Below are 237,592 nucleotides of genomic sequence, written 5' to 3' on the forward strand. Positions count from 1 at the left end.
ACGGCATAAAGGGGCGGTCCTCTCTGTGTGTGCAGCCAAGGGATGCGCGTAAATGTGGTGACGTAGGGACGAGGGCGGGGACTGCTAACTCCATCGGCTGACAGGAAGTTAGCCAAAACCACCGGATCACTTAGGCTACTGCTGCTTTAAGTTACTTTCAATACAGTTTTACTCTACTGAAATTACCCCTACTTCTTTACTTGTCTTAATATAACGTAATTGTTACAGGAAACAAATAACATATAGTATTGTGTTTAATCATAAATTAAACAATTCATAACTGAGGATCTAAACACTTTTTATGTCAGCCAGTGAACAGCTTCTGCCAGTGTCACTGCCCGCCACTGCTTTTTTTTTTCCAACATTTGAGCATTTGCACATGCACAATGCAGATCAGTTACCAGCCTCTTGGCGCGGTACATTGACCTGGTGGACGTGCCCCAGCAAGCCTCGGTGGAGCTGTTGTTATTTGTGTTTTTGGATGTATTGGTGAGAAAATGTGTGGTTCAACGCCAGGCATTCATTTTATGTTCTTAGAAGCTAGCGGGTCATTCCATGAAATCGGTAACTTTTCAACTTTGAAAAGTTAAAATTTAAACTATATTTAATTGCTATTTTTTAAGTAGCCAGGAATCAAAGAAAGTTTAAAATGACAAGAAATTATGTTGTGCCATCTCAGGCTGTGGAATTTAATATTTTATTACAGTTTTAATGTTTTCCTAATCTTGTCAACCCTGTTACCGACATAAACTTTACAATATACAGTATTTCTAATTAGAGATTATTGAGAATATTTTCTATATATAGTCTATATAGTTTTAATTATAATGGTAACAGTTGAAATTCAATTTTTTAAAAACATTTTAATCAAATTAAAGCAGATATCAGCTTCACGGCCGTTTCGGCTAATGCTGCGTTCAAGGCAGGCTTTTGAAACCGTAAGTTACAGCTTCAAGTCACAGCTACGACTTGGTAGCGTTCCAGGTAACCCGTAGCTCGTGTTTTTACCATCCTGTTGTCTGTGAAAGTTCCCTATAACGGCCACTCGTAACTTCCGACCCGTGAACTCGTACCAGATCGAACTGGTATGACTTCACAGGAAGGAAAAACACAAAGTACGAGTTTCTTTGAACGCACCATGAGTTAGCAGCCCCCGCCCTTGTCAGGCATCAATTGGTCCTCGTGCTACGTCACCACATTCACGCGCATCCCTTGGCTGCACACACAGCCCTTCATGCCGTTCTCTCTCCTCATTGGATAACACTTGTATCCCACAAGGAAAATTTTCTCCTCGGGTTACAGCAGAGCAGAGTGACGGAGAGACTCGTGTTTAGGCTGAAATACTTCATGTAAGTGATTGCTGACGGAAAATAGGACTATTTAGGACTTATATTAACAAAAACATTCCACTGATATCTGCTTTAATGACAACAACAGGGTTGAAGTTATGGTAACAGGGTTGACAAGAGTAATAGATGACAGGACACACATTCTATTGTCTGCACTGCAAAGGTAACAGGGTTGACTATTTCAAGCTAATTTGCCCATTGCTAGCTGAAATAAATGCTAGCTAAAGGGCAAAATGTGTACTTTGAAAGGTAATTACCTGTAGATATTGATTATATTATGAGAAATAGAAAATTGTTTAGATTTATATGTTAAAAAGTGGTAACAGGGTTGACGTTGTATGCTTGTCCCCCCCGGTCCAACCTTGAAAAACCATAAAAAATAGCACATAAGAGATGAGAGAAAGCTACTTATTACTGAGCTGTTAGCATCCTGGGTAAGAGATGATGCAAACTCCTGTCAATCATGTCAAATCTGGGATGTACCATTGTTTTTCGAGGGTTTTTTGGTTAGGGTAACAGGGTTGACATAAAATCAGGGGACACAGATTAATTGGTATATATTTATAATAATTAATATATATTATTACCAAAAACACTGTTTTACAATAAGATCATACTTAAAACAATATGTAAATATGAACATTTAAAAATTTTGCCAACATTTTACATATTAAAAGTCCTGTTGACGTACAACAACAACAGTGAGGGACAGGCCAAAAACCTCACCCTCATCAGCATAAAAGTCATTTTAATTATTTAAAATTATATTTACTTTAATTTATTTAATTTGATGTTATAGTAAGGAGAGAAGACATGGTAATGATATATTTTTAAATTACATATTAATTTGTTGTTATCATAATTTTATGACTGATTACTTCTTGGGGACGCAAAAGTTACCGATTTCATGGAATGACCCTAGAGATGGTTACCCTACACCCCGCCGTCCTGAAAATAGACTTCCATACTTCGTAATGGCGGGGTTTCCCATTTTTTCTAAAGACCCCGCTATTCCGAAAAGGCTATTGGGGAAAACTCTCCATTCCGAACCCCCCCCACTCCAAAAGGACAGACGGACGCGATCAGAAAGTAAAGGGGAAACATTGAGGACTCTCGGGAACTCCGGGCAGAGGGGGACGGGGCTCAGGAGGGCAGTCAGGGAGCAGACCAGAGGGGCACAGAGATTCAGGAGGGCGGCCTGGGGGCCGAGCAGAGGGGTGTAGGGATTCTGGGGAAAGGCCGGTAGGACTGCTGACTGGACGGTGGTGCCCGGTGGCAAGCAGACCACTAGCTGGGTGCTGGAGGTGGGGGCCGGACTGACCACCGGCTGGACACTGGAAACAGGAGCAGGACACTCGGCCGGCTGGACACTGGAATCAGGGGCCGGACAGTCCTCTGGCTGGACACCGGAGACGGGAGTCGAGCATTCCAACTGCTCGACACTGGAGACGGAAGCCGGACAGACTTCCTGCTGGACACTGGAAACAGAAGCCGGACACACCGCCGGCTGGACACTGGAGACAGAAACAGGAGTGGATGAGCCCCTTGGCTGGAGGCTGGGAACCTGGGACTGCTCGCCACCAGGTTGGAGACAGGAGACAGGTGCTGAGGATTGGCTCCTCCTCCTCGGTGCCCTGACCTCCACAGGAGAGCTGGGTGCTGCATCGTGTGACGCAGGAACAGGGGTGGCGCCATTGGGACCCCCGACGTCGGAACAGGAGTGGCGTCTGCCAGCACGTAAATGGTAAATAAATGGTAAATGGCCTGTATTTATAGCGCTTTACTATACCTGTAACGATACCCAAAGCGCTTTACAGTACATCACATTCACCCATTCACACACACATTCACACACTGACGGCGGAAGCTGCCATGCAAGGCGCGAACCACGACCCATCAGGAGCAAGGTGGGTAAGGTGTCTTGCCCAAGGACACTACGCCAGCAACCGGGACAGAGCGGGATTCGAACCGCCAACCCTCTGATCATTGGACGACCCGCTCTACCACCTGAGCCACTGCCGCCCTGTAGGAACTGTAGGGGCGTCCAAGGGTGACTGCAGCTCAGGAGGTGGCGCCAGAGAAGACTGCAGCTCTGAAGGGGGCGCCGGGGGAAGCTGGAGCTTTCAAGAGGGCACTGGGGACTGAGGACTGTGCCGAGGGATGCTGCAGCGCTGCAGTTGGCTGAATTGCCAACGAGGCATGGAGCAGGCGTCAGCCAGACCGCCGACGAGGCACGGGGAGTAGGAGTCGGCCGGACCGCCGACTGCCTCACCGCAGGTAGGGGACATGAAGGCTGCTGCCCAGCCAGAGGGGGACATGAAGGCTGCGGCCCAGCCAGAGGGGGACATGAAGGCTGCTGCCCAGCCGGAACAGGAGATGGAGATAAAGACAATTCCTTTAATAGCGTTTTTCCCCCAAAAGATTTTGCACTGGTTGGGCTTAGGCAATGATGAAATGAGTTGGTTAAGTCATTTAACCAGCACAATTACTCCAACGCTGTGTCATGATCTGCATCCCTGTTGTGTTCCTTGTCTTGTGTGGTCAATTCCCTGTGTCTTGTCTTAGTGTTATGTCCTCAGTGTAGTTAATTCCTGTGTTATTTTGAAGTTCTGTGTATTGTTTTCCTGTGTGTCATTGGTCTGTCTTTCATTCCCTGTTGTGTTCCTGTTTCTTGTTTTACTTTTGAAGTTTCCCGCCCGTGGGTCCCCTCAAGGCTGCGTCCTTTCTCCTCTGCTGTTCTCCCTGTTCACCAACAGCTGCACATCTGGACACCAGTCTGTCAAGCTCCTGAAATTTGCGGACGACACCACCCTCATTGGCCTCATATCTGATGGGGATGAGTCGGCCTACAGGAGCGAGACGGACCGTGTGGTGTCATGGTGCAGCATGAACAACCTGGAGCTGAACGCTCTGAAGACAGTGGAGATGATAGTGGACTTCAGAAAGGACCCACCTGCCCTCCCCCCGTCATCCTCTGTGACTCTACAGGGACCCTGGTTGAGTCCTTCCACTTCCTGGGCACCAACATCTCCAAGGAGCTCAAATGGGAGCAGAACATCAGCTCCCTCACCAAGAAGGCTCAGCAGAGGCTGTACTTCCTGCGTTTGATTATTTTATGTGGCTTTTAATGGAACCCAGGAAGAGTAATGGGGATCTTAATAAAATCAAAATCAAAGCTGAAGAAGTTTCATCTCCCTGTGAAGATGCTGGTAAACCATCTAATCCATCCTCACATCCTCCATGACAGTCTGGTGTGCTGCAGCTACGGCCAGAGACAAGGCCAAACTGCAGCGTGTCATTCACTCTGCCCAGAGGGTGATCGGCTGTAGCCTCCCATCTCTTCAGGAGCTGTACATCTCCAGGACCCGGAGACGTGCAGCCAGATGTTTTGTACTTTTATGTTTGCACTTGACACCAAGACAAGTTCCTCGTGCTGTAAACTGACCTTTACTGCTCTTGACAATAAAACAGTTCCGATTACCTCAAGTGTCTCACCTGTGTCTGATTGCACCACCTGTCACACCTTGTATACAGTTGTGTTCAAAATAATAGCAGTCCGACATCACTTGCAAGATAAATCACTGATTTTGTTAGAATTTCAACTTTTTTTTTTTCAACTTTTTCTAGAAGGTTTAGTAAAGGTATAGAAAACCAACAGACCCAACAGGCATGATGTGCATGCTGCTGATTCTGTGAAACTGAATAATTTACTGAAAGGGGCGTGTTAAAAAAAAATAGCAGTGCCAGGTTCAATTATTGAGGTCATTGATTATGTGAAAAAAAATAGGTGTTAAACAGGTGGCCCTTATTCAAGGATCAAGGCAACTGATGCTGCATATGCTGGCTGTGCATTTGTCCTTGAAAAAGAGAGTAAAATGGGTTGTTCAAGACACTGTTAAGAAGAAGAGCATTCTTTGATTAAGAAATTAATAAAAGAGGGGAAAACCTATAAAGAAGTGCAGAAAATGATAGGCTGTTCAGCTAAAATGATATCAAACGCTTTAAAATGGCAGCCAAAACCAGAAAGGCGAGGAAGAAAAAGAAAACGACTATTCGAAGGGATCGGAGAATAACCAAAATGGCAAAGGCTCAGCCAATGATCAGCTCCAGGAGGATCAAAGAAGATCTAAGATTGCCTGTGAGTACTGTAACAATCAGACAACGTCTATGTGAAGCCAAGCTACCAGCAAGAAGCCCCCGCAAAGTCCCATTGTTAAAAAAAATACATGTAATGAAGCGGTTACAATTTGCCAAATAACACATTGACTGGCCTAAAAAGAAATGGCGTAATATTTTGTGGACTGATGAGAGTAAGATTGTTCTTTTTGGGTCTAAAGCCGTTTTCCCACTAAAATTAGCGGGTCGACGCGGGTTTTTTAAAAGCGGGTCGACCCGCTAACAATCGGCATTTGGCCCCTTTCCCATTGACCAAAATGAGCCGAGTCTGACCCCCCGCTGAGGGATCAGACAGAGCATAAACCAGTCGCCCCGCTCTCATCCGCGGTGCAAGAGACACACACAGTCATGCCACAGCCGCCCGCCGCGGAGTGTCCGTCCGCCGAGGCAGACTCTCTGGCTGGCTGACCTGGAGCACCAGGACCGCGGAGGACAGAGAGTCTGCTGCGGCCGGATGACGGACGTCCGCAACACAACACGTCAGTTAAACAGACTGTCGCTTCTTTTCTTTTCTTTTTTTCTATCGTTTTTGGTCAGTGTTCTCTGATGTTTTGATCCCAGTCTCGGATGAGAGCAGAGCGGAGCAGAGCTTTGTTTTGGTACGTGATATGAGACGCGACCGGCGCGATGACGTAGCGTCACGTAATGTTCAGTGTCATCACGTAAATTAGCGGGTTGACGCGGGTCTGGCGTTCCCACTGCAAGCCGAGCCGAGCCGAGCCGATTAAAGGTGATTTTAACCCGCGTCGCTTGCCGAGTCGTTTGACCCGCGTCGACGCGGGTCAACGCGGCTCGGTGCGCCTTTCCCACTGCCACCAAAAGCCAATTATTAGCGGGTTTAAACGGGTTTTTTGGCCAGTGGGAAAGGGGTATAAGGGTCACAGACAGTTTGTCAGACGTCCTGCAAACACTGAATTCGAGCCACAGTACACAGTGAAGACGGTGAAGCACGGTGGTGCAAGCATCATGATATGGGGATGTTTCTCGTACTATGGTGTTGGTCCTATTTATCGCATACCAGGGATCATGGATCAGTTTGAGTACACCAGAATACTGGAAGTAGTCATGTTGCCGTATACTGAAGAGGAAATGACCCCAAACAAGACAATGACCCCAAACAATCAGCTGTGTTACAGTAGTGACTGTGGAGCTTCCTACAGTACATGCCCCCTGCTTTCAGTTTTCAGTTCAGTCCTGAATCTTTACCATAAAAAAAAAAAAAAAAAGCTCTGAGAACGCATCATTTGGTCGATGTAGGGATGAAGGTGGGCCGCAAACATTTTTTAGATTTTCAAGTGGGCCCTGAGTTGGAAAAGGTTGGGAACCCCTGCTCTAAAGGATGCAGCTTCAGAACTGAGGCCCTAAATTATCTGTATTTATCTGTACATGGAGTGGGCGGGGCTTAAACCGGGAATGGTTAACTTAATTTTTTTTAATGTCTAGTTTTTTTATGATCAAACCGTGCAGGCTACCAGATACCAAGGATCCGGCTCCACCCTAATAACAAATCACACTCATCACACAAGCCAGCCACATCCTTTAGTTTGGTGATCATCTGGGAAGCAGACAGTCTGAGGACAGAAAGCTTTGAGGTTGAAGTTTATATTAAAGCCCTACAAGGAACTTTTAACTGGATATGGAAAAGACTTTTGTTTCTGATGATGTCTCTGTGTGACCTACAACATCAGTGTGCAGATTAGCTATTTCTATTAGCTATTAGCTAGTGAAAATGGGAGGCAGTGGCCGGGTCGGCCCACGGACGAAACAAATTACGGCACTCAGACCTGGAGACGGCACGTGCAGCAGGGCTCAAGACTGTCCCATTCTCATATAGGACGTAAAAATATGTATTTAGGATGATAATGAATAACCCCCGGGGCAGAATCGGGACGGATTTTTTTTTTTTTTTCGTTTTCAGAAAAATGCCCGTGTCACTGCCCCCTCCATATACGACAATCTAACAGCAAGTCCTCATTCAAATACCATCTAAGAATGCACTATTTAACAGCTGAGCAATGATTCAGTCTGGCAAGTATAATATCTTATCCCTGTTTTGTTCCTGTCTGTTTTGTTCCTGTTAAATGAATGACTGAAGACTAATACCAACTTGTTTAAATGCAATCAAATGTATGATTTCACAGCACCAATGTGCTCTTGGTAGTATTACTGCAAACACGACGTAGTAAGATGTCTATTTGACTGATGTGATGTGTGTGAAAATATGATCTGTTTCTCTCTTTTTGATGTAAGGTTCTTCTGACCTCAGGAAGAGCTTGTGCCATTGGCATCAGCTAATGGGGATCCTTTTAAATTAATAAGAACTGTCACTACACAAACGGCCGCAACCTCTTGCAGCACGAGATTCTTGAAGACTACTATGTCAGCCTGCTCCGGTGCTCCGCTGTCCTGCCAGAGGCTGTTTTTAAGTATTTTAAAGGGACAATGAGGAGTTTCTCCATCGGCAGAATGAAAAATTCTGCGACAATAAAAAAAGTCTCATATTAATGTGGATGAATCTACGTTACCCACACTTGTTAATGGGCCCATTTACAATAAATGCTGTGTATTGTTTTGTCTCTATCGTTATTTTGTTATTATTAGTGGTGGCGGAAATGCTGGGCGAGCCTCATAAATGCAGTGTGAAAACGCTTCGCTTTTCCAAAACTCCTCGTTGTCCCTTTAAATACTTTTCCAAAGTAATTTGCCTGAAAAAGTTAGTCTGGAGCCCTGACACGTGAGCCAGATAAGCGTCTTTATGACAATACATGCTAGAGCTCATGGGAAATGCAATCTTCATTCCGGCAAAACACTACCGCTTTGGTCCACAGGGGCCGCCAAAACACAAAATTAAAGTTCCTTGTAGGGGCTTTAAAGGTGTTCAGAAATGGCCGTTTGTCCTGTTTGTCACGCCGAGTGTCCACGAGCTGCCGCACGAGTTTACCCGAGTAAGGAAAACGAATTTGATTGGTCGTTATCGAGCGGGCGAAACCGAGCTCGGTGTGTGTGTGTGTGTCTCAGACGTTTGATTGACAGATGACGGATCCAATATCAGTGGCTGATGAATCGTGAGCAGGCTGACGCATAATCCTTGCGCCTGCATTATCCAATGCGAAAAAAAATACCACACTTTCATCCCGGATTTACTCAAAAATGGAATTTTGCACAAAGTTTGGCCTACATCGTCTGATAGATGAGTTATTACACTAATGTTAGGACCCACGGTGGGCTCAAATTCAATTTTCTTTTCTGTACAGCTTTAATGACATGCACCAATGAGACTGTGATAGGTCTCCACTGTAGCCTATGTCTTGACTACATGTTAGCTGTTCAGCTGTAGTAGAGGAAAACTCTTTTCTGCTCCCCTGCGACGTTCGCCAGGCGTTAAAAAAAAGAAAAGCTCCGGTATATCGACCAGGCTAAAATTCATGATAGCTGCCATGCCGTACCACTGGTCCTGCTGCATATCTGCTATGCAGCACACCCAACACTGTGCAGCACACCCATGAAATTGAGTTTGTTGATTCAGAGTTAAAGGAAACTGGGTTTTTGGTTTTACAGAGCCAGTTCATCTCCACTCAGAGTCAATTACCATGGCAACATACTCCTTGAACCTGCAATCACATGAAATGAGGCAGACAGTAAACTGGATGTCATTTTAGTGGACGAGAGAAGGTCGGTAAAACTATAGGGTGGGGTCGGCAGAGACGGTCCAGTAAACAGCAATGCCGTCCACCGCCATGGAACCGTGAATCCTCCTTCTTCTGCTCTTGATCCTATCCATCCTCATGTCCAGCCAAACTCACACACATAACCACCACAGCTTCCAAAATAATTGGTCTTCCCCACACCAGACCTAGCAGATCTAAACAACACGACCATTACATGCATTACAACCTGAATAGAACAGGACAACACACACCCACCTCACCCCACTCCCCTCAGGACACAGATACAGAGCACTGAGGTGCAGAAGTCATACCGACCCTGGACAAAAGTCCTCACCGAACGAGCCAGGGCGTAGACCCGTTTTCTAATGTGTTTTTCTGTTCTGTTCTCTAAAGCCGCTTTCCCACTAAAATTAGCGGGTTTTTTAAATGCGGGTCGACCTGCTAACAATCAGCATTTGGCTCCTTTCCCATTGACCAAAACGAGCCGGGTCTGACCCCCGCTGGCGAGCTGCGTGGCCTCCGCTTCCACCACTGTGTGTCTGGTGACGTCATCACGCTGGGATCGCGTTGATGATATCATAAGTGCGACAGAATTCAGGGAAGTAAACAATGGAGAGCAACATGGAAGCGAGTCAGGCAGTGGTCAGTGTTCTTTCTTTTTTTGCACTTTTGTCCGTCCTCAAAACGGTCGAAAGGCAGCGGACGATGAACAATTTTCGAACGTTGAAATCAATCACTCAAATCCCAGTCTCGAATGTGAGCATAGCTTTGTTTTGGCACGTGATATGAGATGCGACTGTTATGACGTGGCGTCACGGAACGCTCAACGTCATCACGTAAATTAGCAGGTTGATTCGGGTCTGGCGTTCCCACTGAGCCGATCAGAGCCGAGCCGATTGAAGGTGATTTTAACCCGCGTCGCTTGCCGAGCCGAGTAAGAGGGGGCGAGGACATAAAGTGATTTGTAGACGGTCAAAAGAATTTTAAAGTGTTTTCTGAAGTGAACAGGGAGCCAGTGTAATGATGCCAGAATGGGTTTAATGGGCTAAGTTTAGAGGGACAACGAGGAGTTTTGGAAAAGCAAAGCCTTTTCACACTACATTTATGAGCCTCCACGCGCACCGTAGAATTCTTCAACCGGCGCAAGACAGACTCATGTTTTCATTCATCAAGAATTAAAGTCAGAGGTTCAAAGAGGTTCAGTTACCGTCGTAGTCCCGACCATAAACGGCAATACGGCGGCGTTATTCTCATGAGCGTCCGCGAAACCGAAAGTAAGGAAACGCTGGTTGGCTCGCCCAGCATTTCCACCATTAATTAAAATAACAAAATAACGATAGAGACAAAACGATATATTTATCGAAAATGGGCCCATTAACAAGTGTGGGTAGCGTAGATTCATCCACATTAAAGCTATGGTCTACGATTTGGAGCATTGGTAATTATTATTAACATCGTTTATACAGCAATTATGGTCTTGTGGTCCGATATACACAATATAAATAGCAAAAAGAACCAAAAAAATCCATTCAGTCTATCAGCCATGGGCCTGCATAGAAATTGACCAATGGGCGCCGCGCGCCCCGTCCGGCTCCCACTGGCTCGTTCCCTCCATCCAATCCCCTCGTCTCGCCTGCTCCTCCTCGACCCCCCTCGTCCCCACGGGACCAAATAGAAACTCCTCGTTGTCCACTTTAAGTTTTTTTTTGTGTGTCGTAAGATTACTTGCTAAAGGTTACAGAATGGCTGTTAGATGTTTTGTTGATCCATTCTTCCACCATAACCTTCACCAATTTTATAACAGGAAAAAACAAGTGAGTTTTCTTATCTCTCCCTGGGCAGTTTAACCTGTATTACTTCCTCACTGATTCAACTCTTTGCTATTTGTATCATGTGGTTTGTTGAAATGAAACCCCACCTCATTACCAATGAAACCAGTCCATTTAGTACATAATTTCAGTCATTGCCTAAACAAACTACACTGTATACTGGCTTTGAAAGGGATACGAAGCATTGGCTGACATCAATCTACCAACATGCATAGGTAATTATAGCATCAAATGGTGGTTGGATTGTAGCCTTTATTTTAATGTACTTGTATTAATAGGAACCAATGTTATTATAAGGACTTTTTCATTTTATTTTGTTCCTCAAACTACATGCTTGTTTAAGTTTTACAATTGCTCTAGCAACATGCACAGGTAATTAGACTCATTGTGTTATGTGTTTCTGAAGCTTTTTGATTTGTCTAAAAATCATTCTTTTATATAAAATAGGTAGCCCTCTACATGTAATACACGTGTTAAGAAATTCTCCTCTGAGATTAATTCTGATTCAGGAAATTAAGTTAATCAGAGAATATGGGGATCCACTTTTAGTCTGCTTAATTGATGAACATCCTTTTGTCATTTTTTCTTCTGTTGTTCAGACTATATTGTTCAAGTTTTACTAGTGCTACATAGCCAATGTTAGCAAATTAAAAGCCATTTACTACCAATGTAGAATAAATGTTGTAATTTCAGTATCAAACTTCACTCCTTTACGAACAAAAATCTGTACTATTGCTGTTTGTTTGTTTTTTTTCTTCTATTTTTAATACTTACAAAGAGGTGTAACATGTTAACCAGTTAAACATGTCATTTTCCTACGAAAAGTCAGAATCCAGTTTGGCAGGTGAAGCTGCTGAGGGTATAACAATAGCAACTCATGCCAATGCGTGCCAGTGCCAACCAGAAGCAGAGTGTATGTAGGAGTGTATGTGCGGGGGGGTGGGGGAGTTGTAGGTGAGTCTTCAGGGGGCCAGTCCCCAGGCCAGTCCCCAGGAAGGATAGGGCGTGTGGGAGTGAATGCAAAACAATTCCGTTCAGTTCAGTTCATAGGAGTGTGCATGTAGGTGTGTGAGGGGGAAGAGAATCCAGTTCCGGGCAGGTAGGAGATGAGGGGTGTGTGTGTTTCAGGTAGGGGAGAGGGAGAGTGAGAGCAGTAGTAGTTCTCAGGTCAGACAGGGAGAAGCCTGGAGAGTTTGGGGTAAAGGGGAACTTATCTGCTGATACAGGGGTACAGGGATGAGAGCCACACCTGAGTCCGAGCAGGAACACATCCGCCTGCTCCAGGGATTCAGTTCCTTTTCCCGAGTCCTGGGTCCACGTCCTGATTTCTCAGCTTTCCTCAGTTAAAGTCTTTTTTTTTTCACTTTTACTTAAAACTCTTTTCCTCCTTTCCTTTTCAGTCTCTCCTTTGTTTGATTTTCCCTCCTCACAGACTCTCTCAGGTCTGATTTCTAACCTCCCTTCCCCCTCCTTACCAGTGCTGTCACCTCCTGCTTCCTTTCACACTTCTCCTTGCTACAATGTTATCAATCAGTCAATCAATTTGCAAAAATTGCCGTCAAAAGAGCTCGCGGAGATTCTGGACTCAAGGCCAGGCCACGCCGTCTTGCCCTTTAAATTGAGAGCTGCGCAGTGCCCACACACAGGTAGCAGCAATACCGTTGTCCTTTACTCTGCGATATAAAACCACCAAGCCAAGCTGTTACATAATCATATATGATGAATGATAAGCCCAATAGTTGTGTTCAGATGGTTAAATAGCTTTGTTGATCATGCGATCAAAAGTCTTTTAAGCGCCGTTACGCACGCCGCACGTCTCTCCTCCTGTGCGCTCCTCTCCTCTCCTCCCTCTCCAGTAGCTACGGCTGCTCAGCTCTGGCACCGGGACTGAGACGTCACCGCTGCCTTCACTCTGTCTTTGATCCCTCTGGTCAGGGCGTTTAGATCCGAGTGTGACCTGAGTGTCCCACCTGAGCTCTGTGCCATAGCGCGCACATCCAGCCCAATGAATGACAGCAGGTCTCTCAGTTACCTGCTCAGTGAACTGCTGTTCAACACTGATCAGAGCAGCTCTCCCTTGTTTGCCGAGGTTTTATGATTAACCAAAATCTTCTTTTGTTTTTTGCCCTATAGGCCCATCTACTTTACTTTCTCATAGATAATCTCCCACGTTTCTTCTGCTGCAGCTCGACAATGTTTATTTGCCTCTCTATTAATCCATCTGATCAAATGTTCGTTCTGTGTTTGTGGCCATCCAGCTCTCTGTCCACACTATCCATGGCGGAAACGATTACCACATGCAAAACACTCATTTAAATACTGCGATTTGCGAGTGTTGTCATTTAGCGGGTTTTACTAGGAGCACGCAATTTAGCGCCCCTTGTCTGGGATCTTAGTAGATCCTGCCCAAAGTGTGTTTTTTTTATGACTTTGTTATTGATTTATTTGAGGACGTTATATGTGTGAATGTTTAGACCTGCTGCAGACTACTGTTGACTATAAGAGCAGTTAGTAACAGTTTTTTTTAAAACTCAGAGTTGCATATAGATTAGAAGATAAGTATGATCAAGCTTGCCAAAATGATGGGACTGTTAAACCCAAGTTATTATGTGTAGTCTGTGTCTGATGCTAGTTAAAGGCCTATGGCTCGTTGAGAGCGCATAACACATGGTTTGATATTACTGATGAGAACACACACAATGTACTGTTAATAATGTTGGAATGGAGAGAGATACATTCTTTTTAATGTGTGTGGAAGTGTAAAGCTCAGTTTGTTGAAAATAAATTTGGCACACCCAGTCTTTGCTGGTGCACACCCCATGTATTTTTTCTGGCTACACCACTGATATACCAAAACACACAAATAGATATTAACGGTTTACAGTACACCTATAGATGTTTATGTAGAAAAGGAGCTAGAACACTTCTAACACTTCCTAATACTTACACAGAGGTGTGACAATGTTAACCAGTTAATCATTTTCTAAACTACGTCATGGCAGAATCCAGTTTTGCAAGTGGAGCTGCTGAGGGTATAATTATAACAGTGTAGTGCATATTTGGCTATATAAACTAACCCTATAGATGTTTATGTAGAAAAAAGGCTACACCCAGGCAGGACCGTTGTATAGGGGAGAAAGGTGATGATAATTCTAGGGGCCCAGTGCCCAGTAGGGCCCACAAAAAACCACAGTAGTCTAATCTTTGTATGACTGATTTATTCTGCATAAGACCCTGACTAATACTCATAGTAATGCTGCATTAGCATCAAAACAAAGTAGGCTAAATAAAAAATGATAATACATACGTAGTCTAAGAAAAGAAAAAAAGAAAAAGTCAGGGGGTAGGGGCCCACTTTAGTATTCTTTAAGGGGCCCCAGGATTCCTAGCAACGGCCCTGCACCTAGGCTATATTCAGATAATTCAAATGCTTATTTTCAGCATGTCATGACACACCAGCCCTCAACATTCAACCTGATACTCACCCTGAATACTAAAATGCATTTTACAGTAGAAGGGGGTTGGAATACCCAGCAGCCTTGAAACTGGGTGTTACAGTGACTCACTATCACAATGTATGAAACAAGAGGCAAAAAGAGGTCTGTCAGGAGGTTCTTAGACCATTAGTGTGACTTTGCGATCATCATTTTTTACACACTGCTAAATGTCTGATTGGGATGTGTTGATAATTCTAAGTTGTTTTTTTAAAAACTGCAGGCAAACAATAATCAACACAGTGGTGATCGTGCTGTTGGGGGCTCTTGCTTTGGCTGCTTATTTGTATCAAGATTCTTTTCAAGACGACTTTGTCCTCCTGGAAGAAGATGTGAAACAGGCCGTCAGCGCACCAAAGCCAAGTGTACCAAAGCCAAGTGTCAAAGAGTCTTTTAAATGCGAGCCAAATCTGACTGCTGCCAGCCTCCCAGGCGTCAACGAGTATCCCAACTTTATGAAGGACATGCTCCTATATCGTCACTGTCGTAACTACCCCTTGATACTGGACGTCCCTGACAAATGTGGAGGGACTGAAAAACCCATGGACATCTTCCTTCTGCTGGTCATCAAATCCTCCTCCACCAGCTTTGAGCGCAGAGAGGTGCTGCGCAAAACTTGGGCTCAGGAGAGGATATACAATGGTATGTGGATTCGAACAGTTTTCATGCTCGGAACGAATGGTGAAGGATTTGAGAAAGAGAGATGGAACAAAGTAATCGCAGCAGAGCAAAAGAGGTATAATGACATTCTCCAATGGGACTTCATGGATACTTATTTCAACCTCACCTTGAAACAGTCCCTGATTTTTGATTGGCTGGATAAAAATTGTCGTCAATTTCGCTTCCTGTTTGACGGTGATGATGACGTATTTGTCAGCACAGAAAACCTTGTTGACTATCTCCAAAGCCTCGACAATGATGGAAGCAAGCACCTCTATGCGGGCCATTTGATGTGGGGGAACCCCATCAGAGACCCACACACTAAGTATTTTGTTCCAAAAACTTTGTACGAGCCAGACGAATACGCTCCCTACTGCAGTGGTGCGGGTTACTTCATGTCTAGGTACACAGCTATGGCCCTCCACAAGGCGTCCAAAAGAGTTCCTTTAATTACCATGGAAGATGCTTACATGGGGCTGTGTTTGCAAGAAGCTAAACTCAAGCCCAGGCATCATATTGGTGTTATGCCGTTCGGATGGAAGCTCCCTACCAAAAAAATAGATCAGCTTGACCCTTGCTTTTTCAGAAATGTGCTAGTGTTACACAGACTCGTATCATCTGATATGTTCGTTGTGTGGGACAGAATGCATGACCCCAATCTGAAATGTGGTGTCTCAAAGTAATGACTCTCGGGATAAACAAACTAAATTTTGCTGTTACTAAAAGGTATTATAGGTATTACTTGTATTATTAGGTATTGGGTATCATTATTGTAGGTATTACAGGTATTATACTTTATCAGACATATTAACATACAGTAATAGATTATCAAGAAAACTATGCAAAAATCCCTGCAGGTGGTGTGCTCTTCTGGTGATTGGTCTATTTTTTGGCAGCCATTTTAAAATCACATTCTGTATAGCTCTTGATTTGATGTACATGCTCAACATTAGAGCTCACCATTAGTTTTCTGTGTATTGTGTATTACTAAGGCTGCTGCTGACAGGATTTTCAAAATAAAGCAACACCTGACATTAAAGAACAACTTGGTTGGAAAAGCTGCGTATTTGTTCATTGTTCTGTACTAATTAAAAAAATATTTTCTAATTCTAAGTCTAGTAGTGGGGCAGCTTCGCTCAATATATCACAACAATCGTTCATCTTGTGATAAAAGCGCAAAATTTGGTGAATATGTTTCAAACAAATCGGGGTATTGGGCCATCACAAAATTGCTCCCTAGTGGCTGTAGCAGCCATTTGATTTGTTAAAATGAATAAAAATTGCCCTTTAATGAACCTGAGTGATGTTTTATTGTATATCGTTGGAAAGCCTCATTAGTCACCTTTACAATGAGGTACAACTTGTAAGGATCATGCATCCATGGAATGAGGAACAAGTGTTCAATTGGGTGGAACTATTCTCTTGTTTTTTTACTGTGTTGCTATATGTTATCAATTGAAACCCCAATAAAAAGAGGACTGTGAAGGGGAGTGTGAGAGCCAAAAAAACGTTGTTAAGTGTTTCTGTTCTTTTTGGTTTGTAATAAAGCTTTTCCCACTTTAAAGTAACATTGCGGAGTTTATCGCCCTTAAAATAGGCTAATGTTTCCAGACTCATTGCAATGGTAGAAAAATGGTTAATAGGATGAATGGTGCTGCTGCTGCAGCCTTAGCCGGGTCGCATCGGCTGAAACTGCACTATGTAAAGCCAGGAACACACCGGCCCGACAGTCGGGCGTCGGGGAGATTCAGACGGCGTCGGGTCCGCATTTGTTTGGTGTGTTCATCTGCATCGCGGAGGCGCGGAAGCTGTCGGGTCTCGTCAGGCCCGACTCGACAAGCTCAATCTGGGAGAGTCGGGAGAGTAGACTCGTCGGGTACTCTGATTGGCTGTGTGCTAGCTATGGCGATTCTGATTGCCGGTGCGGAAGTGACCACAGTAAACAAACGGTGCCCTAGTCTGCCCTACAGTGAAAATGGCACATAAAATAAAAAGAGGAGTAAAGCAATATATTAAGCTGCAATATATATTTAGGCATCAATGATGTTCAATCAAACCCACATAGTTTGAAACAACGTTCAAAACACACACAGGAATGTCACAACTAAGCATAACCTATAAAGTCCGCTAGCTTAATGCTAACGTATAATGTAAAACACCATAGACGGGCTAACAGAAATTAGCATTGCTATCGACATTTTGAGGCAACCGACAGCCATAGCAGTAAAGCTGCTTAAAACAGTTTCAATTCTGGCTTTAGCGCTGTTAACACGTCACAGTTTAATCCAGAGTCTGTGGTCAGTTTATAACGCTTGCTAGGAAATTTGCTCCAATGTTTGTTTTGGGAGAAGTGCAGAGTCTGTGGAAGCCGCGACCGGGGACCGTGGCAGCGGCTGTCACAAGGGCAGTAGCCGCTCTACTGAGCTGATCGGCCGGGGCCAACCTCCGTGACTCTTTCCTCATCCCGGGGGAGAAAACGAGCCAAGTAACTTATCCGCACGCTTTTAGAGGTTTACCGCTGGCTGGTTAAATTCTTTTTAGGAGATTAATGTTGGTCTCATTGATGAAATTCAACAACTGTGGCAGTCGCATTAGTTTGTTTGAATGAAAAGTGAGCAGGGCTGCCTCTGGGCTACGTACTGAAATCACCACATTTATGTAAATAAATAAATGTTTTATTTACGTAATAAATGCAGATGTACTGCTATTGTACTACTATTGTGTTTTGAAATAATTGATAAAGGGTAGGTACTAATTTTCCAGCTTCTTCATGCCCAGACTCTACTACTAATGCTATTTTTGCCTGATAACTGGATAATGTGTTTTGCAACCTCAAATCTTCATAACACGACATAGTGTGCAAGTGCTGTTGCCTGTTGACACTGTGGTCTTAAGGGAAACGAAAATCTGGGAAGTAAATCCTTACCAAGAAATGTCTTCATCATTGTGTTCAGGAAGGTGTTTAATGTCACCTATTAAAATGTTCAACTCCCGTGTGGGAAACCTCCTGTACAACTGCTCAGAGTTAGGTATAATACGTGATATTACACACCTTCCTAAACACAACGGTGAAGAAATGTCTTGGTAAGGATTTACTTCCCAGATTGGTTGAATATCTGATAAATGCCTTTACTACAGTATATATTCTCTCTCTCTGCCTGAAACTGAGGGGGATTTGCAACACAGAATGTGTAAAAGATAACAGATGCTGGTTAACAGTGGCAGGTGAAGGAAGTGTACTGTACATCAACACATGCTTCACACCTCTGTGGTATCAAAGCAATGCTGGCTTTGTAAAATCACTTCAATTGAAAATGCAAAAACAATTTACTCGTTTCTCATATTTCTCTTTTATTCAGCGATCATTCTCCAGGTATCTCCTGATCCGGTCATCCTTTAATTTGTGCAACATTGTCTATAGATCCTGCCGGGTCCATTTTGTGCAGCAGAAGGTGTCCCTGTACCTGAGCAGCACTGATGTCCGAGTGAGTGGCTAACGCACACTTGGCAAACCGTTCTCCTTCAGAAACAGGCTCATCGGGGTAAAAGCGCCGGAACATCTGGGTCAGCTGCTCCTGAGTGCAGTGGCCAATGTACTGCTTCAGATCCACACGGCCAGGCCGGATCAGCGCTGCATCTAACCTGTGTGCACAGAACATGAACATATAAAACATGAACTATATATTAGGCAGACATGGGCCTCTATTTGAAGAGAAGAAACGTGCCCATGCAAATTTCAAATATGCCCTTCGATTTATTAAAAAACATGAGAAGTCTATGAGATCTGATTCACTGGCTAAGAAGTTGCAATAGTGTTCATGATTTTTGGAAGGAAGTCAAATGTATGAATAATTGCAAAATGAGGCAACACTTTATATGACGCCTATCTCTATAACGCATTATAACCATACTTATGAGTCATAATGCAGTTATAGCACTGTATAACTATAGTTATAAACACTCATAAATGATCATGATTCTTTATAACAATAATCATAACACTATAAAGCATTTTATCATGACTTATAAGGCCAGGTATTATAATATGTTATAAGTAAGGGATAATGTATAGTTCAGAGGTTGTTATGGAGAAATAAATGTGAGGAAAACATAGATTTAAGAGGAAAAAAATTATTTTGGATGGGGGAAAAAAGCATCAATATGATATGAATAGAACGGCGTTTTTCCCCAACCTAAACCATTTTTTTCCTCCTAAATCCATGTTTTCCTCACGTTTTTGTCTTTGTTGATATGGAAACAGTCCTGAGCTTGACTAGTAAGGTCTACCCAGGAAGCTAGAGTAAACAGAGGTACATGATAAAAACATGTTAACACTACTCTCTCATATTAACAGAGTTATACACACTCAGTGTTGTGTGGTAAGGAACTGGTGGATGTTCCAAAGCATTTGTAGTGATATTTTGAGCATTATTCACGAGTTTCCGAACGTCAAAACCGGAAGCCGGTTTTGTACTTCTGGTGGAATTGTATGTTTACATTTCCATGGTTTCAGTCGTTGTCATAGTTGCAGTAAACACATGGATCTATTAACGCTGGCTTTTAACATGGATGTCAATTTGTGTGGTATCCATTGTTAAAAGCTGGTATGATGATCCATGCGTTTTACAGATTTTCATTGAAAAAGAAAAAAAATCCATGCATTTATGGAAATGTAAACATACAATTCCACTGGAAGAGCAAAACCGGCTTACGTTTTTGACGTTCGGAAAAGGTGGATATAGAGGCCAAAGTCGCGGTACTTGTAAAAAAAAAACTTATTCAGAAAACATTAAAATTAAATAGGTTTTTTCACAGTGGTTCAATATTTACATTTTAATGCATTTTGGCAACACTGGGCAGGTCTTATCCCTACACAGATTTGTATGAAAAAATATTGGCTACACCACTTGAAATTGGCTTGCATCACATCATTAACGCATTTATATTTGCTCCACTATGGCCACTTGGGGCAGCATAACAGCTGCTCTTTCTGAGTAGAAGTGATCACAGCATTTGAGGCTGGAAAAACAGAACAATGTCCCACAGGAGGCAAAAGATTTTTTTTGGATGAGGTGCAAAAAAAAATACAGTAGTGTACCTGTCAATGAAGTTGGTGGTCATAAAAACTATTCTGGCCTCAGATGAAGCCACTCCATCCAGAGAGTTGAGCAGACCACTGAAGGTCAGTCTTCCCATCCCCTGGTAGGCCATAGGGTCTGTGAGGTAAAGACAAAAGACAGTGTCTGTCTGAGCAGCCACAGCTTCACACCGTATCAGTGGGAAATGTAACTCGTAGGTGCGTGAATGAAAATATCTGACGAAGCCGAAGAAGAAATGCATCTCTCATCACATTAATTACAATTACAACTAAATGTTGTGAGTTGCTTCTAACAACAAACATCTAACATCTATAACCACTTGTCCGTCTCTACTTACTCTCTGTGGGAGACAGATCTCGGCTGACGAAAGCTGCATCTACATCCTCCAGCAGGATGATGCTCTGCTGTGGAGCCACACTCAGCAGGTGGTTCAGACGGTCATCTGAAAGCGTTCTGTCGCTCAGACTCATCAGACATATGCTGTAGCCCAGCTCGCCTGCCAGCGCCGTGCTGAAACACGAGGTGTCATACACCGCAGATGAAAATTTGTAAACTACCGTATATGCAAAGTCTTGTGTGTGAAATAAAGGAACTTAGTCCTTTCAGTTTTCAAGTGACAGCACACTCACATAAAGCTACTTTTTCCACATCCCGGGGGTCCATAGAGTAGATATCCTCTTCTGTAGGGGATGCCTGCAAAGACGAAGAATCATCACTGTCATCCAGGTGAACTTCACCAAATCACTGACAGCTGAAAATACTCCCACTCTGTGCTTAAAAATGATAATTAAATTTTAAAAAATAAGGTGGATATGAGACTATTTTTTGAACATTTAAGCTGAGTAGCTACAACTTATTCATGGTATAATATATCATTGCCACAATTTTCCAAGCTAACTTTATGTACAACATTTCTGGCAGCTTCTGGTCCCAGTTACCACTATACAATATCAGAATCATCTTGTAGACATGGACTTTAACTTTCTGAGGTTATTTTATTATGTCTTTTTATTCCAAAGGAATGTTATGAAGTCCTAATGCTATTACTCATTTGTCTAGGTTGGTGCATTCAAGTGCATAAGGGAGAAACTAAAACTGAGACACCAATTTACAGCAACCATTCTAAATTCTCAAGTTTCACATGTCAAGTTTTCATCGTATGCACAAACAACAACATATTATCTGACAATGGTTACACTACAACAAAATAATAATGACTTTCATAATACAGAAGCATTCAAAGATCATTTTGATGAATGAATGTATGTTTTACCTCTGTCTGTGTACCACTTGGGGTTTCCGATGAAGTCCTTCACATCGTCCACAATCCTCTCACCCACACCAGACTGCAGGACCACAGAGCTGAGGGGTCTGCGTCGCCGTGGAAATCCAAAGGGCCTCCACTCACCACCCATGGCTGTGTACATTACCGTCCGCCCCTCCTCCTGCTTCAGGGCCATTTCTCTTGCTACGAAACATGATGGACAGCTGCGTTAAATAACAGCAACATGGTTCATATCAGAGGCACCACAGGTTACTCACACTGCACATGACAGGATACTGGTCAGGTATCTACCATAGAGCTGTACCTTCTTGTAGGATATTGAAGAAGATCTGTTTGTCTCTGCCTAAAGCAGTGAAAGTGACAGACTCCCATGGAGTTCCTGTGTGTAGGTCCACCATCTGCTTCTCTCTGGTCCTCTCCACCCGGATCCACTTCCTCCCATACCTGCAGAGCACAATGGATGACAGTGTCACAAGTTGTACTGTTGACAGAGTACAGAGGTCTCTAAAGCATATTGATTTGAACTAGGCGTTAAAGGGATAGTTCAACATTTTGGCAAATTAGCCTATTGCCATAATCCCTATAGTCATAGCAGTAGGTTTGTTACCTTTATTTGTAGGTGCAAGCTATTTTTAGAACGGCGGAGACGTGAGCTGCTCAGTGAACACAATGGAGGTGAACGGTACAGGTCCTCTGTCCCTCATCAAACTCATCAAATACACAATCCAACAACTCCAAAATGCTCCCGTGGAGAAGTTGTGACCTGCACATTCGCCACAATATGAAATAATAATGTAACATTATGAGGCAGAGTTGTTGAGACAAATGCGTAGCCGGAACTACATTCCAGACACGGCTGCTGGGCGGAGTGATTTCAAAAGTGCAAGTAGTTCTGAGTATTTGCTTCATGTGGAGTAATGTTACATAACTAAACATGATTTTTTCATAGCCTGGTGACTGTGCAGGTCACAACTTGTCCATGAGAGTGTTTTGGAGTTGTTGGATTGTGTATTTGATGAGTTTGATGTACCTGTACCATTTACCTACATTGTGTCCACTGAGCAGCTCACATCTCTGCCCCACTGATCTCAAAACAACATGCAACAATAATTAAAGGTAATGAACCTACTCCTATGACTATAGGGATTACTGTATGGCGATAGGCAAATTTGCCAAAATGTTGAACTATCCCTATGTTGAAATATATCTGTTGAATTGTGCTGACCAGATGATGTGGTTCCCAGGGCTCGGGTGGAAGTCGAACTGCGTGTGCACCCGTCCACTCTCGTGTGCCAGGTAGGAGGTCTCCACGCTCAGGTGCTGAGTGTGTCTGGCGTGCTTGGTGATCCAGCTCAGCAGCCAGTGGTAGCTCTTGTCCCTGCTGGGAACCTCCAGGGTGATCATGTAATTCCTGCGGAAGAAGATCATCCCCACCTGCGCACCTTTCCTGGCCACTGCCAACGCAGTGCCAACCCCAACCAGTCCAAAGCCTGCCCCAAAGTATGGGTTGTCCTTCAGGCCGTCCAGGAAGTCTGACAGGGGCATGCTGCTAATTTATGAACTCCTCCAGTAGAAACCTGAATCTATACAGTTACAGCTATAACAGCACAGGACCACAAACAAATTCCACACTCATCAGCAGGTCAGATAGTCCAGGCAGTGTGGAGATAACTGGTATGCGTCAGTGGCTGTGGAGCTGCAGCCAAGACGGACAGCTGCTGTTCATCTCTGTAGTCCACTTCCTGAATGTCACTGACCTGTCCTCCTTATCTTCACCTCACAACACGAGCTTGTGGTCATGGCCGTTCCTACTTCCACCGGTTCGTTATAAACAGCACTCTTCATCCCATAACAATCCCCATGTGTGTAATGTGTGGGTCTCAGCTCATGCAGACGGAGGGGAGCGACCTCTGCTACTCTTCCTGTGTTCCACCAATATCGTTCCGACTGTTCGCCTGAGTAGAACTATTGGTTCCGCTTCCCTTTAGATGTTTTATTAACATAATGTTGCTTGCAAGCTAAGCTAACAACTACGAACGATAACTAGGCTATGTTGCTGGTTAATTTAGTTTGTGTATTTTACTGTAGGAACCACAATAGTTGGAATGAACGCTAACCGGAAGTGCTACTCGAACAGTTTGATGCCAAAGTGATGAGAAGCTAACATTAGCCGAAGCACCGTTAACGGCGATGTTGTTGGCGCATTTATATTGTGATGAATAGTAAGTGTAACTTCAGATACTGACTGCAACGTTATAGTAGTAGTAACCAGAAGTAACGGTGATTTATACGAGCTTCATCTGCCAGCCGTACCGCCAAACTGATACTGGTTGATGGACTGGTTGTCAGTTCCAAAGCACTGCGGAAACCTGGGCAGTAGGTCGAAATTCAGCTTGTTGTTTCTAACGTGCAACTGCAGGGAAGTGCGTTTTTCCTGTTGTGATAGATGTGTGTTCGTGCATATGCTATTACATGTAATTATTGTACAGATATCTAGTACTACTATGGAGCTAAATGCATTTTAAAATATGTTAAAATTGGCAACAGCATCAACAAAAAAACTGCAAAACAGCTGAAATATATGTAAATGTTACAAAGTGTAAACAAATGTGTGAATATGCTACAAATTTCGTATTTGAAGTTTTATTTAAATGTTGTTGTTTGTTTCAGACACAATGGAGACAGAGGAACCACATACATGTGTGAAGTGTGGACAGAGCTTTGCAGAGCGGGACATGTTTGTCTCTCACCCCTGTACCAACAAACTGACCAGTCCATCCAGTGAAGAACAACTGGACAACTACAAATGTTCCCAATGTGATGAGGTCTTCATAAAGCCAGTAGCTCTGAAACACCACCTCAAAACCATTCACAGTGTAGAGCTGTACATCTGCTCTGAACATGGCTGCCACTTCAGCACCACAAACCATGAGGAGTATCAAGCTCACATGACATCCACACATGGTATTCCCATGGCCTTAAGTGATTTGTGGCTTCTTCTTCTTTTTTCTTTCTTTTTTTTTTAACAATAAGTATATTTAATATTAAAATTTTGGTTAATTTGTCCATAGGGAATGAGACTTCAACCACAACTGGAAGCAACACTGGAAATCATCAACCTCAGGAGTCCTGCAGGCCAAAAAGAAAAATGAACCCCATCCCAGCTCATTCACCGGCTTCACCAGAGGATGGGCCCAATGAACAGCCAGAGAGGGAAGGGAACAGTAGTAAAAGAGTGAGAAAGGAGGTCGATAGAGACACTGCACCACTGAAATCCAAAGGTAGGTGCACCAGTCTGCAGCACTCAGAGGAGACATCTGTGATTAACATGTCAGTCATAAAAAATGATATTCAAGTCAACAGTAAATATCACTCATTAACAATTTGACTCTCAGGGACATGGAGACATGTTGGTTAGGATATAATAAGCCTGATTTCTCATAGACTGACTTAAAAGTAGGCAAATATAGAGGAATGACACACAACTATGAATTATATATTACCACAGATATTGTGGCATAAATAAGTAATGTTGATAATTAATGCAGGGCATGTATGAGTGAAACATGTTGTTATACAAAATAAACTGGCACAATAAAAACTTTTACCTGAGCAGAGAATGAGGAGGAATGACGTCATGCCACGTGACCAACCAGCACATATCAGTCTACACATGTGCTTCTCACTCAACTCACGCAGAACCATTTACTTCCATACCCTATATCTGATCCAGAAAGACCGTTTAAGTATTCATCATTCATCCTTCTCCAAGTCCTGCCATACCATCAGGTTATTGAAATGTAAAGAAGACTGAACATCCAATGGTGGATGGTTAACAATCCACGTAATCAAATAAAACTGTCCTTTTGTATGATATTTCATGGCATGTGCTTGAATATTTCCATTTTATGCTAGTGCTATACAGATATAAGGGAAATACTGTATGTTTTCTCATCTAGGCCTACATACAGTCAAAGATACAGATTCATCGATAAAGATTTCATTCCTCCTAGAAATTTTACTGAAAATCATTTTGGTGCATGGTATTATAGGTTATGTACATAAAAAAGTTTTAATATGTATTTTTGTGAAAAAAAAGTGGATTATTCTCACTAAACCATTATCTGTAAGAAGTAAGGAATTTTATGGAATTGTTAGTAATGGGGTTAGTAATGATATATAAACAATGTTTATTGGGATTTTTTGGGGGGTTTCTGGCTCTTTTGGATATTTAAACATGTGTCGGGTCAGATTGACCCAAGAACATCACTGCAGGAGGGTTAAGACTGGTTAACAGACCTTTTACACATTAGACATTGAGACTTGTCGTAGTAGGAAAAACAGATGTGCCAATACAAACATAAGCAATGGGTGTGTTATTTATTCATCCCAGTCAGCCTCTGCCAACAGTGTCAGTCTGTCAGCAGCAGCAGCAGCAGAGGGCTAAACACTAACAGAGACAAAAATCTGCTTTATTCTCGTTGTGTGTAAGAAATATTATGACGAAGTTCTAGTGTAAAATTGATGTTATATGTTCTTGTCCATCAGAGTACCTTGCTGAGGGTGCGGAGAACATATATCGCACCCACGCCTGCCCCACGTGTCGCCGCTGCTTCAAGATGCGGTCCCACCTGCAGGAGCACCTGCATTTACATTTCCCTGACCCCAGCCTCCAGTGTCCCACCTGCAAACGTTACTTCACCAGCAAGAGCAAGCTGCGCATACACCGGCTCCGCGAGGCCGGCCAGAAGCTGCACCGCTGCCACCTGTGCGAATACTCCGCCGTGGAGAGAAACGCGGTCCGCCGACACCTGGCCAGCATGCACGCCGATGAGGCCGACCACGACGTTAACGCTCACAGCTATCCTTGCCCCACCTGCGGGGACAGCTTTCGCCAAAGCAGGTCACTCAAAGCTCACATGAAGGTGCACAACGTCCCGGTGGACAGCACACCGGTGGCCTGCTTCCAAGAGGCCTGTCCTTTCAAGAGTTCTCTACGCAAAGAGCTTCTCAGACACACGGTTGAAGTCCACAGGGTCAAGGCGGTGGAATGTCGCCATCATTCCTGTGGAGCTATTTTTCAAACGGAGGCCGACATGGAGGCTCACTATCGGACACACCTGGCCTACCACTGCTCGCAGTGCGATTTCTCCTGCTCCAATAAAACCGTGTTCCTCCAACACCAGCGGAACGGTCACCCGGGCGACGACGAGCTCCGCTGTGACTTCTGCTCCTTCGTCACCTTTAACCCTGTGGAGTTCGAGCAGCACATCGGGCTCCTGCACGCCAACGAGAAGATCCATCGCTGTTCTCAGTGCAGCTACGTGACCTCACATAAACGTGGCTTAAAGAGACACATGCTGATGCACAGTGGTGAGGATGCGGTACTCTTAAAGGGATAGTTCAACATTTTGGCAAATTGGCCCATTGCCATAATCCCTATAGTTTTAGCAGTAGGTTCGTTACCTTTAATTGTCGGTGCAAGCTATTTTTAGAACGGCGGAGCAGAGTCGCGAGCTGCTCAGAGCTACGCTACGGAGGCTCATGGGATTTCTTGGTTTCCCTCATCAAACTCATCAAAGACACAATCCAACAACTCCAAAACGCTCCGGTGGACAAGTTGTGACCTGCACATTCACCACGCTATGAGATAATAACGGAATGTTACAAGACAGAGTTGTTTTAGAGGTAAATGCAGAGACTGCTTGCCAAAAAACCACCCCCGACAGGAAGGCGCATCAGCGGTTTTGCATGAATTTACCTCGAAAACAACTCTGTCTCGTAACATTACGTTATTATCTCATAGCGTGGTGAATGTGCAGGTCACAACTTGTCCACCAGAGCATTTTGAAGTTGTTGGATTGTGTATTTGATGAGTTTGATGAGGAAAACCAATAAATCCCATTAGCCCCTGTAGCTTAGCTCTGGGCAGCTTGCGGCTCTGCTCCGCCGTTCTAAAAAATAGCTTGCACCTACAAATAAAGGTAACGAACCTACTGCTAAGACTATAGGGATTATGGCATTGGGCCAATTTGACAAAATGTTGAACTATCCCTTTAATGCCCCAAAGATTTGTCATTATATTTTATTGTTTACAGAACTTAGCTTCAATTCTTTCTCTTCTCTTTAAAAGGCGAGAAGCCCCACAAGTGCAGCCTGTGTGATTTCCGGTGCAGAGATGAGTCCTACCTGTCTAAACATATGCTCACTCACTCCGACGACAAGAACTTCATGTGCGCTGAATGTGGCTACGTCACTAAATGGAAGCACTACCTCAACGTCCATATGAGAAAACATGCTGGGGACCTCAGGTAGGTGTTGTGGTGTATTGTTAGGACTCTGCCTCAGGTCTTTTCAATCACATCCGACGTAATTGAGTTTTAACCAGCCCTTGCTGCACCCACATAGCTGTTTTCACTTAATAAGCCTGATTAGATTTGTTTTTAGGACTGTGGGAAAGTCTCGTGTCAGATTGACATCTCTCTGACTTTCCCGTTACTTAGGATGATGTGAACACACATGGATACCCTGTATGTTGAGTTCAACTGGAGCTTTTTCAGTCCACGTCTTTGAAAAAGTAACACAAAGTAACATGTAACAAGTATCTGCATGATGCAACAGTTAAGCCCACAAACATCAGGGGGAAAGAGTGTGCTTTCTGTCACAATTATCTGCATTTTTTGTGTAACCTCCGAGAATGAAACCCTGCCAGGTTTTGTTCATGCTTCATGAAATTGGATAGTCCAGTGGAAAAAATTCCAGTTTCATCCTGGGATTATTATTGTTTTGGGGGTGTTTATGTCTTTATTTGAGAGGACAGTGAAGAGAGACAGGAAAGATAGAGATTGGCAGGATGAAACAGGATCGTCTCAGTCTGGAGTCAAACATCAACATGGGATGTGCTCTAACCACTCAACCACTGAACAACCTTAATTAATCAGTGGTTATACATTTGTATACTTTTTGAATTCTCTTTTTGAAGTGGGTTTGGTTTTTTTCGTTTGTTTGTTTGTTTTACTGAAAACAAAATAGTGTTGTGCTGTGTCAGAAATCAGTCCACTATGTGCAGAATTTGCCGTTTTGTGATGCTGTCTGTATGTGTAATTATACCCTTTGGAGTAGATATTGTGCATCAAGAAAAGTAATGTGCAATCAATTGTCACTAATCAAGTGATATGCTATGTATACGGATATATACCATCATGCATTATGCTTATGCTGAGAGAAAGAAAAATATGGTTGAATATGGAGAATGAGCAGAGTACCACCATCTATTGGTCAGAGATGGGAATTACAACAACAGAACAATAATTCCAGCAGTCGGTTGCAAGACCGTTGCTAAGTATAACACGGGACGCTGCTCTGATCAGAGTAGCAGAGAAGAACTATGCAGGATATTTACCTCATATTAAATTTTTACCTTCATTAAACAGTTTAGGACTAATTATGATAAATTATATAGATAAATGACTTGTAACTTGTTACAGGGAGAGTGGAGGCTCGCTTCCACATTGTGGCTGAAAACCAAACCTGTATGATCAGAGCCTCTGACCCGGTGTCACAGCTCTCATCTTGGTGAAAAGAAAAGAAAGAGAGCTCTTGTCGTTGAAAACAAATGCACACGACGAGGAGGAGTGTTAGCAAAACAGCGGAGAAGTGAGCCCCAATGGTGGCTACCAATTGGTACGAGGTAAACAGGAAGTCATTGTCAAACCCGACAAAATTTCTTAAATTGATTAATTTAGACTAAATATATTTCTTATGGAAAAGCAATACTTGTATTCTGCACCCCTCTAAACGCCCCGTGGATGTATTATTTTTGAAAAAATATAGATTTTAATAAGAATTCTCCATATTCAACCTTTAAGATCCAGGATGTAGTGAGCAGGAAGGAGTGAGTGACTTCAGACAACCATATTGCATTGACTGGGTAGAGAGAGACTGAGAAGCAAACCTTCAGTATTATTGGGTTTAGAGAGGGAAGAAGGAATCTTTCCATTTCACCAATGAGCGGCGGAGGCGTACACTATTGTTGTTCTTCCTAACTCCTTGCTTCCTGTCTCCTCTCCCAGGTATCAGTGTGATCAGTGCTCTTACCGTTGTCACCGCATGGACCAGCTAAATAGCCACAAACTACGACATCAGGCCAAATCCCTCATGTGCGAGATCTGCGCTTATGCCTGCAAACGGAAATACGAGCTTCGCAATCACATGTTGGCCAAACACTCTGGAGAGGAGAGACAGCCGTCCGTCTTTAAGTGTAAATACTGCGCCTACACCACCAGCTACAGACAAGCTCTCCAGAACCACGAGAACTGCAAACACACCAAGCTGAAGGAGTTCCGCTGCGCTCTGTGTTTCTACTCGTCCTTCAGCAGCATCAGCCTCTTCCTGCACAAGAGGAAAGCTCACGGGTACGTGCCTGGGGACAAAGCCTGGCTGGAGAACTACGCTGCCAAGGAGAAGGAGAGGAACTCAGCAGAGTTCTTGCAGGATTTTTACAATAAGCCCTCAACAGCTACTGATCCATCCACCGAAGGACATCCAGCATCTCACAAAGAGCCGTCTGGTCCTCCCGATGCAGCAGGATCACAAACAGTGGATGCAGTGCATGTCTTTGAAGTTGTTTCTCAAGAAACTGTTAATGAAGGTGTTTCAGACAGCCCTCCTTCTGAGAACAGTCCAGAGGAGTACTGTACTCTGATTTTGACCACGCTATCTACGGCTGATTATCAAACCCCATCGATGCAGCAGGTGGAGGAAAACTGTCCAGATCAAACTCCAAGGACATCCACCTGTGATCCATCTAAAGAAAAGGCTGACTCCTCTGTAAGTTCAGAGGAAGATAATGAAGCTATGGCCCATGAGGAGTGTGAACTAAGCGACCAGGAAGACAGCTTTAAGCCTCTGAATAAGCCAGCCAGTCCACCAGCTGAGTCTGGGATGTGTCAAACACTCGCAGCGGTCGGTTTAGTTTTGCCACCTGAGCAAAATCAACCAACGGACTCAGAGGTTCGTCTGAAAGCCATGAAGAAGCACGACAAGGACCAGGCAGCCGCCATGCTCCTGGAGGGCCGGGTCCAGATGCTCGTGGTGCCGACTAAAGACGCAGTTTATCGCTGCGACAAGTGCTCGTACGTAGCCTACGAGGAGGCGGCTCTCAAGCACCACTGCCAGGCTCTGTGCCAAGGAAAGATAAAGGAGCTCAAGTGCCAGGCCTGCGGCGCGCAGTTCAAACAGAAGCGAGGCCTCGATAGCCACCGCGCGAAGAAGTGCCCGGCGCGACCGCGAAAAACAAGGACATTTGTAGGGATTTCAAACATACGTTCGGCCGCAGAGGAGAGAGACAAACCGTCCGAGTCGAAAAATAACGTTTCCACGGGCTCAGATAATCAGGAATTTCATCCGCAAGAAGAGGAAGCACGTGCATCTCGTTTAACGATCAGTGAAGGCTCTGATGATAACGCCCCTACACCCACTGAATCAGGACGTCAGATAAAAAGCCCATTGAAAGTCAAGCTCGTGAGGAAACAGTTAGCGTCTCGCAGCAAAGACAGAGGCGTATCGTTGCAGAAAAAGTCTCTTTACACTCAAAAAGATGGCAAATATAAATGCAAGCTGTGTACATTTTCATCCGTCAAGGTCGCAACGGTGGAACGGCACCTCTCAAGCTGCCAGAAACAAATGTTGAAAAGAGAAAATCGGACCCTTTCGAAAGAGAATACCTCTGATGAAGAGGCATTTACGGAAAAAGACAGCTCTGGGGAGGAGGACAATGGTAAAACTAAGAAGAAACGTCCGATCTTCTCCTGTCCAGACTGTGCATTCATGTGCAGTCAGAAAAGAGCCCTGGACAGCCATAAAAAGAGAGGCTGCATGAAGCTAGGTGAAGCCCAATCATCCGTCGACAAGTCTGACATTTCTCTGACCCGTCGCGTGCCATCGGTTCATAAAAAAAGGAAGGGTAAAGCTGCTGACCCTAAACGTCTGCATTGCCAGCACTGCGCATTCACCTGCAAGCAACAGCGATGCATGAAGCAACACGTGGCGCTCAAACACAACGGCGTGAGGCCTCACCGCTGCAGGTACTGCCCCTTCGCCACCACCAGGCGCTATCGGCTGGAGGAGCACGAGTCCCTTCACACGGGAGTCGGTCGCCACGAGTGCGACGCGTGCGACAAGACCTTCGGGGCCGTGACCAAACTGCGCCAGCACAAGGTACGCATCCACGACAAGCACCCCACGCACTTCTGCTCGCTGTGCGACTTCCGTGGCTACACGCTGGATGACGTCCGCCGCCACAACCTCAGATGTCACACGGGGGAGCTGGAGCACACCTGCACTCACTGTGATGCTCGCTTCAGTTCAGAAATCGCATTGAGGAACCACTGTAAGCGCGTGCACCAGCTCCAGGTGCGTTTCCCCTGCAAGCAGTGCGACTACACGTGCAGCAGCGAGGTCACGCTGAAGGCCCACCAGCAGAGCAAGCACCATCAGGTGAAGTGCACCACCTGCCAGGAGTGTTTTGAGACAAAGGAAAGCCTGGAGCTCCATCAGAGAACACATCTGTCACATCAGTGCCAGGTGTGCCCCTTTGCTGCCAAATCGAGACAGCTGTTGGCTCAACACCTGCTGAACGCGCACGAGGAGGGGCCTCCGGAGGACAAGCCTCTCAGGTGCAGCATTTGTCAGTTCGCCTGTCGGCACCAGCTGGTGCTGGAGCAGCATCTTCGCTCGCACGGGGGCAAGCGTCTGTACAAATGCACCGACTGTGAATATTCGACCCGCAACAAACAGAAGATCACATGGCACATTCGCATTCACACGGGGGAGAAGCCTTACAGCTGTGAGCAGTGCAGCTACACCTGCACCGATCCATCTAGGCTGAAGGTAAGCTCAAAGCTATACAGTGCATTGCAAAAGTATTCATATTGCTGAAACTTTTCCACATTTTGTCACGTTACAACCACAAATTTAAATGTATTTAATTGGGATATTATGTGATTTTTTTTAGAAATCAAAGACCAAAACTGAACTTTTTGCCCTACATGCAAAACGCTATGAGTGGGGGAAACCTAACGCTGCAGTCCTTAAAGGGATAGTTCAACATTTTGGCAAATTGGCCCATTGCCATAATCCCTATAGTTTTAGGAGTAGGTTTGTTACCTGTAATCATCGGAGCAAGCTATTTTTAGAACGGCAGAGCAGAGCCTGCTCAGAGCTACACTACGGAGGCTAATGGGATTTCTTGGTTTCCCTCATCAAACTTATCAAATACACAATCCAACAACTCCAAAACGCTCTGGTGGACAAGTTGTGACCTGCACATTCACCACACTATGAGATAATAACGGAACGTTACGAGACAGAGTTGTTTTTGAGTAAATTCATGCAAAACCACTGATGCAGGTTCCCATCTGTGGCAGTTTTTCGACAAGCAGTCTCTGTGTCTCGTAACGTTCCGTTATTATCTCATAGCGTGGTGAAGGTTATATGCCAATGGCCTTTTTGATTTTGATTAAAATATTCTTCATATAATTGCATCAGTTGAAAGCATTATGATTACAACCTGCCTGCCTGTCTGCCTTGCTGTTCACCCTACCATCAACACTTCTTACTCAACTTCCCTGTTTTCTGTAGTTTCTCTGTTGTGGGGAAGTAAAACACGACTTTGACTTCCAAAAACCAAAGCAGGATGACTGATAAATGTTCTTTTGTTTCTGTGTCTTTTATAATCAGCTTCACATGAGGGTTCACCAAGAAGAGAAGAAGTACCTTTGTCCAGACTGCGGCTACAAATGCAAGTGGGCGACTCAGCTGAAGTACCACATGACCAAGCACACAGGTATGAACCATGTGAACAGTGATAATTTGAAGTAGAGTGACTGCTTCACTCTACTTTTCTGCAAAATCTGCAACCAACATAAGATCCCTGAAAGAAACAGGAGAATGTATTTATTATTATTTATTTTACAAATGTTATACTATCCTAAATATGTTTTCATCATAAACCATAATATCAAAAACTAAATACATTAATAAATCAGATAATCACAATTATCAAATTATATTTTCCAGTTTTTACATAAAATAATATTATGCAGTAACCATAAAATGTCTTATTCAGTCAATTTACTTAGTCAACATAGGGTTTACACATGTTAAGACAAAACAGTACTGTACCATTAACTGTAAAATGTGTTACCTTAATCTCTCCAATAGTCAAATAAAATGAATCTAGCATGTTGCCATTGGGTGTATACAAATGAGTGTAAATAACCATTTTTAAAGTGGTTAAATTAATCAAAAATACAGACACATCACATTATAATATCAAGTAAATATGTACAAAAATGAGTGCTCCCAGGAAACATTTCTTTAAACCTAAAATGAAATGAGCTAGAGCCAGAAAACCAGATAATGTAACAGAAATGTAACCATTCCTTAGCGTCATCTTGAGTAATACTCAACACTGAAAAAGAGATCTTCTTATTAAAGGGATAGTTCAACATTTTGGCAAATTGGCCCATTGCCAATAGTTTTAGGAGTAGGTTCGTTACCTTTAATTGTTGGTGCAAGCTATTTTTAGATTTCATATTATTTTAAAATTCCATTAGCCTCCGTAGCGTAGCTCTGAGCAGCTCACGTCTCTGCTCCACTGTTCTAAAAATAGCTTGCACCAACAATTAAAGGTAACGAACCTACTCCTAACACAATATGGCAATGGGCCAACTTGCCAAAATGTTGAACTATCCCTTTAACAAAACAAAATATCATACAAAGCCTTTCCCAATTTGTCCCAACATCTGTAAACGTGGAGTAACAAGTGAATGTATACATTCATTTTTAAAACGTTACCGACCTGAAAGAAACTGGAGAAAGATTCATAAGCGGCCTTTATTGATGTCAGAAAATACATAAAACGTGACCATATATTTCATGTAGTAGTAGTAATTTACAGATGAGATGTATTTGTCCTCTGCAGGAGAGAAACCATATGCCTGTGATGAGTGTGACTACCGCACCAACAGAGCGGATGCCCTGCGCGCCCACCGGGACACGCAGCACTGCGACGCGCGCCCTTACGTCTGCGAAAAATGCGGCAAAGCCTTCAAGACCAGTTTCATACTGAAGACCCATCAGCGGCAGCACAGCGATGACCGGCCGTACGTGTGCGGACTGTGCAAAAAGGCCTTCCGCTGGCCGGCGGGTCTCAGACATCACTACCTCTCTCACACCAAGCAGCAGCCGTTCAGCTGTCGCCACTGCTCCTACAGAGCCAAGCAGAAGTTCCAGGTGGTCAAGCATTTGCAGAGACACCACCCGGAGATGTCGGCAGAGGAGGGGGTGCTGAGGGACTCCGAGGCTGGAGGCCTCACCCTGAAAGAGGCTTTGCAGGGGACCCTGGATGAGACAGCAGCACAGGTGGAGGAAGAGGGAGGAGCCATGAAAGTAGCAGGAGGAGTCGTGGAGGAGGAGGAACGTGAGAGAAAACACTGAGGAGAGAGTTCAGGTTATAGAAGTGTATCAGTCGGTTTAAAGGGACACCAGATGAAGGCAGAGGACATGCAAACTTGACTCAGAAAGGACCCAGGTCCAGAGTTCAAACCCAAAGCCTTCTAACCACTGCACCACCATGCCGCCCTCTAACATTATCCGTCAATATTTATACTGCACCACTTAATTTCATTGTACTCAAGATGAATACAATGAATAACACATTAGTACATTGTTAAGTGAAGGAAAGCGGAACGTATGATTAGTGTGTGTGTGTGTGTGTGTGTGTGTGTGTGTGTGTGTGTGTGTGTGTGTGTGTGTGTGTGTGTGTGTGTGTGTGTGTGTGTGATTGAACGACATGGTGAAGGTCTGAACTTGAATTTAATTTGCTCATTGTATTTGGTGGCGTTGAACCATTCAGAAAATGTATTTACAGGCCTGTATACACACAGATTTACAACACAACATACCTTGTGGAATTTGTACAAGAGTGAATGAGAAGAACTTAAACTGTAGATGAAGTGACATCATGCAAAGATATGAGAACTTTATGATGATAGTTTTTTTTTAATACTGATATTTATATGAATTCTTTCACATTCTATGATTGCATTTTAAAACCGGACACTTTCAGTCATTTCCCAGGCACTTTAGTACATAGTACTGTACATTCCAAGGCATAGCGGTACATTTAGGCATTCAACACATGCAGCAATCCTTTATTTTGACATGAATGAATAACTAAAGTTAAAATGCCAACAGAAATAAATGCAGACACTCCCACTTTCTAATGTCTCTGTGAATTCTTAGTTTGGTCTTCATGGGGTGTCCTCTTCCAGATAAGTCCAACAGCAAAGTTTTGAGAAATACTGCACCGTACTTTGAAACTAGACCTAGTTATTATATTCAAATGTTAAAACTTGTTAAATGTGTAGCCACCTCTGGCCTCGTATCTACAGGTTTAACTTGATGTGAGCTCTGAGATGCTGATGTTGATGAAGATGGACGAGGGAGGAATGGCTGTTCCATCTTTAGATAGCAGATGTATGTGACGGTATCCTGGAGAGAGGGAGGAGATCTTAAACAACAGAGCTACTGACCAGGACTTTATCTAAATATTTATCAAAAGGGATAGTTCAACATTTTGGCAAATTGGCCCATTGCCATAATCCATAATCGAGGCAATTGCAGAGACTACTTACCGAAAAACTGCCCCTGAAGGCATCGCGCATCCGCAGTTTTGCATGAATTTACCTCGAAAACAACTCCATCTCGTAACGTTCCGTTATTATCTCATAGCGTGGTGAATGTGCAGGTCACAACTTGTCCACCAGAGCGTTTTGGAATTGTTGGATTGTGTATTTGATGAGTTTGATGAGGGAAAAAGAAATCCCATTAGCCTCCGTAGCGTAGCTCTGAGCAGCTCGTGGCTCAGCTCCGCCGTTCTAAAAAATAGCTTGCACCGACAATTAAAGGTAACAAACCTACTCCTAAAACTATAAGGATTATGGCAATGGGCCAATTTTCCAAAATGTTGAATTATCCCTTTAATATTTATATTGAAGTGAGCTGTAATCCTGGTGGTTTCAGTGTCAAGCTCTTGGCTTTCTGCTCACCTGCTTGGATGCAGGTGAAGGGAAGCGTGTACTGTCCAATGAAGTCATTCCTGGACGCCTTATCATAATCCTCCGTTACAAAGCGAACCAGGGCCAGCTCAGGGTTGTGGATGACGAAATTTAGAGTTTCATCCCACACTGGGTTAAAACCTGCAAATACAGTTAACAAGTGAACAAACTTTCTCTTAAAAGAATAGTTCACCCAAAATTCAAATTGCACTCTATCTACTCACCCTCATGTGGACTATGGGCTGGGAGAAGTTTCAGAGTCCTCCGTGGCTTCTCTGAGTTACAGGGGGTCTCGGTGTAGCACTGCATGTCCATATGACGGTTGCAAATGGATACCACTGGAAACATCCAAATACCTCCATGTATGTAATGTCCCTCTTGTATTGAAGCCCCGAAATGCGAAATTGTTCCGAAAAAATTTAAATAAGTCTATATTTCAAGCTTGTTTGTAGCGGAAGCTTCTCTTCCTGGTCCGTCCAAATCTCGCGAGATTAAATCAATACAAGATGGACATTACATACGAGCACTATGGAGGTATTTGGACATTTTTTGGTGTGTCTTTTTATTACGAAGAAAAGTGGTATCCATTTGCAACCGTCATATGGACATGCAGTGCTGCACGGAGCCCCGCTGTAACTCAGAGAAGGCACGGAGGACTCTGAAACTTCTCCCAGCCCTTAGTCGACATGAGGGTGAAATTTAAATTTTGAGTGACCTATCCCTTTAATAAACCCCCTCTTATTATCTGAATCATAAATGTAAAAGAAGTACACATATATTATGTACAAGAACTGTTTCTCACCATTGTTGTTAATGTGACTGGTCTCCTCCTTGGCCTGGTCCTGTGGTACTCCATAGATCTCCACTCTGACCAGAGGGTCTACAATAGAGCCCTCCTTCTGATTCACCTTTGGAAGCTGCTGCCCACTTATCACCTGATGGACACAAATGTATTTGTATATCAGGTGCCATTTGTCTTTCCACAAACCCATCTGGACATGTCATGTCTCTTTTTAAACCTGTATGGACAGGCGCAGTGGTCTGTAGCCTTGGCGCTCCTCTGGTTTCTCTGGACTGAACTGAGTGTTGCCATCTGTCATGAAGTCAGGCTTGAGGACGTAGCCACAGCAGCCGTTCTGCCTGAACAGCCCGTCGTTCAGATCCATCTCTAGACCGGCAGTCTGGAAGTTCAGAGCCACTTCAGAGAAGAGAGATTAAACAATACAATTAAGTTTTTCTTTCCTAAATGCAGCTGGCAGCATCACATGGTTTCCCAGAATAAGTCCTATCTATGCAGCTGTCAGAGTTTATGAGAGAAGTCTTTTATCCAGAGCAGACCGGAGGAGCCCGTCCAGTTGTGGGGCTGCTGTTCTGTATTTGAACCTGTTGGATCTTCTTAACGACACTGTCACCAGAGGGACAAGGGATTTATTTACTATACTAGAATGTATTTATAGGTAACACTTTATAATAAGTGCCCACTGCATTAAAGGGACAATGAGGAGTTTGTATTTGGTTATAAAAAAAAGTCTCATTAATGTGGATGAATCTACGTTACCCACACTTGTTAATGGCTCCATTTTCGATAAATATATCGTTTTGTTTTTATCGTTATTTTGTTATTATTAGTGGTAATAACGCCGCCGAATCCGAATACCGAATGTAGTGTGAAAACACTTTGCTTTCCAAAACTCCTCATAGTCCCGCTAATAAATACTGAATTCTTCATTTATAACACATGAATACTCATTAGTATGTAGTTTATAAATACAGTTAGTGCTTATCAATGACGAGTAAAACATTTTCAACTGTGTTTGTAAACTACATACTAATGAGTATTCATGTGTAATAAATGATGAATTCAGTATTTAAAGCTGAACTCATTCTTAATAATGTGTACTTATTTATATAAGGGTGACATATGGCATCAAAGGAGGACAATACCTCTACCCACATGACATGAGAGGTCACTGAACATTTTGTTTCAGAATGTGATAATAATGTGATAAACAAACATAATTCAAATGTGTGTATAAAATATATCTTCTTATTTATTATTTTGTCTTAAAGCAGAAGTAAGCGGAATATTTGTGTTAATATAAGTCTTAAATAGTTCTATCTTCCGACAGCAATCACTTATATCGAGTGTTTGGTCCAAAACACGGGTCTGTCAGTCACTCTGCTCTGCTGTAAGCCGAGGAGAAAACTTTCCTTGTATCCTACAACCTTTATCCAATGAGGAGAGAGAACGGCATAAAGGGGCGGTCCTCTCTGTGTGTGCAGCCAAGGGATGCGCGTGAATGTCGTGATGTAGGGACGAGGGCGGGGACTGCTAACTCCATCCGCTGACAGGAAGTTAGACAAAACCACCGGATCGCTTACTTCTGCTTTAATAATATTCTATTACAAATACTGCTTTCTTTCTACTGCTATTGCTATCTGCTATTTATTATCTGTCCTATGAATTTCTTCAACCCAGTAAATTTGTAAACCCACTACCAGTTGTGGGAATATGTTAAGAAAGAATGGAAATGCAGGTGGTGACCTAACACTTTGTAAAGACACTTGAATGCAGCACTGTGCATCAGCACAACATGTGGATTAACTCCAAAATAAACACAATTATCACATGTGTCTGACTCTGAAAGTGGCTGAAACATCATGTCAAACACAAATCAACCTGAGATTTCAGAGTGGAAACCGAGACTAGAGTAAAGTCTGCTCCATCCAGCAGAGGGCAGCCTCCCCCTCACCTATCTGGCAGCCCACACTCCACATGTCCTGTGGGTTGTAGTTTGAGGAGTCGGTCCTGAGGCCACTGGGGTAAATCCTGCTCAGCTGCCGTGTGTTGTACTGCACAAAGTCTGTCCCTGGATTCACAAGAATGAAGCATGAACACGGACACGTCAGCTGTTTCTTGTTCATAATTACAGCTATAAATCACATGACTGTGTAAAAAGAGACGACATCAAAGTCAGAAACATAAGTTATCTTATCAGAGGAACGTGATGTCATAGTTCCCCACCCTTATCCTACATGCACTGCCCCCCCCCCCCTTGCTGACGGTACCTGCTTCCTTAGCTAGCCTCTTGGCCTTGGATTCGGAGAACGAGGACATCTCGTAGCATTTGCTGTGTAGACGGGAATGCTCAAAGCCATGGAAGTGCACGCTCTTGCAGTAAAGCACCAGGTCTGACAGCTCTCTGGACAGCTTGGACTTGGATTTCTGCAGTGGAGGACAAGATGCATAATTAGCCAATCAAATAAATCCTATTCCATCCCTCACAAATTAGAGGCCAGTGATAAAATTACATCTACCCTGTAATTTGTTTACAACTGAAAATAAATCACAAACCTGTCTGAAAAAAGTCAGCAAATTAGAAGACTACATAATAACTAGCCAGTACAGCTGATAACCAAAATCATATAAATAATATACTGCTGAATATGGAATAATGAATTATGTAACAAGAAGTTGTGTCAGTATAAGAAGAATTGGAACAGGATGGCAGCTGCTGTTTGGTTGGAAATTTTCATATTCTGGACAAATTATTGTAATTATTACAATATTTTCCACATTATTTGTGATAGGATATATTAAGTCATTATTATCCTATTACTGACCTGTAATTTCACAGGATTAAACTGTCTGAAGAGAAAATATCCCCTACTGCTGCTGGTTTAATAATTCTGGATGAAGTTTTACAGAGGGATATTTGTGATTCCCTCTCTCAGCCCCATTAGCTCTAATGAAACGATTAAAGCCACAAGTGCTTCCAGTTAATCTCTGGCTGCTCAGCAGGGAAATAGGCTACTGTGGCTGCACTGGCCACTTCACTGACACACATGTAAAAATTAACACTCCTGCCAATAAAAGGTTCTTGGTTAACCTGCTCGGTTAAATATGAAATGCAGATTTGGATATTTTCACAGAGAGCTGGAGGTTTTTTTTCCCACAGGACGAGAAGAAGCACATTTTCTCACTTCACTATCGCTCTTCTTTGTCTCATATCTGTCTTTTAAAAGCCTGTTTCCTGTTTTTTTTCACTATCTTCCTCCACTCTAGCCTCCTTGTCTTTGTCCCAACCCAGTTTCCTGTCTCTCTTTACTATCAAGCTCCATTCACCCCCGTCTTGCTGCACTATCGCCTCTGATACCGTTCACTGTCTCTGCAGATGATCTTTCGTCACTTCCACTTCAAGGCAAACTGAAGAACCGTGGTTCAACAATTCTAGAAGAAATGAAATCTGTCTGACATTACACACCAAGTGTTGTGTCACGTCTACCTTGTTGTTCACGCACTCAGCAGGCGGGTCTTCTGCAGACGGGCTGTCAGGGTCACCGTTTGCCATGTCTTCGTCATCGCTGACTTCATCCGTCAGGGTTTCATCAGGACATATCTCTAGACCGCCAATTTTCTTGGCTTTCAGCAGAATCTTCCCCTTCAGTTCCTATGATGATGATGAAAACCAATAAACTCTGTTCTCTTAATCAGCCGGTGTAAATGAGACTTTAATTTCATCAGAAACATAAAGATGCTGAATGAGTCTGGAACGTGGGATGGACCAACAGGAGGATGGACTCGGATGTAGGTGGTCCATCTCCATGCACTCTGCTGTCTCCTAACTAAATGCAGCTATGTGCTGCTATTTAATTTCCTCTGTGAAATTCTGCATAGCAATTATCTACCATTACTTCAAGTTCATATTGATTGTTTTAAGTGCTCTAATGGGAAAGGGTTTGGAAGTTACAGTGTACAATTGCTTTTAGAATCAGGGTGCGATGGATCAAACAAGAGACCATAAATCTTTAAAAAGCATCTGTATTGTTAATGGTGCCTCAGCTTCCCTCATACGGGCTGGGACCTGGGTACTGTCTGAAAACATGTTATACTCTATACAACTGTTATAATAACTCAAAGCAGATTGTTTACTGAAACTTTGTATCAAAGGTGAAAAAACATCAGATGGAGAAACTGTTAGAGGTCACTCACAGTCACAGTCAGGTTAAATTTAAAAAACAATGTTAATGGTGGCAACGTTAACGTTAAAGGTACATTGTGTAGGAATTACTCCCATCTAGCGTTGCGGTTGTATATCGCAAGCAACTCAATCGTATTTTTCATGCTGCATTCACATGAAATTGGGCAGACGGCAGACGGACAACAGCCGCTGCACGTAACGGCATAAACAAGCCTCTATGTAAACAAGTGGTCCGTCAGCACGAGGCAAAACAATACACGTGACAATATGTTGTCATGGCGATGTGGTATTGTTTACCTGACCCATGTTTTACCGGCTTTCTCTGGACTTCTGTGACTAAAATGACATCTGGTTTGTTAGCGACGGCCGTCTGCCCGACTGCAGGTGAATGCAGCATCAGTGTAACGCTCCATTCCTCCTCACTGCGTTACCACGGTGACTTTCACAGACGCCACCTCCACCTGAGCCGACAGCTCCGGTGTCTCCGCTGAGTTTCCGTGGTTTCCTACCGTCACGCTGCCACTGAACGTAAAAACATGGAGACACCACATGGCAGCAGCACCGAGCTTACCCGCTCCATGGAGATATGAATGATATGAACGGCTCATTCAGAGCTGAAAGGAACACTTCACTTTGTTGATGGGGGGATTACTGATTAATGAAGAACATACTTTTGAACCAAATAATCGATTTTCATGAATAGATAACAGGAGAAGTTACACAATGTCCCTTTAAAAAAGAGTACTGTTGCTAAGGATTTGCAGGTGAACAAATGTACAGCTCATGACACCAGGTGGAAAGTTAGGCCGTCACCAGAGATCCCTCTCTGGGAACCATGAATGCCTGGGCAGTATCTTAAGCTCTGCTATTGAGACTAAAATAAGACAATTTCTATTGGATGCATTGCCGTGCCATATTGTATTAACATCCTCCTCCTGACTCTGGTGATCTCCTGGCATTTCCTCCAGCACCAGTAAGATGCGGATCATCACACACATCTAAAAATATTTCCACAGGTGCCAGATGAAAAGGTTAAAGAAGACACAAAGGGAGAAACAATCAGCTCTGTGGTGCTTGCTCCAGAATTTTAATATAATAGCTACGTTCTTGGTTTAGGCGCTGCATCACGGAGCAGAGCAGGTATTACACCGACTCCTGACTGGGGATCTTGGCTTCAGACTGAGCAGGTCGGGGGCGGGGCAGAGATAACAGTTTGAAGCTAGAGGCAAATTTCATAAAGTACAATTTTGCAAAAAGCAAGTCAAATATAATTCATAAATGAAATAATGATAAGTGTAAAAACCAACTAAATAGCAAAATACATAAGAAAACCTGTGTGTGGTGTCTATATATGGCCACAGTGGCAGACAGAGATCCTCCCAGATGTTGCCATTTTCCGGTCTGGGAGCTATTACCAGAGTGCGTTGGTCTTTTTTCCCTGTTTTTATCTCCACTGGCATCACTACAAAGTTTCATGAGAGGTTGAAAGGAAAAACAAATTCCAGTACATTTCATCCTCACAAGAGAACTTTGGAGGGAAAATAAATAAATAATGAAAATAATATATCAAACCTGTGGAGATGGAAGCTGCTGAGGAATCTGTCCATCCAGCAGGGTGGTCAACAATGTGTCTCCCAGGATTTGGCTGAGGTGCTGAGCCATGACGGTCTGCTGCTCCACACTACAGTGATTCTCAAGAGACAGGATGACTGGGAAGTCTGACGCCTGTCAGATGAGGATGTGAAAACACCACACACAAGTTGCTTGTTTTAATGCATGTTGAAATTCCGTCAACTCTGGCAAACACAGTGGGATAATGACATTACAGTATTATGTCTCATTTCCATTCAGCATCAGGAAGCTGAGAGAACACTGGTGCTCTCAGCTTCCTGGTTCCTGGTTCCCTGGTTCTCTCAGCTTTGTATTGTAAAGACTGGTTTAAAAAATATATGTCTGTGAATTCTATTTAGATTCCAATACAAGCACTGACCAATGTCAGCAACTCACTATGAAATCTTTTATGTTCTTTTAAGGTCTTACTCTGTATACTGTGTTTTTCTTAACTTATATTTCTTTTAGTTGTTCCCACTGCTTTTTGCAGGGGACAATAAAGATTTTCTGATTCTGAGGCTCGCTTGATACCAGTCATTTTAAAGTCATAACACACTGTATATTGTAAGTGAACAAACACTTTACAAGCATTCGATGGTCGTGCTTCTCACCTTGAAGGCATATTCTTTGAGTGTAGAGATGATGTCTCTGAAGAGAATCTTGGATGTTAAAGTGTGACCATGGTACACGACCGGCTCTCCATCGCTGCCGTCCCAGGAGTCCACCTCCACACAGCGACAGCCTCGTTTCAGAGCCCTGGGAACATAAGGAAGTCTAAGTTAGGCAAGGCATCTTTATTTATATAGCACAATTCATACCAAGGCAACTCAATGTGCTTAACATAAAGACAAAGAGAGTTAAAAGCAGGAGCAAAGAAGAATAAAAAAGTAGAATAAAACAAAATAGATAAAGTTTAAAGTTCTTGTTTTCTTGTTATTATATGTTTCATCATCTTAAATTTTTTGAAATAGAGTATAATATTGGTGTTGATAGTAAGCCAATGCAATTATAACAACAGAGAGGGGCATGGTACTATAAGTTTTTCTTCATCCTGCTCCTTTTCATTTATGGTGACTATGTGTATATTGTGTAAATATGTGCAACCATGTGAAGTATGTATACCATGAATGGAATAAATCAAAAATGGAAGAAAAAAAAAATGAAATGAAATGAAATTAATTAATGCTGTATCTATTAGTATTGAAGGCAAAAACAAGACTGAATCATATGACAAACTCTTCTTGTGCCTTTTTGCTGGGTGCTTAGTTTTTTCCCAGGTTCACCTGCTATCCTTAGCTCTAAATCTGTTTTTATACAAAGTCTCTGTCCTGTGTGTGTCTCATGTGTGATGTGTGATGTGTGTGTGTGTGTGTGTGTGTGTGTGTGTGTGTGTGTGTGTGTGTGTGTGTGTGTGTGTGTGTGTGTGTGTGTGTGTGTGTGTGTGTGTGTGTAGTGGTCCTCACTGGATGTATGCCTCCAGGCTGCTCTGTCCTCGGAGCTGGTCCTCCAGGAGGTAGGTGTTGTGTGAGGAGGAGATGAAGTAGTGGCTGAGCGGCTGGCTCATGTCCTGATGGAGACCTCGACTCTCAGGTTTGAAGATGGAGCCCTCCTGTGAGCACAGGTACATCTGGAAGCCATCTAGCGACATGACGCCCTGCTTCTTGGCTGCACAGAAGAATACAAGTGGAGTTGGCGCAGAATAATTCTGATTTATTCGGCCATACATTTTTTTTAAAAAATCATCACTCAAACTGTGAATTTCCAAAATTTTAAATTAAAAAATCTTCCATGGCATTAATAAAAAACCTTTCCTGGGGTGCCGGGTAAGGTTTCATACATAGTTTAATGGGGTTTGTGTCACATTTATTATTAATTCAAATATACTTTACAGTAGCTCATAAAAACTCAGTGTGTTGTAACACAGTGCAGCAACACACCTCCACTCTGACCGTGATGCATACCGTTTTGCTGTTCATTCAGTTGTAAGCAGTGTGTGTGATTTGGTGCGCTTGGAGTGTTTTGGGGGCCACTAACAAAATCCTGTTTAGGGCCACCAAAATCCTAGGGCCGGCCCTGCTAGGAGGATACATTTCAATGTAGAGTTTTCATCTTATCATAGTGTCATTATCAAGCCAGTACAAAATAACTAACAGGTTCCTATCATCTTCTGCTCTATTCTATTAGCATATTTGATTGCAAAGCCTTACATCTCTGCAATTGCCAGTGTACAGATTTTGTCCAGGCTTTTGTAATTTCCACAATCGTATTCACCACAAGCAGATATTTTCTATACTGTTATGTCCTGTCTGGCACTTTATTTGCGATGTATTACTCTGTTAATCAATTATCATCAAAGGCAAGAAAACAAAGTGCCTCTGCTCTCTACTGAGATGATGTTAAAGATGTACTAATCAGTATTAAAATGTTTTTCTCAGTCACAGTCTCCTTTACCCGTCTCTGATGGTTCATAGCGATCTATGAGCTCCTGGGCGTGCTGGGCGCTCTGCTCTCCCTCATGCTGCGCTGTCGTCAGGAAGTTCTCCAGCTCCTCCAACAGTAACTTCTCCCCATCTCCAGAGTAGTCCTGGAACACCTTCCACACCTCATCCCTCTGAGTCAGCATCTTATAGAAGTGGACAAACTGCTCAATTTCCAAAGAGCCACTCTCCGACTTATCAGCCATCTACGGGAATAAAGGAATAAAGGAGTTGTTTATGTGTTAGGTGAGGTCCTTTGACAAAGAATGTCTCTATTCTAAGGAAATATTTAGCACTGGTCTTTCCAGATTATACGCTTGACGGCTCAAACTTGAAGGAAACTCAATAAAAGCAAATTCCCAGACAACAAAGTCGACGTGATTCAGATTAATCACTAATTCTGCCCCGTCTTCTAACCCTCTCATCTTTAACCTTCAGGCCAGACACTCACCGTGAAGAGATGGAAAGCATGTTCCTCGTTCATGTCTACGTTCATCATTTTCAGCAGTTTCTTCACTTCTTTGAAATTCATCTTCCCGTCTTTGTTTTTGTCAGCTTTCTGAAACCAGTCCCAGACCCATCTGAGAAGGCGCTGAGGAAAACTGACATATTGTTTGATAAAAACTCTTGTTTAATAATTGTATTTTTCCATTTAGAACTTCAGATCAAGTCAAATCAAATCACTTTAAACTATCCGTGGACTTGTATTAGAAAATCATTTAATTGCTGAAATAACCTGATGGATTGCACAAACCTAAATGGAGGAGAAAAAAAAGAATAAACACAGTTGTTTTTGATTCCTCTTAAAAAGTGGAAGGATACTGGTCCAGCCTCTCCTTCTCATCCATTGTTTGAGCCTTGTGAATTAACTTGCGGACGCCCTGGATCCAGGCCCGGGCTTCCTCTGGGGACTCAGCTACAAGGTCCAGGTTGCCGTGGCGACCGTGAAACACCAAGGTGAAGCAGAGGTCAGCGGGGAACTCCTCAGCGATGCTCAGCAGGACCTCGGACTGGTGGCCCTCGCGCACCGTCTCCAACTCGCTGACTGAGACTGAGACAGGATCAGTCACGGTGAAGACATGGTCCAGCGGAGGATTACACCACTTCACTTCACTGATTCATTTCATATGCTTCTGTGTGCAGTTTGAAGCTCAACCAAAATGACCTCACTCCAAATAACTGGGGGGATACAATGGGAGGTTTGGAGTAACATGCAAAATCATAACAAACTTGAACATGATGGTTATTGGGTTACAGACTCATGCTTGTGTTCTGTGTTTCTACTATCTTCAGCTTTTCTGTTGCTGTGCACACACTTTACAGTAAAATGACAGTAAAATAAGTGAAACAGCTCGACACCCTCTGTGTGAACTGTACAGGCGCTCAGCCACCCTGATCACCGAGGGCCCCTCCCTCACACCCCCGGCACGGCACCACTCCTTCATGTTTGGCCCGTAAAAAACATTTATAAGCGATCTGTCATCCCCTCTGCAGTAACTGCTCTAGAAAGCACAGAACTGACTAAACTGTGTCTTTATTCGTTGTGGTGTGTGTATTTTTGAACGTGTTTTAAGAGTGATAAATGCCTCAGTGTGGACTTCAATTATAATGTCTCATGGAGCTGTTTATAAAGACAAATGTCTGCTCTTTTTGCTTAGAACTACGACGGAGTATTAGGGCCACATTGGGGAAAAAAAAACACAGACTTAGAGAATAAAGTCATAAATTTACGAGAATAAAGTCGTAAATTTAGAAGTTTGTTATTTTTTTATTTGTCAATGTGGCCCTAATACTGCGTCGTATAGAACAGACAAATAAATCTAAATCTATCTATCTATCTATCTATCTATCTATCTATCTATCTATCTATCTATCTATCTATCTATCTATCTATCTATCTATCTATCTATCTATCTATCTATCTATCTATCTATCTATCTATCTATCTATCTATCTATCTATCCATCCATCATCCATTGGACTCAAATGAACCTCATAAAGCAACATTCTGATTCTTACAGTAAATAACCTCTTACAGTAATTGCTTTCCTCTAGAGAATTAATTAGCTAGCTTAGCTTAGCTTAGCATAAAGACAGATGAAATAGTTTGCCCCCTCTATCCAAAGGTAACAAAGTCAGCCCGGTAACTTCCTGGAATCTCCACCGGTTGCGTGGGAACTGGTCCTGGACATGAAATAGAGCTTCACATAATATTTAGTTAGGACTGTGGGGATAGGAAAGAGGCCTCTACTCAGCCTGGGAGGAAATTCTGCATCAAATACTTTTTTTTTTCAGCTTATCCTCTCTTTCTGGGATTTGTGCCTCTATTGTGTAGATCATAAAGGGGCAGACAGGAAATGACATGGAATAAAGGTCCCTGGCAGTAACAGAATTAGGGGCGGGGTTACAGGTATATGGTATGAACCTAAACCATTAAAGGTCCAGTGTGTAAAATGAGGGGAAAACAGTGACATCTAGCATTCAGATTCTATTATTTATCTATTAAATAATTATATTGTTTATTTCTCTCTGGTTGGCTGGATTTTCCATTCTGTACAAACATGGCGGCGCAAGATGGCGATACTCTCTAAGCAAGACCCTTGCTATATAAAGAAGAATTTATAAGAATTATAAGGATATGAAAACCAAACAGATTTTATTTTATAGCGATTATACCCTTATACAAATATATTCATTGGTAGTATATTCAGATTTTGCCAATAAACCTTGACAAATATTACACACTGGACCTTTAAGCAAGAATCCAAAATGTCAAAGAACTTGAAATTCATAGAATATAGTTTATGTGCAGGGGAAATCAAAAGGAGTTAATATGTCAGCAAAATCATGCACGCAAACACAAGTCCACGTTTCCCTACTCACAGGTGGAGTGGCCTTTTCCCGCCCATCTGGATTTGTACCAGATTGTCAAACCGTCCTCCAGAAGGCGGAAATGTCGCTGCTTCTTCCAGGAGCGGGACTTGACTTTCCTCAGCGTCGCGCCCGCCATCATCACCTTGACATCTGGGTCATCTTGGATACCTGCACAGAGCCATGCTCAGGTTATAATGTGGATACTACACCATCAGAACTAAAAGGACACAGAGGAGGCTACAAGGCAAATAGTTACAGTGATAAATCACTTTACCTAATTAGAATATGGGTTTAACACTGAACATATATGAGACCATCAATCATCACAATATGCATCTCCAGTCTAAGTGAATAACATTTACTCACGAGAGCATTCAGGATCCATCGCTATCCCTGAATCATGCCAGTGGAAATTTGCTGTTAAAAAGAAGCAGATGTGAGTGAATCCTCCCAGATGTTTTCTCCCTGGAACCAAACTCAACCTCTGTGTTTATCTAACTTCTCCATAAACTATCTGAAAACAATTAATCACAGTATAAAATACATCTTCACTTTTCATCTCTGCTGCACACCCTGGTTCTTATTGTTAGTTACGCAATCGTCATTCCTCTCTTGTTGGACGGAGCCGGAGCAGGTCTGTTGTACAACAGGTTCAGTATATCACCCACAGGAACGTTGATAGGACATATGAGGAAGGATATTAGTACTTCACTTTGCTCATAGAGGATTTCCCCACTGATAAAGACATGTCCATCCATCGCCCATGATAAGCAGCCATCCTCTTATTATTATTACTTTTTTTTACTACAAGATCTGGGCTCAAACCTTCTGCGCTGGCCAGTAACTGCACAGCTGAAGTGTCCCTAAGCAATACAGCTGAATACTTACCTGCTACTGTTCAGCTGCTGACCCTGACATCTGCGATGTGGAACTGGGACAGACACAAAGTTCCCAGTGAAGTAGAAACGGAGAGGAAACTGACACAATGTGCTGGTATGTAGCTAGTAGACTGGACTTCTCTCTTCAAGATTTACAAGTCAGCATTGAAATCTGGATCCTGTCACACGATTGAATCTTTACTCATTAGCTGATTAGCAGCGAGCAGAAGCAGACAGAGAGGCCTTGTGTGGCAGCTCACAGAGAAACCATACACTCAGCAGTCTGTGCCTCCTGGAGCAGACTGACTGATTGATTGATTTTTATTCATCTACATAAAGTCAGGCAAGATTATAAATCAGTTTTTATATCACTGAAAAATCTGCAAAAAAATAAAACCTATATGCTATACTATTTCTATATTGCTCTCAACCTGACCAGTATGATCGAGTGGAATATGCAAATAATAGATGCTGCATTGTTTTTTGACAAAAGTAAAATTGGTCATAACAGACCACAAATGAAGAATTGTGGTGCTGTGTTGCACATCATTATGTCATAAAAAAAAAAATTCTTTGTGAAAATATAATCCAAAATGATCATTTAATCACTTGATGACTCACATTGCAATAACTGTCAAAACAATTGGATCATAATTACTTCCCATACATGTTATTCCGTCCAACCAACAACACCTACTGACTGTGACATTTGTCACACACACTATGTACTGTAGTAGCCTACCACCAGGCTGACACTTATGAAAGGTATGAACAGCTACTATCTAGTAAGTAGACACATTCATGTCCCCATCACAATTAATTTTAATGATGAACTTTTCATCCTCCACAATCCAGGATCAAAATTTAAATTAGTTCAATACTTTGACCAGATATGTACAAAACTAGTGGCATTCCCATCAGCCACTGATGCAGTCTAAACTCTGATAGTAAACTTACAGTACATGTAAAAACCGCCACTGTTAGTTTGCTGGAATGCTGCTAAAATTAACTCAAGGTCCTCACGGAGCTGTTAACATGTGAGGAAGCATAAAACTCACAACATGCAGCACATAGGAGAGAAAGTGTCTCATTAAAAGCAGAGAAAGTAACGTAAATCAACATAAACATACAAGTTCATTAACTCTTTATATCTCTTATCTCTGTTGTCTGATGACTGTGGATCAAACACTGGGAGGTTTTCTAATGTCTGTTTATCTGTATTCCTGTCCGAGAGCGATCATTTCCTTTCATTGTCTCCTGAAACAACACCATGTAATCGAGGGGCTGTCCCTCCCCCCACCCTCCTCCCCCCCTCAATGCCAGCCCTCCACTCACTGGCAGAGTAGTTCTTCTCACCACAGTATGACTGACAAGGAATGTATTCACAGTTGCTCAACAATTTAATATCACTTTTCCCGCTGAGGAAAGAGACTTGACCATGAATGTGAGGCTGATTTTCCACTGCTCTTTTGCTCCATAAATGTGCACTTCACTTCAATGTTTGGCGTTTTCTCGCCACATTTAATGCACTTTTTATTTTTTCCGTGCCCCCCCCCCTCCTCCTTCCTCTGCTTTTCACAGATTGTGCTGCAGAGAAGTTTTGACACACCCTGCTTCATTCTCCAAGTCCAGACTTTTAACATCCAATTAGCTCGTGTTACGTTGTTTTATTTTTGGAGTTGTGTTTTTGGACTGCCTGGGGTGATGAGTCACACACGAGGCCCCGGTTCTGGAGGGAGTTGACTGACCACACGCACATGGACACACATATACACACACACGGAGACATGACTCATCATGAGGAGATCTGACAGGATGGAAACTGGGAATAAACAACGCAGACATGAAGACTGACAACTTTACACTTACACTCTATGAAGCGTGCATTTAGCTTTTTCAGTTTATTACTAATAAGAGTATATGCCATCCCTCCCCAGTACAACAACGTGTGATATGAACATACCATTGCCTCCTGCACACAATTATGTGGAGAATCCAATCCAACCCATTTATAAACTTCAAACCACAGCAGAGAGGGAGGTTTGTGGGGAGTAAATTAAAACCAGAGGCAGAAATATGAGACACAAAAGCATCACTTTGCAACTGCAGCTACAGAAAGACAACATGAGGAAGAGTAATACTTACCAAATGTAGAGATTTTCCTCAAGGGTGATGAGTATGAGTCAGACCCTCAGAGGTGGGCTCTCTCCAGGAGACGGCCTCATAGACTGAGTGGTCAGACCCTGGACGGCCGACTACAGACGGAGCGTGTCAGTGTGTGTGTGTCTGTGCGTCACTCTGGCCCTGTCTGCTGAGATCCAGACTCAGTGAGAGCCCAGGGACCGTTAGCTGAGCTCAGCTGAGTGTCCAAAGGGGAAATCTGTCTCAGCCTCTCTCCTCCCCTCTCTCTCTCCACTCTGACTCTGACTCTGACTCTGAGAAACCTGATTCCCTAGTCGCTGCTGCCGCATGCTGGTATGCTCCACTCCCACCACTCCTCCTCCTCTCCTACATCCCCTCCCTGTAGCCTTCCTTCCTTTCATTCTTGCCACTCCCTCACTCCACCATCTACAGACCCCCCCCTTCTCCTCCTCCTCACCAACACATCTGGTGAAGGCCACTCCTTAACCTGCTTTGTTTCACTCCGTCCGTCTTCCTCTCTCATCCTCCGGCGTGGTGATTGTGAGTCTCCTGCAGTCTCCTGTGTCCCTGATAAAGGGTAACACAATTGTGGGAAAAGGTCTCCTGTGAGCCAAATCATAAAACAATGAGAGTTGCACATGAAACATGAAAACGTCCTTAGTAGAACTAGAATCAGGCCAAATCTGATATCAGGATATCTGATGATATCAAAGATTTCAAGAGCAGGGGCGTAACCAGACATTTTTGATAGGGGTGGCACTGATTTATGGTGGGGTGGCATGAAGCGTGAGCACATGCACACACAAACACACACCCACACAGGTTTTGGCCATACCCATATCTACTTAAATTACTAACACTGCAAGAAAAACTAGACTAGAAAATACAGAAAATAGAAAATTCAAGAGTGGCAACATACAATTGTGATAAAAGACCTCAATGAGGAAAGAATTTGACAAAAGCCAGTATAAACAATGTATAAAATGCCTCTGACTGGGCATACAGTATAGCCCAGTCCCTGTATATGTCACTGTTCAAGAGACCTAGGGAAGACTATACTGTCAAACTTGGCAGTGTGCCACACACTGCAGAGAGGAGCTGTGATTTGTAGACGACACTTTTTATTACGCTGATGCTCTAATACTGTCTAATGTAGTTGAACATACTTCTAAATCACAAATAGCAACACAAAGATCACAACAAAAACATCACTTTCCTCATTTTCAACCCACTCACAGTAATGCACTCCTGCTTCTGCAAGGCTCCCCGGACCAGGCCCGTAATGACTTTAGCTACTGCAGCTTGTCTCATAAAAGGTAAACGGACAAAAAAACAACAATACGTACTCAGGATGGTCTCCCAAAGGGATGAGATTTGCTCACAAATGGAAGGCCGGGATGTAGGTGTGTCCAAGATACGATCACATCCATCTCAGCCGCTGTTGAGCATTAATGGAACCGAAGGGGGGCAACTGTCTGTTAATGTACCGGTAAAAGGAAATGAAAGCTCATCAGTTTAAGTGTTTCTGGCTGTTAGATGGAGCACTCAGGTGAGCCACTTTTCTATCAGACAGAACAAGAGGTTATGGAATTATATTAAAGATAACTTTGACGGCAATTTTGTTGTTGTTTTTCAGCTGCTTCACTCGGCACAGAAGATCACCATTCACATGATCTTACTGACCCAACCCTGGATCAGAGAAACCAGGAATTAAACCATCAACCCGGGAATCCCACCACCTACCATAGTCCCCCTGACACTTTACTGAAATATACCCTCATTAAAAAATGTTTTTGCTTATAAATGATACCCTGCAAAATACTGGAAGTATTAAGGGTAAATGGGAACTGGCATTAAATGCTATAATTACAGATAATGTATGGGAAGAGCTGTGCACAAATTGTTATAAAGGAATTAATGGTCAGCTATGGAAAGAATTTGACTGGACATTAAAAAGTAAGGTATTTTAATACACCTCTCATAATTTCATCATATGTGAAAGAAGCTAATGTGGAACTGTGTTGGAGAAAATGTGGAAACATTGGACACCATTCACATGTCTCTTGGGACCATCCAGTAATCCAATTCTGCTACAGTTCAGATCAAAGATACTTTTCACGAATACCTTTACTGATTGCTAAGAAAATGATGACTGTGAACTGGAAAGATACAAAACCACCGACCATAACTCAGTGAGAAAAGAGACTGAAGAATGTCAGCACACAATGGAGTGAGTGACTGCAAGTCTCCAACTGAAAAATCGACACCTTCGAACAGAGCTGGAACTGTGTTACTCTGTATGTGGGTGACTGATGGTATAAATATCTGTTTTCTATTACTTTTATTGTATTTCATGTACTTGTAATATTCTAATTCATGGGGCTCCTATGTCAGTGAATGTTTTCTTTTACAAAAAAATGAATTTTAGGTTTACTTTTGCTTTTAAGCCCTATATCATTACAAACTGTAAATCTTTGGCTTTAGAACTTAATGTGTAATTATTCTGATTTTTCACAACCTATATACGTGTTGATAGCTTAGTCAAAAATAAATCAATAAGTCAATAAAATAGTAGATGTAGCTATACTCCGGATTCCCCTTGTATCTATCCTTATATTGATACTTTTAGGCATTTTAAATATGGATGCACATACTTGCATGCAAAAAACACCCTATGCAATTATTTAGGCAAATATTTAACAGAGACACAATGATTCAGCTGGAACGATACTGGTTTTACTTTTCATTTTCACTTAAAAATATAAAAAATGATGCTGTGATTTTGGTTGGGTCTTGTACCAGACACATCCCTTTAGGTCGAAATATATTATTTTCAAAATAAGTCTCGGCCCCTGCAATGTGGGTATTTGGCCATACTATAAGTTTAAATACATTTGATTTATTATGCAGCCCTAATTTTATGCATTCAGTGTATAAACTATTATTTTGATTTTATTCAGTTATGGGTACAAATTAAATTAAAGCAGAAGTAAGCGGAATGTTTGTGTTAATATAAGTCTTAAATAGTTCTATCTTCCCACGGCAATCACTTCTATAGAGTGTTTGGTCTGAAACACGGGTCTGTCAGTCACTCTGCTCTGCTGTAAGCCGAGGAGAAAACTTTCCTTGTATCCTACAACCTTTATCCAATGAGGAGAGAGAACGGCATAAAGGGGCGGTCCTCTCTGTGTGTGCAGCCAAGGGATGCGCGTGAATGTGGTGACGTAGGGATGAGGGCGGGGACTGCTAACTCCATCTGCTGACAGGAAGTTAGCCACAACCACCGGATCGCTTACTTCTGCTTTAATGTCTTATAGTCAGTTTTTTTTTAGTAGTCGTAAAAAATAATATGCATCCATCCTTTTTAAATCAACATTTTATTCAACCAATTCTGAGGGAGCTCTTCAAAACTTTGTACGTCAAAAACAAATAAGCAAATACCAATATTATTATCCTCAAATATAGGTATCAATATTAGCTTTGGAAATCTACCATTCATCAGACGCTCTCTCTTTCAATCTCTAAAAAAAAAAAAAAAAAAAAAAAAAAAAAAAAAAGAAACAGAAAAAAAAAAATCTGTTGTGACAGAAGCTTCATGTGGACGTGATGCACTGACAGACAGATCTGTGGATATGAATTCATCCAGAGCCAAACATCCTCCTGTATCATTAAGTCCCTTATGCTTTGCTGGCAGTCTTAGCACCACATTTTACAAAATACAAAATTGTAGACAGCGTTGAGGGAGTCCTTCTGTGTCCACTGTCAGTGCACGTGTTGTCCCCTGTCACTGCGGGGCCAGTGGGATGCCTCTAGCATCGGTGACCTGGCCCTCCTGCAGGTTCTTGACCAGCTGAGCGAGCCAGCGCTTGGTTGTGGTGTCGTCCTTTAGCACCTGGGCGAAGGTGCTGTCTTTCAGCTGGTCGGGCAAACACTGGCGCAGGGCTTCTCTGGCTCTGGAGGAAGAAGACAACCACAGTCAGTTCAGTCAACAGCATCGTGCTATAATGTAAACTAATGATGTGCAGATTGATACCCAAGTATCGATACTTCCAAACCAAACGTGTCCGTTTTAGGATCGATACTCCTAAGAAAGTATCAATACTATCATCAGTCTGACTCTGCACTAATCTGGGGTTAACAACTATTTTTATGGCAGTAGACCGTTATTTTCTTCCACCTCTTAGGCAAACTATGGTTGGGGAAAATAATTTGCACACACAGCCACACACACATCTCAACCCATAGACCTCATGAGAGCAGGAGTTTGGATGTTATTCTTGAAAAAAAGTGTTTCTAATGAAAGAATAAGAAAGATAAGCTGTGATTTATTTGCTGCTACCTCAGATACATTTTTTCAGACTATTCCTTTAAATGTGAATTCAAATGGTCAATGCAGTCAAATTTTCCTATATTAATGCCATAGAATTGTGTGAAATGCACTTTCCCACATACCATGGTTACACCCTTGCATTTAATGTCTATTTTTCAGTGTATAATTGCCACTGACAATTAAAACTAAACCAAAGAAAGGTAGTCTGTGTTTTAGTGTCATTGCAAAACTATCATTTGAAACTGTCTGTTCTTTTGTTTCCCCCCTCTTCATACATGAAGCTTTTGTAAAATGTATTGGTATCGGCAATACATAAATCAGTGATATTGCACAATCACTAAGGTAAACAGCCTCTTGTGTTGATGGCTTCATGCTGTAGAGAGGGTCAAACAGCCTGTACCTCTCTACATGTGTCAAGATTACATTCACACACATGGGGAAACTTAAAAGAGGAGAGGCTATTCTATAGCTGGTTACCAATCTGGTTACATCTGCAATGTGCTTTCCTGACATGCATTATTGATCACTTAAAGGGATACAAGCTATAATGGACCGTATTTTAACTATCAGGCCAATAAACTATATCAGTAAACGTCGATAATACAAGGCTTCCCACAGGAGCCATGTATAGCAGATCCATGTGGGAACGTGCAGTGCTGTGGCTCCTCAGCTTCATGTAGACTCTGTTGGGTAAAATTCAAATCCAGCTGCAGTTTATCAAACTCTATTCAGCCTGACGTCGCCTGTGCACTCTCCTTTTTGCTTTTGTGATCAGTTTATCTCTCCTCCCTGTCCTCTGAGAATATTTACTTAGTTTAAACAAAAGTGTGCAGTAACGTGAGATCCAGCCTTTGCTCACTGACATTAAACCAAACAAAAGCAGTGTAACGCCGCGCCCCCCTCTGTGTGATTTTATATAATATTCCAGCACTGCAGAAGCAGAGGTGTCTTGCACCAGGACAGGGCTGGTGTCTGTCCTGCAGTGTTGGGTGTCTCTTTTACAGACGTTGATCTGGATGGAACAACAATGTCCGCTCTGCCCCCCTTTCTGTGTTCTGTGTACCTTTCATGCAGAACGACAGGGTGCAATTCAGCAGCAACAGGACCACCTTGAACAGGCTGTGTAACCGTGGCTACTGACAGGTGCAGAATCACAGTGGGAGAGTGTGATTTCAGACAGAGCCAGTGTCACTGCTGTTAATGTCATGTTCATAAAAATGTGAATCATGGAAAGGTAATTATTTTTAATTTAAGCAGGATTGGTCTGTACTTCAGGTGAGGAGGTTTATCTCCACTATTGAAAAAAACATCAGATTATGTGAAAACACTTACAGCAATAAATTAATTATTAGATCATTTCTTTCAGTTTGTAGGCAAAAATTAAGTTCCCACCACAGACTGACAAAGCCATTTAACCAACACACTGTTTCAATGGCCCACAGCTCCTCCTAGTGGCATCTACTGACGATCAACATCATCTCTGTCTGGTTTTAAAGCCCCAGTATGTAACTTATTTGGCCTTTTATTAGCAAAAATCAAATATTGCTTTCATAAATACGTATTTCACTGAAGTCGAAACACACCCGCATTCAAACGAAAGCTTTCTGGTACCTTAGAATGAGTTGTTACAAGTCGTTACAAATGCATAAGTGGGCGACGCACCGAACCGAGGCGGCCATGTTGCATCACCATTTTTTACGTTGAGTGGCAGCGTGACCGTAGGTAACCACGGAAACTCAGCGGAGCTGTGGGCTCGGCCTGTTAAAACTGTCACCACTGTGTAGTGTGAGGAAGGACGGAGGCACTGGTGTTGCATTCAGGTGCAGTCAGGCAGACGGCCGTCGGCAAACCAACCGGATGTCATTTTACTCCACGAGAGAAAGACGGTAAAACGTGGGTCAGGTAAACAATACGACATCACCATGACAACATATTGTCACGCATGTATTGTTTTGCCTTGTCCTGGCAGACCACTTGTTTATCCTGTTACATGCAGCGTCTGTTGTCTGTCTGACGTCTGCCCGATTTCACGTGAATGATATGCAACCGCACCGCTAGATGGGGGCAATTTCTACACATTATACCTTTAATATGTTACAGCTCTGACTGTTGACCGTTTACACAAATCACCACATCTAAAAATAGGCAACAAGTTTCAGTATAATCCCTCTGCTGAATATGGCTCTACCTGAGGTTATCTGAGAGGCGAAGGTAGCAGCGAACAACATGCTTCAGCAGACGTGCTGATGGTTCCTTGGAGAGCTGCAACACCATTTTGCCCTGCACAGAAAAAAAGAAAAGAAAAAATATGCAGATATACTGACAGAATATCTTTTAAAACTCATGCCAAGTGTCACACTGTGCTGATGACTAGGAAGGTTGAAGTCAATCAATGTCTGATGTTTCTCAAGGGACACTTACAAGGATCATGGCCACATGAGAGAAACGTTCATAAGTCTGACATATGTAGGCCAGCCCTGTGTCATCCAGAAGAATCTTCTGCAGTATAAAGGTAGCAACCTGCAATACAAAAAAGGAGGGAAATAAGCTGTAAAATCCTTTCAGAAAATAAATATACTGTTTCTTATCTATAATTTAAGAATGAACAAATACAGTTTAACTGAAACTAATACAGTGCTCCTGAATTTCAATGGAAGATATTAAACAGGGTTAAACATTTGGACCAGTGGTTATGAAGGGAAGAATATTTTGTGGAGCTACACACGTTTTAAACAAACTCATCATATTTGGAATATGTCTGTTAGAGGAGTGTTTGAACAGCAGGTGTAATAGTAACGTACCGTCTTAGAGAGTTCGCTGCCCGATTCCATGATGCGGAGGCACAGGGGGATGATTTCAGTGGTGAGGAGAAAGTTAATCACTTCTTGTTCATCAGTTTTGACCAAGGCGCCTGCAGTAAATGAAGACAATAATGTAGACATGGTTTCGGTGTAAAATAAATAAAAACACCTAAAACAGAGGTAGAGTTTACCTATAACTCCGAGGCTGGTGAGGCGCAGGTACTCAAAAGGCCGTGTTTTGCTCACAGTGTGCAGGAAGGGGTAGAGGAAAAGAGGGATATGAGCAGCAAGAAAAGCCGACCTGGAGAAGGACAAAGAATTAATGTGACTTGACTTAAATATCACAATAAACATCAAAACATAAACTTCACTTTTATTTTTATAGCCTTGATCAATGAAGAAAGTTAAACATTTTATTTACCTTACACTCAGAAAGAACAGAGATTACAGCTCGACTTTCAAGGGAATAGTTCAACATTTTGGCAAATTGGCCCATTGCCATAATCCCTGTAGTTTTAAGAGTAAAATTGTTACCTTTAATTGTCTGTGCAAGGCAAGGCAATTTTATTTGTATAGCCCGTTTTTACAAACAGTTTGTCTCAAAGGGCTTTACATGGCATCGTAACAACATCCTCTGTCCTTAGACCCTCACATCGACTGAGGAAAAACTCCATGGAAAACCCTTTTAACAGGGAAAAATCGGAGAAACCTCAGGGTGAGCAACAGAGGAGGGATTCCTCACCCAGGACGGACAGACGTGCAATAGATGTTGTTACATACAAGACAGTTTACAGTTTATCAAGCAAGCTATTTTTAGAACGGCGGAGCAGAGCCGCGAGCTGCTCAGAGCTAGGACTACGGAGGCTAATGGGATTTCTTGGTTTCCCACATCAAACTCATCAAATACACAATCCAACAATTCCAAAGCGCTCTGGTGGACAAGTTGTGACCTGCACATTCACCACGCTATGAGATAGAGTTGTTTTCAAGGAAAAATTCATGCAAAACTGATGATGCACGCTCCATTAATTTCTCATAGCATTGTGAATGTGCAGGTCACAACTTGTCCACCAGAGCATTTGAGTAGTTTGAGTGTGTATTCGATGAGGGAAACCAAGAAATTCCATGAGCCTCCATAGCGTAGTTCCAACCAGCTCGCGGCTCTGCTCCACTGTTCTAAAAATAGCTTGCACAGACAAACCTACTCCTAGGCCTGGGACGATAATCAATAAATCAATTAATCGCACGATAAATGAAAATGACCTCGGTCATTTTTCCGGCCTCGATAAATCGCCATGTGCGCACGTAGGCTATTTGTTTTCCTGGTCTCTCCCTCCAACCAGGCTGGATGACAAGAGGCTTCACTCTGTGCATCGGTCTCAGCACCTGGGCGTTTGTTTTGCAGAATGAAAGGAGTGAACCCTCTTTTCAGTCATCCAGGATCTTTGTTTCCCAGAATGCATTTGGCAGCAACCGGCAGCGCTAGCTGTAAAGCTAAGCAGCTAAAAGCTATTTTACCATAATTCTTGCTGCAGCGCTGTTAACACGTCACTTTTTAAAGTTTTAATATTTTTTCATGCCAGAAAGTCACAGTTTAGATCCCCAGTCTGTGGTCAGTTTATCCACATCGCCTGTTGGGAGATTTTCTCCGACGTTTTTGGAGCTAATGTGGTAGCAGCGAGCAGGAGGAGCGGGGCTTCCCACAGTCTGCAGCCGTCTGTCTGCAGCAGCTCACGGGCCGGTCAACCTCCGTCATTGGGGGAGAAAACGACTAAGAAAACTTATCAGCAGGTTTTTAGAGGTTTACCACCAGCTGGTTTAATACTTTTTAGGAGATAAATGCTAGTCTCATTGATGAAATCTTACATCTGTGGAAGTCACATTAGTTTGTTTGAATGAAAAGTGGAGCTTCAGGTGTGTAACGTTATTGGACAGAAGAGCTGCACTGCACTGTTTATTATGTTTTGTTTATTTTATTTATTTAGGATAGTAGCTATATAAGTTCTTGTCATTCCAATTACAATGGTTAAAAAAAAATACTCATGAGAAATAAAAGTTTATCGCATTTAAAAGGGTCTACTTGCATTATTATGAAATACTATTATTATATTAGTGGTTAATTTGTTCTCAAAAAAATGTGTCAATAATATCGTTTATCGTCAATAATTTATGGGACAATATATCGTCCAGCAAAATTTATTATCGTCCCAGGCCTACCTACTCCTAAAACTATAGGAATTATGGCAATGGGCCAATTTGCCAAAATGTTGAACTATCCCTTTCAGATTTAAGTCTTATTCCCCCTGTCAATAAACCTTAAATGTTTCTAAAGTACAAGATTAAGAAAACAAATTTCCAGTTATAACTTAACTGGAGATGCAAAATAGCTTCATTGTCAGATCTTTGGCATTACCTTTAAAATTCACTGAATAATCAAGAAATTCCCATCCCTATAAATGTATGCCATTAACATTTTCACCTTTATTTGACTCAGAAACAAGTCATTTACAAAACACAGAGCAATTTTCTGTTACACTGAATTCACATTACCGTGTCTCCGGATGTGAGGCGACACACTGCAGAAGTGCCAGGGCGTTACACACTCTGTTAGACTGGTGAGCAGTAAGCGTGGGTGGATTTATAGATGGGTAGATGTTCACTATCTCCTAATGAAAAAAAACAAATGCAGAGAGAAATCAGTTAAATATATTAACAGGGGCACACAACAGTGGATGGAGACACAAGCAGTTACCAAAGAGATTAAAAGATTCTGAATGGGACGTGGGACATACCTGCAACAGAGCGGCAATAGTGCCACAAGAGTGCCAGAGCATCGGAGCAAGGTCTGGTACTGATTCACGTTTCTTGCTTAGTTCAAGCAAGGCATTTTCTCTGGTTTCTGGACTAGACAGTTCATTGATCCATTGGTAGATCTTCTCCCGGTCAACCTGGGCCAGAGCTGTGACATTAGTCACAGCCTATAAACGGAAGGGTAGATAATGCATCATTCCCATCAAGGTAAACATCAATAAAATGGGATGAGAAATTATATATTCTGTGTTTTTGCACTTTTTTGTTGTAAAATTACTATTAGAATCACAATCTAGCATCACACAATGTTAATTAAGGCATTTAAAATTACATCTGAGTTTATAGCTACGATAAGCTGTATCCTGTGACGTCACTGAATTAATTGGTTGGTTTGCTGAGCTCCAACTGTAATTATGATTAGGCGTACAATGGGTTATGTCACAATCAAAATGTAATTCTATACTTAGTCGGTGACCCAGTCATTTACAAACTGTGCATCCAAATATAAACTATTCATTTCAGGTTTTAGTAAGGTCTTTAAGTTTTTTAAGACACCACATGTCATGGCGAATTTGGAGGAAACGTGAATAAACTCATGAAGCCATAAGAGACTTTAATAAAGAGCTGGACATGTTACAAAATAACAACGATTTATATTTCTGTTATGCAGGATTGAATGGTATGCTTTTAATAGATACAAGCAGTTTAGAAGAGAAACAAAAGAATAAGTACGGGGGTTAGGGTTATTACGTATTCTCGGTAGCGCACCTACACCGCCGTATACTAAGCTACTGTGACTTTGGATACTTACTGCTCCCGTCGCCAGCATTATCTGGAGGTCTTGGTGGTCCCGAGGTGTAGTTAAAATACTGTATCACTTGAATTGTGTCGTAGTGGCAAACTAACGCGACTCCAATGATACAAAGTTGGTGTAACTAACACAGTGCGGACAGCTAACTTAGCGTAAGCTAGCTGCTAAATGTCTTGACGAGTGGAGTCCAGTACAACAGCATTGCAAGCAACATATCTTAATTGAGATAATATACTAACAAAGCGTGAATATTTACATTTAAAACTATTAATAAAACCCTCTGGAAGTCAACACGTATAACTCCTGGTCAAATAACAAAATGCAGCGGAGGTTTTTCTGTTTAGCAATGGAGGTAAACGGAATACAAATACATGAGTGAAGCATCGCGAGAGGAGGATCGGACGTACTCTCGGTATTCATTTCCGTTGTAAAATTTCACATTCCCGCCATCATCGCGCAGTGTTGCGAGGCGTAGTGTGCAGCTCCGGTGTCAACAACACTCATACTGGAGAGCAGGTGAATGCCGGCAAAACAAACTTTCTGCCCTCGGAGGACCCGCGAGGACGATACTGTGATTTAAACGTTTCAAGACGAGCGCATATCACCGACAGGTAAAGGAGTGCGAGCAAGTAACCAAACTGTGACACTGTTTCATCACCAAATTACAATCAGGCAAATTAGCCAGTTAGCTAGCGCTCGCTAGCCTGCTAGCCGTCTTGCTAATGTCGGCCTCCTCCATCCATTCAGCGTCTGTACAGGAGTGGACGACATTATGTGCATCCCAGACATACGGCTGCCCGGTCGGCTCTTAGTAACTTTACTGCTTTTTGACATTTTTCGTGGTTGTGGCCGTCTTGTCAGGATAACATTAACGTCGCTACAGATGATGGACGCTGGTCGCTGTGTGTTGGGCTCCTTGGCTCGTTTCTGCTACTGCGATACAAATTGGCCATCGGGCTAGTTTGATGGCTAATACAAACAGGCTACACTACACTGGCTGTTAATGGGACCGCTAGCGACTTAACACACGCCGCGAGTTTAGTTAAAACGTCCAACCTTGATAGTCAAAATTGTAACGTTACTGAGATCTTATTTTATGTACTGTTAGCTGTTGTGTGGCGATGCTTTTGATTGACTTGGAGTTTGTTGTGACTTTAAACTCACTACTAAAGCTGTGGTCAACGTGGGGTAGTTATTTACGTTTTTTTAATAAGATCAGTAATTAAAAAAAAAAAAAAGATGCGCAACAGCTCTGTAATCTGTTACTCCTAGCAAAGTACTGTGTGTTTTGGTAAGATGAATGATATTGGTGCTAATGTTTTCCCAATCAGTGAGCTTTAATATCAAGCTCACTGGTCTACTGTAATGTTAACAATTTAAAGTGCCATGACAGTACTGACAGTTTGCACCTGACCTAAAATGTTTAGCTGTTAAGGAAGTTATGGACAGTGTTATGTAAACACACTGATGTGGTCAAAGCATAGTAAGTTAGTTGTAATACTCTCTGTGGTGGCTGCACATTGGTTTGATTGTTGACGCAGATTATATCATTTCTCTTGTTCAGGATTTGCTGGATCACAAGTCCCAACCTCCATAGTGCACCAACTGGATAGTAAGCCATGGCAACCATAGTGCCCAAACTCTCCAGCGGTGGTGCTGTTAAGATCCGCTTCACCAGCCTGGACCTGGGTACCACCAGATGGAAAGAAGGAACTTTTGAAATCCTGGAAAAGGACAACAAAGTCAACCTCTGTCTACGGTTCAACTGTGGTGGAGCATCCAAAACTTTCCAGGTTTTGTGCAGTTTTTTTTTTATTCTTCTCATCTGCAGAAGTAGGATCACTCACTGTGTGGATATTAGATGATGGGATAGCTAATTGTTGATGCATGCCATTTTTATGAAAAGACAATACACACAATTAGCAAAATATACCAACTTATTTTAAGCCTGTCCTTGAACTCTTCCAGTATATACTTTGTCAGTTTCAAGATTTGCCATAATATTCATAGTAGGTGTACTGTCAAATAACAAATTCATAGCTAATTACGCTGTGGCAGAGGATGTGGGCGGTCCTTGCCTGTCCTACAATAAAGAATCATCAAAGGGATATTGAGAATGTGCTGGCTTTTTCTCCCCTCTCGGTCCTTCAGTGTGGTCAGGACGCATAGGTTGCAAGAGTTGCTGTGCCAGTGACCCATGATATTTGTTAGTTATGATGGAATGAGAATGATCATTATTGCTATGTCTCTGCTAATATCACAGTTATATTTGATTTGCTTTCTTTTTGTTTTGGTCACTGACTAGTTTATTGTAGTGCTTATGGCATAATTGTTTTCATATTTATTAGTCGTCTTACTTTCATCACTTAGTTTGTGAATGAAAGAGTAACCCCCACCTGTCCAAAAAGGCTGTGTATTTATTAATGTTCTGTCATCAATGTGAACATCTATATCACACTGAGCAAATGGAGACCAGTAGACAGGTGATTTTTGCTGCCTGAGGAATGTTCTGCCATGTTTCTATTAGCTTTCTGACAACCACCACCTTTCAAGACTACAGTTCATGAGGTTTAAGACAAACAGTCGTTTATATTTTGTGAGACCTCACTAATGCAATGTTCATTTTTAATTACCGAAGTCGTAAATTCTAGGTGCATCTGTATATTAAATATTTTGGTAGTTAATAAGCACATAAAATAATTAAATTATTTTTTTGAAAGACTGCTGCTCAAAGTATTTGGAAGAAAAAATTAAATGTGATACAATCATGAAATGTAGTGAAATTTGACTGAAATGTTTTTTGTTACCTCAGCTGAACCAGAATGTGAAGAACATTAACCAGAGCGTGAACCGAATCATGCTGACTTTAAAGGACAACAGTGTCATCACCTTGGATAAGATGCCCACATCTCTGGTTCAGAAGACAAAAGAATACCTGGAGAAGCTGAGGCAGGCAAAACCAAGTAAGTATTTATTTATTTATTCTACATTTACCTGTCACTGCAGCTCTGCCACTGTCACATACCGTAGATGACCAAATAGTCGCCCGCGTGCAAATACGCGCCTGTGCTCTAATAGCCGCCAGGGTCCGAGCTCATTTGGCATAATAAACGCCGGTTCAATTAAACGCCCGGGCGATTAAGTGTTTACCATAGCCTTGCACAGAAAACAAAAGTTTTTTTTAACAGCGTATCACCGGCTCTCACCTCTTCTGTCAGTCAGCCCCTCCTCTCGCTCTCTCTCTCACATGCAGGCGGACACACACACACACACACACACACACACACACACACACACAGACACAGACACACAAACACAGGTGCGCTAGCGGGACAGGTTGTGCTGGACTGCTAATAGACAAAGACAAATAGATAAATGCACTAATGTACAGTGTTGAAATGACCGCGATCGACCCCCCCCCCCCCTTTATCGTTCATAATTGGCTGCTCTGATCAGCTCCCTGTGTCGCAGTAACGCAGGCATGCTGTCTTTATATTTATTGTCTGATGTCAATAAAGATGTGTCGGGAAAAAAGTCGTTTTGTTCCAGTGGTCCTACGGTGACCTCCTTGTTCTTTGCATGATGGTCTGGTGCTGCTCATTGCAAAAATAAATTGTAGCCTGTTGCAAATACGCGCCTGGTTGGGGTCCAAGTCGATTTAGCATATTAAACGCCCGGGCTACTAAATGGTCATCTACGGTATTTGGATATTAAGCATTGTTTTCTATATTTTTGGTCCATGTGTAATGAAAATAGTCATAGAGCAGGGGTGTCAAATGTGCGACCTGTGGGCAAAAACTGGGCCGTCAGAGGGTCCGATCCAGCCCCTGCCATGTGTGAAGGGAAAAGTTTTGAGTTCTCATTATTTCTGGGTTATTATACTATTATTTTGAACTGAACTAAAATGAGTTTGACACTCCTGTCATAGAGCCTAGGGGAAACCATGGACAGAACAGAAGGAAACACAAGTAAATTTCACCCTATTGCATGCTGACAATCTGTCAAAACAACCATTTGTGTATTTAAATTCAGCAGTTAATGATAGACCCTCACCTGCTGTAATAACAAAGCATTAAATGACTGTGATTATTATTTTCTCAATTTCAATTCATATCCCAACAGTCACAGTAAATTGTAATAATGCTCTTACTCCCACATGATCTACTTCATGTGAACGACATAGAAACACAGTAGTCCTATACAACAATGTTTATTTTAGAAATTACAACATCATACACAATGTTGATCAACAATTCATTAAAAACATTGCTCAACATATTAAAATAATCGTAAGGTGTGACTTTATAATTCTACACTATTATATTATATTAGTGAGTTCTCACTCTTTCTCAATTTTGCAGTATTAAAATCATCGCATGGAAGTGCAAACTTCAGTGTCCTTGGCAACCGATCTGTGAAAAATGAGACCAGTCCGTCAGGGGAGAGACAGGTGAGCACTAACACAACACAACGCAATTGTTGGTCATTTAAAGTTATCCAGACAAACTTAACATTCAACCTAAATGTCCAGACTCCTAACATCTTCCAGACAACACCGAGGCGTCAGAGCGCAGAGGGCCGGGAGGACACGACACCACGGAAGCCTCTGGGCAGTCCAAGCAGAGCAGCCTCCACTCCCACCCGCACTGGGCTCTCTGAGAACAGGTATGATGTGAGGTACACATTTTAATACTGTTTGGAGGAGATATTTAGCTGTATTTAAAGGTAGATATTTTATTCATTAAATGTGTCTAATTTAAGGAAACAATTTTATTCTAAATATTAGATTTTGTGTGTAGGAATTCTTTACATACATCTAATCAAACGAGGCTCAGCATCCCAAATCTGAAAACCTGTATGTCAATGCTTTATTTATGTGATACAAAACATGGCTTTTGTTAGTTTCTATCCTCTTTTCTAAACTCTTTACCTCGTTTTCATGCTTCTTTTGTGTCTATTAATTGAAGTTAATTGAATGACCCGTGGGTGTGATACTGTGCTGCAGAAATAACATTGCTCTCTGTTTTCTCACTTTTGTTTTTTTTAAGGAGCGAGAAGAGAAAGAGACTTCTTAACTCTGAAAGTGACCTGACTGAGGATTACCCCAAGGAAAATGACTCCTCAAGGTCAGAGCAACACTCCTCACTACCCAGACTGAATGTTACTGGTGCTGGTGATGCAAGGGATGATTTGAATGGAGTCTTTTCTTTCTTTTTGTATTTTTTTCTGCTAATTTTTGAGGAAGAGGAGTACTAGAGAGTTAGTTTATAGAATAGTATGTAATTACTATTACATAACTTCTGCCTCTGGCAAAATGGAGAAGTGGAGAATGATTGATAAATGTTTTAGTCCAAACTCATAAAAAAAAAAATTAAGTTTCTACATTAAGATAACTTAAATATGTCCACATTTAGCAACAACAAGGCCACGTCGGACCCATCCAGGAAGTTTATGCTGAGCTGCAAAGAGAAGTTGAAGCAAACGGAGGAGAACAGGAGCTCAGGTAAACTTTGTCCACAGCTGGTTATGTCTTTGATTACTTGTGCTTCATAAACCTTAACATGCATTGTCTTTATCAGTCGGGTGTTGTTTTGTCTAGTTGTGTTAACACTTTTACTAGAATCAGGAGCATTTATCTTGTTGGTTCATTTCCAGGAAATATAGAGCTTTTTTTATTTATCATTTTGACCAAAAGTTTTCCAGTTTTGAGTGGGACAGAGTTTCTTATGTGTCCGGGCACTTCTTCCCTTTACCCCCAGCTCCCCTGGGTTCAACGCCCCTTCAGCCATCATCGTTCTATGGCAGCCGATCTGTGACTAAAGACTACAGCCAGAGCCATTTGTTTATGGACAGGTGAGTGTCTTAAGTGTTCAGCCACAATGTCCGGGGCTAAAATGTTAAAATGTAAATAAAAGGGTCTTAAGCGGTTAACCGGTCAATAATAATAATTTTTAAAAATTCCCTCAGGCCGTCCAGTACAGCACAGACCTCTTCGGTTAAGAGAAGCCTCATGCTGCCCAACCACTCCACTCCCTTCAAGAAGGTACGGCCCTCTCTGGACTACGGCGGCTGGAACAAGCAGAGGCCCTCCACTCTGGCACAGCCTCAGCCCCCTCTGCAAGGGTAAGAATAAACCAGATGGGCTTCATTAAATGTGAACAAAGAATGGGTTGCATATGCTGCGAGTGTCTTAAAATCCTAAAAGCTACTGTCAGTTTTCTTTTTGGCTTTACCTTTATTCAGTAAAGTAATGGCGTCAAACATTTTCGTGGCATTGTGAAAATCAAGCGTATGTTTGCAAAGCAAGTTTTTATTATGGACTCCCTTTTGGATTTTTCATGGATTATGTAATGTTATAAGATGCCATGTAATGTGAAAGTCTCTCAACATGTGTTTTGCAGATTTTCCAACCTGGGAAATACTTGTTACATGAATGCCATCCTGCAGTCTCTCTTCAGCCTCCCCTCCTTCTCCAATGACATGTTGAGGCAGAGCATCCCATGGAAGAAGGTGCCCATCAATGCATTGCTCAGGTACTGCATTTAAGCTCATTCAGCCTCTGTGGACAGCTGCACATTGTGGATAAAAAAAAAAATCATGTATGATGCTTTTTTTTTTTTATTTAAAATCTGCATCTCCACTTCCTGCAGACGGTTTGCTCACCTTATGGTCAAGAAAGACGTTGGCTGTCCAGAGACGAAAAAGGACCTGTTGAGGAAAGTGAAGAGTGCCATATCCTCCACAGCTGAGCGCTTCTCTGGAAACATGCAGAATGTAAGAGGTTCCTCTGGGAGCAGTTCACACTGTGTGCTGCTACTTGAACTAGTATCTGAATAGATCAAGACTTGTGTAGATGGAAAATGTTGCAAAACATAAATCTTAAGCAGATAATCCGTATTACAATTAGATGTGAATGGCCATATTTACAGGATGCTCATGAGTTCCTGAGCCAGTGTTTGGACCAGTTGAAGGACGACGTGGAAAAAATGAACAAGAGTTGGACGAATGAAGCTGCAGCCTCGTCGCTGTCGCCCGTGGCGTGTGACAACGGCCAGGAGGCTACGTCATCCACAGTCAGTCAGCCGGGCGAAGAGGCCGACACCTCTCGCATCTACACCTGCCCTGTAGCCGTTAACATGGAATTTGAAGTGCAGCATACTATCACCTGCAAAGGGTGAGGCCTGTGTCTCCTGCTGGATGATCAGAATTAATATAATGTATTTGCCAAAACTGTCCATTGCTCTGGAGAATATAACCGGTATGTTTCACCTTCTTGTTTTGCAGCTGTGGCGAAGTGGTGACCAAACGAGAGCAGTTCAATGACTTGTCCATCGACCTGCCACGCAGGAAGAAAACCCTCCCACTCCGCTCCATCCAGGACTCTCTGGATCTCTTCTTTAGGGTGAGGCTTTCACACGCACAGATCAAAGCTCTCATCGTTTTCCTCGGAAAACTTCTTATTCGCCAGGCTTGTTGTGTTATTTCTTTTCTTTTCTTTTTTTTTGAAAGTAACTACTCCAGCATGAAACAGCATCGATTACGTTTAAACATCTATCTGAAGTTACCTTCTCCTTTTGCAGATGGAGGAAATAGAGTACTCGTGTGAAAAGTGCAATGGGAAAGCAGCGACTGTTACACATAAATTCAGCAAACTGCCCAGGTATCCGCTCAAGTCAAAGACACATACACACATTGACACTTTTTTTTTTTTAGAGCTTAGCATAAACATAATTGTAGTATCTGCCGGGTGTGAGACAAGAAGCGCTTAGAACTAAAGCTTTTTTTGAACGTTCTCTCCCCACAGAGTGCTCATCCTCCACCTTAAACGCTACAGCTTCAACGCTCAGCTGTCTCTGAACAGCAAGCTGGGCCAGCAGGTGGTGATCCCCCGATACCTGACCCTGCTGTCCCACTGCACCGAATCCACACGGCCCCCTATTAGTCTCGGATGGAGCTCCCAAGCCTCCGTGTAAGACACCTTAAATCTAAAATCCTAAAACAAATGAAGAGAATATTTTGACAATCTGGGTAATTACATCCTGAGCTGTTTAGTGACTGAGCAGGGATTAGGTTGCCGAGCTTTGCGGTTGACCTGGATGCATTAAATTTAGCTCCACTGGCTGAGGGATGATGGAAAATTAACTTGGAGGAAATAATTAGGCTTCTCAAGGTTTTCTTTGTTTTCCTCAAAGGTCCAGAACACTCAGGACGTCACAGTTGGTCAACTCCTCCACTGCACCGCTCCGGTGAGTGTTAGTAATTCTGCAGGACAAATAATGATGTCAAACTGCTAAAAGGAAATATATATATCACATTGAGTAAAGCTCTGACAAGTGTAACATGTTCTGTACGCATAAGACTTGATTCCTACTTTTAGCTTTAAATGTAATCACTGAACTTGGCTGTGAACACTTGCTGTGTGTGTAGAAGGATCGGAGGGAAAGCCGCAAACTCCAACTGCACCTCCATCCTCGTGGACTCTGACTGTGAGGAGGAGCTCAACCGAAGGGTGAGCACAAATCGCAAGCGTCGCCTCAGCAGCTGTTTGCCTGATGACGACGACCGACAGGAAGAGGTGAGCCTTTAAATCTGTAAAATGTATGATTCGACCTCCTCTTTTTTTCTCTGTTGCTGTTTTTGACACTGTTGGACGGGCTTTCAGAGAGCAGCGATGGACACGGCAGACTTAATAAATGACGATGAAATGCTCGCAGCGGTGCTGGAGATGAGTCGTCAAGAAGCTGGCCTTTCTGCTCCGCCCCCCATGGAAGACGAACCAACCAGCAGCCCAGACACAGGGTTTGGGGACACGGACGCACACGACCTGGCTTATCACACAGATCTGTTGGAAACGGAGAGCAAACAGCCTGCAGGTAGACCATGGCCTTGAGATGAACATCCATAGATTGGGAGGGAGACAGCTTTTTCTTTTTCCTGCCAGGAAACTTTGTTCAAAACTTATGTGGCTTTTGTACACTCACAAAAACTGGGTTAGCTGAAATATGAAGATGTATTCTCAAATATATTTTCATTTAATTCAAATGTCTGTGTGAAGTGGAGATAACCTCACTGGTGTTCTAATGGATTGAAGTACATGCTGATCTTGTGTAGATGTGCTGGATTCCTTGGACTTGACCATGGATGAGAACAAAGAGAACCAGACTCCAGAGGGTGTGCAGCAGCAGGGCGAGCTGGACTGGGTTCAGCAGTACAGTCTGGACCAGGAGAGGGAGGAGCAGGAGCTGCAGCAGGCTCTGGCCCAGAGCCTCCAGGAGCATGTAAGATCACAACCAGATGACATCTGCAGAGTTTTCCTTAAACAACGGAGCAACGGCTCTGCACTCTCATGTCTTTTTGGACTTCAGTATTACCGTAAATTCCGGACTATTGAACGCACCTGAATATAAGCCGCACCAGCTAAATTTGAAAAGAAAATAGATTTTGTACATATATAGGCCGCACCTGAATATAAGCCGCAGGTTTTCATGTTGTAACATGAGATATTTACACAGAAAGACAGTAGGGAACTATGCAAGTCCGCTCGCTTTTCCGTTGTTTTGGTTACGCTCCTAGCCATGTGCATTTGTTGACAATGAAGCCAGCGAAAAATCAATACATGGAGCGGTGGATAACGTTACATAACAAACGATGTTACGGCATGTGTGTTTGTGTAGTCTTAACCGTCATGAACAAAACATTACGGGTTACGGAGCGCGTTTGTGTCGCGGTGTGCAGAGACGAGAGCTGGGACACTGGGGCTGCAGGTACTGTAGTGATGTTGCAAGGTTGGTTTTCAGCCAAACAATGTAGCAGAGCTACGGGGGAAATCCTGCTTAGTTTCTGACATGCTTTTTTTTCTAACTGTGCCTGAAAATCGGCAGTACGGCACCAACACGGCATCAACACAGCAACAACACGACAGTAACATGCCTGGTTAGAAAATAAAACACTGCACCAAAACTCAAAACTAGTGTCTTCTTCGGCGCATAATCTTTCCCCACATGTCTGTCTCACTTGCGCATCCTGCTAGAGCACCCCCCGGAGGCCGTTAGCCAGTAAAAATCTATAAATTAGCCGCATCGTTGTATAAGCCGCAGGGTTCAAAGCGTGAGAAAAAAGTAGCGGCTTATAGTCCGGAAATTACGGTATGTATTCATCAAAAATAGAGTACAATAGATCTGGCGTGAAGTAAGAAAGGGAATGGAAATGCATTGTTGAAATTTTCTCCAGCAAGTGATGTAATGCCTCGTCCCACCTCACTCCACAGGAGGCCCAGGAGATGAGAGAGGATGATGATCTGAAGAGGGCCACTGAGCTCAGCTTACAAGGTATCGACCACAGTTGTTTGTTGTTGTTTAACTCCCCTGACGGCCTGACACTCACTCAAGCAAACACTGGCTTGGCTGTCAATGTGCATCTTTGGCTCAGCATCATTGATTTAGCAGAGGAGGAGGTAGCCAGTGGGAAAATCTCAGATCGACTCTATGGAGAAGCAGCATCTCACCACTTGAGCTCAGTTTTCTTTGTGTGTTTCAAATGGACTCATTTCCAGAAACAAACTGCTGTGTGCTCAGAGCTTGAAGGCCAACGTTTAGTAATACTGACACTGATGATGCCATGCAACTGTTAGACATGTATCAATATGCACTTCTCTCCCAACAGAGTTCAACAACTCCCTGCCTGAGCTGCTGTGCTCCGACGATGATTCTGGCAACGAGGACGTCCTGGACATGGAGTACACCGAGGCAGAGGCTGAAAACCTGAAGAGGAACGCAGAGGTACTTCACATCCTGCCGCCACAACTCACAATACATTGAATAGTAACTGCTGTGCTCTGTAAACATAAAACCCCTTCCTCCATAAGAGAAGTCGTCCACCTCAACAACTCAGTAACCTGCTTTGCACCGTCTCATCTACAGACCGGAGACTTGGCCAACTCCTTCAGACTCATCAGTGTCGTCAGTCACATTGGTAGCAGCTCCTCCTCTGGTGAGTTTGTGTCTCTTGATGTAGATGAATCCTGTGTCAACATTTATCCACACCTTCCTTCTGGAGTTGTTTTCAGTTACTTGTTTGCATAAAGGAGGTGAAAGCCACTGAAGGTTTCAGACTTTAATGTTTAGTAGACGCCTCTCTGATTGTGACACATGGCAGGCTGAGAGGGTACAGCCTTTAATGACTGCTAAACGTCTTTACCATGACTGAACATGACAAAACGCAATGTTTGGTTTTTAATGTTGTCTCAGTGCTGGTTTCATGTAGTGAAATACAGAGACTTTTGCCATGTCATATTTTCTGACCTGATATTTACATCAGGGAACAAGCAGCCATAATGATCAACTGAGAGAGATTCAGTGTTTATGCCTGTTGCCTGCCCAATATTTGTGTATGCGATGGCACGTGACTGACTATCCACACATAACCTTTGTTTGTTTTGCACTCCAGGACACTACATTAGTGACGTGTACGACATGAAGAAGCAGTCATGGCTGACCTACAATGACTTGGATGTGTCACGCACACAGGAAGCGGCCGTTCAGCGGGACCGCGACCGCAGTGGATACATCTTCTTCTACATGCACAAGTGAGTTGGCACAGTAGCCAGATGGGTGCTACCAACAACTGGTATTTAATGTAATGAAGGTGGCCAGCCTTAGTTTGTTTTCCTTGCATGTATGGAAGAGATAGCTCAACATTTTGGCAAATTGGCCCATAGCCATAATCCCTATAGTTTTAGGAGTAGGTTTGTTACCTTTAATTGTCGGTGCAAGCTATTTTTAGAATGGTGGAGCAGAGCCGCGAGCTGCTCAGAGCTACGCTACGGAGGCTTATAGATTTCTTGGTTTCCCTCATCAAACCTGCACATTCACCACACTATGAGATAATAACTGAACGTTACAAGACGGAATTGTTTTCGAGGTAAATTCATATAAAACCGCTGATGTGCGTTCCCCTCAGGGGCAGTTTTTTGGCAAGCAGTCTCTGCATTTACCCCGAAAACAACTCCATGAGCCTCCGTAGCGTAGCTCTAGCGTGGTGAATGTGCAGGTCACAACTTGTCCACCAGAGCGTTTTAGAGTTGTTGGATTGTGTATTTGATGAGTTTGATGAGAGAAACCAAGAAATTCCATTGGCCTCCGAAGCGTAGCTCTGAGCAGCTCGCCGCTCGGCCTACTGCTAAAACTATAGGGATTATGGCAATGGGCCAATTTGCCAAAATGTTGAACTATCCCTTTATGGTTTTTTATTAAACTAATTGCAAAATATTTAGTTACTTGCCGAGTATATTATGTTATATTTTTATGGGGACTGAATGTTTGTGTGTTCATTGTCAAGGTGCTCTACATCAGTGTTTTTCAACCTTTTTTGAGCCATGGCACATTTTATTCATTTAAAAAATCCCGCGGCACACCACTAACCAAAAATGTTACAAAATGACACAGTGCAGCCTAATACAGTAAATATAATACACATACATCTCTTACAGTGTAGTTGGTTTGTTCTGACTCAGTAATGGTCATTGCTAAGGCCAGGTCATTGTGCAGGCTTCTGCTACCACACCCATTGACATAAAAGAGTCCTATTTTATTAGCCAACTCTGCCAGACAGTCACTATTGCAGACACAGATGCTCAACAAAGCCAAATTATTTTTAGGAGCTAAATAATATTTGTGTGGACACAAACTGTCAACTGATAACAAGAACTTTGGCCGATTCTTCTTTTCTTTTAATTTTTTTTTATCTACATGTCAATCAACTCATGGGGGCTTGTCAACACGTGCCTTCAGCCACATTTCACAGCAAAGCGTACATGAGAGGACTATGCTGGGCACTCCATGTGATAGAAAGTCAGAACTGAGTGCAACCTGCAAGGCGTGCCTCACCCTGTAAGGACGGTGCCCCTAAAATAAAAAGGAGGCGCTCTCCAGCCGGCTCCCCGTCACTCACCTGCAGCTGCACAGACGAGCAGAGGAGCGCTCAGCTGCTCTGGTGCAGCACAGCCGGAGCAGCGCACGTGTGTGGCGACTAACTTTGATGCTTTGGCGAGTAAAGGAAGCCGGCTGACTGGCCACTCTGGCGAGTGAAAAAAAAAAAACTACTTCGTTGTTGTTACTGTCCCTCCCGACCCGGCTGTGACGCTTGGGTTGTGAGCCGGTGTCGTGCAGATCCTAAAGCTCACAACATGACAACATGCCGTATAGCAATGATTTGTGACCGATTAGGCTACAACGCTCGCGGCGCACGTGTGTATTCCTCTCTCTTCAGTCTGGTGTTTGGCTGCACTTTCAATAAAAGAAGTTCCATATGAGCGCGATCAGCAGAGACAGATCACAATGGATGTGGCATTGATCAGATATCGCAGCGCACATGTTTATTTAACGGCAAAAAAAAAACATCGCTCCAATTTATTTATTTATTTTTTTGCCGTTAAATAAACATGTGCGCTGCGATATCTGATCAATGCCACATCCATTGTGCTCTGTCTCAGCTGATCGCGCTCATATGGAACTTCTCTTATTGAAAGTGCAGCCAAACACCAGACTGAAGAGAGAGGAGCAGCAGAGCTCCTCTGACAGCTCCTCTGTGGAGCTGCAGGGGAGCTGCCACCTCTTTTTTTTCCTCTTTTCTTTTTTTTTTATTGCAGCGCCGTTATTACAGGTGATGCACATCTATGTCCGTGTAGGCTACATTTATTGTCTGATCTTCCTTCATGGTGCACAGTGTCAGTCCTCCTGTGAAACTTTTAGCTACTAAATAATATGACTGAAGACAGTGGAAGTCTGCACATGTCGACACGCCCCCATGAGTTGACGACATAAGGAGCTAATAAATAAATATATATAAATAACTGATAGTATTATTCAGTCAAGTTCTTGTTATAGGTTAATGGTTAAACGGTTAACCATGTGCAGCCCTAAAATAAACCTTTTAGGGAAAAAAGGCAAACTTGACTCCTTTATTCCACACAAAAATATGCTAATAGCTATGATATGTGTTAAAAATGCTTATGAGTGTATTATAACAGTTCAACACAATGAACACTTTCTGGCCAGTAGATTTTTAAAGCTCACTAGCCAGTTGGCCAGTGAGCAAAAAAGTTAAGTTTGAACCCTGTATGTATATATATATATATATATATATATATATATATATATATATATATATATATATATATATATATATATATATATATATATATATATATTTTTTTTTTTTTTTTTTTTTTAAAGCAAACAAAAAGAGGCCGGTCGGTAGGCCTACAAGCCTAGTCACAGACACTCAATGGAGTGTTGAATCTCATCAACCCTATGGAGGTTATTGTCTATCGTTTTAAATGTCTGAGTGTAATCTTATTATGTGTCATGGGACTGCGGATGGAAATTAGCTTCCAGCTAAATCTGACATATTTACAGCAATTCATTGTTTTTTTTTGTATGTTCATGAATATGTGAGGTCCCATTCCAAATAAACCTTTAAATAAAAAATAAAATAACGGTTATAATCGCTTATGAGCGTCAGTTATCAGCCTGAAAAAAAATTCTAAATGTGCATCGCTAGTTTGGATCAATCAAGTTAAATTTGATAATTTTCCACGGCACACCTGGCGAACTCTCACGGCACACTAGTGTGCCGCGGCACAGTGGTTGAAAATCACTGCTCTATATAAATGAAGCCTTCTTCACACTCGACCTTGTTTTGTCCTCAGGGATGTGTTTGAACAGCTGTCGGAGATGGAGAGAGCTGGAGCCAGCAGCACTTCAGAGGCAGGAAGGAACGTCCTCCAGCCACTCTGATCGCTGCATCTTTGTCCACCCATCCACACACTCCGCTAGATGGAGCTCTCCCCTGAACAACTTTGAGTACTACTGATTGCCGTCCTGCTTTGGTCGTCTTCAGGCACTTCTTTTAAAAATCACTAAATGCCAGGCTACGTTAGCACCTGTAAATGCCAACACACGTGCTAATCTGTCGAGACTCTTAAGATACCAGAAATGCAGTTAAATCTTCAGTGTATCAAATTTTGCCTCCATGTTTTTGGGGCTGGAGTTTTTTCTTTGCTTTTATCAAACAACCGTTTTGTAAAAGTTATTTTCTTTGTTTCTTGATACACTTCTTTAAACTTTACTGCCGTTCATTCAGGCTTTGACTTAGAAGCACCTATCAAACACCAGATGCTCCTGGTGCTTCATGGATTGTATGTTTTGCAGACCCTTTATTTCCCATATGAACTAAATAAAGATATATTCTATGTTGGAGTATAAGCTATTATAGAGTTAAAGGGTTGTTGTATTTAGTGGGTACATTTGGTGCAATATTTATGTTCTGGCACAGACTGGCCAATTCAAATCAGCTTTCTGTCGTGTGTGGGTGTTTTCCTGGTTTCTTTTTGTGCTTGACCTATAAGCTAATGTGTGTGTGTGGCTGTGTGTGTGGCTGTGTGTGTGACTGTGTGTGTGGCTGTCTCCATACATAACAGCTCTAAATTGAAATCACTGAGCTCTGTAGTGACATGGCCTGTTTTTACTGAGCTTTTCTCAGTAAAACCCACCGGTTTTGACCTTGTGCCTCCCAAGAAATCTTTTATAAATATGTATACGAGCTTTACTTTGAAAGTTGCACAGCCTTGTTTTTGAGTATGTTTGTCAAACCTCAACAGTGTGTAAGTCAGATTTTTCTCTATAAAAGCCAACAGATTTTTCTATTTATTGCAATCTAGGGTTGATGGATCTTTAATTAACCCATTAAGATGATACCGTGGCAACTAGTCATACATACTAGATCACCAGGAAAGCTAGTTACAGTGATAAAGTCTTACTTTATCCTCTTTATGGCCAGTATTCACTACTTATAACCTTAGGACTCTGCTAACCCTGATGAACTAGTTCATATCAGATGTGCTTGAATATAGAGTGAAACTAATAGGAGTATTTTGTTATTCTTGGAATGGTTCCAATACCAGACACTGGTTGTACAGTTCTTTCTTTTTTGTTACCACTGTAAAAAAAACAAAAAAACAAAATCACATTTAAGGTTGTCATAGCTTATGTGCAGCAATGAAACATTGTGTCTGCTGGACAAAATTCAGACCACAGAATTATTTTCTCCTACAACGCAGAAGAAAATCTACAAGATATAACAGAAAACATGAGTAATAAGTCTGTATGGATTGAATATGATTTTCTTGATACCTAGTTGTATATAGTTAAGTTTTTAGGAAGTGTCCAGCTGCATCATTAGCCGACTTCCTGGAGCTAAACTCTTCTGTTGCACCTTGGATATACTGTATACCCGCTTATGAGAACAGACAATTTATTCCTTCTTTTCTTTTTCTTTTTTTTTTTAAATGAATTTTCATTTCTGAAACATGGCGCCTTCCTGGATATCCTGTCCCAAATGCAGCAGTGTAAAAGAGGGTAAAATGTATTTGTGAAGTAAGAATGAACAGCTTTTTTTCTACCCTTCATACACAACTGACTCTTCCTAAAGCAGATTTTAATAAAAAAAAATATCACAGTGAAAATGCGCAGACTTTTTAATTGGTGTTTAAAACTATTTAATAACACTTGGATCCAGTGTTTCGGGATGCCCACACAAAACAGCAGCTGCACGAAGTCCTTCATAAAACAGTTTGCAGCAAACATTGGTTGTGAGTAAAACAGAAATCTCCTTAAATTAGTTAGTGAGTCAAGGCAGACAAAGTGTAAATAAAACAAGTCCCAACTGATTTCAGGACAGTGTACAAACAATATCAAGCACCACAGTACACTTAGTGCAATGTTCAGCTGTACAGGCAGAGTGGCAGTCACTGTCACCTGTCTTGGTTGCATCTCTTCATCAGTGGCTCAAGATGTCGCCCAGTGAGTCTATTGTACTCACTCAAAATGTAGCTTTCCCTCTGCAGCATCTGCAAGCAAATTAAAATACAACAACTCCTCAGTTGGTGGTGATGAAGGCGCATTTCATCACCATTATCTGAACACGGTTCTCTGAACATGTGTAAGTTCTTTTAACAGAGCATTTCAGAGATGCATAGAAAAGTGGCCTTTGTGTACATCAAAGTGACCATTTGCCAAAATTATTTTAAACAACCCACAAATTTCAGAGAACAGTTAGTTCTGACTAACACTGGATCTACCTCTTTAAAGACATTTTGATACAGTGTTTACAACATTATTTTCAATGCTTACAGAAAAGCTAAGTACCATTCACCTCCACTGTATCAGAGAGGAGGGTGGAGGGAAGGTTGTCACAGAGGGCGAGACTCGACTTAAAGGGATAGTTCAACATTTTGGCAAATTGGCCCATTGCCATAATCCCATTAGCCTCCGTAGCTCTGAGCAGCTCGCAGCTCTGCTGTTCTAAAAATAGCTTGCACCTACAATTAAAGGTAACGAATCTACTCTTAAAACTATAGGGATTATGGCAATGGGCCAATTTGCCAAAATGTTGAACTATCCCTTTATCTGATGGGATATAAATTCACATGGATCATAAAGATTTGCATGGATACACAGGAGGGGAAGTTGTAGCGACTGACAACATACTTTACTCCATAGTTTGGCTGCATCGGCCCTTTCATTGTGTTTTGCACATCAAAATGTAACATACACACCTCGGTCCACTCTTCCTCTGTCTCGTGCCTGTAGCCCAGCAGGTGACAGATCCCGTGTGCAGTGACGACCTGAAACACGACGTAGACGGTGCAACAACTGATCAACACCAGCTGAAGTCATTGCTCTCATCACGAGGGACGTGATGTAACAGACATGTAGATGGATGACTGAAGTGTTAAAATGCTGTTTATTGCAAACATCTCATCAACAGATATCTCAAGGCTGACAAATATCTGTCAGTGATCAAATATTTTATCTTATGCTTGTTCACTGTTTTCTGTATGATGTTTTCTTCATTTTTTGATTGCTTTATTTTCTCAATGATTTTGTATTTTGTGTTTTGTGAAGCACCTTGTATACTTGGTTTTGAAAGGTGCTATAGAAATAAAGTTTATTATTATTATAAATGAAATACACAGTGGTATCATGCAAAGGTTTTTATGCACCCCAGGTCAAAATTGCTGTTAATGTGAACAGTCAAGCAAGTGGAAGATGAAATGATCTCAAAATTGGTAAAAGGTTAACATGAGACACTCTTTTGCAATATTTTAAACAATATCAGTGTATTATTTTTGTTTTCTGAAAGGGAAACAAAGCAGCAGCCTGCAAAAGAATGGGAAACCCAGGAGACTTGAGCTCTCTGGTAACTTTGACCAAGGAATCAGACAAGATATTTACTATTTACATGCTGTGATAGTTTCCAAAGGGGGGGGCTACTAGCTACTAACTATGCAGGGTGGACAAACCCTTTTCCCTTTCTGTCATTTTGAAAATGTATAATAATAATATGATGTACATTGTTTAAACTGTAAATGCCATTTGTAACTTTGTGCCTTTTGGAGATCATTTCATCTTCCACTTGCTTAATTGTTAACATCAACAGACATTTTGACCAGTGGTGCCCAAACTAGCATGCCACTGTATCTCCCAGCCTGCAGCTACTCACAGTGAGAGCTCCATGCAGATCCAGAGATTCCTCTTTGCACTGTTTCATCACAAACTCGACCCCCAGGAAAATGTCCCCGAGGTTCAGTTCATCCCTGTGAAGAGGACAGGGCATCTTCCCGGGTCTTATGTCCTGAAGGAGACAGTCGGTTACACTTAGCAGAAGCATTTGGAAGTAAATGAATAAATATATTTGTCACTCATATATTTTGGTTTTATTTACCTCGTAGAATGGAAACGAGAGGACATCCGTGGGCACATTTTTCTTTCTGTAGATTTGATTAATTTGCTGAATCCTGTAGTTATCCACGCAGATAATCCCCAAGTCAAATTTCTGGATGCCCAGGATGTGTCTCAGCGTGTCAACATCCCTCCGCAGCCTCGCGCGGCGAAGAGGCACCACCTTTTGGAGGTTCCGTAGTACTACTCCCATTTTAAAACTCCAAGTAAAAAGACAGAAGAGATGTTAAAAAATCTCGACTCATATGTAAACGGTAAAAAACAACCTACTTCCGACGTCGGTCAGCTCCAGGTAGCCGCGCGGCTACAGGTTAACGGTTAGCGGCGGTTAGCTTTGCGCTAGCCACACGATGTTGAACCAGTCCAGGCACAATTCAAGGTGACACGTCCCAGTGGTGTCAACACAAAGTCCCCCGAAACCGACTGTTGGAGCCTGAACTGGCTTTTATGATATGGCAGCGTGTTTGAGTAAAGTACACACGTATCTGTCATTGAAGAAAACCGGTTGCCTGCCGGTTCATAACCTCACCGAGTAATGAATCACTCACCGCTGGCTGCCGCGGAACCGAGTTTAGTATTGGACGGGGACCGAAAAAACTGTCGGACCGGAAGCGGATGTCATAAGTTGTGTTTGAGGTTTGAACTGAAGCAAAAAAAATCAACATAGCTGAGAGGTGAGTCTGTTTCTATGAAAGCGGCAAAACATAACTAACTGCAGAGTGTTTAGATAGTTGTTGTTTAGTCGATACAGAGTCAGTGAAGGCAGCGGACGGCTCAGAGGCCGCTGCATCGACACTGTTTACAATGTTAGCTTATGCTAACAGTCCAGCCATGCATGTTTACTCGTCCGTGTATATTCATAACAGTTTGTTGACTTTTACTTGATAGGGCGTTACAGTGAGGAAACAAGAAGACTGAAGCAGACAGACTCAGTCAGCTCGACTGTCTGGATGAGACACTTTTCCTTCAGCAGTTAACCGAGGACTAAACCTCGGCTCGGACAATATTTGCGCCATGAATCCGTCCAACCCGTTCGGCAGTCCGCAAGGTGGAGCCTTCCAGGCCCCGAACAACACAATGAAGACTGGCTTGTTCCAGTCGTTTGGACAGCAAAGTAACGTTACCACCAACCAACCTCAAACCATGGGGTTTTTTCAGCCATCAGCGTTTGGACAGCCACCCGTCTCAAGTCAGCCCACACCTCATGGAGCTACCATGTTTGGACAGGCCCCAGCCTTTGGACAGTCCTCTGGACAGCCCGTACTGAACCAGGCTCAGCCGTCGTTCGGACAGCCGTCACTGGGAATGAACAGCTCAGGCTTTGGGAGAGGTACGGCACCAGCTTTCGGACAGACGAGCGGATCGAACCAGAGCAGCTCAGTCTTCGGGCAGACGCCTGCGTTTGGACAGACCTCTGCTTTTGGACAGGCGCCGGGGTTCGGACAACAGGCCCCAGGGTTCGGCCAGCAGCCCTCGGGGTTCGGAAGCTCCCAGATGTCCTCTGGTTCCACCACCGTCGTAGGACAACCTCAACCACTGGGATTTGGACAGCCTGCGTTCGGGCAGCCGTCGTCTACCACGGCCACCACCGGTGTGTTCGGCACAGCTCAGAGCGTGACCCAGAGCCGAGGCTTCGGGACAAGCGAATTCAGTTTCAAGCCGGCCAATGAGGCACTTTTCAAACCCATCTTCAGTGCCAGCCCTGAGCCTGCTAACCCGCAGACCACTTCCATGTCCAGCTCACCTTTCGGCGGCAGCGGAAACCAGACGAGCTCCAGCGCCATGAGCAGCGGCACCACCACCTCCACGGTCTTCCCCCTGATGACGGGTGATAAATCCGGGCCACTTGGCTTCAGCTTCTCACAGCCGGCCGCAGCCCCCTCCATCTCTGCTCAAAACAACCCTCTAACAACCAGCAGTAGCGGCGCTCCCGCAAACACTCCGCAGTTCACCTTTTCCCAGCCGGCCCCTCTCTCCAGCTCCACCACTAAGGCTACCACCACCCAGCCCACCACTCCATCGTCTTTCAGCTTTACATCCAAAGCCCCCCCACTTCCACAGACAACATCTCTTTTTGGAGGAGCTAATTTTGGTCCGCCCCCACCTTATAGTGAAACAAAAGGCCAAGCGGAGACGAGTACAGAAGAGAAGAGGAGTAACCTTGAGGCCCTGGGGGAAACAAATGTATTTGCACGATTGGGCAAAGGCACCAAACGCAAGGACGATCCCACGGGCCCCAGCGGCGGCTTGGAGAGGCTTCCCGCCGAGGAGGAGATTCCAGTAGAGGGAGATTCACCAAGACACCCTCCGAAGAGGCCCCTGATGAGGTCCCGTGGACCACCGGGAGGGTTGTTCGGCAGGGCGCTGAGTGGTCTTCGTAGAGAGGGCACTAACCCAGTGAGGCGAGACGCCACAAAGGAGCAGGCAGTGAAGTGGGAGGAGGCGGGAGGGGAGGAGGTAGAGGACAAGGGTGACGAGCTGACTGCTACACCACCGGCTGCACCAACACTCAGCAGGGAGGCGCTGGACCAACCTGAGGAGTCAGGTGAGATGTACAAATCATACAAACTAGATTATCTGTCTTTAAAGGGATAGTTCAACATTTTGGCAAATTCGCCTATTTTCATAATCCCTATACTCATAGCAGTAGGTTCAGTACCTTTAATTATCGTATGTTGTTTTGAGATCGGCGGGGCAGAGACGCGAGCTGCTCAGCGAACACAATGGAGGTGAATGGTACAGGTCTGTCCCTCATCAAACTCATCAGATTACACAATCCAACAACTCCAAAACGCTCTCGTGGACATTCACCACACTATGAAATAATCACATATAATTATGTAACATTACGACACATGAAGCAAATATTCAGGACAGGGGACCTGTACCATTCACCTCTGTTGTGTTCACTGAGCAGCTCACGTCTCTGCCCCGCCGATCTCAAAACAACACGCACCGATAATTAGAGGTATTGAACCTACTGCTATCACTATAGGGATTATGGCGATTGGCACATTTGCCAAAATCTTGAACTATCCCTTTAACATGAAGGCGTGTCAATACATTTTATGAATGAGAAGTAAAGGTGGAATAGAGAATAGTATCTTCAAAGACTTCAAACATCGCCTCCATGAAAGTACATTTTTGATGACATACTCCAAACCTTTGATTAGAGGCCACGTCTAAGTTCTGAATTTAACTCTCCAGATTCAGTAGATGCCCCTGACCCCAGGCTGGAAACTGTCACCCCCGTGAAGCGCGGCGTACGCAGGGAGAGCTCAGAAAGCCTCAGCGGCATGTCTCCCACCGACTGCACCGCCCTCCAGTGCAGGCACATCCCACCAGCCCTCAACAAAAAGGACGTCATCGAGAAGCACTTTGCCCGGTTCGGCAGAGTCTCTAAAGTGTTGTGTCGGCCCGCAAAGAACGTGGCTATAGTCCACTTTGATGACCATGTGAGTAAAATCTGTCCACCTTACCCATAGTGGTAAAAGTTCATTATGTCCTGTGGCTGTGTTGTTTTGTTTTATAAGTGCATTTAGTAGAATGTGAGTTTTGTGTGTTAACTCACATTGTCAGATGTTTGTCAGAAGAGCAATAATACAGCCATAGTGGAGAACTGGTTTTGCTACTAGGTTAGACAGGGAGACAATAGTCTTCCTCTGTATTTTGAGCTTGAAAGAACTACTCCTTCATCAGTTGTGTGACCGGGAATCAGTTTAAACTTCAGGCTTTGTGACACTGAAACACCCAAAAGTTCACAAGGTAACCAACTAATCCTACTCATGATGATGTGAATTTTTGACTTTATATTATTTTTCTCCCAGGCATCAGCAGCAAAAGCCAAGAAGAGAGGCAAACTCCTGCACCGACAAGAACTCCTCCTCCTGTGGCAGAAAAAGAAGCAAAGTAAATACACTGTATTTCTGTGAAACCTCAAATAATATGGAAATTACACCTAACATTTACCGTTCTACTGTTAAAGGGATAGTTTGGCAAATTGGCCCATTGCCATAATCCCTATAGTTTTAGGAGTAGGTTCGTTAGTGTCAGTGCAAGCAATTTTAAGAACGGCGGAGCAGAGCCGTGAGCTGCTCAGAGCTACGCTACGGAGGCTCATGGGATTTCTTGGTTTCCCTCATCAAACTCATCAAATACACAATCCAACAACTCCAAAACGCTCTTGTGGACAAGTTGTGACCTGCGCAACGGAGTCAAGGTGAATTCATGCAAAACCGCTGATGCGTGTACCCGTCAGGGCCAGTTTATCGGCAATTAGTCTCTGCATTTGCCTCTAAAACAACTCTGTCTGGTAACATTCCGTTATTATCTCATAGCGTGGTGAATGTGCAGCTCACAACTTGTCCACCAGAGTGTTTTGGAGTTGTTGGATTGTATATTTGATGAAGGAAATCAAGAAATTCCATTAGCCTCCGTAGCGTAGCTCTGAGCAGCTCGCCGCTCTGCTCCACCGTTCTAAAAACAGCTTGCACCGACAATTAAAGCTAACAAACCTATTGCTAAAACTATAGGGATTATGGCAATGGGCCAATTTGCCAAAATGTTGAACTATCCCTTTAAGAAGTACAGTTCTGACCAAAGGTAACAGACAAACAAAAACTTTGTTCAATACATATGTGTATGCAAGAGTCCTGATCATTTTATTTAATATAATCTGTTGTTCACTGCATTCATTTTCTGTATTTTTCTCTCTTTTGCCTCAGGCCCAGGGGAGAAAGGGAGCAGAGCTGCAGCAGGAAAGGAGACAGAGCAAGAAAGCCAGGAGGAGACAGAGTCCCAGGCTGCCTCCTCCCCTCTCAGGAGACCTGCTCTCAGCAGCACCATGGCCTTCAGCCGCAGGTAACTCCTCACCAGTATGAAAATATAGGTAAAAAAAGAAAAAAAAAGTTGCTGACATGTGTACTTCTGTGTGCCAGCTCTCCAGTGAAGAAGCCACCAATGGTCAAGGCTCTGCAGTTAGAGCCTGAACCTCAGAGGGAGAGCAGCACCGAGTCCCAGAGCGCAGAGCGCCCAGTCCCCTCCTCCCTCCAGCACCTCATTGGTCAGTTGGCAGAGAGCGCAGAGGACAAGTACCGCTTCCTGGAGCAGATAGACAAGATCCTGCGTCAAGGTGAAACTACTTCTCACAGTAGAATAATGCAGCCTTTAACACGGTGTTAAAAAAAACAAAAACCCAAGAGTCATTTTGTTCTGTCCGGAGCAGGTCGACCGAAGCGGACGGACCTGGTCCTGTCCAAGGTGTTTGTCGGGACGTGTCCTGACATGTGTCCAGAGAAGGAGAGATACATGAGAGAGACACGGAACCAGCTCAGTGTGTTCGAGGTCATCCCTGACACAGAGATGGTAATGTCCTCTAACTTATATTACACTCAGACTGAAGAATATAGGCTGTTCTCAGATCAGACAGTACAGTAGGGTGGACTTCATGTCACTGATATTCTATATCCTATGCTCCACTTCAGCATGGGAGCACATAATAAAGAACAGCTGGATGTAAATCTAGCTGCTTTTATTTATTCAGCTTTTTGGTCAAATGCACATGAGAAAAGATCTCGTATAGATTGGTATTGTAGCTTGAAGGATAAAGTTGCTGCTTCCGGGAGCTTTTCAAAGTGCTTTACATTTTGATTGAAAAAGTATATATAAGAGGTGAAACAAGAAGAATAACATGGACACTAATGCACAATAAAATATAGCAATAGTAAAAAATAACAACCTTTAACAACAATAAAATAAAATAAAATGCAAGATAAAAATTTAGGGCAAAATATAAAAAACACTCAAAAGAAAAATAACAATAAGAGAGAAAAAGTAATAAAATAGAAAAATGAAATAATGTAAATGTAAAATAGAATAAAATCACTATGAGACTATAACATAAAAGTGAGATTAAAGAGATGGGTTTTTAGCCTACGTTTGAACGTGTCAATGTTTGTGACTTCTCTCAGATCCTCCGGCAGGCTGTTCACAGCTTTGGGGCATAAGGCGCGTTTCCACTGCAGGAACCTGGGGGTCATTTTACGGGGCCAGCCCCGTTGGTGTGTGTCTCCACTGCAGGAACTTCCCCCACAGGGCCGCTTACAGGAACTTTTACAGGGCCGAACGGAGTCCCTGCCTGGGGGTAGGTACTCGGATCGGCCCTGAAGAAGTCCCGGTGGGGCTTGAGATTTACTCTGTGCTGATTGGTCAGACTCAAAGCAGGATCATGTGACGCTAAGAGAAAGCCCCAAAATAATATGCATTTTTGTAACCCAACGTTACTAAAAACGGAAAAACGGCCGGAAAAAAAGAGAGAATAACTCAGTAAAAGACGAGAGTAGCAGTAGGCCTGCCAGAAGAAAAAAAAGAGTGGTAAATAGGCGATCGCGGGATTACGTGACGATCGAGACGGCATTTCTTCTTTTAAGAAAGCGTCTATACTGACAGAAAAAAACAACAAGAGCAGTAAAAAAAAAAAAAAAACACTGCACAACGACAACACAATGATGGAAACTGTTGCACGTCGCCATAAGGGTAGGTCCTGTCTGCAGTGGAGACACGGCCACCCAGAGGGCCGAGTGAGAGGACGGTTCCTGTAGAAGTTCCTACCCCCTCCTTTTACCAGGAACTCCTGCAGTGGAAACGCGGCTAGTGGCAGCATCACCAGATGTTTTTGTTCTGCTCTGAGGGACGGTTAAAAGAGAGGAGCCAGAGGATCTGAGCGGCCTTCCTGGTTCATACAATAAAAGCATCTCTGAGATATAATCTGGTGTAAATCCATGGAGTGCTTTAAAAACTAATAAGAGAACTTTAAAATCAATATGTGTAAACCTCTGTCCCCAAATCAGGTGGACCACGCAGCAGCTATCAAGGAGTACAGTCGCTCATCAGCCGACCAGGAGGAGCCCCTGCCCCATGAGTTGCGCCCCCTGCCCGTGCTCAGCAGGACCATGGACTACCTGGTGACTGAGATCATGGACCTGGGCCAGGACAACTACCGCGACTGGTACGACTTTGTCTGGAACAGAACCCGAGGCATCCGCAAGGTGAGGTCCAGCTAAAGATCAGCTTTGAATGAAAAGAAAAACAGTGTGTTTATTTGAATACATTTGGAGCTTCCTTTTTGAGGTGCAAAAAAGTATCTGAAGCATTGAATTTTTCCTGGCAATCTTAGCTATAGCACATACTGTGTAGGCTTCACCGAGTTGTGTGATATGCTGTCGTATATCATCACAGCATTTAGTCGACCTACAGACAAATATGGCTGAGTGGATGAAAAAAAACACAACCCTAATGCTCTGTATGTCCTGCATCAGTTTACAATAAGGCCTTTTCCAGCTACTTTTTTAAAATAACTTTATTTAAGGAATTTTCAGTTATATAAACATAAGCATTAATACATGTACAAACATGCCAACATTTGTTATCATCATCCTGTGTTAGTACCCTCACCATATACCCTCCCTTGGAACCAAAAGCACACTAAGAGGAAAAAAGGAGATCCAGTCTTGCACAAGTGAAACATCAATGGACTAGTCAGACTGGTTGACTCGAGCAATGGTTCTCAAAGTGGAGTACTGGGGGGACCCCCAGGGGTCCTTGAGAGGGATCAAGGGGGTCCCCAACTTTTTCTTGAAATTTTGAATTTTCTGAATAGTTTTTTTTTTTTTTTAAATTTGAGAAATTTTACCACTTTTTTCTAGAAAATGTTTAACTTTTTTTTTTTTTTTTTTTAGAAATCTTACAACTTTTTTTAAATTTATTCTTTATAAGTATGTTTTTTGGCTTTTTGCCTTTATATGATAGCACATAGTATAGAGATAGACAGGAAAGGGGGAGGCAGAGAAGGGGAATGACACGCAGGAAAGGTCTGCCTGACGCGGGATTCGCTCCTGTACTTCTACTGTTTGAATACTCATGTGCACACAAACCATCAACTACTCATAAGCAACTGTCTGAACTGTTCAGCCAAATCCTGGAGCATGTGTCCCAGACTGATCCACCACTCTGTCCCACCCACAGGACATCATCCAGCAGCACCTGTGCTGCCCACACACGGTGTCGCTGATCGAAAAGTGCACGCGCTTCCACGTGCACTGCGCCCACCATCTCTGCGAGGAGCACATGTCGTCTTTCGAACCCAAGATCAACAACGAGAACCTGACCAAGTGTCTGCAGAGCCTCAAAGAAATGTACCAGGACCTGGCTACGCGTCAGATCTACTGCCCCCGCGAGGCAGAGTTCCGCCAGTACAACGTGCTGCTGAAGCTCAACGACGGAGACATCCTGCGGTCAGTCATGCAAATCACACACACAGATAAGCAACAATAAAAAATCAGTTCTGAAGAAAGTTTTTTTTTTCTTTTTATCCCAACCACCACCACCCCTTGTGGGGACCTTTTTTTCTTTCTATTGTTAATTTTTTACTTTTATATGAATTTTTTATTTTTTCATTTTAACTCATTGAGTGCCAACCACGTAATTTCTCGTTTTTCGTTCCCATGCGTTGAGTGCCAAAAACGAGATTTTACGTTTTTTGCTTTTTTTTTAAATTATGAAAATAGACACTTTAATACACATTATATGTAAATTTGGGGACTCTACGACGAGCAGAACTGAAATAGATGACGATCAAAGTCTCATGACAGCTCATGATCTGGAAGTTTTTATCATAACTCAGCTTTTGCAAACGGAGTTCTGCATGTGGATGCAGCAGCTGCTCCGCTCTCACCCGCGAGGCTCCAGCAGCTCGGAGCAGAAACGGGAAGCTCTCAGCCGACTGTCCCGCCCGGTTTTCATCTCGAGCAACACCGTGTCCTCCTGTGGTAAAATGTGATGGTCTCTGGGCCAAAGCAGGCCACCGGCACCGACCCGTACCACAGAAGGACCGCGACCACCGGTGGGACCGGTGTTCCTGACCTGCTGTGGCCGAGAGACCATCACGTTCCGCGGCGAGAGGCTGTGACACGGCACGGTGCGTCTGTGTTATTGTTGTTTAGTGGCGCCCCCCCCCCCCCCCCCCCCGCCCCCGATGGTGGTTTTGTGAATAGAACAACAAGTTGTATATATTTATCTTATACGAGCCCTTTGATCCAGAAGAGCGACAGACACAAACAGCGCACCTTTCATAAAAAACGCTCTATCTCCTTTTCTAGAAAAAAAGGAGGGATTTTGGTGAAACCCAGCCATGTTTAGCTTGACTTTTCTCAGGAACAGAGGCACGTAGAAACAAACGGTTTGTGGCCATTTGAAGCATAAAGTTAAACCTTTCAAATGAGCACACAGTATGTGTTGGTGGCAATAATATAGAATACACTATGGCTCTACATGAAAAGTCAAAAATGGTCTAAATTGCCGGTACACTTGACTAAAACTTTGGAAAGGAGCGGGGCACTCAATGAGTTAAGAAAAAATGACACAAATAATCAGGTGGCAGTAACATACAAACCCTCAACATCACAAACATAAGTAAGGATAGAAAACAAAAACTAAAAACTAAAAAGCGAACAAGCTATAACAAGACAATAGAAAGCAACAGAAAAGTGTCCAACTGAAAGACACCAAAAACAAAAAACAAAGACTAACAAGTACAGACACTGCAAACATGATACTGAGCGTGTCTTTTGTTGCATCGTTCCAACTAAGAAAACCCTCCTCATCTCCACACAGTGAGGTGCAGCAGTTCCGCGACGACGTGCGTAACTCACCTGAGGTGAAGTTTGCGGTTCAAGCGTTCACTGCAGTCAACAGCAACAACTTTGTGCGCTTCTTCAAGCTGGTGAAAGCAGCCTCGTACCTGGCCAGCTGCCTCCTGCACAGATACTTCAACCAGGTCAGAGACTCCATTCTCCTTCAATCAACAACATGAACCTGTAAAAGATTTTCCCTCCATAAGAATCTGTTCCTGAACGTCACATTTGATCAGAACTCGTATAAATTCAACTTGTATTCAACTTTTTGTCTTTGTCCTTGAATGGATTTTCCATATTAAATCTGTACCACTCACTGTTCTGTCCTGTGAATTTTGTGCGTGTCCAGGTGAGAACTAAGGCCTTGAAGACCCTGAACATCGCCCACACTGTCGGTCCACGCTCCACCGCGTTTCCAGTCGAGGACATCGCTCGAATGTTCATGTTCCGCAGCATCACAGAAGCAACTGACTTCGTCCAGCAGTACGGCCTCAACGTCAACGAGGGGTGAGCGTCTATTTGCTATATGCTGTGATTTTAGAGTTAAAGGGATACTTCACCCAAAATCAATAATTCACCAATTTTCTACTCACCGTCATGCCAAGGAAGGGTTTGGAGAACTTTCGGAGTCATTGAAACGCTTTTGGAGATTTGCTGTGAGATGAATAAGAACATCTCTCAGCAAATCTTGCGCAGCCACTGGGAGCTACTGCTACAACAGCGCTAAAAACAGAGATCAGATGATTTTTTTCCAAACAACTTTTTCATGTCGTGCCTTCAGGACGCTTAGGTCAGTACAGACGAGCAGTATGGAGGTATCTGGATGTTTTGTAGTGTGTGTTTTTGGACGATTCGAAAGTGAGCTCTATCCATCGCCATTATATGAAAATCCGTTGCCAGCCAGACCCGCCCTGGAACTCCAACAGAGTTAAGATAACTCTGAAAGTTCTCCAAACCCTTCCTTGGCATGACAGTGAGTAGAAAATTGGTGAATTATCGATTTTGGGTGAAGTATCCCACATTTCTACGCCTCACAATAAGGCGGTTGTGATAAAATGCCACATAATGGTCTCATCTGCAACAAGCTGACAGACAGACAGACAAACAGGACCAAGCACCTTAGCAGATCATAAGTCAAGTTTAGAGAGGACTGTCATGGCTCGTAGTATTTTAGTGCAAATGTCCAACACTGTCTGTTCACAGTATGGTGGAGCTGAGTCGGACAGCCTATCAGGAGCCGGAGCCGCCGCTGTCCCAGAAGAAGTCAGAGGTCATCCTGGCAAAGAAAACAGTGTTGACTGGAGAGGTGGTACACGGAGGTCCCCTCCCTCCCCCTCCCCACCACAGGCCTGTCTGCAGCTTCGACTCCCAGAACAAATACCGAGGAGAGGGGCCTCTGGCTGAGCCCACGTCAAGCCACTTTCAAGGTACCGGTTCCATTTCACACATTACCACCCTGTCAAGACATGTTGTCCTTTTTTTGAGTTGGACTAGTAAGAGTTTAAGTTAAAGGGACAACGAGGAGTTTTGGAAAGCGAAGTGTGTTCATACTACATTTAGTCAGAGGTTCGAAGACAATCAGATACCGTCGTAGTTCCATCCATAAACGGCGATTCGGCGGCGTTATTCTCATGACCTGCTGGGCAGCGTCCGCGTAACCGAAAGTAAGGAAACGCTGGTCGGCTCGCCCAGCATTTCCACCATTAATTATAATTACAAAATAACGATGGAGACAAAACGATATATTTATCGAAAATGGAGCCATCAACAAGTGTGGATAGCGTAGATTCGTCCACATTAATGTGAGACTTTTTTATAACCAAATACAAACTCCTCGTTGTCCCTTTAATAGGTTTTTTGCTGCATTGATGATAATTAGGAATAAAACACCTTAGTTCTCTACTGCCGTACAAAGGCAAAGTGCAGTATCTGTAAAAATGCCAAACTGAGAAAAACAGCTTTTTGTGTTTAAGCATCAAATTATGAATAACTACCAAGTCTATAATTGATTAGATAAAGTTGGATTGAATTAAATGTATTTTGTAGTTTGTCTTTCTGACCAATTTTGACCGTTTTATGGCAGATACTGCACTTTTGCCTTGGTTTTGGTGCAGATACTGCACTTTGCCTTGGTTTCACAGTGCTTTTTTGGACGGACAGCAAAATAAAGAAGCCCAAAAACTCTGGAAATTTTAGCAGTTCCAATATCAAATTCTACCAGATTGAAGAGAATATGCCACACTTTTGATAAAAAAAGAAAAACATTTGGAAAAACATTTGGATACTGCACTTTGCCTTTGTAGGGCAGTATAGAGATCAGACCTGCATCATCTCAACAGAAATCCTCTTAAAATTCATTATGAGAGCCAGATCATCATTTTCATTCACTGATTTTCTTCACTGTCTCAGCCGTTGCTACCAGAGTGGAGGCCAGGCCGTCAACCAGCGCTGAAATTCAGCCGCCTATCCAGCCGCTTCTTGCCGCTCCCTCTGTGTTTGCGTCTCCTCCAGTTGTTGCAGAGGAGCCCAGCTTCAGCTCGGCCCCACCAGTGGTCGCCCAGCAGCTCTTCCAGCCCATATTGCAGCCTCAGCCTGTCAAACCACCGTCACCTCCAGCCAAACCTCAGCCGGTGTACAGCGACGAGGTGGGAAACAACGATTCATTCTCACTTCTACAGTAGTTCTTGGAAACAGTTTCCTCTGATTTTTGAATGACTGACTGTTGCTGTAAATATGATGGAGGAACATTTACTCAAATATTATTTCATCTACGAATGTAACTTTGGGGTACTTTCTGCTGCTACACTACAGGAAAATATAAAACTTTTACAGTATTTTTCAATGTTCTAATCTACATTTCCAAAACGGATTCTAGATTTCTAGAACAAATTCAGGTTACAATTGAAAATAATTAAAATAGGCTTCTCAGTGACAGAGCAGCCTTTTAAAGGCTGATTTATACCTCCGGATACGGATGAATTTCGATGAATTACCGTAGGGTATAAATGGGCCTTAAGAGTTGCAGGATAAATTATGTGATCAGTGATAACAGCACAATCACATACTTTTGCATTTTTAACTGAAGTGCCTGTTTGACAGAGGTCTGCAGCATTACCATCTCTGATTTAGTTAAAGGGATAGTTCAACATTTTTGGCAATTTGGCCCATTGCCATAATCCTATAGTTTTAGCAGTAGGTTCGTTACCTCTCTCTGGTGGACAAGTTGTGACCTGCACATTCACCACGCTATGAGACAATAACGGAATGTTGCGAGACAGAGTTGTTTTCAAGGCAAACGCAGAGACTGCTTGTCGAAAAACTTGTCAACATGAATGTTTTGGAGTTGTTGGATTGTGTATTTGATGAGTTTGATGAGGGAAACCAAGAAATCCCATCAGCCTTCGTAGCATAGCTCTGATCAGCTCGTGGCTCTGCTCCGCCGTTCTAAAAATAGCTTGCACCGAGAATTAAAGATAATAAGAATAAAGCTCTGCTAATGACTTCACAATTTTGACTCATAAAATTTGATATTTGTACAAAATGAGTTTTCAGGCAACAAATGCTAAGTTCAAAAAAAGAAATGCATAAAAGCTCATAAATTCACCTGTACTGACTGACTGACTGTGTTGCTCCTGCAGGACATCATGGCTGTACTGGACTGTGTGATAGAGGAGGTGGTTGAAACAGCAGTGAGAGAAGTAGCTGATGTTGGTGCCAGCTACGCCACGACCGCTCTCGCGTAAGTTGACATGATTTAATAATCCATCCGTTCTCACCTCAGTTTAAATAACAAATGATAACCTGCGGCCCCTTTACCTCTGTGTTTGTGCAGAGAGAGCAGTGTGCAGGTGGAGACGCTGGTGGCTGAGGTGTTGGGACAGATGCTGCAGGAGGTGTCCTCCACTGAGATCAGGTTGGAGCAGGAGCGGGTTGCTGAGGAGAAACGCAAGCTTGACGAAGCCAGGTTGGTGACCTAGTGTCAATTTAAAATTAACATTGTGATTATGGGATGCTAGGATTTTTTTTAAACCCTCGGCTTGGTAAAGAAACAGGAAAACATAACACAAAATAAGATTTGATACCTCTCTTTTTTCCTCTTATTCATATTCAAACAGACATGTAAACTGCCCCATCATCCAGAGTAGGTGTTCACCATGATTTAATTTTCCACAGGCAGTACTCACCCATGTTTTGTTTCCAATTAACCAGGAGGAAGCAGGAGCATGAGGCTTTCCTGGCTCATTTCAGCTTCTCTTTCTGCACTGAACTCATCTACGAAGTTTTAGATGAGACCATCAAAGAAACGGCCGCCTCTGAGATCCAGTAAGAGTTAAAAACTCATCAAAATGTGATGGTGTCTGTTGTCAATGTTTGATCATTTAATGTGATACCAGCAAGAAAAGTACAAATCAGAAAAGTTCTTTCACTACCACTGTGACAATTGAGTAAAACTAAATTGAACTTTATTTTCTCGTCTCTTCTTCAGGCAGGCGGTGGATGAGAAAGCAGAGCGTGTGGCTAAATGCACAGAGCAGGTCTGCAGCAGTCTGGTTGAGGAGACCCTGAAGGCAGACATTGTTCTGATGGTTGAAGAAATCCTTGATGCCGAGCTGCAGCGAATCCATAAGTACATCAAAAGGTAAGAGAACAGAAGACCAGTAACATGTAAACTAAACATGTGACACAAACCCCAGACCAACATATATCACTTTCATCTCCTCCTCCTCTGTACCACTAGGTGGCGCGACGTGGTAGCGGTTCGTCGGCAGCTGAAGAGACAGATGAGAGGTTTCCCCGCGGCTCCCTGCTGCGTGGACCCGAGATTCAAACTCAAGGCTCTGGCCCCCAGCGCCCCTGCGCGGCCCTCCATGGCAGATCTGGCTCGTGGGCTGGTGAACCTGGGCAACGCCGGTACCCTGGCCCTGTCCAGCACCAGGTACTTACATATCCAAGCTGTCTGGACTAATGAAAAACTGTCAGAGCAGGGCGTCATGTAGCTCACTCAGTAGAGCAGGCGGCCCATAAATGGAGGCTGTGGTACTTGCTGCTGCTAGTGGTGTGCATCTTCACTGGCCTCACAATTCAATTCAATTCAATTACGATTCACCAATCTATGATTCAGTTCGATTAGATCCTCAGTTTTCCATGTCAGTTTTCTACCTCACTCTCTCTCCCCCTCCCTGTCTCTCTCCATTTGTCCTTTCAAAATAAATGCATTAAAAGCACGGGGAAAAAAACGGACTTGTGAGCTGGTGGTGGTGAGAAAGCCACCGAATTCTACGCAGGAAAAATCCATTGTGCTTTGAAATAGAATAAATCACAGTCTCTGTATGTGAACAAAATCAAACTTGAATGAATAATTTCAATTTAAAAATCGTTTGTGACATAACTGCATTGATTCAGAATCGTCCCATAAGAATCCCGATGCATCTTTGAAACAATTATTTTCGGCACCTCAACTTGCTGCAGCGACCCGGGTTCGAATCCACCTGGCAGCCCTTTGCTGCATGTCATTCCCCCTCTCTCTCTCCCCATTCCCTGTCTCTCTCCAGCTGTCCTGTCAGAGTAAAGGCACATGAAAAGATACTTGAAAGAAATAAAACCTGTAGGAGAATTCTTCCATAGCCAACAGTGTTTGACGTGTGGTTGCTCCAGTAACTATGATTCATGTTCTGTATCTTGTTTAGATTATTGAAGATGAGGCAACAGGCGATCCACCAGATGAGAGTCCACTACTACTATCAGCAGCTGCTTGAGTAAGTCTGGACGTGATGAGTGTGTTTTTTCAGTTTGACGTCCACATCATTTGATTCTTTGACACATTTTGACTCTTCCTCGTGTTACGTTCAGGGAGACGGTTTGGGCGCCGCTGGACCTGCCGGCACTGGTGGTAGAAAACATCCCTGACCCCCCGGACCGCATCTTCTGGAAAGCTGCCCTCCTCCTACCCAGTGACCACGAGAGCGTGGCCAGCCTGGCAGACAGGTAGGCAGCCGCAGTAGAGCACGAGGCTGTGACAGGCAGATATTTAAAGGGATAGTTCAACATTTTGGCAAATTGGCCCATTGCCATAATCCCTATAGTTTTACTAGGTTCATTGTGTATCAGCGGTTTTGCATGAATTTACCTCGAAAACAACTCCGTCTCGTAACGTTTCGTTATTATCTCATAGCGTGGTGAATGTGCAGGTCACAACTTGTCCACCAGAGCGTTTTGGAGTTGTTGGATTGTGTATTTGATGAGTTTGATGAGGGAAACCAAGAAATCCCATTAGTCTCCATAGCGTAGCTCTTAGCAGCTCGCGGCTCTGCTCCACTGATCTAAAAATAGCTTGCATCGACAATTAAAGGTAACGAACCTACTCCTAAAACTATAGGGCAGTCATTCCCAAACTGTGGGCCGCGGCCCCCTGGTGGGCCGCGACGGTATTGCAAGTGGGCCGCCAAATCATTTTCAAAATAGAATGATTTTTGTGAAAATATTTTTTGAAATATATTATATGTAATATTAGGCCTGGGGGATAAAACAATCTCCAATCTGGACCGCGATTATTGACTATGGACATGTTTCCTTGATCACACGGCAGAAATAAATGCGACAGCTGCCTGTCAGTCTGCCGTCCGCGCTGTGAACGCGCTCCAGCGAGTAGAGCGAGGGGAGTATTTTACTCGCGGTCCGGCCCGGTCCGTTCACCTGTGTCGGGTCGTCATGTGTTTGAAGCGTCGCACCGGACACCCAGCAAAGTACCGTAGGCTAGGCCGACTTTGATTAGTGTCGGGGGCAGAGGGTTGAGTGTCCAGCAGCAGCAGGTCAGTGAGGAGACAGAGGAGGCTCCAGCAGCTTCATGTTGCTGCTGTGAGGAGCAGAGTGCAGTCAGAGCAACGTGATGATACTCCGGTAAGAAAGTGGAGGAAAAAACTCCGACCGTGGAAACACGGAGCTGCTCGTGTCGTTTATTCAGCGGTAACACGTCTCATATGTTGACTGGTCAACGGCGTGAAGAACAGGCTCTTGACACAGATGTTACAGTGTGTGTGTGTGTGTGTGTGTGTGTGTGTGTGTGTGTGTGTGTGTGTGTGTCAGCGCTGTAGCCTACACAGGTACGCACACACGGGAGCGTCGGAGCAGTGAAGTGAAACAATAACCTGCAGATCACCTGAGTTGACGTGAACTGTGAGTCAGAGGCAGAGCGATACAACTTTAAGAGTAAAAAAGCTAAATATTCATCAAGATCCATAGGAGATCCTATTTTACCAAAATAACAGATGTAGGCTAGTAGATGTACAGCTGCATCCTCTCACTGCAGGTAGCCTAGTCCTAACTAATGCAGTCTAACATCGAACAGTGAGGCATGAACATCTTTATAATGAAAATATTATAATACAAAAAATATGATTAAAATAAAAATAAAACATTAATATTCTTTAAAATGAAACTGACATAATGGTGTTTCTGGAGAGTTATAGGAAAACAACAACAATGTAAATCAAACCAAACTGTGGCCCGTCTCACTCAGTGAACATGAAAGTGAACTCATGTCATCCTCCCAAACTGAAGCCTCTCTGTTATTCAGGATTTAGTCAGGATGCTCCTCCAACTGGCAGCACCAGTTGTGTTACAGTAGTGACTGTGGAGCTTCCTACTGTACATGCCCCCTGCTTTTAGTTGAGTCCTGAATCTTTATCATTAAATTAAAAAAAAAGAAGAAAAAAAAAGCTATGAGTACGCATCATTTGGTCGATGTAGGGATGAAGGTGGGCCTCGAACATTTTTTAGATTCTCAAGTGGGCCCTGAGTTAGAAAAGTTTGGGAACCCCTGCTATAGGGATTATGGCAACGGTCCAATTTGCCAAAATGTTGATCTATCCCTTTAATGTCTCTTCATATTTAGATTATTTTGTGACTGCAGCATTTCGCAGCCTGCGCTCATCAGACCTGTCACTGAGTTTGTCCCCCTCTCTTTTGCATTTAGCATCCTGTCAGACTGGCTGGAGGTGAAACTCGGCGGCGACAGGATGTCCGAGGTCAGAGAGGAGCCACCAGACGGCGCACTGCAGACCCTCTGTGTCACCAACACACTGCAGGAGGGAGGACAGCGCACTTACAAAGTCCACATCAGCGTCAAGGTCAGATCAAACACTGAGGAAACAGATCCAACTCTGGATGTTTGTGGTACGACGTGCATTCGGCACAGTCAAGGGTTAGATGATAGATATAAGCAGTGATGGGAATGACGGCGTTATGAGAGTAAATGCGCCGTTACTTGACTCAAGAAGTCCTGTCACAAAATAATACACCCGTTTAAGTGTATGTTATATCAGAGACGTCCTATACGCTTTTTTTTCAGTCCATCAACTATCAACTCTTCACAATTATGCACTACTTTGTGTTGGTCTTGGTCTATCATATAAAATCCCAATAAGGTCAAGGTCAAGGGCACGTTTATTTATAGAGCACCTAATAAACAACCTAGGTTGACCAAGGTGCTTTACATTAAAAAAAAACAAATAAAATACAATGGTACATTTCAAAAGACAATTTCAGCAATGACACATGCATTCAGCACCCCAAACAACTTTGTCTCACACAGGTCCAAAAGCCTTCATCTCTTCATCTCAAAAATCTCCAGAGTCTCTGATGACCGGATATGCAGTGGTAAACTGTTCCACAGTTTAGGGGCAACCACTGCGAATGCTTGATCGCCTCTAGTTTTAGCCTGCACCGGACAGGAAGCCAGTGCAGAGAGACCAGAACTGGGGTTACTATATTTTGCTCTCGCTTCGCTTTGTGCCTGTTAGAAGATGAGCAGCAGCGTTCTGCACAAGCTGCAGGCATCATAAAGAGCGCTGCTCTAAACCGACATACAGCAAATTACAGTAATCCAACCTCGATGAAATAAAAGCATGAATTACCTCCTTCAGGTCACTAAGAGAGAAATATGGTTTTACCTTGGCCAGAAGTCGCAGCTGGAAAAAGGTGCTTTTGAATACAGAGCCAATTTGACTGTCAAATTTAAACTAGCTGTCAAACATGACACCAAGGCTCTTAATGACAGAGCAGTTTTCTGGACCCATGGACGGGGGCAGAACTTAAATTACATTTAAGTTTGAGGTTGTAACGTGACAAAATGTGGAAAAGTTCAACGGGTTTGAATACTTTTGCAATGCACTGTATATCATATCCCCATATGTATTAATAACCATGATCAGTATTATAGGATACATGTAAGTTTTGACTCCTGCTGAGGCAATGTTCTGACCGCTCTTCTTCTTCTTGTTGTGTCTCAGGCGTCCCGCGGCCCACTCACTGAAGACGGTCTGTCCAAAATGGAGGAGATCTGCGAGCTCCACGGGACAGGAGCTCTCATCATGTTGCTCCCCGCTCTGCCCATCACAGAGCCGGGGCGCGACGAGCAGGACGTCCCTCTGCTGTCGGCGCTGCTCCAGCTCAAACAGCTCCAGCAGGCCAGCACCTGGCACTGCCCGCTGCCGCTGGTCATCCTGGTGCCAGGACCCGACGGCGGCGCCGAGGATACACTGAAACTCGCCGAAGGTAATTAACAATAAGAATAGAGACACTAATGTGTTTCTGAACAATAGACTAAGATTTAAATCTCGGTCAATAGTATCAACACACCCTCGGATCATTTATGTATTAATTAAAATCAAGTTGGTGATTCATGTCAATCAGACGTGTCCAACGTGTGTTAATGTTTGTCCCTCCTTTGTCCCTCAGCTCTGATGCTGCAAACCCTGGTGAAGGACGGCCTGATATCAGAGTACACCTTCCTCTTCATACCAGAGACCACCAGTGACATCCAGGGATCCAAACAGGTACTACGGTACACACACACACACACACACACACACACATAGGGCTGAGGTAGAGAGGGTTGGATTGTCTCTCTTGCTTCCCATTTCTCTTTATTCTCTCCATCTTGTCCCTTGCCTTTCTTCAATGTTTTCTTTCCCCTCCTTCCTCTCGCCCCATTTCATCGTTGCAATCTCTTTTCTGGCTTTAAAGCCCCAGTGTTTAACTTATTTGGCTTTTTATTAGCAAAAATCAAATATGTCTTTCATAAATACGTATTTCACTGAAGTGGAATCACACCCGCATACAAATGAAAGCTTTCTGGTACCTTAGAATGAGTTGTTACAAGTTGTTACAAATACATAAGTGGGCGACGCACCGAACCGAGGCGGCCATGTTGCATCGCCATTTTTTACAGTGGCAGCGTGACCGTAGGTAACCACGGAAACTCAGCGGAGCTGTCGGCTCGGCCTGTTAAAACTGTCACCACTGTGTAGTGTGAGGAAGGACGGAGGCACTGATGTTGCATTCAGGTGCAGTCAGGCAGATGGCCGTCGGCAAACCAACCGGATGTCATTTTACTCGATGAGAGAAAGACGGTAAAACGTGGATCAGGAAAACAATACGACATCACCATGACAATATTGTCACCTGTATTGTTTGGCCTCGTGCTGGTGGACCACTTGTTTACATAGACACTTGTTTATCCTGTTACATGCAGCGTCTGTTGTCTGTCTGACGTCTGCCCCATTTCACGTGAATGCAAGAATACGCTCCGATATGCAACCGCAGCGCTAGATGGGGGAAATTCCTACATATTATACCTTTAAGGTGAGCTCCAGAAAATAGATCTGAGACAAGTTGTGTCAATCCCATTTTTGATCTAATCAGACTGATCAGCTGAGGTGGTGTTCCCACAGCTTGGTGTTCTGTTGCACCAGAACCATCATCTCCTTCTTCATCCTGCTCATCTTGTTGATCACTCCTTTCACTTCTCCTCCAGCGCGTTCCTCTGTTCTTGCAGTTCCAGTGTTTCCTCCCTGATCTCCTCCTCTTCTTCCTCACACTTATTCAAATGACATTTTCTGAGAAGTCCTCAGGGGATGGATCCTCATATGCAACATATAATGAACCCTCTCCCTTGAGGAATAATGAGCCATAAAGGTTCAGAATGACTGCCGTACATTGTTTGATAGTTTTAAAACATTTCTTTGAAGTCTGTATGTCCCTCTAACATTGTGTGTCTTCTCTCCTTGTTGTGTGTCTGTAGCTGAACCAGGCGGTGCGTTGGCTGCTGGCCCGTGCCCCCCCAGCCTTCCCCCTCTCCTGTCAGACCCTGGTGCAGCTGGTGGAGGCCAGTCTGAGCCGCGAGTTCGGTCCCAGAGTTTACACCCACCGCCAGGAGCGAGCCGCTGCGTCTCTTCCCTCCCAGGACCCCGCCCCCGTCATCCAGCTGTACAACGCCCTCCTGGATCACGTCGCAGACAAAGTCTCGTCCCAGGATCTCTGCAAACTGTCGTGGCCGCCGGGCGAGTTCTGCCTGCCTGATACCCGCGACTTTGTCCCTCATCTGGGCTGGAACTCGCCTCAGCACCTGGCCTGGCTTCACAGCGCCATCCTCAGCCTGCAGCTGCCTCAGTGGGACCAGCTGGCGAGTACCGGTCAGTGACCGAGACCACTTGAGTGCTCTTGATTGTGTTTTCCCACTCCTGTGTCGGCCTGTTCGAGTAATCATTTTAAATTGGTAATCGCGAAAAAACGTTAAATCAATTTTTTACAGCCCCCGTTCATGTAGACAGATAGACAGACAGACAGACAGACAGATAGATTTATTATTAGAGGTCCATTTAAAAAGCATGGATGCAAACAGCGCGCCGAAAAGCGAAACTCGCTTTTTTCATGACCAATTAGGTGACTTGTGTGAATCGTTCAGATCCGAAGAGTTTTTGTTTTTGGTAGGGGGGGGGGGTCTCAGCGTCTCAGCTGGGGTCAGTAAAATGTTTTTCTAACAGGCTGACAGTGACAATCACGTGAAACTGAGGCGAACTCATTCATGGTTGTCTCTGATTATACTGATAACAGCCGACCTCCAATGTTGACGCGCGACGTGCGCGCTTGTTACCCAAAGCGGCGCGTATCCGCGTGCAGTCGGTGCGACGGCGACGCCGTTTTTCCCCCCCGTGCATGTGGAGCTGTGCGCCGCGGACATGCACGGTTCCCTCCGTTGCTGTGTCAGGCAGGTGTTTCCACGGAGCTCTGCCTCGTTTCAGAGGTGAAGGAGAGACGTCGCCTCCGCGATGTAGAATGTGTTCAATTAAAGTGAAACTAACACATTATATAGGCCTATATGTCCATTACACACTGAATGAAACATCCCATGTCTTTATTTATTCAGTTTATTTTAATAGTAATAATTATGACTAACATTCAGTGAAGACCTAAAATTCAGTATCTCCAAAATTGAAATATTGCAAAGGATTTTTTTAAAGCATTTTTAATATAGAAATGTTGGCCTTCTGAAAACTATGTCCATCTATATGCACTCAATACTTGGTTGGGGTTGAACTACTGGAAATTTACTTTTCCATGATATTGTAATGTAATCATTTGTTAATGGTGAGCCCCCCCCCCCCCCCCCCCCCCCCCCCCCCCCCACGCCAGACAATTCCTCTCTTTTTTGGTCCTGACCCGTTTGCATCCCTGAAAAAGACACAAACAGCACACACATAAAATTGTTTGTCATTTCACAAAAAAATCGTAATCGGTTTTTGAAAGAAGAGCAGCCCTACTCCTGTGTAATAACCACCTGAGGACAAAAAACCAAACCAATAATTAATTAGTTTTTATTTCCTTTTCTGCCTCTCCACAGACTCGTGGTCTGAGCTCTGCTCCTCCATCTACCACTACGCCGCTCAGATCCCAGCCTCACGCCGCAGTCAGCCTCTCCTGATGTCCCGGCTGGAAAACCTCCTGGAGAGGGTCCGACTCAAGTGTCACCGTACACGAACCCCCAGGTCCAAGCTAACCATGGGAATGGTTGCCATGGAGAGCGCGAGTCCAGCCTACAGTCAGATCCCTTGGGACGACGTGCTGATGATCTGCATAGACCACAAGCTGAAAGACTGGCAGATCCCCGGCCTGCCGGTCTGTGACGGTGAGGACGTCCTGCCAGTCAACACACATCCACCACCGGCGCCAGCTCACACCGTGGGACCCGTGTGTAACTTCTTGTTTTGTTGCTTTTAAAGATGCTGTGACGGAGGACGGGGAGATCCTGGTTTACTTGCCCACAGACTCACTGAAGGGTTTCCAGCCCCCTGAGGAGTGGAGCCGGGCCATCAACCAGACACACCGGGAGAAGCATCAGGAGAGAGAAGGGTAAGGAAGAGCTGTTAGTCTTCTTGACATTGACCTTGAACTGTTAGAGGTAGGGATGGGCAATGATTTTCATATATCTGAGTAGTCGTTCAATAAAAAAAATCGAATGGTTTATGAGACTATCGTCTTGTCTGGAAAAAAATGTAAACGCTCCTTTTTTTACTGGCGCAGAAGAAGGAGAAACACAGAAAGACTCCTACAGCCATCAGAAAGTTCTGTGTGGATCTATGTCAATTAAAAAACAAATAAACTGACTGACTTAATTGTAACGGTATCGCTTCTCATAACAGTATAACAGCACTTTGGTCAACCTGGGTTGTATTTTTAAATGTGCTATATAAATAAATATGTATTGTATTGTATTGTATTCGAATAATTGTCAAACAGTTTCTGGTGATTATCAAATAGAGCTTTTGCTTTGAAATGCCCATCCAGTTTTGTGTGCATCCATCCATGTGCTGTCTAATAAAGCTACATGTTATACAGTTGCTGTGCTGACCAATACGTTTCATAACATTGTAGCTTATAGGGGGAAACATATTGAAGCAAAAATACATAGTATAAGATGTATACAATGTGTATTATTGATTGAGGTGGTGAGAATTTTGAGGAACATGTGAGCAAAGACGAGTGGTATCACAGTTACATGTTCCACACTCGTCCTCCTTTTCTTCACCTCTCTCACCGTCTCCCTCTCTCTGCCATCTTCAGGGCGAGTGCAGCAGCGTGTTCCACACCCAGCAGCCCGTTCCTCAGTCAGAGGTTGTTCCACGATTTGACGGAGCCTCTCGAGGCCTCGGCACCGACGCTGGACATCACACACACTCCCACACCAGAGGAGCTGCTGGCCCACAAAGTCCTCCAGAGCTTAGAGGAGGAGAAGGCTGAAAGCAAAAGGTAGAATAACAGCTCTGCTCTTAGATAGATGCAGCTAATGGGGGGTGATTATATTTAATACACCATTTTGGTATAAACAGTATTGGAAGGGCAGGGAAGTGTACATACGACTACTTGCATGATAGAATGAATTATTTCATTTCTCTCACACTTGTTATTTGGCAAAAATATTCCATGATATTTTTGTCATGTCTAATACTCACCGCTGTATCTCTGTGCAGGACCATGGATCAGCTGCAGCGCTGGCTGGATGGCGACCCCTTGGACCACTTGTCCACTCCGCTGTTCATTCCCTCCTCCACCCTGCTGTCCATGCCTACAACCATAATCCAAACACCCACAACCAAGACCAGAGACGCAGCAATTAAACAGGTGTGACATCTCTTCTGTCTCCTCCACGATTCAGGGTCTTTATTTTTTTTGAGAACCCTCTAGGAGGAGGACACGTTTAGCCCAACACTTGAAGTTTGTGCTGTATCTTTTTTTTCTTTTTTTTTACATTATGCAGTTTATAATGGCCACTCATTGTCTTGGTCTTGACTTTTCAGGAACCTGATGACCTGTCAGAGAAAGCAGACTGGCCTAAACCTGTGCCTGTGTCTATGGCGTGGAGACTGAAGGAGCTGGAGCGACAGATAGCGTCCAGCCAAGAGGAGGAGCTGGCCTGCAGGCTGAAGCTCAGCGGCCTGCTCAGCATTGTCGACGACTGAACTGCTTGAGAAGCAAGGACACACAAGCCATTCGTCCAGCGCAGACTACTGTTATGTATTTGCTGAGCTCATGCAGAGTCACTCAATGTCTCATCATTTCATCTGTTGAGGTCAGATTCAGTCATTGGAAACGTGTGTCTTATTTTTTTGTTTTTATTAGCGTCTTGGTGTGAACAATTAAGAACTAAACCAAGATTTTTACTCTTGGTCTAATTTTTCTATCAGTGTATTAGTGATTTAGCATTTATAACTTAAAATGTGTCACATACAAACAGAGTCTGAGGGTTTTTGAAGTGTGTTCAAACCTATAGAAAAGCTGCTTTATCTGCCTGTAACATGTTGAATCACGTGGAAGGTGAGTGGCTTCAGCTGTTGTTTGAGCTACTTTTGTACTGTTGAGTCATGAAATTGTTGTATAAAGATTGAATAAAAATGCTATTTTTCATGTGATTTCTCCATTTCGCCTTATTTAGAGGCTCTCATTGGGCCATTATTATCGCTGCTGTGAGCACATGTGTAGTATTTATCCTAGCCGCGCTCTGATTGGACGAACTGACGGCAGACCCGCCCATTTCTCCGCCTAGTCGGTCCGTGATTGGAGAGACGAGTCTCTGCTCATGTCTCTCCATGTAGAAAACTCCTCGGACGGCAGCGCTATGTCGCATGGGAAATGTGGTCTGTTTAGTACGGAACCGCGAAGTAAAAAGTCTTCAAAGAACTACAATTCCCGTGAATTGAGAAGAAGGGGCGGCGACTAGAGAGCAGGTGAGAAGAGCTTCATTCATAAGGTTTGTAGCGGAGGGTTCGACTGTATCTGTCAGCTACAGCCATGACTGAGGGGACGTGAGTAAACATTCATCTTTCTTTTGGACGAATAAACTAAATTTAAACTACTTTGTTGCTGTTTCTCATGATGTGGAAGAAGCTTGAACTGAGAGTTTGTTGTTCAGACCAACTACTGTACTTTACTACTGCTTTACTGTCACAACACATCGACCTATGTGAGGGAAAATAACATGCAGAGCTTTCAAACTGAATTACAGGCAGGAGAGTTATAATTTTGATACATTAGCATGTAGCATAAGTATAGGTGGAATATAACTAAGTAACTAGCTTTTATCATCAAAGTTATACACTGGAGCACTTCAAATTCTTAAACAGCTTGTTACTGTGCAGTCTACTCTGTATGATGAGTAGGCCTTCTGCTGTTGGTAATAAAAGTAGATTTTGTACTGTATGGAGAAGCCTTCAGACCTGCTTTTACATGAACTGACTTCCACCTCACACTGTCTGACCACTGAACATCTAAATGTGTCATCTGGACCATTGTTAAAGTTAAAGATGATACTGTTAATACTGCAACACAAGATGACAAAAATACTAAATGTAGGCCCTATTTAGGCTATAAAGCCAAGAAATAGATTTATAGATTTTATTACAAGCTTCACAAAGGTGTTAATTAACACTTTTAACCACAGTTGCAGTATTGTAAAAGTATCAGTCGGCTACAAGTTGTTGAGTCAGTTACCTGTAAATTGTTTAATTCTAAGTGTGAGGTTTGAGACTGGCTCTCTCATCAAGTTAATGCAGGGGAGTAACCTCTGTCTCCATGTATTATTCATTGCCTCATATTCTACACTCAGTTTTGGATTGTTTGTTACTCATGCAACAACATGATCCCCTAAAACCAGCAGCACTTTCACCTGCAGAGTTATTGGTTTCACATTTAACCTGGTGGTGAAATGCCTCCATTGTGCAAGATTTTATACAATTCAAAGCACAGAATTACATATGGATAAGGAAGAAGAGCTACGTCATTAAAATACTTAGCTGTCTCTTCCAGGCACCTGCGGAGGAGAGGGGGGCCGTACAAGACGGAGCCGGCCACGGACCTGAGCCGCTGGAGGCTGACTAATGTTGAGGGCAGGCAGACATGGCGCTACGTGGAAGATCAGGAAACCCCAGACAGAGAGCAGACCATGCTGGAGGCCCACTCACTGGGCCTGGACACAGTGGGTGTTTAACTTTTATAAGAAAGAAGTCAGTTCAGTTGGTAAATCAAGAGTTAATCTGATGCTAGCAGTTTCAAGCCTTTGCTTCTTTCTTCTTTTTTAACTGATTATTCTTAGTTTTTTGTGGCACATGCAGGACCGTTGTATAGGGGAGAAAGGTGATGATAATTCTAGGGGTCCAGCACCCAGTAGGGCCCACAAAATACCCCAGTAGTCTAATCTTTGTATGACTGATTTATTCTGCATAAGACCCTGACTAATAGTAATGCTGCATTAGCATCAAAACAAAGTTAATAAAACTTGATAATACATAACATAGTCTAAGAAAAAAAAGTGGAAAAGTAAGGGGGTAGGGGGCCACTTTAGTATTCTTTCAGGGGGCCCAGAATTCCTAGCAACGGCCCTGGGCGCATGTGTAGTTCTCTTTTCAGTTTATACAGAATATATCTTTGAGTTGTAGTTACTTCAGCACTGTTGAGGTCTATTGTTAATTTCTAACCCATCTTCTGTCCACAGAGTGAGTTTGTGTCTGGTTCCCCTGCTGCCCACACAGCTGTGGATGCAGCTCTGAAAGGGATGGACTTCTACAGGCACCTCCAGGCCGAGGACGGCCACTGGGCGGGGGACTACGGAGGGCCTCTGTTCCTCTTACCAGGTAAAACACATCATCATCTTCCCCGTTCACTTGAATTTCATACCTGAAATATGCACTGACTATATTATTTGATTAAATAAAATTCAAACCCTCACATACTGTGTAAAGTACAGCAGATTAGGTGAGAAGGTTCAGAGTGACTGCTCTTTTACATCTTTTTTTGCTGAAGTACGTGACAAATGACAAATTCTGGTGCGGTTGGAGCTGAGGACTGCATCTTACCAGTTTTTTCATGTGTGTGGCGCTGTCTGTGTCTGTGTCTGTGCTCATGTGTGTGTGCTTCTCAGGCCTCCTCATCACCTGCCACATTGCCAAGATCCCTCTGGCTGAGGCCTGGAAGAAGGAGATGGTGAGATACCTGCGCTCTGTTCAGCTATCAGATGGAGGCTGGGGTCTGTAAGTCAACAACACACATTTTTGTCTTTTGATTTTCACAACTGCTACAAGGAGACTAGTGTGGTAATTAGCAGAGATGTAATCCAAACTGTCCACTGATCCCCACAGCTACAAAATAATTAAAGGAGAAATCTCAAGACATTATAGAGTGTCAGGCGGTCTGGAATATACACAATATAGCTGCATTGTGTCTGCGTGTTTTGTTTTTCTGCAGACACGTTGAAGATAAGTCTACTGTTTTTGGCACCGCACTGAGTTACACCTCCCTGAGGATCCTGGGAGTTGACCCTGATGATCCAGATATGGTTCGAGCCAGGAACAACCTGCACAGCAAAGGTGAGGAGGGATAGGTAGAAATAAACAGCACAAAGCTCTACATACAGTACTGATCACCTTTCTTCATCAATCATCTTTATTTTTAGTCTGGCTCCATGCTGCTGTAAACCAAGGCTCTGTGTGTTTGTCTTGTTCAGGTGGTGCAGTGGGGATTCCCTCATGGGGTAAATTCTGGTTGGCCATTTTGAACGTCTACAGCTGGGAGGGGATGAACACACTCCTACCAGAGATGTGGTAAGTGGGTCTTACCTCCTTTTACATTCTCCTCTACCCATCAGCCATGATTTAAATACACAGATAAAGCTTCACGATCTCAGCTGAGGTCAGAGAAACATTACCAAGTCTGGGGAGCACAAGTCAAATATCATCATTATTTGATTCAGACAGTGATAGATAGTATGAGATCTGGTCCTGCTCCGAAGCAAACTGCAGTTGGTAATGTGAGTGTATCACTGACTTGTTAACAAGAAGATCAGGACCATGGCAAAGACATCAGGCCATCAGCATCAAATTTAAAGGTCCCATACAGTCTGAAGGTAGATGTCCATGTGTGGTATGATTAGAAAGCAGCTTTAGATTCTATATTAATACAGTACTGTGAAAATATCAAAGTCCACATAGAAATTCATCTAGCCTGTATTCAGAAACTGAGGCTTAAAACCAGCTTCAGGACCGCTGTAACTTTGTGATGTCACACCAAAACAGTCACTGTGCCCCAAACCCCGCCCACCTGTACCCACCATCTAACCTTACAGGATTTGGTTTCTCTGAATGTTTTACCTGTAATCTGTTCTATTTTAAGCAGATCACTCAGAAAAGTGTCAGTCAGGTCGTGAATGTTGAGCACGGCACTAAACAGCTGTTTTCTATTAGGGGTAAAAATGACCCCTCAGCGGTTCTAGGTATAAATTATCTTTTTTTTTTTTCTTTTTTATCCCACAGACTTCAAAATTCACTAGATAATTAATGAACCCATTTTAGGAAAAGTCATGAACTGAGAGAAGTAGGGGTTTTATTTTAACAGAGTTACACATATTTAAAAACACCAGGGGGGTAAAAATGACCCCTTGGCGGTTCTAGTGTTAAAGGGACAACGAGGAGTTTTGGAAAAGCAAAGCATTTTCACACTACATTTTGAGCCTCAGCGTGCACCGTGAAATTCTTTGACCGGCGCAAGATGGATTCACGTTTTCATTCATCAAGAATTAAAGTCAGAGGTTGGAAGACGATCACATACCGTCGTAGTTCCGACCATAAACGGCGATTCGGCGGCGTTATTCTCATGACTCGCCACGAAACCGAAAGTAAAGAAAGCTGGTCGGCTCGACCAGCATTTCCACCACCACTAATAATAACAAAATAACCATAGAGACAAAACTATATATTTATCTAAAATGGGCCCATTAACAAGTGTGGGTAGCGGAGATTCATCCACATTAACATGAGACTTCTTTATAACCAAATAGAAACTCCTCGTTGTCCCTTTAAATAAAACACAAAAAACAGTGTAAAATATAAAGAAAAGGTTTCTGAACAAAGACTGGGCTCTGTCACCAGCAGCATGTCACTGGCTGTCTTTGGAAGCTGCGTGAACATATTTTCTTTTGTATAAATATAAATTCATATGTGACGTTTTCCATTTTGTCTGCCTGCAGGTTGTTCCCAGCCTGGATGCCAGCCCACCCCTCCACTCTGTGGTGTCACTGTCGCCAGGTCTACCTCCCCATGAGCTACTGCTACGCCGTCAGACTGGCAGCTGAAGAAGACTCCCTGGTCCTCAGCCTCAGACAGGTGCTGGTAACAGGCTGCTCCACATGGGGGCGCCACAGTCCGTACATTACAGCCAGTGCTCTTGATTAACTCAGTAATACTAACAATCATCAATATTTTAGTGTGGCTGCTAATCAAACCAGTTTGCTATTTAAAGTAGCACTACCACAATTTCCAATTCTTTATTCGGCCACTTGATGGGGCCGGTGGTGCAGTGTATCAGATATAAACATCCTCGTCCTCTTTACATAGCGGTGGGGCCGCTTGTCTCATAACAAAAAGGAATTCTGCATTTACTCCACAGGCACTACACCGTTGGCTTTTATTGCTATTACTGCTGTATTTGCTATAGTGCCACTTTAAGTTCTGAATTTTTGTATAATACAGATGAATAGCTGTGTGGTTATTACACATGTACGGTCCAGTGAAGTGTGCTTTGAGCGGCTGTTTAACTTTCTCTCACCACCCGATGTGGATGAAAACACAAACACAGCAGCAGAGAAGATTATTTTTTCTTTAACAATCATTTTTCCAACACAAAGTCAACTCAGTATTTTTAGACAGCAGTTTGTCTTGATACAGTGTGTCAACACTGGTTAACTACATGTTTGTCAGGTACAACACAAAGGGTTTTTTTCAGCTTTGCCCTGTGTTGTGTGTGTTTAATTCCTTCACAGCATCTGATAGAAATAAAAGAACATGCCTCAAAGTTTCCTTCACCTCTCACCTGCACATCAGTGTGGGAGGATCCAGGGATGGAAACCTTTCAGATACAGAGGAGAGCTGCAGCTCACCTCAGTTTTTCTCTCTCTTTACTCTAACAAGATAAAGACCACTTTTTAATTTAGACATATTTTGTCCCCTATATTTATATTTTCAATTTTAGGTAACACTTTATCGTAAGTACACACTATTAAGCATTAGTTAAACATTAAATACTGAATTCATCATATAACACATTAATACTCATTAGTATGTAGTTTATAAACACAGTTAAAAATGTTTTACTCATCACTGAGAAGCATTAACTGTATTTATAAACTGCATACTAATGATTATACATGTGTTATAAATGAAGAATTCAGTATTTATTCATGCTTAACTAATGCTTAATAGTTCATACTTATTATAAAGTGTTACCCAATTTTATTTTCACAGTTTTCAGTTCAGGGAGACATCTGCAGATTCATTATTTTGTCAGATAAGCAGCACAAACCAAAGATGTTCAATTCACAGTCTCTACATGTAGACTGCAGCAAGTTTCATTTACATATATTTATTTATGTATGTGAGTTTATATGTGTCTCTTGTTCTTTGTTGTGCAGGAGCTTTATGTCCAAGACTATGCTACCATCAACTGGCCGGCTCAGAGGAACAATGTGGCAGCGTGTGACATGTACACACCTCACAGCTCACTGCTCACCTTTGCATACAGTGAGTGTGTGACCAACACAGCGTGCACTGTGATGATGAAACACCGCCTACAGACACGTGCCGCTGTAAAAACAGGCAACAACATTAAAACAACATTAGTTGTATCCATGGCTACAGGATGTATGCAATACTAAAGAGGAAAGTTTCTGTCTTTCCTAAACCCTGCCCTCTGTATCACTTCCCTAACCTTGTGACCCTGTGACTCTGTTCCTGTTGCTCTGCAGTGGTGCTGAATGTGTACGAAGCCCACCACAGCACCATGCTGAGAGGCAGAGCTGCCAAAGAGCTGTATGAGCACATCCAGGCTGACGACCGCTTCACCAAATGTATCAGCATTGGACCGGTAACATATACAGACAAATACTGAAACAATACACCTCAGCTTATTACCATGAGAGTCAGTGTAAACATGGAGTACTGGCCCTTTCCCCTCAGATCTCCAAGACCATCAACATGCTGGTTCGCTGGTATGTGGACGGTCCTTCATCTCCAGTCTTTCAGGAGCATGTGTCCAGGATCCCAGACTACCTCTGGTCAGTCTCTAACGACAGGAAGGAAATTTTATTTTAAAGTTTAAGTTTTATTATCTGATCAAGAGAGGCTACTGTGAAGCTGTAGATTGTAATATATGTTAAAAAAAAAAAAAAAAAAAAAAGTAAATTCAGTTGAAATAAATTCTTAACTTTGTCAAAAGTAAATTGCTGATAAACTAACAGTAAGTTTCCTGTGTTCTAGGCTGGGACTGGATGGTATGAAAATGCAGGTGAGAATCTGTTCTCTGCTGTGTCTGTGTTGAGTGACAGTGTTTAGTCTAGTCTAGTTTACTTTACTTTACTTTACTTTACTTTACTTTACTTTAGTCTAGTTTAGTTTAGTCTAGTTTACTTTACTTTACTTTACTTTAGTCTAGTTTAGTTTAGTCTAGTTTACTTTACTTTACTTTACTTTAGTCTAGTTTAGTTTAGTTTAGTTTAGTCTAGTTTACTTTACTTTACTTTAGTCTAGTTTAGTTTAGTCTAGTTTACTTTACTTTACTTTACTTTAGTCTAGTTTAGTTTAGTTTAGTTTAGTCTAGTTTACTTTACTTTACTTTAGTCTAGTTTAGTTTAGTCTAGTTTACTTTACTTTACTTTACTTTAGTCTAGTTTAGTTTAGTTTAGTCTAGTTTACTTTACTTTACTTTACTTTAGTCTAGTTTAGTTTAGTTTACTTTACTTTACTTTACTTTACTTTAGTCTAGTTTAGTTCAGTCTAGTTTACTTTACTTTACTTTACTTTTGTCTAGTTTAGTTTAGTTTAGTTTAGTCTAATTTACTTTACTTTACTTTAGTCTAGTTTATTTTAGTTAAGTTAAGTCTAGTTTACTTTACTTTACTTTAGTCTAGTTTATTTTAGTTAAGTTAAGTATTAGTTAAGTCTAGTTTAGTTTAGTCTAATTTAGTCTAGTCTAGTTTAGTTTAGTTTAGTTTAGTCTAGTCTACTTTACTTTACTTTACTTTACTTTACTTTAGTCTAGATTAGTTTAGTCAAATTTATTAATTTAGTTTATTTTAGTCTAATTTAGTTTAGTTTAGTCTAGTTTAGTTTAGTTTAGTTTAGTCTATTCTAGTTTAGTTTAGTTTAGTTTAGCTGCTTGGTTTCACACGTTGTATTTTGTCCTGCAGTAAGCGAGTGCAGAGTAAAAGTGCAGTCGGGTGAGTTTAAATTCAACTTCATCTCAGCATTTGACATTTTGTCGTTTCTGTTCTGCACAGGGGACCAATGGATCTCAACTGTGGGACACTTGTTTTGCTGTGCAGGCTTTCCTTGAGGTGACACACACCTGGCCACTCCAGCTCTGTTCCTAATTCAAGCAATTATATATAATAAAGATCAAAGAACAGGTCATCTATGATAGAAAAAGATATTGCTTGTTCATGTCAGACATAAAAATACACAGAACAGTGTCATCTACTTTGGGCCCTAAACTCCTCACATCAATTGTGTCAAATGCTGCCCTTAAATTTAATAATAATACTAAAACAGTCATATGGATATTGTCTCTAATAAGCTGTTAGAGCACTTAAAGTGAAATGTGTCATGTAGCTGGTTGTGATTCCTGTGTGTTGGGCTCCACCAGGCAGGAGCCCAGGATAACCCCAGACTGGCCGAGTGCCTTCGAGACGCCCATCAGTTTCTCACCATCACACAGGTACCAACAGTGTTTATCTCACTACTTTCAAACTGTAATCCTTCTTTTCTTCTCACATTATTTCCATTGTCAAGCAGGAAAGGGTGCTTATTGTTACACTACAGAATATGTTTGCTAAGGATTAAAACAGTGTAAGATGATCAATCACTGCTTTCATAGACCTGACAAGTTTTTCCACTCCACCAGATACCTGACAATCCTCCTGAATACCAGAAGTACTACAGACAGATGAACAAGGTAAACAAATATCACACGAGAGCCACCCTTCAACATGTTTCCTATTCTTCTTCAATGAAAAAGTGAAATTTCTGTGGAAACTGTATCCAGGAGGTTCAAGTAAAGGAAAGTGAAGTGTGAACATGTGTGTGCACTGTGCTGTATAACCCCATTTCTGTGATTTAGGGAGGTTTCCCCTTCAGTACCCGTGACTGTGGCTGGATCGTGGCTGACTGCACAGCTGAGGGCCTCAAGTCTGTGATGCTGCTGCAGGAGCTGTGTCCCTCCATCAGGCAGCCTGTCGCCTCGGAGCGTCTCTGTGATGCTGTTAATGTGGTGAGTCTGCAGGGAAAACAGGAATTTTACACATGTGCATGCAATGTCTCGTGGCTCTGCAAGCTCATGTCATCTTCACTCGTTATAAAAAGATTTTACCATTTGACAGCTACACTGGTTCAAAGGCACACTTCACCACTTTGGTTTTTTTTTTTACTAAGTTAGCTTAGCATAGCCAAAACACACTGAAACAGGGAGGAACAGCCTGGCTCATTGCAAATTAACACAAACGTAACAAAATCCGACCACCAGCATCTATAAAACGTATTAATTGATTTGTTATATCCCATTAGTTGAATCTGTAGCCCACACTGAGGCTACCAAACCCTCTTGTAACTCTTTAGCATTTTATTTATTTATTTATTTTTTCCTCTCTCATAGTTTAATTCATTTTTTCATTCAAAATTTCATTCATTTACCCATCCTTTCTTATTTTCAGAATTATTGCTGTTATTATCACTATTATTATTTCTGGTATAATTGTTGTCTAGCTATTGCTGTCACAACTGTCATTATTAATACTGTTTTATTATTATTATTATGACCAATATTACTATTATTGTTATTCATTAATGTCTTTCTTTATGACTGCTATCACTATTGCTGTTATGACCACCATTTATATTATGTATTATACCTGAATTACACACACACACACACTTTACATACATCGATGTATGTCCACTATGTTGTTTGTCTTGTATTTCACAATAAAAAGTTATTAAAAATGCTAATGCATTAATAAACGGCATACAGTGAAAAATAACATGTAACTTGTAACTTGTAACTGGTTGCTCCTGCAGTGTCACAGCTTTGTGTCTCCTCGTAGCTCCTGAGCATGAGGAACTCAGACGGTGGGTTTGCCACATATGAAACTAAGAGAGGAGGGAAACTCCTGGAGCTGCTCAACCCCTCCGAGGTGTTTGGTGAGTTTGTTTTCTGCACTTCTCTTGAACCCCACGTCATGCACCTCACTGGCTGATTTGTTCAGACTTGCAATCTGTGTCATTGCATCAAGAAGAAGGTGTGGAGGAAATGTCAGTGCAGTGATTTCTTTCATATATCGAGATCATCAAACAAGTTGATTCCCAGTAGATAGAGTGTGTTGCAAGGCAGCTCCGTGCACCGCTCAGTGTGAACGCTGCAGGAGTGTCAGTGTGACTCAGCTGCAAATATGCAGATGTGAAAAGGGGGAAACACGGAGCCAAATATAAACATGGCATTTCAGATTCCTCCTGTCAACATTAAGCGATGGGGAAAGCTTTTCCATTGTGTGTTGCAATATGATGACCTTTACTGTATCAATTGACAAAGAACCTACGGTAATGCTGGCATTCGCCCAGCTGAAGAGAGGATCTTGTAAGTGTAGTGAGATTATGAGTAACAGTTTGTCCGTTTCTCTCCCGCACACACACACATAAACAGGTGACATCATGATAGACTACACCTACGTGGAGTGTACCTCTGCAGTGATGCAGGCTCTGAGCCACTTCCAGAAGGCCCACCCTGAACACCGTGCTGAGGAGATCAGGTATTCACTACCACACAACATGCACACATGGTTGGAGGTCTACTAGTATCTGTTACTGAATGACATCATCATTTCAGATTCAGCTGCTGCCCAGAAACTGTTTGAGTACATATTCTGGGATCATGGAAAACATTTTTATCTGCAGTTGCTGATTCATGGGTCTAATCTAATCCACAAAGACATTCTTACTTTAATCATTTCTCTCTCATGTTGAGGTTTAGGATTAAAAGACTGAGGGGAAACAGTGATTTCCTGCTTTTTTCCTGGAGCAACATTTCATTCACAAAGACACAAAGTTTATGAATAACTATAAAAAATGACTTGACTTAGAGGCTGTAAAAGACTTGATTGGTTCCTCTACAGGTCCACTCTGAGTAAAGGGCTGGAGTACTGCAGGAGGGTGCAGAGGCCAGACGGATCCTGGGAGGGGTGAGCCCACACATGTGTTATTACAATCTGATATCAAACCTGATTGACAGGTCAATTCACAGAATTTTCCAAATGCTAACACACTAAAATGACATGCATAGCACAAATATTTAAACTGACACGCAGAGAGCAAAACCTCTTCTCAAGTATCCAAAACTTTAAACACATTTTCTGCTTGTCACACATTTTGCAATGGCACTTTTTAAATACACTGAACTCGGTTCTCTGCATAAAACACAACAATCTGACATAAAGTCACATGTTTGCCATTTTCAAAGCTCATTGGCCAATATGTTTTTACAACAACATTGGAAGACGGGAGACTATATTTTTTCTGCAATTTTCTTTTTCAGTTTACTGTTTTGTGAGCATATTTTTGTTCACTCCAATGTAAATATATATGTTGTGCATAATGTTGCACTGACTTGTTTGGTGGGGGAAAAATGTTTCAACAGTATGTGTGTGTGTGTGTGTGTGTGTGTGTGAACAACCTGAAGAATTCTCTACAATTTGAACTATTTTAGTTTTATGGCAAAGCATACTTTAGATCAGAGTGCTTTTTATTATGCCCAACAGTGTGTAGTTGGTTAGACAAAAAATTTGGTTAATATGAATGAAGTGTGTGCCATTTGGTGCAAAAGTTTGATTTTGATTATGTTATATGTAGTTTTGGTTGCAGTGCTTCATTTTGCAGGATATATGAGCAATTTTGCAGTTTCGTTATCTTTAATGGTATAATGTAACTATTTTCAGAACAAACACACCCTGAACAGATTGTTGTACGTCTCGTAATGTTCCGTTATTATCTCATGGCGTTTTGGAGTTGTTAGATTGTGTATTTGATAAGTTTGATGAGGGAAACCAAGAAATCCCATTAGCCTCCGTAGCGTAGCTCTGAGCAGCTCAAGGCTCTGCTCCGCCGTTCTAAAAATAGCTTGCACCGACAATTAAAGGTAACAAACCTACTGCTAAAACTATAGGGATTGCCAAAATGTTGAACTATCCCTTTAAGCAATTGGGAAAAAAACTGTAAATGGTTGCTTGTGCTCAGGTCCTGGGGGGTGTGCTTCACGTATGGAGTGTGGTTTGGCCTGGAAGCTTTCGCCTGCATGGATCACATCTACAAGGACGAGTAAGAGATCCAAACACTGATCATTGAGTATTTTACCTTGGTTGAACGAGCCACACAGGACACATGGCAACCAGCAGCCTACACACCACATTACATCCTTGTGTCGTGTGTGAACAGGGATGTGTGTGCTGAGGTGCAGAAAGCCTGTCAGTTCCTGCTGGACCGACAGATGTCGGACGGGGGCTGGGGGGAGGACTTTGAGTCGTGTGAGCAGAGGCGCTACGTCCAGAGCAGCGCTGCTCAGATCCACAACACCTGCTGGGCTTTGTTAGGCCTCATGGCTGTCAGGTAATCAACATGCAACTCACTGATTGGTGGTCATACTGGACCACCGTGGATCTGTGCCTTCGAACACATGCATGTTTGTTTGTTTTTTAAAGGAACATTGTGTAACTTCTCCTGTTATCTATTCACGAAAATCGATTATTTGGTTCAAAAGTCTGTTTTTCATTCATCAGTAATCAGCCCCATCAACAAACTGAAGTGTTCCTTTCAGCTCTGAATTAGCCGTTCATATCATTCATATCTACATGGAGGGTAAGCTCGGTCGTAGCGAAAATAATGAAAGTAATGGCAAACAAACACTGCATATTTTCAAAATCAGGCAGGTTTCCAGGATGCCAAGTAGCCTATTCATTGTAATTTAACAAGTGCCGATGAGAACCGGTGTCAAAAAGGAAAAAAGGAAGAAAAAAAAACAATTGATCACGGACTTCATGATCGATTTTCCATGGCAACGAACGAAGCTTTGAAGCTTCGATTTTTTGGGGTCAGCCCTAGAAACCACGGAAACTCAGCGGAGACACCGGAGCTGTCGGCTCAGGTCGAGGTGTTGTCTGTGAAAGGTCACCGTGGTAACGCAGTGAGGAGGAATGGAGCGTTACACTGATGCTGCATTCACCTGCAGTCGGGCAGACGGCCGTCGGTAACAAACCAGATGTCATTTTAGTCACAGAAGTCCAGAGAAAGCCGGTAAAACGTGGGTCAGGTAAACAATACCACATCGCCATGACAACATATTGTTACGTGTATTGTTTTGCCTTGTGCTGACGGACCACTTGTTTACATAGAGGCTTGTTTATGCCGTTACGTGCAGCGGCTGTCGTCTGTCTGCCCAATTTCACGTCAATGCAGCATGAAAAATACAATCGAGATGCTTGCGATATACAACCGCAACGCTAGATGGAGTAATTCCTACACAATGTACCTTTAAGGAGGCAGAGAGAGGAGGAATGACATGCAGCAAAGGGCCGCCCAAGTCGGGATTCGATAGCCTCTATATATGGGGCGCTGCTCTACCAACTGAGCTAAACAATGCCCCAACAACACATGCATGTTTTTACATAGGAAGAAAAGAAACTTCAAGCTTTTTGATGATAAAAATGCATCTAATTAGAATCAACCAAATCCAAACTAAGTAGTTCATGTGAATTCAGTAACATCACCTGTTTGCACAACCAGGCATCCTGACAGACGGGCCATTGAGAGAGGAGTACAGCTGCTGATTGACAGGCAACTGCCCAATGGAGACTGGCCACAGGTGAATCACTGCTTTGCATTTGTTTTGTACTTTATGTAAAAAAAAGAAAGTATAATTACATTAATTAGCTCACTCTGCCATGAATACAACTCTGCTTTGTCCCCCAGGAGAACATAGCAGGCGTGTTTAACAAGAGCTGCGCCATCAGCTACACGTCCTACAGAAACGTCTTTCCTGTGTGGACCCTCGGCCGCTTCTCAGCTCTGTTCCCCAGCAGTCCGCTGGCTGGGAAGGTCAAGCTGTGAAGAATTCATTCAGACTAGGATTAAGAAGACAGGATGTCGGGGCGCTGGATAGCTCAATGGGTTGAGCAGGCGCCCCATGTAGAGGCTACAGTCCTCGCTGCAGCCAGCCCCGGTTTGAATCCCAAATCTGGTGGTTTGCTGCATGTCATTCCCCCTCTCTCTTCCTCCCCATTCCCTATCTCTTTCAACAGCTCTTCAGCTGTACCACACGTTTCATTCTTTGAATTTCTTTCTGTCAACATTCCAGCGTGGCTCATCTACCAGAGCTACTCCTCACAAATCTGTTGTGGTAATCTGCTGCAAACCAAGACGCCCACTTCATGTTTGTTTCATGTATAAAAGCATTTATATCCATGTTGCCTTAGATTCCTGCTGCCTCACTATCATGAACATTTAGAATAAAGAATTTTTCTATAGAATTTTTTGTGAATTCTAAGTCACTTTGGGTTTGTTTCACATTGATTTATGATCAGCTATGAAGCACAAATGGATCAGTTCTTTCATTTGGACTTTTAGGTGCTGAATTTGTACATTTCTTCACCTCTGCACTTGCAATCAAATGTTAACATCACTTTTGAATGAAGTAGCATTCTTTGCGGTTTATTAGATTATTTATACTGCAGAGATACAAAAAAAAAGTGATTTGCCCTTTGACCACTTATTCTACCACAATTTTTCTGAGCTGGGCGGAGGGTGTGGTTGTGAATGTCCTTAGATGTTCTATTGATTAATAGGTATTATGTGGGAGTGTGTGAATGCTTCCAGTGAACGTGATATCATGGGAGTGTCTCAGGTCAATGAGTTGTGTGTTTATTTGTGCAGCTGACATTCAGGCTGCAGATTCATCATGTGGGTCTTTTTAGGTCGCTGCAGCAAATTCCGTGCTTGAAAACAGGCATAAGAGTCTGTAGGACTGGTTAAACTTGTCTATTGTTGAGAGTCTGAAGCATGCTGATGTCGATAAGAAAGCTGGTTTTGATTCGCCCTCCTCCACACTCGGATGACGCACTAAAAGCACACTGCCAATCAACTGGTTTCACAATGTTAACTGAATGGAAAGAGTGATTGATGCTCTGCAGTCATTCTGAGGTTGATACGTGCAGAGGAGAACGAGGACCGTGACTCCCTCAAGAATAAACAAAAACACAACATTCCTAAAAAAAAAAAAATCCTCTGGGAGGACACTCAGTGATCCATTTCACATAACATAAAAACAAACGAAAGCTGCTCCCACTAAGTGAATATAGGATATTCATAATGTTCATAATGAGACATATATTCAAAACAGTGTCCTCGGAAATGTAGTTTTAACCCTATGACATACTTTCTGCTTTTATGAGAGACAAAAACTGATCCCAGGCCAGCAAGTATGTATGATTCTTTATGGTTATGCAGTATCAGTAACACAAAAGACACATTCTCTGTTATAACTTAACCCACTCGTCAGGTCAGTAGCCAGGTCTAACTCTGAGGCTGAAATGAAGCCTGGGAGAACAAATGCTGGTTTAGACTTGCATGACCTGTCCTTAACAAGATAAGGGTGAATTGCTTCAGGCACAGGTATACTAAGGTATACTCTATTGTTCTGATTGTCTCTTTCCAAAGAGGCAGAACCAGAGCACAGGTCCACATTGCGTGAACACAAGTGCCTTCATGCCTTTTACGTTTTAACCCAACAAAGGCTTGTCTTGAAATCTAAAGTGAGGCCTTGGATATTTATTTATTTATTTATTAGGTCCATGCACTGACACAACTTGATCCTCCTGGTCTATTTGTATGTCTGTGTCTGTGTCCATGGTGACCATGTCCATGTCTGAAAAGAAAAGCCATTTAGAAGTCACAACCTCAAAAAAGCAAAGGTGAAAGAAAGAAAAAATGGAAAAGGAATGAAAAAAGTCTGGCATCGCTGCCAAAAGAGAAACAGAATCTTTCCTGATAACATCACACTGCTGCTTCTGAAAAAAACAGGTCACACAAACAAGCTTGTCTTTTTTCGAAAGACAAAAGAGCTGCAAATCAACACATTGCAAGTGCTAAGTGATGTATGTGTGCGTGTGTTTCAGTGTTCCCCAGCAGAAGGTTTTCAGGTAACAGTGTTGTATGTTAATATGAGTTTTGCTATTGCTATAATGCTATTTTAACACGTTTGAATGCATACATAGAATGAATACATAGATATATAGATACTGTTTATTGTCAATGCAGTGACAACAAAGACAAAATCTTCTTAGCAGCCTTTATTAAGACAATTAAAGAAAGAGATCATTGCAATTGATAGATTTATAATCTATCAATAAAAATGGCTACCTGTAGGCCTACATGTATTGTGTGGTGAAGATGAATCTGTCACATAACAAAGATTGATCAGATAGGAGTCAGGCTCTGCCCTCATGGTCTGCTGCTCATTGAGGTGTGGCTGCTGATAAAAGCAACAGCAGGTGACAGCTGCATCTGTGGATCTTCTCTCCTGCCATCAGTAAGTTCACCACTAAAGCTCCTCTTGTCTTCTGAATACACATAGTGTGGTGGGTGGGTGGTGGTCAGTGTTTGGTATAAGTTTGATGTTTTACATTTCATATCTTAAACCAGCCAACATTTGCATATTTTAAGTTAGCATTTTCTAAAGTTTTTTTGTTTTTGTTTGATGAGTGTAAATGTGTCTAATTTCTTTCTACTTTACTTCTTTCTATTTTTAGGGTTTGAAGTTCCAAAATGGACAGGTGCAACCAAGGTAAACAACACTTACATTTTTACATAATCTTCACCTCTTTCTTCCTGTATTGACTGTGTAACATATGTAATTTATTTCACTGTCCTGAAGGTGGCCATGGGCATGGCCATGGATGTGGTGGCCATGGGCATGGTCATGGAGGTGGAGGTCATGGCCATGGCCATGGATGTGGCGGCGGCCACGGACATGGTCATGGATGCGATGGTGGCGGCCATGGGCACGGACATGGGCATGGGCACGGGCATGGGCACGGGCATGGACATGGACATGGACACGGACACGGACACGGACACGGACATGGACATGGACATGGCTGTGGCAAGGGCAAGCGCAGACATAGGCGTGGCCACAAGCATCGCAAGTGTCACAAGAAGGGGAAGGACTGTCACGGGGTAAGAGGCAACTGTGTACTGCAGCTCATCCGCCACCGAAAGCTGGTTTGGGTCAGAAATCAAGAAACACAAGGCACAAAAAACTTTGTGACATCCTGTCTAATCAGAACTAACACAGGAACACTCTGTTAATGATGACTTACTTTCAAGAAAGTCAGTTATCCAGTTGCTCACTGTGTACAGATGCACTTGTGCGGGGACACTATGCTCCACTTTTACACCTTTAAATTCAAGTATGACCCAAAACTAATACACTTCAATTACAAAGAGGATTTAAATGATGAACTTGTGTGTGTCTCTTGTGTCCCCCTGCAGTCCTCCAGCAGCTCCTGCAGCAGCAGCAGCAGCAGCAGCAGCAGTGACTCTGATTAGACGACATCCGGATAAAACAAGGTGTCAGCTGGAAACCTCCATTCTCATGGCCCACACAATAATCTGTTAATCCCAATGCTCAAATGCATTAGTGTTTGTGCAGCCAAGGAGACAATCTTTCACTGAACATGTAAAGCTCATGTTGGCTCTGTATTAAATTCCAAAGTGAAAACAAAGATGTAGAAGCTTTCCTCTCTTCATTTACTTCTCTTTCTTAAGTTTGCAGGTCCACTTGTGGATTTGGTTGCATCCATGGGTTGTTTTTGGAACACTTATGTAATCTTGTTTTCTTTCATGTTATTCTCATAGAATATGTGTTTAGAGAAAGATGAAGCAATCCTGATTCAAATCTCAGCTGATCTGTGAGCGGAGCGGTGGTGGGGTCAGCTGTGACACGGTGACATGTCATTCTGAATAACACCACTAGATGGTGTTAGATGATGTGTCATTTTCAGTCTTTAGTGATCGAAGTCCTTCAGTGACTTGAATAGTATGATCATTGAGTCTTGTGATGTCATTTATTGTGTTTGACAGGAGGGATAATTAATTAAAAAAATTGTAAAATGCTTTTTGTAAAATTGAAAAAAACAACAACAACAAAAAAACACTTTAAACACATCAGTCTGCTCATATTCTTGTCTTTGTTCCTTATCCAGTGCTTTGTTGGGACAAAAAAAAATACAAACAATAAAATGTTTTAAAGAGGTATAAATTCCTAAGTGCATGTTGCACAAGACAGTACAAGGTAAAAAAAAAAAAAAAAAAGGAAAAAAACTGGTGGGAGTTGAAGCTCTGCCCTGAGCCCTGATGAGTAGTGGACCGTTTCTTGCTGAGGTGTGGCTTTCATATAAAAACACAACCAGCAGTCAGCAGCATCTGTGGAACTGCACTCCAGCTCACAGTAAGTTTACTGATACCTATCCAGGATTAATTAACATAAAGTATTTGTCATTTACCTTTAAGAGAGAGGAGATTTTATTCCACTGCTCAAAGTGCCATTTGAGGGTTAACATTTTTAGTGTTTTAGAGGTGGGGATACAGTTGGTCCAGGTTCAGATTAGACTCAGGCTTGAGTTTGGGATAAGGAGCTCAGGAACGTATTATGTGAACAAGAGTCCTTCTGTGTGTTTTGAGTGACTGATCATCTTGCCAACATGTATTTATTTATTTATTTTTTACCTCTGTGAACAGTATTGCATTACTCTTCCAATTATTTGTTTATCAGTAACACATATTCAATACAAATAGTGATGCGCATATGACCTAGACTGCCTGTTTGTTCAGTTGTATACCTGTATTTTTCCTCAGTAAACTGCAATACAGCATTTTGTGATTTACAACTGCAACTTACTGTTTATCCACATCCCTATGTGAAGAGGAATTTATTTTCTGTGCACTGAAATGTTTTCTTCTATTTCAGAGTTTGCATCTAAAATCTGGAAAATGTTCGGGCACAACACAGGTAAAAACAACATACTGTTTTTGACATTTGTTGATTCTCAGCCTTTTGTACTAAAACCCCCTCTCTGTCTTCTTTGCCAAACTTTCTTCACTGAATTTAAAAATTGACGTTGTGTCTATATAAAGTGAAAGAGATAATATTATAACCCCCTCTCCTAGGGAACCAGTATCAGTCTGGCTGTCATCCTCAGCCAGGTGGATACCCTCAGTGTCCAACAGGCCCTGCCCAACCACAACCCTGCCTTCCTCAGCCATGTGGTCCTGTAGCTCCACCTTGTGGAGAGCATGAAGGTCATGGTCATGGTCATGGTCATGGTCATGGGCCTGAATGCGGATACGGACCTGGCTACGGTCCTGGATATGGTCCTGGTCCTGGATGTGGACCTGGGCACGGGCATGGGCATGGGCATGGGCATGAACATGAACATGGTCACCACGGGCATGAACATGGTCACCACGGACATGGTCACCACGGACATGGACGTGGTCACCACGGACACGGGCATGGTCACCACGGACACGGGCACGGTCATCACGGACACGGGCACGGTCACCACGGACACGGACATGGTCACCATGGACATGGGCATGGACATGGCCACAGGCATAAGCATAAGCATGGGCACATGCATGGCCATTGTCACAAGAAAGGAAGGAAGTGTCACGGGGTAAGAATCAGTTTCCCACAAATCACATTTTTATAATTGTTGAAATTTTATTTCCTTTTGAATTTAGGCCTTACATTTCACTTAATTTCCATCCATACTTATTGCATCGTTGCTATGGGGATTATGTAGCTCATTGGTTTGTCTGTCTGTCTTATCCTGAGTGACAACTGTCCCCTGGATTGTCAGAACACCACAGAGGATGAACTTATATTATATTCATCATATTCTATTCAAGTGCTCATATGAGGTTCACCATTTCCTCCTTCCTTCGTTACCGGTTTTGTTCTTTATCAGACAACAAGAAATGTCTGTTAGATTATTGATTATACGTAATAGTTATGATTTTGATTCCAACAAGTCATCAGACCAAAACACCTTCCACCACAATCCATGAACTGTTCCAGAGACTCATATCAGCATTTCCAATCTGTGATTGGTTTGTAGGCACTTGATCAAACAAGAAATCCCAGCAAAGTAGTTGTAATCATATTATTTATAAGAGTAGTGGATCAAACAGATTGTCTTGGATTACTGATTTGGATTAAACATCACTGAGCTGTCACAAAACAAGCCTACACATGCCCATAGCACCAAACAACAGACCATGTAAGCAAACAGCTGCAGAACATAGGAGGACAGAATGAATATCTCACTTATATCCATGAGAAGATCACACACAAATGCAAATGATGTGAATATTTAATTAATAGTGTTCATCATTAAAATAGACTGATAAGTGTATTAAATAATAAAATCAAATGATACAACACACTGTCCATCAAATCTGAATTTCCATTATATCCATATCCATTATATTTATATGAAATCAATTGATTGATTAACAGAGCATGGATCAATGAAATGATGATGTGTTGTTTTGTTGTAGTCCTCCAGCAGCTCCTGCAGCAGTGACTCTGACTAGATGAAGATTCCTGTGTGGAGACGGAGCAGACTGACGTTCACCTGGACCCCTCCATCCTCCAACCTATACAAATAATCAGCTATTCAACTGCTTACATTTCAAATCGTGTGGGTTTTGCTTTTCAACTTGAATATTTGAGTCATGATTAGTTTTTGCTTCTTGCATGTGAAGTATTAAGCCAATACATTTTAAAGCAGAACGAGATACACATTTCCATCATGTGCAGCACCACTGCTCCAGTCTCTGACAGCAGTGCTGCTTTAAATGACCTGTACTGTGTGTTTATATACTGTCCACTGATAATTGTTCCTCTGTGATAAACAACATAAAACTGCTCAGAATAAAGTCAAGATACCTCAACAATGTCTTTTGCCTCTTTCTTCTCTATTCCATGTGACCTCAGAGTGTGTGCTCAGTATAAATGTACATTATCTTTATTTACCCAGGGAAGGTTGAATTAAGACCTTTGTTCAGCAATGTTTTCATACACACCCTGCACCTTCCCAGCACCTTCTCCTAATCCCTGTTATTTCTCTAAACCTGATTTATGAACTGTGAATCTCACATTTCCTTGACATGATTAATTCAAGAGCAGCCCGGTGTCTTTTGTGTAAACTGTGAATGAAATATTAAAACCTCACATGGGCCAGGTGGCTGCTCCTGCTCTGACTTGTATGGTCAGAAACATGCAAACACCAGCACCAGTTAGTGGTGCTGGGACTTTTATAGAATAGAATATAATATTATTATGTCGTTGCACAACAGTGACATTTTAAAAAGCACCTCAAAACTTATTTGTTTAGGCTGGCATTTTCTTTAGCCAGACACCTAATTTGCTGTATGTATTTTTGTATGCTTGTATGCAATCATGTTCATTTGTTTTCCCTTCTTAACCCTTTAAAGCAATTTGTGAGCTTTCTCTGCGAAAAGTGCTATACAAATAAATGTTATGAATGTTATAAATTGGAGCTACCATTGTAGAATAACATTCATCTGAAAAATTATAATTTAATTAAAGCAGAAGTAAGCAGAATGTTTGTGTTAATATAAGTCTTAAATAGTTCTATCTTCCGACAGCCATCACTTCTATAGAGTGTTTGGTCTGAAACACGGGTCTGTCAGTCACTCTGCTCTGCTGTAAGCCGAGGAGAAAACTTTCCTTGTATCCTACAACCTTTATCCAATGAGGAGAGAGAACGGCATAAAGGGGCGGTCCTCTCTGTGTGTGCAGCCAAGGGATGCGCGTGAATGTGGTGACAAAGGGACGAGGGCGGGGACTGCTAACTCCATCGGCTGACAAGAACGACCGGATCGCTTGCTTCTGCTTTAATAAAAATAATTTTAAAAAGTGAATAATAACAAACAGCTTATAAAACTGAGCAACACACATAATGTAATGTTAGCCATGATTTGCTTGAGAATATTACATGAATCAGATCATCAATTTATCAGGCAACAAAAGAAACCCTGAATTTGAATGAATTCACATTTGAAAATAATTCCAACATCTCTGAGGACAAAAGGCTCAGTGCAGCAAACGCTCAAAGGATTTTGTGTGGGTGTGTTGGGTTTTACAGTGAATTTTAACTTTTATCCTCAGGGGACTTCATGAATCACCATGAATAATAGAAATATCTACAAGGAATCCTTTGTCCCCCATTCTTTTAACTAACTTTTTAACTAATAAATTAATAAGGATCCAGTAGATCAGAGCGCATGGTGGTGCTCCTGGCTTAGTAGCAGTTTTTCACAGTTAATTAAGCTAATATGGTTTATTGTGGGTGGAGTTTTATTTTTTCTGAATGCAATATGCTTTATAAGCGAACACAGTAAACATATTTTTTGTGTTCATATTTTGGTCTGTGTGTACGGTTTGTTAAAGATACACACCCAGTAAGATCACAGAACAAAAATGTCCTGATAGGAGACCAGGCTTCAAATTGAGGTGCAGCTGCAGATAAAAAAGGAGCAAGAGGTGACAGCTGTCTGTGGATCAGCTCTGCAGCTCTCTGGAAGTTCTCCTCTGAATCTCTGCAGGTGATTTGCTTTGATGCTCTTTGACTTTCTCTGACTGTATAAATGCATATTTGAAGATCAGCTGTGTTGATGCATTCAAGAAGTTTGTTTCTTTCTTCTCAGGATCTGTAGTTCCATCTGAGGTTTCAGAATGTCCGGACACAACCAAGGTATAAAGCTGCTTTTAAATAACGTATATAAGATGTGCATTACGTTGTATTGAGCAATCATTTAGCTAAATATTGACTTGTGATCTGATCCCTAATGTTCAGGAAACCAGTGCCCCTCTCCAAACCATCCCCAGCAGATGTCAGCTGTCCCTTCAAACTGCCCTCCTCAGCCCCACGGTCCACATGGAGGACACCCCGGGTGTGGACCTGGCCAGGGGCACGGACACGGGCACGGACATGGACATGGATGCGGAACTGGTCATGGCCATAGGCACGGACATGGACATGGGCATGGGCATGGACACGGGCACGGACATGGCCATGGGCACGGACATGGACACGGACACAAGCACAAGCACAAGCATGGTCACAAGCATGCAAAGTGTCACAAGAAAGGAAAGGACTGTCACGGGGTAAGAGCCAGTCATTCGGTCAGATATTATGCCTTGGATGCTGATTTTATTTCCTTCAGAACAAACAAATCAGAAGAGACCATATAAATGTAGTGGTATTGGTTATACTGGCACATGCACCTGCATGAGTCAGTGTAATTCTTGTTATTCACAGACTTAACCCTGTAAAGCCTGAACCATTAAATAATTGTCAGAAAATTCTAAAATTTTGAAATTGGACCCTTTATTGGACCTTCTGACAAAAAATTTAAATATAATATAAGAATATAAGAAAATGACCTTACATCTGCTGTATCTATTTTGATACACACATTTTCAACACGGTTCTACTATAAAATAAGTTGCAAAGTCAATGCAGTAACTATTCCTATTGAAGTTTCAGTAGCAATTTTAAAGTTTTTCTTACCTTAAAGCAGAAGTAAGTGATATATTTGTGTTAATATAAGTCTTAAATAGTTATATCTTCCGACAGCAATCACTTACATAGAGTGGTTGGACTGAAACACGGGTCTGTCAGTCACTCTGCTCTGCTCTGAGTCGAGGAGAAAACATTTATCGTATCCTACAGTTTTTATCCAATGAGGAGAGAGAACGGCATGCAGGGCTGTGTGTGCAGCCAAGGGACGCCGTGAATGTGGCGACGTAGGGACGAGGACTGTTATGGTGCGTTCAAGGAAACTCGTATTTTTCCGACCGTGAAGTCGTACCAGTTCGATCTGGTACGAGTTCACCAGTCGGAAGTTACGAGTGGCCGTTATAGAGACTTTCACCGGTAAAACAGGTCGGAAAAACACGAGTGGGTTGCCTGGAACGCTACAAAGTCGTAAGTTGTGACTTGAAGCTGTAATTTACGATTTCAAAAGCCTGCCTGGAACGCAGCATTAGCGAAAACGACCGGACCACTTACTTCTGCTTTAACTTTTTCAAAACTGGCAAAAATATCCATGAGAAAACACATTTGGGTCACTGACTGACAGCGGCCATATTGGATGTCCCAAGTGAAGACCTGCTGGTGCATAAATAACTGCACCCTGGTGGATTGTCTGATAATTGTATCTGATTGTATACATTAGGTTTTTCAGGGGGGAAAAAAAACAGTGAGGATGTAGAGGTCTCAAAAACTCATGTATTTTTATGTATCAAATTTGATACAAATGGCATTGAAGATGAAACAATCTGACCTTACACCAATGTCAGAGGATTGTACTGATGTTTCTGTTGTGTTCGTCTCTGTTGCAGTCCTCCAGCAGCTCCTGTAGCAGCGACTCTGACTGATGACCTTCATCTTCCTACTATATATCATAATCAACACTTTACTGCTTACACATGTACTGTAGCTTAAGATCTATTTGTATAAAACACATTTCTACAAAATCTACCCAAAGAAATGATCAGAACTAATGGCATGAAAATAAATATTTAGCTTTCACATCAAAAAATCTTAAATTGTTCATATTATGTGTGTGATAAATGTAAATAAATTAATGATGTAGCGTCTTGGGTTTTTATTTTGTTTCATGTCCATGTTTCATCTGATATTGGTGAATGTAACCAGATCAGCTTGTTGTTTGCCCAGGGTTAAGGTGTGACTGGACCTAGGGTTTGTTCAGTCACACCTGGGTCATGCAACACACCCTGAAACAGCCAGTACAATCGCCCAATTGTTGTTTTAATAACCTGTGTAATCAAACACTCTAAGCTTATGTTGATATGAAGCCCTTTACATAACAAGTTCACTGTTCTTGTTCCTGCTCTAAAAATATTCATTGTAGATTAAAGATGCATCAAGTAAAAGTAACAAGAGTAAAAGAACAAAAGGTTCTTTGGTAAAAAAAAAAATTAAAAAAAAGTATAGATGTATTTGGAGCATTATGTATTTGCAGTGGCAAAAGTCATTGTACTCTGCACAATGGCCAATTATGTTACTGTTTTGTTATCAGTATTTCTGTGTACAACATTTTAATGAGGCAAATTTAATTAGACCTCTCACGTTATAACCACAAACTTAAATGTATTTTATTGGGATTTTATGTGATAGACACAAAGTAGAGCATAATTGTGAAGTGGAAGGAAAATGATAGGTATGGTGTGGTGTTCAAAATTTTTTACAAATCAAAGACCAAAATTGCCATGAAACATGGTGGTGGCAGCATCAGGCTGTGGGGAGGCTTTTCTTCAGCAGAGACAGGGAAGCTGCTTAGAGTTGATGAGGAGATGGATGGAGCTAAATCCAGGGCAATCCTGGAGGAAAAGCTGTTAGAGGCAGAAAAAGACTTGAGACTGGGACGGAAGTTCACCTTCCAGCAGGACAACCACCCTAAACACACAGGCAGAGCTACTGTACAATGGACTGGTTTGCATCAAAGCACGAAGCACAAAGCACAAAGAACGGCCCAGTCAAAGTCCAGACCTCAATCCTGTTAGAATCTGTGGCAGGACTTGAAAACTGCTGCTCACAGACTCTCTCCATCCATTCTGACTGAACTGGAGCTGGTTTGCAAAGAAGAATGGACACAAATGTCAGTGTGTAGATGTGCAAGACATAGGCCTACTACCCTAAAGGACTTGCAGCTGTAACTACTGAACTGCTGAACTGTAACTGCTGAATGCCACACTTTTCAGATATCTACTGTATAAAAATCTTGAACATTGTGTATCATTTTCCTTCCACTTCACAACTATGTGCTACTTTGTGTTGATCTATCACATAATCCCAATAAAATAAATTTAAAGCAGAAGTAAGCAGAATGTTTGTGTTAATTAATATAAGTCTTAAATAGTTATATCTTCCGACAGCAATCACTTATATAGAGTGTTTGGTCTGAAACACGGGTCTGTCAGTCACTCTGCTCTGCTGTAAGCCGAGGAGAAAACTTTCCTTGTATCCTACAACCTTTATCCAATGAGGAGAGAGAACGGCATAAAGGGGCGGTCCTCTCTGTGTGTGCAGCCAAGGAATGCGTGTGAATGTGGTGACGTAGGGACGAGGGCGGGGACTGCTAACTCCATCGGCTGACAGGAAGTTAGCCAAAACCACCGGATCGCTTACTTCTGCTTTAAGTTTGTGGTTATAACATGACAAAATGTGGAAAAGTTCAAGGGGTATGGATACTTTTGCAAGGAACTGTACGTGGTGTAAAAGTAGAATAAATCCTTTAGCTACAGCTTATCTGAGCACGACTGAGAGTGAGGGGTGGAGTGGGCTACCTGACTTTGACTAGGCTACTACACCCTGGACAGGCCAGCAGTCCATCACACAGCTTAAAAGTTCTATATTTCTCTATTAGAAGAGGAGTCGAGGAATAAAATAGTATAAAATTGTCCAAACATCTCCAAATTATACAGTAAAGTTTTCATCCACCTTTGTTCATCATTTCTAGCTGAGTGTTATTTACACTCAGGACTCTCCTCTGTTTCACTTTTTTGTTCCTCTAGCGCCACATGCTGGAAAAAACATAAACCAGCAGAAATAAATGTCCCATGTTCAGTACCTGCTCCACGCACTGGGTGGCAGTGTGGTGTAAACACGACCGGTTCGGCCTTCCTCGGTGGTGTGTACGCCCACCATGGCGTCATCAGCACCGACCAATCAGAGCTCGTCCGTCACATCTTCCAGGAAGTAAACGCAAAAAATACTTGAGAGGGGAGCGAGCAGGAGAGAGCAGCAGCGGCAGTGTCTCAAGGAGCAACACACACACGACACAGATATTATTATTGATAATAATAATAATAATGTCCCTAACGGCTTTGACGTCGGCATACAGGTGGGTGCTGAATGATGTCATTTGATAGAAGACTGTAGCCTGACATGTTGTCTGCATTATGTAGCCTAAGTGTGACTGTGAAGTTGGAAATGCTTCATGCCAGAGATCCGTGCAGGATGCTGCTGAACTTTCTGTGTGTGTGTTAGAAGTTGGAAAGAGTGTAAATACTGTGATGGTAGAGTGATGAAGGTTTGTCTCGTGCAGACTGAGGACCCTGTGCAGACTGCAGCGACTCCAGGGCCACATGGTGAGTTCCACCCTCCTCTCTGCTCACACTCACCTCTGAGCTCAGCTGACTGTCAACTCTCATGCTTCAAGTGGCTCCTCCTGACAGATCAAGTGGTTTTGCAGAAAGACACCTCCTCACCATGGCAACACTGACCTTCAACCTCAGCGAATAAAGTTTTATTTAGGGGATCTGAGTGAACACAGTTGTTTAATACCAGTGTCCAGTATCTGCAGCTGTTGGGCTCAGGTTGTCCATTAAAAACATAGTTCAACATTTTGTCAAAATTTGTCTATTGCCATAATCCCTATAGTCATAGCAGTAGGTTCGTTACCTTCAAATACACAATCCAACAACTCCAAAACACTCTCAAGGACAAGTTGTGACCTACACATTCACCACACTATGAAATAATCCTGTAACATTATGAGACAGAGTTGTTTTTGAGGCAAATGCAAAGCTGGAACTACATTCCAGACACCTTGCTTGGCAAGTAGTAGCCTACAAGTAGTTCCTTGTATTTGCTTCATGTGTCATAATGTTACATAATACATTATTATTTCATAGCGTGGTGAATGTGCAGGTCACAACTTTTCCACAAGAGCATTTGTGAGTTGTTGGATTGTGTATTTGATGAGTTTGATGAGGCACTATACCATTCAGCTCCATTGTGTTAGCTGAGCAGCTCACATCTCTGCCCTGCTGATCTCAAAACAACATGCACCGATAATTAAAGGTAATGAACCTACTCCTGTGACATAATAGGGATAATGGCAATAGGCGGATTTGTCAAAAATGTTGAACTATCCCTTTAAGGTTGCTGGTTTGATACCTATGTCCTCTGATCTGTATGTTGAAGATACTGAACCCCAAAACGAGTCTGTGTTGTGTGTGTGTTAAAAAAGCACTCAATGCTTAGAATAAAAGTGCTGTATGATATATGAGTGAGTGGATGAACAAGGATTGAGAGATTAATAAGACCTGAAAACTGTTGTATCAGTGCAGACCATGTGCCATTCATTACCCATGAATTACTGCAGTGCAATTGATTGACTGAGTGAACTGAGCCGATAAAAGGAAATACATTGATGTGAAGTTTTCATCAAAACATAATAGAGACTGTTTTATAATGTTTTTCATTTCTTTCTTTTTTCTTTTTCCTTTATTTAACCAGGTCAAAACTGATTGAGATTTAAAAACCTCTTTTACAAGAGCAACCTGGCTGAGAGAGCAGCACATAAACAACTCTACATAGATTTACACAATCAACATAAGAATTACAAATGACAGATAACAGGGCAAATTACAAATTACACGAGGCAGTCACAATCACAGGAATCGATGGATCTCCTTTCTCAATCCTTTAAAATTGATCTGAATTCCCCAGGCTAATAAATTCAGTCAGTTTTAAGTCTTTCTGCAGGTCATGTTAAAGATTGTGTGAAGCCAACCTCCATTTTCACAGCTTAATTTCTTGGTGCACGTTTTCAGTCTAGTCTGTGTATTTAGACAATCCTCAGTCACAGAGACAGAGACAGTCATTGCTCTGTAATCTGCTAAGCTGATGATTCTCTGTTCCGAGTGACTCTGCTCTTGTCTGTTGTGAAGATCTGTCTGTCGTCTCTGTTTCCCATCAGATGTCCAGTCATGTGGAGCCAGAGGTTGTCATGGAGGGAGTGGGCCGAGCCGGTGTCATCACCATGAACAGGCCCAAAGTCCTCAACGCCCTCAACCAGAACATGATCCGACTGATCTACCCTCAGCTCAAGGTGTGTGGCCGGCCTGGTTAACGCAAACTACGACTGGGGCAAATGTCAAGGACCCGAGTGTGTCGAGTGTCGTTTATTACAGCTGTGTGTGACTGATCGTAAATGATACTAGTATCTCACTTAGTTTCACATTCTCAAGGTCTTGATGTTATTAAGGGTTTGATAGATTTACTCAACCTTTTAAAGAGCTGTTGTACAAAAACATATTTATCCCAAACTGCAATGAACATAGTTTTCAGGATGCAATTACTTTATTGTTGGCTAGCAAAGGGCACGCACAAAAATCTTTTATTATGAATTATTTTATATTATTATTTATTATGCCCTCAGTTTGTGTTTGTTTTTGTGTCTCGATATGAATTAAATAGTTCTGAACAGTTGTCTTTTTTAGAAGTCATGGCTTAGTAAAATATAAATATTAACTTTACAGTTTGGATGAAAAGTTTAAAAGTTTGTCCAGACCTTTATAGATGTAGGTACAAGTTCAATTCCTCCCGGCCAGTGCGTATCGCGCTCTCACTACTGGTTGCCAGGTATGCCAGCGGCTATTAGCTAAAGCTAGGCTAATGCTAACCGTATTCAAGGAGCAGCAGCTCTGGTGTTGACAGCGGACTGAACACATCTGAATCATTTCACACTAACTCACCTGCAGACGAACCCAACAAACCCACAGCATCACACCTGCACTGGAAACGTTACAGTACTGGCTGACCGTTAGTTAGCATTAGCATTAGCACAATGCCATTTCTCCACAGAGCTATCCCGATCTGGCTCCCCCTGAGCTCTGCCTCACGTGACATCAACATAACCAGATGTAAATATTGATATATTTTGGACCCGTCAGAATTTATAAAACAATTATTTATATACTGTAAAAAAAATCTGTAAAATTAATACTTTTATTCTGCACCCCTCTAGACGTTCTGTGGATGTATTATTTTTGAAAAATTAATCGTTTTGATGAAAATTTGGCAGCTATAACCTTTAACTAGTGATGTGTTTTTGTGTCTGATGATGATTTCATGTTAATCAGTGTGTTTTGTGTGTGTTGTTGTAGAAATGGGAGAACGACAATGGTACTGACATTGTCATTATTAAAGGAGCAGGTGGAAAAGCTTTCTGTGCAGGGGGAGACATCAGAGGTAAGCAGCAGCAGCAGCAGCAGCTTTGTAAATGTGGAACATCCTGACTGCAGCAGAAACATGTGGCTACATTCATGTTTGTCTCCTCAGCGGTCACAGAGGCGGGGAAGGTGGGCGACCCTCTGGCACAGGACTTCTTCCGGGAGGAATACATTCTCAACAACGCCATAGGTACGCTCACCGTGGAGGTCAAACTGACACGAGGACAGATGAGGACACTGACATGATTAACATTCAGTTCATAAAAACACATTACAACATACACAATGCTGATTTTTATTGCGTGTATCAGTTTTTGTAAAACATAATTTTCATGAAACAATAAAACATTAATCATGACAGTGTGATACTATAATATAGTCCAGTACTCAGATATGTAAACCTGCTCTCTGTAAGTCAAAGCCAGGTCTATTGTTTTCTTTATAAGCCATTCCTATGTTGAAACATTATTATGGTCCTCAGACTATTATCCAAGGTTGGCAGATCTGCTTTTATATTCATTCAGATAGACAGTTCTTACATTTCCACACACATCTCTGTCTTTTCACTTGGTTTCAAACATTTTCTCTCATGTTTTAACACATTTTATGCCACTTTTCCAGGGACATACAAGAAACCATACATCGCCCTTATTGATGGAATAACAATGGGAGGGGTAAGTCATATATTTACTTTATCTGGGCTCAGTTAACTATAGAGAGTTAAGTTGTGGATGAGATATTTGTGCATTTTCAGGCAAACACCTTTCTCCGTCCTGACACCAACTGTTGTCCTCTGTCTTTGCTCTGTGAATAAGCTGTGATGTTACATGGTTGTCCAGTAGGTGTCAGTAGAGTACAGTCATCCTGCTGCCTGTGGCAAGGTGGCCTCTGGTTGGAGGAAATGTGTAGTGACAAAGCAAAGTTGACGTCTCTGGTTTTTCCCTCCAGGTGTCAGATATCATTGGAATATGAATTGGTACCTTTTGCTCCACAGTAACGGTGCTGATTTGCAGGTCAGACAGAGCTGCACCCGCACTCTGTCAGGACTTTGATAGAAAACCACCTTGTAATACCTTGGATTCTCAGACACGGTGTCTGATGTTCGGATGAGCCTGTTCTCATCTCCTCTGTCGTGACCTTGACTGTGATTTTTACCCCTGAAGTGTGGCCGAGGTCGCTCAGAGCTGCCGGCGTCTGCTGGGTCATTACTCATCGTGTCTCTGATGTGCGTCAGCGTCCCCGTGGCGCAGACATGTGTGAGGACCTAACAAGGCCTTTGTACAGCAGCTCCACTCACACTGTGAATCCTGTGGTACATGGTGCAGATCGGTGTGGAGCCGCTGTTTTTTCACCTGTTGAAAAATAGCAAGGTGCATCTCAGGAAATGAGGATACAACTGTCAGGTCAGCAGTCTTCTCCATGATAGAGGAGCTACTGAACCGAACCAGACTCAGGAAACCTTTGCAGTTGATCATCTGATTAGAGTGTGACACCATTAGGTTACAATACTGAACTTTATCACTCTATTCTAAATATTCTAAATTCTGAAATACTGAATTTTGGATTTTCATTGAATATAAGTCATAATCATTACAATTAAAAGAAATTAGAACATGAAATATTTCAGTCTGTGTGTAATGAACCTATATAATATATGAATTTCACTATTTGAATTGAACTGAATAAAAAAAATATTTCTGAATAGGTATATGGAAGATGAGGGATAAAAATAAATTGCTAAATATAGGGGATATTATAAGTTAATATGGATATTTATGTAGTATATATGTTTTATGGATGTAGTATGTTTAATGATATGGATATTATGTTAAAAAAAATATATGATTTGATGATGCTTATATCTTTATTTTTTGTCCATTTTAGAGACTTCAGACTTCAGACTTTCTTTGTCATTGCACGAAACACAACAGTGATTATTGGCAACAAAATGTTGCTAAGCTTTCGGAAAGACACAGAAATACACAATATTAAATAGATCTGTAAAAATGCAAAAATATAAATATGATCTATATAATTAGTACAAAAGAGCTGAAGACACATTCGTTTGAAATAAATTCATTCATTCATAACTACTGAAATAAATGAACTTTTCTATGATATCCTATGATTTCTGGGATGCACCTGTACAGTGACATCATAGGTCTTTGTGTTTCTGGTGTCTGATCTTTACACTTGATGCTTGTGTGGTTTTATTTTGGAGGGATGTCAGCTCTTTTTAATGTCAGAGAATTAGGAACAATAGTCGGAGACTGGCTGAAGAATATAAAGTGACAGTAGGATGGTGATGCATGGTTTTTGTGTTGTTGTGTTGAACCATACGGTGAGAGTGACTGTGTTTGTATCAGCCAGGTTTGCTGTTGGCCAGCTAATGCACAGTGAGCTGAGCTGAGCCTCTTTTTTATTTTTTACTGAGAACAGCTGTCTGCATCTGGACGTCAGACTGCAGGGGTGAAGCAGCAGAGGCCAGAAAATCAAAAACAATGAGATTAAAGAAGTTTGAACTCTCCCTTCACATCATACAAACATTGTTATTCCATAACACAGATGAGTCCAGCTCCTCTTCATCTTGAATTCACTTTCAAATATCAACAACCATAAATATTCCACTTGTTTTAATGTCGACAGATCAAACTTCCTTGTGGCTGAAAGGACTCCCACCTCGGCCTTTCTCATCTTTTTACATATTTTCCCAATGGGAGTTTCAGAGAAGGAAGAATCATCTTGTTTTGCTGTGTTTGGACAGCCATGATGATAATAACTCCCCACTTTTACACAACAGACAGAGGCTGTAATTTATTTGTCAGAACAAACCTGAAGAGACAGTTTAAGGGAGCGTGCTGCAGACAGCTGAGCGCTCGGCAGCCGTGCATGTTGTTGCACCGCGTGCCTCGGTGTGAAGTCACTTCTGTTCACTATCCCAGCTGAAAAAACCCCTCTGTGCCGTTTGTAGATTTACTCGCACCGCTCATCATCATCACACTCGCTTTTATTGTTTCCAGCCCTTTGACGGCTCTGAGAATAGATGCCATTTGAAGTCTTGCTTCAAACATCTGTCACGTTTGCACGCAGACGCCGATGTTGATGCGAACCATCCTTCTGGGTAGATCTCTGCTTAATGTGTGTAGTGGCGTAAAAAAAAACAAAAAAAAAAACAGGGCTAGTTCTATATAAGGAAAAGTCCTGGAGGCAGCCGAGTCTCTGCTGCTCCCAGATCAGCTCTGAACTCGGGGCAGAACTCCCACGTCGAACACGTATTCTGGACTTCATGATAACAAACCAACAGGGAATAAAGACATGTCATTAGCAGGTCACACACACACACACACACACACACACACACACACACACACACACACACACACACACACACACACACACACACACACACACACACACACACACACACACACACACACACAGAGTGACTCTCTCTTACATCACAGGATCTTATCTCACGAACATCAATCATTGCTCTCCAAGTTTCAAATCCCAGGGTTTAAGGTCTGTGAGTGCTGAAGTGTTATTAATCCCTGTCTGCTGCGCTCTGCCTCTGAACAGACACCGTGTCTCTGTCTGTCCACTCTCTCTCACTTTTGCTCTTCAGGTTTCAAACATTTACACAGGGGCCGCCGAGCAGCTGATGGATATTTGTCCAGAGTTGTGTGACTGTAATCTGTTCCTCGTGGATCTCGTCTCCAGATCCTCTCCGTGTTGTTGACGCCGAATACTTTTGTGCAAGAGTGATGTGGAAAGAGAAGCGAGGAGGCGTGTTGTTGGTTTTCAAACAGACGTCGCCTTCCCTTTAAGTGTTTAGACCTGTGTGTCTTCAGCAGTCTGCGTTACAGTGATCCTACTCCATCATTTTAATGGATTTCACCTCACCTGTTCGATCAATATGTGGTTTATACCAAGTGAGCCAAACATCCTAATGAAGGCTTTATGAAGCGCTCGGCCAGTCAGCGTAAACGCCGCCCGGCCGGGTTGTAAATTTTCTGGATCTATTCTTTCTGTGTAAACATGTTCCTCTTGCAGCTTTTCCTCATTTCCATTGTTTACAGCCGTATGAGGGGACATGGTCTTATATGGAGCTCGGTGGTACCACACCACCACCTACCAGTGTTCCACTACTTTTATGGTGAAACTCTGCTGATGCGAGGAATCGAACGGTCCCTCGCTCTTTCCCGGAGCATCCAACCAGTCGCCGGCAAAAAAAACATGTTTTTTTTTTTTTTCCTGTTTCTCGCCCTCGTGTTAAAAAGCTTCTATTCCTGCACCGTTGTTGCCGTTGCATCTGTGGTTAATCTATCTTATATTTCAAGTGCACTTGATTCAGTCTGACTCACACAGGATCTAATAATAAATAGACACAAGTTGAACACTGGATGTTTTTGCTATAACATGATTTATTCAAATTAAACTCTTGAAAGTCAGTGTTAATTACGACAGTGTTATAAAACATGCAGCATATAAATTAGCAGTTTATGAAATCATTCAATACTTGAGTTGATTATCATCCAGTTTTATGTTTGTTTTCATAGAAATGAGCTGTTTAGATATAATTTTAATTTCATAATTGACAGAAACTCACATAACAGAGGTCATTCTGAACAGGGCTTTTTCACAGCAGACGTTTCAGCTCTGCTCAGTGTCACAGTGAAGATCAACTCGTGACTGCACAGAACCAGGAACTGAAGCAGCTTAATGGAATTTTTATTATTTGTACCTATGGTTTTTGCTGTAATTTGAAAAGGGCAGAATACCAGCTACGAGCTGCTGTTAAAGGGATAGTTCAACATTTTGGCAAATTGGCCCATTGCCATAATCCCTAGTAGCAGTAGGTTCGTTACCTTTAATTGTTGGTGCAAGCTATTTTTAGAACGGCGGAGCAGAGCCGCAAGCTGCTCAGAGCTACGCTACGGAGGCTCATGGAATTTCTTGGTTTCCCTCATCAAACTCATCAAATACACAATCCAACAACTCCAAAACGCTTTCGTGGACAAGTTGTGACCTGCACATTCACCACACTATCAGATAATAATGAAATGTTACGAAACAGAGTTGTTTTAGAGGTAAATTCATGCAAAACTGTTGATGCGCGTTCCCGTCAGGGGCGGTTTTTCGGCAAGCAGTCTCTGCATTTGCCTCGAAAACAACTCCGTCTTGTAACGTTCCGGTCACACCTTGTCCATGAGAGCGTTTTGGAGTTGTTGGATTGTGTATTTGACAAGTTTGGGAAACCAAGAAATCCCATTAACCTCCGAGCAGCTCGCGGCTCTGCTCCACTGTTCTAAAAATAGCTTGCACTGACAATTAAAGGTAACAAACCTACTCCTAAAACTATAGGGAATATGGCAATGAGCCAATTTACCAAAATGTTGAGCTATCCCTTTAACATGACATCACTTTTCTGCTAAAGAAAAGATGAGAAGACAACTTGTCTTGATGGTGGGCTGGACAGGGAGTGAGTGTGAGGAGAAGAAGAGTTTGTTAATACGTGAGCTTGTATTTACACTGAAAACATCTGTAGGCTTCAACACTGAGTCTATTTGACAACAAACACCTGTAGGCTGAACTATGTCAAACAGGAGTCATGTGCTTTTTACCAAATATGCTTGTTGATGCAAATGATTCACAATGGCTCGAAAATGTCAATGTAATGAGCCAATATATGACATCACTCCTTATTATGATGTAATTATTATTATATGAATAATGGTAATAATAAAGTTTAATTATTAAAATAGCTCATTTTTCGAGTTATCACACAAATTAGTTCCTTCCTAGTTTGATGTGTAAATAAACTAATGGCTGACACGTCTTAAAAATAAAGAGGGTTCAGTCCTGCCTCTGTTCTCCACACCTCCGTCCCTCTGAGGGGAAGTGAAGTCAGTGAGTGTCTTTGCCCTGAGCGCTGACGTGTTGACAAAGTGCAGTCATGGTGTATTTCATGACCTGAGCCGACAGGAGCCACAGTCTGCGTCTCCTGTGTCCGTCTTTGTGTCCTGCGTGGGGATCCGGCTCTCACAGAAACACAGCTCCTCCTGGCACAGTCTGTTCACTCTCTAGTCCAGTGGTTTTAATCCTCACCGCTCTCTCTCTCTGGCTCTGTGGCTGCTCACTAAGAGCAAGGTGAAGACATCTTGTTTACTTTAATCACACACTTGCTAATGGTTGGGTCACAGTGATCCAGCTCTCAGCAGGCAGCATCCTTTACGTTTGTGTAGAGTTTTTTATTTCTTAGACTATTTTTATTGATGCGTATGAATGCAGCTTGAAGTCAATATTTCATTTGTAACAGTTCACACTTTAAAGGGATAGTTCAATTTTGGCAAATTGGCCCATTGTCATAATCCCTATAGTCATAGCAGTAGGTTCATTACCTTTAATTGTTGGTGCAAGCTATTTTTAGAATGGTGGAGCAGAGCCGTGAGCTGCTCAGAGCTACGCTACAGAAGCTAATGGGATTTCTTGATTTCCCTCATGAAACTCATCAAATACACAATCCAACAACTCCAAAACACTCTCGTAGACAAGTTGTGACCTGCACATTCACCACGCTATGAGATAATAACAGAATATTACAAGACAGAGTTGTTTTCGAGGTAAATTCATGCAAAACCGCTGATGCGCGTTCCCGTCAGGGGCAGTTTTTCAGGAAGCAGTCTCTGGATTTGCCTCGGAAACAACTCAGTCTCATAACATTCCGTTATTATCTAGTGTGGTGAATGTGCAAGTCACAACTTGTCCACAAGAGTGTTTTGGAGTTGTTGGATTGTGTATTTGATGAGTTTGATGAGGGAAACCAACAAATCCCATTAGCTTCCGTAGTGTAGCTCTGAGCAGCTCACGGCTCTACTCCTCCGTTCTAAAAATAGCTTGCACCTACAATTCAAGTGTAAACAGAATGTAATGTCACTTACAACATCAACTTTCTCAGTTGCCTGTAAATGTTTACTATGTAAAACAACAGGGTCTTTCTGAATGTGATGTATAGAGCTTTAAGTGAGACAGTATCTGTCCCTCACGTTGTTTTGAGGATTTGTTGTTTTTCTGTCTTTTCAGTGCAGTGCAGTACATTACAGCTGCCTCTAATTACAACTGAACTTGAACACAGTTATTTTCCTGTTGTTGCTGTTTTTTCATGTATTTTGTGGGCTTTTATGCCTTTAATTGATAGGATAGTCAGAGAGAGACAGGAAATGGGGAGACAGAAAGGGGGGATGACACACATGTTTTATGCTTTTTATGCTCCCAGATGATCCCATTGCTGCTGCTGTAATGGCTCATTTTTCCAACTGATCCTCTGATTTAAGATCAATAAAGTTTTATTTAGTTTTTTCTCCAGTCTTTAGAGTTTGTTAAAGGGATAGTTCACCCAAAATCGATAATTCACCAATCATATACTCACCGTCATGCCAAGGAAGAGTTTAGAGAACTTTCTGAGTCATCAAAACACTTTTGGAGTTCCAGGGGGGGTCCGGCTGGCAACGGATTTTCATATAATGGCGGCGGATAGAGTTCACTTTTGAATCGTCCAAAACACACACTATGAAACATCCAGATACCTCCATACTGCTCGTCCCTACTGACCCAAGTGTCCTGAAGCCGCCACATGAAAAAGTAGTTTGGGAAAAATGAATGTGATCTGTGTTTTTAGCCTTGTTGGAGCAGTAGCTCCCAGTGGCTGGGTGAGATTTGCTGCGAGATGTTGTTCCGTGTTTACATCCATTGGTTTACACCAACGAACAGAGCCACTGAGAGCTACTACTACAACAAGGCTAAAAACAGAGATCAGGGGCGGCGTTTAGCTCATCTGGTAGAGCTGCCGCCCCATGTTGAGGCTACAGTCCTCACTGCAGGCGGCCGCGGTTCGAATCCCGCATCGGGCAGCCCTTTCCTACATGTCACTCCCCCTCTCTGCCTTCCCATTTCCTCTCTCTCTCCACTGTGCTATCAATTAGGCCTAAAGGCAGTAAAAGCCCCCCCCCCCAAAAAAAAAAAAAAAAAAAAAAAAAAATATATATATATATATATATATATATATATATATAAACAAAGATCAAATATTTTTTTCCGAACAACTTCTTCATGTCGTGGCTTCAGGACACTTGGGTCAGTACAGACGAGCAGTATGGAGGTATCTGGATGTTTCATAGTGTGTGTTTATGATGATTCAAAAGTGAAATCTATCCACCACCATTATATGAAAATCCGTTCAATTCACCAAAAATAAAAGTGTTAACCAACATAAAACTTATAAAATAGACATTAACTTGTAATACAATAAAATCAAAATGTTAACTTAATGGCTCGGGGACTTTCTTGTAAATTATATTCCTTAAAGATCCCATATTATACTCTTTTTACTCAATTTCACTCAGCTGTCAGACGTCCAACTAATGTATTGCCCCAAACTGATCCGTGGTCCTGAATGACGGCTGTCTAAAAGTCGCTCAAATGAGCTCTATTGAGAACAAGTTGTTTCTGTGCCTGCACCTTTAAGTAACATGGTAACTTACTGTACACGGCAAAGATTATTACCACTTTATGACTGAAAATTGGTCGGTATTTCATCAATTTAGCTCAGGAGTTTCTTGCTGTGCACTGCAGCCATAGAAATAGACGTGGTAGGTGTTTATCGTGCTGAGAGGCCGGACTCACTCCCGTCGTGACATCACCACAGGAGCTGAGTCTGAGCAGCCTGTTTTAGCACCGTTTTACCAGTCGGTGAGCTGCAGAGTCCATGCAGGACCCGTTTGCTTTCCTCATTCTATGAGTAGGTAGGCTCAGGGAGGATCAGTTTATGTATGTAGAGACCAGAAAAAAACAGTTTTTCATAATACGGGACCTTTAAATGAAAGAGTTTCACTGCATTTTATTAGCTTGGTGCTTTTATTTTGATGTACTGTAAAGGCCTGTCTCTCTCGCCCTGGATCCGGTTGCTTACCAACACAGCGAGTCAACGGCCCCAGTCCAGACTAGATAGAAGAGTTCATTCAGCAGCATGGTCCCGTCCCGTGTGGACGATGTGGAGCCGTGGGGATTCACCTGCTGACCTCTCACAGCCGTTAATCCCCGGCGGCCAATGACAGGCTGACCTGACCAGAGAGTGACCCTGCTCCCAGGCACCGGCACACGTCCAATCACAACGTCCCCCCCCCCACCGTGGCTGAGTTATTACTTCATTCAGATAAAGCAGCAGAAAAGTGAAGGTCAGAGGACTCATGTGATGATACATCCCATCGTCTTCCTCATCTCCTATAACTCCATTTATCCTGCTTCTATTTTTTCATGTAGGACTTTTATAGACAGTCACATTGATTATCTTTATTGATCTCCTGCTGTTTGGACAATAAAGTTAATGAGTGATTAGTTGTTTGTGTTTTGCAGATCAGCTTGTTGTTTAATGGTGCATAGGCTTTATTAGTAGAGCAGCCCACCCCCCTCCAGTGTGTGTGTGTGTGTGTGTGTGTGTGTGTGTGTGTGTGTGTGTGTGTGTGTGTGTGTGTGTGTGTGTGTGTGTGTGTGTGTGTGTGTGTGTGTGTGTGTGTGTGTGTGTGTGTGTGTGTGTGTGTGTGTGTGTGTGTGTGTGTGTGTGTGTTTCTTCTAAGTTGATGTGGCCTCTGACTGAAGTTTGTGTCATCAGAGATAAGATAAGAAGGAAAGTGTCAGTCGTGTTTGATTGTTTTGATTGATTATTGATCGAGTAGAACCACACTCCTCATTCACCTGAAAAGCAGCACGAGGCACCTGTCTGTGATTCTGCATTTTCTGGTGCAGTAGGTCCAAGGTGTATGCAAAGGGATGTTGTTTCCATGGTAACTGTATAGTCTGAAACACAGAGCAAGAGAGAGAGATTTTACTGTTCCTCCTCTGTGTTCTTAATGTCCTCTGGCCAGTGCTGCTCATTAGCCTTCACCTCTCTCTCTGCTGGGAGACACAGACGTTAAACACACACACACACTTGGCCTGGTTCACTTTTCTTTTTTCCAGTCAGCATTTCTCATCCCAAACTTCTGCGGAGGTGACAGTGATGAATGTTTTTTCTCTCTGCCCTGTTTTTTCCTCCTTCTGTTCTGTGTAGTCTCAAGAACTATGTTGCCAAAGCATCAAGAATCTGTGAAACAAAACAAATACAACTACAGAATCAAATATATACAAATAAAATACATTTAAAAAAAAAGTTTATATACATTTATGCTGTATACCCTATGCATGTGTGTGTGCTGATGAAGTGTTGTCTCTCTTATACACAGATTGGGTGTCATTAGGCAGTTGCAAGTTATTATATGTAATGAAATATATATATATACAGTTCATATTAAATGATGATGATGATAATAATAATAATAATAATAATAATAATAATAATAATAATAATAATAATAATAATACATAAAATAAAGAAATTAAAAACAACATTATATCATATCAATAACAGCTTTCATGTGTTTCTCTAGTCTCATGGCAGAGTGTTACATATTGTGCAGCTACTGTAACTTTACATCTGCTGTAGGAAAACCTCTCTCTCAGTTTGGTACAGGGGGCAGGAGGGGGAAATGGGCCTCAGTTCCTCCTGAAGAACAGTGTTACAGACTCTTCATTCTCTAAACCTAACCCTCTCTCTCTCTCTCTCTCTCTCTCTCTCTCTCTCTCTCTCTCTCTCTCTCTCTCTCTCTCTCTCTCTCAATTCAATTCAGCTTTATTGGCATGACTGTCACAAAGACTATGTTGCCAAAGCATACAGACACAATGAAACAAAACAGTAAACATCAGAGTTATAAAGAACTACCAAGTACATATATAGAATGAAAAACAGAAAATAAATAAATAGAAAATGAGTGTGTGTGTGTGTGTGGGTGTGTGTGTGTGTGTGTCATCATGAGAATATTGATAGTATAACAGTAAACATCAGAAATAAATTAAATAGGGGCGGTGTGTGGCGCAGTGGGCGGCCGCCCCATGTAGAGGTTACAGTCCTCAACGCAGGCGTCCCCGGTTCGAATCCCGCGTCAGGCAGACCTTTCCTGCATGTCATTCCCCCTCTCTCTGCCTCCCCCTTTCCTGTCTATCTAATAAAGGCAAAAAAACAAAAAAAAAGCCAAAAGAAATGAGTGAAATAAACAGTCTTACATTGAAACATTTCTTGATGTGTGACATGCAGTGACATATTCTCCTGCCAGTTCTACAGTGGAGCTGTCGTCTCCCAGAAGGATTTGAATGATTTTGTCTTGTTGGAGGGTGAGGAAGTCTGGGATTGTGCCTTTAAATTTGGGAAATAATTTTTCTCTAATTTCTTTGTATTTGGGACAGTATGTGAGAAAGTGAGTTTCTGTCTCTACTTTACTCTCTCTCTCTCTCTCTCTCTCTCTCTCTCTCTCTCTCTCTCTCTCTCTCCTTCTCTTCTCTGCATCGTCATGACACTGATGTGTTTCCCTGACCCTTCCTCTCCTCCACCTGCAGGGAGTGGGGCTGTCGGTCCACGGACGCTTCAGAGTAGCCACGGAGAAGACCATGTTCGCCATGCCGGAGACCGCCATCGGTAAGACTGTCCTGTGTGTGTGTGTGTGTGTGTGTGTGTGTGTGTGTGTGTGTGTGTGTGTGTGTGTGTGTGTGTGTGTGTGTGTGTGTGTGTGTGTGTGTGTGTGTGTGTGTGTGTGTGTGTGTGTGTGTGTGTGTGTGTGTGTGTGTGTGTGTGTGTGTGAGGCAGCACTGGTTGGCCCACATCAGTGTTACTGTATCTCATTAAATATGCAGCAGCAGTGATTTCAGTGGCCGACCCAGCTGGATCCCGTTCATATGTATTCATAGACACGGGGTCTGATACGTAGCTGAGTTGTTTTCAGTTCAGTACATGACAGGAAGGATGAACTTATAGACATAGATACAAACGATGGGGCGTCGTGTGGCACAGTGGGTTGAGCAGGCGCCCCGCGCTGCATATGGGTCGCATCGGGAGGTCCTTTACTGCATGTCATTCACCCTCTCTCTGCTTCCCCATTTCCTGTCTCTCTCAACTAAACTGTCAAATAAACAGGCAAAAAAGCCCCAAAAATAAAAAAAACTGGATACAAAGGATGACCTGCTGAGTCTACAGCCACTCCTGCAGCTCTGACAACTTGTATGGGTTTACATTTACGTCCAAAGTGACTCTGTGGTCCTCAGTGATGGTAAAGTAAAGATCAACCTGCACCAGTAAAATTGACAGAACTGACAGTGGAAATAGTTTGGCCTCATCATAAAAAAAATGTCAGCTGTTCTGTTCTGATAAAAGTAAGAAGAAGCCTCAGAACAGTTCGAGGCCTGCTGACAGGTGATCTAGTATCTGATGCTGCTTGTTGCTCCTGAAGATTTAATTTCTCATTTCCCAAGATGCACGTTTCCTCAGTTCTTTCTTTAGTTTTAGTTTAGTTTATTTGTTTGCACCAAAAAAAAAAAGACAGATTAAAATACACTGGCAGAGAGACAGAAGTTACAACGGGTGCAAGCCAAACAAGAGACCCAAATGGCCTATACAGGGCCTCAGCTAAGGAAATTCAAAGTTAAAGAGGAACTAAGCAGGATTTCTCCCGTGGCTATACTACATTTTTACCTTAAAGGGATAGTTCAACATTTTGGCAAATTGGCCCATTGCCATAATCGCTATAGTCATAGCAGTAGGTTTGTTACCTTTATTTGTCGGTGTAAGCTATTTTTAGAACGGCGGAGCAGAGCAGCAGGCTGCTCAGAGCTACGCTACGGAGGCTAAAGGAATTTCTTGGTTTCCCTCATCAAACTCATCAAATACAAAATCCCAAAACTCCAAAACGCTCTGGTGGACAAGTTGTGACCTGCACAATCACCACACTATGAGATAATAATGGAATGTTACAAAACTGAGCCGTTTTCAAGGTAAATACAGAGTCTGCTTGCTGAAAAAATTGTCCCTGAACGCAACGCGCATCAGCGGTTTTGCATGAATTTACCTCTAAAACAACTCTCGTACTCTCGTAACGTTCCGTTATTATCTCATAGCGTGGTGAATGTGCAGGTCACAACTTGTCCACGACAGCGTTTTGGAGTTGTTGGATTGTGTATTTTTTTTTTTTTTTTTATTTTTTATATTTTTTTGGCTTTTTTTCATGCCTTTATTCGATAGGACAGTTGAGAGTGTGACAGGAAATGGGAGGCAGAGAGGGGGAATGACATGCAGGATAGGGCCGTCCGACGCGGGACTCGAACCGGGGCCGCCTGCAGCGAGGACTATAGCCTCAACACATGGGGCGGGTGCTCTACCAACTGAGCTAAACACCGCCCCGGATTGTGTATTTGATGAGGGAAACCAAGAAATTCCCTTAGCCTCCATAGCATAGCTCTGAGCAGCTCACAGCTCTGCTCCACTCCACCGTTCTAAAATTCTAAATTAAAGGTAACAAACTGCTATGACTATAGCGATTATGGCAATGGGCCAATTTGCCAAAATGTTGAACTATCCCTTTAATTAAAAAGCTCCAGAGTAATTGTGATCGTTAACTACATGACTAGTGACCTGTTACAGTGAGAACGGAGGCTCTCTGTCTTCACCTGGCGTCTCACGGCTGAAAACCAACTTTGCAACATCAGTGTAGTTACTCGGCCGCCGCCCCGGTGTCCCAGCTCTCATCTCTGCTGCACTGCGACACAAACGCACTCCGTAACCCGTAATCTTTTGCTCATGACGGTTAAGACTACACAAACGCACACCTTGTAACATCGTATATGTTATGTAACGCTATCCACCGTTCCAGTTATTGATTTTTCGCCAACTTCGTTGTAAGCAGATGCACATGGGCGAGAGGAGCGTAACCAAAACAGCTGAAAAGCAAGCGGACTTGCATAGTTCCTCTTTAAAAGTACATAACAAGGAAGGGGAAAAAAATGAAACAAAAGAAAAATTTAATAAATAATGACAGTAGAAATGATAAACATCTTGATAATAACGGTATAAACAATATAATAGAAAAATACTATCAGTAATATCAATAATCTTCGCAGCACCTCCTTTTACCTTACCTAGCAGAGAAGATATAAGGCAAGTTAGGGCTGGGCAATCAATTGAAAAATTCCCACATCAAATCCCACATTTAGAGCCTCTAACCGATCTAATCCTGCCTATGTCATTATTCTCTCCTACTGATGGAGCTGTTGGGACTCTGTGTGACAGGTGGCAGGGCTTTATCTTAGTTCAGTGTGTGAGTCTGCTCATATCTACTGATTAACACTGGAAAGTCAGCACAGTTGTTTGCTATTTTGATCTAATTGTTAATCTAATGTTACAGTATATTCCAGTGTCAGCTCCTCTTCTCTATGATTTCCAGGAACACCCACGTGTCAGACTATAAAGTTTATTAATATTTCATGTGGTGTTTGATCGGCGATGAGTCTTGTGTACTCGCTGACCTGTAGCAGTAGGACAAGTTCAGAGCAGCTCCAGTATTAAATTGTAAACCAAACTGAGGGTGGGATCACAAATGTCTGCATCTCATTTCATACCAATTACTGCAACATGTCGTCAACTGTAAACAAAAAAGATCGACCTCTTGAGGGCACGGGAGAAAAAAATAACTTCAGAGTCAAAGTAAGTCAGATTCATCCTGTGGGGGAACACTGTCTGCTAACCCTCCCCTCGGTCATGTGCATCTGTTTACAACGAAGCTGTGGAAGCGGTGGATAACGTTATATATCATATGTGATGTTACAACATGTATATTTGTGTAGTCTTATCTAACATAAACAAGAGATTATGGATTACGTGTTTGTGTTGTGGTGCCGCAGAGACGAGAGCTGGGACACCGGGTTGGTGGCTTTGATCTTGCAAGTTCAGTTTTCCGCCAAGAGATGCTAGGTGGAAGGCAGAGAGCCTCCATTCTCCCTCGTGACAAGTTACAAGTCATGTATCACAATTACTCCAAAGCTGTTTAATTAAGGCAGTGGTTCCCAACCTTTTTTGGCTCATGACCCCATTTTGACATCATACATTTTTTGTGACCCATCTGAGCTGGGGCATCTTGATTGACACGTGATCACGGCTGTCAATCAAGATGCGACAGCTCAGATATTTCTATATGCTGCTTTTTTTTTTTACTCGATTTATAATTGAGAAAAGTGAAATTATAGAATACAGTTGTTTAATATTGTGTGTGGTTTTAATCATGGTTTTTTAATCATAATTTTAAGAAGAATCATAAATAGTAAAAAAAAAAAAAGGAAAAATATCTTCTTTTTTTTTTTAATCAGGCGACCCTACATGGGGTCCCGACCCCAAGGTTGAAAACCCTGAATTAAGGTAACAATGTAGCATAGTTAAGGTAAAAATCCTGCATAGTTCCTCCTTTAATCTCCTTGTTAGAGAACAGCATGTCATGTAATAAGTACTGAAACATTCAACAGTTGCATTCAGAAGTTTAGAGAAGGTCAGATTGAGTTCACCTGTAAAGGTATAGTGCATTTTAGGTGAATTCTGAAATTTCATCCAAAGCCCATAACATTTTGTGAGTAGTGTAAATCAGATTACACTGTGATTATGATTTATAATACATATCAATATAGTTACCGTCACTATAAATTAATCTTCAACATGGCCCCAAATAATTTAAACAATGTTAAATAATGTCCTAATTAATCTAAATTCATAGTGTTCAAAAACAAGCTGTATAATGTACCAATAAGTAATATCATCATTATTCAACATCAGTGACTAAATGTTTCATGGCCAGTAAAAATCCTCCAACACCTACATTAGTTCTTGAGTGTGAGTGGCCTCTGCCAGGATCTTAAGCTATGGTTTGCTCTTTAGCTAATTGACTGGAGGAGACAGATGGTCCCCTCCTGAGGCGCTGAGGAGATTAGTAACAAATCTCCAACAACTAACAAATTACAGCCGACATTATGGCATAAACTAGTCCGCTGTCACTAGGATCCAGTCACAGTTCTTTAAAGGAATGTTTCAACATTTTGGCAATTTGGCCCATTGCCATAATCCCTATAGTTTCAGGAGTAGGTTCGTCACCATGCTTGAGCAAGCCAGACTACTTGCTGAAAAACTGCCTGCAACGGGAACGCACATCAGCAGTTTTGCATGAATTTACCTCGAAAACGACTCCGTCTGGTAACGTTCTGTTATTATCTCATAGCGTGGTGAATGTGCAGGTCACAACTTGTCCACCAGAGCGTTTTAGAGTTGTTGGATTGTGTATTTGATGAGTTTGATGAAGGAAACCAAGAAAACCCATGAGCCTCCGTAGCGTAGCTCTGAGCAGCTCACGGCTCTGCTCCGCCATTCTAAAAATAGCTTGCACCGACAAATAAAGGTAATGAACCTACTCCTAAAACTATAGGGATTATGGCAATGGGCCAATTTGCCAAAATGTTGAACTGTCCCTTTGACCAGAGATGAATGTAAACGTACAGGAACCGTCTGCAGATCGGCGGCGGCGGTGAGCCGACACCTCGGTCACAGTGGGTTTGAGGCCGATGTCTTCTGCGTTTTTCTGACCAGATGGAGGTGGATAGAGACTCTGAGGTGTCCCATGGTTGTTTTAAATGCTGCTGGTAGACCAAGTCCATTATGTTTCCAGTCAGAGCCAGGTAGAGTAAGTACAGTAGGAACAGTCAGTGTGTTTGCTTCTGCAGCTTCAATATGAATCTGTTCATTTTCTAATAAATTGACTCACTCACTCCCTCACACTGAGCAGTCTTCCAAGGACACTCGCGTCATCCTCTGCTGTTACAGCCCGCTCTGCTGCACGCTCGGCTCAGGCATCCATGATAGATTTCCAGCTGATGTGCGGTGCTGTGCTGTGGTGTCTGAGTCAGAGCAGATCATGTTGTCAGTGAACAGGAAACAACTGGAGCAGAGAGAAGACAGGGCCGAGGCGCTCGCTGATGCTGGAGGATGATAGTTTTTTCGGGATTTTTTTCCCAAAAGCCAAAAGGCCACAATGAAGAGTGGGAGGAAATGGGACCGTAATTCAATTTCAGGGCTAAGACCGACTGCATGAGGGATGAGTTCACTGTGTGTGTCAGGGTGTGTCTGTCAGCGTTCATCCTTGTGTGGTCCACTGTTTGCTCTTGAGGAGGCACATTAAAACTACAATGTATACATTCAGCCGAGTCTTATTATTACTGTCAGAGTCTTTTAAACTCTCCAGTGTCTCTGGCAAGAAGGAGGCAGGAGGAATCTTGGCCGATCCTCCTGCGAGCTACTGTGGTCATAAACACATTGTCACTTTTGTTGTCGCTAGCAGCACTTGACTTCCAGGCCCCTGCGCCGCCATTATCAGCACATCCGCACTGCAATCACAAACTTGGACTCCGCGCCGCACCATTTCCTTTGGGGGGGGAGCAGTGTTTTTCACAGAGACGGCAGCAGCTGCTTCGAGGACCCTACATGCTTATTTTAGCCCCGATTCCTGGGCTGGAATTGACTCAAGAGCCCTCGCTCCCCCGCCTGTGTTGCTGCGTTCACTGTAACTATAATACAGCCACAGGGTGGAATCTGGCTTTTCCCTCTGAAATATGCCAGTTATATACAAACACTGGAGCAGTCTCCGTGTATCTGAAATAAAGTCATTCCTTAAATGGTGAAGAATAGCTGAAGCCTCTCTACTGTGGGTGATATCAGACGTATTCTCTCTGGAGCGTTTGGTTGTGTTCAGAATGTGGCTGATGGACGTGACCCTCACTCTGCTGTAATTATCCAAAAGTGAAAAAAACACCTGTGTGGGTGTGCAGGGCCAAAATAACCCTAAGGGACGGGGGTGCTCATTTTACGCTCTTTTCATTTTTTGATTATTTTGGCTGTTTTCATACATGCAGCATGCAACATCAGTGTGGTACTTGGCCGCCGCCCCGGTGTCCCAGCTCTCGTCTCCGCGTGCTGCGACACAAACACGCTCTGTAACCAGCAATCTTTTGTTTATGACAGTTAAGACTACACAGATAGACATATCGTAACATCGTAAACAAATGCACATGGCCAGGAGGAGGGTCAGCAAAACAGAGGAAAAGCGACCAGATTTGCATAGTTCCTCTTTGACACCAAGAGGTTTTGTTCATCTGAAAAAAAACTGGCATTCAAAGGGTTAAAAAAAAATTTTTTAAGTGAACGTTTGATGTGTATGATTAGGACTGATGTTGGTTAGATTAAGCCTAAAAATGTTGGAAATAATAAATGTTTAATATTTTTTTGATAGCTCCCCTATTGAAACACTTTTTTGTACTTAGCGGTATGAGTGTTAGTATTTGACACTGCACAGAAATTAATAATGCACAAAAATCAGTGTTGCTACTAGTCATTGATATACCCCAAGATGAAATAATCCCAAACACGCGGTTGTGATCACACCTTTTAAGTGCAGAAGTCACAGAGCGCCTTCCAATTTAAAAAGCAGCAACAGCAAGAAGGTAGAGGAGTCATTAGAGGAGCAAATAGAGCAGTGGGACAGGGCTGATTGCAGGATTTATTCACTAAGTTCTAAGCAGATGTGCTCTGATTACACTTAATAGCAACAACATCCTTCACATTTACATAATAGATGTTGCACAAGTGTTAAAAGTGTTTAAACCAACACTAAGGAACTTTTCAACCTTCATATAATATTTTCATAACTCTTGTGATGGTACATCGACTTACAACAGGTTGAATGACACCTCTGTCATGGCCTGAGGGGGTCTGTATCACCTTCACTGGCACTAAGCAGCTTTGAGGAGCATGGTAGGACACCGGCTCTCACTGAAGTTTCACTTTCACTTTCGTGAGTCACGACGAGGAGGGAGCAGGCAATACGGCACCTTTCCGTCGGATTGTGTATGTGTGTTTACTGAGAAATTATCCGCTGGTAACAGAAACTTAGTTTGGACGTCTTCTGTTAATTTCCATGCGCTAGTGCTCATGGGAAATGGAGTCTTCCTTCAGGCAAAACACTACCGCTTTGGGCCACTGGCGCCGCCAAACTCAACCAAAACTGAAAGTTCTTTAGTACTGCTTTAATACAACAGCCTCTCCTATTGTAAGGTGTAATCAGGTAAAGGTGCATGTCCTCCTTTTATTCGTGGCTCTTTTGGTGGGTGGGAAGCCAGCGAGGCTTCTCAGCCTGTTCCAGGTTGAGTTCCTCCTACTTGTTGGGTGGGGTGCCAGCACAGTTGTGGGTGGATCTTTTGGCATAGTGTGAGTGTGAGCAACACACTCCCAGAAAAGCGAAGCAGTGAAGTGAAAACGACCGCTTGGAGCACTTCTGAGCAGCTGAACATGGACACATCTGGGAAAACTAAAAGTTAAATACAAAAAAAGTAGAAAACATCTGATTCCTCAAATACAGCTGTCACTAACAGTTTTAAAGATGGCTGCATACTTTTAAGATGTGTCTGTGTTTGGACATGAAGCTGTGCAGGTGCATCTCAATAAATGAGAATATCATGGAAAAGTTAATTTATTTCAGTAGTTCAGTTCAAATAGTTAAACTCGTATAGATTACACAGACTGATACAGTATATTTCACATCTTTGTCATTTTTTTATTGTGATGTTTATGGCTTACATTTAATGAAAACCCATAATTCAGTATTTCCAAAAATTAGAATATAGTGAAAAAGTTCTCCATTGTAACCTAATGATGTCACACTCTAACTAGCTAATGAACTGTAAACACCTGCTAAGGTTTCCTGAGTCTTTAAATGGTCTTAGTCTGGTTCAGTAGCTCCACTATCATGGAGAAGACTGCTGCCCTCCATCATATTCTACTTTATTGAGATGCACCTGTGCATCTTAATGCAACATGTCGATGTAACAGAGTCATGATTAATCATCATTGATGTCATTTGCTGCCATAACACTGTGTTATTGTTAGTAATTCAACACGTGTAGATGAGAACCCAGGAGCTCCTATACCAATTACTTCCTGGTTACTTAGGGAACATCACTGACATGTTCTCGTGTGTAAAACATCCTGTGAAGACCAAATGAATGGGTGGACAGGGCCTCGTCCATTGTTCCTCTCTGCATCCCATCATGTTCATCAGGGTTTTATTGCCCGTTAACGGTCCTGTCTATGACTAGTTTATGGCTCTTCTTCCATCACCACTCCCCCAGCACCTCCAGCAGCACTTTATAATCCACTAATCACCCTTCAGCGACCAGGGGGCGAAGATGAGTGGGGGAGCCAATAATGAGGGGTGCAAATGATTGTTAGCATTATGAAGAGGCACCACTGGAACAATAAGACTTTATTATTTTTTTTAAAAAGATCTTGTTCGTTTGTTAGATTTTTAAAATCATTTTAAAAAAATCATAGAGCCAAATCCCCTTAAACATCCTAATCCTGTGTACTGTAGAAATATGAGCTACTGTTGCACTGGGTGATATTTCATTACCAGAAGACACTGTAGTTTGACTTAATCCCACATACGCCATTCGATTAGAGTAAATACTCGCTGTAGCACATGAATCCACAGCTGAAAATAGTCCCCCACAAAATGCAGTTTCCTACTGTTAGAGATACACTTTCTAAAAGGGCAGACCCCACTCGTTTTAGGAACTCGACTGAGCTGTTAGAACCCTAAACAATATATCTGTGAACTGTTTTAATCATTTATGTAGTATTATGAGACAAACTAGTACATTGGTTCATTTTAGCCTTTTAATGGAGTTTGTTATTAAGAGAAATACAGAATAATGTCAGTCTCAACTGTTCTACATCCATTACAACAGTTGTAATGTTTTAGGATTAGCACAGTGTGCTTTAAAGGGACATTGTGTAACTTCTCCTGTTATCTATTCATGAAAATCGATTATCTAATATTTTGTTCAAAAGTCTGTTTTTCATTAATCAGTAATCCCCCCCATCAACAAAGTGAAGTGTTCCTTTCAGCTCTGAATGAGCCGTTCATATCATTCATATCTACATGGAGCGGGTAAGCTCGGTGCTGCTGCCATGTGGTGTCTCCATGTTTTTACGTTCAGTGGCAGCGTGACGGTAGGAAACCACGGAAACTCAGCGGAGACACCGGAGCTGTCGGCTCAGGTGGAGGTGGCGTCTGTGAAAAGTCACCGCGGTAACGCAGTGAGGAGGAATGGAGTGTTACACTGATGCTGCATTCACCTGCAGTCGGGCAGACGGCCGTCGCTAACAAACCAGATGTCACTTTAGTCACAGAAGTCGAGAGAAAGCCGGTAAAACTTGGGTCAGGTAAACAATACCACATCGCCATGACAACATATTGTCACGTGTATTGTTTTGTCTCGTGCTGACGGACCACTTGTTTACATAGAGGCTTGTTTATGCCGTTACGTGCAGCGGCTGTCGTCCGTCTGCCGTCTGCCCAATTTCACGTGAATGCAGCATGAAAAATACTGTTGAGTTACTTGCGATATACAACTGCAATGCTAGATGGGAGGAATTCCCACGCAATGTACCTTTAAAGTTGAGAGTAAATACTTAGTTCATGCCTTCATACACCACACTCAAGCAGCAATAAGTCCAATAATTGATTAGTAACTGATTAGAGACTTGTTTGAAAATGAAATGCTCTTTGTGGTCACTCTCCTATCATCAAGGCATTCAGTGGTTTGTAAATACATGAGTGAAGTGAATCTCTTTGGGTTCATGACTCTGGCCTTGAACAAGATTGAGATGTGAAAAATCATACAATTTATTTTTCACTAAAAGGTAAACATCAATGAGATACGGTCTGCAGATGAATGGATAAATGACATGATAAAGTGGAAACAGTCATTAGCTGCAGCCCCAAACAACACACTCCCCTCCCGCCCGCTCTCTGCCGTGTTAACATTAACCCCTTCTGTGGCGGGATTAACAGATTTAACCCGGCCCTGGGAGCGCTCAACAACAGCCGTAATCTGATGCATTTATGATATTACATTTTCAGCCCTGAATCAGGTCAACTCTTCTAATCCCTCTCTCTCCCGTTCACTTCTCGCCTCGTGCCACGCAACCAAAGCTGTGACCAATGGAATCTCACTTCCTGTCAGAATCAAATGGAAACACTATTGATAATGATATGTAGCCTACAGTATGAACTGGCTGCAGATCAGGCCTGTAGATTGTGATGAAAGATTTGATGTCAGTGGTTGTACTTAATCTGTGCGTACATCACCTCTGAGTGATATTTGATAATGGTGGATACAATGTGGAGGACAAAGCTGATTCCTGCTGTATTTGTTTGCTGCTTCAGATTGTTGACATAAAGCTGTAGCACTTAGTTGGTTGATTGATTAGGGGGGGACACTGCAGGTGAATAGGGTAAAAATTTTAACTAATAGATATCACAATGAAACTTCCCAAGCTTATCACTTACATTTAGACAAATATTTTTTCTTACAAGTTTTTTCAAATTTTATGTTTAAATATGTAAATGAAGCAATATCTACTTAAACATGCGCTAATTTGCATACATTTCCAGAACCAAAATCTGAACAATGGATAAATCCACTTTCAAAATGTTTTTGTTTTATTTTGTTGACATATTAGAGTCAGAACCTTTCACAGAGGGGATTTAGATATCTCTTTTTATCACTTTGTAAATGAGAAAATGCTGTCACCAGCCCTAAAATTCAAAATTTGCTACATTTTTAGGAATAAAATGTTGTATAAATCAGGCTTTGAATGATAGCCTATATCAACAATTGCCTCTGTAAAACCTTCAGAATGAAACTGGAAGGTTTGGTGTCTGTAAGTGCTGCTGTAAGTGGAGATTTCGGGCTCAGAGTCTGACGAAAAACTCTTTCTGAGAAAACAGCCTTTAAAGACTTGTACTGTAAAATTCCATAGATTGTTAATGTAAATCATACTTTTATGATTGGTTGCGGATATGGAGGAAATGACCAGTTTTGGAGCTTATGTCATTGTTCAGGAGAGAGAGAGCTTTACGATGATACCTGACATGACATGGGTCAGATAACAGGCACAGCATGTTAACTTTTGGCGAATTTAGGAGAAATCTACCAACGAAAGAGACAAAATTAAGTAAAGTAAACACCTTAATGTGGATTTTCCACCATTTCTTTCCACTTTTCTAAAAGAATACATGTTCAGGAAGAAAAATAGCCCAAAATCTCAAAATTGATCAGTGCATGTAAAAGCAGTGTTTTTTTCTTTACTTTTCTGGGGAAAAGTGCCAAACATCAGGTGGTTCAACCTTCACATGTCTGTCTTCAAGGTCCCATATTTTTATTTTTTGTGCAGTACTCTGTAGACTTAGACTTGAATACAGTATTACACTATAAATATGGAACCTAGAGCTGATTTATAATAAAATGAGACATTTAAAACTGCCTTTGTAGTGTACAGGACCTTTAAACTGTTGTATGTTGAAAGTCATTGGGTCTCATTTTATTTTGTGGAAACATTGCTTGCTCTAAGCTGATATCACATACTGAATGACAGTGTTTGACAGAATGAACAGTGACAGATGGTTTGACTGTGACATAACCTGCATCATGTGTACAGAAATGATACACACTGGTCTTTAAGTGCTTAACTTTGTGTTTTATTTTGACAGGGCTTTTCCCTGATGTGGGCGGTGGCTATTTTCTGCCCAGGCTCCGGGGGAGGTTGGGTCTGTTTCTGGCTTTAACGGGCTTCCGCCTCAAGGGACGTGATGTGCACAGAGCTGGAGTTGCCACTCACTTTGTGGAGTCAAAGAAGGTAGAGAACATTTTTTTGTGTGTGTTTTCCAACCCCTGAGAATCCAAACCACACAGATTATTCCAGTACATTGCTTTCAGTTCCTAAATTGCCTCCATCTAGCGGTGCGGTTGCATATCGGAACGTATTCTTGATGTTGCATTCACATGAAATCAGGCAGACGTCAGACAGACAACAGACGCTGCATGTAACAGGATAAACAAGCGTCTATTTAAAGCAGAAGTAAGCGGAATGTTTGTGTTAATATAAGTCCTAAATAGTTCTATCTTCCGACAGCAATCACTTATATAGAGTGTTTGGTCTGAAACACGGGTCTGTCAGTCACTCTGCTCTGCTGTAAGCCGAGGAGAAAACTTTCCTTGTATCCTACAACCTTTATCCAATGAGGAGAGAGAACGGCATAAAGGGGCGGCCCTCTCTGTGTGTGCAGCCAAGGGATGCGCGTGAATGTGGTGACGTAGGGACGAGGGCGGGGACTGCTAACTCCATCTGCTGACAGGAAGTTAGCCAAAACCACCGGATCGCTTACTTCTGCTTTAACAAGTGGTCCGCCAGCACGAGGCAAAACAATACAGGCGTGACAATATGTTGTCATGGTGATGTCGTATTGTTTACCTGACCCACGTTTTACCGTCTTTCTCTGGTGGAGTAAAATGACATCCGGTTGGTTTGCCGACGGCCGTCTGCCTGACTGCACCTGAATGCAACACCAGTGCCTCCGTCCTTCCTCACACTACACAGTGGTGACAGTTTTAACAGGCCGAGCCCACAGCTCCGCTGAGTTTCTATGGTTACCTACGGTCACGCTGCCACTCAACGTAAAAAATGGCGATGCAACATGGCCGCCTCGGTTCGGTGCGTCGCCCACTTATGTATTTGTAACGACTTGTAACAACTCATTCTAAGGTACCAGAAAGCTTTCATTTGTATGCGGATCTGATTCGACTTCAGTGAAATACGTATTTATGAAAGCAATATTTGATTTTTGCTAATAAAAAGCCAAATAAGTTGGGGCTTTAAAGTGATAGTTCACCCAAAATTCAAATTTCACTCATTATCTACTCACCCTCATGTCAACTAAGAGCTGTGAGAATTTTCACAGTCCTAAGTCCCTTCTCTGAGTTACGGGGGGGTCTGCGCAGCAGTATTTATCCATATAATGGTTGTCAATGGATACCAACTTTCTTCATCCAAAAGGGGTGTTGAGTTTAAAGCTCCACTGGAAAGCTGGATGCTGAGTCACCGGGTGGCAACCTTTGCTGGCTGCTCCAGAGGCAGGTTGTGTTTGTCTTGCTGTTGCCGTGACGTCAGAACAGCGGGTGACAGAGTTTGCTTAAGTGTGTGACCTTGACGTTCAGGGACAGACGAGCACCGGGGAGGATCTATTTATAGTTTATTTGGACAGTTTTCCCCAAAAAAGAAGTTGGAGTCCAAACAACAAGTCAGATTAATGGAGACACTCTACACTCCACTTATTTTAAGGATAACAATCTTCAGCTGCCTGTCCGTCTGTTTGTTGAAGATACAATTACATGTGATGAATGTGTAAGCTGTGTTCGCAGGACACCAGCACCTTCACATGTTCCTTTTTCAATACAACTCTAAAAAAAAAATAATAATAATAAAAACAATTACAGAGAAATGTAAAAAAAAAAAAAAAAAAAAAAAAGATCCTGCATCCACCCAGTATAACAAAGCTGCTCTATTCCAGTGCCTAGTTGAATAAATACACAAACTATACAAGTACTTATTGTGGCTGCTGTTCGTGTCATGACTTGAATCCTGCTCCAACAGGTCCCAGACCTGGAGAAGGAGCTGGTGGACTTGAAGTCTCCCTCTGCTGAAGACGTCACCAGAGTGCTGGACGCCTACCAGAGCCAGGTCAGAGTCTGAGAATCTAAACATTTAAACCTTATACCTGACTCTGAGCTAAAAATATCCAGAACCGATGAAACGGACAGTGAGGTTCCCTCAGTCATCTGTTTCAATCTGCTCTGTTCTCTCTCCACAGAGCAGTCTGGACTCTGAGAAGCCCTTTGTCTTGGACAAGCACATGTCTGATATTGACAGGTAGGTGTGAACCTCTGAGTGGTGGAGACCCAGAAAACAGCCAGTTAGTTACGTCATGAAAGAGGCTGATTTTCTGTTTTGTTCTTCTCAACAAATACCACAGAAAGACCAAAACCTAGAATGTGTCATGCTGCATGTCTGCAGCAGTCATTCATTCATTCATTCATTCATTCATTCATTCATTCATTCATTCATTCATTCATTCATTCATTCCTTCATTCCTATCAAGGATGTTCAGAAACAGCAGAGTCATGTCTTAACAGCAGGACACTGTTTTACTACTCATGTTTAAGGACTGGGTCTATTTTTAGCTGCAGATGTGGTTCTTGGTGCTTCCACTGGAGGAAATTGGAGATCTTGATATGTCCTGCCATATGCAGTGTCTTTCATGATATCTGATGTTTTTCTTTTTTTCTGTTTTCCAGTTTGTTTATTTATTAGTTTAGTTAGTTGTTGTTGTTGTTTTTTTTTACCTTTAATCGATGGTGTAGTAGAAAGAGACAGGAAATGGGAGGCAGAGAGAGGGCGAATGACATGCAGCAAAGGGTCAGGATTGGATTCGGGGCGGCTGCAGCGAGGACTGTAGCCTCTGCACATGGGGAGCCGGCCACCAACTGAGCTAAACGTCGCCCCAGTTTTCCAGTTTTGCACATACATACGTTTATACTGCTGTTCAGTGATAGCAGTAATTATACCTAAAACAGAACATAAAATAATACCATTATGTGATTTATAAAATTGTCCCATGATATGATTGTTGATCACAATAATTTGAGCTGGACTGTAGAGAGATAGAACATTTTGGATATTGTCCAAGTCTAATCAATAGAGCTCTGTGACACAGAGGAAGAGGTTATATCAGGCTTTTAATTCACACACAGTATCCGTTAGTGGGAAGAAGTGATGGTTTTGGTCTTTCATGTTAATAGACTTTGAAGTTGGATTCAACAGCATCAGAGTCGACTTTGAAAGTTAGAAAAGTTCATCTTTTTACCATCCTACTGTACCCCTTCTTTTCAGTTAAGTTGATGTGAAATGAAGCTATTAATAAAACCTGTTGAAAGTCTGATCCCATGTAGTCTAGTAGGAAGGAGGGGTCCCAATGTCCCCGAGACAAACATTTTTGAAACATGGTTTTTTAGGACCCTTAAGGTGTCTACTTAAGATTTTTGCTTGTTGCCCGGGACAACTAATGTCCCATGGGTGTTTTTTGGCGGCCATTTTGAATTTATGTCCGCACGAATGGCGAAAACGCCAATTTTCATAACTCCTAAACCAGACATCATACAAAGACAAATGAACACACTTTTTCTGATAATTTTAACACCAGAAATCAAATGAAAAGGTCACAGAGATGATAAAACCACTCTTTATCAGAGAAAAATGAACTCCAAGTAGTATTTTTGTATAAATTACTCAAAAAAAGTTCGGAAATGTTTTTTCAGTCCATAATTTCTCCCTTTTAATAACTCCGGTTGGTGTTGTCTTTTAGACCGATAGAAAGCCGGATTAGTCACGTTTCCAACGAGGTACAACTTGTAAGGGTTGTGCATTCATGGAATGGGCGACAAAACTATACGTGTTGGAGCGACCAATAGAATTCTTAGAATTTCTCCTAAACCAGACATGATACAAAGACGAATGAACACACTTTTTCTGATAATATTGACACCAGGAATCAAATGGAAAGGTCACCAAGATGGTAAAACCACTCTTTATCAGAGAAAAATAAACTCTAAGTAATATTATAGCAAATAATAGCTACTACCTAATTGACAGCTAAAACAGGTTCAGGGTTCCTATACGCAAGTATGGAAAGTATGAAAATATATGGAATTTGATTCCCAGGCCTGGAAAAGTATGGAAAATTGAAACTATTATATTTATCTTAAAGCAGAAGTAAGTGATATATTTGTGTTAATATAAGTCTTAAATAGTTGTATCTTCCGACAGCAATCACTTATATAGAGTGTTTGGACTGAAACACGGGTCTGTCAGTCCCTCTGCTCTGCTCTGAGCCGAAGAGAAAACATTTATCGTATCCTACAGTTTTTATCCAATGAGGAGAGAGAACGGCATGCAGGGCTGTGTGTGCAGCCAAGGAACGCCGTGAATGTGGCGACGTAGGGACGAGGACTGTTATGGTGCGTTCAAGGAAACTCGTATTTTTCCGACCGTGAAGTCGTACCAGTTCGATCTGGTACGAGTTCACCGGTCGGAAGTTACGAGTGGCCGTTATAGTGACTTTCACCGGTAAAACAGGTCGGAAAAACACGAGTGGGTTGCCTGGAACGCTACAAAGTCGTGACTTGAAGCTGTAATTTACGATTTCAAAAGCCTGCCTGGAACGCAGCATTAGCGAAAACGACCGGACCACTTACTTCTGCTTTAATACATATCTTGGTCTTATCTAAAGTTGGGTTAATCTGTCAAAAAATACGTCATGAAGAGGAAAAAAAAACATATATAAGTCGCACTGGTCTATAAGTCGCATTTATTTTTTTTAACATTTAATTAACAGTCGGGTCTCATAACTGCCAGGGCTTTGTGTACACAAACAAATAAAGGCCAGCACCAAATAGCCTACTACAGGCCAGGTCAAAAAAAGAAAGAAAAAAACTCTGTCAACTGGAACAAACTGGTGAGGATATGATCAGAAACTCTTTGTGGACTGTCTGTGAAGATTGACGGGAGTGAAGCCGACCTCTCCTCTGCTTCAGAGAGGGACAGCCTTGCACTGTCGGACCTGGCTCTCTGCTCCGTGTAGGAGCCCGGTCGGGACCGGAGCAGAGACCAAAGACGGACCGCAGAACACGCTGTGAAAATACTCTGAATTGACTTGAATGGGAGTGAAGCGCTACAGTGCAACGGAGACAGAGACCCAGGTCCGACAGCGCAGCGAGGAGAACAGCACATGAGGAAGATGAAGATGAGCTACTGAATGAGGAAGAATTTAGAAATAAAAGCCTCCCTGCCCTCTTGTGGTCATAGATGACATAGTGTATATTTTTGATGTATAGGCCTAAGTCGTTTTAGGTCGCATGGCCAGCCAAACTACTAAAAAAAGCGCAACTTACAGTCTGGAAAATATGGTAGCTAGCTACTATCTCCTGGAAATTACTTGGTGACATCCATTTTGGCAGGGAGGGAGGCAGGTGAGCAAAGTCCACTCTTGACTTGCAGTAATTGTTCTCCTCATTGCCCAGAAAGAGTTTGAAGTTGGCTTCATCTGGTCTAGTATCTGCAGGCAGATTTCTCCAAATGCGTGAGGTAGAGTTGTGAGAGCATGAAAGAGGGCATTCCCATCTTGGATGAAGATGACATCCTTGAGGTTAGGGTACTACTTCATCAGTGTTTTCATCTAAGAGGAAGGCAACATGCTGGCTTTGTTGGTCTTGGCAAAGAACCCTTTTCTAATGACTCCTACCAACAAGACTCCATCAAGGGACAGGAAAGGCTGGTGTATGGCTTCTCTGAGAAGTTTATAGTGCAGGGTACAGCTACAAAGAAGCCCCAGGACTTCAAACTCTTTCTGGGCAATGTGGAGAACAAGAAGCAGCTCTGCCAGTTGATGCTCAAGGTCTGGGGGAGTAAGGGGGCAGCATCTTGGCTGATGAAGTGCGAAACAGCTACTCTCATCATGGAGGGAAGAGCTCATCAGCTAATATCATCAGGAGGAAGTAAGTTCATTGGTCCATACCTAGAAAAGGTCACCTTTTTCTGCCAAGCTATCGTATCATGTATTTTGTGCTATTTCAGGTTGTGGTCACTGAGATCCATGCTCCCCGCTCTAACCAGGAGGAGCCTGCCAGCCGGGTGGTCCTCTACCCACGTCATGCTATCAAGCTGGGTGTATTGGCCGCTTGATTTCATTTTATTTTCTGAGGTGCTTATGAAAGGGGATAAAGGGGACGGTGGGCACAGCCAGAGAGTGAAGCGCAGGTGATATAGATTGAGTACTGATTTTTGTCTTTGTTCAGAATCAGCAGGAGCGTCACGCCACATCTTTTGATCGTGAGTTAACATTTTTGAGATTTAAGTCTGCAATAGAGGGGACCCCAGACACTGACATCTTTGTCATCCTCCTTCACCACGCTCACACCATCAGCTTCACTGTCTTCGTTGACATTGGTACGGACAAGCACCATCAGCTGATCAACGTGACAGAACAATTTACAAGTCACATAGTAAACTATCACAACTATCACAATTAGTCTGGAGCTTTTCAATTAAAGCAGAAGTAAGTGGAATGTTTGTGTTAGTATAAGTCTTAAATAGTTGTATCTTCCGACAGCAATCACTTACATAGAGTGTTTGGTCTGAAACACGGGTCTGTCAGTCACTCTGCTCTGCTCTGAGCCGAAGAGAAAACATTTATCGTATCCTACAGTTTTTATCCAATGAGGAGAGAGAACGGCATGAAGGGCTGTGTGTGCAGCCAAGGGATGCGCGTGAATGTGGTGACGTAGGGACGAGGACCAATAGATCCATGACGAGGGCGGGAGCTGCTAACTCCATCGGCTGACAAGAAGTTAGCTAAAACGACCAGATCACTTACTTCTGCTTTAAGGTAAAAATGTAGCATAGCCATGGGAGAAATCCTGTTTAGCTCCTCTTTAAGGGCAGAGGCAAGGTGGCCCCACTCAAAAAGCTCCAAAAGAACCCCAAATTCCAAAGGGCCTTCAGGTTGGTGGATTATTATTTTATATTTTTGAATTTGGTATGGTATTTGGTACACTTAAAAGGGAAAACCTATTATCCCAACAATCTTTTTACAGTCAGCTGGGCGATAAGTCGAAGGTCAAACCAGAGGTGCAGGAGCAGCTGGAGGGCTTCACATGTCTGATGTACTGTATGGCCAATCACATCTAACATCTGTGAACCTGGCCAGGACGAAGATCCGAAAGAAAATAATGGGCAAATTGGACAGATTGATGATGAGATGGACAAAGATAATGGCCATACTTTCCATACTTTTTACAGAACCTAATTTCCAGACGTCTCTCTGTAAAAAATTCAAATAATTTGTGACATTTGAGTAATTAGATGTGTATGATGTAAATAAGTTATGCAATTAATCGATTGTTTTCATTATTCTGAATTTGTATACAATTATGTCACCAAATAATTTCCAGGAGATTGTAGAAAGGTACAGTAGCGCCGCATACTAAATAATTAACCCAAATAACTAAGACCAAACCCAGATAAGCATTAAGAGATAAATATATTTCCATATAATAGTTTCCATTTTCCATACTTTTCCAGACCTGGGAATGTACATAATCAAATTCCATATATTTTCATACTTTCCATACTTGCGTATAGGAACCCTGAACCTGTTTTAGCTGTCAATTAGGTAGTAGCTATTATTTGCTATAATATTACTTAGAGTTTATTTTTCTCTGATAAAGAGTGGTTTTACCATCTTGGTGACCTTTCCATTTGATTCCTGGTGTCAATATTATCAGAAAAAGTGTGTTCATTCGTCTTTGTATCATGTCTGGTTTAGGAGAAATTCTAAGAATTCTATTGGTCGCTCCAACACGTATAGTTTTGTCGCCCATTCCATGAATGCACAACCCTTACAAGTTGTACCTCGTTGGAAAGGTGAGTAATCAGGCTTTCCATCGGTCTAAAAGACAGCACCGACCGGAGTTATCAAAAGGGAGAAATTATGGACTGAAAAAACCTTTCCCAACCCATTTCCGAACTTTTTTTGAGTAATATATGCTAAAATAATACACAAGAGTTAATTTTTCTCTGATAAAGAGTGGTTCTACCGTCTCAGTGACCTTTTCATTTGATTTCTGGTGTCAAAATAATCAGAAATAGTGTGTTCATTCGTCTTTGTGTGATGTCTGGTTTAAAAATGGCGTTTTATTGGTGTGAAATTCTCAGAATTCTAAATTGGTCGCTCCCACACGTTTAGCTTTGTTGCGCATTCCATGAATGCACAATCCTTACAAGTTGTACCTCGTTGGAAACGTGACTAATCCGGCTTTCTATCGGTCTAAAAGACAACACCAACCGGAGTTATTAAAAGGGAGAAATTATGGACTGAAAAAACATTTCCGAACTTTTTTTGAGTAATTTATACAAAAATACTACTTGGAGTTCATTTTTCTCTGATAAAGAGTGGTTTTATCATCTCTGTGACCTTTTCATTTGATTTCTGGTGTTAAAATTATCAGAAAAAGTGTGTTCATTTGTCTTTGTATGATGTCTGGTTTAGGAGTTATGAAAATTGGCGTTTTCGCCATTCGTGCGGACATAAATTCAAAATGGCCGCCAAAAAACACCCATGGGACATTAGTTGTCCCGGGCAACAAGCAAAAATCTTAAGTAGACACCTTAAGGGTCCTAAAAAACCATGTTTCAAAAATGTTTGTCTCGGGGACATTGGGACCCCTCCTTCCTACTAGACTAATGTCTGTTTCCCTCCATCCAGGCTGTTCAGCTCCAGCAGTGTGGAGGGAATAATGCAGAACCTGAAGGCAGATGGCTCTGAGTTTGCTAAGAAACAGGCTGAGGTGTGTTCTCCACCTGCAAACCTCACATCACCTCATTCTCTGAGCACAACACATGTAGAACAGGGGTCTTCAATGTGTTTCAGGCCAGGGACCCCCAAACTAACTGAGAGATGGGTCAGGGACCCCCTTCTATATTGTATAAAACTGTGTTTCATATTAAACTGGGCTTAGTGCCATGTATAAACATAGTTTGTTATTCTGCATTCACTACTAAGTTATTCAAATAATACACATGTTCATATATCAAACATGTACAGGTGCAGTGAGTAGGGCGGCCATGCAACTGCCATTATAAACACACCTTGTTAAAGGGATAGTTCAACATTTTGGCAAATTGGCCCATCAGTGCAAGCTATTTTTAGAACGGTGGAGCAGAGCCGCGAGCTGCTCAGAGCTACGCTACAGAGGCTCAATTTGCCAAAATGTTGAACTATCCCTTTAACTGATGCCCAATGCCAATATCAACAATACCTGTCAATTGCATGGTAATCATGCAGACAAGCTATTCAAATTGAAGTTTTTATTCGTGACATAAATGTGGAAACAAAATTTTTTTTTTTTTTAAATTGTCTTATCAACCAAAAATTCCACGACCCCCCTGCAGCATCTCTGTGGACCCCCTAGGGGTCCTGGACCCCCTGTTGAAGACCTCTGATGTATAGAGATGTGGTATCATGTAATGTTTCCATCCTCAGCCCCCTTCAACATGTGGACTCTGTGTGTAGTTGAACACAGTGTTTTTAAAGTTGTGCCACAGAGCGGCTGAAGCCACGTGCAGCTACGGTCCCAGCATCAGACGGCTCAGTCTGACAGCGCTGGTCTGGAGCCAGGCCAGGATCTGGCTCTGTCTGTGTATGTTTGTAATTAGTAGTTACCTCAGCCTAAGCACTTAATGGGGTTAGTATTAGTCTCTGCCTTGTTGGCCGGACCAAAATCCTTCCTCAGAGATCTCAGGCTTCATTCCATCAAATGACTCTTTTCTAAGACGGGACTCCTCTCAGTCTGTTTTTCACCTCATTCACATCACTGAGATCAAACCAGCTCCAGCTCGCTGCTTATTCTTCCTCCACTGATCAGTTACTCCAGGATTTAAGGAACTCTACAGCCGGTTGTTACTATGGCCCTCCTTTGACTGATAAGTGTGGATTATTTTATTTATAAGACCTAAAATATAGTATTTAAAAGCTCAACAATTATTCTGTCTCCACCACCCTCTCACACCATGAATCCGCTCAGCCATCAAATATTTATGATGAACCCACTTCCTCCGTTACTACGACACCACAGACTCATCGTCCTCCCTCTAAATTAAAAATGCACTTTGTCCTTATTTACACGTTGCTTCACTTCTTTCTCCTCAATGTTTAGCTGCTAAACGATCTAAAGCAAACAAAGTCGTCCATCACAGTCTTCCTCTAAAATGTGTCTCCTCCTCCTCCTCCTCCTCCTCCAGACGTTGTCCAAAATGTCTCCCACGTCCCTGAAGATCACCTTTAGGCAGCTGCAGGCGGGGGCCACGCTGAGCCTGCAGGACGTGCTGGTGATGGAGTATCGACTGAGCCAGGCCTGCATGGTAAAACAAAACAAAACAAAACAGCAACAACTCACTCTTAACAGGAGTGTCAACCAATAGACAAGCAATCAATATCACAGGCTTCATTTTCATAGCAGTCATAATGAGACATCACCGATCAGTGTCAACTCTGATGGGAATGTTTGTGTTGTGTTGCAGAGAGGCTGTGACTTCTTCGAGGGTGTAAGAGCTGGTAAGTGACTGCAGTGGAGTGTTACTGTAACTGTCACATGTAGACTTAAAGGGGACATATTATGGAAATATCACTTTTTGAAGGCTCTTTAACATATATTTGAGTGTTTGTCTTGTCTTCCAGCCCCCGAAATGTGAGAATTGACCAAAATAATCTGTAATGTTCAGACTCCCTAAATTGAAATCCATGTGGTTTTACAAGCTGTTCCCTCAATTGTCTTTCAGTGATGTAACTAGTTTTCGATTTTGCATAATCCCACCCCTACCTGGTACCAGTAGAAGGGGCGGGGCAAGCAGTGGTTCATTTGCATTTAAAGGGACAGGCACTGAAACCAGCCGTTATGAACAGGGCTGTTTTGAGAGGATGAAAAGAGCTGTGATGTTTGATCCTTGGGGTATTTTGACCACAGCATTAATTTGATGAAAAGAGCCATAATATGTCTCCTTTAAGATCAATACATGTTTGGTTACCAGTGTAAAGACAGTGGCATGGGCACACCTGGTCAAAATGTCTCTTCATGTGAACAGTTAATCAAGTGAAATCATCTCCACAAGGCATAAAGTTACAGGAGACACATTCCCTCTACAAACAAACATATACATATGTTTTATCTTTTACATTTTCAAAATGACAGGAAAAGGAAAAGGGCTCACAGCAACGGTTTGTCCACCTTGCACCTTTGGAAACTATCACAGTGTGTAAAAAGTAAATATCTTGTCTGATTCCTTGGTCAAAGTTATCTGAGAGCTCAAGTCTCCTGGGTTTCCCATTCTGTTTCTGCATTCTGCTGCTTTGTTTCCTTTTTCACTCTAAAACTGTAGAAAACTAAAATAATACACTGATGTTGTTTAAAATATCAGTGTCAGTGAAAATATGTTTCATGTTTAACTTTTTGCCTTTTGGAGATCATTTCATCTTCCACTTGCTTCACTGTTCACATGAACAGAAATGTTGACCTGGGGTGCCCAAACGTTTGCATGATGCCACTGTATATTATTGGCCAATGAGCAACTTATGAAATATGATGTCTTGCTGCTCAGAGGTTTACAGAGAGGTCTAATTAGATTTGCCTCATCAAAGTGTATAATGTGAAAATCAATAAAAATATTTGAATAATAATAGATTTGCCTCATCAAAATGCTGTACACAGAAACACTGATAACAATACTAACTTCAAGTGAGTACAGTGACTTTTGCCACTGCAAATACAAAATGCAACAAATACTTTGGCCAAACCTTTGCATGCCGCTGTATACAGATCAGTCATTGCTGTCATACATGTAGCTGAAGCACAGTCACATCTCTCAGTCCTCTGACCTCCTGTGTGTCTCCAGTTCTGGTTGACAGGGACCAGAATCCCTCATGGAAGCCGTCAACGCTGGAGGAGGTGTCCGAGCAGAGCGTGGACCAGTGCTTCTCCTCACTGGGAGACAAGGACCTGACTCTGTGATGCCCCCGACAGCCGGCAGCTTGTTTCCCACCTTCAAACACACCACTAAGCCTTCTGTAAACGGACGCTTCCTGTCCCCACATCCCTGTATGGTCGTATGAGAGAGAGGACTGTACTGTGGAGGCTGGGAGGGCGTCTGTTATTTTCTAACAAGTACATACATAGGTTATAAACTTTAATAGGTTGTTTAGGTGTTAATTAATACTTGTAGAACTTTTTTTCTGGCAACAGGAAATTTTAGACTTCTTCCTCAGGCTGTTATTGTGCAGCTGAGGAAAAAAGCTCTGATTCACCGCCAAACATTGAGAATAGTGTCAGAGGAGGAAGCTAACAGACGCCCTGTGTGTCACACATGAAAAATGCTCAGTGTAAACTTACTCTGTGATGGAGGCGAAAGTCTTTTCTCCGTCAGCTGAGGAGCGGTGGAACTCAAGGAGGCGAACAGCAGAGCAATGATCTCACCTCCGAGTGCATTATTACATCTGTGGGCGTTTTTGTTGTTGTGACATGGCTCAGTATCATCTGTGTTTCTGCAGAGTGGTCGCTGCACAAATACAAAGAACTTGCTGTCTCTATTCTACTAGGTTTCCTGTTTGTTTGTTGGTGGTGGATTCTAACAGTGTTTGTTCAGAATACATGTACTGTATGTTAGTGTCATGGTGTCAGCAATCCAAAGTGTGTGTGATACAGTGTGTTTTCATGTAGCATCAACCTTCTGATTTTTGGTAGGAATCAAATCACCTCCCAGACATTAGTTTTCATTAAGTGCATTATTTACGAGACAGCCAGGAGAGAGTCAGGTAAGGCAGTGGAGCACATGGCAATAAACACAGTTGGTACTGTAAATTGTTGTGTGTTACTGGTGGGGGAGGGAAACTACTCGTACATCTTGTGTTTACAAGAACTACAGTTATTGTAGGCAGTATTTTTTTTATGACCTCCTAAAGTGTTCTTGTAAAACAAATACAACCCGGCTTTAGAAAGTCTCGCGGTTATCCGCGCGAAAGCACCGACCTGCTGCTCACATAGGAAGTCCAGAGGGTAAACAGAACATGTAGTGTTGCAAACCCATCAGGAAGTCCTGCATATTTTATCACAGCAGTAAAATAACCAGAGAACTTAAAGGGATAGTCCAACATTTTGGCAAATTGGCCCATTGCCATAATCTCTATAGTTTTAGGAGTAGGTTCGTTACCTTTAATTGTCGTTGCAAGCTATTTTTAGAACGGCGGAGCAGAGCTGCAAGTTGCTCAGAGCTACGCTACGGAGGCTAATGGGATTTTTAGTTGCCCCCATCAAACTCATCAAATACACAATCCAACAACTCCAAAACGCTCTGGTGGACAAGTTGTGACCTGCACATTCACCACGCTATGAGATAATAACACAACGTTACGAGACAGAGTTGTTTTCAAGGCAAATGCAGAGACTGCTTGCCGAAAAACTGCCCCAATGGGAACGTGCATCAGCAGTTTTGCATGAATTAAAGCAGATATCAGTGGAATGTTTTTGTTAATATAAGTCCTAAATAGTCCTATTTTCCGTCAGCAATCACTTACATGAAGTATTTCAGCCTAAACACGAGTCTCTCCGTCACTCTGCTCTGCTGTAACCCGAGGAGAAAATTTTCCTTGTGGGATACAAGTGTTATCCAATGAGGAGAGAGAACGGCATGAAGGGCTGTGTGTGCAGCCAAGGGATGCGCGTGAATGTGGTGACGTAGCACGAGGACCAATTGATGCCTGACAAGGGCGGGGGCTGCTAACTCATGGTGCGTTCAAAGAAACTCGTACTTTGTGTTTTTCCTTCCTGTGAAGTCATACCAGTTCGATCTGGTACGAGTTCACGGGTCAGAAGTTACGAGTGGCCGTTATAGGGAACTTTCACAGACAACAGGATGGTAAAAACACGAGCTACGGTTACCTGGAACGCTACCAAGTCGTAGTTGTGACTTGAAGCTGTAACTTACGGTTTCAAAAGCCTGCCTTGAACGCAGCATTAGCCGAAACGGCCGTGAAGCTGATATCTGCTTTAACCTTCTAAACTATAGGGATTATGGCAATGGGCCAATTTGCCAAAATGTTCAACTATCCCTTTAACGATCCTGTACTGGACATGGGTCAAATCCTTTCTATAGTGTGGGGCCTGTTTCATATTCACACAGTTGGTTTCATATAGATCAGTGTTAACCTCTTGCAGTCTCGTGTGTCATATTCACCAGCAGCCACTTACAGTCTAAAGCTCCCTCAGTCCTCCAGGCGCTGACTGGAGATCAGACAGAACGACCTCCACGCACTTTAGACAATAAACTGCCATTAACAGTCTGAGTGTTTCCCTGCGTCACAGATGAACCCTCCTGATTTACAGCGGCCGTTGGCTCTTCAAACAAGCACACAGGCCGACGGTTATCTCCAACTCCTTTTGTTTGTCCATGGTGCTGCTGAACTTTTAACCTGATGTACTCGCCCTCGTTCAGGATGCTGCACATCCGCGTCTTGTTTAAAAGGTATTTCAAACAAACGTTGTGACAGGATGTTCAACTGAAATGTTACAAACCACCTGCGTGTACAGTTTCAATTCTCTGTTTAAGAGGTCGACTGATAGTGGATTTTTAAAGGCCGATTTAATGACAATAGTTTGGAGCAGGAAGAAGCCGATAGCTGGTTAATCAGTAGGCCTATGAAAAAACATGAGTGATAAAAACTTTAATGATCAACCGCTTTAGTCCTCAGCAACCTCCTGTTGAAAGGACCGTGATTACACAGGCAGCTCAGCTGTGGAAAGCGCCACTTCTGTGATGAAGGAGGCCGTTTATTTTGTATTTAGTTTAGCCGTGTGTAAATATAAATTATCTCAGGTACACACTAGCACCTTCTGTGTGGAGCTCTGCTGCTATAAGCTGAGGTAGTGTAGTGTGGGACCAGTCATCAGCCACTGTCAGAGCTGATTCTCATATTTTATTCAATTAAAGCAGAAGTAAGCGATCCGGTCGTTTTGGCTAATGCTGCGTTCCAGGCAGGCTTTTGAAACCGTAAATTACAGCTTCACGTCACGACTTACGACTTTGTAGCGTTCCAGGCAACCCACTCGTGTTTTTCCGACCTGTTTTACCTGTGAAAGTCACTATAACGGCCACTCGTAACTTCTGACCCGTGAACTCGTACCAGATCGAACTGGTACGACTTCACAGGTCGGAAAAACACGAGTTACGGGTTGCCTTGAACGCACCATAACGTCTTGTCAGCCGATGGAGTTAGCAGCCCCCGCCCTCGTCATGGATCTATTGGTCCTCGTCCCTGCACACACAGCCCTGCATGCCGTTCTCTCTCCTCATTGGATAAAACTTGTAGGATACGAGAAAAGTTTTCTCTTCGGCTCAGAGCAGAGCAGAGGGACTGAGAGACCTGTGTTTCGGTCCAAACACTCTATGTAAGTGATTGCTGTCGGAAGATATAACTATTTAACACAAAAATACTGCTTACTTCTGCTTTAATTGGCCAAACTGATGAATCTGTCTCCCTCTACTCTCAGTCCTCTCATGCTGTGTACTTGAGAGTAATAATGAAATGTTTCAGTAACAATGGAAGGCATGAATTTGATTTATTGGCATCGTCATTTTTTACACTTAGGTTTGCAAGTTAAATGAACATGGTACTCCAGAAAAATGCACAGTCACTCATTTTAAGTTATTTTCTGGTGATGTATTCACAGGCCGGTGTGTCCTTTCATAGACGGTTCAGGTGGATCCTGACGCCACTCATCAGGCTACTTATGGTCCAGTCCTCTCATCTATGCTTCAGTCCCACCTAACTGCTGCTTTCTATACGGGTCAGTACAGCTGTAGTAACACAACTACACTAGAGGCATTGTGGGTACAGGAGTCAGAAGCCTGTAGCCACATATACCTGTGCTCAGAGGTAGTGCACTATGAGGCCGGGGCCGGCTGGTGAGCTAATGTCTGCTCTTACATTAGTTAATCAGGATACGGAATGAATAACACAGTAGTTCCTCTTGCCTCTAAAAAAATGATTAAACTGAGGTCGTTTATGGCTTCAACAAACAGCATCAGATTTGTAGGAGAAGTCTCATCACCTTAAACTCAGACATTTAAACCACTGCTTATTTGGTTAGGCCAGAGAAGTCATTAATGACTATTTTGATTGGTAATAATTGGCAAAAGTATGTGACAGTAAAATGAACATCTTTGTGTTTGGGGCAGCTGGTTATATAAAGCAAACACCACATATGAGAAATTTTAACAGGAAATGTTCACTGAATTTGGACATTTCACAGTCACATTGATTTAACCAAGAAGATAATCAACAAATAACTTAAGAAACGGAGTTAAAGGGATAGTTCAACACTTTTGGCAAAGTGGTAGGTTCGTTACCTTTAATTGTCGGTGCAAGCTATTTTTAGAACGGCGGAGCAGAGCCGCAAGCTGCTCAGAGCTATGCTACGGAGGCTAATGGGATTTCTTGGTTTCTCTCATCAAACTCATCAAATAGGAATTTCAAAGCAAATGTGCAGGTCACAACTTGTCCACAAGAGCATTTTGTAGTTGTTGGATTGTGTATTTGATGAGTTTGATGAGGGAAACCAAGAAATCCCATTAGCCTCCGTAGCGTAGCTCTGAGCAGCTCGCGGCTCTGCTCCGCCGTTCTAAAAATAGCTTGCACCAACAATTAAAGGCAACGTACCTACTGCTAAGACTACAGGTATATGGGCCAATTTGCCAAAATGTTGAACTATCCCTTTAAGGTTAAAAAGATAGGTTACAGTCCCAATTTACACAATACCACCCACCTGCTCCTCAGGGAACCTGTTTCTAGTGAATACATCCTACAGAGTTTGCAGCAGTGTCTCCATTGGCTGAACACCTGCTGTCATCAATACCTTAAAATGAGTGACCATCAACACTACAAATCACAGTTTTCAAGAGGAAGCATCGGCAGCCTTTCGGTCAGTGTTGATCAGCTGGAAGACAGATGTTTGAATGAAGACAGGCGCTCACACTGGGTGTGATTTCAAACTCTTTACAGTGTAGAACAGATACAGTCTCTGGTCCTGGCTGCCTGGACAACCACAGGACCTGATCAGAGTTCAGACCTGACCTGTGTGAACTTGTAAACACAGACGACACCACGGTTTATAAAAATGAGACTTGGACTCAGTGGTGACAACACACTGCTAATGCAACACTGAACAGTAAAGCCTGACATCAGCATTATGGCAACATCTTTAATTATAAGGTAGCCTAAGAAATTGATTGCCATCACCTGGTTTGGAGTTAATTAATTACTTTAATCAATGATCCGAGCCACCTACTGTATGGTGAACACATTCTCTCCACTGCCATCAGTTCTCTGTTGTGCTATTGAAACCAAAGTGGTTTGGTTTAGATCCCGCAGCCACCATTGGTCAAAACAAACGGCATCTGTTTAAGAATTTGCAATAAGCCGTGTGGAGAGCAGTCACCTCTAATCTGTAGTGTTTTCACAACATGTTTGGCAAAAACCCAAGAATTAATCCGTCTGTGGAGATTAGTGCAAGTACAATTGTTCACTTTTGGAGCAGTGAGTGTGGGGAGTTGTTTTATAACACAGCAGTATGTTTCAATCAGCACCCGGTTCACATAAACAACACAGTCTGTAAACCTTCTGACTGCTCCTCGCAAAGACGAAACAGCATCTGTCCTGGTCGGACTTCCTCAACAAATGTGACCAATAAAAATCTGACAATGTGAAGGCAAGTGGTGACAATTACCTGCCACTGTTTTTATGGCTTATTAGCTCATGCTGGCGTACTCTGACAGTTACCGCTTCCTCCTGTTATGGTCAATCTCCGCAGTTATTTTGTAATGACAGCGGTTCTATTCAAAGCTGTCATCACTGCAAACACTTGGGTGGTAGTTTAAGATCACGCCTCAATGCTCTTAGCAGTTTCTTTAGAAAGGTGAATTGAATTTTGGGTAAATCACAATGACATCAGTCAGAGTATCTGTGGACAAATCTGCATGATAAGACATCCCAGCCTGTAGCTACACTGTCCCCGTCCCCCTGGCCAGTGAACAGAGAGCTGATCTTCATCATGTCCCCCCTGATAGAAATCACTGTATGAAATAATGCAGAGACGACTCCCTCAATGCGTTGGGCTTATAGTAATATTGGCAGTTGACTTTGGCAGTTGTCAGCCTCCAAATATATCTACTCTGTCTGCTTGTATGTGTTGGTGCACCACACTGTTAAAGGGATAGTTCAACATTTTGGCAAATTGGCCCATTGTCATAATCCCTATAGTTTTAGGAGTAGGTTAGTTACCTTTAATTGTCGGTGCAAGTTATTTTTAGAACGGCGGAGCAGAGCCGCGAGCTGCTCAGAGCTACGCTATGGAGGCTAATGGGATTTTTTGGTTTCCTTCATCAAACTCATCAAATACACAATCCAACAACTCCAAAACGCTCTGGTGGACAAGTTGTGACCTGCACATTCACCACGCTATGAGATGATAACGGATCGGAACGAGACAGAGTCGTTTTCGAGGTAAATTCATGCAGAACCGCTGGTGCAGGGTTTTTTTTTTTTTTGATGAGTTTGATGAGGGAAACCAAGAAATCCCATTAGCCTCCGTAGCGTAGCTCTGAACAGCTCACAGTTCTGCTCCGCCATTCTAAAAATAGCTTGCACTGACAATTAAAAGTAACGAACCTACTGCTATGACTATCGGGGTTATGGCAATGGGCCAATTTGCCAAAATGTTGAACTATCCCTTTAAGTGTATATACTGTATTGGATTGAGTTGTCACAGAGTTTGAGTTTTGCATATTTGTGCTGTTGTCCTCGTGGGGCAGATGGCAGTATTTCTCAGTTAGGCGTTGTACAACGACACAATGTTGACAGAAAACTAGGCCTACAACATTTTAGACAAAACAAAAAAGAGTCATCTTTAAAAAAAAAAAAACAACAACCTTCGGTTCAGTGGATGAGCCAAATCCTTTTGGAAAAGTGTGTCCATCCTCATGCCTTTATTCCATAGGTTTCCATAAGTCCTGAAGTTCTGACACCGCGGCTGGTGGACATAGAATATCCTAGAGTGCAGGAAAGACATCATTTGTACAGATCGTTTCCTGGACCCATTTTGAGGACCACGCCTGCAGGATGGATGCTGTGGTCGGTGCTGCCTAATGGCCACGGGATAAACAGAGCTGAGGATGGTGCTCCTCGTTGCGGCTCTGCCACAGGATCTCCAGGGAGACCATTACAGGAGAACTTGGGTCTGCGGGGGCCTTTTGTCAGACCAGAAGGAGCCAGACAGTTGGGTGCTGTTCTGACCCGGTGATACCAGTGGAGGTTTTTCAAACGAGCCTTCCCCAAATGAAGGGATCTATTAATAACTTCCTCCGTGAGTGGAGAGAGAGCCTTGGCCCCTGGACAGCATCAATGGACGGGATAGACTTTCACTGGCACAGAGGAGCATTATGATTCCCAGCAATATCTGATAGGATTTCTTGCTTTGCATTATAAGTCCGGCCAGGGCGAGCCGACGCCTACTGGGAGAGAGGGGACAAATAAGGTCTGAGAAAGATGATATCCAGCTGAAGACGCCTCGCCTCAGTGCGGCTCTGGCTTTGCCACGGATAATCACAGGAACGTGGGCAGGATCAGGGAGCGGCAGTCGCTTTGGAGGAGGGTTTTTAGGCTCAACCAAGTATAATCCAATCCAAAAAAAAAAAAGAGGTCAAAACTGAATTACTGACATCTCATTCATATTCCTGCTCGCAGCAGGTAGACGCTTGTATGACTCATCCTCAGTGCATGTGTTTGAGACCGTTGACCTTGATTCACATGTAGGTTTCCTCCGGTATCGGTGTCAGCTCGGTCCGGGCCCCCCCCCACCACGCTCCGACGCATCTTCCCGTGTCACGGCACATCGCATTCGATGTAGGGGATGTCACTGTAGCGGCGGTCCACCTCCACCCACTGCTGCACCGCCCGGGCCACGATCTCCTCCGAGAGCCTCTGGGCGTACTCCATCAGCACCGGGTTGACCTGAGGGGGGCTCTCCTCCGCCTCCGACCCCATCTCTGAGTGGACCAGGTAGGCATTCTCACCCCTCGTCCCCCTAGATATGCATTCTGCTTTCTCCGTGGAGTTGGCATTTAGGCCTGCAGGGTCGCTCCTCTTGGATTTGACGCACCCCATGCTCTGGAACGATGTCAGGGTGGGAGGTGTGCGATGGCAGTGAGGCGCGACGGTCTTTGGTTAGAGCGGTCAGTGCATCCCAGAGGCGACCTATGACCTTCCGTCTGGTGTCTTCTTGTCATCCACTCCCACTCTCGTCCATGCCTGAGGACTGGGGGCTAGTGCAGAGCAGAGGGAGGCGGTCTGGAGGGTCCTGGGAGGCAACCAGCTAGGTGGCCCATCCCTGTGCGGGTCCGGCAGTGTTGGGGAAGTCGGTCCGGCTGCCTCGCTGACTGGAACTCATCCTTTCCTCAACTGCGGAGGGAAAGAAAGTAGAAAGAGAGAGAGGAAGAGGGATTTATTCTCCAGCCTAAAAACAAAACAAAACACCAGATGGCAGGAACGGAGGAAAAAGGATTGTGGGACGATTTTCATAGCAGCTATACGTTACCAGTGGTCCGCCAGAGGTCAGGGTCTGGATGTGGCTCACCTCAGAGGGGCCATTTTTAAACACACACTCACCAGCCCCCCTCCTCTGCTCCAGACTGTTTTATGACTCAATCCCCTCGTCCCATTTTTGTTTAGCATGTCTGTCTCTAGCTTGAGTGCACTGATGCCGTTTTGTTGTAAGCCTGTGTCTCCCATCTGTTCCACTAACCGAGCCTTGCAGCCTGATTCACAGTGACAACTCCTTTTTTTTTTTTTTACAGGACTACAGGCCCTGGCACACAGGAAACATGTGCTTCATTCACAAATTGCATGCTGTAGTCCACAACAGGCAGGCCATGAATGATTGATGCAGGACTGGGTGTCTCCCCATGAGTGCAACAACACTGGAGGTCCACACACCAACTACACCCCAATGTGGACTGACACAGAGACCTGATATTATGTTAATGAGCTTAAACGCTGGTAACTGTGTTTTACTGTGAATGTGCAGCAAACTGTGAGAGCATCCATGAACTGTCAGCCACAGCCACACGCTTTTTGGATTTAAACCTGATAATTGTTTTATTTGAGCAACACGGTGTGGAGCTCTTGTGCAAACCCAATAGAAACCTCTCTGCAAATGTGACATTCAAATACATTATGTCAACGGATTAAGCAGTGATATTGCAGATACTTTTAACAGAGTGTGGTAACAGCGTCAGAGTCAGGGTTTTCTCCATCTCACCAAAGAAAATAGATTGAAAAAAATAAAATGATATAATCCGGCGACAGAAGAAACAACCCAAGGTCGTTCAAGTAAATAATAATCCGGACATCACCTGGTGTCGTGCCGGTTCTTCTGTCCTCTCGTCAAACAGCATCCGAGCGATCTGAACTTGAAACTTGAACGTTAGCTATTGATTGTGAGCAACGCGTGAAGAAATCATTATCTCCCCCAAGTTGCCGCTCCTGCCTCAGCTTGGTGCTTCCTGCGGGATGAAGCGCTCCGCACCAGATTTCAAAAATTAATCTCTAAGAAGAGAGAAATCCCAGCAGGCTGGTTGGAGCAGACAGGCGGCAGACTGCTCCCGTGTTGCCTTCACGTCTCCCAGTCAGACTCAGCAACTGAGCGCTGCCCCGCAGCAGCAGCAGCAGCAGCAGAGCAGGAATCGGGTCTGGACTGACGCTCCACGGCGATTACCGAGCTGCAGCGACGGCGGCGCCCCGCCACAGACAGCCGCTCCGCACCTCCAGTGGCCGCGGCAACACTGCCACCTGGCGGTAAGTGGCACATACTGCACCGCACAATAAATACAGCTCTGCCACCACAGCCAGGGCCGTTGTATAGGGGAGAAAGGTGATGATAATTCTAGGGGCCCAGCGCCCAGTGGGGCCCATAAAAAACCTTTAAACTTTGTATGACTGATTTATTCTGCATAAGACCCTGACTTATACTCATAGTAATGCTGCATTAGCATCAAAACAAAGTAGGCTAAATAAAAAATGATAATACATACATAGTCTAAGAAAAAAAAAACTGGAAAAGTTAGGGGGCCCACTTTAATATTCTTTAAGGGGGGCCAGAATTCCTAGCAACAGCCCAGCAATCTTCAGTATATGCCACACTGCAAGTTACAATGCACTTTTTCTATATTATTGAGTTAATCTACAACTGTAACTACATCATGTAGCCTCAACTGTAGGTTGCAGAAAAATGTAGGCCTTGATTTTGTCAGTGAAATAATGAAGTAGGCAATTCAAACCAAAAGTGGTACCAGCAGCTACTTACTGGTTTCATTAATGTCAGGTGCATTTAAATATGCACCTTAACTTGGAATAGGTTTAAGTTAGCTCAATTAAGTAAATTTATAAAACCTCATATATTTGACTTTGCAATCTAATCTAATTGATGTCTCTGATTGGAAATACAGTAGGCCTTTCAACTGTGGTCTAATCTATCTAATCTAATCTCTAATCTGAGGGGATGTTAAAACTAATGTGTCCAATTAGATCCACAGCAAAGTCACTCACTCTCTTTCGAGGCTTAAAGGGATAGTTCAACATTTTGGCAAATTGGTCCCCGACGGGAACGGACAGGAGCATCAGCGGTTTTGCATGAATGTATGTACTGTTCTGTTATTATCTCATAGCGTGAATGTGATGGTCACAACTTGTCCATGAGAGTGTTCTGGAGTTGTTGGATTGTGTTCTAAAAAATAGCTTGCACCGACAATTAAAGGTAACGAACCTACTCCTAAAACTATAGGGATTATGTCAATGGGCCAATTTTTTTGCCAAAATGTTGAACTATCCCTTTTATATCAATTCACACTGGAACAGTGTTTTTTTTTTTTTTTTTTTTTTTTTACTTCTTGTCATGTGTTGTGTTTAAGTGGGTATGTGGGAGCCGCACAAATGAAGGACATGCACACTTCCTGTGGGTGCACACTTAGGCTACTAATTAGTGGGTCTAATGACAGCTGCCTCTTAAGTAATACCTACACAGCTGCTTCTAATTAAACATCATTAACTGGACAATGCAGCTACACAGTCTGAAATCTATCTATCTATCTATCTATCTATCTATCTATCTATCTATCTATCTATCTATCTATCTATCTTGTTTTCAGAATGACCTGCTGACAGTGGCAGTTGGGTCATTAATCATGTAGTCTGCCAGGAAAGTTTATTTTATTTTGTGATATGTGTTTGATTTATTTTCCTGTTCCTTTTTTCTTTTTCTTTTTTTCTTTTATTCGGTTGTTGGAGTTTGTGGTGCCACACGGTGGCGCTCTCTTCTCATGCGTCACAGCAGATTTGCCCAACACGCATTTAGAAAAGCGTTTCTCTGTGTCTCGGATCGTTGTATTAAAATGTATTAATTTTCGGTTTTCATTTCAACCTGTTCTCTTCCAACAAACAAACGCAACAGAGATGTGTTGACCTGTATCAGATAAGATAATAGTTCCATATTTCCCACAATAGCTCAAAAACACAGATAAATGCAAACAAAGACATTTAATGGAACCATCATTCAATTGATTTGAGTTTGACTAACTATTTTTATTTCAGCCTTCATATTCTTATGAGGGGGAAAGGCTGTTCATGATTCAGAGAGCCTTCCTTTCCTTTTTTATGTTCTTTATCACAAATGCGGTGGATTGTTGTTTGTTTCCTATGTATAACTTGAGATTCATCTGAGCATTAAATATTACACAGTCCAGTCTGCGCCCCTGTTGCGCAACAACCGTCAAAAAAGTGAATTTATCCATCTGTGGCCACGCTCAGTGCACGCTCACAGTCTGCGTCCCTTTATGGTTTGACAGTGAAAAAAAAGTTTTCATGTCAGTCGGTTAAAATTCATTGTTGTCTGTCCAGCCAATCATAGTTTTTGACGACACAAAAGAGGCTAAAGTTGGAGTATAAAAAGGTGCGCGCTAATAAAGTATGATGCCTATCAGAGTGCGACATTAATCCAAACGCAGGTCAGTCACGCATTAGGTCCAGCGCACGCCACGGATCCTTTTTGTTTTCTCTCCCTGAACCGAACTTCACACCAAAGAGACAATGCATCTGTCTCACATTGTGCTCTATCTTAGTTTGCTGATTGCTTTGGGTCCAGTAGTTCTGAGTGACCAAGAGACGCACCAGCAGCCCTCCGCCAGCAGCCCAGAGGAGACTGAGCAGTGCGCAACCTGCGAGGTCCGGCAGCAGATCAAAACCATGCGACTAAACGCCATTAAATCTCAGATTCTGAGCAAACTGCGAATGAAAGAAGCTCCGAACATCAGCCGAGACATAGTGAAGCAGCTCCTGCCCAAAGCGCCGCCGCTGCAGCAGCTTCTCGACCAGTACGACGTGCTGGGAGATGACAACAAGGATGTAGTCATGGAGGACGATGATGAGCATGCCATCACCGAGACCATAGTGATGATGGCAACTGAACGTAAGTTTTATTTATATATATCTGGCTTTGTTTTTGTGTCTGATAATAGAAACGAAGCTCAGTTCTGGTTAAAAGTAGATTTTTACGCACACGAGCCACTATTAATAGTCTTTATTTTGACCACACGTGGCTAGATTGTTACAATGTGTTGATTAAATAGTGGAAATGTGCACATTATAAAGTGTTAAAACAGTGTAAGGATCAATGCATTTTTGCAGACAGCGCGCGTAGCAATTACGCACAGGGCCCAGCTCCAGAGTTCAAATGCCGTGCCAAGGATTTGTATTTACACCAGTTTATTTCTGTCCGTAAAGTTCAATCACACATGGCCAGTAAACACGGAGAACCTCTCTCCTCTTTCTGTCTTTTTTTTCTCCTTCCCCCCACAGCTGAGCCCGTCGTCCAGGTGGATGGGGAACCAAAGTGCTGCTTTTTCTCTTTCACTCAGAAGTTTCAAGCCAGTCGTATATTACGGGCGCAGCTCTGGGTGCATTTGCGCCCGGCGGACGAAGCGACCACCGTGTTCCTGCAGATCTCCCGTCTGATGCCGGTCACGGACGGGAGCAGGCACATACGGATCCGTTCCCTAAAGATCGACGTGAATTCCGGGGTCAGCTCGTGGCAAAGTATAGACGTCAAGCAAGTGTTGACCGTGTGGCTGCGGCAGCCGGAGACCAACTGGGGCATCGAGATTAACGCCTTTGATTCGAGGGGAAATGACTTGGCCGTGACCTCCGCGGCGCCCGGGGAGGAAGGACTGGTGAGCCGAGCCTTTATTTCACATTAAACAGAACCGTATGGTGAGGGTTTTTTTTTTTAGCAAAGTGATAACTGGCAGTTTATTTCATCAGTAAACGCACAGGTGTGAATAAGTACCTGTGCGCAGAGCTAGAACTGCTGCAGCGGATGGATCAGATCATTATAGGATAGGACCAAAACTGCAGCGTGAAATAAAATTTAAAAATAAAATAAAAACACATTACAACTGAGTTATCAAGAAAAAGTCTCAGTTCTTTTCTGCTGGGCTGTACAGAGGTTTTAACTGTAGGCTTTCAGAGGCTTTGCAGAATCAGCAGGTGGTTAAACATTCATGCATTTCTCTGCTGGAAGGAGGAATTAAGATTTAAAAGACCTTTGAAAGCTGTTAATCAACACAGACTCCATGTAGGCATACACCTGCATTTGGAGAGGAGCCCAGTCCACAATAACCTCAAATCTTAACTGCTTGATTACATAAAAGTTCACCTGCTCCACATTCCTTAAAGTATTCTGTGTGACTGTGTAAATCAGAGTAATTGCCTGCACACACACACACCGCTGCTATCAATGACAAACACACATCACATGGCTCAAATACTGGCACCAGTCTTGGGGGGCAATTAGAATACCTAGACGGCTGAGGTTAACCAACCGTCCGATGATTTAATTTCTTTAAAACTCAAAGTTTCATAATATTATCATGCCATGTTTGAAAACCTTGAGAGGTCGTGGGCGCAGGATTGAAAGATGTAAACTAAATGCTGTTTTTTTTAAATGTATTAACGCTGGTCTTGTCATTCCAGCAACCATTCATGGAGGTGAAGATCTCCGAGGGCCCCAAGCGAGCCAGGAGAGACACGGGCCTGGACTGTGACGAGAACTCTCCAGAGTCCCGGTGCTGCCGATATCCGCTCACTGTTGACTTTGAGGACTTTGGCTGGGACTGGATTATTGCCCCAAAGCGCTATAAGGCCAACTATTGCTCTGGGGAGTGTGAGTACATGCACTTGCAGAAGTACCCGCACACCCACCTGGTGAACAAGGCCAACCCCAGAGGGACTGCGGGCCCCTGCTGTACCCCCACCAAGATGTCGCCCATCAACATGCTCTACTTTAACCGCAAAGAGCAGATCATCTACGGCAAGATCCCCTCCATGGTGGTGGACCGTTGTGGATGCTCTTGAGTTGGGGGACGGAGAAAGCTGGTGAGAGGGACGGGGACGGGAGGGGACAGGAGGGGCGGGGCGGGGGCCGCGGCTCGCTCCAGGCCTCCGACTTCAGACTTGTTGACACAACCAATCCACCAGTTCCAATGCTTTCCTGCAGAACATGGTGCAATAGAACCAGAATAGAGGCCACAACAGCCCGACTTTCCCGTAAAGGGCAGCGCTTTCACAACCGGCATAGCTCTTTTCTTTCTTCCAGTGAAATCTTTTAGCCATAGGGGCTCAAAGTCAGAATGATACAGGAAAACACACACAAACACACAAACACACACACTTACACAAACACACATACATGCAGGACGTTGGAGTGAATGTAGACAGAGATGATCACAGTTTTTTTTTTCCATTGTCTCAGTGTTCTGTGCTCTATCCATTTATACCAACAACGCTGTCAGATTATACTCAGACGCCATCTACTCCACTCCACTCCACTCATAGCCGACTATTACACTTTTTGCTAAGCTATATGTTTGTGATAATCATTTTTTCGAGTTATGTTTTCAGAGTGAAACCAGGAATCCTCAAGGACTTTTTGAAAGGGCTTGGAAAACACAGCTGGAGATTCCTCGGAGCAATATTTCATACTGGTAGAACATGCTTTAGTGCACGTATAGGTTCATAGGAGTCAATAAGATGAGAGCTGGCAGCTCAGCACAGCCTTAGTCACTACTGCCATTTATATATATATATATAAAAAGAAACACACACATATACACACAACTCGTTTGCAAATGTAGACAGATCATTATCTTTCCTGTATTGGATCTTTTTGAGCTGTGAAACCCTTAAACGCAGCGGTGATGCGGCGGTCCCATCGCTCCTGAGATCCTACGGACACAAACATGTTCCACCAGGCTGAAATGACACTTCAGGTCTCTGCAGATCTTCATGTACTCTACCATAAAAACACACAGCAACATAACCCGACCAAGAAGCATCCTTGTCAGTCATAATCACAATCCAACAAAAAAAAACAGCCAGACCTGCCCAATACACTTGAATTGTTCTGATTGTAAATTCACATTACTGGACAGAAGGACTTGAACTGAAGGCACAATGAATGCAGCCTACAAATGAAAATGTGTTTAAGACAGAGAGAGAGGGGGGAGAAAAAAAAGGATTGTTAAGATGAATGAATGTTGAGAAGATCATACGTTAAACTCTGTCTTACAAACAACACAGTTTGCACTATGGCACACCAATAGAAAGAATTGGTTGCTACAAAAGTTGTAAAAACTGATTTTGATATGTTTGCTAATTTGTATTGTATACTTATGCCATTGTTTCCATTAGGAGTTGCCTTTACTAAACCACTGTTGGTAAATGTATGAAACCACAATCTTTCATGATAAAAAGAAAAAAATGTAATACAGCAACTCTATATACTTGTTTTAACAAATAAAGTTTCTAGCTTGTTTGTTGAGTTCTGTCTGTTTGAGTAGTGTTGTCTGTGCCGCACTATACAAAAAAAAGCAAGACTACTCCTTTTCAGCCATCCGATTGTACATTAGGTTACACTCTAATTATACCGGGTTACAGTTCGAAGTCACGTTCATTCCTGGAAATACGTCAACAACATAAGCTCCTCTTGCGTTCAATGCGTAAGCCATACACACTATCATATCAACATTTGCAGCATAGCTCAAAGAGGCGAGTGCAGCCATACTTTTTACTACAGTTTCTCAAAGGAATCTGGCCGGACGTGCATTTGTTTCTCGAGTGGCTTCGGAGCAGCTCGGAGTCATTCTGCTGACTCACAGATCATATCCAAACCTGGTGTTTCAGTATCACAACAACAACCTGAACCTTAACATTGCAGCCCCAGTTCACACTTCAACAGCTGAGAATCTTTATGTCTTCACCACATGGTGTAAACTGATAAGTTACACGGGCAATGTGCGAGTGTGTGTGTGTGTGTTTGTGTGGCGTGTGTGTGGGAATGAGGCGAGCACTAATGACAACACGCACACTTTGTCTACCTGACTACACCTGCACAATCACATCACTGTAAGCCTGTTTTATGGTAAGTGTAATTCAGACCAATTTCCCTGACTTAGCTTTTTTCCAGTGAAGGGATGTTGAAAGTGTTGCAGTCTAATGAGAGGATGTGAACTCTGGTGTGCTCTGACAGCATGACCTATTCGACTGATGGCCTCATTGAGGCCTGACTTCCGCCCAGTAGAGGGCGAATTGAGCACTGCCCCCGAGAGCCACTTCCTTTCATGCTGAGAGCTGGAAAGCTGCCACGAGGATCGGCCACAGAGGAGAGCAGACCCCGGACAGAGTGGATCTACAGAACTTCTTTTTCCTGGGGAAAGGGTTTCAGAGTCCGCACTCCTCTGTTCATTGAAAAGATCTGTAAATGAAAGATCACTCTTGTCACTTTAGATAGAACCAGTTTACAAGCCAGTAAGCTCGACACTCATGTGTTCCTACAGCTGCGCTGTTTCCATCTGCAGTTTGACATGGGCATTAACTTTTTATGAGCCTAATAGTCTCCTACAGTTTCCAACTGTTTGCTTTCACATTATTATTAATGACATATGTATTGAATAGTGCTTATTCAAGAATATCACAACAATAATGATCCTCAGTCTCGTATATCTCGTGACCTGCACATTCACCACGCTATGAGATAATAATGGAAAGTTTGTGAAAGAGTTGTTTTTGAGATAAATTCATGCAAATCCGCTGACGCACGTTCCTGTCGGGGGCAGTTTTTCAGCAAGCAGTCTCTGCATTTACCTCTAAAACAATTCTGTCTGGTAACGTTCTGTTATCATCTCATAGCGTGGTGAATGTGCAGATCACAACTTGTCCACCAGAGCTTTTTGGAGTTGTTGGATTGTGTATTTGATGAGTTTGATGAGGGAAACCAAGAAATCCCATTAACCTCCATAGCGTAGCTCTGAGCAGCTGGTGGCTCTGCTCCGCCGTTCTAAAAATAGCTTGCACCGACAATTAAAGGAAACAAACCTACTCCTAGAACTATAGGGATTATGGCAATGGACCAATTTGCCAAAATGTTAAACTATCCCTTTAAACTTGTCGCAGCTCTTCAGAAACAATATTTCAGTTTTACAGTTGTATGTTAAAGCTGTGTCCACTACATCCCACAGAATAAAACAAACTGAACATGATGAAAATAATCTCAGTTCTTTTCACTTCATGGACCGATGTGGCTGCAACCAGCCTGCACCAGCCTGAGCTGTGCTGCCTGCATCATTTCACTGTCTGCTGCTGTCTGCTTGTTTCAGGCTACTCCGAACAAGAGCTGGGAAACATTTTGACTGAGCATCACTACATCTGTCAAGAGTCAGGCCCTGGAGGACTGGAGCCGCCAGCGACATTCCACCTCTGACAGGTGAGGAAGTGAGAGTGAGAGAACGGGAAGGAGGATGTTAGGGGGTGAAGGAGTAGTCCAAGGCAGCTGGAGACCCCGTTATTGGACAGGTTTCCTGCTGGTGTGTAGAGTGAATAGAAAATGAATGGCTAGAGCCTGTACTCCTCGACGAGTCCTCGTTAATAAAGGCTCATTAATGATGCGTATTAGCCTATCACTATGCTTAAAATGATGTTTTATAACAATATGACATGGTCCTGAATTCTGAAGGGAGTGAAACCCTCAAACAAAACACTGATTTACCCCCAAAAAACCTTTCTACCTGCTCTTATAGATTATTGATGCTTAAAAGATACAGATGTAGGCTACATCCTGAGAACACAACAGCAACATATCGCAGTGTGACCAACGAAGACAAAGGTCACACCAGCGGAGTGGTTATGCAGAGTAACCAAAACATTGGTGGCGTTGAATTTTTGATACGAGTGGGTTATTATGAGCAAATAAAGCTGTAACTGTCTAGTCTACTCAAGACAATGTTATCCAGCTAAGTGGTAGCTTGAGCAAAGTCATTATGGCAGGATTCAAAAGATTATTATATTAGCATATGAGCTATCATTATTCATATAGCCGACTTAAAAACAGAGTTCAGAATGTACTTACGTCATGCGATGTTGCGCTTTATTAGAGTGGTGCTTTGAGCTGAATGGTATACTTCAACATGTTGAGCATGACCTATACCTGGAGTTGTTACAGTTCATGACAAAGAGACAGTGAATATCTGTACCACATTTCATGACAATCCCTACAGTATTTGTTGAGACCTCACAGTGACATTAAAGGAAATGTTATGTTAGATAACATTTTCAAGGAATGAGAAATTTCTTCAAAATCTTGAACCAATGCAGTACAGTAAATGTTGAGATGTTAGCATCTACCCTTTAGGGATCTCATTTTTGGTAATCCATGCAATGGTGAGGATTAGCCTACATGGTAAGAGAGTAAAATATGTCAATCTGGACTAAACGGGAGGATCATCTGATTATCCATGTCATTAATAAAATGTACGCTACTAAAATGGTGTGAAATAAATGATTGAAAAAGTTCAAAACAGGGGATCCAAAAGTTGGGAATTGGTCAAGGGATCACAATGCTGATTTATCCTCAGTGTACCACGAACATGGGCGCAACAAAAAATCAACATTTCCGACCGGACCGCATTTTAATGTACGCACTTGTGCGAGTTAAAGACATGGACCCAGGTTTATTTCAGGAAAGTCTAATTGGTCTCTAGGGAAGGTCGATGTCCACAGGTCAAAACACCGTCCTGTCAGATGATAGCAGATATTCAAGAGAGGCAACACCTCTCAAGGCCTTTCAAGAAAAGTGGGCTGTGTGGATGGAGACAAGTTAAATTTGAACCTGCAAGCTGTGGTTGCATGATGAGATCAGAAAGCGTGTCTCATCTTAGATTAGACAAGCGTCATTTTCTATTTATAAACTCTGGTGTCATTGATTTAATTATTCATGTGGTGTGCATGCAATATTTGCATCCTCAGACTTTACTTTCCCACATAAAGGCTTCACTTGGTTAATTAATGAAGGCCTGAAGACTGACAATACCATAATTCAAGACAACTATTCTATTCTTCCCAATTCTACAGCATGGCCTCAAGTTTCCCCCCACATCTGGACAAAGGAGGGGGATGCCCTGTCCTGAATGCAGCGCAGGGTTTGCGGACAACGGGTGGGGAGAGAAAAGGGGCCTGCCAGGTGCATCCAATAACATCTGGCGTCTTTAACAGATGTGCAAACCATACCATCTGGAGAAGTGTTACTGCTGACATATCGCTCCGCGGCAGAGGTCTTCCTTGACAACATGGTTCAAGAGTAATGGCAGATCGAGTTGTCGCACCACGAAGAGGCTGAAGCGAATGTGTTGATAAGGTTGGATGAAATTCTGCCATGAACCTAAATGCGATAATGCACTGAAACTCGCCCCCCCCCCCCCCCTTCGCTACACGATTTAGACACAAACAGCTGCCACCTGTTTCAAACTGACAAACCTGTCTCAGTTCAGAGACTCGCGCTGTAGAATCCACTGGTAGAAACATCATGGATGATTTCTGTGTGACAGATATTTCTACAATAGCCTGCTGCCAGATGCCTGGATCACTACACTCGTCTCAGATTTGTTAAGTGATTTAAAAAGATCTAGGATTTTTCCTGGATGGAAAAAAGAACCGACCCAGTAAGAGCTTTCTAGGCAATGAGGACGTCACAAGATACCAAGCTCATGAAAAGGAAAAGATGGCAATAAAATGGTGCAGACCACAGGCTCTCCTCTTTGTATCATAACTGCAACTGCTACCACAGCTTCCTAAGACCCATATTTTACACACTTAATTCTTTTATTTTAAAGTATTGATCCATGAGAAGATATAATCATGGCTTTACAAACCAAAAATCATCAGAATGTAGTTTCTTATGTATCTCAGACTCCTTTCTGAAGTTCTAGTAGCAACAGGTCAAAAAGCCAATCAAAAGAGAGGAAACTCTAAACCTGTCCTCTGATTGGCTGACAGAGTAATCATTTAAAAATGAAGCAGAGAAACTGAATCCTGCAAAGTCTGGATGGTGGGTCCAGGTTGGCATGGCTGATAACTGTCAGAAACAATAGATAAAGGAGACAGCTCATTCCCAGTAAATGTGCCACATGGTTTGCTGCACGTCCCTTTAGGAGACAGATCACGTCCAAGTCTGTTCACACCAATGAGAGAAGTGAATGTCATTACAGATTATGACCAATTCTGTTGCTACATAGTCACCAAATTAAGTACTGGACCCATTTTCCCTCAAGTCATATCTCTTTCAAACACACTGACGTTTAAATGCCATTTGTCACAGCAACAGATCAGAAGAAATATAACTTTATATGTGACCTTTCTCAGTGTCTACAACACATTTTATTGCAAAAATCAACTCCAATATTGGATGCAAATGGATGTATTGTTGTATTGTATTGTTTAGCTTTGACATGAACAAACAATCACAACCATATTAACGTCAAGGGAGAAAGTAAATGTATAGACCTTTTCAGACTACTTACGCTTCTTGTGATGTGCCTTCTTCTGCTATAGAATATCTTTGCTAATTTGTTGTGACATCACAAAATCACAGAAGTCCTGATGGCTGGTTTCAAGGCTCAGTCTCTGAATACAGGCTGCGTGCATTTCTCTGTGGACTCAATCTTTGAGACTTCCACAGCATCAATATAGAACCTAGACCTGCCCTATAATAATAATAATTCAAAACATTATATGGAAATGTTTTACTTTATACGATATATAGAAAGATGATAAGTTATGTGTTATAGTTTGGATCAAAACAAGAATCACTTTTAGTCATTGATCAGTTGTCCAGACTTCACTGATGAGACAACTACAGTCCATCATGGACTGTTCAGAGAACTATTAGAGTTTCATCGTGGAATATCACAGATTATTTGTCAAGTCATTCTTTAAAAAACCTGTAAAATGTAAAGATATAATTGAAGTCATATTTTGTCACTGATGTGGTGTCATTCAATACAATCAGTGAGTGAAATTGTGTTACAATAAGTGCATGTCATCTCCCATAAAGGACATTGATCGGGGTAATAGTAGATCTGCATTGTAATCACTTAAACAACCAGCAGAGGATGATCACCTCAGGCCAGATTGGCAGGTTGTTTGTGAAAGTCCCTCTTGGGTCCACAGAAAGCAATGAAAAGCAATAAAATCAGCCAGTCTAGGACAAGATAAGGGCCAGATGGCCAGCTGCTGAATGCTACCTGTCTTCACTTCTCGAGTGATTTATCCCTCCCGTCTGCACTCCTCTTGCTTTTTCACTTAGGGATGAGGAATCACTATCCCTACTCCAAAACTGACAGTCACCTCTGGGAAGCTATCATATGATTAATGACTTTGTAAAGCTACTGGAAGTTTGGAGCGAGGACAAATTTGGTGTTCACTCCAGATATGTTTACAAAATTCCTCAATGTCAGTATTTGTTTGCGAGGAGGGGTTAGGTGACGAGCAAAAAATGTGGCCCCACGCCATCCAAGGTCCAGAGCAGCGAAGCATTGTCTCTCTGGGGACGGAGAGTTGACAGTGATGAAGAATAGATGTTCCTCTAAGGAGACCAAGGGCAGATTATGGAAACCTCCTGTCTCCTGATGATATGCCTATGCTCTTAACACAGACGGATGTAGAGAAGTATCAGGTATGTGTCAAGAGAGCGGGATAGATTTTGACATCTCCGAAATAACATTTATGGTACATTTTTACAGATTACTGCGCACAATTAATTTTACAAGAAGCTTGGTTGAGTGACATTCATGCAGCAAGCAGGACTTTCCAGAATGATGCCGTGGTGGATAAATCCAGCAGACTGTCTGCACACAACTTTGACATTTATTGATATAGAAGGAAATCCAACTTTTAAAAATGTTTCAATATGTTTACGGCATATTTATTTGAAAAATCAACAGTGTTTATTGCTGGGTTTAATTATCTTGAGCCTGAAAACATCACATGGCCTGTGGGGCTGTGGCTGAAGAAAATATTCCTTGAAAGCAGAGGATTACCTTTAGCTGCATGGGCATCCTGTTCATTTCAACCTTTTCTATACACACAGTGTTTCCCTTCAGTTCCTCTTTATTTTAATTACCTAAAATATATTATATTACAAGCATATTTGAATATACTGTATAACTTCAGGTACTAACTTGCTGTGGGAATTGCTGACAAGTGATTAAAAATTAAAAAGAGTAGACTTGATGGCCCCATTGTGGATGCCCTTGACCCATGAAATTGAATGTGGTGCGGCTGTAAATTCTCCAACAGTTGAGAACCTGCAGCTTTTTAACACCCATCACATTAGTGTGTGCCTGAAGCCTGTAAAAAAATTTAGTGGCTCTTCAGTGGTTGGCAGAAAAGTGCACAGTCACAGCAAGGCACCACCACCAATTACCAGCGGAAAAACAAAAACTTAGATGCAGCAAAGATTTTATAGTCAGTCCCATATGGAACGTGGTATGGTTAATGGTTTTAAGACGCTTGATTAATACCGTCTGTGAAGTTTGGTGATGACGGTTGACCACTGGGCTTTGGTGACAGATTTAAAGAGCATGTTTGCACTGCATTCAAAGATTCTTAAATTACTTTTTAATGTGGATCTTTTTTTAAACACAAACTTTTAAGATCTCTTAATTTTTTAATGTATATTAACAATAATTCAATCAAGTCTACATCATATGTGATGGGTCACTTGCAGCAGTAAACCCAGAGAGCAATGACATGTACCATTTTGGGAAAAGTCAGAGGTTTTAAGCAAAAAGCTCTGATACTGTATACACATTGTATTGAGACTTAACATTTTCCGGGATTCTAGAATAAATCCATTTGTTTGAGCTATTTTTTGTACAGTAGAACAAACAATTTTATTTCAGAATATATGATCTTAACAATAGTCATACAAAGCCACAGATCATGGACTACACACCTGTCCTGAGCCCCAGTCCTTTGCTCCCAGTCATAACGAAAATGCTTTGGCAAAATAGCTTTAATTACCTTGATCTTACATGACTGTGCTGGATCTTTCCTCCCCATTCTGTGTCAAGTCATCAACAAGAGGACAATGATTCAAAACTACGCCAGCCCAGCAAGCTGCCGTTGTCCACTAATAGTCTGTCTCTGATGTTGAATCCAAAATGCTTCATCATTTTACTTCATAATATATTTTCTTATACAACCTGGCATTGTGGTCTGTTCAGCATGTGTTGCCCTAATTCACAATAACAAAAGACTCATTTACTGATGGGCATTGCCCCCTCACATCCACTGTTTGAATAAATAAGTATTTTAAATAGTGACGCCTGCTTCTCTTGCAAATTGCTAGGTAACCTGAGCTAAACATCTTTCTTTGAGACAGGGAACTTAAAATCATTGATTGTATTTAGCAAGTTAAGTTATCCTCCTATGAGCTGCAATATGCCCTAGATCTGCTATTGGTGTGTGAAGGCGTTAAGTTTACTCATACTGTTTCTTTTGGACTGCTAAGTAAACAGCTGTCAATGCTTAAAAACTGACTTTTTAGTAATAGCTAAACTTACTGATAGCTCCTTTAACTGTTGGACATGGCCAGATAGGTGAGTCCATATGTTAGCCTACTCTGCCATACAAGCCATTTTTTTTGCCAACACCTTAGACTGTAAATAAAGACCTAGAATAAAAATAAAAATAAAATAGAATAAAAGAAAAATTAGGGTAAAAATATACAGGGAAATAGATACAGTACAAGCACCGGTTTAAAACACTCTAAGCAGCATTTGAATGGCTTGTAGATGGAGTAATGAAGATTTGTTAAGTCCAGTGAGAAAGGAAATGCAGTAGTCTAAGCAAGAGGAGATGAATGCATGTATTAGCATTTTAATTTCATTTCAGACGTTTGGCTGTGTTCCTTAAATATAAAGTGTGACTGGGTCAATTTCCTCTTAACTGTTGAAGCACATGGAGATATCAATAATTGCACCAGGATTGCGGAGATTGGATTGACAGGATGCATGACAGAGTAGGCCTACTAAAGTTCTGATTAGAGGTTGTCAGGGGTAGTTAGTAAAATTTCAGTTTTAGCTGCAGGAAATCATTTGCCATCCAGCTCCTGGTTGCTTTCAAACAGTTCTCCACTTCAGACAGTTTATGTAGCTCAACGGGTTTAAAGTAAGGTCCAGCTGGATGTCATCTGAATACGAACAATAGGAAATGTTGCTGACATTCCTGATTATCTGTCCAAGTGGCAATAATGTAGATTGAAAATAAAATAGTCCCCAAAACTGACCCCTGGGGGACACCACAATGCAAAGCAGCACAATCACAATCAAATTCACCAACAGATACTGACATGGCTTAAAGATGAGAAGAGAACCACTTCAGTGCTGTTCAAGAAATACCCACCAGGTGGTTCAGTCTGCGGATTCAAATTTGGTGCTCAACCGTGTCAGACGCTGCCCTGTTAAAGCAGAAGTGAGTGATATATTTGTGTTAATATAAGTCTTAAATAGTTATATCTTCCGACAGCAATCACTTACATAGAGTGTTTGGACTGAAACACGGGTCTCTCAGTCCCTCTGCTCTGCTCTGAGCCGAAGAGAAAACATTTATCGTATCCTACAGTTTTTATCCAATGAGGAGAGAGAACGGCATGCAGGGCTGTGTGTGCAGCCAAGGAACGCCGTAAATGTGGTGACGTAGCGACGAGGACTGTTATGGTGCGTTCAAGGAAACTCGTATTTTTCCGACCGTGAAGTCGTACCAGTTCGATCTGGTACGAGTTCACCGGTCGGAAGTTACGAGTGGCCGTTATAGTGACTTTCACCGGTAAAACAGGTCGGAAAAACACGAGTGGGTTGCCTGGAACGCTACAAAGTCGTAAGTTGTGACTTGAAGCTGTAATTTACGATTTCAAAAGCCTGCCTGGAACGCAGCATTAGCGAAAACGACCGGACCACTCACTTCTGCTTTAACTAATAAAATCAAAGCTGAACCATTTCCAGCAACAACAGCCATTACAATTTCATTTGACATTTAAGAGAGAGGTTTCTGTGGAGTGTAGTTTACAGAAACAGAAATATATACCGTAGGTTTGGTTTCTTCAACAAAGGTCGGACAATAGCCTGCTTGAAAGGAACCTGAGTTAGGAACCTTTGAAAGAAAGGAGATTACGATGTCTTAAGTTCTTGGTACTGGCAAGTTAGGAGTGCGGGGAGAGACACCAGGGAGGGACACCAGGGACACCAGGGAGCAGTGACTGTAACAGGACTGGACACATTTTAGTTTATCGTTTAAATCAGGATTGTAGTCAAACAACAATTGTTAAAGGGGAACTATGCAAGTCCGGTTGCTTTTCCTCTGTTTTGCTAACCCTCCTCCCGGCCATGTGCGTTTGTTTTCAACGAAGCCAACGATAATCAATATAGTGGTACATAACGTTATACGAGGTTACGACATGTGTATTTGTGTAGTCTTATCTGTCATAAACAAGAGATTACAGGTTATGGGGCTCATTTGTTTCACGTTGCCACAGAGCTGGGACACCGGGCCGGCGGCTCTGATCTTGCTGGTTTTCAGTGAAGAGACACTACATGGAAGGCAGAGAGCCTCCATTCTCCCTCATAACAAGTTACATGCCATTTATTAAACCATCACAATTACTCCAAGCTGTTTAATGAAGGTAAACATGTAGCATAAGTAAGCTAAAAATACTGCATCGTTCCTCTTTAAAAGCGGATTTGTTTATGCATCAGTTGTGTCTCAAATGGCAGAGACCCCAATGTGAGTCAAGTGTCAGATAAGATCCATTTGCGAATTTTGAACATCTATCTGTAGAGGTCGAAACTGAACTGAAATCGTCTTGTACCAGGGTGTAAATGTTTATTTTTTATGTAAAAATATGGAGTCTTTTCAAGCAGCCATTCAGAGAAGCGCCGTTGTAGATATGTGAGTGTCGGTTTCATTTTTCAGACTCAAACACATTAGCCATTACAGATTCATCAGTTGGTTGTTTAAAATATTCTGCCCCCAAGTGGCCAAAAGAGTCAGACTTCAAAAGCCCTAGGTGTTTCCAATCAATATGGCTGATTAGTCTTGTAGTCAGGTTGCAGCTACAGCAGCTACAGCTAACTCAACCACGAGGAGGGAAAAAGTGTCAATCAAAGTGGAGCCCCGCCCACACTGCCAGAGAGGGCTAATCAGGCGAGTGAAAACACCTGTGTGGGTGGACTATGGGTGTGCAGAGGTTTTAACAATTTATCCAGGGTCTGGTCAGATTATTACTGTACAAAAGCCCATGATTGTGAGAGGAAGTATGAATCATTTTGAATGCCAGTACATCCATTCTGTCATTTAAAATAGGGAACATTTTTATAGGCAAAAGTGAAATATTTACTCATCATGTTTCTTTTCCTCAGGGTAAAGACCTTGAGAATAAGAGCCCTTCAGTCTTATAAATTCCATCAGCTTTCTGAGCCTGTCATTTGTATATTTGTCTCTCGAAGACACCGTAAACCCTGCTTTTAGGACAAAGATGGACACAATGCTAACACTGTATTAACATCCATCATCCATGGATGTTAGTGAGCTATGCTTAGCTGTGGTAGTGAATGGTGAACTATTATTAGCACTGTTATTGTGAGATTGTTTGCATGACATGCATAAGCATGACAGCCTTCTCTTTTGAGAGCCAGATGTCCGTGTATTGTTTTAGTACTGCAATTCCAGATCAGTAACTACTTCATTCTTTTTTTTTATTGTCTTTAGTAATCCTTTCAATGTTTTCTCCTTACAACACTTATAACATGAATGTAGCAGCAGAATCCACGCAAATTAATTAAGAAAAACTATTTATCTATGAGCATTAGACACAACAAGCTTGTGGCTTTAAGGCCAGGATGCTTAAAAGAAATGAGTTTATATTCTTTCAAATGTAAGTATTTGTACTGAACAGCCATACCTGAACAGCTCAGGTGAAAAGCTGGTCATCATAGAGTGAGTGGCAAGATAGATTGACTGATTGTCTTAGTGGAATATGATGACGTACATTTTAAGCATGTTATTAATTTATAAACACATTCTGTTCCATTTCTGTAATATAATTTATTCAATCTTTATTTAATAAGGCAGTGCCATTGAGATGATTAATGATTTTTAAACTGGTGACATTAGTTTTTCATTTAAGTGTGACATTAAATTTATGTATACAGGCATACTTAAAGAGATATGAAAATGTTGTCATTCCCCTCATCTAGTTTTATTCCAGTAGCAGGTGGTGCATGTACCCAGTGCTGGGCAAGGTACTCTATGTGACTACTTCATGTAACAGGTCCAAAAAATAGAGTAGGAAAGGGGATAATTATAGTTCATGTAATTTTATTTTGGATTTGATGACTCTGTTAAAGTGCATGGTTACTTCTGGGTTGTGAGAGAGGTGTACAGTTGCGTTGCCGTGGCTGCTGAATACGACCTGAGAAGCAGTAGCTCTGCACCTTAGGGCAGTAATAGGAGAGCAGATAACTATCTAGATGACGCTGTATGTGAACTAGTATTCCTGTGTCGAGGTTTTCGTATTCAACATTTTGCATGCATTCCTAAAACGTTGCTTTTTTTCCGATTCCTCACATCGGGTCGATCATTAGCAAATACCTCAATTTAGCAGGAGAAAATGTCAAAAACAGTGCAACAGGTGCTTTAAAAGACAGCTGGCAAAGTGAACCGTTGCTGACCTTTTAAACAGTGTGGTCACATGGTCAAAAGATGATCATCAGTTAATCCTCCCCAATTACTCTGATATGCCCCTAGGGTGCCAAAGGCAGCATGTACAGAGTAGATTCTGCTGCTGCACGCATTTATGGAAACAAGCAACTGCGGAGCACGTATCCAGCAGCGAGCAGTTTAAAACAAGAGTCCGTGCAGGAGCGAGAGGCGAAGGGTGAGAGGAGGGGCAGGGGTCCTTACTGGCATTTATCCCCTTCCCAGAGGCACTTTTGCAGAGTGTTGGCCCTGCAGCAATGCCGAAGCCATCTGTGGGTTCTCTCAGCAGAGGCCACGTAAAACAAGACATGTGCTGTGGTTTGACCTTTCACGGTCCTAACTATAATATTATGATAAGATGAGTGATCAGATTGCACTTTTCCCTGCGGTGGGATTCAGTGTCCATATGAAGAGGTGGTGAGTGAAAACCTCGAGGGGCTTTATGTATTTCTGTTATCCAAATGTGGTCGATCACACTCAAAACTCAACCAAAATGTTCAATTTGTGAGGTGCAACCGCTTATCATTACATCCATCCTGCTGAACACGATTGAGAAATTATATCAATAATCAAAAAACATGTCCTATTATACTTAAATGCTTGTCAGCCCCCTCCTGTTTGAGCTGTTAAGCAACAGCCAAACTCGGTTTGTTTCCCCACAGGAAACCTCAAGCAACACTGAACACCAGAATGATGCAGTAACAGACTAATGCCTTTAGGAAGTGGCACCACTACAAGTTAGCGCAGTGTCAAGGATTTGCTAAACTTTGTGGTTGAAATTACAGTGCAAATCTCTGAAGCATTTAATGCAGCCAGGGATAATATACAAGTATCTGTCAATACTAAAGGCCGAGCAGCTGGCACTAATTGAGGGAAAAGAATTATGGGTAGTAGCTGGCACAGTGTGCATCTCTGAGCTCGGAGCTTGCCAATACCCATTTCAATGGTGCCACAATGAGCCTTCGGGGTAGTAAGATACTCTGGCTTTTGGACAGAAATCAAGTCAGAGAATCAGATGTCACTGTGCATTTTGAAGATTGCTGTCATTAATCCAAGAAAATGTAAACTATGCAAGAAATCAGTCTGCACAGCTCAAACACAGAATATAGAACAAGCAGCTGAAAACACATCATCCGCTTAAGAAATGATTAGCGCTGGTGCTGGAAAGCTTAATGAAGCTGTTTCACTTTTGCTGCAAATGTCGATTTAAGTCACACTTTGTTACCACCTGGTGGGACACAAACACACTGACTCATTTTCATTCATTAACTGACAAAATGGTGGTTAAAAAGAGAGCATGTCATTGTTTCATTTAAATGAAAGTGCTAATGGCATTAAAGTCCTTCACTGCTGAGAGAAAGTGTGTAGTGTAGTAAGTGATTTTTTTCTGAACCAGTTGATTATGTGTAATAATACACACCAGTCTCACAAAATACACTCCATGCTGTTGAAAAATAGATTTATTTTTAGATTGATGTTGTGACAAAGTTGAACATCATTTGAGGAGAGTGGACCGTCCTTAGCTGCATTAAAATGAGACAACTACAGACCGAATCACCTTGTTGTTTACAACTACTTCCGGGTAGAAAACCAGCACGTAATTTGAATGAGAACAGTGGTAACGAACGAGAGTTATATAGCTATATATATCATATTTTAACACCCTACCACTGTTTAGACAAATCTGAAATGATTGAAGAAACATTACTATTTCTCTGTGTGTGTTTTGTGTTGCTATGTGTGGTATTTATTCAGTTTGGGGGAATCACAGTGTCTAGAAAGCATCAGTGGCTCAGCTGACAGGGACAGCTAACGGCAGCTAAGCTAACGGCGGTAGTTAAGCTAACACCAGGACGTCAGCTGTTAAAACCCTCCCGTTGTGGGACACGACATGAAACTACTCCAGTTAGCTCAGTCATGTTGTAACTCAGATATCCACTGGAGAAAATATTTTTTCATGGAGCGTTTATTGAGTCACTGAGTTATTAAAGTTAAACAGGTAGCTAACCGTTAGCCCGGCTAATCTATGATAACCATGACTAATTACAAAAATGTGCACACATAAATAATAATGTTTGTCCAATCATTGGTTTTATAAACTTTACAAACATCAGATTAGTCTAAACGGCGATATAATGACATGAAAAATGAGATATATATAGCGAAACTCTCGTCCGTCACTATTGTTCTCATGCTGCTTTTCTACCCGGAAGTAGTTGTAAACAAGGCGATTCGTTCTATTTCATATTGCACTTGTGTAATTTTTCATCTTCTTTGTTTTTCAGTTTTTACAGCTCTAAAGGCCGCAGCAGACCCTTAGCCTCCTGCTCTGTGGATGGGATGTCAGACAGGTGTTGGAGAAATGGTCGTCCATGGATGCAGGTCTGGCTTTTCTCACCAAGCTGCTGTTCCATCCGTAGGAGAGTTTCCTCCACATCCTCCCTGGACACATTTCTAGGCAGCTGACGGGCGAGTCGCACAGCTTCACCCTGGGAATTCAAATATTCAATTAGACAAACGCAACACCCCATGTGTATGTGTGTGTGTGTGTGTGGTGCCACTCTTATTCTCCACTCGTAGCATCTCTCACTTGCAAGTAGTTTGTGATTTTCAGTGGCCGGCACTCTTGCACAGTGCTGGCCTTCCTGTGAAGAACTGCAGTCAGGATCTCCCTGAGGTCCTCCACACCGAGGAAAGGCACGCAGTCTGCCATTGCTGTCACTTCCAGATGTCTCTCGGCTGACGTGAGGCCTGGCCAAAACAAGCAGAAAACAAGGATTAATATACTCCAGACGCTACTACTATCTCCAGGAAAGAATAATAAATAAATATTGTGGTTTACGGCCGAACTGATGACCAAGTCAAACAAGCAGAGGGCCAAATGGAGTGTTAAATGACTAATAGAAGCCCCAGCAGACTGGAAGGAAGTTGTCTTGTAGGGCTGAAGAATGATGGCTTCTCATTTCATGAGGAAATACTGCAAATCATGGACAATTCATATTTCTGATACATGACTTTGGATGCAAAATGAAGTCAGAAAAATAAAAATAAAAAGTGGAGATGCAGAGAGAGAGTGAATATGTCTGCACTGATTGTGAGCCTGCATAGTCAGGCCTGTCCAGTAAAGTCCATAGGAAATATTAAATATATAACAACGGCATATATATTTTGTTTCCAATTTAGAAATAAAAGAAATTGCAGACATCTTAGAAAATAAATACAACACTTTACGAAAAAACGAAGATACGCAGCAGAGATTGTGTAATGAAACCACCTTATATACACCGCTTCCTTCAATCCCATGCACACCCACCGAGGCGGCCCATGCCAAATGAAAATTCCTAGAATTTCTTAGAGGGCAACCATTCTCATCACCTGCACACTGGGGTACAAACCTACTGTGAGACCACGCTGTTGGGCAGAGTGCCAGTGTCAACTGAGGTGAACCGGTCCAGCAACAAAAACAAGCAAGCGAGCGGAGAAGCAGTGTCACAAAGATAACGAAGAAGGCTGGTAAAAATATGTTTCACTGCAGAAGTTATTTAGTTTTACTTTTAATATGAGTTTAATAATCTGGATTTGGCATTAGACTTTATTTATCACAGTTTATATACAGGGTTAAACTACACTGATGTATATTTTAATTATCAAAATATTCTGTCAAGCCCGAAATGCACCCCTATAAGAAATTAGATTATACTGAAATATTGAAATAAATGCCAGCTTCAGAGATAACCTTTACAATACACACACGTATTGATGTTATTTAATTTGGCATGATCGATGAAAAAAAAAAAGTTATCACATAAAAGAAAGGAAAATTTTAGACCAGATTATCTGGTCATTTATCCTCAGATCTCTCATGACTGAAAAAAAAATCCTGTTTCTGAAATTCATTGTTCATTGTTTTTTTGGTTTTTTTTTCCAAAATTTGTTGAAGGAATGAGACTATTTTGTCTTATCCACAACTAATCCACTACACTAAAACTAATTGCTTGTAATCCAGTTGCTGGGGACTGTACGTTTGACATTTGACTGGTGAACTATGACATTAATGATGGGAAACAGCTCCAGCATTTGTTAAATACAACTAAACAACCCATTAGACCTTTAAACAGCATGACTCAAAAAATAAGAAAGGCTTGTTTTCTGATTGATCCAGTGTGTTGTTGACTTCTACGTTGTGCTGCGGTGCTTCTGTTACTACACTGTTCCATCAGATGCACATGCATTTATCTGCTTTATTCAGAGTTCTGTACCTGGACTGAGTTTGATTTTAAAGCCATTAGCTACGAGCCTGGGGTCCGAGATGAAGTACTGTCCATTCAGCTCCGGGCTTTGTTTCTCCATGTTGCACAAAGCATCAGTATATTCAGCTCCCCCTAGAATTCTAAAAGAAAAAAGAGATACCAGCAAATGTCAACATACAAAAAATTACACAAAAAAATAGATAAGTTTTGATAGGATTAGAATTGATGTGTGTAAAAGGCAGCCTCTAACATTTATGTCTGTGCAGAAAGTTGATGAGTGTGCAGTTCTCTACAAGGAAAACAACTGTTGGCTTTTTGCTGATGAGAGGTGAGTGATACCTTACCCATCTGTTAACTGTATAGGGTTCTGCAGACTCTCTGCTGGAAGTATATTATTCTCTAGAAGTCTCTTAAACAGCAAGGCTTCCTCCACTCGAAATGGGTTTAACAACATGAGCCTCTGACCACATAAAATGACCCAGGCGCTCTGAGAGGCCAGGCGGTTTACAAGACGGAGGCCCCGCGGTGCTGCGCTGCGCTGGGATGAGAGGCGCTGAAGCTGCAGCCGAAGGGCAGCCACGCTGCAGGGGAGGGGCTGCCAGGGCTTGGGTGGAGGGTTCTTCATCTTCTTCTGGGGCTGAGCAGAGAAGAGCTCGTCCAGCAGCTGCTGGTTGGACAGCGGGGCCTTGCGCTTCTGGCTGCGCATGTGGGTTGTCATGGTGGTGGTGGTGGTGCTCGCACTCGGTTCTGTGGGCCCCCCGGCCGAGGCCAGCTTGGTCCTTTGGTCGTGGTGCTCCAGGTGTTTCTTTGCCTTCTCCTCGTACCTGCAGAGTCATACCAAAACCTTTTAGACTTCGGACAGAGAAGACAGCAACACTTTGTGATTAAATGGGATTCAGCATGAGCAGAAAGCATGTAGACTGGGTTGATGATGTCATCAGGGTTAAAGGGATAGTTCAACATTTTGGCAAATCGGTGCATTGCTACAGTATAACCCCTATAGTTTTAGGAGTAGGTTCGTTACCTTTAATTGTCGGTGCAAGCTGTTTTTAGAACGGTGGAGCAGAGCCGTGAGCTGCTCAGAGCTACGCTACAGAGGCTCATGGGATTTCTTGGTTTCCCTCATCAAACTCATAAAATACACAATCCAACAACTCCACAACACTGTTGTGGACAAGTTGTGACCTGCACATTCACCACACTATGAGATAATAACACAACGTTATGAGACCTTTTACTGTAGGTTGGACTGGGCTAAAAACCTGCCTTAAAAAAAGGAGCTGTTAGATCAGCAGTCAATGATTGACTCAATGATTTCTAAATACTAAATCCCTGGTCCACCTTTTAATGTAAAGCTGTTGTATGTTTTATTGTGTGGGATGGGTGTAGGTCTGTAAAGTTAAACTGGCATCGTGCTGGTGTCTGTGGGGCAACCTTGAACATAGTACATTTGTTTTTCATCACCGTTTTGAACCTGTGACCTTGTTTCACTGCTACACCCAAGGTTGGCTACTCTGCGCTGCAGCTAGTGTTATCTCATTTACATATCATTTGGGTAACACTAACTTCATAATAATAACACACTATTAAGCATTAGTTAAGCATTAAATACTGAATTCATAATTTATAACACATGAATACTCATTAGTATGTAGTTTATAAACACAGTTAAACATGTTTTACTTATCATTGATAAGCACTAACTGTATTTATAAACTACATACTAATGAGTATTCATACGTTATAATTGAAGAATTCAGTATTTATTAATGCTTAACTAATGCTTAATGGTCTGTACTTTTTTGTGCACTCTTTTGAAAGAACAACCTGAAGTGAATCACTTCATGAAATGATCTGTTCATTTGTCAGTGAGTTGCGAGCAAACATGGCGGGATCATGAGGATTACACACTGTTGTGGCCACAAATGTGATGGCCACATCATGTGATGATGGCCACAAATGTGATGTCAATCAAGATGCGATATTTCTATATGCTGCATTTTATTTGAACTTGATTTATATTCGAGAAAGTGAAAGTATAGAATACAGTTGTTTAAGATTGTGTGTGGTGTTTTTAATGATAATTTTAGAATTTTTAGAATAATAATTAATTAGTTAAAAAAACATTTTTTATCAGTAATTTTTTTTAATCAATTATTCCCATTTTAATTTCAGCCGACCCCATGTGGTTGAAACACACTGGCATAGACGCTTTGGAGAAACAACTTTTTCTTCAGTGTGGGTGTAGATCTGGACCACGATAAGTTTTAAAATTTGACTGACGGGCCGGTATCAAGACAGATGGAGAGTGTTTGACTTAACTAATATAAGTGACATGTAAAAGCCATTACCTAAAAATAAAAGAAAACTTACATTCAAAGTTGGTCACCCTTTTCCCAGGTCTTTGCTATAATTTGGACAATTGTGTACCAGTATACGACGGGCCGGATTAAAAAGGTCAACGGGCTGCACGAGGCCCGCGGGCCGTAGTTTGCCCACGCCTGGTATCGATGCTGAGCTGCATCTGTTGTTGTCCACTTCCACCACGTTACAGCACGTCCTAAAATAAGATTTACGACACGGAGCAGCCAGCGACTCGGTTCCCGATGTAAATGCAGGCGACCTGCTCAGTGTTTGATATATGTGGCGCCCTTTCCTCCACAAAATTGCCAACTCATGTTTCCATAGATCTTCATGTGTTAAGCATTAGGGCTTACACTTCAGCAGCCCATTATTCAAATGACCTGTTTCATGAACTTGTGTAAGAATAATTCCTAGAAATGGTGTCCCACTTAACGGTGGAGGTGAAAGGAGCCAAATACCTGCCACATCTCACTTCATGTTGAGGACGGCAGCACAGCAAAGCAGATGTCTTTTTCCATACACTCTTCCATACCTTGTATAAGGCCCCGAGCTCGGCTGATACACATTTTCCAACCTTGCAATTATTTCAAATTGGTTTGCAGTAACCTTACATAATGGGGTTGGCGGTGTTGTTCCTCGATGCCAGCTGAGTAGCAGGAGTTTTTTTTTTGTTTTGTTTTATTGATGTATCCATATGAATCTGAACCTTGAAGTTCTCATACAGTTTGTTCAGCTTTACTTTATAATAAGTACACTATTAAGCATTAGTTAAGCATTAATAAATACTGTATTCTTCATTTATAACACATAAATACTCATTAGTATGTAGTTTATGAATAGACAGAATCTTCTACTACTTCTGGGTAGAAAACCAGCACGTAATTTGAATGAGATCAATAGTAACGAACGAGAGTTTAGCTATAGCCTATCATATTTTTGACGCCCTATCACCGTTTAGACAAATCTGAAATGATTGAAGAAACATTACTATTTCTGTGTGTGTGTTTTGTGTTGCTATGTGTGGTATTTATGTCAGTTTGGGGGAATCACAGTGTGTAGAAAGCATCAGTGGCTCAGCTGACAGGGACAGCTAACGGCAGCTAAGCTAACGGCAGTAGCTAAGCTAACGGCAGTAGCTAAGCTAACATCAGGACGTCAGCTGTTGTGGGACACGACACGAAACTACTCCAGTTAGCTCAGTCATGTTGTAACTCAGATATTCGCTGGAGAAAATATTTTTTCATGGACCGTTTATTGAGTCACTGAGTTATTAAAGGAGTCATCACCTGGAAATCGCATTTTTCGTTTGGGCTCTTTGTTTAAGCCAGAGTAGCTCATGAGGCTGCACACCGCAAAATTACGAGAGTTTGACTCTGCTCCTATGGTGACATCACCGTGGAGCCTGCTTTCATAAACACACCTCTCTTCCACCACCCCGACTTCCGCCACGCCGCCATTACTTATTGTTTTATTTCCCACTGTAGCGCTGTTATTTCGTCACTTTATTAAGTTAGTTTAAGTTAGTTAGTTTATCCAAATGTTTAGAAGTTTGCGCCGACGTTGGGAGAAGTCTCCTCAGCAACCCGTGTGCAGTGCTCGTTAGCCGGCCAAACTACGTCGTCATGCCGGGGGAGGAAACCATCGTTAATTAACTTACCCGCAGGTTTAGTTTGTAGAGGTTTACTGCCGACTGGTTAAATTCTTTTTAGGAGATAAATGTTGGTCTTATTGATGAAATCTAACAATTGTGGCAGTCGTAGTAGTTTGTTTAAATGAAAAGTGAAGCTTCACACAGAGCAGCAGCAGCTTTGCCCCGGGGCTCTGTAGCCTACGTACAGAAATCACCACATTTGCATCAATAAATACATGTTTTACATTGAACCGATTCAATTTTGTTTTATTTTATTAAGTTATATAACATGGTTACGGTACACGACAGAGAGCAGCATAGTATGCGGTTTCCAATACAGCAATGTCTGCATGTAGCCCACTGGGCCAGCCACCATTCTGGCTCTGTCCTTCCTGCGTCCAATCAATGCGCGCCTCATTACATATTTATACAATGAACATCCGGACCAGTCAAAACCTTGCGCTTACTCTCACGAGAGAAAGTTGCCGTATGAAAAAGTGTCAGAACAAACTCTATGTTTGATTTTTTTTTTTAATTTTTATGTTTCTAATAAGTTTTAAGAATTGATTCACACATAAATGGTAATGTTTGTCCAGTCATTGGTTTTATAAACTTTACAAACATCAGATTAGATAGAGTGACATGAAAAATTAGATATATATAGCGAAACTCTCATCAGTCACTATTGTTCTCATGCTGGTTTTCTACCCGGAAGTAGTTGTAAACAACAAGGCCATTCGTTCTATACAGTTAGTGGTTATTAATGATGAGTAAAACATTTTTAACTGTGTTTATAAACTACATACTAATGAGTATATTAATGTGTTATAAATGATGAATTCAGTATTTAAAGCTTAACTAATGCTTAATAGTATGTCCTTATTATAAAGTGTTACCTCATTGTTTTATGTGCTTCGATCTCGGAGTTAGAAGCACACACACACACACACACACACACACACACACACACACACACACACACACACACACACACACACACACACACACACACACACACACACACACACACACACACACACACACACACACACACACACACACACACACACACACACACACACACACACACACACGGAGCCTGGAGAATGATGCACAGTTCTACCAAAAATACACACTGGCCTGATTTACATGACTTTGATCTGTTTGTTTTTTGCAAATAACTCCACTCCCGTCTTACCTTCATTAATGTAAATCCTTTGACTCTTGAGGGGAGCAGGGGTCAAACACAAACACTCATTACCTCCATCTGCTCCGCGCCAACTCTGTTCTTGACCGGCCAACTATGTGTCACTCCTTACACCACTTCTGAAGTAAGTGTAGGTGAGATTTTTTTAAATGGACAAAGGGAATTGTCCGAACTTGGAAACGGGACATTTAGATATTACATTACAGGAGGGTCTCCACTTAAAAATGAGTGCATACAGTTCAAATCAGTCAATATCCGTTAAATTAGTATACCCTGTCTTCGTGCCATTATAAATGCTGAATAGATTAGTTAACTAAACGCTACCACAAACAAGACAAATGAGACAAGGGAATAGATGGAACACTTTGGAAACAGAGGACATTTTATCAATAGTGATACCTGTTGTACTTTGGAAAATGTTGTCTACCTAGCTCCCTAATAGGCCCAGTTGTCTGGAAATTAGAAACACAGCTCATATCAACTAAATTTCCAGTCTAGGCTTTTCACATGCAAATGACAGGTCAAACTTTCCCCCCTCTCTGTGCCTTGCGAATAACAAGAAATGGAAACAACTGCTTGGAAAGGTGAAGGTCTGGAAACTCACTTCTTACGCTCTTCCTCTCGCAGATTTTTCCACCTCTCGTGAACAGCGACGCTGATATCCTGCAGACTGGCTGTGGGTTTGTCCCTGAGGACGTCGGCCCGGGCCTCCTTCTGGAACAGGGCGGCGGGAGACAGAGGTGCCCTCATGGCTCGGCTGCTGATCAGGTCGTAGGCCGTCAGAGCGGCCTGCTTCTCCGTGATGGCGTTGGACGTCTTTTTGTCGGAGCTGCTCAGGCTCTTGAACTCGTGCGGGTCCGACTGGTTGTGCTTCGAGGGTTGATGGAGTTGGACCGGCTGCAGGGGTTCTCGTGTTAAGGGGTCGGTCAGAGCCGTGCCCCGGCTCCAGTCCTCTGCCGACGGCTGGTCTCTGCTTGACGCCACGCCGTCATGTCCTACCAGAGATTCTCCAGCCGAACCCGACTCTGGTGCCGTTTCGTCATCATTTAGAGAAAAGTTAGATTCCAGTCCGTCTGGGATCTGGTTCACAATCCAGTCGTCTGCGATTGAGGATGAGGAGCTGTTGTTGGAGGTCTGCCGCTCCAGTGAAGCCACCGACAGAGCTGCACCACTGTGTTTAGGTGCTTCTTTAAGGAGGTCGCTGCTGTTACTAGTGCTGTTGTCCATCTCTACAAACCTCTCTTCTACAGGTGGTGCAGCATCACTCTGTAGAGGACTAGATGTCTCATGGCTCAGCTGCTTCTCGGCTGACGGGTCAGGTCCAGGCCGATAGCCATAGAGAGAAACCAGCAACGCCTCGACGGCGGTGAGCACAGCCTCCTAAATGTCAGACAGAGGGCAGATTATACAAAGAGTTTCATTTAATGATGTCTTCTTGGTTGGAGTCTTTTTGTTTTAATTCTCCTGTCATCACAAAGTCTGAACAAACTCTGGGCTGAGTTTACAGTCCCCCTAAAGAGGCATTTTAAAATTTGTAAAAATGCTCTGCTATGGCTATTTTTTGATTAAAATTGCTTTCCCACAAAGAAGTTGTTTAAAAGAACTCCCAAAGAGGCTAAAAACCCGTCTACTATTTTTCTACTAAGTAGATGACATCACAGTGAACAACAAATGAGATGCAAAACAAAATCAACAGGATTGGTTGCTAGGGATTATGACGTATTAATCCCGACTGGGTGCTGAAAAACTGAATCCAACTTTTTCAGACTCTGGCTTTCAAACTGCATTTTCAAATCTAAAATGCTCAGTTGTGGCTGCATTAGCGACTTTGCTGCTGAAATGTCTTGTAGCAGAACCCAAACACTACATTGACATGTTAATAATTTCAAAAAGTCAATTTTTGGTTTAGGGGGACTTTAACTGAACTTGAATTTCATATCTACCTTGTCCTGAAGAAGAACCTGCCTCTTGTCCGGTGTCAGGTTGACGTCGACCGACGAAGGTGAAACAGTGACTTTGAGCATGAGGATGGGGTAGCGGTTTCGGGCCGTGTCGTCCGGATACTGAGCGGCGTAGTGTTGACGCAACAGCTGATGGTCAAATACACAATCACACCACCAGGATCATTTTTTTTCACGGAAACAAAACAAGAAAACAATAGTATTAAATACAAACTCAGTTGTTGTAAAAAAAAAAAAAAAAAAAAAAGTATATTTCATTGATTTATCAATTTACCTTCATTATATCTTTATGATTGACGGGTCGGTCGTTGACATATATGAAGGTTTTGTCAGGGTTAGATGAGCTGGTGGAGGAGTGATCTGCTCCAGGCTTTGGAAAAAAGCCGTCTAATAGGATCTGAATGACAGGAGAATAATCATAACATCATGATACAACACAAGGTAGATGTGATAGATACACCAAAAGGTCTACAATGCTGCAGAAAATCATTACATTACATGGTAACACTAATAATAATAAGTAAACAGTATTAAGCATTTGTTAAGCATGAATAAATACTGAATTCTTCATTTAACACATGAATACTCATTAGTATGTAGTTTATAATTACAGTTAGTGCTTATCAATGATGAGTAAAACATTTTTAACTGTGTTCATAAACGACATACTAATGAGTATTCATGTGTTATAAATGATAAATTCAGTATTTAGTGCTTCACTAATGCTAAATAGTGTGTAGTTATTATAAAGTGTTACCCATTACATTACATAACAGCGGCTGGCTGGACAGGTGCGTAACAAAGAATACAAATCCTAGTTATGAAACTTGGAAATTCTCCAAACCATACCATCATGATAGTTTCAGCTGGGATGGCACAGCTGACGATTAGAGCTGGTTCACTGTTGGCTCCTTTTATCTCCAGTATGAACACGCTGTTGGTTGCCATTTGTCTAATAACATTTACATCATGTTACATCACCAAATCCCACCAGAGGGAGTTCTCCTGAGCTAAAATTGATCACTCTGCTGAAAACCTGAAGCTCCATTATAAATGTAAGCTAGTAAGAAATTATGGAAAGCCGTTAATGTTCCACAGATTGCAAGCAGAGAATAGCTATGCTTCTTTTCCACATGGCCCGGGGCTCATTATTAGCAGCAACACACGCCAATGAAGTTAATAAATGAACTGCTGTTTCAGGTCATGGCACATATGCTTCTCTCTATTTCTGCTCATTAGGGTCACTTTATGGGAGCACGAATGGCACCTCTGGCCCCAAAGGGCCGCGGCTATGTGTAGTCATGCTGCCAAAAACGAGTGTCACATTTTGTTCTGCAGAGAAATAGCTCTTACGACTCTCCCCGAGTGAGGCCCCGGTGAAATTGTCAACCTGGCTCCCTTGATCACTGAGCTTTGGTCTTGGGGACAAGAGAGGAGGAAAAAAATCTCTTTCATTGCTACAGGGAGTAAGAGGAAAAGGTGAAAGGTTGTTCTCATAACTGGGCACCAAAGTGCAGCAGCAAAATAACAACAACAAAGAGGGAAAAATGAGAGAGAAACAGGGTGAAAAGGGCTGCTCCATATCTGTCAGACTAGATTAGTTGGGAGCCTGGCAGCAGGTACGAGCCACATGACACCTACCGTGACCAAGCAGAAAGTTACCGCTCAACAAGTAATTCAATTACGATCAGCACAGCAAAGCTTAGCTAACAAAAATAATTCACTCTTCATCAGGAAAGAACTCAAAAGAAAAGGGCAAAGAAATAGTTGGCCAGCCACCAACTGACCACATTTGCTGGCTTGAGACCAGGCCTTCCTGATGAGGTTATTAGCTCACAATCAAGTATAACGTGCATGCACTCGTTTGCTCTGCAAAAATGATCCATCTTTGCATTTCCTTTTTCTAAAACAAACGCTCACTGGCACACCGTCTTCGTCATCATCATCATCATTCATTTCCATTGTAAATTAAAAGATAATTTCAACTGCTTTTCTCTGGAAGTCTCACTGTCCAACTTCTTCATTATTCCCAACACATGTAAAAAAAAAAATTCACTATCTCAACCACATATCAAGGGTGCTTCATTTGATTTGTGTTTTGACTGAAAGCAAGGCTGTGTAATGTCAGGCTGGAGGAGCTGCCGTAATGGCTCCATAATGAAGGGCAAAGTGGCATGGGAGCCACAGTATGAGAGCAAAGAGTGCAAGGTGTGTGCGTGAGGTGGGAGGGGTAGCATGCGGCCCGGTGCCAGCTCGGGCCCCGCTATGTGCCTGTGACGCTCATCCATCAGAGTGTGCAATGCACACCATGCAGTCTCTTCACATTCACTGCGTCGTTTGTTACAATGTTCAGAGGTGACTTTGTCCAGCAGAGTAATGGTCCATGTGAAACAATAAAAATAACAGTTGACCATGAAATGTGAAACTTGTAAACGTGAGCCCTACATACCATGATATGACACAACTTAGCACTTTGCCCACAGTTGAACAGGGTTAACTATTCCAAATTGACTTGTATAAAATGTTATGGGACTTTTTTTTTTCTTTTTCTTTTTTTGAAAGGGACAATACACATTAATGAACATCATGTAAATACCAATGTAAACGTGTTGGAGTTAGCAAGCCTGCTAATTTACATCCTTACCCTTGGCAGGTAATAGACAAACAGACAGAAGAATAAGAGTTAGAATTAAGTAACATTAAGTAACACTAACATTTTTTTGTCTGGAAAACAGCAAACTCTGGTATCTTCTCCTAACCTGCGAGTGTTTTGTTTGTCTTAAAAAGAATTGCTCCATTTATTTTCCTTTCATCTCTGCCTTTTTCCCCTTAACTAACCTCTGGTTGCTCTTGGTGATGGTGGCAGGGGAGCAGGTTGGCAGCAGCGCCGGGCCCCAGCGTAGCAAGCAGGGCGCTTCTGTGATCGGCCACCTTGGCCTTCTGCCAGACTACCACCTGGAACAATATGACACCGGTCAACTTCCATCAATCCACATCATCAGGCCAATCACACTGCATAAAACCCTGTCACGGTAGGACCCGGGCCACTGAGTCAGTAAAATATCTGACGTTCGATGAGATGGAGAAAAACTAGAGTTGGTTACATCCAATCTGTCAAAATATATACAACGTCAGTGCTGAAAAATAAAAGAATTAACATTTTAATTAACATTAACATACAGTCATTATTTCAACCCAAAACACTACATGCAACAGCTGAGTTGACACTACAGTACGTAAATCAAAAAACTAGGACTCCATCATCATCCAAGATAAAATCATGGCTTAAATCAACTCAATCATGCACCAATCAATCATAAATTCAAACACTGACTCACAATCCACTGGTTTGGAATCATGTCGTCTTAACATTGTGATTTTATTGTTGCTGTTGTGTTTTAAGAGTGGGAAACTTTGTTATTGTTGTTGTCTGAAAAGGCTGTTTGTGTGACAATGTTTTTATTCATATGTGCTTATTTGTTTTGTACTATAGTGTTAGATTTCTACCATAAAGGGATAGTTCAACATTTTGGCAAATTGGCCCATTGCCATAATCCCTATAGTTTTAGCAGTAGGTTCATTACCTTTAATTGTTGGTGCAAGCTGTTTTTAGAACGGTGGAGCAGAGCCGTGAGCTGCTCAGAGCTACACTACGGAGGCTCATGGGATTTCTTGGTTTCCCTCATTAAACTCATCAAATACACAATCCAACAACTCCAAAACGCTCTTGTGGACAAGTTGTGACCTGCACATTCACCACGCTACAGTATGAGATAATAACAGAACATTATGAGACAGAGTTGTTTTCGAGGTAAATTCATGCAAAACCGCTGATGCGCGTTGCATCAGGGACAGTTTTTCAGCAAGCAGTCTCTGTGTTTACCTCGAAAACAACTCGTTCCATTATTATCTCATAGCGTGGTGAATCCCATTAGCCTCCGTAGCGTAGCTCTGAGCAGCTCGCGGCTCTGCTCCGCCGTTCTAAAAATAGCTTGCACTGACAAATAAAGGTAACGAACCTACTACTATGACTATAGGGATAATGGCAATGGGCCAATACTATCCAAAACTAACTACACTGCATGTTCTCTGTTCCTGCTCAGGGACTACAGATGAAAATGAGCTAGTAGTACTCTGGTATGGTTGAGAGCTGTGCACCGTCCCTGTAAAATAAACAAATACATAAAATAAAATAAAATAAAATAAATAAATAAATAATTTTCCTATAATGAATTTATGCAATTTTAGAAAATATTACAAGAGCATCATAACATACTGTATAAAACAAACACTGGATTGCAGACTTGACTCACGTAACACAACACTTTACACAAGAAAGATCAGGTTAGATCAGAAAATAGTTTGGGTACAAAATATGTTGACACCCGCCGAGGGAACTTGTAGTTTGTATCCACCGGTGAATATATCTCCTGGGTGTTGACTCCTAAAAGCATGCAGCCTGTTGCAGGGCATGTCTCAGCTATTAAATACACAATCTGGCACATGTAAACGGATCACTCCTGTAAACGGTTCTTGAAGAAGCTGTGAAACACGACACAAGCCAAACAGCAGAGTTGGAGATAAAGGATAGGGGGCAACGGAGCGCTGATTGGGCGAAACACATTCATGCATACTCCAACCTGACAACCTCAAAACTGATTTCCATGAAATTCATACGGCCGCCACGTAGCCCCTCCGTGACCCCCCCAGGGACACCTATATACTTCTGTGTACAAACTAGCTGCAGCCTGAAACAGAATCTGGGGTTAAGGCTGCAGCTGCGTTCAGCAGCTAGTCGGGCGTCAGAATCAGCCAGACCTGAGTTCGGAGGCAGCCATGTTTGTGTTTGGGACTCTGAGACGCTGCAATGTCAATTTGCTCTCCCACTGCTGATTCACCTAATTGTATGCAATGGCACTAAAGAACAATTAAGTGCTGTTTCCATTTTCTAATGTAAACACTAAACCATCAATACTGCAAAAGTCAACGTTTCTATTGATGGAAGGAAAAAAAAAAACTCCGGACCATTGTTACAGTTCTCTGAGGAGTCAAAACTGTGGCTGTATAATGATCTATGGGCATTTGGGCACAGTTCTTGTATTTCATTAGTTTAAGACAGTAGGTGGTAGATTTACTGATGTCCAGGGCCATCTAGAGTCAAGGTTCAGGTTGCAGACAGAATTCATAGTTCCCTCAACAGCAGCAAACCCAAACAATGTTTGCTGCGTCATTGGGTTTTGTCCTCAATATTTCGGTTTTGTGTTTCTCTCAAATACAGCTCTGGGACCAGAGGCACGAGAGCCAGACAGAGTCGCTAAGAGTTTGGAGTTATGCAAGGTTGAATATAAACTATATGAAATTGAACCTAGATTTTACTTGTATTAGTTGAATGATAAACATTGTAGATGTAGATCGAGATTGTGCTGTGGGATCTTAGAGTGATACTTGTGAGATGTCCAGTTCTTTTAGCAGTGAAAAGTGCTTGATTGCCTTAACAACACTTTAAATAGTCATTCATTTTTGATGACATCTGATTTGAACCACATCAGCATCTTAAAGCCACATCTGAATGTCATGACTGATTAAATATTGATTGGTCACTTTCATGCGAGCCTTTATCCTAAAGGTCGACATGTTTGGCCCTTCGATGTCTTTAATGAAGATGAGTGCTGAGATGATGACTTATCTAATTAATGAGAGAATAATGTTGAGTGCCAATTAATAATTTAAGTCATCCATTAAGTAAATGCTACACAGTCTGGTTCCAGCTCCTCATTTCTGTTTTATACTGATGCACTGCTGATTTAGTATCTTAAAGGTCAAGTCTGCTCGCTTTTCCGCTGTGTTGCTAACCCTCCTCCTGGCCATGTGCATTTGTTTAGAAACAAAGCTGTCGGAAAATCAATACATGGAGCGGTGGATGACGTTATACAACATATATACGATGTCACAACGTGTATATCTGTGTCATAACTGTCATAAACAAAAGATTGCGGGTCCGAGAAATTGTGATTACAGATTCTGTTAGAACTGTTGACTGCTTCTGTGTTTTTAAAGTATCAATGTTTTAGTGGTTCAAAAGCTTTTTTATAATTAACACTGTACATATATTATGCTTTGCTCTTCAGACACGTTGTACAGTCTCTGATACTTTGTGTAAAAACAACTGAGTGGACTAGTGTGAGGATCTTGGGCTGTCCCTTTAAACAGGACATGCAGATTCATGATAAGAGACACTTTTTAAAAGGTCAATGACTTGAACTTTTCTTCAGCAGAACCAACACAGACTCACTGACAAAGCATTTTCAGCTTCGTCAGTCTGCACTCGTTTGACGCTATAAAATGTTTAGTCGACGCGTTTCTATGAGCCAAACGAATATTTTCCATCACACGTAACGATTTCATAGCTCGGTGACGCACATTGGTACTGACAACAAAACAACAGGAGGTGCAACACAATTTCTGTTGTTTTTATGATGTTTGATTGATAATTTAGTGGACAAGCCTCTGATTATCTGCCACTTCCATCATTTTACACATTTGACAAAGAATCTTCACAGAGACACAAACACAGAACAACTCTCTGCAAAGCTGGTGTCTCTGAGCCAAAGAGCCAGTTTACATCTTACTCTTTCACAATATTTCACATTGTCATACAAGTGAAATGTGAGTTTAGATGGGTGGTCATTTTGTATCTTAACCCCTTCTATATGTTTTTTTTTTCATTTTATTATGATTGTTTGGTACAGTGTTTGTTTTATTTTGATTGTTTGTTTCAATCGTATGTAAGTTGGTATAAATGACCCGTTAGATCAATATGAATGTTAAATGTATTTGGGAAAATGCTCAACAAAAATACCATTGAATAATAATGATTATTATTAGATGTAGTGGAAGTAGTATTAAAATGTCATGGATGACAAATGTGATGCAATCAAACATTAATTATACATCTATTCTCTACAATCTGAGTGGACTTCATATGTGGGAACTGGAGGTATTGAGTGCTTTTACACAGATCATTGTTCTTAGTTATGTTGCCACATATATGACAGTATACAACAGGTACTCTCAGAATAAGAACAGATACTGTAGAGGCTGTTGGACCAGAGATGTGTAGTCATTTGAAGACAAATGAGGACACCTAGCGGTTGCTGTGTGTGTGGGAGGACATAATGTAGACAGAATGTATGCCAGGACAGACTTCAGCACTGCTAAACCCTCAATAGTTTAAGCTAAAATTTAAAACCATGGCTCTGCAAAAAAAATTTAAGCGCTGTGGATTTAAAGGGATGTTTAAAAGTCTGTAGTTTCAGCTGTGTCACTTTTTCTTCTGAAGCATTAACACTTCTCTGCTGGCCATCCCCATGCTCACTATGTTCTATCAATCCTGAATAATGATAAATAATCGATACACACTGATCATGCAGGCTGACAGTTAAGAAGTGGTTTTAAGCAGCTGGTGGAAGTACATTTTGATATATTTGACTTTTTACAGCCACCTTACAAGCTCATAGGATGTCAGAGTTACTGGAGTGTGTTCACTTTGCATATCACTTTAAAAGCCAAGTTGTTTGACTGGGTGATTGGACAGTTTAAATCACCTTTTACTTTGCAATTGTCACCAGTTGACACAAATCCTTTCACTTGGTTAAATCTGAGAAGTGACTGAAGGTGATGAGATGTTTCTGACCTTATTGTGAACAAGTGAAAGCCTCAGGTCAGGTTTTATGATGGCGTATGCCATCAGCAGGTCTTGTATTTTCTTCAGTTCCTCCTTGCACTTCTTGGTAGAAGAGTAGTACTGCCTTCTCACTGGGAGGTTCTTGAAAAGCCTCAGTACACTCACTGTTGTACCTGGAAAAACACACAAAAGATCAGATTGTGCAACAGCTTTTGATATCAAATAATACAGTTCCTACAGTAGGATGCAGGTGGACTCACTCAATCCACCTGGACATCAAAGGGAAAAAGCTCATTTGTCTGAACATTAGCAGTTAAACATCTGCAAATTAATTTGTTTTAAAGCCTGCTGACTTCCTATGGCTTCAAAAAGTTGCATATTGTTGTGTTGTGAAGTTAATTTCAAATGGATAAAATGTCTGTTTCAGCCCATCAGTGTACATTCAATAACCTAAAATAGCGTAACATGTTTTTTATTAAAATTAAGCAAATTTATTCAAAATCAAAAACTTTATAGCTCCAATTTATGAAAAATTATATATATATATATATATATATATATATATATATATATATTTTTTTTTTTTTTTTTTTTTTTTTTTATTATTATTATCAAAAAAGAAAAACAGCAGATTTCTTTGCTCATTACAAGACTTGCCTTGACCCAAGTGAGACGGCTTCTGGGAAACAATCTCCCCTGTGAAGTTAAGTGTGTACTGGGTGCTGATGTCATCATCCACTGTCTTTGTGGTGACAGTCACCTGAAGGGAATCAGCAGACACAGACACCATGTCAATTTAGAGACTTTAATAACCCAGAGTGTACTGTATATAGATCCCTGTTTAATTAAGAGGAATGAAAGAGTAATACTATTCGTAAAATATAATTAATGTATGCATGACTGAGATGTACTGTTTTAAGATCAGTGTACTGTCTGAATTCTGTTAATTTTGGCCCATTTGCCTGTTTTTCTTCTCATGTGGAATTTGATAACTACAGTCGATCAATACTCATCACCTCGGCCACAGCGCAGATGGAGCCCAGTGCTTCTCCTCTGAAGCCGTACGTTTCCAGATGCTGCAGGTCCTCATGGCAAGAGATCTTTGATGTATAATGTTTCACGGCCATCACAGGAGTATCTGCAGCTTTGATTCCCTGACCATTGTCGCGTACTTCTATCCGGTCCAAACCATAGTTCTCCTGCAGTGGGAAAGTCAATACATTCTGTTGTAGACTCACTGTCAGAAAATCAGCAAATTATATTATCAAACACAACAATATTGCTTTTAAATAGACACGTTTTTTTTCCTCTTTTAAAATCTGTAATGTAGACACTGTACCAGTTTAATGTCGATGCTTAAAGCCCCGGCATCCAGGGAATTTTCCATCAGTTCCTTCAAAACATTCACCACTGATGAGATGACCTGAGAGCTGGACAGCAGCCGCACAGTGTCTGAAGGCAACTGCTTCATGATCCCAGGTATCTGTTAGAGAAAGGTATGGTTTAAGTTGAATATTTAGTCAATGGCAAATATGCACATGTTGAGAAACAAAAAGACTGTTAAGAAAAAGCCAGAGCGATAGATATAACATATGTTATATCTATCGCTCTGGAAAAAGCTATTTATAGTTTGGTTATGTTCATTATGTCTTCTTTTTATTTAAATAGCTATTTGTAATTGTTAATGTTTTGATTATAGGTCCAAATATGTCAGAGCCCAAGAATGACTGTAAGCATTTGATTTCCAACAAAACGTAGCCTACACAGTTAAGCTGCACAGATCAGATGCCTTCTTTACATTTAAAACACACTTTTAACCGAAATGTATATAAAAACATCAGGCAAACACATACTGTATGTGCTGATGTTTGACTGAAGGATTCTCTGTGATAATGATTATTTATTGTTGTCGATTATGTTCAAATGTTAGAAATAAGAGCTGGTATGACTCCTCAATCGCTCACTTGACAGAAAAGTGTATTCCGTTATATAAAATCGATTAGATGTGATTGATTATGCATCTCGAATTGCAATTAACGTTAGTTCTACTAATACTGGATTAGTCACCATGACGCCACCTGATAGTGAGGGTTACCAGTTAAGGTAGCAGCTGCAAACACAGTAAGGTTGATGAATGTATTGTTTTTGAACAAATAAGTTACATAAATGAAATAAAAATCAAACCTAAATTTTAAGCTTGGTGACATATATCAATTCGCTTCTATACTAAAGAAGTCGTAATACATCATTTAGTGACACAACGAGAATATGATCAACCAACAGTGAACAGCTGAGCTTTATAAAGCTGGAAGCCACAGTGACTGTAGCCGCTTACTGTATGTTGACATTACTAATGGTAGCTAGCCGGTCTGCGTTTGAGCTGCTTGTTTTCTATGTAACTAACGACTGAAATCACATTTTCGTGTAAACGTACGTGGCGACACTGCAAAAGTGTATGAATGAAAAACAACAGTGGCTACTGACAGTTAGATACTGACTTACACGGGCTCTGTTCTGTTGACAACAGTCCTGTTGAATCTCTCCAGACACCAGACTCACACCGGAAACGACCTGATTCCCGCCCCCTCCTTCAGCTGCTGATTGGTCAGAAGTGAAAAGTACTTGCAAGAGGGCGCGTTTGCTAAAAATACACTTCCGAGTTAACTGTGCCCTCAGTTCAGCCTCACAGGTACAGCCGTCTGCCAGGGTTATAAAGACACGTAGCTTTTGGGTGGGTTGTCATACCCAAACCAAACACATACAAGCTCATACCAACCCCAACTGCACCACATGTGATGTAAATCTCCACACTGCCTCCTGCTTCGTGTAATTTTACAGGAGGTTGACTAAGCCTGAGGAGCCAAATTAGGGCATCAAAAACACGTCTATCATGCCTTGAAACCACGTCTACTTCCGGTCGGGTCAGGCTACGACGTGCTGTCAGACCCTGGAATCTGCACAAATCAACAAGGGGATAAACCATTTCTCTCCATAGCACCTCGTCTGTTTAAATACCTCCACTGCTCGCTACCACCTGTAAGTGTGCACCGCTGGGTGTTTCTATTTGACCCTGTAGGCTAACGTTACCTTATGTGTGTTATTTACGCAGTGATGCTGAGAACTTGGTTTACGAATAGAAGACGATTTGGGTTGGGCTATGTACTGGAAGCGAAAACATCCCTAAGGGTTCCTTACATGTTTACACATCTACTTAGCGAGGCATGCTACACTAGACAGTGCAAAACAGACCATAATTGTTCACATGAAGTCACCAAGGCACGTAGTCAGTATCCTCTCACCTACTTGTTTACGTAGTTGTTTTAACAGTCATGTCAGTTTGCTGTAGCCACGAAAATTAATCAGCAAATAGTCTGGGTCAGCGACTGTTAAGTTATCTGTGTGTAAGTTTTCCCAAATGATGTTTTTAATTTTTCAGCCCAGTCCAAGTCATACCTGTGGTTGCAGAGTTGAATGATAATAAGGTCTTATCAACCCGTATGTATCTGTTACTTAACTTTGCTCTGTTGACTGAGATGCACTGGCATCCAGCTGATAACTTTATTGTACACTAGAAGAGACATTTGGTCCCATGTGATTTTACACATATGTTGACATGTTATGTTTCATCTGCTCATTCACACGTGTAACTTTTCATATATTAACAATATCCAAATTGTATTTTGGCTTGACATGTTATCAGGCCTTTCATGGGAATATGAAAAAAAAAATAAGCCATCATTTCCATTAATATGTGAAGTAAGCTTTGATAAACCGTTAATCCAGCCAGGCAGCTGAAAGTGTGCCACAGGGCAAAGTTCATGAAGATTGCACAAGGTGTTTTCTTATCACGTTTAGTCTTGCATGGAGGGTAAAGTGCTGGAGCAGTACTCTGGTGGTGATTCTCTACCTCAAATGTAAGTTATTATTAGTATATAAACATGTGAACGATGCAATGTGATAGCTAAAGTTGAAGGCATATTGTAATTGTAGACGCTTTTCATGCATTTGGAACGAGTGTAACAGGCGGTTTGGGTGTTTCCAAACCTTCTTTCAGGATTGTAGCTTGTTTTAACAGTTGATGCCAGATCAGCGATATTACTACAAATACTGATCTGACATTTTAAACCTTTGCAGGACTATAAATAGTCATTAAGACAGACTTAGCTCAAATTGAGAGATGCACTATTTATTGTAAAACTGAATTTTTGTTTGTTAGTAATACTGCATGGTAGCCTAAATGCTTCCAGTAAAACAGAAAGGTGAAAAGACCAGCAGCACAAAGTGAAAGTATTATTTATTTTTTCTGCCCACAGACCAGAATGAATGTGGGTGTGGCACACAGTGAGGTGAACCCAAACACCCGAGTGATGAACAGTCGGGGGATCTGGCTGACCTACGCGCTTGGCGTCGGAATACTTCACATCGTGCTCTTGAGCATACCCTTCTTCAGCGTACCGGTGGTGTGGACGCTAACCAATGTCATACACAACTTTGTAAGTTCACACTCTGGCCGTCACAGCCGAACCAACGATGTTCAGATAATCATTTTCCAAAACAATGCATTATTTAGACTACCACGGAGTAACGTGTGGCTTCGCAGCTGGATCGTGCTCTGCATGCCTGTGCTTGTTTAAAAAAAAGCTCTATTTTAGGGAGGGAGGGAGGAAAAAACTTTACTCCACATAAGGTCTGTCTACCGAACTGACCCCTCATTGTTACATGGCTGACCCTGAATCAAGAAACAAAGTCGCTGTGTGTGACATCATGGACTAGTGTGTGCTCGAAACACTTAACAAGGATTGTGTATCAAATCACAGCCAATATGGAAAGCTATTAACAGTAACAACTAAGGTCAACCGTAGCCCATTGTTTTCCTCACAATGCAACAGCAGTGCGCTGATTATGCCTTAACCATATGTCAGCATTTCAGTTTTATTACCATTCCCTCTGTAATGCAGGTTTCCCATTTAAAGCTGAATTCCAGCGTTTTGACACAGAGGAAGGCATGTAATTAGAAATGAGTGTCATTCCCAAGATAGCAAACTTTGTTTACAATAAAAAGCCTTCTTCTTCTTCGCCACAACCCAGCCTCATTGTTTCCTGCTGGGGTTTCTCTCATCGTACTCTCCTGCCTCAAACATCCTGCAATTCAGACACAGCTCCTGCAGTAACTGGACTTAAAGCTGCTGGTTTATAATCTCTAGTAAAAATAGAAACGCTGTAATTACTGCACTGTTGACTTCAGGTTTTCTCTCTGCAGGGAATGTACGTCTTTATGCATGCGGTGAAAGGCACACCTTTTGAGACCCCAGACCAAGGAAAGGCTAGGCTTCTTACACACTGGGAACAGCTGGACTACGGCGTGCAGTTCACCTCGTCTAGAAAGTTCTTCACCATCTCTCCAATCATTCTGTATGTATCACATACCATCTGGTTGTGTGTTTGCACTGCTGGATAATTTAGACATCAGATTCTCATTGATCATCACTTGGATTTTATCTTTAGCTTGAAAAACACTGATCACTGCAGTATTAAATGTTATGGAACTGTAACGAAAGCTGCAATTTTCCCTGTTGTGCATATTTTGTCTTGCTCCTTATTCCTCATATTAGAGGGATTTGGTGGTTTATATTTGGAGTAATCCTTCTCTTTTCTTCTACAGATACTTCCTGGCAAGTTTCTACACAAAGTATGACACGACACACTTTGTGATAAACACTGCCTCACTTTTGAGCGTCCTGATTCCCAAGTTGCCACAACTACACGGAGTGCGAATTTTCGGCATCAACAAGTATTAAGATATTGTAAATGCTGTGCCTCATAGCAACCGAAGTTAATTCCCATGTAGTCTGTACCGCCGATGTGTGTACTAAGTCGTACAGTTTGTTGTAAACGTCACTGTCGTCGTTAGATTTATGAGGTTGCAGATGAAATGTTTAAAAAAAACAGTATGTTTGTAGATGACAGGATGCCATATGCATTACTAACTTATGTGAATATTTAATGATGTATTTTGGCCTGCATAGACCTGGGCTGGCCCAGGTATCCATGAGGCTGTTGGTCGAGTTTTTCTTTTCTTTTTCCTTTGCCCTAAGTTGATATGGTGTGAGTCTGTTTGTAGCCACAGAGATGTCCCAAATGTATTTTTCAAAGATGTTTACTTCCTAAGGGTAGGAGCCTGTGGCTCGTTTATTGGTACACTCTCATTTTGTAATGGGCGTCAAAGTTGTTCATGCTGAGTGGAGAATGGAATCATACTCTTTATTTGCATGGTTTGTGAATCATTCCTCACTTGTAACTCAATCAAAACAGGGCAATGTTTTTTCATTGTACAGTTATTTTGTGTTATGTCCTTTATGTAGAAATGAGACAAATTTCTGTTGTCTGGTCAAGTGTTTAGTGAGGGAGGTCTACAGTGTCTGTGATGAAAACAAATGTCACGTATGTAGCTGCTCTCTTCAGATTATGACTTTTTGCTATCATCAAGGCAGCTAGTCCTGCTTTGTTTGGCCATAGCTCACAATACTCATGATATTTCTTGTTCTTAATCTTATTAAACTTTTTGTGCCCTCCAAACGTTCCATCTCTGGATTGCCCTCAGTTTCCTATCACACTTGTACTACAAAGGAAAAGTAATTTAAGGATGCTCTCAAGTTAAGGGGACTTTTCACATGAACTTCCACTGGATGTGTGTTTGAATCATCAGCTGTAACAATCTGAGGCTTATCAAGGCAAGGCAGGGGAATTTTATAGCCAATTTTTACAAACCATTTGTCTCAAAGGGCTTTACATAGCATCATAACAACAACCTCTGCTCTTAGATCCTCACGTCGACTGAGGAAAAACTCCCCGAAAAAACCCTTGTAACAGGGAAAAATTTGAGAAACGTCAGGGTAAGCAACAGAGGAGGGATCCCTCAGCGTTATTAAGCAGCAGCTGTTACTATAACTCATTATCTTATGTTTACCACTGTTTTTATGTTTACTGGGCAGCAGAAGTCAAGCTTCAGTCAGTGTCACCAACATCCTCTTTATCCCTTCTAACAAAGCTGTAAGCCTCAGTCAAACATCTCTGTCGATGGTTTTCAACTACCGGGTACATATATTTTCAATGCAACAATCACTATTTGAATGAACTTTATTTAAAACAACTGCTTTTGTAAAAAAAAAAAAAAAAAAACAACAACACTGGTTTATCCTTGTGGACAGACCTTCAGTGACTATATGACCTTGTTGTCATGTCTGTTTAGATCCTCACACTGTTTGGATAAGACTCCTTTGAAAACCTCAAAGCGATGGTTCAAATCTTTCTGCGAGTGGATTTTCAACTTTGTTCCCAAGGCCCCATCGGCAGAGGCGGTCCCGTAAAACACGCGGCCGATCCGCGAGTGCACCAGGGCCATGGCGCACATGACGCAAGGCTCTCGGGTCACGTAAAGGTCGTAGCCGGTGCATATGTAGGGCTGAGAGCCGCCCTCCGTCTCGGACCCATTCCGACAAGTGTCCGAGGTCGGCGGGGCGAAGCGGCAAGCGGGGTACCTGTCGAAAGAGTAACAGCCGCCACCCTGGCTCCGAGCCACCAGGTCAATGCAGACCGTGACTGCGTGGTGAAGGGGGTGGTCGCCGCGGCAGTCGTGGCCCACCGCGACGATGGTCTGCGAGGTTGGGTCGACCACCGCGGCTCCGACCGCTTCCATGCCCATTTCCTTGCCGGCCTTGGCGGCAGCGAGCGCAGACGTCATGTACGTGTGCATGGCGGCTTTCTGAGGCGGGCTGAAGAGCTCTCCTCTCAGGGCCACCGTCACCTGCTTGTCCTCGTGGAAGGACGTGGGCCAGTGCTTGCTCGCCAGCTCAAACTGAGGTCGGGTCAAGGGTTGGCGCGCGGGGACCTTGACCACGAAGGGTTCGCCCAAACCGTTGCGTCTCACGCTGTCCGAGGGCGGCAGCAGAGAGTCCACGGTGGCGGCCTTCCCGCCCGGCGCGTCGCTCACGAGGCACAGCAGGACTTCCAGAGGGTGAGGGCTGTCCTTGGCCTTGCACGCCCGCACCCTCTTGATGTGCTGAAGGCCGTCCAGCGGGTAGAGGCCGTTCAGCTCCCTGACGAGGCGCGACGTCTCTTTCTTGTCGAGGACGGGCGCGGCGAACGCCTCGATCAGCTCCACGTCCTGTGACTGCTCATCTGACAGCACGGGGTACGCCACCCAGGAGTCCGTGTCAAACTGCGACCCTTTCCGGCGCTTCGTCTGTGGCTCCATTGTTTTGTCGTCTTCCTGTGAAATGTGATTTCACACCAAAGTCAAAACAGTGAGTGCGTTTGCAGGGCAGAGCACATGTCGACAAAGCCACACAAAACTAAATCTCTGATCGCTTTAATACAGCAGCCTCAGTCTGTGACCTTTGACCTGGAGCTTTGCATATTGAATGACTTCATGGTCTCATCACTCATAAGCATAAACAAGCTGGTTGCTATTTCAGAGATGACAGTGAACTTGTGATTAATAATCTCTGTTTAATAAGTAAAATACACCACAATTCTTTAACAATCTTTCAAATTAACCATTTGTATTACATTTAATTTGTGTTACTTTGACATAAACCGTTACTTTGCAAAGCAGATAGATCATTGAAGAATCAAACAGAATGTGAGGCAGGTAGTTAAAAAAAAAGAAAGAATGCAATATACAGTATTAAGATGAACAGTTTTGATGAATAACAGGATAACATTCATGCTCTCATAAGCCCGGTTGATTCTTAAGAGACAGATTTGAAAGACAATGCTCAACAGAGGCTGAGATCTCCTTACATCTAGTTCCCTAGTATGGGCCACACTCCAAAAACACTGGATTCTATTTCCCATAATGCAACATCCCTAAACTTTCTCTCAGATTTGACAAAGCTCTGTCCTCCTGAGCCCCTTGACAACATTACACAACTATTGCCACACGTCAGGAGAAGTAAAATTAATTGAATGTATAAACTTGGTGGAGCCCCGCCCCCTAAATTTGGTCATTAAGGAGATGTGATTAAGATAATAGGCAGTGATCAGTAAGTAACACACTTTACTACTCTCTGGTGGACAAACTAGGAATGACACTGTTCCTAATAAGTGAACCTGTCATATATTTGGCCTTTGTGTGCTGCAGTAAATACACAGCTGATATAGACATACCCGTGCAAAGCTAAGATCATATGATATGCCATTCTGAGTGGATTGGTTGAGCTCTTTTGTCAAGTAAATCCAGAAACTCTGCACTGCACAACCAGCACTAATCTTATCTCATGTATGCAGCTGTAGACATTCTTAAAGGGATAGTTCAACATTTTGGCAAACTGGCCTATTGCCATATCACTATAGTCTTAGTAGTAGGTTCGTTACCTTTAATTGTCGGTGCAAGCTATTTTTAGAACGGTGGAGCAGAGCCATGAGCTGCTCAGAGCTACGCTACGGAGACTCGTGGGATTTCTTGGTTTCCCTCATTAAACTCATCAAATACACAATCCAACAACTCCAAAAGGCTCTTGTGGACAAGTTGTGACCTGCACATTCACCACGCTATGAGATAATAACGTAACGTTACGAGACAGAGTTGTTTTTGAGGTAAATTCATGCAAAACTGCTGATGCACGTTCCCGTCAGGGGCAGTTTTTCGGGAAGCAGTCTCTGCATTTGCCTCAAAAACAACTTTTGTCTCATAACGTTCCATTATTATCTCATAGCGTGGTGAATGTGCAGGTCACAACTTGTTGATGAGGGCAATCAAGAAATCCCATTAGCCTCCGTAGCGTAGCTCTGAGCAGCTCGCAGCTCTGCTCCGCCATTCTAAAAATAGCTTGCACCGACAATTAAAGGTAACGAACCTACTGCTAAAACTATAGGGATTATGGCAAATGGCAATAGGCCAATTTGCCAAAATGTTGAACTATCCCTTTAAGTGTCTCATGAATTGACAAAACCCTCTGGTTCTTCAATCAGCTGATTACAATCATTTTTCAACCGAAAACTAAGTAAGAAAAATAAGCTGTGACCTCTTCAGAGGTAGCTGAGATCATCTGAGGCAGTTGAAGTGATTCACTGCATGTGCAAATATAATTCAATACAGTAATTCATAAAGCAGCCTGGGTTTAATGTCCATTACACTAGTAAATATTGTTCTGTATCAAATCCAACATTCAGTCTCTCCTCATTTCCTTCCCAGTACAAGCTTTGTCTTTATGACTTTGGGCACATGTCGTATAGTCAGTGACACCCTGGTGCTCCTTGTCAGCGTCTCCCCCGGCTCGGCCCCGGCAGTCGACAGGTTCGCCACCTTGTCCGTCAGCGTGTCCTGGGCACACGGCCGGATGCCATGAAGGAGGCTCTGGTACATGTCGTCCTGGAGGATCAGAAGACTGCGCGGCTTCACCAGCAGCGAGAACAGGTAGCGGTTCTCCTCCGTCTGCGGGGCGTCTCCCTCCAGGCTGCCCACGGGCGTGTAGAAGTCCAGCAGGGTGTGGGAGCCCAGGCTGATGGTGGTGACGGTGGGGTGGTACAGAGGGCCGTCTTCGTGAGGCATGATCCCTTCTCCTGGTTTATACTCATTCACCAACACATGATTGGCTGTTTTCCCGCAGAATGCACCCAAAGAGGAAATTTTCTCACAGTGCATGTGCAGCCAGTCGGGGATCTTCTCTGCCAGCATGCCTTTGGGATGTGGTAACCCTCCCCAGTTCTGAAGCCTCCGTCCTGACAGCTGAGTCCACTTGGTCTTTGGGGACTTGTAGACCTGCTGCAGCAGGTAGGACTCCTCATCCTCTGATATGAAATCTGGGATGTAATACACTGTCGGTTGGGCATTGTGCACCACATACTGCTTCATTTCCTCCACAATACAAGTTGGATGTTCCATGTCTCCTTCAGAAAAGTCAAAATAATACTATTGTTAAAACCTAAGCTTAAAAAAAGCTAATGCTATGTAAGCTCCCTGCTGGCGGCTAACAGATATAACAACTCGTTAACTGCTACAAGAAACTTTAACTAAGACGAGCACCAACACGCACAGGTCTGGATCATGTTATGTCCTGGTGAACGAGCTAGCATCTGAGCTAACAACAGGACGTCTGTCATACAACCAAGTGCATGTTGGTAGCATTAGCATCGTTTAGCTTCCTCAAATCCTCTACATTCACTCTAATTCTTACGCCTTAAAAATACTAAAGTTGGCAGTAAACAGAGCGTCACATTGTATTATTCTTTACAAGTTCACCGACATTTATGAAGTGAGAATACAAGGTTCTTCCTCTGGTTAAAAATCCAGCCTGCGACAGGGAAACGCCACAACTGTACAATCACAGCCAAACTGGCGTGATGCATTCACGACTGTGGGACATCCCACAGATTTGAAGGGGTGAAACAATTTTGCACTGCAGTGCATCTGGTCGGAAACGTTCACTGAAGGGAAGATTTAAACGGCAGTTTTAGTGGTGATTCATAACGCCTTGCAGTTAATCATTACAGTTATCGCTGCCTGAAAATACAGTGCTATAAAAGAGCAATGCCGGTATGTTTGCTGCTCTTATTTCTATAATACAAGAGCATTTCATGTGTTACATTTACAAATATATACACAATAAATACGATTTTAAAAAACAAACAAAAACTTTGTTGGTCTGTCATCATTATGTCGTTTTGTCAGCGGGAGTTCAACATTTCTGGTGTCCCTGAAGGCGGCACAGCCTCTAAAAAGGAAAATTCTCAAACTGTGTGAAATATCGCCTCGTTTGTAATGTTCCCAGCACACAACTGCAAAAAACACATACACACCAAAATATATGTAATCATAAAATGGGACTTTACCTGTAATTAGAGCGATACTTTGAAGGGAATTGCGCTTGGTGAAAAAGCCTACCTATCACCTCGACTCCATGCTTATTCTATTGTGCACCCAACTAAAATGTCCCCCACGGGAAAACATCCGATTATTTGGACCCATTCGTTATTTCCTCTCTAGTTGTTTTCTTTTTATTGGATTTTAAAAGATTATAAAAATGTATAACGAGCCAGTGTTCGACTGGTGTAATGTTAAGCCGCTGTGTGTTCATGGCTTTCAACAAACTACTTGCTAAAAAGCCCAAGGACACAAACTTTCAAACTTGACGCTACACGGAATTATTTACATGTGACACACGTCGCTGAAGAACGCGCAAGGTCCGAGCCAAGCTGCGCTTCATCTGCACTGTCTGTGAAACTATAAATGTCTTCTTTACACACATGAATGTATTCTGTTTGTGAGGAGGATGAGGTCACCCTGAGTTATCAGATAGATTAACCGGGTTTAACAGCATGCTCCCTTCGAGAGGTGGACTGGTGCAGAGGCTGCTGCAGCTGAGACACACACATAGAGGACACACACCGTCCTGCTGTCCGTCACACGGAGCAGCCGCCTGCTCCAGACTGGTGCTGGGCATCGAGACCAGCTGTGATGACACCGGAGCTGCTGTGCTGGACGAGAAAGGAGCGATACTGGGAGAGTCTCTGCACTCCCAGAAAGAGATTCATCTGAGGTGAGTGTCAGAGGAGATACATTAACTAATGATGACTATTTGGGAAGTTGATTGTTTTTTGGTTTTTTTTTTTCCAACCTTTATTTAATCTCGAGAATCATTGAGAATAAGCCCTAATTTTTTTATGTCGAGAGTACAACACAGATTTACAACACTATACAAGAACAACACAGCATTAGAGCACAATAGATGGTTACATTCAGAGACAGAGGAGTTTGTTATCATTGTAAACTGACCCAGAGAAACAGTAGTCTGTAGTTTGAGTGTTAGCTGCAGAAAAACTAAAAGCAGTTCTTCCAAATGAGGTCTGAGTCTTTTCTTATATTCACATTTTTTGAGAAACTGAATTTTAAGGTCTTCATTCAATGTAAGCCATAATCATTACAATTAAAGTACATAAAGACAGGAAATGCTTAATTCTGCATATAACGGATCCATGTATAATGTATTAGTTTCACTTTTTGAATTGAATTACTGACATAAATAAACTTTTTCATGATAGTCTAATTCATTGAGATGCACCTGTATGTTGAGAAGGGGGAGATTGCCTTGCACAGCACAGATAGGAACCTCACATTGGTGCCGGTGGTGTCAGGAATTCCACCGCACAAAAAGTGGTAGTTTTAACACTGATTTATTGTTAAAAAGTCAAGCAGCGACGCGTTTCACCCTGTGGGCTTCATCAGGCGTGATGAGGCGTGATGCGGTGGAACTCCTTCCTTTTTCTTTTTTTTTATGCACCTGTATGTTGTTTCCTCCTCAAATGCTGCAGGACTGGTGGCATCATCCCCACAGTGGCCCAACAGCTCCACAGAGAACACATAGAGCGGGTGGTCCAGGAGGCTCTGGAGCGGAGCGGTGTGGAGCCCGGCCAGCTGTCGGCCGTGGCCACCACGGTGAAGCCGGGCTTGGCCCTGAGCCTGGGCATCGGCCTTCAGTTCAGTCAGAGGTTCGTGAGGCAGCACAACAAGCCGTTCATCCCCATCCACCACATGGAGGCCCACGCTCTGACCGTCAGGATGCTGCACCCCGTGGCCTTCCCATTCCTGGTGCTGCTGGTCTCTGGCGGTCACTCTCTTCTGGCCGTGGCCAGAGGGGTGGACCGCTTCCTGCTGCTGGGTCACTCTCTGGATGAAGCTGCAGGGGACACGCTGGATAAAGTAACAACCTTTACACTAAGTTTTATTTTACTGTATGTTGCTGCTCACTTTGTGATCATGAACACAACAGGTATTTATTTGTGTGTGTGTGTGGATTCACAGGTGGCGAGACGCTTGTCCCTCACCAAACACCCACAGTGCTCCACTCTGAGTGGAGGGCAGGCCATAGAGCTTCTGGCACAGAGCGGTGACAGGACCAGGTTCCCTTTCAGGACACCGATGGGACAGACTTATGACTGCTGCTTCTCCTTCGCCGGGCTACGAAATCAAGTAACAATGACGATAATGAAGAAAGAGGAAGAGGAAGGTATGAGAATTAGGTATGATCTAATCCATGTAACCATTCAGTTAACCAACACTAACCTTCTGAATGTATTTTATTTTACAGTGTACAGTGTATTTTTCCCATATTGAGATTATATATAGTGTGATATTGAGATTATTTGTATATACAGTATCTCACAAAAGTGAGTACACCCCTCACATTTTTTTTAAATATTCAATTATATCTTTTCATGGGACAGCACTATGACACTTTGATACAATGTAAAGTACCGTAGTCAGCTTGTACACTTTACAGTGCTATCCCCTCAAAATAACTCAACACACAGCCATTTGTGTCTAAAACGCTGGCAACAATTCCACAATATCTATAGCAGTTGACATAAAAAATATAAATGATATGCAACTGGAACTACCTTTTCTTTTGTCCGTCTGTAGGTGTAAAACAGGGAACGCTGTTGTCATGTGTGAATGACATTGCGGCTGCCACACAACACACTGTTGCTGCTCATCTTGCAAAGCGCACACATCGTGCTATCCTGTTCTGTCAGGAAAACAACCTGCTGCCGTCAGACAGTCCCACCCTGGTGAGTGTGTTACTTCACTTTATACCCAAGTTCATTGATGACATTTTTTATTTTATTTATTTGGATTGTAGAACTTGCATCGATCTCTTAAAGCCAGGTGACAACAACATTGACCACCAGCATCATAGTCATCTTTTTTGATTGTTTTTGCAAAATGTAATAAGAACTTAATAGTGACTCTAGATAGCATGTAGTTTTATGGATAAAAGCCTCAGTAGTATTCCTAGTACACCCACCTAAATAATAACAATAGGTTGGTATTCTATATTTCTCTTAATGTAAATAGTAATGCTCAATCTAATGTTAATGAAGTTGCAAATGAAAACAGTCCTCAAAATGCACAATTTCCTCCTGTTTAAATTCCTACAGTCCCCAGTTGTGTGAGTATTTTTTTGGAGGCAAAGATAAATGTATTATTTATGACCTTTGAGGATTTGTGCACTTAGAAAGAACCAAAGGTAAACAAAATACACAGTGTTTTGATGACAATGACAAAATGATAGGAGAAGATCAGCTCTATCCCCAGGATAAAGGAACGTTGAATGTTTGATCCATCCCACCTGCTTGTATCTAGGTGCTGTCTGGAGGAGTTGCCAGCAACCAGTACATCCGGAAGGCTCTGACTGTCATCACTGAGAGGACGGGCCTCCACCTCCTCTGCCCTCCGGCCAAGTTCTGCACAGACAACGGAGTGATGATTGCATGGTGCGTGTAGTCACATCCATTAGTGAAGGTTTTAATGGTCGCTAGCGTCAGATGTTCAAGATGTGGCTCATTTCTTTTTTCAACCAGGAACGGAGTTGAGCGGCTGAGAGAAGGGAAAGGGATACTGCCTCCCAACGCAGACGTCTTCTATGAGCCAAAGTAAGTGAGAAGTCAACTGTGGCACCGAACCAAAGCATCACGATCCAATGTGTGTGTATTGTTTATGAATTAATGCTGGCTGACACATAAACCTTTTTTTCTTCAATGTCTGACAGTAAAGTTGAGGAAATGTTTCCTGTTTTAGGTCGGCATGGATCAGGTTTGGATCCTGTTTTTGTTTTTTTGTTTTTTATGTCAGAGTGAAGCATTTTTAAAAGCTTTTTAAAAATTACTTTAATCAAAGTCAGAAGTTTGCACACACACTGTGACTTTGAAGGTACATTGTGTAGGAATTCCTCCCATCTAGCGTTGCGGTTGTATATCACAAGCAACTCAATCGTATTTTTCATGCTGCATTCACGTGAAATCGGTTAGATGGCAGACAGACGACAGCCGCTGCACGTAACGGCATAAACAAGCCTCTATGTAAACAAGTGGTCCGTCAGCACGAGGCAAAACAATACACGTGACAATATGTTGTCATGGCGATGTCGTATTGTTTACCTGACCCACGTTTTACCGTCTTTCTCTGGACTTCTGTGACTAAAATGACCTCTGGTTTGTTACCGACGGCCGTCTGCCCGACTGCAGGTGAATGCAGCATCAGTGTAACGCTCCATTCCTCCTCACTGCGTTACCACGGTGACTTTTCACAGACGCCACCTCCACCTGAGCCGACAGCTCCGGTGTCTCCGCTGAGTTTCCGTGGTTTCCTACCGTCACGCTGCCACTACTTACATACTTTTGAACGAAATAATCGATTTTCGTGAATAGATAACAGGAGAAGTTACACAGTGTCCCTTTAAACAGCTTGGAGATTACGGTTTCCTCAACTTTACTATCACACATGGTGGAAAATAAAGTTCATGTGTCTTTCTCTAAACTGTATGTGAACTTTTGTTTACAACTGTATCTACCTGTGTTGCAGAGCACCGCTGGGTGAGGACATGACAGCAGAGGTGAGGGCAGCAACCATCAAGTTACCGTATGTCAGGATGAAGCTCTGACACACGTGGTGATCAAAGTTTATACTGTGTATCAAGCACATCACTCAGATATTTATTAATAAATGTGTTATTATACAAATCAGTTGGTCTTGTATTTCTTCCTGTTCTTGTGAACACAGTATCTCAGATTGACTTGAGGGAACTTCAAATGTGGCACAGACGTTCCCTCGGACTCAAGGGTGATGGGGAAAAGACTAAATTACAGCCTGACCTTGTAAATCTTAATATCGACATGATCAACTTCACATTAGGTGTCAAGTGAACAGACTTTGTTGTTATTACTTAATTTCATTTTCCTGTACTGGTGATACAGCTATGTCCTTCCCAGCTGTTAAAGTAGAAATCTAAAGTTTATCCAGAGGGTGGTGCTGAAGAACAGGCAGGACATTTCTTGATCTTCCCATTGGATCATTCTTCACGGTACCTAGTGGTAGAGTGGGACAAGAGGAAAGGTCAGTGGCTCAGTGAAGTTGGGTTTGAGGGACAGGGCCGTTGCTAGGAATTCTGGGGCCCCTGAAAGAATACCAAAGTGGGCCCCTGACTTTTCCACTTTTTTTCTTAGACTACATATGTATTATCATTTTTTATTTAGCCTACTTTGTATTGATGCTAATGCAGCATTACTATTAGTCAGGGTCTTATGCAGAATAATTCAGTCATACAAAGATTGGACTACTGGGGTTTTTTGTGGGACCTACTGGGCACTGGGCCCCTAGAGTTATCATCACGTTTCTCCCCTATACAACGGCCCTGTTGAGGGATATGCAGCAGGTGAACATAGAGCAGTTTTTGGGGGGATAAGTTTAAATTTCTGTCTCTCAGGCGTTTTACTGCAGGATCTCTGTTCCATGGTTAAACTCCCCTTGCTGAATTGATGAGGTCAAAACCCAAACACAGCATAAACACGGCACAGTCTCCAGATCACAATATAAATGCCTTATCAGATGAGTGTGAGAAATTTAGTCCCACTGTGAATTGTGTGTGTGTGTATATGGCACACATGTGTATACACACACAAATACAAAAGTATTCCCCCCTTCCTGATTTCTTGTTTTTTGTATCAAATAAATGTCAATATTAGACATAGATAACCTGAGTAAATACAGAATGCCGTTTTTAAATGATGATTACATTTATTAGGGGGAAAAGCTATCCAAACCAACTGGTCATGTGAAACAATAATTGCCCCCCTTGTTAAATTATGAATTACCACATTTGTTTGGAACGCTGGGTTCAGTTTCACTCTCACCACGGCCTGATTACAACAGAGCTGCTGATTCAAGAAATCACTTCAGTAGAACCTGTCTGGTAAAGTGAAGTAAGTCAAGAACAGATGAAAAAAAAAGTCACTGACATCTATTAGTTTCTAAATTGTTACAAAGTAATTTCTAAAGCTTTGACCGCCACAGTGAGAGCCTTTATCAACAAAAAGAGAAAACATGGACTAGTGGTGAACCTTCTCAGGAGTGGCCAGACCACCAGAATTACTCCAACAGTGCACTGACAACTCATCCAGGAAGTCACAAAGAAGCACAAAGACCTGCAGGCCTGTTCATGGTTCAATTATAAGAAAGAGACGGGACAAAAATAGCGTCCATGGTAGAGTTCCAGGGTAAAAACCACTGCTGTGCAAAAAAGATCACAAAGGTTGTCTCACATGTGCCAAAATCATCTGGATGATCCCCAAGACTTACGGGAAAATATTCTGTGAGCTGACAAGACAAAAATGTAATTCTTTGGAAGATGTACATCCTGCTACATCAGATGTGTACCAATACAGCATTTCATAAAGAGAACATCATACCAACAGTCAAACATTTGCTTTGCTGCTTCAGGCCCTGGACGACTTGCGGTAAACGACTGAACCATAAATTCTGCTCGCTACCTAAAGGACAACGTCCGGTCATCAGTTCCTGACCTCAAGGTCGAACACTCTTTGGTGTGTACATGTACGTCTCAAACTGTGATATGTATTTTATGTATATTTATTGTCTAAGGCAGCTTTTACCATGCACTCGAGTCCACAACAAATTTCCCCTAGGGGACAATAAAGTTTATTCTAAGTCCACCTCTGAATGGCTTAAAAATAGAAGATTTAAATCCCCACTGAGATGCTTTGGCATGACCTTAAAAGGCCGTTCATGCTCAAAAACCCTCAAATGTGGCTGAATGAAAACAATTGATTGATTTAAACTAATTGATTGAACTTGATTACCCAAGTTGCTCATGCTCTAATCCATTTTATGCATACAGGTCTCCCAAAGAAGACGCCTGTCTCTTAAGTACATAAGCAGCATAGTAGCATCAAATTATGAATAACTACCAAGTCTATAATTGATTAGATAAAGGTGGACTGACTTAAATGTATTTTGTAGTTT

The 237,592-nt window shown here is 42.4% G+C and overlaps 17 protein-coding genes across 23 annotated transcripts in view; 8 read left to right on the forward strand and 9 right to left on the reverse strand.

Moving 5' to 3' along the window:
- The window catches only part of LOC311004731 (sterol 26-hydroxylase, mitochondrial-like), a gene marked incomplete at both ends in the record, with an annotated part of 13,945 nt that extends 10,901 nt beyond the window's left edge, over nucleotides 1–3,044 (reverse strand). The window contains 2 exons of the mRNA XM_083996900.1: nucleotides 2,471–2,863; nucleotides 2,989–3,044. Coding sequence (XP_083853026.1) covers nucleotides 2,471–2,863; nucleotides 2,989–3,044 — 449 coding nt within the window. The remainder of the gene's footprint in view (nucleotides 1–2,470; nucleotides 2,864–2,988) is intronic.
- A 15,475-nt stretch (nucleotides 3,045–18,519) lies between these two features.
- On the reverse strand, nucleotides 18,520–23,469 carry bcs1l (BC1 (ubiquinol-cytochrome c reductase) synthesis-like). The gene is made up of 7 exons (XM_083996465.1): nucleotides 22,786–23,469; nucleotides 21,865–22,004; nucleotides 21,549–21,743; nucleotides 20,905–20,968; nucleotides 20,613–20,785; nucleotides 20,275–20,392; nucleotides 18,520–18,818 (listed from the first exon to the last, which is right to left on the reverse strand). The coding sequence occupies exons 1-7, from the start codon at nucleotides 23,103–23,105 to the stop codon at nucleotides 18,566–18,568; spliced, it is 1,263 nt and encodes a 420-aa protein (XP_083852591.1). The 5' UTR covers nucleotides 23,106–23,469; the 3' UTR covers nucleotides 18,520–18,565.
- A 766-nt stretch (nucleotides 23,470–24,235) lies between these two features.
- On the forward strand, nucleotides 24,236–35,060 carry znf142 (zinc finger protein 142; the record flags this gene model as incomplete). Its single annotated transcript, XM_083996901.1, has 7 exons — nucleotides 24,236–24,524; nucleotides 24,632–24,841; nucleotides 26,109–26,933; nucleotides 27,694–27,871; nucleotides 29,633–32,450; nucleotides 33,300–33,405; nucleotides 34,546–35,060. 7 exons carry the CDS (start codon nucleotides 24,236–24,238, stop codon nucleotides 35,058–35,060), a joined length of 4,941 nt encoding a protein of 1,646 aa, XP_083853027.1.
- A 564-nt stretch (nucleotides 35,061–35,624) lies between these two features.
- Nucleotides 35,625–51,898, reverse strand: plcd4b (phospholipase C, delta 4b). Of its 3 annotated transcripts, none has more exons than XM_083996130.1 (16): nucleotides 51,650–51,898; nucleotides 48,993–49,043; nucleotides 48,636–48,794; nucleotides 46,575–46,803; nucleotides 46,204–46,333; nucleotides 45,727–45,958; nucleotides 44,739–44,940; nucleotides 43,887–44,031; nucleotides 43,237–43,389; nucleotides 40,969–41,133; nucleotides 39,752–39,908; nucleotides 39,436–39,552; nucleotides 37,702–37,880; nucleotides 37,485–37,617; nucleotides 36,674–36,823; nucleotides 35,625–36,116 (listed from the first exon to the last, which is right to left on the reverse strand). In XM_083996130.1, the coding sequence occupies exons 2-16, from the start codon at nucleotides 49,009–49,011 to the stop codon at nucleotides 36,019–36,021; spliced, it is 2,268 nt and encodes a 755-aa protein (XP_083852256.1). In that variant the 5' UTR covers nucleotides 49,012–49,043; nucleotides 51,650–51,898; the 3' UTR covers nucleotides 35,625–36,018. The 3 variants fall into 3 exon arrangements, with proteins under 3 accessions (XP_083852256.1, XP_083852257.1, XP_083852255.1); XM_083996131.1 differs by lacking the exon at nucleotides 51,650–51,898 and adding an exon at nucleotides 49,515–49,549 and having other exon boundaries at nucleotides 45,727–45,898; XM_083996129.1 differs by lacking the exon at nucleotides 51,650–51,898 and adding an exon at nucleotides 49,515–49,549.
- A 3,175-nt stretch (nucleotides 51,899–55,073) lies between these two features.
- On the reverse strand, nucleotides 55,074–62,751 carry LOC311004947 (CCR4-NOT transcription complex subunit 9-like). Of its 2 annotated transcripts, XM_083997188.1 has the most exons (8): nucleotides 62,400–62,751; nucleotides 61,570–61,755; nucleotides 61,328–61,443; nucleotides 58,969–59,078; nucleotides 58,778–58,887; nucleotides 58,398–58,496; nucleotides 58,165–58,256; nucleotides 55,074–55,599 (listed from the first exon to the last, which is right to left on the reverse strand). In XM_083997188.1, the coding sequence occupies exons 1-8, from the start codon at nucleotides 62,415–62,417 to the stop codon at nucleotides 55,431–55,433; spliced, it is 900 nt and encodes a 299-aa protein (XP_083853314.1). In that variant the 5' UTR covers nucleotides 62,418–62,751; the 3' UTR covers nucleotides 55,074–55,430. The 2 variants fall into 2 exon arrangements, with proteins under 2 accessions (XP_083853314.1, XP_083853313.1); XM_083997187.1 differs by having other exon boundaries at nucleotides 58,778–59,078.
- Nucleotides 62,752–62,873: 122 nt separating this feature from the next.
- Nucleotides 62,874–77,838, forward strand: usp37 (ubiquitin specific peptidase 37). 2 transcript variants are annotated; one of them, XM_083997179.1, is made up of 24 exons: nucleotides 62,874–63,010; nucleotides 63,964–64,192; nucleotides 65,212–65,362; nucleotides 66,761–66,849; nucleotides 66,931–67,064; nucleotides 67,448–67,525; nucleotides 67,814–67,902; nucleotides 68,159–68,252; nucleotides 68,367–68,522; nucleotides 68,801–68,932; nucleotides 69,050–69,173; nucleotides 69,329–69,573; nucleotides 69,684–69,801; nucleotides 69,980–70,059; nucleotides 70,204–70,368; nucleotides 70,592–70,645; nucleotides 70,827–70,974; nucleotides 71,062–71,272; nucleotides 71,511–71,677; nucleotides 72,667–72,727; nucleotides 73,062–73,177; nucleotides 73,319–73,388; nucleotides 73,845–73,983; nucleotides 77,107–77,838. In XM_083997179.1, exons 2-24 carry the CDS (start codon nucleotides 64,019–64,021, stop codon nucleotides 77,192–77,194), a joined length of 2,883 nt encoding a protein of 960 aa, XP_083853305.1. In that variant the 5' UTR covers nucleotides 62,874–63,010; nucleotides 63,964–64,018; the 3' UTR covers nucleotides 77,195–77,838. The 2 variants fall into 2 exon arrangements, with proteins under 2 accessions (XP_083853305.1, XP_083853306.1); XM_083997180.1 differs by having other exon boundaries at nucleotides 66,949–67,064.
- Nucleotides 77,839–78,981: 1,143 nt separating this feature from the next.
- On the reverse strand, nucleotides 78,982–82,395 carry ybey (ybeY metalloendoribonuclease). The gene is made up of 5 exons (XM_083997195.1): nucleotides 82,335–82,395; nucleotides 81,183–81,399; nucleotides 80,961–81,092; nucleotides 80,014–80,082; nucleotides 78,982–79,305 (listed from the first exon to the last, which is right to left on the reverse strand). Exons 2-5 carry the CDS (start codon nucleotides 81,390–81,392, stop codon nucleotides 79,210–79,212), a joined length of 507 nt encoding a protein of 168 aa, XP_083853321.1. The 5' UTR covers nucleotides 81,393–81,399; nucleotides 82,335–82,395; the 3' UTR covers nucleotides 78,982–79,209.
- Nucleotides 81,816–106,037, forward strand: mcm3ap (minichromosome maintenance complex component 3 associated protein). Of its 2 annotated transcripts, XM_083997168.1 has the most exons (29): nucleotides 81,816–81,873; nucleotides 82,088–83,744; nucleotides 84,407–84,654; nucleotides 85,027–85,108; nucleotides 85,924–86,059; nucleotides 86,137–86,330; nucleotides 86,424–86,563; nucleotides 88,048–88,245; nucleotides 89,222–89,490; nucleotides 90,869–91,031; nucleotides 91,238–91,395; nucleotides 92,092–92,315; nucleotides 93,298–93,533; nucleotides 94,527–94,627; nucleotides 94,721–94,852; nucleotides 95,098–95,211; nucleotides 95,375–95,527; nucleotides 95,627–95,824; nucleotides 96,576–96,644; nucleotides 96,739–96,873; nucleotides 98,861–99,014; nucleotides 100,176–100,440; nucleotides 100,624–100,721; nucleotides 101,969–102,359; nucleotides 103,568–103,852; nucleotides 103,947–104,076; nucleotides 104,788–104,973; nucleotides 105,195–105,345; nucleotides 105,522–106,037. In XM_083997168.1, exons 2-29 carry the CDS (start codon nucleotides 82,214–82,216, stop codon nucleotides 105,681–105,683), a joined length of 6,303 nt encoding a protein of 2,100 aa, XP_083853294.1. In that variant the 5' UTR covers nucleotides 81,816–81,873; nucleotides 82,088–82,213; the 3' UTR covers nucleotides 105,684–106,037. The 2 variants fall into 2 exon arrangements, with proteins under 2 accessions (XP_083853294.1, XP_083853295.1); XM_083997169.1 differs by having other exon boundaries at nucleotides 81,858–83,744.
- A 457-nt stretch (nucleotides 106,038–106,494) lies between these two features.
- On the forward strand, nucleotides 106,495–120,254 carry lss (lanosterol synthase (2,3-oxidosqualene-lanosterol cyclase)). The gene is made up of 22 exons (XM_083996643.1): nucleotides 106,495–106,526; nucleotides 107,527–107,695; nucleotides 108,212–108,350; nucleotides 108,638–108,746; nucleotides 108,961–109,082; nucleotides 109,220–109,316; nucleotides 110,738–110,873; nucleotides 112,178–112,286; nucleotides 112,511–112,629; nucleotides 112,722–112,819; nucleotides 113,022–113,049; nucleotides 114,041–114,097; nucleotides 114,406–114,477; nucleotides 114,664–114,714; nucleotides 114,880–115,029; nucleotides 115,859–115,955; nucleotides 116,455–116,560; nucleotides 116,924–116,989; nucleotides 118,041–118,121; nucleotides 118,239–118,409; nucleotides 119,583–119,661; nucleotides 119,769–120,254. The coding sequence occupies exons 1-22, from the start codon at nucleotides 106,513–106,515 to the stop codon at nucleotides 119,904–119,906; spliced, it is 2,208 nt and encodes a 735-aa protein (XP_083852769.1). The 5' UTR covers nucleotides 106,495–106,512; the 3' UTR covers nucleotides 119,907–120,254.
- A 12,403-nt stretch (nucleotides 120,255–132,657) lies between these two features.
- hibch (3-hydroxyisobutyryl-CoA hydrolase) lies at nucleotides 132,658–172,009 on the forward strand. The gene is made up of 14 exons (XM_083996644.1): nucleotides 132,658–132,815; nucleotides 133,020–133,062; nucleotides 134,679–134,810; nucleotides 135,868–135,952; nucleotides 136,043–136,123; nucleotides 136,555–136,607; nucleotides 147,418–147,496; nucleotides 159,489–159,634; nucleotides 161,429–161,515; nucleotides 161,646–161,704; nucleotides 168,153–168,234; nucleotides 169,688–169,807; nucleotides 169,967–170,000; nucleotides 171,335–172,009. The coding sequence occupies exons 1-14, from the start codon at nucleotides 132,784–132,786 to the stop codon at nucleotides 171,448–171,450; spliced, it is 1,149 nt and encodes a 382-aa protein (XP_083852770.1). The 5' UTR covers nucleotides 132,658–132,783; the 3' UTR covers nucleotides 171,451–172,009.
- Nucleotides 172,010–179,369: 7,360 nt separating this feature from the next.
- Nucleotides 179,370–179,651, reverse strand: akap19 (A-kinase anchoring protein 19; the record flags this gene model as incomplete). The annotated part of the gene is made up of 1 exon (XM_083996194.1): nucleotides 179,370–179,651. One exon carries the CDS (start codon nucleotides 179,649–179,651, stop codon nucleotides 179,370–179,372), a length of 282 nt encoding a protein of 93 aa, XP_083852320.1.
- Nucleotides 179,652–183,375: 3,724 nt separating this feature from the next.
- mstnb (myostatin b) lies at nucleotides 183,376–185,971 on the forward strand. The gene is made up of 3 exons (XM_083996485.1): nucleotides 183,376–184,005; nucleotides 184,395–184,765; nucleotides 185,568–185,971. Exons 1-3 carry the CDS (start codon nucleotides 183,627–183,629, stop codon nucleotides 185,946–185,948), a joined length of 1,131 nt encoding a protein of 376 aa, XP_083852611.1. The 5' UTR covers nucleotides 183,376–183,626; the 3' UTR covers nucleotides 185,949–185,971.
- Nucleotides 185,972–201,967: 15,996 nt separating this feature from the next.
- Nucleotides 201,968–221,340, reverse strand: pms1 (PMS1 homolog 1, mismatch repair system component; the record flags this gene model as incomplete). Its single annotated transcript, XM_083996497.1, has 13 exons — nucleotides 221,278–221,340; nucleotides 220,115–220,258; nucleotides 219,792–219,974; nucleotides 219,424–219,535; nucleotides 218,785–218,939; nucleotides 213,930–214,046; nucleotides 211,366–211,488; nucleotides 211,074–211,220; nucleotides 209,735–210,510; nucleotides 204,274–204,753; nucleotides 203,939–204,069; nucleotides 202,270–202,430; nucleotides 201,968–202,168 (listed from the first exon to the last, which is right to left on the reverse strand). Exons 2-13 carry the CDS (start codon nucleotides 220,244–220,246, stop codon nucleotides 201,968–201,970), a joined length of 2,718 nt encoding a protein of 905 aa, XP_083852623.1. The 5' UTR covers nucleotides 220,247–220,258; nucleotides 221,278–221,340.
- A 379-nt stretch (nucleotides 221,341–221,719) lies between these two features.
- On the forward strand, nucleotides 221,720–225,281 carry ormdl1 (ORMDL sphingolipid biosynthesis regulator 1). Of its 2 annotated transcripts, none has more exons than XM_083996318.1 (4): nucleotides 221,720–221,811; nucleotides 223,089–223,268; nucleotides 224,036–224,187; nucleotides 224,438–225,281. In XM_083996318.1, the coding sequence occupies exons 2-4, from the start codon at nucleotides 223,095–223,097 to the stop codon at nucleotides 224,571–224,573; spliced, it is 462 nt and encodes a 153-aa protein (XP_083852444.1). In that variant the 5' UTR covers nucleotides 221,720–221,811; nucleotides 223,089–223,094; the 3' UTR covers nucleotides 224,574–225,281. The 2 variants fall into 2 exon arrangements, with proteins under 2 accessions (XP_083852444.1, XP_083852445.1); XM_083996319.1 differs by lacking the exon at nucleotides 221,720–221,811 and adding an exon at nucleotides 222,649–222,689.
- Nucleotides 225,282–225,994: 713 nt separating this feature from the next.
- adat3 (adenosine deaminase tRNA specific 3) lies at nucleotides 225,995–230,664 on the reverse strand (the record flags this gene model as incomplete). The annotated part of the gene is made up of 2 exons (XM_083996902.1): nucleotides 230,608–230,664; nucleotides 225,995–227,044 (listed from the first exon to the last, which is right to left on the reverse strand). Exon 2 carries the CDS (start codon nucleotides 227,027–227,029, stop codon nucleotides 225,995–225,997), a length of 1,035 nt encoding a protein of 344 aa, XP_083853028.1. The 5' UTR covers nucleotides 227,030–227,044; nucleotides 230,608–230,664.
- Nucleotides 228,310–230,064, reverse strand: alkbh6 (alkB homolog 6). Its single transcript, XM_083996183.1, has 2 exons — nucleotides 230,022–230,064; nucleotides 228,310–229,665 (listed from the first exon to the last, which is right to left on the reverse strand). Exon 2 carries the CDS (start codon nucleotides 229,658–229,660, stop codon nucleotides 228,956–228,958), a length of 705 nt encoding a protein of 234 aa, XP_083852309.1. The 5' UTR covers nucleotides 229,661–229,665; nucleotides 230,022–230,064; the 3' UTR covers nucleotides 228,310–228,955.
- Nucleotides 230,665–231,036: 372 nt separating the features above from the next.
- Nucleotides 231,037–235,225, forward strand: osgepl1 (O-sialoglycoprotein endopeptidase-like 1). Its single transcript, XM_083996654.1, has 7 exons — nucleotides 231,037–231,314; nucleotides 232,087–232,474; nucleotides 232,577–232,781; nucleotides 233,195–233,343; nucleotides 233,918–234,048; nucleotides 234,136–234,207; nucleotides 235,136–235,225. The coding sequence occupies exons 1-7, from the start codon at nucleotides 231,094–231,096 to the stop codon at nucleotides 235,212–235,214; spliced, it is 1,245 nt and encodes a 414-aa protein (XP_083852780.1). The 5' UTR covers nucleotides 231,037–231,093; the 3' UTR covers nucleotides 235,215–235,225.
- Nucleotides 235,226–237,592: the final 2,367 nt, after the last annotated feature.

The sequence above is a fragment of the Trachurus trachurus genome, assembly GCF_905171665.1.
Source record: "Trachurus trachurus genome assembly, chromosome: 21".
NCBI lineage: Eukaryota > Metazoa > Chordata > Actinopteri > Carangiformes > Carangidae > Trachurus > Trachurus trachurus.

What these genes read in the sequence shown, in the direction of transcription:
- bcs1l (XM_083996465.1), bottom strand. Translation starts at nt 23,105, where the DNA reads ATGCCCCTGTCAGACTTCCTGGACGGCCTGAAGGACAACCCATACTTT. An exon ending in CCTGGGAACCACATCATCTG is followed by an intron (nt 22,005 to 22,785) that starts GTCAGCACAATT and finishes TGTGCTCTGCAG; the next exon opens with GTATGGGAGGAAGTGGATCC. An exon ending in CAAGTGGTACACAGACAGAG is followed by an intron (nt 20,969 to 21,548) that starts GTAAAACATACA and finishes TCGTCTTTGCAG; the next exon opens with GCATCCCCTACAGAAGAGGA.
- LOC311004947 (XM_083997187.1), bottom strand. An exon ending in GCAGCGAACTCTCTAAGACG is followed by an intron (nt 58,497 to 58,777) that starts GTACGTTACTAT and finishes TTTGTATTGCAG; the next exon opens with GTTGCTACCTTTATACTGCA. An exon ending in CTCATGTGGCCATGATCCTT is followed by an intron (nt 58,257 to 58,397) that starts GTAAGTGTCCCT and finishes TTTTCTGTGCAG; the next exon opens with GGCAAAATGGTGTTGCAGCT.
- mcm3ap (XM_083997168.1), top strand. Translation starts at nt 82,214, where the DNA reads ATGAATCCGTCCAACCCGTTCGGCAGTCCGCAAGGTGGAGCCTTCCAG. An exon ending in TGCACAGATACTTCAACCAG is followed by an intron (nt 91,032 to 91,237) that starts GTCAGAGACTCC and finishes GTGCGTGTCCAG; the next exon opens with GTGAGAACTAAGGCCTTGAA. An exon ending in TACTATCAGCAGCTGCTTGA is followed by an intron (nt 96,645 to 96,738) that starts GTAAGTCTGGAC and finishes TGTTACGTTCAG; the next exon opens with GGAGACGGTTTGGGCGCCGC.
- lss (XM_083996643.1), top strand. An exon ending in CACCGTGCTGAGGAGATCAG is followed by an intron (nt 116,561 to 116,923) that starts GTATTCACTACC and finishes GTTCCTCTACAG; the next exon opens with GTCCACTCTGAGTAAAGGGC. An exon ending in TTAGGCCTCATGGCTGTCAG is followed by an intron (nt 118,410 to 119,582) that starts GTAATCAACATG and finishes TTGCACAACCAG; the next exon opens with GCATCCTGACAGACGGGCCA.
- mstnb (XM_083996485.1), top strand. Translation starts at nt 183,627, where the DNA reads ATGCATCTGTCTCACATTGTGCTCTATCTTAGTTTGCTGATTGCTTTG. An exon ending in AGTGATGATGGCAACTGAAC is followed by an intron (nt 184,006 to 184,394) that starts GTAAGTTTTATT and finishes TTCCCCCCACAG; the next exon opens with CTGAGCCCGTCGTCCAGGTG. An exon ending in CGCCCGGGGAGGAAGGACTG is followed by an intron (nt 184,766 to 185,567) that starts GTGAGCCGAGCC and finishes TTGTCATTCCAG; the next exon opens with CAACCATTCATGGAGGTGAA.
- hibch (XM_083996644.1), top strand. Translation starts at nt 132,784, where the DNA reads ATGTCCCTAACGGCTTTGACGTCGGCATACAG. An exon ending in GCTTTGACGTCGGCATACAG is followed by an intron (nt 132,816 to 133,019) that starts GTGGGTGCTGAA and finishes TGTCTCGTGCAG; the next exon opens with ACTGAGGACCCTGTGCAGAC. An exon ending in TGGACGCCTACCAGAGCCAG is followed by an intron (nt 161,516 to 161,645) that starts GTCAGAGTCTGA and finishes CTCTCTCCACAG; the next exon opens with AGCAGTCTGGACTCTGAGAA.
- osgepl1 (XM_083996654.1), top strand. Translation starts at nt 231,094, where the DNA reads ATGCTCCCTTCGAGAGGTGGACTGGTGCAGAGGCTGCTGCAGCTGAGA. An exon ending in CAGAAAGAGATTCATCTGAG is followed by an intron (nt 231,315 to 232,086) that starts GTGAGTGTCAGA and finishes CAAATGCTGCAG; the next exon opens with GACTGGTGGCATCATCCCCA. An exon ending in AACGGAGTGATGATTGCATG is followed by an intron (nt 234,049 to 234,135) that starts GTGCGTGTAGTC and finishes TTTTTCAACCAG; the next exon opens with GAACGGAGTTGAGCGGCTGA.
- usp37 (XM_083997179.1), top strand. Translation starts at nt 64,019, where the DNA reads ATGGCAACCATAGTGCCCAAACTCTCCAGCGGTGGTGCTGTTAAGATC. An exon ending in TGGAGCTCCCAAGCCTCCGT is followed by an intron (nt 70,369 to 70,591) that starts GTAAGACACCTT and finishes TTTTCCTCAAAG; the next exon opens with GTCCAGAACACTCAGGACGT. An exon ending in CACTGAGCTCAGCTTACAAG is followed by an intron (nt 72,728 to 73,061) that starts GTATCGACCACA and finishes CTCTCCCAACAG; the next exon opens with AGTTCAACAACTCCCTGCCT.
- ybey (XM_083997195.1), bottom strand. Translation starts at nt 81,392, where the DNA reads ATGGGAGTAGTACTACGGAACCTCCAAAAGGTGGTGCCTCTTCGCCGC. An exon ending in TCTCGTTTCCATTCTACGAG is followed by an intron (nt 81,093 to 81,182) that starts GTAAATAAAACC and finishes TGTCTCCTTCAG; the next exon opens with GACATAAGACCCGGGAAGAT. An exon ending in CAGAGGAAGAGTGGACCGAG is followed by an intron (nt 79,306 to 80,013) that starts GTGTGTATGTTA and finishes ATTTGCTTGCAG; the next exon opens with ATGCTGCAGAGGGAAAGCTA.
- ormdl1 (XM_083996318.1), top strand. Translation starts at nt 223,095, where the DNA reads ATGAATGTGGGTGTGGCACACAGTGAGGTGAACCCAAACACCCGAGTG. An exon ending in CCAATGTCATACACAACTTT is followed by an intron (nt 223,269 to 224,035) that starts GTAAGTTCACAC and finishes TTCTCTCTGCAG; the next exon opens with GGAATGTACGTCTTTATGCA. An exon ending in ACCATCTCTCCAATCATTCT is followed by an intron (nt 224,188 to 224,437) that starts GTATGTATCACA and finishes TTTCTTCTACAG; the next exon opens with ATACTTCCTGGCAAGTTTCT.
- plcd4b (XM_083996130.1), bottom strand. An exon ending in CTATGAACCATCAGAGACGG is followed by an intron (nt 44,941 to 45,726) that starts GTAAAGGAGACT and finishes TCTTCTGTGCAG; the next exon opens with CCAAGAAGCAGGGCGTCATG. An exon ending in AGCCTGGAGGCATACATCCA is followed by an intron (nt 44,032 to 44,738) that starts GTGAGGACCACT and finishes TTATGTTCCCAG; the next exon opens with GGCTCTGAAACGAGGCTGTC.
- alkbh6 (XM_083996183.1), bottom strand. Translation starts at nt 229,660, where the DNA reads ATGGAACATCCAACTTGTATTGTGGAGGAAATGAAGCAGTATGTGGTG.